At 40.9% G+C, this 288,358-nt stretch overlaps 5 protein-coding genes and 2 pseudogenes across 13 annotated transcripts; 5 read left to right on the forward strand and 2 right to left on the reverse strand.

The window, feature by feature from the left end:
• Positions 1-1,762: 1,762 nt before the first annotated feature.
• On the forward strand, positions 1,763-53,846 carry UBP1 (upstream binding protein 1). Of its 4 annotated transcripts, XM_041733767.1 has the most exons (17): positions 1,763-1,849; positions 2,220-2,403; positions 16,524-16,675; positions 25,345-25,421; positions 31,192-31,297; positions 31,969-32,075; positions 33,587-33,739; positions 33,841-33,951; positions 34,385-34,492; positions 39,343-39,446; positions 41,341-41,395; positions 41,724-41,817; positions 44,597-44,687; positions 45,450-45,565; positions 47,437-47,579; positions 48,288-48,339; positions 50,792-53,846. In XM_041733767.1, exons 2-17 carry the CDS (start codon positions 2,291-2,293, stop codon positions 50,827-50,829), a joined length of 1,620 nt encoding a protein of 539 aa, XP_041589701.1. In that variant the 5' UTR covers positions 1,763-1,849; positions 2,220-2,290; the 3' UTR covers positions 50,830-53,846. The 4 variants fall into 4 exon arrangements, with proteins under 4 accessions (XP_041589701.1, XP_041589700.1, XP_041589702.1 ...); XM_041733766.1 differs by lacking the exon at positions 1,763-1,849 and having other exon boundaries at positions 1,857-2,403; XM_041733768.1 differs by lacking the exons at positions 1,763-1,849; positions 34,385-34,492 and having other exon boundaries at positions 1,859-2,403.
• Positions 53,847-53,863: 17 nt separating this feature from the next.
• On the reverse strand, positions 53,864-162,190 carry FBXL2 (F-box and leucine rich repeat protein 2). 6 transcript variants are annotated; one of them, XM_041733770.1, is made up of 17 exons: positions 162,080-162,190; positions 140,340-140,401; positions 140,107-140,200; positions 129,250-129,323; positions 94,791-94,845; positions 94,219-94,293; positions 89,672-89,766; positions 82,217-82,285; positions 82,021-82,116; positions 81,674-81,800; positions 81,467-81,541; positions 79,611-79,741; positions 78,045-78,105; positions 77,237-77,281; positions 76,632-76,688; positions 55,481-55,693; positions 53,864-54,821 (listed from the first exon to the last, which is right to left on the reverse strand). In XM_041733770.1, the coding sequence occupies exons 1-17, from the start codon at positions 162,080-162,082 to the stop codon at positions 54,714-54,716; spliced, it is 1,440 nt and encodes a 479-aa protein (XP_041589704.1). In that variant the 5' UTR covers positions 162,083-162,190; the 3' UTR covers positions 53,864-54,713. The 6 variants fall into 6 exon arrangements, with proteins under 6 accessions (XP_041589704.1, XP_041589705.1, XP_041589707.1 ...); XM_041733771.1 differs by lacking the exon at positions 162,080-162,190 and adding an exon at positions 161,530-161,595; XM_041733773.1 differs by lacking the exons at positions 129,250-129,323; positions 140,107-140,200.
• On the forward strand, positions 123,262-124,401 carry LOC121478643 (annotated as a pseudogene).
• A 10,087-nt stretch (positions 162,191-172,277) lies between the features above and the next one.
• On the forward strand, positions 172,278-173,020 carry LOC121479038 (aminoacyl tRNA synthase complex-interacting multifunctional protein 2-like). The gene has a single exon (XM_041734548.1). It carries the CDS (start codon positions 172,278-172,280, stop codon positions 172,989-172,991), a length of 714 nt encoding a protein of 237 aa, XP_041590482.1. The 3' UTR covers positions 172,992-173,020.
• Positions 173,021-177,814: 4,794 nt separating this feature from the next.
• LOC121479039 lies at positions 177,815-181,993 on the forward strand (annotated as a pseudogene).
• Positions 181,994-193,750: 11,757 nt separating this feature from the next.
• On the forward strand, positions 193,751-250,667 carry SUSD5 (sushi domain containing 5). The gene is made up of 5 exons (XM_041734622.1): positions 193,751-193,967; positions 201,460-201,637; positions 207,164-207,282; positions 227,619-227,807; positions 246,559-250,667. Exons 1-5 carry the CDS (start codon positions 193,877-193,879, stop codon positions 247,860-247,862), a joined length of 1,881 nt encoding a protein of 626 aa, XP_041590556.1. The 5' UTR covers positions 193,751-193,876; the 3' UTR covers positions 247,863-250,667.
• Positions 250,668-256,567: 5,900 nt separating this feature from the next.
• Positions 256,568-282,940, reverse strand: LOC121479106 (cartilage associated protein). The gene is made up of 7 exons (XM_041734626.1): positions 282,096-282,940; positions 279,558-279,707; positions 276,555-276,726; positions 271,542-271,670; positions 266,990-267,135; positions 265,576-265,659; positions 256,568-257,396 (listed from the first exon to the last, which is right to left on the reverse strand). Exons 1-7 carry the CDS (start codon positions 282,609-282,611, stop codon positions 257,343-257,345), a joined length of 1,251 nt encoding a protein of 416 aa, XP_041590560.1. The 5' UTR covers positions 282,612-282,940; the 3' UTR covers positions 256,568-257,342.
• Between the last annotated feature and the right edge of the window lie 5,418 nt (positions 282,941-288,358).

A 288,358-nucleotide genomic window follows, 5' to 3' on the forward strand; every position in this document is an offset into this window, starting at 1 on the left:
AGCGACTGCTGTGTGCCTTCTGTTCCCCTTTGAAGAAAAATGTCTACAGAGTAAGTTTCCTGTGCCTCTCCCATGATGGCGTGTGAAGTATGAGGTAGTGGTTGGGGTAGATCACTTGTCTCTTTAACTCACAGATCTTCATACAGAGGAGCCACTTAATGCACACCCAGGGACCTGCATCCAAAGAGCCTCATCTGTTCCAGGACCTCACAAAATCCTGAACCTCAATGTTGTAACGGGATGAGAACTTTGCAGGGGCCTGGGGAGGAGGTGAGTGCTTACTGCATGTGGAAAAGGGTATACCACCTTTGTGGCCAGAGGATGGATTTCGGTTGTTTTTATTTAGCTCTCTTCCCATCAGTATGATTCTATGGCGGCTACACTAATACAGAATAAAGAGTGTGTCAGTTCCCGCTCCCAGGCCTTCAGTGTTAAGAGAAAAAATATTCAGTTGTTAAAATGGTGAAGGCAGACTTCACTCAGGACCGTCACAACAGGTATTAAGGACCATACCGACAGAGTTTTGCAGTGGAGATTAGGCTCAACTCCAGGCAGAGGAGGGCTAAGTGAGGGTTTGGGGCCAGGAGCAGGTTGGTGTGAGCGGATATAAAGTTACTATGAAGACATTACCAGGAGGGAAGGCAGGGAGGTTCTGGCAGGAACGACCTAACAGGACTCTCTAAAGGCCCCACCTGGGAGGCGGCAGGGGCCAGGGGGCCTGAGATAAGGACCGAGAGGGTCTTGCTAGGGCTGCTTTACAATCAGGGCACAGACCGGCCGAGGGGGGGTGGTCAAGCAAAGAATCTTTGTCCTTAAGCCACTGATTTCCACTTCCTGTCGTGAGACGCTTGCTTCAGAGGCAGCGGCCACGCCGAGCGGACGTCAGGAGCACGCAGAGGCCGGTGCGCGGCAGCGGCCCCAACCCCCCGAGGCCCAGCCCGTGCCACGTGAGCGGGGAAGCCCGTAGGATGACGTTAGCCCAGCCCTGCCACTCCACCCACAGGGGGGCCCTGAGCGAGGGTCACCCGGCTAAGCCCAGCGAACCTCCAGAACCACGAGCGACAACCATAACCCGAGAGCGAGCTACTCCTGCGACCGAGGCACGAAGTCAACTCGGGCTTGCCATCCTGTTCACTGCAATCTGCAACTGGGAGACTTCCGGAGCCCTCTTAGGAGCGCTGATTGGCTGACATGCACGTCAATCAGGGTTTTCTACCCAATAGGCTTTTCAGTCCCCAGGCACCTATCCCGCCCCAACCCCCGACTCTCTCCGAAGTAGTCTGGGCAAAACGCAGAGACTACCCGGAAAGACCACAGAGGAGCAAGGCACCTCCAGGAGAGGTTTCGGGGGCTTCCTCCGGCGCGGGCCAATGAACTCTTTCTTCCAGCAGCCAATTCCGTTATCGAGACCGCCCAAGAGGAAGGACGTTTTGATTGGCTGTTCGGTACAGACGCACAGAGACTCACGGGAGCCTCGACCAAGCCCTTGCCATTGTTGTCCAGTTGGCCTGTCAATCAGTCCGCCTCTCTGGGTGGGCGGAACTGGACGGCCCGCGGACCCCGCCTCTTCCGGGGCTGGCGTGCGGAGCTGGCGTGTGGGGGCGGGGGCTGCGGGAGCCGCGGGGGCGGGGCGCGCTCCTCGGCGGGGACGCTCGGGGGTGCAGCGCCAGGCGTGCTCCCGAAGCGGAGCCGGGCGGACCCGGGCGAGGCGGGGCGGGGCGAGGGCAGACCGCGCGGGGCGGGGCGGGGCCGGGGCGGGGCCGGAGGAGGCGGAAGCGGGAGAGAGCTCGGGCCGCAGCCATATAGGAGCCAGCGTCCCGGCCGGCGGAGCGGCGGCGGCGGCGGCGGGGTTGGCCCGGGCGGCGGGGCGGGCGGGCCGAGGGCCGGGGTCGAGACCGGGGGTCGGGTGACGGGCGGGCCGAGCTCCCGCCCCATCGCAGGGCCGGGGAGGATGCGGCCGGGGGCTCCGGGGCGGGGTGGGCGGCCGCGGCTGCAGCGCTAGCGGCGCAGGGGGTGGGCGGCGGCGGCATGAGGCGCGGGGCCGGCGCCCGCGGGAGGGAGGCGCTGCCGGCGGCCCGGCCGCTCCCGCTGCAGCTGCTCGCCGGGCTCGCCGTGCCCTGCGTGCGGGGCCCCGGCCGCTCTGGTCCCGGCCGCCGCCCGGGCCGCCCGTGGTGACCGTCCGCCGCGCCGCCCGACGCTTCACCCGCGCCCTCCCCCAGGGCGCGCCCGCGGAGCTTCGGCCCCATCGCCTGCTCGCGGAGGCCGCGCCGGGCGGCGGCGAGGCCGGAAGATGGCCTGGGTCCTCAAGATGGACGAGGTGATCGAGTCCGGGCTGGTGCACGACTTCGACGCCAGCCTCTCGGGCATCGGGCAGGAGCTGGGCGCCGGCGCCTACAGCATGAGGTACTGGGGCCCCGTGGGAAGGGCCTGCACGACTTCCCGGCCGCGGGGTGCGGGCCGCGTGGCCTCTGCCCAGCCGGGTGGCGGGCGTGCGCGGGCGGCCCCGGGAACTGCGCCTCGGGGCTTATTTCTGCGGAGGAGCAGGCCGGCAGCTGGGGGAAGGGGCTTCCTTTCCTTGCGGGCGGGCGGCTGGCTGCCCGGAGCTGGCGTACGCGGCACGGAGCAGTGGAACTGGTGCTGGGCAAGCACTCTCCAAGGTTTCGGTTATCAGTTCCTATTCTCTTCTACATTGTAGTCTTTCCTGGTGGCAAATTTTAATCACTTGCTGTTACAATAGTAATTCTTTCATAAGTGAAAGTAGACGCCGGGGAATAAAAGCACCTTAGTGATTGATGCTTTTTGATTGTTTCAAAGTAAAGGTTTTCATTTTGGGGACCATCCTCCTGGGCCATTTTTTTTTTCCTTTTTGAAAAGGGCTTTAAGATGCAGCGATTGCACAACAAACACTAGTTTGTTTAGTCCCTGCTGCCTGGACCAGCAGCCATTCATTTTGTTTAATTTTGAAGGTTGAAACAGATCGGAGCTTAGTCTCTGGCCTTTATCCTAGAGAATGCTGTGTTGTGTTCTGTGTTTAACTTCTATCAGTTCGGTGGTTCTTTGTTTTTATTTTTAGCAGCGTTATTGAAATATAGCTAATGCACTGTAAGTTCATTTTTATTAAAGTGTACAGTTCCATGGTTTGGCAGTTTTCTGTTGAGATTTTCTGACTGTTCTTTAAATGATGCCTGGTATCTTTGAAGTGCTTTCCGGTCTCCCAGTAGCTTACATACATTTCACTGCAGCTCTGAGGGAGGCTGGAGCATACCTGTCCTGAAGAGAACTTCACGGTCAGGGCAGGCCTGGGCAGTGGGGGCTGCACCCTGCAGACTCAGCTTTTATAGCTTGCAGGGAAAGCCATGGGCAATCAAGAACTCTCAGAAAGGACGAGGTGTTTCTTAGAGTGTGGAAGTGTGTGGAGGTCACCAGACTCTGGCCCTGATAAGGTATGCGCTCCTCTCCCTGAACTTGGCACTTGATCTCCGCGGTTGTGCAGCTTGAGGGCTTCGGTCGAGCTGTCTTATTTTCTAGAACAACCGTCTCAGTTGAAGAAATTGATCTATTGAACGTCATAGGGTCACCCCACATAGCACTAGAAACCGTGATTTCCCTAGTGTAAAACAGGCCTGAAGAGCCGTGCTGCTCCTTGAGACCAGGTAAGGCGCATGAAGGGAATTGAGTATTTTCAACTCAAAGGTTGCTTCGCACTTCTCAGTTATGGTAAAATGAAAGTTTGCTGCCAAGAACTTCGCTTATTACGGTTATTTTGAGCTTTTACTTTTTTCCTAGAGTTTTATTTAAGTGACTCAGCCAGCTAATGAACTTTTGTCTTTGGTTTATTCTATGAAAAGGAAAGAAAATCATGATTTTAACCTTTCTCTGACCTTGTTCTTAAAATAATGCCTGACATCTTAATGATTATGGGTCTTTTACAACACTTGCCATGGGGAAACTTTCCATTGAATGTTTCGGGTTATTGCTTACATGGTGTGTCATTTAATCTAAAATTTCAGGTATTTTTGAAGGCAATTAGTAGTTTATAAGGAGTTTTTGTTTGTTTTTTAAATATTGAATTGGATCCTCAAAACTGAGGAGCTGATGAGAGTACTTGCCTCTTGCAAATTCAGGGCCCTTATGTGAAATTCAAACTTGGGCAGTACCAAATTGGACTTGACATGGACTAAGTCTGAAGAATGCTTTAGGCTGTTGCCGGCCTCCTTGGATTGAACTGCCCCGGCCTGGGCCTGGAGCCCTGAGAAGGCTGGATCCTAGGAGTGCCTAATACCTATTTTCTGCATGGGCAGAAAATGGGAATCAAATGGGAAGTAAGGCTATTGATGCTTATCTTTCTCTTTGATTTGTTCTCTCTTAAGTTCAAGAAGTAAACTGAGGTGCTAAATTTGAAATTATTGGAAAAGTGACTTCTTAAAAGGTGCCTACAAAGTAAACTTTTTTTTTTTTTTTTTGAGTCCAAAGTGAAATATGCTTACTATATTTGCTCCCTGGATGGCTTAAACCATCTATTTTTAAGGACTTTTAAAGAAATCATTTCCTCAGATTTGGGGGAAGATGGCTTGTAAGAAAGATGGTTTTTCTTTCAGTAGTCTGACTTAATTTTAAAAACTGCATCAGGGCACCTGGCTGCCTCTGTCTCTAGAGCATGCAGCTCTTGATCTCAGGGTCGTGAGTTCAAGCCCCGTGTTAGGCACAGAACCTACCTTAGAAAAAAATCTATTTGCATTAAACAATGCTGGCTGATGGTATTGGGGTATGTGGTGGCAAATTTCTGATATTATCTTTGCTTCTTCCCGTCCTCTTTGTGCTCTTGGCTCTTTCATTTTCTCTGTCTCTGTCTCTATCTTTCTCTTTCTCCCCCCCCCCCACCCCTTTTCGTCCCTCCCCTCTTCTGTGTGTATTGCTGTATCACGTTTGTATGTGAGATATGAGCTGCTGCAGATTCTGTTTGAAATGAGGCAGGTCGGGCAGCGCAGGTGGCGCCGCGGTTTAGCGCCGCCTTCGGCCTGGGCTGTGATCCTGGAGACTCGCCCGCGATCAAGTCCCACGTCCCACGTCGGGTTTCCTGCATGGAGCCTGCTTCTCCCTCTGCCTGTGTCTGTCTGTCTCTCTCTCTCTCACACACGAATAAACAAATAAAATCTTAAAAAAAAAAAAAGAAATGAGGTAGGTTATAAACAATCTTCTCAAGATTCTAGAAATGGATGAAGAGACCTTAGGAACTTCTAAACCGATCTTTTTCTTTTAAGTGAGTAAACTGAAGCCCATAGATGTTACAGTGCGAGTCCCGGTGACCTGTTAGTGGCACTACCATTCCAAATGAAGGCTAAGCTTCCCCTCACTGAAGGAAGGCTGAAACCCATTGTAACTTGAAATCTGGGTCATTGATGTTTTTTGAAGTGACAACCAAATGACCTTTAGAAAGTAGCTCATTAAAACTCTTTAAGAGGGTCTTTTGGGCCCTTGTTAATTTTTTTTTCCATCTTACTATTCACATGAAATGTATAATCTGTAGCAATTTAATTTTAAGGACTTAGGAAATAATGTGACCGCTTTAGATTACACATAAAATTTTTAATTGTTACCTTACAGAGGGCATTGGTCTTGTTGTCAAGTAGACTGGGGAGACCTTGGGTCGTGAGGCTCTTGACCCAGCTTGTCCAAAAGATGTCACTGGAGGCTCTTGATCTCATCAGGAGAAAGACTTCAAGGACAGACACAACACAGCAGTACAAGTAGGAAAGTTTGTTAAAACAGAAGTATGCTCTCAAGATTGGGAATGCTGGCGGGCTCCAGGGAGAGTGGCACCCACTAGATCTGGGTTTCTATCCACACCCAGCATGGAGCCCAACACTGGGCTTGAACTCACAAGCCTAAGCTTAAGACCTGAGCTGAGATCAAGAGTTGGATGCTTAACCAACTGAGCCACCCAAGTGCCCCTGGGTTTCTGTCTTAACAGCTGTTAACAAGAGGTTGGAATATTCACTACTTGAGGCAGGGATTTCTTGGAAGCCAAGCCTTCTCTCCCATATTTGGTCAGGGGTTTCTTGTCCTGGCACTGGTAGGGAGGAGATTTAGAATGCTAATGTAGTATAATGAAGGAATAATGTGAACCTTGGCCTACTTTGTCAGCCATCTTGGGCCTGTCTGGTTTGATCCGGTTTCTTGTGGTTTTTGTTTTGGAGTGCTGCCAGGACAAACCTCTGACTTCCTCTTGGTTGGCTGAGACTTCCTCTGTGCTGGCCTCCAGGCATCCTATTAGAACCTAACTAACTGTCACAGTTCTTTTCTGGGAAATGATAGGCTCACTTTGTTCATTTTTGAGGAAATTTCTGCCCTATACCCAGATCTGAATAATCATAGTTTGCTAGTTTTTCTTTCAAGTTAAAATGATATTCTGTGAGAGAAACTGCTCAGTCGGCCTGCAGATCAAATAAATGGTGGCATAAAAGCTTTCCTTGAGACAACCATTGCACTTTGGTGTGCCTCAGAAATACATTACACATACCCAAGAGCCAACATATACTAAAATTAATAATTTTTATGCAGTGACTACCAGTGCCTTGATTTTGCTACCATTTGGTGCCACTCTCTTGGTTCATGCTAAGGCACCAGCAGTTTTAATCACCTTTGGTTGCATGCAAATGTCATCATAATGAAAAGCAAATAATGTTAGTATTCTGAAAATAGGTTTGACCTCTCAAGCCTCCTGAAAGAGTCTTTTTCCTCAGGATTCCACAGATCATACTTTTGAGAATCTCTGGTTTAATGTATGCCTACAGTTTAAATACTTAAAATGTTTCCCTCTAAATTAAAGCAAACCCATTATTAGAGCTCAGAGAAGTTAAGTAGCCTGCCAGAGTGTCACTCAACAAATGGTGGAGTTAGTAGGATTTGAAACTCCAGAGCTGGGGTATGGCTTCTACTTCTTTCCATTGTGCTCTTTGGCTGCCTACCGATTAATAATTGAGAGGTCTTCTCAAGATAATAGAGCAAGATCTTTCTGGATAGGAGGAAAATCAGCCAAGAAGGCTATATATATTTTTTTTCTTTATCTTGTATCATGTCTTTTTTTTTTTTTTTTTCCTCCAGGACTTTGCTGAACTTCATAGTTCTAATAATTTGTAGGATCTTAGACTTTCTAGTTACACAACTTCTTTATTTTTTTTTTAATTTAATTTTATTTATTTATCATAGGCACACAGTGAGAGAGAGAGAGAAGCAGAGACATAGGCAGAGGGAGAAGCAGGCTCCATGCACCGGGAGCCTGACGTGGGATTCGATCCCGAGTCTCCAGGATCGCACCCTGGGCCAAAGGCAGGCGCCAAACCGCTGCACCACCCAGGGATCCCTACACAACTTCTTTAAATAATGGTAGATTTGTTTCTTCCTGATGACCTTTACATTTCATTTTCTTGCCTTAGTATGTCAGCTAGGGCTTCACAGCAGTGTTATTTAGAACCACTAAACACTTGAGTTTTTAGTCTTACTGACTTTAGAGAATGTTCCCAGAGTTTCATAAATAGGTTACCTTTACGAAACTCTGGTCCTCAATTTTCTTTTCTTGCAAACCTATTACTCACTTTTTTTAAACATCAAGGCTGTATCAGTTTCAAGTGAGTTGAATACTTTCTCTTTCTATGGGCTGAAAGCTTTATTTATGTATTTATGTATGTATGTATGTATGTAGGCTCTGTGCCCAACATGGGGCTTGAACTCCTAACTCTGCATTCAAGAGTTGTGTGCTCTACAGTCAGGTTCCCCTAAGTGTTTTTTAATGAGATGAGACTTACCTATTTGTCCAAATTTTGTAAAGCTCACTTGGAATCTAGCCTGGATTTGGTGACTTTTTTTTTTTTTGCACAAGTAGATATTTGCCCCTGTAATTGATTTAATGGACATAGGAATATTCTGAATTTATGAATGTTAGTTGGTTGTGGTAATTTTAATTTTCATAGAAAATTGTCTGCTCTAAGTTTTTAGATATTTTTTAAAAAAGATCTCTACAGTATTTGTGATTATTCCCTTCTTTTGTATGACTTGTGTCTTTTCTTTCTTTTGTGACCTCTTTGAGAGGTCATTTTCAATGCTTTACAAGAAGCCAAATGTTGGCTTTTTCTTTTCTGTTGCGTTTTCTATTTTACTTTTGTGGTTATTTTCTTCGTTTTCTTTGCTTGCTCTTGTTATTTTCCAACTTCATTGGTTGATGTTTTTTCCTCCTTAGTTTTTGGTGTTTTCTAATAGATGCATTTAAGGCTATATATTTGTCTAAGTCTTGTAGAATTTGAAGGCAACACCTTTTTTCTTTGTTCAGTTCTGTTGTTTTCTTTTTTCTTTTCTTTGTTGTAGTTCCTCCTATGTCCTGGATGCTAGCCTTTGGTTATATACAGAAGTCAGAAATACCTCACCTCCATGACTTGCCTTTCCGTTCTCTCAGGTGGCTTTTGAATGTTCTTGATTTTGATGTGGTCAAACAGAATAATCTTTTCACTTATACCCTTTCCTTCCTGTGAGGATATAAGATATTCTTACAATCTTTTCTGAAGATTAGTTACTTTAATCTCATATCTAAGTTAACAATCTATATGGAATAATTTTTTTCTTTTGTTTTTGGTATGGTATGAAGTAGGAGGCCAGTTGCACTTTTCCCTGCTTGACAAGACTTTTTACTCGAACCTCTTCACAATGCCATTCTGTTCTAAATCAATTGTCCAGAAATGTGGTGTTGTGTTTCCAGATTCTGTATTCTGTCCTTGTGTTCCTGGGGAATGCTCAACTAGATCATGCTTTGTCATTATATTCTTGGATTTGGTTTGTTAATACTTAATTTGGGATTTTTACCTCTATGTTTGTGGTTTAAACAAACTTTTAATTTTCTTTTTTAGTTCTGTTCATAGCTAGTTTTGACTTCAAAATTACAGTAGGCTCATAAAATGAATTAGAAAGTATTTCTTCTCTTTCTTTTCTGTTGAAGACTTTCTGCAAAACTGCCTTTGATAGAACTTGCCTGTAAAACCATTCTAGGGCAGGAATTTTCTTTGGGGGAAAATTTTTAACTACAATATCAGTCTTTGTAAGATTATTTTAAAATGATTTTTGTGTCTTGAAGTTTTTTTTTTTTTTAAGTTTTAACTTTTTAAAAGTTATCTCTACACCTAGTTCAGGGCTCGAATATACAATCCCAAGATCAAGAGTCACATGCTCCACCAACTGAGCTAGCCAGGGTGCCCTTGTGTCTTGAAGAAAGTTTTGATAAGTTATCTTCAGAGGAAATTGTTCATCTATCCATATTTTCAAACGTATTGGTATGAAGTTGCTAGAGATATTCTCATCTTTTTAGGTTTTTTTTTTTTTTTAAGGTTTTACTTATTTGAGAGAGTGGAGAGAAAGAACGGAAATGTGGGGGTAGGGGCAGAGGGAGAGGGAGAATCAGACTCCCCACTGAGCAGGGAGCCTCATTTGGGGCTCTATCCCAGGACCCAGGGATCATGATCTGAGCAGAAGGCAGATGCTTAACCAACTGAGCCACCCCGGTGCCCTGCACCTCCTCAGTTCTTCGCCATCTCCCCTTTCTTACCAATTCCTAACCCGCTTTCACCTTGCCCTCTGGAATCCTCAGTCTGCCGTTACATAGATTGAATTGTGTCCCCCAAAAAGAATATATTGGAAGTCCTAACCTTCAGCACCTCAGAATGTGACCTTATTTGGAAATAAGGTCTTTATAGAGATTATGAGTTAAAATGATATAATGAGAATAGGCACTGATGTCTTTATAAAAAGAGGACATTCGGGCACAGGGGGAAGACTTAAGTCAAGACACATGGAGGGGTGTGGGGAGGTGGGAAGCTGGCCATGTGATTGGAGGGCTGTGTCTGCAAGCCTTGGAAGGCAGCTCACTTCACCAAAAGCTGGGAGAGAGGCCCGGGGCAGAACATGCACACAGCCCTTGAAGGGAACCAGCTCTGCCAGCACTGGTATTTCAGACTTCTGGCCTTCAGAGCTGAGAGGCAGTGCATTTTCTGTTGTTTGAAGCCACCCCGGTTGTGACAGGCTGAAGAAACTGACACAGGCAACTTTGTCTCATAATGATGTCTTCACCTTGTTCTTTTGGAAAGCTGGCAGTCCTCTCAGTATATACCTTTCCCCTGAAGCCCTTGCAAGCAGTGGTAGTTTATTTCCACAGGCCACTGCCCTGAACGGTAGGGAAGGATCCTTCTTACTTCTCACTGACACTTTCAAGCTATGCTCCCTTTCTCCTTCCTTGTAAGACCCCTCCCCCACAACTTTGAATTTCATATTACCAAATAGCCAATCAGTCGCCCGGTTATTGCAGTCATCTTAGTGATTTCTGGATCAGACCTCATTATTTTATTTTATTTTATTTTATTTATTTTTTTTTTTTTCAGACCTCATTATTTTAAAAATTTTAGGTCCTGGTCCATTGTCACCATCTGACACTACTACTTGATTCTTGGTGATTTCAGAAGATATTTAAACGGGCCTTCAGTAGCCTGACATTTCTGTTCCTTGTATCTTTTTTACAGTAGTGTTATCTTCAGCTATTCAGTCCTGTGGTCATATGTTAGACCTTGACATTTCCAATCATAGAGCCACATATATAATCTCAAATTCAGGGGATCCCTGGGTGGCGCAGCGGTTTGGCGCCGGCCTTTGGCCCAGGGCGCGATCCTGGAGACCCGGGATCGAATCCCACGTCGGGCTCCCAGTGCATGGAGCCTGCTTCTCCCTCTGCCTGTGTCTCTGCCTCTCTCTCTCCCTCTCTCTCTCTCTGTGACTATCATAAATAAATAAATTAATTAATTAAAAAAAAAAATCTCAAATTCAGAGTTAACTACCACCTTCTACCCTTTGAGCTCACTTCCACAGTCCCTTCTTTCTCCTGTCATTTGGCCCCTGTTTTGCTTTATTTCTTTTTTAAAGATAGATAGATTTATTTATTTATTTATTTATTATTTTAGAGAGAATGAGCTGGGGGAGGGGCAGAGGAGAATGAGCTGGGGGAGGGGCAGAGGGAAAGAAGCAGACTCCCCACTGATTGCATAGCCTGATTCAGGGCTCCATCTCCCCACCCTGAGATCTTGACCTGAGCTAAAATCAAGAGTCAGACACTTAACTGAGCCACCCAGGTGCTCCATCACCCTCTTGAACACCTCTTTTTTTTTTTAATCTTCAGCCAGTTTTAATTTCCATGGTCAATCGCTGTATTGTTTCCTTGCATATATCCTGGTCTCTCTTGCCCCCTCTTGCTTTATTCACTCTCTCATCTTTTTTATTTTAGCAAAACTGTAACCCTGATTAAACGTGACCCTTCACCTACCTTAACCCACCTAAGCAGCTGAATGTGGTCTAGAAAAGCATTGAATGCCTCTTGCCTGAAATTCACAGCCTCAACATTCAAGTATATCCTTCAGTGGCTGTGCCCTGTTGTTCCCATAGTGGCCTCATCTACTGCTCCCCACCCCCAGCACTGGAGGACCCCAGGACTCCTCTTTGGAATTCTGGCCAGTTTTTCCCCAAGCCTGCTTTTCATTCATTGAGTCCCTTTCTTGGTACTTCCTTCCACAGACTGTACTGGCTGAGATGTTTTTCTTGATGAATTTAGGGGTGGATATCTTATATTTATCCTGTTTTGGTTATTTGGCTTCTTGAACCAATGGATTGGTATGCTTTATCACTTCTGGAACTTGCTCAGCCTTTATCTCAATAAAAATATTGCCTCCACAATATCTTTCCCTCTTCTGGGGTTTCAATTCCATGTAAAATGTTCTCACTTTGTCCTTTCTCTTTTGCATTTTCCATTATTTCCCTCTCTGCTGCCTTTTGAATAACTTCTTTTTTACGTATATTCCAGTCTCCTTATTTACTCTACTCTGCATTTCTATCTGAGCTACTATTAAAGCTAAGTTCTTAATTTTAACAATTTTATTTTCCAGTTCTCAAAGTTCTGTTTGTTCCTTCTCAGCTTTGTTGGCCCTTAAAATTTCCTCTTCCTTACAGATCTTTTTGGGCTAGTCTTTTATTTCTTTATAAAGTTAATAAGCATAATTAGTATGCTTTTTTATAGTATGAGTCCTAATCTAGCATCTGAATTTTTTGAGGGTATCAGTCTGTATCCAATTAGGAAAATAGAAACTGTTTAGATCTTTCAAGCGGAGAAAGATGTGATGAAGTATTTGAATGCAAAAGTGCTAGAAGGATTTGAGGGGTGCGGAGGCTTGTTACCTGGTTGCCCCTGGGCTAGCTGCTGGAGGCATGGCTGCTGCTGCCCAGAAATTTCCTGTAGCTGCAATCTGCAGTTTCCTGCTTCTGTCTTTTCCGACTCCCTTTTAATTTCCCACCAGCGCTTCCCTTGTACAATTTAGCTAGCCTCCAGCTGGCAAGAAGTCTTGTTATGTAGTTTCAGACATTGAACCCTCTGCAACAGAGGCAGAAAAGAACTGAATACCAACAGACAGATCTGGAACTGGGAGTATGCCATCTGTTGTTTTTGCTGTTGGTTCTTGCTCCCAGAGTCTTGTTTGTCTTTGTGTGCCTGGTTATTTTTGGGTACTGGCATTTCAAAATTACTTGTAATAATTTGAAGCCTTGAGAAGCTTTTCATTTGCTTGTCAGATCCCTGGGAGCTCTACCTGTCGGGCATATGGTATTACAAAAACAACTGAATACTAGAACTTTCTTCAGGTTCAGCCCAGCAGAAATGATGATCTTAAATTACCTAGACACCTGGTTTTTCATTTTAGCAATAATTGATTATTAGTGCTGCAGTTGGTTTATTGGTTCAGCAGGCATTTGAGACCCTTTGTGATAAATGCTGGGGTAAGTCAGTGAAGTGAAATAAATTTGGGGCATTGGTTATATACTTCTGGGTGATACAAACTTAAGTCCTGTGTGCTGTGGGGAGGTTATGAGCTTTGTGGGTAGATAGAGCAGCACCAGGGAATTGGGAACATGGATGAGAGGACTGCATTTGTCATGCTGTCTCTGTGAAGGTGATGTTTAAATGAAGTGAACAAGATGGACGTCAGAAGAATAGAGTTAAACCCAGTGCCAGGGCAGATGCCTTGAAAAATGCAGGATGGGAGGCTGATGTGGGGGACAAGGGCAGTGAGGGCAAGTAGTGGGAAGAAGAACAGAGTGAGTGGGGCCTGGAAGGGATCCTAGGAGAAGGTGATCGGAGGGAGAGTTCAGAGGAATGAACTGATCTGGCTTCTGTTTGAGGAGGGTCACTGACTGCTGTGTTGATTGGAATATATTTTCTCGTGAAGTACAAAAGTAATTGGAATTTCAATAGCAATGATCTTTTTTTTAAGATCTTATTTTTAAGTAATCTCTACACCTGACTTGGGGCTCAGACTTAACAACCCAGAGATCAAGAGTTGCATGCTCTACTGACAGAGCCAGTCAGGCACCTCTTTTTCTTGTCCTTTAAATGCTTACATATATATGACATAAGAATATATATGTTTTCATCTACTGTGAAACCATTTTTGACTGTTGTTTTTCATGAAGAGAGCTGTTCTAAGTCTTAAAGTACCATTTTATTTTATATTATTTTTAAGACTTTATTTATGTGGAGGGGAGGGAGAGAGCACAAGCAGAGGAAGAGGGAGACGTCGACTCCTCACTCAGTGGGGAGCCTGATGAGGGGCTTGATCCCAGGGCCGTGAGATCATGACCTGAGCCCAAAGGCAGTTGCTTAACTAACTGAGCCACTAGGCACTGCTTAAACTACCATTTTAAAGTCACCTAAGAAAAAATAAAAAATAAAGTCACCTAAGAAGTTTCTATATCTGTCACAGGGTTTTATACATATGCCACCTAGGTGACCTCTAGGTTGTAGTGCTGAGAAGAGCTCTAGAGGAGGGTTGGGCACCGTCGCTGACTGTGTGTTTATACTTGTTTTAGTAGCGTTTGAGTTTCCAAGTATAAAGAGAACTAGTGGGTCATTAATCTGAATAATCAGTCCGGTGCTTTAATAGAGTATATTCAGGGAGGAGGGAATGCAATGCATGCTTTCTGTCTCATCTCATTCATTTCAACATTTTGTTTTAAATTGATTAATTCAAATGGGCTAGCCAAATATCTTAGTTAATGGCTTTGTAGAAATAAAAAAGGAAAATAAGTAATTCAGACAAACCCTTGGTCTTCGTGTTGATGTAGTATTCATTTAGATTTATTTATTATTATTTTAAAAGGTTTTATTTATTTATTAGAGCAAGAAAGAGCATAAGTAGGGGGTGGGGAGAGGGAGAAGGAGGCTCCCTCCCCACTGGGCTCCCTCCCCACTGGGCAGAGAGCCTGATATGGGGCTCAATCCCACACCCCAGGATCATGACCTGAGCCGAAGGCAGATGCTTAACTGAGCCACCCAAGTGCCACTGGATATATATATTTATTTTTAAAGATTTTATTTATTCATGAGAGACACAGAATGAGAGAGACAGACAGACAGAGGCAGAGGGAGAAGCAGATTCCCTGCAGGGAGCCTGATGTGGGACTCGATCCCAGGACCCCAGGATCTCGACACCAGCCAAAGGCAGATGCTAAACTGCTGAGCCACCCAGGCATCCCTGGATATATTTTTTTAAAGATTTATTTATTTATTTATTCATTTTAGAATGATCAAGTGAGCAAGCATGGGGAGGGGGGGGTGGCAGAGAGAGAAAATGTGGAGCAGACTCCCTGCTGACATAAGGTTCAGTCTCTGCTGAGATGACCTGAGACAAAATCAAGAGTCAGTTGCTTAATCACCTGAGCCACCTAGGCACCCCTCATTTGGATACTTTGTTATTTTACTTTTTATTGAGGAATGAACATAGAAACATTATCAAGACACAGATGTAAGGCCAGTGATTTATCTCAAAAACAAATACCGAGGGCAGCCCAGGTGGCTCAGTGGTTTAGCGCCACCTTCAGCCCAGGGCCTGATCCTGGGGACCTGGGATCGAGTCCCACATCAGGGGGATTGCATGGAACCTGCATGGAACCTGCTTCTCCCTCTGCCTGTGTCTCTGCCTCTCTCTCTGTCTTTCATGAATAAATAAATAAAATCTTAAAAATAAAAAAACAAATACCAATAAACTCATACATGGGAAAGTAAAAAGGTATAGCTGCTTTTGGAAAGCTGTTTGGCAATTCCTCAAAAAGTTAAATAGAGTAACCATATAACTTAGCAGTTCTCCTAGGTTTATATCCAAGGAAATTAAACACATGTCTACACAAAAAATAAGCAAGTGTTCATAGCAGCATTATTTATGATAGCTAAAAAATGGAGATAACCCAGATGTCCCACAGTGGATAATCAGAATGCAATGTGTCCATACATAAGGGAATATCATTCACCTCCAAAAAGAAATAATGAAGTGCTAATAATGTTACAACAGGAGTGGACCTTGAAAACTTATTAGGTAAAAGAAGCCAGTCTCAAAAGGCCAGGTGATTCTATTTGCGTTACATGTTCAGAATAGGCAAATGCATAGAGACAAAGTAGATCACTGCCAGGACTAGGGGTAGGGTCAGGGGATACGGCTGAGGAGTGATTGCTAATGGGTATGAGAGTTCTGTTTGAGGTGATGAGAATCTTCTTGGATTAGATAGTTGTGGTAACTGCACAACTTTGTTCATATATCCAAACCCATTGAATTATACACTTTAAAAGGGTGAATTTTTCTGGAATGTAAATTATATTCTCAGTTGTTTTTGTTACAAAACAAAATAAACACATCCATGTATGTTTGGGTTAACAGAGAGTATAGACAATGCCCCAGAAGATCTCCCCCCACCATCCGCCCTCCCAGTCGGTGCCCTAAGTTATTCTCGGGGTTAAAAAAAATAGCAGCTGTTTCTATTGCTACTCTGTTTGCTGCTCAGAAGAAGCCATTGTTTTAGACTAAGCAAGAAGCTTTATGCTCTCTGCGTTTGCCAGGCTTTGCAGGGCACTTTTTGTAAAGTACCATTTTAATCAAATGCTTCTTTTTGACTTTATGGTACCAATGTGACCACCTTTCAAAACAGGTAGCTATGCACTCTTGACTTGCTCTTTTTTTAAGGTATATATATATTAGATCTTTTGCTTAATCAGTAGCATGGACTTTATTAAGTATTAAATACTTCTTTATCTGCCTCATCATAGCTGCTCCGCCCTTTTTCCCCATAGTCACACTAGAGGTATGGGTTATTAATACTATCTTTAGGGGAGCTAGAAAACATTAATAGTTCTTTTATTCTCCATGATGTTTTTGAGCTTAAATTTTATTTATTTTTATTTATTTATTTATTTATGTATTTATTTATTTATTGCTTATAATCTTAACATCCAACATGGGGCTCGAACTCACAACCTCGAGTTCAAGAGTTGCACACTCCACTGACTTGAGACAGCCAGGCACCCCGAGCTTAAGTTTTAAAAGAAACTACCCTTATGTGTTTTTATATGCTTTTAAATATTTTAAACTCAAAGTAAGGTCAGTGTTGATTCTTTTGCCTTTCAGCGATGTCTTGGCATTGCCCATTTTTAAGCAGGAAGATTCCAGCCTTCCATTGGATGGTGAGACTAAACACCCACCCTTTCAGTATGTGATGTGTGCTGCAACCTCGCCAGCAGTAAAATTGCATGATGAGACACTCACTTACTTGAACCAAGGTGAGTATGGCTGTGTCATTTTTTTTTTTAAGATTTTATTTATTTATTCATGAGAGATAAAGAGAAGCAGAGACATAGGCAGAGGAAGGAACTGGCGCCCCCCCACCCCCCACAAGGGAACCAAATGTGGGACTGGATCCCGGGGCTCCGAGATCACACCCTGAGCTGAAGGCAGATGCTCAACCACTGAGCCGCCCAGGTGTCCCACCTGTGTCATGTTTTGATGTAAGAATTGAGACGTAACTGAAGCATTTTGGCAGCTTAGTTTACGGGTTATAATTTGAAATTAGGTTATTTTTCTTAAATTTGGCCACTTTAGTTAACAAAACTTAATAAGCATTTACTGTCGATCAACAAAGTAATAGTTTGTGGAAACTGATTTGCATGAAGAGGGTCCATGGAACAAGATTTTTTTTCCTAAAGATTTTATTTATTTGAGAGAGAGAGAAAGAGAGTGTGTGCAGGCATACACAAGATGAGGAAGGGGAGGAGCAGGCTCCCCACCAAACAGGGAGCCTGATGAAGCAGGGGCTTGAGCTAAAGGCAGCCACTTGATAGAATGAGACACCCAGGTGCTTCAGTGAAACAAGATTTCTTACAGGGTTTCTCAGACAAAATCCAAAGGAGAAGCAAGTAAGAAAGGATGTCAGTTATTTTTAGGAAGATTGGTTTTAATATGGAACTTGAGAATGAATCAGAAATCCAGTTAGCAAGGAACCTGGGTCTCAGGCTGAAGCAGGTTTGTGCTGAAAATAGACAAGCTGCATCAAGACGGTTGTGGCTAAAATAAACCGTGTTAGGTTTTGTCTACACTTTATGTCTATATATGTGTAGATTTTTTCTGTACTTTATGAGAATAGGATGTTTTGGCGATATGAAAATGAGAGCTGGCAGTGTGGAAAATAGAGATGGAGAATTTACTGTTGGAAATGAGAAGAGATTTTTTTTTTGAGGTGCTCTTAGCAGTTTGGGCATAGGCCAATGTGACTGACCAAACCAGAAATACTTTGTTACATAGCTATAAATTTGTTGGACACACATAGTGAAAGCATATTGCACCCTTATATTTTAAAATAATCTGAATTTTTATTCTTATAGTACATTCTCTCAATGTAGAAAGATTGGGAGATATGCCAAGAGCTAAAGCTGGAAATTGACTACGGTTGCATTCCCACATGATAACTAATTTATGTTTTAGGTGTATTTTCCTATGTGTATATCTACTTTATTTCAACAAAATTGGAATTAACATCTGTTCACTTAAGAGCGTATTGTGATTATTCTTCTGTTAAATAGATCTTTAATTCCTTGAACTTTTGGAAAGAGCTATGGATTTTAGACTTGTGATTAGTTTTCTGAAATGTGGAAGGATAACTTATTATAGCTTTTCATTTAATATATAAATTTCAGATCTGGGCAGCCCAGGTGGCTCAGTAGTTTAGTGCCTGCCTTCGGCCCAGGGCATGATCCTAGAGTCCTGGGATTGAGTTCCGCGTTGGGCTCCCTGCATGGAGCCTGCTTCTCCCTTTGCCTCTCTCTCTCTCTTTCTCTCTCTCTGTGTCTCTCATGAATAAATAAATAAAATCTTAAAAAAAAAATTCAAATCTGTGAGGTTTTACTTCAGGTTATTCTACCATAGCACCTATACAATACCCTAACCTTGTCAACATTGTTTGGGTAGGCGTTCTGTGTCCTATTTGAAAGAACCTGAAGTTTGTAGGCCAAGACTTGTTTTAGATTTTAAAATATCTGAAGAAACAGTGTAGGGGCATGGATATTCACTGTAGCATAATTTCTAATGACAAGGAAATAACTTGCATTTCTCTTACTTAGGGCAGTTCTGTTATATGCATACCATGGGATAAATGAATGCACACACACACACACACACACACACACACACGCTGTTTAAAGGAACGTGTTGGAGATATCTGTCCTTTGGCCTGGGGAAACACCCATAACTTATCACTGTTCCTAAACTGGAAAAAGATATCTAATATTGGTAAAAGTTGCAGTCTACTATCTGTAGTAATGATGTATTAGACTGACATTTGCTTAGTGCTTATGTATGAAGCATTATACTAAGTACTATACATGTGTTATATAGTTTCCACAGTAACTCTAGAAGTTCAGGGGTACCTGGTGGGCTCAGTTGGTAAAACATGTGACTCTTTTTTTTTTTTTTTTCTTTTTCCGAGAGAGAGAGAGAGAGAGAGAGAGAGAGAGAGAGAGAGAATGCATGCAAGGTTGGGGGAGAAGGAGAGGAGGAGAGAATCCTAAGCAGGCTCCACATCTAGCACAAAGCCCTACAGGGGACTGATCTCATGACCCTGAGATCATGACCTGAGCCAAAATCAAGAGTTGAATGCTTAACAACTGACTACACAGGTGCCCCTGAGATAAAACATGTGACTCTTGATCTTGGGGTCATGAGTTCAGGCTTATTTAAAAAAAAAATCCATCTTACAGATTTATAAAATAGCTGACAGCAGTTGATTAACTTGCTCAGTTCATACTGAGCTTGGTCAAGCTTAGATTTGACAAAAAATTATTGATGCATATAGTAGTGTGCACAAGTCTTAAGTGTGTAGCGCAGTGGATTTTTACGTATATCATTCCCTCGAAACTACTATGTCCAGTATTTCTAGCACACCAGCAAGCTCCCTTGTATTCCCCTCCCAGATAATACTCGAAATTGACTGTAATTAGTATAAGTGCCGGTGATTTTGTTGCACTTGACTCTGGTCATTGCAGTATTAATGATGAATCTTTTCATCATTAAAAGATTAATCTTTTCATCATTTCTTTGTCTTTTAAGAAAAAAGTGGAAAAGTAAACTGCAAATGGAGAAATATTTTTTAATTTTTTTTTTTAATTTATTTATGATAGGCACACAGTGAGAGAGAGAGAGAGGCAGAGACACAGGCAGAGGGAGAAGCAGGCTCCATGCAGGGAGCCCGATGCAGGACTCGATCCTGGGTCTCCAGGACCATGCCCTGGGCCGAAGGCAGGCGCCAAATAGCTGAGTCACCCAGGGATCCCCAAACCTTTATTATAATACAGGAGTATCAAATATATGTATTACAATGTCTATAGTTCTTTCACAGACTTGGCTCCTAGCATTTTTCACTTTGACAAAGGTTCTGGACCCATGGTTTTTCATGAATCCACTAAAATTCTTTTCAGTAAGGCGTGGTTCCATAGCTCTCTCTAGAGCCAGGCAAGGTTTGGCCTGGGTGAGATGTGGGTTGAGTGTCTTTCATCCCACCTCTTTTAAGCTGCAGAAGCAAACAGATCCAGGCTCATTCAGCATGGTGTCTTCAGGTGATGGGACTCCCTTTTCAAAGGGAACATTCTCAGGAGTGCATATGTAGTTTTGATTAGAAACTAGAAACTTTTCCTGTAGTACATAATATAAAGAGAATCGGGTTAAGTATGGAAAATAATGAGATTTGATTAATTTTATCCAGGAATTCCAGCAAAACCCCTCGAATATTTTTTCAGCTGGAGTGACATATCATGTCATGTCAAGTTCTTGTGAAGTATACCTCTGTGACACCATTTTAGTATTGATGGTTGGACTAAGTATTGACAAAATTTACTGCCTATGTTTTTAGGAATCCAATTGTCATTCACTTTTAAGGCTTATGAATCCATTTTCTTGCATTTATTCTAGCACATGAATGAACTGTAGTTCATTTTAGTTCTAGATGAACTCTTCATCTCCACCAAAGAAAATGACTTAACATGGCAGTATTGCCTTGTGTATTTAAAAAGGACACACCCTATAAAAAGGGATTAGACAGGGCTTTGGAGGTGTCATTGTCAGCATGAATTCTTACTCTTTTTTTAACTCACATGTGAGTTTATCTGCATTCATTTTAGTACATGAAGGAAAGTTGGAAATGATTAATGAAAGCACAGTTACCCCATTTTATGATTATGTGATAACTTTGGAGGGATTAATTATCCATGCAGTTAACTTACTTAGATTATTGACCATACCACACTTTTTATAGATAAAGATTTAAACCCAGAGTGTTCTGATTTCACATCTAGTTTTCTTAACTACCAAATCTCTTTACTGGAGTAGTTCCAGTGTTTTCTAAGTTTTTAGTTAATTGTCACCATTTAAAACTTGACAGTTTAAATGGAGGATTATATACATGGTTCAAACTTTGAAAGGAATGAATAAATAAAGTCTTCTTTCCTTGTCTCCCAGTTATCAATTTCTGCTTGCCTCAGGCAGCCACTGAATTAGAACCATTTATAAACACCTAAGACAATTCTAATCATGTGTTATGACAGTCTTTGTGTAACAAAACTATTATACAGTTAATATTTTATTAAATTTATTCTAGTAAACTTGTTCACGTGATAGGTGAATTGTGTGCTTAAGTGTGGTTGTGGTGAATGTGATGGTCTTGTCACTCAAGGATGAAGTTTAAAAGAGAAGTTAAACTTAGTGTGTCTGTAGTAAGGCCCGGTAGATGCTGTCATACATGGTTGCTGATTAAATAGCACTGCCTAGGCTATAAATTCCCCTGTTGCGCATTGGATGTCCTTAAGCACATTCTTCACATATCTTTTGGTTTCTTTAAGTGTTTCACCTGGGTACAATGAGTAGTGATCTAAATGTATCCTGTGTCTTTTCTACATGTGATGGGGTGTGAGGTGGAAAGGGCCATGGTGAGTAGTGGCTATCTGTGGTCTCTGGAATGGGGCTGCTTTTGTGTGGATCCCATTCCGTCACTTGCTGGCCTAGGCAAATTTCTTAATTGAATACTCCCCACATAAGTTAGTTGAGAATTAAGTTGAATTAATGTGTATAATGCACTTACAAGCCAGGCAGCACGTAGAAAGTACAACATGAGCCTTGCTGCTGTTACTGTCATTTATAACTAAGTAGCTTGAATGGTTTCTGTGCTGGAAGACCAACTATTTAGACCTTGGTCGCTGTGTTAGTTTCTTGTTGCAGTTGGATAAGCAGTTTTTACAAATGGCTAGAACCCAACTTGGACTCCATACCTGTGTAACAACTCAGGAAGTTTGCAGGTTTGTTGTAAAGTATGTTGTTATAATCTTTTATTTTTTATATCATTTTTTGCACACACGCAGTATAGGAAGGGGCAGAGGGAGAGGCAGAAGCAGACTCTGCACTGAGCAGGGAGCAACATGGGGGGCCTCAATCCCAGGATCCTGAGATGGTGACCTGAGCCAAAGGCAGATGCTTAACCGACTGAGCCACCCAGACGCCCCACGGAGCCTTTTTTAAAAACAAACAAAACTTACCTTGATTTGAGAAAAATAAAAATCTAATATAGGAGCTTTAATGCTTTATAGGTGCTTTAATACAGGAGCAACAAATCCTAAGATGTGTTTGTGGAAACAGATTGAACTTAATATTGAGCACAGAAGTATCCTTGTTAGGTTGACTAGAAAACATAATACAAAGGAAGATAGGAACATTGAGATTTCGTCCTTTGATTTTTTTTCGATCCTGAGAATTTAGAGATTTTGAGGATCATAAGATAATGCTGGTGGGACGAGTGGTCGTCGTCGTCCTCTTCCCCTCCCCCACCCCCAGGGGCAGGTTGCTGTACATCTCTTCCACTTCCCATCCCCCTGGCCTTCTTTGAGTTACTGTCTATCCCAGAGAAGTCTCTTGACCCTCTTCTCTTTTTTCTGCACTCTTTACATGATTGTGTCTTTAAATAGCCATATCTAACAGCTGTACCTGAAAAGTCCTCTGTTAATCTCTCCAATCGACGTTTTTTTCCTCTTCACTCCAGATTTGTACATCAACTTGATTATCAATTTGGATGGTAGATATCTAAGACTTAATGTATTCAGTTGTGCTCTTGATTTTCTCTCCAGGTCTACTCCTGGTGGTCTTCATTATGTTCAGGACCTTCTGTGGCCAAAATTTGGAATAACCTTCAATTCTTCCCCCCCCCCCCCTCAAATTGCACATCTGATACACCAGCAGATGCTTAGGCTCTTCCTTCAAAATAATCTCCAGTGACAATTTCTTACAGTCTCCACTCCTCCTGTTGTATTTGAGTGACTGTTTCAGACTGAGGGAGTTATGCTAACCTGATAAGTGAAAATTGATTTCAGTATGATTTTAATTTGCATTTCTCTGATGGAGATTAGATGTCCTTTAATATGTTTAAGAGTTGTTGGCATTTCCTTCTTTTGTGAACCACACATTCGTGTCATTTGTTCATTTTATTTCTTGTAGGGATGTTGGACATTAGTTTGTGATTTTGTAGAAGTTCTTTATGGATTAGGGAGATTAGCCTTTTGTGTCTAATATGAGTTGCAGATATTCCCCCTCTTGCATTTTTCCTGTTTGTGTTGACTAGCAGGAATCCACGAGTCAAAGAATATAGTATTTAATTTTAAAAAATACTTATTCATATGCTTTAAAATTTATTTTATTTTCTGAGTTTAGATCCATTGTTTATGTTGCAAATTTAACTTTTTAAAAATATCTTTTGGCATAGTATTATTTAGTGATAATCTCTCTCATTTTGTTGAATGACTTAAGGACTCTTCCTTAGTAACATACTCTATATAATGATTTTCCTTCACCAGCTTTGGAGTGGTTTGGTTGTATTTTGTGGCCATATGACCTAGTACCGTTTGTATATTTACCGTTTGTAAACCCCACTGGAGTATGGATGGATCATAAAGATCCTCAACTTCATTTGGTGCTAGAAGCACTCCTTTAATTACTTTTGATTTTCTCCATATCAAGTTATACTGTCATTTTTATTACTTATGGCAGGTAATCCAGAAATCATTTTTGTGGTTTGGAGTACCTTCTTAACTTTTGGCAGCAGCATGTTTTCCTAATTACATAGCTGGTGTGTGAATATCTGTTTGTGTTTTCTTATGGACACTAAATGAACACTGAGATAATGTGAGTTGGGCTCATTGGTCACAAGGAGGAAGGCTCTAGGATTAAAATTTGGTCTTCGCTCACACAAAATATGGTACACAGTGTTCATAATATCACTACTCATGGTAGCCAAGAAGGAGAAACAATCCAGATGTCCATCAGCTGATGAATGGATGAACAAGTAGTAGTATGTTTGTGCAGTGAAATAATATTTGCAACAAAAAGGAATGAAGTATAGACATAGCTTGTGGATGCTGCAGGTTCTGTTTCAGACCACCACAGTAACTACTGCAGAAAAGTGAGTGAGTTTTTTGGTGTCCCAGTGCATATAAAAGTTACTGTGACACCATCCTGTAGTCTATTGTATCATTAATGTCTAAGAAAACATGTATATACTTTAGTTAAAAAAATACTTTATTGCTAAAAACTGGGTTATAATGACTGTTCACAGTTCACCATAACAAAATAATGATGAAAAAGTTAGAAATCTTATGAGAATTACAAAATGTGACATAGAGACACAAAGTGAGCAGATGCTTTTGGAAGAAAGGCCCCGTTTAGACTCATTTGATGTGGGATTGTCACATATAAGCCTTCACTTATAAAACTCACAATATCTGCAAAGTGTGATAAAGCAGAACGCAACAAAAGGAGATCTGCCTCTGGTAATACCTGCTACAACATGGGAGAACCTTAAAAATATGTTTTAGTTAAAGAAGCCAGTTAATCACATGTTGTGTGGTTACATTTGTATCAAATGTGTGAAGTAGGCAAGTTGCTAGACAAAGAAAGTAGATTGATGAATGGTTGACAGGGGCTGGAATGGATGAGGATGGGGAGTGATTGCTAAGGTAGACTTTTCCTTTTGGGGCCATGAAATCATCTAAAATTGGTAGTGGTGATGGTTACACAATTCTGAATATACTAAAAACTAGTTAATCGTATACTTTAAAAGGGTGAGTTTTATTGTATCTAAGTTTTATCTCAATAACACTGATCAAGATTTGTTCTTGGGTTATGCATGTATGCAGAATAAAAATTTAGTCTGGGGGCGCTTGGGTGGCTCAGCGGTTGAGCATCTGGCTCAGCGGTTGATGCCTTTGGCTCAGGGTATGATTCCTGAGTCCCAGGATGGAGTCCCGCATCAGGCTCCCTGCATGGAGCCTGCTTCTCCTCCTTCTTCCTGTGTCTCTGCCTCTCTCTGTGTGTGTCTCTCATGAATAAATAGATAAAATCTTAAAAAAAAAAAAATCTCTCTCTCTAAAAAAAAAAAAAAAAGTATGGGAGTATAGCAAATGAAAGTAATGCCAGAGAAACTCCTCAGTCTTCTGTGATTGTGCAAGAAGGAAAGGATGGTGGTATTTGCAGGGAAGAGAAAGATCAATCTGAATTTACTTCTCTAGTTGAGAGACAGTTGAATTTTTTCTTTCAAAGATTTTATTACTTGAGAGAGAGCATGCATGTGTGCATACATGCAAGTGGTGGGGAAGAGCAGAGGGGGAGAGTGAGAGAATCCTAAGCAGACCCTGAACTGAGCATGGAGTCCAACACAAGGCTCCATCCCATGACCCTGAGGTGGTCATGACCTGAGCCAAAATCAACAGTTAACCTACTGACTAACCTAATCACTTAACATACTGAGCCAGCCACCCACATGCCCTGGGAGACTATTGAATTTTTTATGTTAAACAGAGTGATGTTCTTTATATGGATTGTTAATGATACACAATTTCTTTACCATCAAATAATTTCTTTAAAATAGGTCAGTCTTATGAAATTCGGATGCTGGATAATCGGAAAATGGGAGATATGCCTGAGATCACTGGAAAATTGGTAAAGGTAAGGATGATCTGTCATAATTCCTAACAGATACTGCAATGCTTAAAAAACAGTTTTGCTGTAAAAGTTTTGGGGTTTTTTTGCACAAGAGTTATTTACAAATTATTTAATTTCACTTTAAAAAGTAATAGCTGTATTGAAACTCGTAACTTTTATTTTTTTTAAAGATTTTATTTATTTATTCATGAGAGACAGAGAGAAAGAGAGGCAGAGACACAGGCAGAGGGAGAAGTAGGCTCCTTGCAAGGAGCCTGTTGTGGGACTCAATCCCGGGAACGGGATCACACCCTGAGTCAAAGGCAGACGCTCAACTGCTGAGCCACCCAGGCATCTCTGAAACTCTTAACTTTTTGAGCTATATTTTGTTTACTTATCTGTAAAATAGAAATGGTAGCAGTTATTGGGTGAAGTAAATGTGAAAGCCCTTTGGAAGCTAAGGTACTGTAGTTGTGGCTATGGGGGGAAAAACCTACCACCACAACAAAGGCTTAAGGTTTTCTTTAAAAAGATAATGTGGGGGGTAATGTAAGTGTTAATATGAAACTCTTCAAAACCCTTTTATTTTACCTCTTATAATTTCTCTAAGTAAAATTCAAACTCTGTTCACTCTATTGATGTATTTGAAGGTAGTCATTCCAAGTATAGAAGGTGTGGCCCACCGCTTTTAGACTATATCGTCAGAACCATTTCTGCCCCCTCCAGTGTCATGCAGGGTGGGTCCTCTAGCCTCTACTTGTCACTCACCACGGTGTATTATAAATTCCATAGTATTACAAGGCAAGACTTCTAGAATAAGCTTAAGTGGAGGAAGGCAGAACTTTAGTTTGTCTAAGTGTTAGCAAGAGAAAAGCAGACATGAGTTCTCTTGATGCTTCCCTCTTCCTACAGAGAGGCATGTAGGGGCCTGGGTACTGCTGGGCCCTCAGTATGGAGAGGCATTCCATTGGAAAGACTCCCCTCTGTGGATCTGCCTTTTTAGAGGGTGAGTACAGGAAAGGCAGCCTTCACAGGGGAGTGGATACTAATATAAGGCTAACAAATTTGGTGTGTCTGGGAAAGCCAGTTGCCCAGCACCCAGAGGCCTGAGAGTCTTTGGGATGTTTTAGTGTTCCTCCCACTCCTGGGGGCAGGAAGCCTCCCCATCCTGTGAGAGGTTGAGGGAAAGATAGGGGCTTGCTCTCCACCGATCAGTGTCTTGCCAACTTGGAGTGAGCTCCCAGACTTCTTCTGACTCCTGGGACTCGCATCTTACCCAGAACAGAGGGGGAGAGATTATTTACCCATTCTCACATTTGCCATTTGTTCTTTGAGTCTGTTGTGTCTGTGCTCAATTGATGGATTTGGTCATTTCCCTGGAGGGTAAGTCAGATGATTTTATTTTTTTTCATTCTCTCCATTGGCATTCTGACCTGTAGTGAATACTGACCAAGCTTACCGTTTTAAAAAGCCATCATCGTTCAGAGTGAGCAGACCCTACTTGGATTGGCTGTTCTCTGCTGGGCAGATAGCTACAGTCTAGTCAAGGGCCAGACTTAACAGCTCTCATTTTCCAGTGTGTAGGAAGCTTATTGTCAGGCCATTGGGCACCCTGACACCCCTTTAGACAGATCTGCCAATTGTGTCATACTTAATGTCTAACCAGTAGAGGTTCCTGGGTGGCTCAGTGGTTGGGCTTCTGCCTTCCCCTCAGATCACGATCCCAGGGTCCAGGGATTGAGTCCTGCACTGGGCTCCCTGCTTAGCCAGGAGCCTCCTTCTCCCTCTCCCTCTGCCTGCTGTACCCCCTGCTTGTGTGTGTGCACACGTGCGCTCGCTCTCTATCAAATAAAATCCTTATATAAAGTAAAAAATAAAATCCAACCAGTATACATATTTTGAAGATGTGGGTGAACCCTTCTGTTTCTGTGAAACTTGTATTCGGTGACTATTAGATGTGGTTTTGTTCTTTTTTAAATCAGTATAGAAGTATAGAAAAATTGTTTAAATTGTAGATTTCTCTGTAAATTGGAGTAAGACATTATGTGCCCCATATTGAGACCCTTAAAACTGGATCCAAAAATGTTAGAACACCACTGAAAAACTACTTCTATGCTAAAATTCAAACATAACCCAGAAGTAGAATGGTATGATGTATCCATATGTGTCTATCATGTGGTCATTTATGATAAACTCTACATGTGTATCATTGATGCACATGAAAGTTCTCCCACCAACTTCCACAAGAATCGTCAGTTTGCCATGCTTGTTTTATCTCTTCCCGCTTGGGCTTTTTTTTTCTTTTTTTCTCTCCCTCCCTTCCTTCCTTCTCTCCTTGCTAGACTATAGAATTTACTAACTCATAATTTTATTTTCTCTTTTAAACAGTAATTTTAACTAAGCTTATCATTTCATCATAGCTGTTCAGCATTCTGAGCAAAATAAAACAAACTTTGGCATGTGGATCAAATTCCAAATTTAGTTTTCAGTCAAAGCACTAGAGAAAGTCCCTTTTGAAGCTGTGAAGATAAGCTGGCTTTTCCCTGTAAAATAGGTGGTAAATTTAGAAATAACTCCTCTACTAGAGGAGACTTAATGTTTAAAATACTTTTGGTAAGCTAGCTAAAAATATCTGTCAGAGTAACTTGGAATGGTAGGATTAATTAAGTTGTTGCATGACTGCTTTTTAAGTTCAGCTTCCTTGGACTTAGTTCCAAATTAAAATACATTAAAAACACTTAATATACAAAATTAATGCAAGTTAAGAAATTACAGCAAAAATGAGTCTGCATCATGAGATAGTGAACTGTTGACAGTAGAGAAACCATCCACCTATAAGCACAGAGTGGATATTTTGTTGACATTAAACCAGGATTCGTCTTTGGAAGCATCAGTTTCCTTAAACAGCTACGGATTGGAAAGGTTAATTTTTAAAAGGTCTTAAATCGGTTTTATCTTCCACTTGATAAAGCCCCTTTTCTGGTACTTGGTGGCTGTGCCAGAACACATCCAATTAAGTCTTGAGAGCTGGTCCAGGATTCAGAGCTACAGTCTGCTACAGCCAAAGACTGCAGGGTGAATTTCTTAAAAATTACATCCTTTTTTACCAAGAAGATCCCCAAAATATTCCATAGCAGTCTGTTATCTAATTCCTGGCCCCATGATCTTTGACTCTGCTACTGTGGGGGAGTCTGGGGAGCAAATGCTGGAGTGTCAGCGATGCTTTGGAACTCGCTGAGCATGCTTACTGTACTCAGTGAGGTGCTTATTCTGTTCGTCATATTGGTAGGGCCCTTTAGCTGTTGCTGGTTGTCTAGGTGTCTGAGTTAATGACTTTTTTTTTTTTCTCTTCCAATTGCATTTAAGAAGATTTCTTATATATATTGCCACTTCTTAAGTATGGTTCTCCTTTCATATTCCTTACTTAGTCTGATCTAGAACGGGGTTTAGTAAAGCTCTCAAATGATACCCACATTTTCATACTGTTTCCATCTGAACTTGTGGATTCAGTCTGGGTCTTACTAAATATGGAAGAATCAAAATCATGACATTTCAGTGCTGCACTTTATTCTGAGTTCAGTGTGTTGGTAAGTGTGACCCAGGGGCCACTGCCAGCCTGTGTACCTTCCCCGTGAGGTTTTTGCTGCCAGTGGGTGGCAGCATGACATGGGTGTTGGTGGACTGCCTGGGCAGGCCCTGTTCACGTGGGTGCAGGTGGAGGAAGGCAGATGGACATGAATCAGAGCAGCAACTGTGCCTCTGTAGATTTCTACTTTGGTCCTGATGACTGACTTGGCCTCTTTTTAAACTACAGTTGACCCTTGAACAACACAGGTTTGAATGATATGGTTCCATTTACAGGCAGATTTTTTCAATAAATAAGGTATAGTACTGTAAATGTATTTTATGATTTTCTTAGTAACCATTTCCTTTTCTCTAGCTTAATTGTAAGAATATGGTATATAATATATAACATACTAAATATATGTTCTTCAATTGTTGATGTTATCACTAAAGTATCTAGTCAACAGTAAGCTGTTAAGTAGTTAAGTTTTGGGGGGATCAAAAGTTATATATGGATTTTTGTGTGGGAATTCACTCCTAATCTCCATCCTGTCAAGGGTCAACTGTATTTCAAATTAAGATATAGCTACTTTTAAATAGTTTGCTTCAAAATACTTATCTACTATGTTTTGAACAGTACTTGGTGGATAGGGAAGGCAGGCACACTAAAATAGTATTTGTATGTATTGCTAACAAATTATTTCCTATTTATACCAGAGCATCTGTTAGAAATACGATTATCTTATTGCATCATGAGAAAGTTATCTATAAATGTGTCACAATCATGAATTAGTGCAAACGTGGTATCTGAAGGCATTTGGATGACCTGTTTTCCTGTTCCTGGAATGGAACAATAGTTGGCACCCCAAACCTGTGGGAGGCGAAGGAGGGATGGGTGGAGAACAGAGAGCTGGCCTAGAGATTGTGGAGTAAAGTCTTCCCTGGGAACAAACCATCCTGTTTGGATAAAGTTTACCTGTGAGTTGTTTTTTTTTTTTTTTTTTCCTTTCCCTTGCTTACCTCAGATAACCTCTTGCAAGTGAAATTGTAGAGATGACTTTTGCATATATGTTGTTCTTCCCTTTTTTTTTTTCAGATTCCCCTACCTGTTCCTTGACAATCCTTTTGTTTTTTCATTTCATTAAAATATAGTTAACATGCCATGTTATTGGTTTCAGCTACAATATAATGATTCAGCATTTCTATATATTAGTACTCATCCTTGACTGTCTTTAAAGAAGTTCAGTTATCAACTATTATTTTTATTTTATTTTATTTTTTATTTTTTTATTTATTTTATTTCATTTTTTAAATCTTATTTTTTAAATCTTATTTATTTTATTTTATTTTTTATTTTATTTTAATTTAATTTAATTTATTTATTTTTATAAAGATTTATTCAGGAGAGACACACAGAGAGAGGTAGAGACACAGGCAGAGGGAGAAGCAGGCTCCACGCAAGGGAGCCCGACATAGGACTTGATCCCACGTCTCCAGGATCCCACCCCGGGCTGCAGGCGGCACCAAACTGCTACGCCACCAGGGCTGCCCTCAACTATTATTTTAAATGAACAGTTTTACCATTGTACCTTGGTTTCTCTGTTTCTGTTTATACTGCCCTTTCATTTTAGTAATTCCTGTGTGCATCTGATGTTTTCTTCATAGAAATGGAGTTCTTGCTCACTGATTTTATGGGCATGTACTTTAACTTTGAATTGCACTATCAGATTTTAAATAAAAATTTTCCCTAAGTAACCATTTTATTTGCACCTTTTATTTCCGAGTTACAAATCTTGCACCAAATAATTATAATCCAGATGTTATTCCAAGAAAGCAGTTCACTTAGAAAGTGTTTAAAGGGGGATCCCTGGATGGCTCAGCGGTTTAGCACCTGCCTTTGGCCCAGGGAACGATCTTGGAGTCCCGGGATCGAGTCCCATGTCAGGCTCCGGGCATGGATCCTGCTTCTCTCTCTGCCTGTGTCTCTGCCTCTCCCTCTCTCTCTCTCTCTCTCTCTCTCTCTCTCTTTCTGTGTGTGTGTCTATCATGAATAAATAAATAAATCTTTAAAAAAGTAATAGAAAGTTGTTTAAAGCAGGGTTTTTGTTTGTTTGTTTTTTGTTTTTTTGGTATGCTCCTCTATTAGAGGTTAATACATAACAAGTGAAAATGCTTCCGCATGTTAGCTGGAACAGTTTAAAAGTACTCATTTTCCCTACTTGTTCCATAGAGCATCATAAGAGTTGTATTCCATGACAGACGGCTACAATATACGGAGCATCAGCAGCTTGAAGGCTGGAAGTGGAATCGTCCAGGAGACAGACTTCTTGATTTAGGTACGAGTGGCTGTCAAAAGAGAGATGAAGGCAGTTGTTTAGGTGTGCCTGGTGGGTATGGAAGGCGCCATGTATATATACCTGCACCATGTATAATTGTGTGGAGAGAGTTTTGGTGTTAGCAGATCCTGTGTGCCTTGAGTTGTTCTATGGTTTAGAAATGAAGTGGGCTTTTAGTGCTAAAAGAACCTAAGCAAAGAATTTGGGGTTTAAAATCATTTATTTAATTCTCAATTGGCTCCATCCATTATATGTTGAATAAAATGAGGTAGAAACCATGGTGAAAGGGATGCCTGGGTGGCTCGTGGTTGAGCATCTGCCTTTGGCGCAGGGCGTGATCCCAGGGTCCTGGGATCAAGTCTTGCATCGGGCTCCCCTCAAGGAGCCTGCTGCTCCCTCTGCCTGTGTCTCTGCTTCTCTCTCTGTGTGCCTCTCATGAATAAATAAATAAAATCTTAAAGAAAAGAAACCACCAGCCATCCTGGGAGAAAGTCTGATAGGCATTAGGTGGGTTTCAGTGTTAGCACCTGTTGAGCCGTTGACAGGGAAAGCATTGAAGGGAAAGGTTCTGTGTGGAGCAATAGCTTCATTTGAACATAATTATAGTAAGTTGTAAGCTTTTTAGTTACTCGTAGTGAATGAGTTTCTATGTAACTTTTTTTAAAATACAGATATCCCAATGTCTGTGGGAATAATTGACACAAGGACTAATCCAAGCCAGTTAAATGCGGTTGAATTTCTGTGGGACCCTGCAAAGCGCACGTCTGCTTTCATTCAGGTTTGGAGTTTTTATGTTATTAGAAGCATGCTAGCTGAGGCATTTAGAAGGCCATAGATGAGATTGAATTCTTGACACATGAATGTATCTTCTTTAAGTGCTTGTTTGTAAGCTCTTTTGTAATGTTTTCTATTTTACATACTTTTAAACTTAAATATGTATATGCTGTTAAATTGGACTTAATCTACTGACTCATTTATAGACTAACATATATAAAGACAGTCTGGTATGTAAAGCATTATTCAAATGTTACTTTTACCATTGATAGTGACAGTAATCAAAACTTTTATTGTTCATTAGATACGTTTCTCTTGAACTTAAAAGCTGCTGTTTAAAATAGAATGGGAGTGGGGTACCTGGCTGGCTCAGTCTGTAGGATGTACGAATCTGATCTCTGGGTCGTAAGTTCAAACTCCACATTGGATGTAGAGTTTACTTAACAAAATAGAATAAAAGGGTGGGATTGAGAAAAGTGTACAGTTTCAAGATTTTCTCTCTAGTATAATTTAAAGACATTCTAATATTGAAAATTTCAAACCCCACAAAAGTAAGTAAGAGAATAATAATGATGAATCCTCAGGGTACCCATCATCTGGCTTCAGCAGTTAGTAGTAGTTTCCCTTGTTTTAGTTATTGATGGAATACTTTAAAGCAACTCCCAGGCATTTAATTTCACCTATAAATACTCAGTTTATATCTCTAAGAGATGAATTTTTAAAAAAACAATGTATGTAAAATGCAATCAGTAGTAGTTTTTATAGCTTGTATACAAGAAGGTAATCTTTATGTAGAAAGGGAAATTGCTTAATTGTTAATCAGCATAAGTCTGATTTGTGTGAACTGTAAAGAATATTTGTTTTTTAAGTATCTGTAGTATTTTGTGATTCTTGTGGTTTAGCAAATACTACCAATAATCACTAGGGGCATGGTACACGTTAGTTGACATCATGCTGGGATTGGGAGAGGGGCAGAAGTGGTGGGAAATGAGCGTTATCCTCAGTGAACTTTGAAGGTTGACAGAAGAGTTTGGATTGATCCAAGCAGGGTGAATGGTGGCCCTGCTCCAGGCGGTCTCACAGCTGGTGTGTGTAGACACAGCAGTAAGCTGCTGGGCTGGCTAGAGTCCAGGTGGTGACAGAAGAGGGCAGACAACAGAAGCTCTCAGCAGTGAGGTGTTGGATGCTGTGGACTGAGCCAGGGAGTCCGGATCTGAGAGCATCATTCAGTCTGGAGTGGAGGGTAGGAGATGTACCTATGATCCAAACAAGTCCTGCATTAGATGAGGAGAGGCACTGGACTGGGGGAGAGCTCATTGCTAGAATGGTCAGAAAGGCCCAGTTGGATTTGTGAAAGCCGTACGGAAAAAATTCATGACAGCCATCTGGCTAATATGCAGGAGTTTGAAAGGATCTTGAATTTATGGCAGTGGAGGACATCTGAGAAGGAGCAAAATAGAAGGAGACTCAGCGGACGGTCCGTTGGGTCCCCTTTCAGCTTGAGTTGTTTTTCAGGTACACTGCATCAGCACAGAATTTACCCCAAGGAAGCACGGTGGTGAGAAGGGAGTGCCTTTCAGGATTCAGGTTGATACCTTTAAGCAGAATGAGAATGGAGAATACACGGATCATCTACACTCAGCTAGCTGCCAAATCAAAGTGTTTAAGGTGAGCCATAGAAACAAGGCTTTTAGTTACTGAAGCCCAGTTTTGCTTGGAAGTTGTCCATCTTCAGCCCAGTGGATGAAATCATCTGCTTTGTTTTCAAGCCTAAAGGTGCGGATAGGAAACAAAAAACCGACCGAGAGAAGATGGAGAAGAGAACGGCTCACGAGAAGGAAAAGTATCAGCCATCCTATGACACCACCATCCTCACAGAGGTAGCGCACAATAGCGTTTGGTATCCGAGGAGGAGAGCGGTTTGCATATCAGCACTCTCTAAGGAGGAGTTGCGCTGTAGCGGGGTCGGGAAGGTGGGGTGGTAGAATGTTCTTGATGAAATTTGTGGGGAAAGGATTTTACTTAAATTTGGGGGTTTTAATAGATTAAGTTTCCTGGGTGGGGTTGAATGAAGATGCTGAAATCCCAATCAGGTCTCAGAAACAGACCTTCAAAACCTTGAAGTTGGTGAGAGATGAAGTCGGGACCTAGAATGTCTGACTTTTTTCACTGCTGGGGTTTTGCATTTTCTTTAACTTTGAATCCTGCTAGTCATACGTTTGTTTAATTGGACTGCAGAGACATAAAACAGGGTATTAGATCTTTCTTTGTATAATGAAAAGACATTGATCCCAATCTTTGGTGTTTGTCCAGATGAGGCTTGAGCCTATAATTGAAGATGCAGTTGAACATGAGCAGAAAAAGTCCAGCAAGCGGACTTTGCCAGCAGACTACGGTGATTCTCTGGCAAAGCGAGGCAGTGTAAGGGACTTCTGCTTCTCTTTTCATTGTGCAAGAAACCTTGTGCAGTGTTAGATATAGGATCAACTTCCACAGAAAAGTAAAGCCAAATTTGTTTTTGATGTCCTTGTCTTGATTTAATTTGCTTTTGTTTAGACTTCCTGCTTTCTGTTTGTTCCTCACTGAGGAAAATTTCCTAAATCTAACACTTTAAAACAAAGTTGACCATATTGGGTGGTTTTGGAGGGAGAAACGACACCCAGAAATGTGTTCCCTCCCCGTCTCCTTCCCCTTCTCCCTCCCTTCCTCTCTTTCCTTGGCACACACACTTCCTTCAAGAGCACTGAAATTAATTAAAAATACTTTCTTTAGTAAAATAGTTATCATTTTTGTGTAATTAAAGAAAAGTTTTGCTTTCTCATGTGTATAACTGATAAGAAAATTTCATGGATATTTAGAGAAATGATGGCAGCGAGCTTGACATTAACATGCAATACTTTGTGTCACAATTCCCTGCATGTAGTATAAGAGTGTGTGTCTGTGCTTTTAAAAGCCTGTTTGGCAGCACTGGTAGAAACCTTCGCATCAGTGTTTCCTCTTGGTTCCTGCAGTATGATCTAACGCTTCAGGCCAGTCTAGCGCACCTCACTACCCTCAGACCTGGTCCACCGAGCATGCAGTCAGTGGTTTTGGCTTCATCAGCTTCAGTGCAGCAGATTCTTATTTTATGACCCAGTTCTTCATTGAACAGTCTAGGAAGGTTTATTCTGTCCTTTAATCTTAGATCACCATGTCCCTACAATAAATGTAAACACAGAGCATTCTATAATTTTTTAAAGTAACCGTCATCATATATATCAATGGCCACTCTCTCCATCAAGGCAGTGCTTATGCTATCAAGGTGCCAGACAGGGATTTTCACTCTTACACATCTGTGTGATTCTCTGGAGGTTCTGCAAGTCACCGGCACTATCACAGGAACCTCATTTCCAAATTAAAGCACTGCATGAAAATAGGCAAGAACCATGCACATGTAGTCATCTGGATGGATGGGGAGCACACAGGATGCATTTTCTTTAACTGAGCTCTCTGGTTGTGTGGAACAACTGTCTGCTCCTTCCCGGGAATGCCCCCTCCAGTTTTATGTTTTTAATCTTCTCGTTTCCCAGCTGAAGACTCACAAATGGCTCTTGGTAAACTTTTCTGGGAGATCCTGGTAACTCAAATCAGTTTTCCTCTCTTGTTAGAAACTATTTAATTAAAAGGAATGGGTTCTGATAATTCATAAATTAAATAAATCTGTTATAATCCAGAGCTTATCTGGAGATGGTAGAATTGTTGGTAAATCATTAATGATTCTTAACTCAAGCCTAAAGTATGCAAAACGTCAGCAGTTCCCTGGCCTGGGATTTCACATCTTCCTGGAGCGTGTTGCTTACTGCCCTGGGCTGTGTTTGGTTTGGTAAGATACTTCTAGGGGGTGGTTAAAGCTCCTTTTTGAAACCTGTCTGAAAACAAAGTACAGATTAATACCTTTAAAAAGTCCACAGCATTTCCTCTATTTCTGTAAGTGTCTACAAAGAAAGGCCAGCGTTGCTCACAGCTCTTGGATAGTGACAGTGGCTTTCTTTAGGATGGGAGGTGAGGTTCACCTGTTAAAAGGTGCTATGAAATGGTCCCAACTGCATGGAGGCCCTGCTCTTGGTTCCGAAGAGCTGCTACCTGACAAACCCGTTAAGGATCTGCTAGCCTCTGTCTCCGAGCTGTATTTTACTGGCTCACAAGGGGGCCGCTATTGTCTACAGTCTAGGGTGGGTTGGCATTTTCCAATCTTAAGGGGGAGGGATTTTGTTCACATGCAGCAGAACGGTGCCCACATAAGTCCAAGCCAGCTGTTGCTGGAGCCATCACAAATTACAGACTCAGCACAGTGTAGCATTGCTCACATTGAAGACAGGGAGGCTGGGAGGCATGACAGGGTAGTAGAAACATTGTGAAAGTCTTCTTCAATCTGTCCTTGCCCTCCTGGGTGGAGACTGGAAGAGGCACCTGTGAGACGTGGGTAGGGGGGCCATTTCAGAACCTGCCACCCATTATTCCCTAGGAGCTGAGGCCTCCCAGGAGGACCAGTTTGGTGTTCATTGAGTAGTCCTATTTATTGGACAAGTTTTAGATGTCAGCTGTTAGCAGCTGTGCTTTTCTACTGTTAAAGGAATCTCGATGTATGCAAGTGAAATAGGTGTGTATATGGAGGTTCTGTACATTTGGTGGCTCTGCCATATTACTGTGCCGTGTTAACTTGAAGCCTTTTGATGGCTTCGTTTCCTCAGATAGCTGGTAGTGTTAACAGAGCAGATGTGGAGGGGGCCTGATATTATAAGGTTTAGCTCACTCAGATGTGCAAGTTAGGCTGCATTGTAGTATTTTGTTTCGGTGGGGGATGATGTAGTAAGAAAATCATCTTCCAGCCAGTGGAGATGATGGTGAACATGTGACACCCAGAAAGCTATTAGATCTACCGGTTGGGTTCCTCAGACCGCACAAGCTAAGGAGGTACTGTTTTGTAAGATGAAGAGAGAAACAAGGCCCTAGTTTAAAAGGAGGAAGTACTACTGAAAGATCCTTTCTAGTGAAATTGGTATGTGTGCAGTGAGTTCACCAGTGCTATCCAGCTAGAGTAGATTGCTCTTTAAGAAAGTTGGTAGTTGAAACAACTCTAGTCACTTTTCCCATTTTTAAGGGGGCACATAATGGGTGGTTGTAAAGAATGGGAAGAGCTTGGGATTTCTATTTTATTTTCCTTCTGTCCATACTTCTGTTGGATGTCAGACATGTTGTAAGCACCTGTAACCATCAAGGAGACTAGTTTCTGCCCTCACAGTGCTTCACAGTTTCTTAGCTCATTCACACTGGGGTCTAGACCCTTCTATACTCAAAATAATTATGAAAAAGTATATACTCCCTTACATATTTTGAGGTTGACATGAAACTTTTCATCATGAATGTAAACAGTTGCAAAGAAGACCATTTTCTTTCCCACTGCCTATAAATAATTTCATCCCAATATGACATACTTTTATGCCAAAAAACCCTTTTTTAAAAAAGATTTATTTATTTATTTATTTGAGAGAGAGAGACAATGCATGGGCAAGCAAGTGGGGGAAGGGGTCGGGGGGGCGGTGGGTAGAAGGAGAGAGGTGGGGGGAAAGAAGCAGATTGCCTGCTGAGTGCAGAGCCCAGCATGGGGTTCAATCTCCTGACCCTGAAATCATGACCTGAGGTGAAATCAAAAGTCAGATGCAAAACTTAACTGAGCCACCCAGGTGCCCCTGCTTGAAAATCTTTAAATGATCACCCTAGTTACTTCTTTATGACAAACTTACAGAAATTTAAAATTTCCTCTGACCATAAGGCTCATTAGTCAGTTGAGATTTTTTTTTTAAAGTAAACTCTATAATCAACATGGGGCTTAAACTCATGATCCCAAGATCAAGCGTCACGTGCTCTGCTGACTGAGCCAGCCAGGCAGGTGTCCCAAGAAATTGAAAACTACTTATTGTGGTACCAGTTTATCAAAACAGCAAATCATATACATTTTGATAAATAGTTGTTAAAAGTAGAAATGTTATTGGAAATATATCAAGAATGAGGGTAGTAGTATGCACTCAAATTCTAGATGTTTTTGTAGGTAAGAGAAACTTGTTTAGATGTGCTTATTTTTTGTTGAGCTGTGTCATTCAAGTCTTGGAATTCCTTTTGAGTTATCTGCACAAGATCCCAGTGATCTATTTTTGTACGAACTGGTAGATCATTTCAGTCTGTCAGCAGACAGCAGGTCTCCTGAAGTTTTTGAAGGCAGGAAGTTTGAAGACACTCAGAAATGTTTGGGGGTCATATATATTTTTGTTTATCCTAGTATCTTTGAACGGTCTTTTGCTTGGTTTGGGGAGTCTTCTCTCCCCTGTCCCTGGTGAGGTATGACAACTTTTTTGTATAAAACGGGAGAAGAGTGATTTCTGAAGGGTGCCTTGGAACTGTGGCCATCCTCACAGACTCACTCTAGATGGAACGTGAGGGAGGTGGACTCGCACTGTGTGTGGCTCAGGTTGAAAGGCTTGTACTTGGTTGCCCTGGCCGGCTCAGCCCGCTCAGCATGCTTTTGACTCTAGCTTCTTCACGTTTCCTGATGATAATAGTCAATGCATCTTTGTATCTTTGTTCTACATTTGGTCGGAATGGTACCTGAAGTTAAAAACACCCTAGCTCACCATGCCCCTTTGAGAAACTGTAAATAATAAACCTGTGCAGATGGGTGGAAAGACATGAACAGCACGAAACATATTGATGTATGTTGATGCCAGGCCTGCCTCACTTTGCTTAGGGATTATTAATCTTAGAGGAATCGAGGAATCAGTTGGGTACTGGTGAGGCTGCTCCTTGGGCGAGAGGGCAAAGGCGAGCTAATGGGACAGAGCCACCATCCTGGTCACCGTTGGTCTCATGTCACCTGTGAACCCATTCCTGCCTCTGCTGTTCTAAACCTTGATAGGTGCCTGCTGCAGAACTCCTAAAGAGGAGAGTGAAAGTTCTTGAAAGCCAGTGGTGCAGATGTGTACATTAAAAATGCCTGCATACATTTTTGCTGTTCTTACCACTTCAGGTCTCCCTGAGGCTAATCAGTGTGTAGATGCAGGTGGCAGGTAAAGGCGCACAGAAGTAAATTTGCTATGTTTCTGTGAGGTTGCTTGACTGTCAGGTGTCTTGTGTTTGATAACCTCACATTTGGCCAGACTAGAGAGTGACTTAGAAAAATATTTCTTCTATACACTTTTAAAACCATCTCATTAATTTGTTTTTGTTTCTGCCCTCAGTGTTCTCCATGGCCCGATACCCCCACAGCCTACGTGAATAGCAGCCCTTCCACGGCGCCCGCCTTCACGTCCCCACAGCAGGGCACTTGCAGCGTCCCTGACAGGTACCGCTTCGTGCCGCCGCTCCCCCGGGCCTGGCCATGCCAGGCTCCTGTGCTGTTCTTGTGCTCAGCTTCCAGCATCTCCTTTGCTGAGGTTTCCAGTCCTCAGTGTGAAAGGAGAAGACTTTTCTTTGCCCGCCAGCCATTTTGCTCTTAGCCCTTTGTGCCTCACACATTCACAGCTGTGGAAATTGTAGAAAAGGAGGTGTTTTTAAGATACATCCTTTGTGAGAGAAAACATGAGTGGAGTCTGTGGGTGGAAAAGGGCAGTGAGTTGTTACAGTGCACTGTGATGTGGATGTGTTCAGGTTGCGTTCAAAGTATGCACCATATCAAACGAGAGCCGTTTTCTGCCCCACAACCCCCACAACACATGATTGATTGATTTAGGTAAGTCTTTAAATTTAAAGGAAAGGCTTTCAGTTTCTAAAAGTGCTGTGGCTTGAGAAATGGTGATGGTGGACTTGTTCTCTTTTGTTCTGCGGCTCTGATTGGCATCTGTGTAGCCCAGGGGCTCCGGGTGGGGGCCGGGGTCCTGTGGGGGCCGCGTGGTGCTGGGAGGGGGGGCCTTCCTGGGGCTTTTCTGAAAGGCCCAAGCAGGTCACCTCAGAAGTTCCCTGCAGTCAGGAAGTTTCCAGCTGGGAAGGAAGGCTTCTCTTTCTTACACTTAGCATCCTGTCTTGGTCAGCCCTGGCTGCTGTGACTGGGGCTGTAGAGCAACAGAAACTTGCTTCTTGCTGTTGTGGAACTGGACATGTGAGGTCAGGGTAGGTTCTGGTGAGGGCCCCCTGGGTTGAAGATGCCGCCTGGGTCCTCACACGGTGGAGCGGACACCCCATCTCCGAGCGGCTCCGCCTCGTCACGCTGTCAGGTCAGGGGGGACAAGGTTGGTCGGCATGCATTTGGAGGGCACACAGGAATTCAGTCTGTAACAGAGTCTGATAAGAAAAACAAAAACCTGCTTTTCCCTGTGGAGATGAAGAGACTGGTAGGCAGTTTATCTGGTAGATGTTGGTACTTTACGAGGAGCAGGTGCTTGGACTCTGGTTCGGGAGACCAGGCCCTGGCACGTGCCCTCTGGGGGCGCCACTAGTCTCACAGCACAGGCTGGGATGTCTCGGGCGACGCTTATGACCCCAGAAGCGGGCTGTGGGCCCGCACTGTCTGGGAGCTGTGCTCCATGAGTGACACACACCCTCCTGTCCCAGAGGGTCAGGAAGGACAATCACCGGTCAGATCATAACTTAAGTCATTGAAGTACAGGTGCTAAGAAAGGAGTCTGAGCCCAGGACCAGGAAGGTGCCATGCTCCCCCATGGAGTTACCTTAAAAACTCAAGGGGGGGTGGCACCCTTTGTTCCTTTTGTTGCCCTGGATTTCCCCCTCTTTTATCATGGGTACATGTATTATTTAAAGGCATCTCACTTTCCATTTTTACTTAGGACCCTTTGTTAGAGCTCCTTATTTTCTTTCTTTCTTTCTTTTTTTTTTAAGAGCTCCTTATTTTCTTAAAGTGTGTGTGTATGTGGCATTTTACTGTTAACTGTTTATCTTGATTCTTGTATTTTTCCTTACTAAAATGAATGAGTATCCATCATTTTCCTGGCACCCCTGGAGATAATTGGAATTCTTTTTTAATTGCAATTAAAACTTGCAATTCTTACTACACCTGCTGGAGAAGGAGTCACAAATCAAACAGTCATTTTCTTTGCCCTCACTCCCTTGACCAGGGGTGCCAGCATTCTTAAATCACAAATTTATACTCTCTGTCCTCCGATACTATGTTAAATTTACCCAGTTTGATAGCTTTTAAATCTTGATTTAAATATGTGTATATATGTATACATATATATGTATATATGAAATAATTCTCTTTTCCTTCCCTCCATTCTCCCCAGCAATTCTTCTTCCCCAAATCATCAGGGAGATGGAGTTTCACAGGCCTGCAGTGAAGTAAGTATGTTCTCCCTGAAGCTGCCTGAAGCTCTAAGGGGCCTGCATTTGTAAGGCTCTTCCAGAGATCCAAGGCATTGTTGGGTCCCTGAGTAGTCAGACCTGTCTTCCTCTTGGGTGTTTTTTTTTACTTTAAACTTGGAGGAAAAAAAAAAAAAAAAAAATTAAAAAAAATAAAATAAAATAAACTTGGAGGATTTCGGTGTTTTGTGTGAATATTGTTCTTCATAACATGCCAGCCACTTGGGGTTTGGTTTTTTGGGTTTTTTTTGTTTTTGTACGTTTGAATAGTTTCTTGTGTTTCTGTTCAATTTTTCTTTGTTAATAGCAACTTCAGCCTTCAGCCACGATCCAGGAAACACAACAATGGCTGCTCAAAAACAGATTCTCTTCATACACAAGACTGTTTTCCAATTTTTCAGGTATGTTTGTGTTCGTGTTTGTGTACATGTGTGTTTTGTACTTGTTTCTGAACTTCTATTAACCTTAATTTTTAAAAAAATTGAAGTAATTATGGATTCATAAGAGGTTGTCAAAACACTTAGCAGGAAGTCCTATGTACCTGTTCTCCAGTTTCACCTGGTGGTAACATACCATGTGTCCCTCTTACACGAGGAAACTGACGTCAGTACGATCTACTGATTCACCAATTTAATGTACCTTCATTTTTGTACAGGTATATATAGTTCTATGCAATTTTTCTCATTTTATTCATTTTATTTTAACGTAATTTTTTGCTTTACAGTATGTTGCAAAGATAGTACAGAGATGTTTTGTGTACCCTTCACTCAGTTTCTCATATAATTGTAGTATCGTATCAAAACTGGGAAATAGACATTGGTGCAAAGTGTGTATATAGTTCTGTGTCATTTTATCACATGTATGGATTCGTATCACCACCACCAAAGTTAAGATACAGAATTATGCCATCACCACCTTTATACTACCCTGCTCCTTCCCCACCATACCTACTCCCTGGCAATCATTAATCTGTGTTCTGTCTCTTGGATTTTGTCATTTTGAGAATGTCAGATATATGGAATTACATAGTATGTGACCTTTTGAGGTTGGCTTTTTTCCCCCTCAACATAATGCCCTTGAGTCCATCCGAGTGATAATGTTTATCAATAGTTCTGTTTTATTGCTGGTGGAGTATGTGGTATGAATCTACTCAGGTATGGTGTTTGTATACTTAAGTTTTTTCTTGCAGAGTTAGCTAAGGGAGTATGTGGAATTTTTAAAAAAGATTTTATTTACTTATATAAGAGAAAGAGTTGGGGAAGGAGCAGAGAGAAAGAATATCCAAGCAGACTCCTGCCAAGTGTGGAGCCTGACTCAGGGCTTGATCTCACAACCCATGAGATCAAGTTGAAACCAGACATCAGATGCTTAATTGACTGAGCCACCCTGGTGCCCCTGTTGATGGAATTTTAAAAGGGACCAAGTCAGCTGCTTGCAGTGGTGCTGTAAGAAACCTGTTGAGAGGGACAGAGATAGAAATACCATGTGGGACAGAAGCAGCATTTCCCAAGTATATTTGGCTGTAGGACCCTTTGCCTAACACAGCCTGGCTAAACACCCCCTGAGAATTGCCAGGCCACAGTAAACTGGTAGTGAGCTTGCCTGGCCCGCAGTGCTGTCGGGCCAGGGAAATGCAGTGTGAGCCTTTGAAGAGGACAGAACTATGTGCACACATCTGACCTAGGGGTAAGTTTGATTTCACAAAGGACACAGTTTCCTATTCTGTCAGCCATTTATTGTGACGTTGTGCAGTGAGTAGTCATTCCCTGTGTAGCTCTTTGTCTCTTCAAAATTAAAGTACTGGATAAAAGTGTTGCTAGCTTGTAGCCACATTTTTATATGATTGTATTTTTATCTGGAAAATTGAAAATCTAAAAATTTCAGTGTGTAGGCAAGATGCATGTTCAACCCTCACAGGAAAGACACGGGAAGAGCAGAGCTATGAAGAGCTCTGGCGGTGTGAGCTGAGGGAGGTCCTGTTAGATGAGTCTGTGTTTCTGTCTGGAAAATGTGGAGCTGGCCTCTTGCATTTCTCGCTTGCAGGAGCTCCCAGCAGTAGAATGGGGAGGGGGGCAGGGAGGCTGCCGCCCTGAACCTCTAGGCACTCACCTTCACAAAAGGTTGTGTGCAGGTCAAGGAGATGCACACACACATCTCTGGCCACAGCTCTGGGCCCTGGGGGAGATAGCCAGTCTTTGCTTCCCCAGCTCTGAAAACCGACACCTTGAGTGTCTGCTTGATGGTGGTGGGCTTTCCTGGTCTTTTCTTTTACAAGTAGGAAGTCAGTAGGTTCTCCCCTGCAAGCCTTCAATCAAAAATAGAAAGGTAACCCCATTATCTTGTTACATACCTAGTGGGTATTTATTACATGGAAGTCCTGTCATAATCCCAGAGGGTACTTGAACTGTACCAGTAAACCACATCATGAGTGTTAATGAAGGGAAAGAGGAGATTATGGACACAATGAAGCATAAAAAGTAGGAAAGTGGGATGAACTTCATGTATCCAACCCCAGCCTTTGGTCAGTCTTGCTCTCTACCGTTCCCTCTCCTGCTTTTCTGTTGTATTTTAAAGCACATCCTAGTTACCAAGCGCTTACACTTAGCAGCGATTTGTGGGGGCAATCTTAAGGTGATATGCAGTTCTGTGTCATGCCTTCCCTTTCATATTAAAACTGGCTGCTGTGACAGAGTTATGTTGCAGAACGTTTACATGTTGAAGTGTAAAGAGGCCTGGTCCCAGCTCTGCTACCAACTTGGGCGAGTCCCCAAAACTCTAGACTTCCATATCCTCTTTTTGTAAACTAAAACATTATTATTGTGATCTCAAGGTTAAATGTCTGGGGTCAGATTTATGTTTATCCACACAACCTCCAGCCAGCCAAGACAAGGTGAAGTCATGTACTGGGAACAGGCAGTCCAGTAGGCCCCGCTCGCCATTCTGATTGACCTTCCTCTGGGCTTCTGAGCTCCTCCTCAGTACATAACATGGGAGTGCCAGCATGGGGGTGGGGGGAGGCTCTGTGGGTGCTCTTGTGTTTTTGCGTGTATGAGCGTACATATGGGAGACCGTGATGGTTTTGAGGGACGGTTCACTGTGTGAAGACAGATGCTGTACAGCAGCCAGTTTTGCTTGTTCTTTTTCCATCTCTTTGAGAAGAATCTTTCTACTGTTCTCCAGGTGCCGACTTATTAAAACTGACAAAGGAAGATTTAGTACAAATTTGTGGTGCAGCCGATGGAATTCGGCTCTATAATTCACTGAAGTCAAGGTAAAATACTGTGTTTTAAAAGGAACCATTTGCTCGAGAAATTAGGTTGTACCTTTGTGTGGGGAATTGGGGCAGAATGTGTAACCGTGCTAGGTTGGCGTGCGCCTGTGCACTTGGGGCATGGCGGCATTGTGCTCACAAGAAGACTGTTTTGTGTGCACCTTCAGGGCAGGCCCAGATATGATGCAGGCACTGATGAGGGCAGAGGTAGACTGTAAGACTAGGAATGCACATGGGCAGTACTGATTTCTTGAAGACGACTGGGTTTGTTGCCAAGAAAACAAACTCCTCATTTAGGTGAGCGATACAAATCTCTGGTTTTTCAAGGTCATGTGACTACTACTAAACAGTTGTTAAAAATGTAAACTTCTAATTGTGAATGAAAATGATGGAATTGTAAACTTTTCTGGCTTTTAAGATCCATTTATTATCATTGCTATTTCTAGACTTGTGGTGTGAGAATTCCATTAAAACTGAATCTTACTAACTTTAAATTGCTGACTTAATCTTGAAACTTAAATTTACCAGCATCTGACAGACCCTCTCAATGGTTTAGAGTCTGGATCATCAGATTAGACCACCTGTGATAGTTGGTGTGAGGTGTGTGTTTTTATATTTTTATTAGTCAATTATTTTGTGTAATGAAATAATACTGTAAAGTTCTTTTAAGGAAATAGAACTTAGAGTCCTGTAGTTGTCATCTGTACCTACTGTGGGGCTGCATTCTCCCCTCGGCTCACATGTGGTGTCTTCTGATTGCAGGTCGGTCAGGCCCCGCTTAACCATCTATGTCTGCCAGGAGCAGCCGAGCAGCTCACCACTGCAAGGGCAGCAGCCTGCAGGCAGTGGAGGTGACAGTGGCAGCGGGACACCCTATGGTGGGTACCGACTCAGAGGCAGCAGCAGGGAGGCCGGGAGCCGGGCTCGGAAGGGCTGTCACCGCATGGGGACTGCTGAGTGGCTTGGGTGGGAGTATGGCCAGTGTTGAGGGTGGCCTGAGGGGCCATGGGGCTGGGCCGAGGCATTGGGGGAGAGGGATCTACTGCCTTTCTCGCTTCCCCCACCACACTGAATCTCCTTTGTCCGTGGCCCTTCGTGCCAGATATAGCTAACAAGGTGGAAGTAGTCTGAATGCTTTTTGGGAGTTTTGCTGGCTTTAATTCCCCACTTATATCTCAAAATTACTGAAATGATGAATATAAGATTGCCGTGTGCCAGGAAAGCAAGAGGGTTTTTGTTTTGTTTTGTTTTCCATTTTACAGACTGGGGGCACAAACTTAAAATATCACATGTGCAGAGATTGGTGCGTTTAACAGCACTGAGTGTGCAGCCTTGACTTGACAGGCAGCTGGCCAGCCCTGGGAGCAGTGTGCGGAGGGCGCCACATCCCAGGGGCACCACACGCACACTCCATGCCTATCCGTCTGCAGGTTGGGAGGGCTGCTCGGCCTATGGACTCTCCTTATTCTGTAATAGAGTGTTGGGTTAGGGCAGAGACAGGCCCTGGCCCTTCTGTCCTCTAAATATGGCCCTAAAAAAGAAAAGCAATCATGCTTTTCAAGGATGTGTTTCCTCATCTGGGAAGTTGAGTGTGTGGTAATAATATCTCCTTCTTCCCATATTCTGAAACAAAATAAGGGCAACACACTCAGAACTTTCCAGAGAGATGTGTTAAGGAATTAACAGAAACAGCCATTTACTCTAATTTTGGGGAAAGCTCTGTTCAGAATCACTTTGTGTTTGATAAATCCCAGGGAAAGCATCACTCTTGTGAGCTTTTCCATGTGGTGTCATTTTGACTTTAAAAGCTGTGAATCTTAAGACCAAGGATACAGAGGCTTAGTATGAAATGATAAAATCCTAAAGGAGCTCTCCGTGTGTCATCAAAATGTCATATATCATTTATATCTATGCAATCAGGGTCAGGCCTGATGGGCCTCAGAAGGTGTTTGAGGAGGAGTGTAGGAAATGTTGACCAATAGCCCTAGATCAAGGGTTTCCACAAACTTCTGTAAAAAGGCCAAGTAGGAAATGCCTTGACTTTATGGCCCTGTAGGGGCTCTTTCCCACCAGCTCTGCCTTTGTGCTGCCAGAAGCACCAAGACTATGTAGTGATGGGTGTGGCCATGTTCTGATAAGATTCTGCTCGAAAGGAATGAGTGAGGGATCCCTGGGTGGCTCAGGGGTTTAGCTCCTGCCTCTGGCCCAGGGCGTGATCCTGGAGACCCGGGATCGAGTCTCACATCGGGCTCCCTGCATGGAGCCTGCTTCTCCCTCTGCCTGTGTCCCTGTCTCTCGCTCCCTCTCTCTCTGTCTCTCATGAATAAATGAATAAAATCTTTAAAAAAAAAAAAAAAAAGGAACGAGTGAGGCTAGGGTTTGGCTCACACAAGCTGTAGTTTGGGGACTCCACACTAGAGCAGCTCTGTGTCTCACCGTAATTGTAGTTCCACATTCTGAGCTTCTCAGGATGTGTACTCAGCAGAGGTTTCCATTACTCTAAGCACTCAAGAGACCACTCTTGTTTGGGGAAGCCAGGTTCTAGCACTGATGATCTGCTCGCTGGCTGGCTTGAGTCTGTCACTGAGCAGGACCTATAAAGAGCTGTGCTCACTGTGGATGCAACAGATGACACCTGCTGTTAAGTTAAATGTTCCAGAAACACCGGCCCCTAGGTGCACCGTGCTGCAACTTGTGGAACACAGATCAAAGACTATTGCTAAAATTCTATTCTCATGTTTTATTTCAGTTTATCATGCAATCTACTTGGAAGAAATGGTTGCTTCAGAAGTTGCTCGAAAACTTGCAATGGTGTTTAATATTCCTTTCCACCAGATTAACCAGGTCTACAGACAGGGGCCCACTGGTATTCACATTCTCGTTAGCGATCAGGTAACGTAAACTGGCGTGCCATCTCTTGTCTCTACCACACTGGCATTTATTTTCTGTTGTTAAAGGACTGTGAGAAAATTCTGTGATCTCTTGTGCAAGTGCTCTTGAGAATCAGTTTTAAAGAGCTGGGATCAAACTTGTAATAATCTGTAACCAAGAGTTTTGGATATCCTAGTGATACAAGGACTCCCAGCTCTGTGGCTCAGCCCCTCTGCTCTCCACCCTCCCTTAGAACTCACCCAGAAGCTTTGGGCTTAGCAGGGCTTTGGCCCATTTTATGTAGGGAGGTGTTGGGGTGTATTTTCCTTTTGTGCACTCTTCGATGACTGATTTAGGAAAGTGTTAAGGTTATTGTTCCCCCAGTGCTCAGCGACAAGCAAGTAACAGTAGAGGAGCGCTCACGTCAAGGCTTTGTGTTGAGCCTGGGGGGGGCCTGGTAGGCTGGGGGCTGGGTGGGAAGGGTGTGCTGTTGCACTGCCTCAGACCAGGCACGGGCAAGCCTGGTCAGCACATGGCCCTGCCAGCACAGCAGGTGGAAATGCGTACTACCTCACACTGCTTTTACCAGACTGTTTTGACCATGGAGTTCTGTACTTGTGCAACAGTATGTAGATGATGACATTTTCCTGTGGTTGCTAATTCAACTGTTTTCTGATCAGCTCAGAAAAAAGTTGGATCTTAATTGTGTTATTTGCTTTATCCTTCTAGATGGTTCAGAACTTTCAAGATGAGAGTTGTTTTTTATTCTTCACAGTAAAAGGTATTTTGCATGACTGCATGTGTCTTGAAATGCTGGAATCATGAAAGTGTGTGCCTGATCAACAGTCATCCTGTGTGTTTACTTTTGAAAATGCTGGCTTTATTGTTTTAAGAAGAGTTTGAAAAATGGATTGAGAATATTTCTAGTGGTTGTAATAGAAACTAAGTAGCAAATAAGGAAGTGGAATCAGTCTTAGATTATTGAGGGGGAAACTCAATTCAGCCACCATTTCACTGGGCACCACCTTGTGTCAGACAGCTTTTGGTGCTAGAAAGGTCTGGAACAGAACTCCATGAAACTCCTAGTGGGGAAAGCAGAGCAGAATTGACCACCAGATGCATATAATTAAAAATCTTTTAAGTGCCATGGAAGAATGGGAAAGTGGAGGTGCTTGTGTATAAGGGGGAGTTGGGTAGAGGGATGTGGTGTGGATGGTAAGGCCTCAGAGGAGGTGTCAATAATGCTGAGACCCGGAGAATGAGGGGAGCCACCCACCTAGGGAACACTCCAAGGGTGCGAAGGAAAGAGCTGGGCTGCTGTGCAGAGCCAAGCGAAGTCTGTGTCACTGCCACGTGGTGGTATGAAGGGCACATGGAACAAGATGGAGTCACAGTGAGAGGTATGGTCTGGTGTGCAGGACCTGGGCACAATGGTAGTTTAGATTTTATTTGAAATGCCCTGGGTTGGGACGCCTGGGTGGCTCAGTGGTTGAGTGTCTGCCTTTGGCTCAGGTCATGATCCCAGGGTCCTGGGATGGAGTCCTGCATCGGGCTCCCTGCAGGGAGCCTGCTTCTCCCTCGGCCTATGTCTCTGCCTTTCTCTCTCTCTCATGAATAAATACAATCTTTAAAAAAAAAAAAAAAAAAGAGAGAAATACATTGGGAAGTCAGTGAAGTTGTTTAAACCAAGGAGTGATGTGATTAGGTTTTTCTTTCAGTCTTACAACTCTGTGAGAATGGGGGAAAGCTGGAGGCAGGAGAGGTCACCTGGGTACGACACATTTATGGGCAGGGCCCTGCTGGGCTCCACAGTTAGGAGGTGGTGGTGACTCTTGTAAGAGCAGCTGGGCAGATGGTATTTGCAGAAGAGAGGCAGGAATGGTTGTGGGGGAGCAGTCAACAGTTCCATTTTAGGTGTGCTTGGAAAGGCCAAGTTGGCAGGGAATTGTCCCCATCTACAGCTGGTGGGAAAGGCCTGGACTTAAGATGCAGTAGCTCCAAGCTGTGGAAATCATTTAGAGAAAGAATATGGAAGGAGGTTCCAGCTAGAGGGTTAATGGAGGGATTTTTTTTTAAAGGGCTTATTTATTTAGCCACTTATTTATTAGAATGAGAAAGTGAGTGAGAGCACAAGCAAGGGAGAAGGGTAGAGGAAGAGAGGGAAGCAGACTCCTCGATGAGCTGGGACCCTGATGTGGGACTTGATCTCAGTACACTGGGATCATGACCTGAGCTGAAGGCAGACGCTTCACTAAGCCACCAATGGAAGGATTTTTAAATGCAAAATTATTATATGAGAAGAGACTTTAAAAGTCTGGTGGGCTAACATCTGAATCCGGTCCTAGTACGAAAGCTGTACCTTGAAGAACAAGTCCTGTGTCCCCTTTTCCTAGATGTCATTCTTGAAGGGAGCAGTGTAAAATAGCACCCATGTTATGGCTTTGCTTGCGCCCGGTGCCTCGAGGTTGCCATCTCATTATCTGCAGGGTTGCTTTTCTTGAGCTGTTCACTTCATCTTTCACTGCCACAGCATCTTGGGCTTAGTGCTCCTCTCAGTGTTTTGTTGTCAAAGCAGTACAGCTTTTACTCTGCAAAACTCAAATGATGTAAACAAGGAAATTCATCCTGTAATTGTATGGTTGTGTTGCTGATGTCAGACATCACAGGACATCCCCTACGATCTCAGTACACTGTTTTTCAGGCTCCTGTCCTTGTGAAAAAATTTCTTTTGTTTCTTGATGAATGCCTGTACTGTTCCTAGCCATTCTGATTAACACTGGGCCATCAGACAAAAGTAGTGATATTTTCAAAATATTTCAGATCTGCCTCTGAGGAGCTACAAAATTATTTCCAGAAAAGATGGACGGAAGCACTCAGTTTGTGTTGTGTGGAGGTGGCTGTCCCGTGGGCTGCACGGCGTCCTCACTGCTCTGCCCCCTGCTCCCCGCCCCCTGCTCAAATCATTTTGGCCACTTGTCTTGAGTCCCGTACCCCCCAGAGGTGACAGGGAGCATGGGTGCAGGGTGCTGATGGGCATATGGGCCCAACATCAGAAAGTAAAATATCTCAACAGGGACTGTGTTGTACATGCTCTTTTTCTCTAGAATTATTTAAAGGGAACTTGAGTTGGGAAGGGAAACTGTAGCTTTCTGGCAGTTTTCAGTTTAATAGCCTTGATTGTCTTAAGCCTGACTGAAAGAATCGTGTGTAACATCTCTTTCCTTTTCCTGCAGCTGAGAACGGCGATGGTATCCACATAGTTTTGAAGTGATGTCTTACTTAGTCTGAACTATATTCAGTACCAAATAAAGTCACGCTTAAAAGTGTGTGAAGACTGAATCCAAGAAGTCTTGGGATTGGATTTTACCGTATGAAATGTTTCATATTGAAAACACAAGATGACCTTTCTAATGAGCTGTATGAGAGGCGAATCTCCTCACTGTCACTGCCACAGCCAAGCATCCTCGTGAGAGTGAGCACGTTGGGACAGCATGCGTGCAGCTCTGGGGGCCACATGCAGGCAGCGCTGCCTGCTTCCCTGGCAGAGGCCAGTAGATACAGTTCCTAGAAGCAGCCTTTGCTGTCTTTTTACACTGTATGCGGTTTGGAAATGAATGTAAAAACGTACTGTGGGCATTTACCTTCTGTGCCAGTTTGGCTCTTATTGCCTGAACCTTATGCTGATCCAGGGTGGGGGTGGGAACAGTGGTGTCGTGGACTCAGCACAGAATCTGTCTGCAGATGTGATGTGCCCATACCATGATCAGTGGTCAGGTAAGAGGCCTGGCACCTTCTCAGAACAAATCATGTCTAAGCGTGTGTGTGACGGGCTCGTGCCAGAGCGGGGAAGATCCAAGCCAGGAAGGCGGGCTTGAAACAAACTGCATTATCAAGAGTACCTTGGTGAGAGGATCAGTGTAAATCCTAATAGGTACAAAGACTTTTGTGTTTTTGCTTTGTCAAGATTTATTGAAAAACCTTTTGCTTCTGCTTCCATTTTTAGCATTTTGTTTCTGGTTTTCATTTTTGAAGCCCCATTGCTTTTGAAACTCATGTGGTGTTCCTCCCTTTCTCTGTCCTCCCCACCATGCACTGTCCTGTTCTGAAATGTTTTTAAAGCCCTTCCCCAGACAGTGGAAACCGGTGACCTTGGTAGGGGGGAAAGTATGGTAGTTTCTGACTTGCTGTGAAGGGGTCTTTGAGTTACCAACAAGTAGAAATTATTCATGGCAAACGAGATGTCATAAATGAAACACTAAATTGTACTGTAAAATTTCACCACACTTCTGAAATATTGAGCTTTAGTACAATCATGGGTAAACATTTTGGTGATTAAGAGGCTTTTTAATACACAACATAGTAGCTTCTTTTCCATAAAAAGGTGCCTCTTCCACAAAACCAAATGCTTGTCTGCCAGTGCACTTCTCAAAGGGAGTCCATGGCTTTTGCTGTTTTCCTCTGTCGCTTCTCCCGGCCCCAAGCCTTCCCCACACGCCCCAGCAAGCATCTCTGAGGCCTGTGGTATAGGAGACCGGTTTTTTTAAACTTCAGTTCCACTCTGACTGTAGCATCTCTGACCACTGACCAGCTGTCTTGGTTCTGAATGTGTTCCTTGATTCTTATCTTTGTTCAGGCAGGAATAGGAATGAGTAATTTGGGCTTTGAAATCTCTCCCAGAAGACAAACTACTTTGATGGGAAAAAGCTTTGACATTTTTGTGTTTTATTTGTAGAGGGGGTTATTGGATACAGAGGAGCCTGGTCTCATACATTTTTATCTTCAGTCTGAAAAGATCTGTAATTCTGTAGACCCTGAAGCGGGGTAACTTTTCTTTCTGCCATCTCCCTTTGCTTTCATATGAACACCTCTTCTGTACCAATCATTTGGAAAAGAAGTGAGCATATCTCTTATTTTAGAGTTTTGCTTGTCTGTTTAGCATTCCTTTTTGAGTCTCAACATATATGGAACAATAAATGTCATTTAATGCTGTGTGCTATTTTGAATTCCTCATCAGGTTTTAGAAGTGGGGTCAAGAACACTTAAAAGCTCATCGAACTTGAAATTATACCAAGCAGCATTGAACATTAGTCTGTCCCAGCAAAGCAGGTTAAATTATGGCACCAGCAAATTTGCTATTTTTTTTAATAGTAGGATGTATACATTTCAGTATAATAAATGTTTTCTGATTGTTTTGCAAACTCGTGTCTCATTTAAAATCCCAGTTCCTGACGGTGTCACCTCAAGCCCTAGAATCGAGGGGGTTCCATGCGTGTGTGCTGAGCACACCCAAGTCTACATGTTTTAAGAGGTGAGGCCTATGTGTTGCATTCTTTTCGGTTTGTTTTCTCAAAGCTGATGATGGAGCTGAGGACAGATTATTCCATGAACTATTCCTTGCCTACAGAGGAAGCCACCTTGCTTTTCTCATTTGAGAAACCTCATCTGTGCTGTTCCCTTCTTCTAATGAAGTCAAAGGTCATTGAGGAGTGAGTCCAGCAACTCTGATATGGTTGTGTCCTGGCTCAAAAGAGATGGTATAGAAAGCCCTGGTCATAGAAATTTTTAAGAGAGACTATAATTTACTGAAGCAAGTGTGTGTTTTATGCTTTTTATTTAAATAGCTTCCTACATCAGTCACGCCCCCACGCAGAGTGGTGTCAATGTATATCAAAATTGTTGCTGTGGTATAAAAGCACACATGCTAGACTGGGCAATACTGGAGGACATCGTCCGGCCCTGACTCCATCAGGGCCTGGATGCTCATTCTGATAGTCTTGTTAAATTAACTTAAGGGGTCGTGTGTGCACCTGCCTTCTCTTCCATTGTAACCTGATTGCTCCTAAACGGCCCGTGTAAAGGAAGCCCTGCCAGTTGTGGGAAAATAACCGTCTCGGCTTGTTCCACTCCAGCTCCCCGTGAGCTCTGTGCTGGTTGTTAGGAAGGGTCAGCTGCCGTGAACACTGAAGTTCACAATGTGAGAGTGGTGATGGGTTCCTAATCTTAATAAATACTACACATGTGAACAGCACAGAATGGAAACCAGAGCTTATCCGATTTTAGATAATACTAAAAGGTCTGAATTTGGAAAATGGTTTTGCTCAGATTTGTCTGCCATTAAAATTATAGCAATAAAACCCTCTGACTTAAGCATTGCAATGGTTTATTCATTTTTATGAGTCTAAAAGGTGCCAACGCTTTACTGATCTGAGTTTTAAGTGTGTACCATTTTTGAATAGTTCTGGTGTAACTTGATTTCTAAGATTTTAAAATAAACTTGGAAAAAAATCACACCCATTCTACATGCATCCATTCATTATTTTTAATTGATTATATATATTATAGATAACTTAAGCCTTAATTCTATTTCCTTAAGGTCCCCCAAATTTTGTGAGAGATGACATGATTAGCTTTTCTCCTACAACAAAAATGCACCCTGCTGTAGCGCATGCCACAGCTTATTTCCAGTCAGGCAACACAGCCTCTGAGTTGTGTTTGTTTAGTTTCTGGTCCCCAAAAGTGTAGATGACAAGCTGACAGAAACAGAAAGGTGAAGACCCTGCTCCACCCAGTTCCGAGTCATCATTTCTTTGGTGTCTCATGGAAATCTACTAACTTGCCTCCCACCTAAGTCTACATATAAAACTCTCAGGCATCACGAATTTGCAGTACAGGTCACTTTGAGAAAGTTTTGCTGTTTCATCAAGTGGAAAAAGTCCTGCTAATCAAAATAAAATCAATGTGAATTAAAGTAGGCCACTGGCTTAAGTATCAGGTAGAAAAAACAGCTTATTTTTTCTGCTCGATTTGTGCTAACACTGATGGTCTATTGAGGAATGCTGACAAAGCCAACAGCAGAACTTCTGTACCTAAGAAGGCACCCACCTCTTAGATTCAGGTCTCTTGCATGTTCCAGGCGGCACTGAGACCACTCTTGCCATGTGCTGACAGACACAAGGCTTTGATTTGATTGCATCGTGGTAGACTAAAGGTGAAAACTATCACCAGTTACTGCAGTTCCTACTGAAGTCTTTTACCTGTAAATGTCTTTCCCAGTGGAGAACCAAGAGATTTGGGTGAAGGTGGAGCAGGTGGGGAAGACGGGTCTTCTCTGGAGGAAGAAACACCTCATTGTGCCTTGGGCTCAGGCAGCTGTCGTCAGAGGATGACACAGCACCTACAAAGTCGCTGGCCACTTCCTCCCACTGCGGTCGGAGGAGTGACAGGAGCAAAATAGGCGTGGACTTTGACGTGAGGGAGCTGAGCCTGGAAGCAGAGGACAGATGAGGAGTGCGGAGTAGTCATCAAGAGGCTACGCTGAGGATTAGAGGGACAATCCCAGACAGGCCTACAGTTCTCCATGTAGAATCCACTCTACTTGATGCTCAGGCAGAGTTCACATAGCATTTCTAGTGTAGGCCAGAGCTGCCCCTGTTGACATACGTATCCCCTAAAGCAACACCTGAAGAGAGGTGAACAGAGTATCTGCCCAGGGGCAGTCACTAGTCCTGCGCCCTGAGCGGAATCCTCACAGCCACAGCCCCTGGGCCAGCTCTGGGACATGAACGCAAAGCTGCCTCAACTTAAAGCATACTCAAGGAGACTAGGGGAACTGCCTGGGGGGAGAAAACCCTTTATTTAAGGCCTCTCTGGAAGTTAACCAGGACCGTGGTCTCCTTCCCACTGGTGATGACTATGTCCCTTTCCTTACAAGAGTTCTGATCCCCAGACTGTGGCACCTCTGCCCCACACCCATTCTGGAAGTTGAATCTGCCAGGAGGGAGACCTAATAAGGAAATCTGGAATAAGACACTTGCATAGCGTCAGTTTGTATCACTATAGGCTTAAGAGAAAATGTGGAAGCTGGATTCTTGATGTATTCATGGCTTAAAAACTGCAGGAAGTGTAGCCCCGTGCCCGCTTACCCGCATGCGCTTGATGCCTGCGCGGGTAACCTGCTGGCAGTCGTACAGCTCCAGGCGCTCCAGGCCGCGGCAGTTCTCCAGGTGCTCCAGGGCCACGTCGGTGATGAGGAGACAGTTGTCCAGTTCCAGTACCCGCAGCCTCTCGTGACCGCAGGTGCTGTTGCTCAGGTGCAGGATCCCGTCATCAGTGATGAGCTCACAGTGAGACAGACTCTGGAACAGGGAGACATGCGTGGATATCTGTGAGACCTGCTCTCTCCCAGGCTCCAGGCCTGTGAGAAGCGCACATGCTGGGCGGAGCAGAGTCCTACAGTAACTGCTGACCACAGGAGGATTAAACACCAAACCTTGGGGTGCTCTGGCCATGGGTTTGCTGCAGCTCTTGGTGACTGACTTCTCTCATTTTTACAATTACGTAAAAATGGAAATCAAACTGCAGGTCACAATACAATTGAAGAGAACAACATGAGAGGATCCTGAACCTTCCATAAACACCCTGATTCTACAGCTACATAAAGGACAGCCTACTCAAAAAAAACCCCAAAAACCCCAAAAACCTAAAAACTGGCTGGCTCCACATTGAATGAGAGAAGGCCCATGTCATGGTGGGTAGGAGACGTTGGGACACAATCCTGCCATAAGTCCCACTCCCAATGCGGAGACCCACAGCTGGGAGGGAGGGAACTCAAAACCTGGAGTTTTTCCCTGAGTAATAAAGGCCTTGAACCCCACATTGGGCATCCTGGCCCTTAAGATCTGTACTTGAGAGACCCTTAAAACATCTAGCTTTAAAAACCAATGGATGTAAACCATGACACCCACAAGACTAGGGATCCCAGAAACAGCTCTTAAAGGGCTCACACACTTGGACTCACCCATCTCAGGGCCCGCATGGAAGTGGCCCATTGAGGGGTGCCTGGACTTTGTGTGGGAGAGGTCCATTTACTTGTCTCAGAGCACTAGCCTGAGGGTCAGGTATCTGATTTGACACATTTAGGGGCATGCTGGGGTACTCTAGGTATGGGGGCTAGGGGGCATTCATCTTTACACTCCTATCTTGCTCCAACTGGAGGATGCTTTTTAAAAAATATATAGGCTTTTTTCTTTTTCTACTTTTCTTTCTTGGTAGGCACCATCTCTACACTCTCCCTCCACTATCACTCCATAGCCAGTAGGCACCAACTTTTCACTCTCCCTCTGCAGTGCTTCAGAACACCGTTATCTCTCAGGAAGGAACTTTTACAAGTGCCCAGTGCCCTGTTTTTACATCTGGTACCGTGATTTTTGCAGCTGCTGCTAGAGGACACCTCTATATCTCCTGGCTCTGGGGGCCAGGAGATGGGACTTATGCTGGTGGGCCTCACAGGACCATAACCAACAGAGAGAGAGTGGTTAAATGTCCAGTATTCCCAGGGCACAGCAAGAGATAACAGGCCCAGCAATTGACTCTGTAAAAGAGGCCTAATAGCTTATCATCATAGCTGCAGCCTGAGGGGCAGGCTTCTAATTAAACACAGCAAAGGGCTGACTATCCTCACTGGAGACCTCGGAGGGCACCAGGATCTCTTGGAGGGGAGCTTTTATATGCTTCTGGTGCCCCAGTCTTTGGGGCCTGCCTTTCAGGGATGCTCTTGGATCAACCTGGCTCTGAGGGGATCCTGGACTCACCTTGTCCCATAAATACCCTATTTTATAGCTCTAATAGATGAAAAAAAGTGGAGATAGCATAAGGGATTTATGGGACAACATCAAGTGGACTAAGATTCATATAAAAGTTAAAGAGAATCTTGAAGTCAGCAAGACAAAAACAACTTCTGTACAAGGGAACCCCCATTAGACTATCAGATTTTTCCACAGAAACTTCAGGACAGAAGGGAGTGACATGATACTGAAGGAAAAACTACTTACAACCAAGAATACTCTAACTAGCAATATTATCATTCAGAACTGGAAATAGGGTTTTCCAGACAAGTTAAAGCTAAAGATGTTAATCATTTTGCTAAACCAGCTTTACAAGAAATATTAAAGGGACTCTGGGGGATCCCTGGGTGGCGCAGCAGTTTGGCGCCTGCCTTTGGCCCAGGGCGCGATCCTGGAGACCTGGGATTGAATCCCACGTCAGGCTCCCGGTGCATGGGGCCTGCTTCTCCCTCTGCCTGTGTCTCTGCCTCTCTCTCTCTCTGTGTGACTATCATAAAAAAAAAAAAAAAAAAAAAAAAAGGGGACTCTGTCACGATGAAAAGACAGGGCACTAATTAATAAAACTTGTGCAAACATAAATCTTACTGGTTAAGGTAAATATATCGTAAAAGTGTAATGGATTAATCATATTCAGTATGAAGACTGGAAGCCAAAAGGAGTAAAAAAAAATAATAATAATAACAACAAAACCCCAAACTACAAACAAGGGATACACAAGATAAAAAGATGTAACATCAAAACCGGAGGAGGGAGGGAAGAGTAAAAATACAGAGCTTTAGAATGTATTCAAACTTAAGCTATTATCATAAAATAGACTGTGACAAATATATGTAAGCCTCATGGTAACCACAAAGTAAAAATCTATAGTAGATATATGAAAGATAAAAATAAAAGAATCTAAGTGTACCACTAAAAGTCATTAAACTACAAAGGAAGAGAATAAAGGAACAGAAAGGAACTACAAAACAGAAAACAACGAACATAATGTCAGTAAGTACATAACTATCCATAATTACTTTAAATGTAAAATGGACTAAATTCTCCAATCAAAAGACATAGAGCTGGGGCTCTTGGGTGCTTCAGTCAATTAAGCATCTGCCTTTGGCTCAGGTCATGACCCCAGGGTCCTGGGATAGAACCCTACCTTGGGCTCCCTGTTCGGTGGGGAGCCTGTTTCTCCTCCCTGCTTGTGCTCTCTCTCACTATCTCTTGCTCTTCCTCTCTCAAATAAATAAAATCTTAAAAAAAAAAAAAGTGCTCAGTGAATTAAAAAAAAGGACTCATTATATGTTACCTATAAGAGACTCACTTTAGGTGTAAGGACCATACAGATTGAAAGTGAAGGGATGGAAAAAGCCCATGCAAAGAAAAACCTAAAGAAAGTTGGAGGTAGCCACAGTCACATCAGACAAAATATATTTTAAAACAGACTATAATAACAAAGGACGTTACATAATGATAAAGGGGTCAATCCAACAAGCGTATAAACATTGGTAAATATTTATAACCCAACATAGGAGCACCTAAATATATAAAGCATATATTAACAGACCTAAAGTAAGTAATTAGCAATACAATAATGGTAGAGGGCTTTAATACCCACTTACACTTACTTAATGATATAGATAGAACATCCAGACAAAGTCAGTAAGGAAACATAAGCTGTACATAGCATATTGGAACAGATGGACTTCACAGATATATACAGAACATTCTATACAAAAGCAAAATACACATTGTTCTCAAGTGCACATGGAATGTTCTCCAAAACAAATCATATCTTAGAATACATAAGAAATCTTAATACATTTAAGAAGTGTAAAATCATATCAAACATTTTTTTCTGACCACAATACTATGAAAGTAGAAATAATTACAAGAAGAAAAGTGGAAAATTCACAAATACACGGATATTTAACATGTTACTGAGCTACCACTGAATGAGTCAAAGAAGAAATCAAAAGAGAAATATAAAAAAAATCTTGAGACAAAAGAAAATGGAAATGTAATATACCATATACCAAAATTTATGGGATGCAGCAAAAGCAGTTCTAAGGCAATAGTTCATAACAACAAGGGCCTACTTCAAGGAATGAGAAAAGTCAAACCACCTAACTTCACACCTTAAGGAACTAAAGAAAGATGACAAAGCCCAAAATTAGTAGAAGGAAGGAAATAAAGATCAGAGAGGACATGAATGAAAGAGACTAAAAAGACAATAGAAAAGATCAATGGACTTAAGATCTGGTTCTCCGAAAAGATAAGCAAAATTGACAAACCTTTAGTGAGAAGAAAAAAGAGAGGGCTCAAGTACATAAAATCAGAAATGAAAAAAGAGATGTTAACAACTGATACCACAGAAATACAATGGATCGTTAAGAGACTACTAAGAATGAAGGCCAATAAATTGGACAAGCTAGAAGAAACAGATAAGTTCCTAGAAACAAAGACCAACCAAAACTGAATCATGAAGAAACAGATAATCTGAGCATACTGATTACTGGTAAGGAGATTGAATCTGTAATCAAAAACTTCCCAACGAAGAGAATTCGAGGACCAGATGGCTTCATTTATGAATTCTACCAAATACTTAAAGAAGAATTAATGCCAACTGTCCTCAAACTCTTTAAAAAAACAGGAAGGAATATTTCCAAACTCATCTTACACGGCAAGCATTATCCTGATACTAAGACTAGACCAAGACACTACAAGAAAATTACAGACCAACATCTCTGATAAACACAGGTGCAAAAACTCTCAACAAAATATTACCAAACTGAATTCAACAGTACATCAAAAGAATCCTACACCACAGTCAAGTGGAATTTTTATTTCAGGGATGCAAAGATGGTTCAACATTTCAAATCAATCAATCAATCAATTATACAGCATATAAGCAAAGTGAAGGATAGAAATCACATGATCATCTAAATAGATGCACTAATAGAATCTGACAAAATTCAACAACCATTTATGATTTAAAAAAAAACCAACACATCAACAAAGTGGGTAAAGAAGGGACATACCTCAACATAATAAAGACTGTATAAGACAAGCTCAAGTTCACAGCTAACATCATACTCAATGGTGAAAAGCTGAAAATTGTCCTTTAAGAAAACCCTAAATACTCCACCAAAAAACCATTAGAACTAATAAAAAAGATTCAGTGAAGTCTCAGGATACAAAATTAACACACAGAAACCAGTTTCATTTTTTTAAAAGATTTTATTTATTTATTCATAGAGTCAGAGAGAGAGAGAGGCAGAGACACAGGCAGAAGGAGAAGCAGGCATCATACAGAGAGCCCGATGTGGGATTCGATCCAGGGTCCCCAGGATCACGCCCTGGGCGGCAGGCGGCGCTAAACCACTGCACCACCGGGGCTGCCCAGAAACCAGTTTCATTGTTATACACGAATAATGGGCTATCAGAAAGACAAAATAAGAGGCACCTGGGTGGCTCAGTCAGCTAAGCATCCAACTGTTGATTTCAGCTCAGGTCATGGTTTCAGGAACGAGCCCTATGTTGGGCTCCCTGCTCAGTGGGGAGTTTTCTTGAGATTCCCCCTCACTCCCTCCCTCTGCCCCTATCCCTACTCATATTTGCGCTCTCTCTAAAAAAATAAAGAGAGAGGGAGAGAAATTAAGAAAACAATCTCCTTTACAATTGCATCAAAAAGAAAAGCCTAGAAACAAATTTAACCAAGGAGGTATAAAAGACCTGTACTGTGAAAACTGTAAGATATTGGTGAAAGACATTTAATGACACAAATGGAAAGATACTTTGTGTTCATAGATCAGAAAAATTCAAATTATAAAGAATGTCCATACTACTCAAAGCAATCTACAGATTCAAGCAATCTTTATCAAAATTCCAGTTGAAATATTTTTTAAAAAATATAGAACAATCCTAAAATTTGTATGGAACTATAAAAAAAGACCTTTATTAGCCAGAGCAATATTGAGAAAGAACAAAAGCTGAAATTCATTACACTCCCTGGTTTCAACCCATATTACAAATAATGGTATAGTAATAAAAATAGTACAGTATTGGCATTAAAAATAGACACACAGATCAATGGAACAGAAGAACCCAAAAATAAGCCACACATAATTCATCAATTAATGTATGACAAAGGAGCCAAGAATATGCAGTGAATATGCAGCCAAGAAGACACTCCAGTAGTGCTGGGAAAATGAGAGCCACATGCAAAAGAATGAAAGTGGACTCCTATCTTATAGGATTTACAAAATTAACTTGAATTAAAGACTTAATGGAAGAACTAAGACCATAAAACTCCTAGAAGAAAACATAGGCAATAAGCTCATTGCCATTGGTTTTGGTAATAATTTTTTTGGAATGAATACCAAAAGCAAAGGCAACAAAGATAAAAATAAATGGGACTACATCAAACTAAAAGCTATTGCGTAGCAAAGGAAACCACTCACCAAATGAAAAGGCAAGAATGGGAGAAAATATTTGCAAAACATATATCTGATAAGGGGCTAATATCTAAAATATATAAATAACATGTACAACTTAGTAGCAAAAAAAAAAAAAAGTCTGATTAAAAAGTGGCCAAAGGGCCCAAGTAGACATTTTTCCAAATAAGACATCCAGATGGCCAACAGACACATGGAAAGATGCTCAACATCATTAATCATCAGGGAAATGCAAATCAAAACCACAATGAGATAGATACCACCTCACACCTGCAGAATGGCTATTATCAAAAAGGAAAGAAATGACTGATGTCAAAGACATGGAGAAAAAGGAACCCCTGTGCACCACTGATGGGAATGTAAATTGGTGCAGCCACCATGGAAAACAATATGGAGGTTCCTCAAAAAATTAAAAACAGAACTACCATAATCCAGCACTTCCATTTCTGGGTATTTATCTGGAAAAAATGAAAACATTAATTTGAAAACGTATCTGAACTCCCATGTTCATTGCTGCATTATTCATAATAGCCAAGACAGGGAAACAACCTACGTGTCCACCAGTGGATAAATGGGTAGTGAAAACATGGATACACACACACACACACACACACACACACACACACAAATACACACACCCATACCCAGAGTGGAATATTATCCTGCCATAAAAAATAATGAAATCTTGCCATTTGTGACAATATCAATGGACCTTGAGAGTATTATGCTAAGTGAAGTAAATCAGACACAGAAAGATACCATATGTTGTCACTTATATGTGGAATTAAAAAAAACAAGCAACCAAGTTCATACAGAGAATACATCCTGAAACCAATATTACACTGTATGTTAACTAACTAGAATTTATTTATTTTTATTTTACTTTTTTTAGATTTTATTCATTCATCTGACAGCACAAGCAGGGGAGTGGCAGGCAGAGAGAGAGAGAAGAAGGACGCCCCCTGCTGAGCAGGGAGCCATCCAGGTGCCCCAACTAACTGAATTTAAATAAAAACTTGAAACATAAAAAAAGGGGCACCTGGGTGGCTCAACCGGTCGAGCATCTGCCTTTGGCTCAGGTCATGATCCCAAGATCCTGGGATGGAGTGAGTCCCACATGGGGCTTCCTGCTCAGTGGGAAGCCTGCTTCTCCTTCTCTGCTTCTGCTCTCTCCGCTATCTCAGTCTCTCTCCCTCTTTCAAATAAATAAAATATTTTTTAAAAAACATTAAAAAAAAGTGGTAGTTGTCAGAGGTGGGGTGGGAGTGAGTAGATGTAAAGGGTGAAGGGAGTTAAAATGGAAAAATTTCCAATCGTTAAATAATAAGTCATAGGGATATAATGAGAGAAAATCTTAAAAGTTCTCATCCTAAGGGAAAAAAATTGTGAACAGTATGACAGTGGTTAACTAAACTCATTCATGTTGATCATTTTGGCATATATACAAATATCAAATCATTTTGTACACCTGATACATGTATTTTTCTCAAGTATACCTCCATTGAAAAAAGAAAGAGAGCGCACCTGGGTTGGCTCAGTGTGTTAAGCATCTGCCTTCAGCTTGGGTGTTGATCCCAGGGTCCCGGGATCGAGCCCAGTTTTGGGCTCCCTGCTCAGCAGGGAGTCTACCTCTCCCTCTCCTTCTGCCTCTCCTCCCAGCTTGTGCTCTGTCTCAAATAAATAAAATCTTTTAAAAAAATGAATTAAAAAAACCCAACTGGTGGTACCCAGGACTCTCTGAGTAGCAGTAATTCTGGAAAATTCAAACTTCAGTGCTCACAAGGCTTGGGAATGAAGGAGTCAATGTGTGGAAGTGCCCATCAAGACAGAGTTAAATGGGTCTTAACAGACACCTGGGCAGATCAAGCACTCACACTGATGACTTTCCTGTAGAATCCTGGGTGGTCTGCCTAATAAGCAGGGTTCTCCATGCCCCAGAGGCAGGTGCTCTAAGAATTCAGTTCAGTAATGAGCAAAAGAATAATAGGTTGTGCTTACTGCCCTCAGTTAGGGACAGGTGGGCAGCAGGGTGCTGGAAGAAAAGTCAACTGTTGGATATTAGATTACGGTGTGGACTAAAACACTAATATTGTAGATTATTCGCTATTCTGGTGATCAAGGAATGGAATCAAAGCCCACTCCTGTCTTAGCATGGCAACCAGTAAGCTGCTGTGTCATTTTTATTAAATTATTATTAATTTGTTCATTTATCATTAAAGACATTTTTAACATTAAAAAAAATATTGCAGGGGAAATTTCAGTTTACTCCATTCAGTGCAGTTTGATAGCCCACTTCTCCACTTGAGGGGAGGCAAGTGCAATGACTTCTGATGCCCATGTCATTTAGAAATTGTGCAAAGAGCCTTGACTTAGAGGCATAGTGAACACTTTTGATGGTTATAATTAAATAGACCTTGAACAATGTGATCTGACATTACAGACTTCTCTTGGGTATAAACAGTAAAGATTGCAGAATGTAACAAATTCAGATTAATATTATATAGCCAAATGGCATTTTTAAAAAGATTTATTTATTTTAGAGAGAGAAAGTGCACACAAGTTGGGGGAGGGGCAGTGGAAGAAGAAGAGAATCCCAAGCAGACTCCACTATCAGCGCAGGGCCCGATACAGCACTCAATCCCAGGACCCTGAGATCACCATCTGAGCCAAAACCAAGAGCTGGACATTCAAATGAGCCACCCAGGTGCCCCACAAATGGTATCTCCGTATTTTAAGTTCTTCATATCAGTCTTTTCAGACCTGATGTTTTCTCCAAATGCATATAAAATATAATATTCACCCCACGATAAAAGCTCAGAGGCAAAAAGTTGTACATCAAAGTCCCATTATTCATTTGTTACTTCAAACATATGAGCTCTCACTCTGTGCCAGGCCCTATGTTGCAATGGTAAGTAAAAACATACTTCTCTGCACTGGTGGAGACGAGGGTCTAGAAATAGCATCACTATTAAACAGAAGCTAAGGTAAGTGCTCTGAGAACACATGGCAGTAGGAGGTGACCTGAGGAAATGAACACTAAATTGATATCTGAAGGACTAGGAGCCAAGAAGGAAGAAGAGTGTGAAGAGTGTGTTGTGTGCGACACTGCAGGCAGCAGAAGAATGGCAAGTACTGCGCATGGGAAGAAAGAAGTATCTAGATGAATGGAATTGTAGAGCTGGGAGCCAGATCACAGCTGTGCAGGCCATGTAAAGAAGTTTTACTTTGATTCTAAGGATTTTTGGAAAAGTTTTAAGGAGAATGTGATAATTTATTTTTCAAAGAGACCATCATGTATTTTTACATACCCACCAGAATGGCTAAAATGAAAAAGATGGAAAATCTGTCATTGGTGAGGATGTGGAGCAACTGGAACTCTCCTGCATTGCAGAAGGATTTGGATATTTCTGACTGGAATGCATATATGTGTTCACCGTAAGACAGAACAATACTGGTTCTAATACCCTCAAACTGGAAACTACTTAAATGATCAATACTAGCAAGGATAATTAAATCATAGTGTGCCCATTCTATACAATGATGAGAATGAACATTGTTCACTTATATGCAAGAATATGGATATATTTCACAAATATAATAGTGAAGAATCCAGACACAGAAGAGTAAATATGATAATTCCATTCATATGGAATGGAATTCCATCATACAGTTTATATAGTACAGTTTACATCATACAATTAGATAATAAAGTACAAAACAAGGGCAAAACTAATCTAGGGTTAGGGGTGGAAGCCACTCCCCTTGGTGGTGGGGAGGGGGAAGTATTAGTGACCAGAAGGGGGCAACAGAAGGGCTGTCTGGAGTCCAGTAATGTTGATTTTTCATCATTCAACTTATGCAAATGCATTGATATATACACCTATACTGAGTGCTCTTTCTTGCATGTATGCTTTTAGTAAAAAATTAAAATTGAAAAGATTAACCATCCTGGAGTGCCTGGCTAGCTCAGTGAGAAGAGCATGTGACCCTTGGTCATGAATTTGAGCCCCACATTGGGTGTAGAAGTTACTTAAAAATAATTAATTTTTTAAAAAAGAAAAAAAGGTAAGTCATCCCGACTGCCAGATTATTCAGGATGTAAATGTGGATATACAGTCGAGCAAATAGAAGACTACTGTAATCTTTAAGGCAAGGAAATGCCTGCCAGTTTGGACGTGATGAGTTCTGGTGGAGGAGACAAATAAGTATCCACTTACTTGTGGTGTGAGGTATTTTTGCAAAGTGAAAAAAAAAAAAGGCAAGAAAGACTGATACTGGATACAAGAAATAGGCAGCTGAGTACAAATTAGAGGGAAGGGAACATAGAATGAGAGAAATTCTGTCGGACCTTAATGCTTGAACGCTTCCTCTTTGAGCTCTTTTTTTTTTTTTTTGAGCAACATGGGAAATACTTCCTTTCTCCTGAATCCAAACATGCCATATGATCTATGTGAAACAGTATTTATATGATCGATTACTCCTGTTCACTTGCTTTTAGCTTTAGAACTGATTTATGGATAAAGCCAGAAAGCTTTTCAGGAGGCTGTTTAAATCAAGAAATAGAATTAGGGGCACCTGGGTGGCACAGTTGGTTGGGTGTCCAGCTGTTGGTTTCAGCTAAGGTCATGATCTCAGGGTTGTGAGATCCAGTCCATGTCAGGCTCTGTGCTCAGTATGGAATCTGCCTGGGAATCTCGCTCCCTCTCCCTCTGCAGTTCCCTCCCTCTCTCTTTCTCACTCTCTCAAATAAATAGATCTTTTTAAAAAATAGAATTTGAAAAGAAATTAACTAAAAAATTTTAAAAAGAAATAGAATTTGATTATTTATAATAAAGTACAACCAGAAACAAAGTGTGTATGTATACATATTATTTACATATACACATATATGGATAGGCACACATATACACCATGCAGATTAGAAGAAGTTCAAGATGATATAAGATATATAAGATATAACAACTTTGTTGTTTTAATACAGGGGAACTGAGGAATCAAAAAGTTAATGGTTGCATCTGGGACCAAAGGGATAGAATGCTCTCATATTAATTGAAAAGCTTCTATACTGGCATATGCATATATTTATATAATTTACATTTTATTTTTAAAGATTTTATGTATTATTTATATGACAGAGAGAGAGAGCACAAGCAGGCAGAGCAGCAGGCAGAGGGAGAGGATGAGGTAGAAGCAGGCTCCCCACCAAGCAGAAAGCCTGTGGCCCCATCCCAGGACCCCAGGATCATGACTTGAGCAGAAGGCAGACACTTAACTGATTGAGACACCCAGGCGTGCCAAGTATTTATATAATTTAAAAACTAGTTTAATTTAAGGATAATCAGAGGGGCTCTTGACATGTTCCCCAGGATCAATGGAAAATCTGCCAACACAGTTTACTCAGCAGAGGGGCCTTTTAGTTTATGCTAATAAAGGGCCAATGGTCAAAGCCATCTGGGTTAGGCCACTCACTATACATTATTTCCTTTATGCTTCAGAGCATCCCTGCAGAGCAGGTATGCTCTCCACTTTACAGATGAGGAAACTGAGGTTCAAAGAAGTTGGGATGTGCCCATTATAATAAGCTCAGGGTAGCCTTAATAAGCCTCTCCCCCTGTCCTGTCTTATCTTGTCCACCCACAGTATCCTGCAGATTTAAGACTGTTTATGGTAGGTGTGTTAAGAGGAAGGAATATTCTAGAAAAACAAGTTTACCACTGATAGGCATTATCTATCCACAGGCTAATTGGGAGTGTCATATTCTGCAAGTGAATAGCTTATCCTATCATTCCTGAGAAAGCAGTAGCAGCCAGGGGTGGTAGGGGTGAATATGCACAGCAGGAAGTGTAACTACTATTACTACTACTACTACTACTTATCTATTTATTTTTTATATTTTATTTATTCATTCATGATAGACACAGAGAGAGAGAGGCAGAGACAGGCAGCGGGAGAAGCAGGCTCCATGCAGGGAGCCTGATGCAGAACTTGATCCCAGGACCCCAGGATCATGCTCTGGGCCCAAGGCAGGCACTAAGCCCCTGAGCCACCCAGGGATCCCTGTGTAACTACTTTTATTTTATTTTTTTTTGTAACTACTTTTAAATGCAAAACAGCAGGTGTCTTTTGCTAGAAGGAGGGGGAGAGTAGGGGAGAAAATCTCTCAATCTCACACAGAATTTCTCCAGAAGAAAGAGACATTAGCCACAGACACTATCCCTGAGGGCGCAGGTTGGGAAACAGGGTAACTGGGGGATTTTAGATGAGTGGGATTTTTCTCTTGTATTTTTGGCACTTAAAAAGCTTTGGGCAGCCCAGGTGGCTCAGCAGTTTAGCTCCACCTTCAGCCCAGGGTGTGATCCTGGAGACCCAGGATTGAGTCCCACGTCGGGCTCCCGGCATGGAGCCTGCTTCATTCTCTCTAAGTAAATCTTTTTTTTTAAAAAAAAAGCTTTAATTTTTTTCTTCTGAATTTTATCAAATGCTTTTTTTTTTTTTGCATTAATTGCTGTGATCACTAATTTTTCTTCTACCCAGCCCGTTAACATGGTGGATTATACTGATCCATTTTCAAATATTAAACTAGACTTGTGTCCCTGGAAAAAACCCTGCATGGTCAGGGTAATTATTTTTTATATTGCTGAATTCTATTTGCTAATATTTTAAGGGCATTTACTTCTATGTTTATGAGGGATACTAGTCTATAGTTTTGTCTCTTGGTACTACTATTGCCTGTCTTTTTTTTTTTTAAGATTTATTTATTTTAGAGAGAGAGAAAGCAAACACGGAGTGGGGGTGCAGAGGGAGAGAAAGAGACAATCTTAGGCAGACTCTGCTGAGTGCGGAGCCCAACAGGGGGGTTGATCTCATGACCCTGAGATCAGGACCTGAAGGGAAATCAAGTGTCGGATACTTAACCGCCTGCGCCACCCAGGTGCCCCTGTTGCCTGGCTTTTATATCAGGTATTACTGGCCTCGAAATGGGTTGTAAACTATTCTGTCATTTATTTTCTGGAAGAAACTGTTCAGAATTGACTTCAGTGTTTGGTAGGATTCTTCAGTGAGATCATCTGGACTGGGATATTTCTTTTTTGACAGTTTAAAAACTATGAATTCAATTACTTTAGTACCTACAAGGCTATTGAAATGACCTCTTAAAATGAATGCGCTGTCTTGCTTTGCCTTTTCAATGTACTAGGGGAAGTGGTCAAACTGATTTCTGTGGAGGTGTTTCTAATACTCCCTCATCATCCTGTAAGGTCTTCAGGGCCTGTAGTGATGGCCCGGGTCTCAGTCTGTTTGTGCTGCTGTAACAAAATGCTACAGACAAGCGTATACACTCCAGAAATTTCTCCCTCGCAGTTTGGAGACAGGAAATCTCTGATGACAGTGCAGTGCAGGCAGATCTGATGTGGTGGCTGGAGACAAGCCCCTTCCCAGTTCACAGCCAGTGTCTTCTGGCTGTATACTCCTCAAGTGGTGGACGCAGTGAGGGATCCATCTGGAGGCTCTTTTAGAAGAGCATTTTAGCTCATCCGTGAATGAGCTCTTAGCCTAATCACCTCCCCAAGATCCTAAGACCATCCCTGTTGGGGGGTAAGATTCAACATATGAATTTTGGGGGGACACATACAGACCATAGCACTTCTGTTTCATTCTCATTAATTGTGTGGTAATATCATCTCTTCATCAGTCTTGCTAGGGGTCTGTTTCAAAGAACCAGCTTTTTGTTTTGCTGATTTTTTTCTATTGTTTTTTACTTTTTATTTTCATTGATTTCTACTATTATTTTTAGTATATTCTTACTTTTCCTTATTTTGCTTTTTTCTGGTTTCATCTAGGTCAGAGTTTAAGATTATTGAGACTTTCCTTATTTGTTTTAAAGTTTATTTGTTTTATTTAAGTACTGTCTACACCCAACATGAGTGCTCATATAAGCTTGAACTCAGGTGCTTTACTGACTGAGCCAAAAAGACACCCCAAGACATTCCTTATTTTAATGTAATCATTTAGTGCCACAAATTTCCCTTTTAGCACTGCTTTACTACATCCAACATATTTTAATTTTTTAAAAAGATTTTATTTATTTAATTAATTTTATTTATTTATTTGATATATAGAGAGAGCATAAGCAGGGAGAGCAGGTGGCAGAGGGAGAAGCAGGCTCCCTGCTGAGCAGAGAGCCCAATGTGGGACTCAGTCCCAGGGCCCTGGGATCATGACCTGAGCTGAAGGTAGATGCTTAACCTCCTGAGCCACCCAAGTGCCCTATTTTGATATGTTCTAGCTTTTTTTCATTTAGTTTAACTGTTAAAAAATTTCCCTTGGGGTGCTGTTTTCTAGTGTGGCTGCACCAGTTTGCATTCTCATAGTGGTTTTAAGTTTTATATACTTGCTGATTTTCTGTCTGGTTGTTCCATCAATTGTTGAGAGTAGAATACTAATGTGTCCAACTATAATTGTGGATTTTCCGGTTCTAACAGTTTTTGCTTCACATAATTTGCAACTCTGTTATTTGGTATATATATGTTAAAGATGGCATTGTCTTCTTTTTAAAAATATTTTATTTATTTATTTGAGAGAGGGAGGAGAGCATGAACTGGGGGAGGGGCAGAGAGAGAAGCAGACTCCCTGCAGACCCTGAGATCATGGCCTGAGCTGAAGGCAGACGCTTAACCAACTGAACCACCCAGACACTCCTCTATTTTCTATTTTAAAATTTATATCTGCTTTATTTTTTGTTATTTATTCCTTTCTGTTAACTTTGGGCTTGGTTTTTTTCCTTTATAGCTCTAGAAGTGTAAAGTTAGATTGTTTTAGATCTAGTCGTATAGTTGGGTCATGGTTTTTTATCCATTTAGCACCTCAATGTCTTTTGATTGGGGAATTTAATCCATTTACATTTAGAGTGATTATTGACAGGGAAGGACTTATTGCTATTTTTTAAGCTAAGGAAGTTCGCTTACAGCAGATATAAGAGGATGACATGATAGTACTCAGACTTGTTTGTTCTCACCCCTTTTCTTCCACTTCTACTAGGCTGCTAGGGAGTGTCCTATGATTCAGAAGTATGTTTGTGTGAGTGCGTGTGTATGTGTGTATATTCCACATCTTGGGCATTGCTCCCTACCAAAACCCAGGGACTTAATGGAATTTGAACTGAAATGTTAATAAGAAATTAAAAAATTCAAGCCACTTGTCTGTTAAAATTAGGATAGGCCATGACCTGAGAAATCTGGATATTCTCCTCTTCCCCAGGGCCCAGAATCTTCCCCTGAGATCTGTTCCAACAATAAGAACTCTTTTCCTCCCCCTTTTCTCTCTGAGTTTGGTGATGTGAAACTGAAGGAGCTGGTCAGGCTGCCTTGACAAGGTTGCTTGATACCATAGGTAAGGAGAACTTGGGGAGTTTAGGATTCCTGATTGCAGAAACTCCTCACCTGCTCCTTCAGCCAAAAAAAGCAGCTTCTCATGTAAGATCCTAGCATGGCCAGGGAACTGCTGGCATTCTCTGGAAAAGGGCTGCACTCCTTGGGACCTGAGCACCACAGTTGTAGGGATCATTACTCACATAACAGTTTCTGTGCCTGACTCTCTCAGATTTGGGCTGGCTTGTTCACATCTTACTTTATTCCAAAAGAGGATTGGAAGTGGCTTCTCCTGGCTAAGCCTTGTGCAAGATGCTGTTGGTAGAAGAAAGAGGAAAGATCCTGACTCTGTCTTCCGGGAATTGATAGTCTAAATCACAATCCTAGACTACCCCTAAAATTACTACTTAGGAAAGCTTCCTTGGCTAATAGTGCAACTACTAAAAAAAAATCAAGGCTAGAGATAAGACTAAAAAACCAACAGACAATTTAAAATGCAATTAAAACAAATATTTAGCTAACCCAAAAAGAAGATGGGAAAGGAGGAGCAGAGAATAGAAAGCAAAAGGGAGAAAATACCCAACTGCATCATATTACACTAAATATAAATGTCTAAACATTTTGATTAAAAGAGAATTTATCAGACTGGATAAAAGCAAGACAGCCTTTATATACAAAAACATAGATTAATTGAAAGAAAATGATATGTCCTGCAAAAATAAGCATAAAAAGAATGATCTTAATATCAGATAAAGTAGACTTCAGGACAAAGTTTTGAATCAATGATAAGAAGAACATTTAATAATGATAAAAATGTCAAGTCTTCCAGAAGATACAGTAATTATAAATTTGTATGCACTCAAATCAGAGGATAAGATGTTAGTGAGGATAAGAAAAGTCTGAGCCATAGGAGGCTACTCTGAACTGGATATGAGGTTTAAGTCCCAAAACCTTGTTCAGGATTTGTGGGTTTCCATGTGTGCATGGAGTTGTTCTACTTATAAAGTTTTAGGAATGGTCTAATGAGTTTGGTGAATCTCAACATTCTAACTTGAGACAATTAGAAGAAATGAATAAACCAGGGTCTCCAGTTTGGGAGCAAAATATGGGCCAGGTTACTTTTAGGTATGCCACAGAACACTGGCCTTCAGACTGTGAGCCCCTATCTCAGCTTCTCACTGTCAGCCTGGTAAGCCTCACAGAGACAGTTGATTGGAACAGGTCTACCCTCTTTAGTGGGGGCCATGACGCTCTGGTCCTGCTTCCCATTCAGCCTCATATCCTTTCCTTCCTCACTCTGAAATCCAGACATGGCTTCTGTCAATCTAAGAATATGTGCTGTTTTCTCCATAAAAAAGGCTTGTAAGCCCTTCTCTACTGTACTCTTGCTACCGCTTCAAGACTGGCTCAGCAGCTGAGAGTTAAACAGAATGACAGCTAAATGAAGAAGGTGAATCTTGGGGATCCCTGGGTGGCTCAGTGGTTTGGTGCCTGCCTTTGGCCCAGGGCGCGATCCTGGAGTCCCAGGATTGAGTCCCATGTCGGGCTCCCTGCATGGAGCCTGCTTTTCCTCTGCCTGTGTCTCCTGCCTCTCTCTTTCTCTCTCTATGTCTATCATGAGTAAATAAATAAATTTTAAAAATCTAGTTCATTAAAAAAAAAAAAGAAGGTGAATCTTGAGGATCAAGGAAATGAGTTAATAATTGACCACACAGGGGATCCCTGGGTGGCTCAGCAGTTTAGTGCCTGCCTTTGGCCCAGGGCGCGATCCTGGAGTCCCGGGATCAAGTCCCATGTTGGGCTCCCGGCATGGAGCCTGCTTCTCCCTCCTCCTGTGTCTCTGCCTCTCTCTCTCTCTCTCTCTCTGTCTAAAATAAATAAATAAATAAATAAATAAATAAATAAATAAATAAATAAACAAGTAAATAAATAAATAAATCTTAAAAAAAAAAATTGACCACACAATTTAGGCTGAGTGGGGAGGAGAAAGGGACATCAAATGGGAATTGACAATGATAAGATGGTATGCTTAAAGGGACCCATTTAGATTCAATTTTGGTTGCAGCTGGGTGACACAAAGAGTGACCGGGAAAGACAAGAGATGCTGGTCAGACCGTGGGGTGTGACACTGAGACATAAACAACACACATTCTATTTCACATTGTTATTTTCCAAAGTGTTCAATATCTCATTTTAAAATGGATGAAATAGTCATCTAAATGTTACCAAGTCTTGTTACTCCTATTTTCCCTCTTGTGTCCCAGTTGAGTAGTGGTTTGATAACAAGATTGTTTCATATCATCAAGAGCAGCTTTCCACCAGTTGAGTAACTTGTATACTTGCATTCCGAAAGGACAGTGACTCACTAGACACCTGATGGCCTTGGCCTCCTATGCAACATCACTGAGCTTTGATAAATCAGGATGAAAGATAAAACTCTATAGCAATGAAGACAGTAATGGGGATTTCCTTTTTGGCTATATTCCTTATTCTTTAATATAATAAATTCCTAAAATTCTTCTTGGATAGCTTCTAGGACAAATGAGTTGCATAAGATTTTTAAAAGCTCCCCAAAACTGTCTCTGATGTTAAAAAGGAAATCAGAAAACAAAGCAAGTTTCAAAATCAACAGAACTTGCTGATGACACATCCTACAAGTTAAAAACTGGTGTATGAGAAAGGATCCTTAACCTCCTCTGATCAAATTTCATGATGCTATAGATCCTTCCAGGTCCTACTCTGTGTTCTTTTGAATCTGGAATTCCCCTTGTTTGAAAATATCTAATGACTTTTTTTTTTTTAATCTAATGACTTTTCAAATAAACATGATTAGTTTTCCTTTTCAAATAGCCATCTGCATTTTGTTTAAGTGTGTGTACAAGGCCTCACTTCCCTTGGGGATCATCGAGTGACTCCTAGACAGGGCAGTGTGTGCACACAATTGCCTCTTGTCTGAAGGACAACCTCGGAAACTGCAGTGTTGGGAACTGAGGTGCAGTGATCACCTGGCTTTGGCCTGGTGGTCACTTCCCTCATTCCTATATGCTTGCAGATCTCTAGTAAAACATAAAAGCCATACTTCACAATTCTGAATCTACAGAGTCCTTCCCCCAACTATAGTTGCCTCTTCTGATCTCTGTAGGCTGGGGTAGGAGTCCCTGCTGGGGACCCCAGAGTAGCCTGTTTGTGGCTCTGTCACAGGCAATACTCTCTGAGTCTCTCATAATAAGGTGAGCTGCCTTGTGATGGGGAATGGGCTACTCCTGGGCTGCTGCCTGACTCAGCATGAGGCCTATAGAGGAGAGATGTGCAGGCATCACCTGACACACTCATGGCCTACCATCCTACATCCTCCAAGAGCTGCCATCATATGCAAGCTACTGCACATCTGCTCTGTCAGAACTGCTGCAGTAGACATGTACTTACAACAAAACCTGCACTCTAACCTGCCCTGAGCTTGACCTGAGGGTTGAGAGGCATTGCTATTACTGTCCATCATCAGAGTGCCTAGTGCTCCTGGAGTACAGTACCCCTGAAACAAGGATCCAGACCACTTCTCTGAAATTTCAGAATGAGGATAAACTTGGTCTCTCCTGTTGAACTGTCTTTTTATTCCCCAGTGCCGAGAATAGTGGCTGGTTTGTGAGAGTCTGGAGGTGATAGTAATGAGATGGGTGTGGAATAGATGTAATCTGGGTCATTTCCTTTTTGTCTTGGCTCTTAGACATCTTCAAAGCTAAGTTTAGATTCCAACTGTCATTGTTTCCCTGTTTTTTCTGCTAATAATTCTTCCTGGTTTTTATTTTGGCTCTTATCTTGGCATTTTGGCTTTATTATACTTATCTTTCATTCTAAGTCCTGTTTCTAGAAGTAGCTTGTATAAGTACAAGGGACATGATGGAGAAGATTTTCAGTCACCAGTATCCCTGCTGGGGAAAACACCCTGTATTGTTAGACGTTCCCTGACAAGTTACCAGTGGAGCCTGCACTACTGAGGAGATAGCAGCAGGGCAGGAGGCAGAGAGCTAGTGGGAGGCCCTGCTCAGTGCAACTCCTCCTGGGGCCCCTCCATCCGGATTCAAGATTTCTTGTAAATGCTGATGAAGAGCTGGGAGTCTAAGTCTAGGTTATCTCAGGGTAGGGCAGAGAGAACCTTTGAGCAGCAGAAAGGAGGGGTTAAAGGAAATAATAAAGTACCAGGGCTCCTAAATTTCCCATCTCTGAAAGGTTGGGGGTCAAGGGGCAAAGGGTGGTGAGGATAAAGGGAGAGTATCTTCAGTACAGGTTCTGTTAATTATAAAACTGTATCTGAACTAATTTGGGAGTAAAGACAGCACTACAAAATAGTAGAGGGAAACAATTTAGTTAGAGAGTTTGAAGATTTATTTTATTTTTTAAAACAAGTCTTTTCTTTTTTTTTTTTAAGATTTATTTATTTATTTATTTATTTATTTATTTATTTATTTATTGAGAGAAGAGCGAGCACGCACATATGCAAGTTGTGGGGAGGGGCAGAGGGATAGAAACCCCAAACAGACTCCCTGCTGAGTGTGGAGACCACCTCAGGGCTTGATCCCACAACCCATGAGACCATGACCTCAGCGAAAACAAACTGTCCAATGCTCAACCAAGGAAACACCCAGGTGCACCTAGTCAGAGTTTGGATACAGGTAGGTTCCTGACTAATCTCTGAAATCTGACTTCAAACTCTTAACAAAAAAAAGTTCCAGAGCTGTCCAGGGCCCAGTTGTACTTGTGCCTAAGACAGAAAGTATCCAGAGGAAATGTACAAATTAGGAAAATTGGTGGGGTCAGTACCTCAAACCCAAATGGAGCTTTAATGGTGTTATAAAATTCTGGCTCCCACAGAGAGAGAAAGATTCAAGACAACAGAGAAAGCCAGCTTAAGAAAAAGTCTGTTGTGTGTCTCAGGGCAGCAGAAAGACCAGAGCCCATGGAGGCCAAAAAATCTGGGGCCTCCAAACAGTTGTGTGACTTTGGGCAAGTTTAATTGCTCTGAGCCTCAGGGTCTTCACTGATAAAATGGAGATGTCCAGAGTCGTACATCACAGGGCTGTGGATGGAATAAAATGAGACAATGTATCTAGTGGGCATAGTAGCACAGTTCATGTGGTCTTGCCCAAAGGATGGGGATTCCATCCTTCCTCCAGGCTCACACTGAGCAGGGAGCCTAATGTAGGTCTCGATCTCAGGACCCTGGGTCATGAACTGAGGAGATGCTTAACCCACTGAGCCACCCAGGCACCCCAGGATCTTTTAATATATTTTAATTCTTCTTCCCCCATAGATAGATATAAGCAGGTATGGAATGAAATTTGACACAAGGATGGCCTCAATCTTTTGTCTCGATTTTATCATTGTAACATGCTAAGTTTCACTCTCCCTGAGATAATGAACATGAATGGAGTAGTAAGGACATGGGTTTCTACGACAGGTTCACATCCTAAAATGAAAGCAGTAACATTTAGATAATCTACCTCCCAAATTAGCCCAACTAGCAGACCTCTGAAACCAAGAATGATGATACCTTTACAGAAAGGAAAACCAAACAGATTCTTGCTGTGGTGGGAGAGTTCTTTCATCTCTAAAAGGTGAATAATGTCACCAAAAACTCAGACTCACCAAGGCTTGCAGTTTAGGACAGTGAACGGAGAGCTGGATGAGTGTGCTGTCGGTTATCTGGAGAGAAACATGCTGTGTCAGTGTGGCTTCCACACCAGAACTTAATACCTAATTTTGGTTTCTCCTGAACATGAGAATCAAAAGGTGTAAAACAGAATTAAAAACTCATCTCAAGTACACTCAGGCTGGGACCTCCTCTCTTCACCAACAATTTCAATTTCTATAGACACAAAGCTGTGCTTTAGTCTCTCCTCTGGTGGCCCAAGGACAGAGAACAAAGAGGGAGTCCCCCAGGATTCTCCTCTGTAGTCACCTCATCACTGTACTTACAAACCTATTTCTCCCTTCAATTCTGTGAAATACATATTTTTTTAATGTTTGGCAAAAAATGGAGCCACCCTGACTTCTAAACTGTAGCTCTGGTGGCTAAGAATAGCCCAAAGTTCATGCATCCCACTGCCATGGCCCTCATGGGTTCCCAATTCCTAACCCACACACTGGGGTGAGGAGGGTTCAGACAACAGCCAGCTGGGGTCTCTGGCTGTGCCTGTTTGTCTCTCAGGACTGAGGGGCAGCCCTGCAGGGCTTGTCAGGTGGGTACTTACCAGGATGCATTCTTCAAGATCCATCTTCTCCAGGTCATGGCAATTCTGGAAAAGTCCGTAAGACATCCCCCACCATGTGGTCAGTGGTCAGGGCAACACTGGTGGCTTGCCCTATCTGAGTACTGGCCCCGAATCCTTGTTCTCTTCCATTAAGGAGTGTGACCCAGTGAGCCAGCACTTCTGAGAAGGTTCCTTTTGAATCATATTCACTTTGAAAATGGGAATGTGGCCACCCTGGGCTTCATTTCCTTTTCTCACCTGGAAAGGTAGAGGCACCTTCCCAGTGGCTTATGGGTATCATCCTCTAAATTTAGCCATAGAATAGGCTTGGGAAGGCATGGGGTAGAGTGCTCAAGCACAGTGTGGACAGGTGAGGGTTAGGGTAGGAGGAAGATTATATCACCATCCCCATGGGTTCCCAGCAACAGGCCAGAGAGACCCCCATGATGGTTAGTGTCTAAAGGGTGATGTGGAAGGAGCAGAGGCACAGCACAATTCAGTTAGGGGAAGCTACTGACAGGCTGCATCAGGGTTTGTATGAGGAAGGGCATGTCCTGCCAGGGAAGAAGTTCCTCTCATTGTGGTCCCACCTGACCAAGTGAGAGTGCTCTAGACCTGCTCCAGAACCCCCTAGAGGACCACTTTCCCTTTTTGGGGAAAATGGGAAAATGTACCCTGAGCAATCTACTTCATATCTGTCCTTTCTGAAGGTACACACATTTTTGCACATTCCAAACCACAGCAAGTTATTTTGAAATGGGGGATGTAAATTATAGTTTGGTTCTGTTTTTTGAAACCTCTGCCTTACCCGAGCTAAAAGTGTAAAGCCTGCATCAGTCAAATGGGAACATCGGGCAGCCTCCAAAATCCTGGGATATAGGGTGCATGGGAGGAAAAGGTAGTGACTGATTAACAATAGAAACACATATTTTAAGATGCACACAATTGAGTTTATTCTGCTCTCTGACACATGTTTGCTTCTGGAACAGCCCTGAGGACTGTAAATGCAAATGCTGTCCTACTGGATAGATGAGGGGAAGCAGGCTTAGGGAGAAATGTGGCCTGCCTTAAGTCCCAAGGTTCCAGCTCAAATTCAGGTAGTGAACCCAGGAATCTTACCATAATATCAGGACATTGCTGCTGCTATTACTTTTAAATATTACTCCAATATTTGTTTTTTAAACACAATTAAAATGAACTTTTACTCAACAAAGTTATCTTGATATATAAACTGCATTTAGTGAAATTCCCAGTTACCCTAATAGAAACTTTAAAAATTTGCAGCAAGAGAATGAGAATGAGTTAATTCTCAATGCCCATGCTTAATGGGGATGGAGTAATAAATAACATTTTAAAGTTAAGTATGCCCTTGTAGCAGTAATTTTAACCACATTTCTGACCAGTTTTGATCACCCATATTCCTTCTACAATTCAGAAATATCAAAATTGTCTAGAATTGTCCCTAATGCAATAGTAAGAAAAATGGGCAAAAGACACCAACAGACAATCCTTAAAAGATATAAAACTGGTGTAAGCATGAGAAACGGATCAGTTTCACTGATGAGTAAACAACAAAATAAGTATCTTTTTTTTTTCAATATGTATCTTTTTTTTAGCCTTTTGTACAGGGGTTAAGTCTCAAGTTCAAACACTACTTTTACTTCCTACTCATTATATGGCCCAAGATACATTATGTGATTTTCTTTGAGTCCCAATCTCTCCTCTGCAAAACAAGTGAGAATAATAGTGCATATCTCCTATAGATGTGGTAAGGATTAACTGAGATAATGCTTATAAAAGTGCCCAACACAGAGCCTGGAATATAAATGAGTTCAACTGATGTTAATTATGATTATTACCTTGTTGCCATTATTAAAGTTTTAATATTCATAATATTACTGGAGAAAATCAATTTTTATTTGTTACAACAGAACTTCTTTCTCCTGGGGAAGGTGATAAATAAGGTTACTGTGATTCCCTCCCCCCTTCTGTCCATTTAGCATCTGGTGTAGGGGAGAATCTGGTGACATTTGGACGTAAGGTTGTCATTCTGACACTATCAGATCACTCTGATGTCAAAGTTATAACAAGATGAGGCAAATCAAGTGGGCACATGTGTAAAGTCCACCAAGAAATTACAGTTCAGGTTCCTTGATGGTGGACAGTTTGGTACCCTCCTGTATACCCCTAAATAACCTGGATTACATATTGTTCCACCACAACCCATCTAGCAAAAGCCAGCAATAACACAATCCCACTGCCACCTCCATCACTACCTATCCACCTGCTGGCAAACCTCTCCCTTCCTGCAGGAAGACTTCCTGGTCAGTCCTGCCAAGCTCTGAGCTACAAAGCAAAAGCATGGTGCACTCACTGAAGTCTCGGGCAGTTCAAAGCCAGGGCTGTGAGAGAGGCGTCTGTGAGGTTACTGCAGCCAGAAAGGCAGAGGGCCTGAAGCCGACGGCAGCCCCTGCATATCTGCACCACACCTTCATCTGTAATGCGCTAGGGAAAGCCAAAATAGGAAAGAACATCAGAAGGCACCAACAATACTGAAATGAGAGCAGCAGAAAAATGGAATCTACTGCTGATCTGTTAAGTTGCCAAATACTAGCATTTTATCCTAACAGTTTAAATAAAACAAAATGAAGTACAGAGTTGACATGTATTTGTTACCTCTGTACAGCTTTAAAATATTCTAGCATTACCAATAGAGAATGACATTTTTAAAAAAGATTTCTTTATTTTAGAGAGAGTGTGTGTGTGTGTGTGCGCGCAAGCAGGAGGACAGGCAAAGGGAAGGGTGAAAGAGAATCTTCAAGCAGACTCTCTACTGAATGTGGAGCTGAACGTGGGATTCAATCTCAAGAGCCCAAGATCATGACCTAAACTGAAATCAAGAGTCAGATGCTCAATCAACTGAGCAACCCAGGTGCCTCCCAGGAATGAAATTTAAAAATTCCATTCCCCTCTCCAGCATTCATTTGATTTTTTTTTTCAGGAAGAATTAATAAACTTATGTTAAAGACCAGATTAAATAAAGAGCTCATAAGATTTGCCTAGTTAAAAAAAAAAAGGTTAAGAAACAAAACAAAACAAAACAAACAAAAAAAAGATTTGCCTAGTTAAGTGATATAATAATTTTTGGTTGAATTTCTACAGATTAATGTTTTAAATATCTACCATATAAACCACATATGTATATATTTATAAATATCTCCTCAAATGTTTTAGAAAATAGCATATGAAATAAATCACTAAATTATTGATAAATAACTTGCATATTTATTTTTTTAAGATTTATTTATCCATTTTAAAGACAGAGAGTGTGAGGAAGGAGGGTTAGAGGGGGAGAATCTTAAAGCAGACCTGCAGAAGGCCCAATCTTACAACTTGTGAGATCACGACCCATGACATCACAACCTGAGCCAAAACAAAGAGTTGGATGCTTAACTGACTGAGCTACCCAGACATCCCTGGCTTGCACACTTATATTCTACTTTAAGCCATCTGCCGGTTCCCTCCTTCATGTAATGCAAGATCCTAATATTGCACAGTGCCCATAAAGTCATTATTTGTCCAGAAGACAGTTTCTGTTCTATCTCCCACCATCAAGGATTCTAAAGACTTAAATGATTCATTTACTGAATACCAACTGCAAGGAATTTCTTTTATATTTCTCAAAATTTATGCTCCCTTTGAGAAACCCAGGAGAATGTAGTAAGCGCTCTTCAAGAATCAACACTGACAATGGCCATAAGGATGGAACAAGTGTTTTTCACATGCTAATGCCAAAATGAAAATTGCATCTTGCTCTTGCTTTATTTTTAAAAGCATTTTCACATCTATCATTTCATTTTATCCACTGAGATATGAGAGGTGTCATTATCCCCAGTTTATAAGTTAAAAAAAAAAAAAGACATTAAGAACTTACCATGAATTTGTTCAGGTTACTGACTAGTTCACAGCATTCCTGATATCTTAAAATAAATCGCAATGTCAATCTATATTATTTTTAGGGGAAAATGTTAGTGGCTTTGTATTGGCCATTTTGTTTAGACTGTTATTCTTTCATCTTGTGGCAAACTAACAGATCATATGAGGACATAGAATAAGAAAAAAAAAGGGTGTGGCGACCATCCCACCTGCCTGGGTACTTCAAAGTGGGCCTACAGCAGACTCAGGGAGCTTGGGACAGGAGGATGCTCCCAGGTAAAGCACGTTACTTACTGAGCAGGACTGTAAGTTGAGGCTCACAAGTTCATGGCAGTAATTCTGAATGTGTTTCAGAGCTTCATCTTCTAACTGAGTGGACAGAGAGGGATGGAACCAGGTGAGGGAATAGTGAAGAACCAAAAAAAAATGCAACAGCAAGTTCTCTAATGAAGTGCCCACACCTCCTGTTAGATAAACACACCTCAATAGACCCCTCGGTACCTGTGTGCAGCCCCTTAGGAGTAGAGCTTTTAGGCCTCGACAACCTCGCACCAGTGCCTCAATGCCATCCTTTGTGATTTGGTCACACCAAGAGAGATTCAGGTACTCCAGGTTTCGGCAGCCCTCACTGAAAGAATAAGAAACAAGACCATACATGTGCAATCTATCCTACAGGTAGTGTATTACCAAGTTTGAGTTTGGTAAATCAAAAAAAAAATTAAGGGGAGAGAAAACCTCTGTGACCTGAGTCACCTATTTCTTATTCCAATGGGATCATTAGAAAGGTTTTTAGACACACCAGGATACTCATAGGCTTAAGTGTTTCATCTGACAACAGGTACTCTTACCTGATCCCCTTTAAGGAGCTGTTTGTAATGGACACACAGGAGGTCAGATCTAGATGTTTCAGCTTGGAACAGAATCTGCTAAGGCTATAACACGTGCTGGAAAAAAGCAGACACACTAAAGGTATTTTCAACCATGTTTCTCTCCCCTCACTCCTCCTGTGGCCAATTAGTTACCAAACTAATTCTCATTCCTTACCTGTCAGTGATTTTGGTGCACCCATTGAGGTTTAAATGTTCAATGTTTCGGCAGTTCTGTGCAAAGGTCCTAAAAAGAAAAAACATTTAAAAACTCGCAGTCAGCCGCTAGAGGGCATGTGTTACCATTCACATTTAGAACAGAGCTCAAACTTTTAAATTTTATTTTACTGTGGAAAGAAGACTTAACATGAGATTCACTCCCAACAAATTTAAAGTGTACAATATGTTATTGTTGACTAAGGTACTGGTGCTCCTCAAATTTTAATGTGACATGAAACAGCTGGGGTTTTTGTCACAGTGCAGATTCTAATGGTATACCTTGACAAACTGATGGTCTCATTTCTAAGAAATTCCCAAGTGATGCCAGTGCTGCTACTTTGGGAACTATACTTTGAGAAGCAAAGCCCAAGACCCACTACATATCAGTCATAATTCTCCTTCAACCCACACCTTGGTGAACATCTGAGAATGGAGGCATGGCTCTTTGTTCTTTCTTCTCTATAGAAAAATCAGTTGGAAGCAAAGGGATTGAATCTTTTTTATACTGTGCCATGCTGTCATTTGGTTATTCAAGGGTCTTCCTGAAGAAATTATCTTTGGCCATTGACAGGATCAGTAGTTGATTGGTATGAATAATCATCCACTTACTGGTGAGGATACTGAGTTATGAAGGGCAACTTCCTCAATGATTTGTGGGTTGGTAGAAAGGCCAAAAGTGGAAAATTAAATATCTCTTATTCACTACTTATTCCTTAACATGTTCAATAAGGACTGGCAAGTCATCCACATTTTCCTGAAATACTGTTTCAATGTATTTATAGTGTTGAGACCTGATTCTTCCATGCAGTACCCAAATGTCTCCAAAACCTGGCTTCAAACCAGATGTCACTCTTATCTGCTCCTTGAGCAGTTGGTGCTATGGAACTAACCTGGAGCCTTGTGGAATCCCTGAGTTGAAGATATGGAGCCAAAATCTGACCAAGGTGATTTAGAGTTATCAGAGAAGAGTACTGGGGCACAGAGAAATTCAGAGGGTTCCCCTCAAGAATTCAGTAGAGTACTAATCAGAGCATGCATCCTGGGTAACTATCCAAAGCCAGGGAGAGAATCATCAAAAAGCACAGAAGGAACAACAGCCAGAGCTCACCCAGAGCCAAAAGTGTCAATTCCCATAAGCCAATAGTGAAAAATGTCTTAATTTGTGGGGCACTGGGTAGAGCACTGAAAAGTATACAGGTGTACAATTAGTCCTCAACTAAACATGCCTTTGGTCCAACTTAACAACTTAAAAAAAGAAAAAAGATCTTAAAGGAAGTATGTCCAAATAACGATGTCCAGAGTAAAATTCAAGAATATTTATAGGAATACAAAAATATTCTGCACTTAAAATAAAATTCACAATGTCTGGCACTGAGCAAAAAAACTGGTATGCATTCAAAGAAGGAAAATACATCCTTTTTTTTCTTTCTTCTCCTTTTTCTCCTTCTTGATTGCCTAAGAAAAATCAAAGTTGACCCAAAACTGATACATATATTAGAAATAGTAGACAAAGATATTATATGTTATTATAACTATGTTCTATAGAATATAGTTCTATGGAGCTACATAAAGATTAAACATTATGTTTACTAAATGTGTTATGTAGAGACATCAAGGCTATTTTTAGAGATCCAAATTAAACTTTCAGAAAATGGCTAAAATAAATATTTTCTGGATGGGAGTCATAGAAGATTAGACATTATGGTAGAAAAGATTGGAGAATTTGAAGACATGGCAATAGAAACTATCCAAAATGAAACATGGAAAGAAAATGAAGGGGGGGGATCCCTGGGTGGCGCAGCGGTTTGGCGCCTGCCTTTGGCCCAGGGCGCGATCCTGGGGACCCGGGATCGAATCCCACGTCAGGCTCCCAGTGCATGGAGCCTGCTTCTCCCTCTGCCTGTGTCTCTGCGCCTCTCTCTCTCTCTCTCTGTGACTATCATAAATAAATAAAAAAAAAAATTTAAAAAAAAAAAAAAAAAGAAAATGAAGGGGGAAAAAAAAGAACAGAGCATGAGCTGTGGGATAGCTTCAAGTAATCAAATATACAAGTGGGAGTTCTCAAGGAACAGGAGATTGGGCAGGGGTGGGGTAGGATATCTGAAGAAGTAATGGCCAAAATTTTTCCAAAGTTTATGAAAGCTATAAACCTATAAATCCAATAAACTTGTGTTTATCCAAGGGATAGAAGGCAGGTTTAACATTCAAAAATCAACCAGTGTAATTCAGCATGCTAACTAAATTAAAAAAACAACAACAACAACATACAATCATCCAAAAGAAAAGATGCAGGAAAAGCATTGACAAGGACGCCTGGGTGGCTCAGCAGTTGAGCTTCCACCTTTGGCTCAGGGCATGATCCCGGGTCCAGGAATCAAGTCCTGCATCAGGCTCCCTGAAGGAACCTGTTTCTCCTTCTTCCTATGTCTCTGCCTTTCTGTCTCTCATGAATAAATAAATAAGATCTTTAAAAAAAAAAAAAAAGCCTTTAACAATATCTAACACTCATTCTCAATTTAAAAAAAACAAACAAACAACCCTCCACAAACTAGAAATACAAGAAAATTTTCCCAATTTGATGCCTATCAACAACAACAAAAATCTATAGCTAACATCATATTTGGATGCTCTCCCCTTAAGCCTAAGAACTGGCTAGGATGTCTATTCACCATTTCTATTTAACCATTTCTATTCAACACTGTAGTAGAGATTCTAGTCAGTGCAATAAATTAAGAATAAGAAAAGGCACTAATTGAAAAGAAAGAAGAAGAGCTATTTTTACTTATAGGTGACATGATTCCGCTGAAAATCCAAAGTAATTTAAAAAACCTACTAAAACCAAGTCTACCAAGGTTGGAGGATAAAAGATCAATGTACAAAAATCAATAATATTTCTGTTTACTAACAATGAACAATCAAAAATTGAAATAAAAAATATCACTTATAATAACATTTCATAACATTTAGGGATAAATATGACAAAAGAGGTGCACAATTATACTACTGATAACTGTAAAATATACTGAGAGAAATTTTAACACATCGAAATATATAGAGAGATACTATGTTCATGAGTTGGGAGACTTGATATTGTTGTCAATTCTCCCTAAATTGATCTATGGATTCAATATCATCCTAAATCAAGATCCTAGCAAGATTTTTGTAGAAATTGACAAGCTGATTCTATAATTTATCTGAAAATGCCTGGGGTGCCTGGGTGGCTCAACTGGTTAAAGCTTCTGCCTTCAGCTCAGGTCACAATCCCAGGATTCTGAGATGGAGCCAGGCATGAGGGCTCCCTGCTCAGCGGGAAAACTGCTTCTCCCTCTCCCTCTGCTGCTCCCCCCTGCTGTGCTCTCTTGCTCTGTTAAATAAATAAATAAAATCTTTTAAAAATTTTTAAAAAAAGAAATGCAATGGATCTAGAATAGCCATAACAACTTTGGAAAGAAGAATGAAGTTGGAGGACTTATACTAGTTGATTTCAAAACTTATAAAGCTGCACTTAATCAAGACAATGTGGTTAAGTATAAAGACAGACAAATAGAGCAATGAAAAATATAGAGAGTACAAAAACAGTTCTACAATTATTTGGACAACTGATTTTCATCAAAGACGCAAAAGCAATTCAGTGGAGAAAGAGTGCTTATTTCAACATACAGTGCTAGAACAATCATACATCATATGCAAAAAAATGAATTTCAATCTATACCTCATACCATATATAAAAATCAACTCAAAATGGATGATCATAAATCTAAACTACAAAACTTCTAGAAACACAGGAGACAATCATTATGACTCTATGTTAGTCAAAGATCTCACACATCACCAAAAGCATGATCTCACACATCACCAAAAGCACTTCATTAAAATGAAAAACTTCTCTTCAAAAGACAGTTAAGAGAATAAAAGGATGAGCCACAGACTGCAAGAAAACATTTACAAAACATAAGTCTGATCAAGGACCTGTATGCAGAATCTCACTCTCAAAATTCTATGGTAAGATAAAAACCAATCCAATAAAAAAACAGGCAACTCCCCCACAATTGAACAGACATTTCAGCAAAGAAAATATGTGGATAGCAAAAGTACATAAAAAGATACTCAACAGCATTAATCATTAGAAACACAAATTAAAACCCCAATGAGATACTACTACACGTATCTATTAGAAAAGCTAAAATAAAAAAGACTGACCTACCAAGTGTTGACAAGGATGTGGAAGAACTAGAAGTACCATAAACTTCTGGTGGGAATATATAGTGATATAATCCTTTTGGGTAAAAGCTTGAAAAATTTAAAAAATTAAACACACACCTAGCCATTCCACTCCTAGGTATTTGCCCAAGAGAAATGAAAATGTATGACATACAAAATCTTGTACACAAATGTTCATAGCACTTTTATATTTAGTGGCTGCAAACTGGCAAGAATCCAAAGGAGAAATGAATAATTTTGTAGTATAACCATAAAATGGATTCAGCAATAAAAAAGAATGAACTAGGGGACGCCTCAGTAGCTCAGTGGTTGAGCGTCCGTCTGCCTTTGGTTCAGGTCATGGTCCCGGAGTCCTGAGATCGAATCCCACATCGGGCTCTGGCATGGAACCTGCTTCTCGCTCTGCCTCTCTCTCTCTCTCTCTCTCTCTCTCTCTGTCTGTCTCTCATGCATAAATAAAATCTTAAGAAAAAAAAAAGAATGAACTATTGATACACACAACAACATGGATGGATCTCAAAACAATTATACAAGTGAAAGAGGCCAGGCAAAAAGGAGTACAGTGTGTGTTTGTGTGTGTGTGTGTGTATAATTATATATAGATTTTTAAAAAATTAAATTAACCAATAATGACAGAACGAGATCAATGGTTGCCTAGCAATGCGGCAGGGACAGGGTAGGAAGAAGGGGTTATAAAGGCACATGAGGAAGCTTTTACAGGTCTAAGTTCATTATCTTATCAGATTGTACACTTTAAATGCATAGTTTATTGTATCTCAATTAGATCTCAATAAAGCTGTTAACAATCCATAGGACTTCATATATAATGATACAGCAAGAGTTACAGAGAATACACATGTAAGATCCATTAGTACTGGGATTTTTTTTTTTTAAGATTTTATTTCTTGGGGATCCCTGGGTGGCGCAGCGGTTTAGCACCTGCCTTTGGCCCAGGGCGCGATCCTGGAGACCCAGGATCGAATCCCACATCGGGCTCCCGGTGCATGGAGCCTGCTTCTCCCTCTGCCTATGTCTCTGCCTCTCTCTCTCTCTCTCTGTGTGACTATCATAAATAAATAAATAATTTTTTAAAAAGATTTTATTTCTTTATTCATGAGAGACACACAAAGAGAGGCAGAGACATAGGCCGAGGGAGAAGTAGGCTCCCTGCAGAGAACCTGATGAGGAACTCGATCTCAGGGCCCTGGGATCACGACCTGAGCCAAAGGCAGCCGCTCAACCACTGCACCACCCAGGTGCCCCTAGTACTGGGATTTTAATCTATTTTGATTACTACTGTATCTCCATTCCCTAGATCAGTACCTGGTGTAGTAGGGCTCAATAAATATTTGCAAATGAATAGCCTCCCTCTAACCAAAACAACAATATACAAGTGGGGCAGAGTAGAGGCTGGCTTTAGGTGATTACAATAAACAACTGGAAGGATAACAAAATTCCTTCTGAGTCATATACTAGAATTATGCTTATCACTATTTCTCACAGTAATCTGATCTCACATATTAAAAACGTATAAGATAATGAGGCACCTGGGTGGCTCAGTCGTTTAGTGTATGTCTTCTGATTGTATGTTCTGTAGTGTATGTCTCAGGTCATGATCTCAGGGTTCTGAGACTGAGCCCCACATCAGACTCCAAACTGCTGAGGGTGGAGCCTGCTGAAGATTCTCTCTTTCTCTCCCTCCTCTCCGCTCCTCCCCTGCTTTCTCACATGCATGCATTCTCTCTCTAAAAAAAGTGTGTAAGATATTAACATAGATTTCTACAATAAAAATTACAGTAAACCACTAACATTCTTAGCCTCAGGATAGTTTTGCTAGTACATATGGCTTTATTCTAATTGCCAAGATAAGAATATATTTCTTTGATATTCCTCATTGACAATCCATATCTTCACATTTATTTTAGTTTTTTAGTTTTTAATGGAACCACTATTTTTTTAATGGAACCACTATTAAACTTATGTTCTCTTTTATAAGTTATCTTAGGATCATTTAAGCTTTTTTATTAAAATAGAATCAATCTATTCCATCAGTCTACAAAGCTTTTGAAGTAGCATAAAATTTAGTCTGATGATCTGAATTTCTTGATTAAAAAAAAAAAAAACTTTGTTCCATAACATTTATAAGGAGTGTTTTGATCCTTAAAATATGTTATGAATCAATTTTCTTGGCAATGGTATAGCAGATGTTTCACTTACAAATTCCACTATCTGTAATCACTATGTATTGCACATTTCTACTGGCAGTTGCAATTGATATACACAGTGGTGATGCTTAGGTCTGCAGGAGACAAAGTCTGTCCCAGGGTTCTAGGGGGGCACTGTGTGTTCTAATTTAGACAACCTCAAGAAATAGTAGAGGCCACAAGGATGAGAATATAAAGGTTTTAATTATGTCTTGTCTCTAGAAAAGCACATATCCTTAGCAGTGTATTGATAACATTTCCAATAAATAATGGCTATCCAGTAAGAGGTGGGCAAGCATTTGTTTGGATAGGATACAAGTGGATAATTTCATACCAGTATGAGTAAGCAAAATTCCAGGTGTGCTAAGGAAGTTTTTGGAAGAATTATTTTGTTAAGTCATATAATATATAAAAAGACACTCTTTTTTTAAAAAAAAAAACTTTTAAAAATTATTATTTATTTATGATAGTCACACAGAGAGACAGAGAGAGAGAGGCAGAGACACAGGCAGAGGGAGAAGCAGGCTCCATGCACCGGGAGCCCGACGTGGGATTCGATCCCGGGTCTCCAGGATTGTGCCCTGGGCCAAAGGCAGGCGCCAAACTGCTGTGCCACCCAGGGATCCCCAAGACAGTCACTCTTATGAGAATGAAACTAGGAAGATCAGAAAGTGGAGAAGGAAACAGAGGAGTAAACCATTATTATGCACCAGGCACTTCATATGTGTTGTTTCATGCAGGAACTATAGCTGCCTTCACTTTGTAGAAGAGAGCTGACACTTGGGAGAGGTGAAATAATTTGTCCTAAAGTTGTATCCCTAACCAAGGCCTACTGACTCCCAAGTCATGGTTCTGTCACTTCTCTATGTAAATTACAATAGAGAGAATTTAACAGAAGAAAAGCACATAATATCTTGGTTTATTTTTGCTGATGACAAGTCAGCTACAAAGCTGCTATGACAAAGTGAGTCACTGTGGATTCAACTTACTTCAAGGAGGAATCTCCAACACCAATGCAGCCTCGCAAGCTGAGCTTCCTCAGGAATCCACCACATCGCTTTGAGATATTTTCCACCACTCGACCCTTAAGTAAAAAAAGTTAGGAAAAAATCTTATTTTCCATGCTGCTTATCTAACAGCATACTAACCTGAAATTTAGAAATTGAATATATTTTTCCAGGTTAAAAGAAGCTATTTTGGAACATTCTTCCAATATCCCACTCTGTTCCTACTATATAAAAGAGCTGCAAGCACCGAAAAATGTTTTCAATTTAGGCATTAGGTATTAAAAAAACTCTAGTGCACTATAATTTGGAAGTTTCAATCCTGGAGCTAGGCCTTTCTACCCAGAACTCAGAGCTACTTCACCAATTACAAGGTTTTCTGAGGTCAGCTGTGGGAACGCTGGCTGTTGAGCAGCAATCTAAAACGATATTACTCAAAAAAAGAAAGAAAGAAAAGAAATTCCCTTTTAGCTTAACATTACCACTCTAAAAGTTTGAAAATGTATCATAAACGCTCCTCCTCAACCTCCTTAGCAATCCCCTACTTAAACACATTTGCTTTGAAATAGGAACGTAGGCTGGATACTGGCAAATACATTAAAGGAAAAAAATGAACATTAATTAAGTACTTTCACTTTTTCAGGCACGATTTTTAACACCTTCTGAACATCAAAGACTTTAGCTCTTCTTTTTGTGTGTGTGGTTGTACATTGGATACTTGTATCACATTAGGTCGAATTGTGATCTTGTTATTGTCTTTATTTGGAGATTAAATATGTATGGGTGCTAAATTGACATGAACTTTTGATCATTAATCTTATGTGTCAATTTGACTGGGCCACAGGGTTCACAAACTTTTGAATCTGTGAGAGTATTTCTGGATAAGATTAGCATTTGAATCAGTAGAGAGGCCTTCCTCGTGTGGGTGGGACTCATCCAATCAATTAAAGACTTAATAGAGTAAAAAAGGTTGAGTAAGAGGGAACTCCCCCTTACTTGACTGCTTGAGCTGAGACACTGGTCTTTTCTGGTCTCTGGACTGGGACCGAAACATCAGCTCTTCTTAGGTCTGGAACCTATTAACTTTCAGATTGGAATTTACCCCACTGGCTGGTTCACAGGTCAGATTGGAGCTACACATCAGCTCTCCTGGGTCTCCAGCTTCCTGAATGCATATCTTGGGACTTCTTGGCCTCCACAATCACATGACCCAATTCCTTATAATTAATCTACGTATTTGTATATATACATGCCCTATTGTTTCTCTGGAGAATCCTGACTAATACAGACTGGATCCATACCTTCATTTTGCAAATAAAGAAATTAAATGATTAAATTGCCAAGGTTACACTTAGTAAGTAGTAGAGTTAAGGTTTTAACAGGTTTATTTGATTCAAAAGGCTGCACAACTACTATCTCCACAAGGGAGGAAATATGAAAAAGGGCCATGCTGGTCTTTAAAAAAACACTATTATCCCCACTTTATAAAACAGCAATCTTGGCACTGAACTGTAAGCACTAAAAATACAGTAGGACACATCAAACCACAGGATCACAGGAACAGGGCTCACACATATCATTACCTGGCCAACATCTTTTTTTTTTTTTTTTTAATTTACTTATGATAGTCAGAGAGAGAGAGAGAGAGGCAGAGACACAGGCAGAGGGAGAAGCAGGCTCCATGCACCGGGAGCCCGATGTGGGATTCGATCCCGGGTCTCCAGGATCGCGCCCTGGGCCAAAGGTAGGCGCCAAACCGCTGCGCCACCCAGGGATCCCCCTGGCCAACATCTTAAGATGAAAATCTAAACTCTGATATTGCTAGCAGCTTTATTTGTGCTTTCTTGAGTATTACTAAGTTAAGACATTTTTGTCATTAGGGAGAAAAAAAGACTATGACTTGGAAGTCCAAGATAAATATTTAAGTACAGAATAAAACAACACAAAGGTCTCCACAGCAATGTCTACAAATGGAGGACACAACATATTTTTCTCCATTTCAAGTCAGTCACATTTATATAAGCTTTCTATTCTTTCTTTGGAGTAAAAGTTTTTGTACTGAGATTTTAAAAAAAATTACATTCAGTATTTTCTGCTCCACTGTTTCCAGCTAAGAGGAAAAATGGGCAAACCGTCTCCAAATGCAAAGTTTAAGTCAATTATCCATTTAGATAATATGTTGTAGATGGGGATTTGGAAATAAAGGGCTTTAGAAAAAAAATAAGGCCTAAATGGAGGGACTTTTGGAGTTATAACTTTTAGATTAACATGTTACTTGGTTATTTCTAATTTTTGGCTGGGTGGGATCTTTAGTAACCATGAAGACACAAAAAACGTCCAACTTTTAAAGGCCTGGTAAATGCTTCAATATCACAGAAATAACACCCTGGGAAGAATCATTCTCAAGGAAAATCATTCTCATGATGCACACTTGTCATCTGGATGCTTTATTCTACCTTTTCTCTGAAACAGTCACATAACCCATTTTATTCAGGGTACCAACTGTCTCTTCTTATTAGATGAATGACCTTGGGTAAGCTATTAAAATTTTTTATGCCTCAGTTTCTTCAATATGGTGTTTTTGAGAAGATTAATTGATTATATGTAACTTGCTTAAACAGTGCGAGGCACATAGTAAATACTGTTAGTATATTAGTCCTGAACCTTGGTATATTCTTTCTTCTCTCAACATATCCATAAATCATCATTTTCATCCTGAAGAAATAATCTGAGATGCTCAAATTATTCCATAGGTGAATATCCAATGGGTCCTATTTAGAGAATATAGGGGTTCCAACACTTGGTTCATAATCCAATCTGGATTCAAGTAGTCAGCCCAAAAGGGCAACTAACTAGTCTTACACTAGACTAGACTAACATGGTGCCAGCTATTTTAAGTTCTCACATGTAATTCTTTACACAACTGGTGACCTGTACACTAGTGTCTCCTTTAGTGGAAGTGCTCTTAAGTATTTCTACACTGTCCGCTGTCAGCTGAGATTCTGTACAAGGTTGTGCTGTTTACTTGAACTAGTATTCTTTAAAATCTGAATTGGAAAGTTTCCAATATGCCTTCCAAAAAGTTGTACAGTTTGGAAAAATCATGAAAGAAAACTGAGGGGACAGTAAGAACCACAAAAAATAAAAGATAATTTGCAAAAATTTTAAAAAACAATGACTCTCCTTTGGTGAGCAGAAATGACTACAATTTTTGGAATTTAATGTGCTTGTCAAAATCACTAAGTAAACACAATGAGCAAAGCTCTATGAAGAGGAGTCACACATCAGCATGTTTTGGTAGGACCTTGTTGCAATCACTGCTAGTAAGCCTGGATAGAACATCAAAAGACTCCTAATCCAGGGACTACAGTCCAAAACAGGAACTGAGAGTATCTTCCCAGGCTGGGGGTGACTCTTCCAAACTCAGAGCACCACAGTACAGGAGGAGTCCCAGAGTGAAAACTCGTGCTCAACCCCACTGCTGCAGCTGCTCTGCTCCACTGCCGTGAGACGGATCAGAGACTCTCCAGCTAGTAACCCATAGAAGGACGGAAGGGCCTCCACAATGGACCCTTAGTTCTCCTAGGTAACACCAGGTGAAGTAACTTGCAGGGAACTGTTCGGGCTCATCTCAGTGTTAAGCATGATGATTTCTTGATCCATTAAAAAAAGACACAAAACATACATTTTGGCAAAAACACATGATGAAAATGCTATGTGAGAAACTGAATTAAAATACAGCTCCATGACTGTAACTGAGTTGGCTAAATTAGAAATGAGTAAGGTTTTCCTAATATTGGGTTGATAAACTTCAGAACCTCCACACCCCTAAAACAGTATCTAGATAATTATTAAGTACAATGAAGATTACTTCCTTCTTTCTTTTTGGTTATAAATTGGTATTTAATCTACAAGTTGTCTTAAAATAAACTTTTCTCACTTGGTCAGGCCTACCACTCTTACATGGAGATATTCACATATTCCCAGATAAATACATGAGAATCCTGGAATTATAAAAGGCTTTAAGGATTATTTTGCTTCTTTATTTTATAGACAATAAAACTGAAGCACTGAGAGATTATATGGCTTAGGTGGTTGAACTGGAGTGATATCTCAAATCTTCAGCTTTACTCTTGGACCACGCTTCTGCCATTTCTCTATTCTTGATGCTGAATTAGAATTCTCAGTGGATCTTTCAGATCAATAAATATTTGTCAGGAGTCTCCTAAGATTTAAGCACTGAACATACCTAATGATGCAGGTATGGGGCAATAAAAAGCTGAGCAGTAATACTAAGGTTATAAACATGAAGAAGGAAGAAAAGTAGTCTGTCACTGATATGGAGCCAAAGCAAAATACAAGCAGATTTTTGGTCTTGATGTACACAGATACTTTCCAGGTTTTTTTCTTCTCTATTACACCTTGACACCTTCATATTAAATCTAAATGCAGCAAAAGAAAAAGGCAAGAAAGAGTGACCATTTTACTGATCTTTTTAAAAAAGTCTTTTGTCTAAAATAAAGCTAACTTACCTCTACATCTGTTTGAAAGTTAAAAAGGTCTATTCTTTGCCAGTTGCTTCCATCCAGGGCTAAGATGTTCCAGGCCTGGAGTGGGGAGGTACAGGAGGAGAGGTGGGGGTGAAACGGATACACTAAGTTAGACTGTTAATGGAAATCGTGATTCAACCTTTGTATTTCCCAAATTTTAGTCTTGATATACATTAAGTGGACTATCAAATATAGAATTATAGTAACTCCATGTTAGGTTAAATATAAAAGATGTTATTTAAAGTTCACTGCTTGTGGCACTTCAGTGGCTCAGTCGGTTAAGCATCCAACTCTTGATTTTGGCTCAGATTATGATCTTGGGGTCATGGGATTGAGCCCTGCGCTGGCTCTGCACTAGACATGGAGTCTACTTAAAATTCTCTCTCTCTCCTTGTGTCCTGCTGCCCCTCCCCCATTTATGCATAAGCATGTGTGCACACTCTCTTAAAAAAATTAAATTAAAAAAATAAAGGTAACTGCCTGTTTGAACTAAAACTCATTCTCATTATAATAAAACTCAATATTGATTGACAAAAATCTGGTTAATACTCTACCTTGGAAATCTGTGCACATCGGCACAAAGTTACTATATCCAAGAAGGAAAATATTCTAGGAAGAAAGGGGAAAAACAAAAAAATGAGATGATATTAACATTTTAGGATATTTGCAAACTTGAAAGATAAAATCTAATATGCCATCTGCATATATCACAAGTTTTTTCAAGATTCTTCAGTTTGCAATACACAAGCTCATTATAATTTTTACATCACTACTGTGAAATATTAAATATTCACATGTTCCAAAGCTGTTTTAGACACACTACAAAAATCCCCTTAAAACAAAATCCATTAAACTTTTAAGTCCCTTGTTCTAAGACCTGGACATGAGATAGCAGATCGTAACTTGTCCTATTCAAAAACCAACTGTCTAATCTCCTACACACTAAGCCTCAGGAAAGCTAAATCCTTCTAATTCTCATGTCCCTAACACACAGTACAAACCCCCTCTTCTGGTAGTAGATGTACCAAACAGGCTCAGATGCCTGAGCCTCATTTAACACAGCCAAGAAGGACTCAATGATAAAACCCATTTGGTTTTGATGTATTTGTTCACAGGGCAGAAAGATGGAGCCCATTCATTGGTAAGTTCTATAGTGACCAGTTATAATTGAATTGAAGCCAAGAACCACAGAAGATGGGAAAGATGGGGAAAAAGAAAAGCAGAGAAGTAAACAAAAACCTAGTTGACATCAGCAGTGCTCCTAGAGGAAGCAGTAGCTGTCAGCATGGGTCTGAGTGAGGTCCCAACACCGGCAGTGGAGATGAGTTGCTGATGATAGCACAGTGGCAAATAGCTGCCATATGTCTCAGTGCTGTGTAGCAATAGCTGCAAATAAAGAACAGCTTTTCTGTGAGAAAAAAGGTGAGTGAGGATAAGGTGAGGAACAATATAGGATCTGAATCCATATAGTCCTGGGAGATAAATGAGAGTTTGTGTCTGTGTGTAGAAGGGGGAAAAGGTAAGATAGCAAACAGCTACCTATAAAGTTCTTCAAAGTACTTCAAAGGTAACAATCAGTGGTGAGTTAAAAAATCCATGGGCTTAGGGAAGGATAACAGATCCATAAAACACCAGAGCATTGTAACCTACAATAATGTATACACAAGTAGCACCACAAGACTAGTGATGCTACAGATACTACTCTACAATATAGGCTCCAATAATTTTCTTGTGAAAAGCAAATGATGGAAGCATAAGGGCTGCATTGATCTTAAAAGACTCAGTGGAACTTTGTATATAGGAAAATGCTGGTGGCTGAAAATATGCACTAAAGTATATGCTAAACATATTTCAGGGTGTCTGCAAACACCTACGTTGCCTCTATGGAAATACTTCTTGCCCACCCATAGGCCTTTCTTCCTTAACATCCATGTTCTATACCATATGACCATTTCACAATGAGCCACAACTCATCACTAGCTCTCCAGAAGACCAAGGACCAGATAGAGAAATGCATATGGTAGAGTATTTCATGCCAGGGTTGGGTTCTAAAACCTACAAACCTAGGTGGAAAAGGAGTTAGGTAAGTTTTCCTTGAGAATCTCTTAAGACTGTACTACCTTGGAGACCACATTCTATCACCTCTTAGTAAGAACAATTGCACTGATATTGATAAAAATAGCTAACTTTGATTATGTATTTACTATGTGCTAGCCACAGTTTGTTAGTCATTTAATTATCTCAACACTGTTATAAGATGCTAATATTATCTCTGTTTTTTGGAGAATGACATGGAGCACAGAAAGATTAAGTAACCTGCCCAGTCCACACAGATAGGAAGAGCTGGGATTTGAACCCATGTAGGCTGGCTTGAGAGCCCAAGCCTATGACTACTATCATATACAGCCTCAGAAAGTTTAACACAGATGTTCTTCCCTCAGGATTGGACTAAATGCTATTTCTTCAACTGAAGAGCAGATGAAGTAATTGTGCTTAGTGAGCATGCCGTATGGAAATCACCTATCTTTGAATGCAAGGATCACACTAACTGAAGCAAAATGCTCACACATCCAGATACACATGAGAACCAACAGCTGGAACACAAGTTTACATTTTTCATCTCATGGTTACTACCAAATTTTATGGTTACTGAATGAAAAAGTAGATTGCCTTTGGTGTTTACATTATTTTCCCTCTTCCTATCACCCCATGAATATATGTAGTTGTATTTGCACAAGTTAAATAGGCATGATAGAACTCCAAAGTGCCAAACTGCATCCTAAGCCAAATTCCTGAATCATGTTTCAGTGGATAAAATAAATGCCTTAAATGACAGAGTGTGGGATACTGACAATAGAAACAGAGATAACTAGAAGAGTTAGAGTCCTGGGAAATTGAGTTCTGGCCTTTCCAAAGCATCTTTATTTTTTTTTTTTTCTTTCTTTTCTTGGAAATTGCTTCCTACCTCAAATGTGATAACTTCACCCTTCATTAGGAAAGCACTGCAGTGTACAAATTGGTTATAAAGAAATATATACAGGGGTATACCGGAGTGGATGTGCTTCTAGACTTTGTATTCTAGTCTACTGGTCTGTTTTCTACCTTTATGCCATGAGGCTGTTTTAATTATGAAGCTTTCTTAAGTCTTGATGTCTGGTAATGTAAGTCCTTCAATTTTGTTCTTCTTCAAGATTACCTTGGCTATTCTTGGTTCTTAGAATTTCCACTTACATTTTAGAATCAGCATGTCAATTTTCACAAGAACTTTATGAAATTTTTACTGAGATTACACTGCATTTATAGAAACTTCGGGGAGAATTGAAATCTTCACAATATAGTCTTCCAATCCAGAAACATGATATATTCCATTATTTACTTAGGATGTCTTTAATTTCTCATAGTAATTTTTGCAGTTTTCCATATAGCTACTCTTCTCATCTTTAGATTCCACCACCCACAGTTATTTAAAGTGTTACTATTAAAAAGGAATTTTTAAATGTCATTTTCTGTTTTTTTTTTTTTTAAGTAATCTTTATGCCCAAAGTGGGGCTTGAGCTCATGACCCCAAGATTAAGAGTCACATGCTCTACCAACTGAATCAGCCAGGTACCCCTTCAATATCTTTTTCTAATTGTTAATATACATAGTTAATTTCCACATATTTAGCTTATATCCAGTAGCCTTTCCAAATTCATTACTAAATCCTAAAGATTTTCTTTTCTTTTTTTTTTAATACTTTATTTGAGAGAGAGAGAGAGAGCAAGGAAGAGAGCACAAGCATAAACAAGGGGGAGGAACAGAGGGAGAGTGAGAATCAGGCTCTCCACTGAGCAGGGAGCCCAACATGAGGCTTGATCTCAGGACCCTAGGATCATGACTTGAGCCAAAGGCAGACAATTAACCAACTGAGCCACCCAGATGCCCCAATTCTAATGATTTTCTACATACAGAAACAATTCATTTGATTTTTCTTCCTTTACAATACTTTTAATTTCTTTTTCTTGCCTTATTGAAGTGGCTATGATCTTCTCTAGTGTACTAATGGTAATGAAAGACAGCTTTTTCTCATTGTTATTTCAGAGAGAAAGCTGTCACTTTTTAATCACCAATCATGATATTCACTATAGGGATTTTCCCCCTACCTTTTCAACCTTTAAGTTTTTTTGTTATACCCTGTAAAAGGTCTGTTTTGTCATGCTTGACTTAAACATCTAACATTCACTTCTCTCCCAAGCATTTATTAAAAGTAAGAGCACATGGAATTCCCATATATTACCCCTGTACTTGACACACATAGTTTCCCCTCTTATTAACATTTTGCATTAGTGTCACACATTTGTTAAAATTGATACTGATACATTATTAACTAAAGTCTGCAGTTTAGGTTAAAGTTCACTCTTTGTACTGTACAATTAATTCTATGGGTTTTGACAGATGGATGATGACATGTGTCCAACATTACATTATACAGGATAGTTCATCAGCCTAAAAATTACCTGACTCACCTGTTCATCCCTTCCCTCCTTCAGATGAAGCCCAGTTAACCACTGGTCTTTTTAATGTTTCCACAGTTTTGCCTTTTTCAGGATGTCATAATTGGAATCATATAGTATGTGCCTGTTCAGATTAGTACCTTCACTTAGCAATATGCATTTAAGGTTCTTCTATGTCTTTTAGTGGCAAGATAGCTTACTATTTTTTATTCCTGTATAATATTGAACAATATTGAAACTGATGTACCAGTTTATCCATTCATCTACTTTAGGCCATCTTACTTGTTTTCAGTTTTGGATGATTATGAATAATTCTTCTGTAATCATTTGTATGCAAGTTTTTGTGTGGGTACATTTCTACTCAGTTAGAAAAATACCTAGGGGTGGAATTGATAGATCATGTAACCTTGTGTTTAGCTTTGTAAGAAGCCGCCAAACTGTCTTCCAAAGTGCCTATACCATTTTGAATCTCCAGCAATGAACGAGAGTTCCTGTTGCTCTGAATCTTGTCAATGTTTGGTATTCCTAGATTTTTAAATTTTAGCCATTCTAAATAGGTGTACAGTGATATCTCATTGCTTAGTTTTCAAATCCTTAAGGACATAAATACTTCTTCTTTGGTGAAGTATCTAAATATTTTACCCATTTTTAAATTGGTTTGTTTTCTTGCGTATTTTGAACATCAGTCATATGACTTTGGCAAATATTTTCTCCAAGTCTGTGTTTTGTCTTTTCATTCCCTTAACAGTCTTTTTTACAGAAGTTTTTGATTTTAATAAAGTCCAACTTATCAATTTTCTCTTTGATGGGTCATGCTTTATTGTATCTAAAACTTCATTACCAAGCCCAAGGCTACCTACATTTTCTCATTTTCTCCTATGCTTCTTCCAGAAGTTTTATTTTATTTTTTTTCCAGAAGTTTTATAGTTTTGTATTTGCCATACAAGTCTATGATCCATTTTGAGTTGATTTTTGTGAAAGATGTAAGGTCTGTGTTTACTGCCTTTGCATTAGATGTCCAATTATTCCAACACCATTTGTTGAAAAAGATACTCTCTCCATTAAATTTCTTTTTTTTTCTGGGGTGCCTCGGTGGCTCAGTTAAGCATCTGACTCTTGATTCGGCCCAGGTCATAGTCTCAGTGTCATGGAATCAAGCCCCATGTCAGGTTCCATGCTTGGGGGGAGTCTGCTTGAGATTCTCTCTCCCTCTGCCCCTCTGTATGCTTGCTGCTCATACATGCTTGCTCACTCTCTAAAATAAATAAATAAAAATTTAAATTGCTTTTGCTCCTTTGTCAAAGATCAGTTCACTTTGTGCGGTTCTATTTCTGGGATCTTTTTGGTGTTCAACTATTTTCTATTTGTCTTTTCTTTCACCAACAACACATTGACATGATTATTGTGGCATTAAGTAGTGTCACTCCTCCAGTTTTGATCTTTAGTACTGAACTGGCTTTTCTGAGTCTTCTGACTTTAGAATGAGCTTTTGATATCCACAAAATAACTTGGTGGTATTTTGATTGGGATTGTGTTGATTCTACAGATCAACTTGGGAAAAATGAGTATTTTAATGACACGGAGTCCTTTTTTTTTTTTTTTGTATATTTTTTATTGGAGTTCAATTTGCCAACATATAGCATAACACCCAGTGCTCATCCCATCAAGTGCCCCTCAGGGCCCATCACCCAGTCACCCCATCCCTCCACCCACCTCCCTTTCACCACCCCTTGTATGTTTCCCAGAGTTAGGTGTCTCTCATGTTCTGTCACCCTCACTGATATTTCCCACTCATTTTCCCTCCTTTCCCTTTTATTCCCTTTCACTATTTTTTATATTCCCCAAATGAATGAGACCACATAATGTCTGCCCTTCTCTGACTGACTTCACTCAGCATAATACCCAACAATGAGTCCTTCTATCCAGTAATGTATAGCATGTCTCCATTTATTTAGATTTTGATTTTTTCATTGGAGTTTAGGAGTTTCCACCATATAGATCCTGTACAAATTATGCTAAATTTATACCTAAGTATTTCACTTTTTATGCTAATGTAAATGGTAATTGCTTTTCACTTCAATATCTAGTTGTTCACTAATGGCACTTAGGAAAGCAAGGACCTTTTTTACATATTAACCTTATAGTCTACTAACTTGCTGTAATTACTTGTTAAATACAGAAATATTTTGTCACTTTTTTTGGATTTTCTCCGGAAACAATCACATTTCATCTACAAACATAACCAGTTTTATTTCTTCCTTCCCAATGTATACCATTGCTTTCCTTTTCTTATTTAATTGGATTAGCTAGGACTTCTGGTACTATGAGGAATAGGAGTGGTAAGAGTAGTCATTCTTATTTCTGATCTTGGGAAAAAAAGAATCGAGTTTCTCGCCACTAAGTATAGTGTTAGCTGAAGAGTTTTTATAGATATTTATTTTCTTTCTATTTTTTTAAAGTAAGCTCTAGGCCCAACATGGGGCTTGAACTCATGAATTCAAGATCAAGAGTCTCATGCTTGAGCCAGCCAGGTGGACTATTTTTTTGTAGATATTCTCGATCAAGTTGAGAAGTTCTCCTCTATTCTTGGTTTGATGAAGGTTTCTGTTATGGTGGACATTAGAATTTGTCAAATGCTTTTTCTGCATGATGACCCTATAATTTCTTCTTCTTTAAACAACTGATGTGATGATGGATTACATTAATTTTGGAATGAAGCATCCTTGCATACCTGAAATAAATCCCACTTGGTTGTATTATTCTTTTCATATATTGTTAAATTTGGTTTGCTAATATATTGTTGAAGATTTTGCATCTATGTTTACAAGATATATTGTTCTGTAGTTTTTCCTTTCTATATTGTCTTTATCAGGTTTTGGTATGAAGATAAAGCTGTCTTCACAGAATGAGTTACGAAGTCTTCTGCTTTTATCTTTTGGATGACATAAAGAATTGGTATCATTTCAGGGTACTTGGGTGGCTCAGTTAGGTAAGCATATGACTTCAACTCAGGTCATGATCTCAGGGTCCTGGGATCAAGTCCTGCATCAGGCTGTCTATTCAGCAGGGAGTATGCTTGTCCCTCTCCTTCTGCTCCTCCACCTACTTGTGCTCTCTTTCTCTCTCAAATAAAATCTTTTTTAAAAAAATAATTAGTATCATTTATTTCCTAAATGTTTGTAGAATTCACCAATGTAACCATCTGGGTCTGGTGCTTTCTATTTGGGAAGGTTATTAATAATTGATGTAATGAATTTAATAGGTATATATCCATTCAGTTTATCTATTTCTCCTTGTGTGAGAGTTAGTAGTTTTGTCTTTTGAAGAAATGGTCCATTTCATTTAAGTGACCAAATTTATGGACATATAGTTCATAATATCCCTTTATTATCCTTTTAATATTCATGAAATCAGTAATGATGATCCCTCCTCCATTTCTGATAGTACTAATTTGTATCTTCTCTCTTTCATTCTTGGTTAATCTGGCCAGAGGTTTATCAATTTTGTTGATTTCTGCTCCATTTTTTGTTAGGTCCTTTCTTTTGCTTACTTTAGGCTTCAATTGATCCTCTTTCTCTAGTTTCCAAAAGTGGAAACTCAGATTATTGTGCTTAATTACACTGATTTTCAAACATACAAATAAATCCTGTATTTCTAAAATAAACCCACTGGTTATAATTATTCAGATTTTCATATACTGCTGGATTTGGCTTACTAGTTTTGTTAAGGATTTTTACATCTATAGTCATGACAAATATTGGCCTGTAATTTTCCTTTCTTCTAACATCCTCATTCAGTTTGGTATTAGGGTTACGTTGACCTCATAAAACTGTCTCTATACTTTGAAAGAGTCTGTAAGACTGGTATTGTATCTTTCTATAAATGTTTGGAAAAACTCCAAGAAAAGCTTTCTGGGCTTGTTCTCTGCAGGAAAATTTTATTTATAAATTCTATTTACAGATAAATCCAGTGCTTCTTGGCCTTTTGGCTAATGTCAAGAGTAGTAACAGATAACTCCAGATTTTTAATTTCTTATGGTTTTTAAAAGCTGTGTTTTTCAAGGAATTTTCCCATTTAATCTGATTTCAAACGGTTGTTAAATGCATTCCATAATTATCTCCATACTACTTCTAAAAATTAGAAATGTCCCTTTTTTGTGATAATTTCCTTTTCTGTTTTTGTTTCCTTTATCAGTCAAGCTAGAGAGTTATCAATTTAAGTAATAAAAATTATCTTTGTTTATTTCTCTAGTTCATTAATCTATGCTCTTCATCAATTCCTTCATTATAGTTTCTTTGAATTTGCTGTGTTTTTTCAGTTACTTGAGCTGGAACTTTTGATCACATTCATCCCTTCTTTTCTAATGCATGCATTTAAAGCATTTTCCCCTACACATCATCCCACAAATTTTTATATGTCATACTTTCATTATTTAGCTTGAAATACTTTATGATTTCCATTGTCATAACATCTTGATCCACAGATTTAGAAATTTGTAGCTTGAGACACCTAGGTGGCTCAGTGGTTGAGTGTCTGCCTTCCGCTCAGGGCGTGATGGAGTCCCACAGGGGATTTCCTGTGAGGAGCCTGCTTCTCTCTCTCTGCCTATGTCTCTCATGAATAAATGAATAAAATATTTTTTTAAAGAAATTTGTAGCTTAATATTTTGTTGTTATTGATTTCTAGTTTAGTTCTACTGTGGTAAGACAACATATTCTTAGCTAATTTCAGTTCTCTGAAATTCGTTGAATTTACTTTATGGCTCAACATATCTATTTTTTTTAAAAGATTTTATTTATTTATTTATTCATGAGAGACACACACACACAGAGAAAGAGAGGCAGAGACACAGGCAGAGGGAGAGGCAGGCTCCATGCAGGGAGCCCAATGTGGGACTTGATCGCAGCACTCCAGGATCACATGCCCTGAGCTAAAGGCAGATGCTCAACTGCTGAGCCACCCAGGTGTCCCAACATATAATCTATTTTGATAAATGTTTCATGTGCATTTCAGAAGAATGTGTGTTCTAAAGTTACTGAATGTAGTGTTCTATTATATGTCTAGTTGGTTAAGTGTGGTTCAAATCTCCTATATTCTAATTTTTTTGTCTGATTAGTCTATCAGTTACTTACTGTAAGTCTATCAGGGGTACGTTAAAGCTCTACATATAATTATGGATTTGTCTATTTTTCCCTTTAGTTTTGCTTTATATATTTTCAACTTATTTTATTAGGCTCATCAAAACTTAAGATTCCTATTGTCCAACTGACCCTTTATTGTGAAGAAATGTCTTTGTGTCTAACATACATCTTGCCTTAATGTCTGCTTTGTCAACGCTAACATAGTCGCAACAGCTTTTAATGTTCCCAACTTTTACCTTCAATCAAATTGTGTCTCTTGTTATTTTTAAAACTCCAGTTTAACATGGTTTGTCTTTAAACAGGAGTGTTAAGGTCATTTAACACTTAATCATGGATATAGCTTAAATCTACCATCCTGCCATTTGCTGTCCATTTTCCCCAACTGCTCCTTATTCCTTTACTCTCCTTTTAAGAATTCTTTAAAATAGCTAAAATGATATTTATGTCTTTGGTGGTTGCTATGAATACAGCACATCCCTATTTCAGTGTAGCTTCAATTAATATTATCCCTCCACAGGCACAATCACAGTATACTATCATTTAATCTTTTTTCTTCTGTGTTTATGTTGTCATATATTTTTGACATATATTATAAACCAAACAATATAGTGTTATGCTTTTTGCTTAAAACAATTATCTTTTAAATAATTTTTAACAGGTAAAAGGTATTCTATATTTACCTACATACTTACCATTTATGTGTTCTTCATTCTTTCCTGTACATGATTTTCAGCAACCTACGGCCTTAAGAACTTGCATTAGCATTTCTATAGTAATGGGGATGTCAGTTTTTGTTTACCAGAAAATGCTTTTATTTTTTTTTTTTTAAAGATAATTTTGTAGGGTGTGTGGTGCAGTTGGTTAAGCATCCGACTCTTGGCTTCAGGTCAGGTTGTGATCTCAGGGCTGTGAGATCAAGCCCCATGTTATGCCCCATGGTGAGCACAGAGTCTGCATAGGACTCTCTCTCTCTGCTCCCACCCCCCACACTCTCTCTCTCTAAAATAAATATTTTTAAAAAAAAGATAAAGAGGGGCTGCACCCTGGTACCTTTGGTAGCCGCAGCTCGGGAGCGGAATTCCAGCAGCACAGACCCGGGATCCCAAGGTGCTGGGGGACACAGCCTAGGATCCTGCGTTCCCCCCAGACAGGTGGAGGCGGGGAGGGCACAGGACAACGAGGACTCTCTAGCCAGGTGCCCCCAAGCTATGCAGGTCAGCGCCCACCCACCCACAGGCCAGTGCGAATTGGGAGACTGTGGTAGTTACTGCGGGAGCTGACTCCAGAGCTGGAGAGCTGGCCACGGCCAGTGTTGTTGTCCCTCCTGGTGTCACCCTGTGCCTGGGATGGAGTAGGGCCATCAGGGAACAGGGGCCTCATAGGATAAACAGCTCCCATTGAGCCGTGCACCTGGCAGGGGGCAGGGCAGGTCCCCCAGGTGCACACACCTGAGAATCAGCACAGCAGGCCCCTCCCCCAGAAGACCAGCTGGAAGGAAAGGGGAAGAGCAAGTTCTTGACCAACCAGTGCTGGAAAACTCCAGGGGAAGTCGAGGGATTTACGGTATATAGAACCAGAGGATACCCCTCCTTGTTTTCTTTTTTTCTTCTGTTTTCCAGTACAACTCATTTTTAGCCACTCTGCACTGAGAAAAATGACTAGAAAGAACTCACCACAAAGGAAAGAGTCAGAAACACTACTCTCTGCCACAAAGTTATGGAATTTGGATTACAATTCAGTGTCAGAAAACCAATTCAGAAGCACAATTATAAAGGTACTGGTGGCTCTGGAAAAAAGCATAAAGGATTCAAGAGACTTCATGACTGCAGAATTTAGATCTAAAAAAAAAAAAAAAAAGAATTTAGATCTAATCTGGCCGAAATTAAAAATCAATTAAATGAGATGCAATCCAAACTGGAGGTCCTAATGACGAGGGTTAATGAAGTAGAAGAAAGACTGAGTGACATAGAAGACAGGTTGATTGCAAGGAAGGAAGCTGAAGAAAAAAGAGGAAAACAATTAAAAGACCATGAGGAAAGGTTAAGGGAAATAAGTGACAGCCTCAGAAGGAAAAAAATCTACATTTAATTGGTGTTCCAGAGGGCACTGAAAGGGACAGAGGACCAGAAAGCATATTTGAATAAATCATAGCTGAGAACCTCCCTAACTTGGGGAGGGAAACAAGCATTCAGATCCAGGAGATAGAGAGATTCCCGCCCCCCCTAAAATCAATAAAAACTGTTTAACACCTAGACATTTAATAATGAAACCTGCAAATTCCAAGGATAAAGAGAAAATCCTTAAAGGAGTAAGAGACAAGAGATCTTTAACTTATATGGGGAGAAATATTAGATTAACAGAAGAGACCTGGCAGGCCAGAAAGGGCTGGCAGGATATATTCAGGGTCCTAATGAGAAGAACATGCAGCCAAGAATATTCTATCCAGCAAGGCTCTCATTCAGAATAGAAGGAGAGATAAAGAGCTTCCAAGATAGGCAGAAACTGAAAGAACATGTGACTACCAAACCAGCTCTGGAAGAAATGTTAAGGGGGGACTCTGTAAAAGAAAGAGGAAGCCCAAAGAAATAAGACACAAAAACAGGGACTGAATAGGTATTATGATGACACTAAATTCATATCTTTCAATAGTAACTCTGAATGTGAATGGGCTTAATGGTCCCATCAAAAGATGCAGGGTTTCAGACTGGATAAAAAAGCAAGACCCATCTATTTGCTGTCTACAAGAGACTCATTTTAGACCTAAGGACACCTACAGCCTGAAAATGAAAGGTCGGAGAACCATTTAGCATTCAAATGGTCCTCAAAAGAAAGCAGGGGTAGCCATCCTCATATCAGATAAATTAAAGTTTATCCCAAAGACTGCAGTAAGAGATGAAGAGGGACACTCTATCATACTTAAAGGATCTATCCAATGAGAGGACGTAACAATCATGAATATTTATGCTCCTAATGTGGGAGCTGCCAAGTATATCAATCAATTAATAACCAAAGTAAAGACATACTTGGATAATACTGGGAGACGTCAACCCGGCACTTTCTGCAAATGACCAATCTTCTAAGCACAACATCTCCAAGAAACAAGAGCTTTAAATGATACACTGGACCAGATGGATTTCACCAGAAAATGCTTTTTTTTTTTTTAAAGATAATTTTGTAGGGTGTGTGGGTGGTGCAATTGGTTAAGAATCCGACTCTTGGCTTCAGGTCATAGTTACAGAACTTGACTTCCAGACGCAACCAAATACACATTCTTCTCAAGTGCACATAGAACTTTCTCCAGAATAGACCACATACTGGGTCACAAATCAGGTCTTAATGGATACCAAAAGATTGAGATCGTCCCCTGAATATTTTCAGACCATAATGCTTTGAAACTTGAACTCCATCACAAGAGGAAATTTGGAAGAAATTCAAACACGTGGAGGTTAAAGAGCATCCTGCTAAAAGATGAAAGGGTCAACCAGGAAATTAGAGAAGAATTAAAAAGATTCATGGAAACCAATGAGAATGAAGATACAACCATTCAAAATCTTTGGGATACAGCAAAAGCAGTTCTGAGAGGGAAATACATCACAATACAAGCATCCCTCAAAAAACTGGAAAAAAACCTCAAATACACAAGCTAACCTTGCACCTAAAGGAACTGGAGAAAGAACAGCAAATGAAACCTACACCCAGCAGAAGAAGAGAGTAAGTAAAGATTTGAGCAGAACTCAATGAAATAGAGACCAAGGGAACTGTAGAACAGATCAACAAAACCAGGAGTTGGTTCTTTGAAAGAATTAGTAAGATAGACAAACCATTAGCCAGCCTTATTAAAAACAAAAGGGAAAAGACTCTAATTAATAAAATCATGAGTGAAAAAGGAGAGATCACCACCAATACCAAGGAAATACAAACGATTTTAAAAACATATTATGAGCAGCTATGTGCCATTAAATTACGCAATCTAGAAGAAATGGACGCATTTCTGGAAAACCACAAACTACCAAAACTGGAACAGGAAGAAATAGAAAGCCTGAACAAGCCAATAACCCGGGAGGAAATTGAAGCAGTCAACAAAAACCTCCCAAGACACAAAAGTCCAGGACCAGATGGATTCCCAGGGGAATTCTATCAAATGTTTAAAGAAAAAACAATACCTATTCTACTAAAGCTGTTCTGAAAGACAGAAAAGGATGGAATACTTCCAAACTCATTCTATGAGGCCAGCATCACCTTAATTCCAAAACCAGACAAACACCCCACCAAAAAGGAGAATTTTTGACCAATAGCCCTGAAGAACACAGATGCAAAAATTCTAAACGAGATATTAGCCAATAGGATCGAACAGTACATTAAGAAGATTATTCACCATGACCAAGTGGGATTTATTCCCAGGATGCAAGGCTGGTTCGACACTCATTAAGCAATCAATGTGATAGATCATATCAACAAGAGAAAAAACAAGAACCATATGATCCTCTCACTAGATGCAGAGAAAGCATCTGACAAAATACAGCATCCATTCCTGATCAAAACTCTCCAGAGTGTAGGGATAGAGGGAACATTCCTCACCGTCTTAAAAGACATTTATGAAAAGCCCACAGCAAATATCATTCTCAATGGGGAAACATTGGGAGCCCTTCCCCTAAGATCAGGAACACGACAGGGATGTCCACTTTCACCACTGCTATTCAACATAGTACTAGAAGTCCTGGCCTCAAAAATCAGGCAACAAAAAAGAAATGAAAGACATTCAAATTGGCAAAGAAGTCAAACTCTCCTTCTTTGCAGATGACATGATACTGTACATAGAAAACCCAAAAGTCTCCACCCCAAGATTGCTAGAACTCATACAGCAATTAGGCAGTGTTGCAGGATACAAAATCAATGCCTAGAAATCAGTGACATTTCTATACACTAACAATGAGACTGAAGAAAGAGAAATTAAGGAGTTAATCCCATTTACAATTGCACCCAAAAGCATAAGATCCCTAGGAATAAACCTAACCAAAGAGGTAAAGGATCTATATCCTAAAAACTATAGAACACTTCTGAAAGAAATTGAGGAAGACACAAAGAGCTGGAAAAACATTCCATGCTCATGGATTGGCAGAATTAATATTGTGAAAATGTCAATGCTACCCAGGGCAATTTACACATTTAATGCAATCCCTATCAAAATACCATGGACTTCCTTCACAGAATTGGAACAAATCATCTTAATATTTGTGTGGAATCAGAAAAGACCCCGAATAGCCAGGGGAATACTGAAAAAGAAAACCAGAGTCAGGGTTATCACAATACCAGATTTCAGGTTGTACTACAAATCTGTGGTCGTCAAGACAGTGTGGTACTGGCACAAAAACAGATAGATCAATGGAACAGAAGAGAAAATCCAGAAATGGGGCCCTCAATTCTATGGTCAACTAATATTTGACAAAGCAGGAAAGACTATCCACTGGAAAAAGGACAGTTTCTTCAATAAATGGTGCTGGGAAAAGTGGACAGCCCCGTGCAGAAGAATGAAACTAGACCATTCTCTTACACCATACACAAAGATAAACTCAAAATGGTTGAAAGATCTAAATGTAGACAAGAATCCATCAAAATCCTAGAAGAGAACACAGGCAACACCCTTTTTGAACTTGGCCACAGCAACTTCTTGCAAGATACATATATGAAGGCAAGGGAAACAAAAGCAAAAATGAATTATTGGGACTTAATCAAGATAAAAAGCTTATGCACAGCAAAAGAAACAGTCAACAAAACTTAAAAGACAGCCTATAGAATGGGAGAAGATATTTGCAAATGATGTATCAGACAAAGGGCTAGTATCCAAAATCTATAAAGAACTTATTAAACTCAACACCAAAGAAACAAACAATCCAATCATGAAATGGGCAAAAGACATGAACAGAAATCTCACAGAGGAAGACATAGACATGGCCAACATGCACATGAGAAAATGTTCCACATTACTGGCCATCAGGGAAACACAAATCAAAACCACAATGAGATACCACCTCACACCAGTGAGAATGGGGAAAATTAACAAGGCAGGGAACAACCAATGTTGGAGAGGATGTGGAGAAAGGGGAACCCTCTTGCACTGTTGGTGGGAATGTGAACTGGTGCAGCCACTCTGGAAAACTGTGTGGAGGTTCCTCAAAGAGTTAAAAATAGAACTGCCCTACGACCCAGCAATTGCACTGCTGGGGATGTACCCCAAAGATACAGATGCAGTGAAACGCCAGGACACCTGCACCCCAATGTTTATAGCAGCAATGTCCTTAATAGCGAATCTGTGGAAGGAGCATCGGTGTCCAACGAAAGATGAATGGATAAATATGTGGTCTATGTATACAATGGAATATTACTCAGCCATTAGAAATGACAAATACCAACCATTTGCTCCAACATGGATGGAATTGGAGGGTATTATGTTGAGTGAAGTAAAGGACAAACATCAGAAAAGGACAAACATTATATGGTCTCATTCATTTGGGGAATATAAAAAACACTGAATGGGAATAAAGGGGAAAGGAGAGAAAATGAGTGGGAAATATCAGAGAGGGTGACAGAACATGAGAAACTCCTAACTATGGGAAACCAACAAGGGGTGGTGGAAAGGGAGGTGGGCGGGGTGTTAGGGTGACTGGGTGACGGACATGGAGGGGGGCACTTGACAGGATGAGCACTGGGTGTTATGCTATATGTTGGCAAATTGAACTTCAATAAAAAATACAAAAATAAAAGATAAAGATAATTTTACTGGATATATAATTTTGAGGCTTTTTTTCTTTCTGTACTTTAAAGATGCCATTCCATGGTCTTTGTTTTTAATTATTTCTTACAAGAAGTCAATGAAATTCATATTATTGCCATATATATATATCAATATGAATTTCATTGACTTCTAATATAATATGAATTATATATATATAACTATATATAATGTATATATCTTCATATTTCTTTTTCTTCAGATAAATATATTTATATTTCTCTTTATCTTCAGATATATATATATATATATGTGTATATATATATATCTTCAGAGATCTCTTTATCTTCAGTTTTCAGTAATTTGACCATAGAGTACTTAGGTGCTATTTTCCATTGTATTTATTCATTTGGCATTCACTAAACTTCCTGAATCTGGAGACCGTCCTCAGATTTGGAAAATTTGAGGCTGTTTCTTTAAGCTTTTTTATGTCCCATTCTTTCTCTGGACCTCCAATTACATGTGTGTTATTACATTTGATATTATTTTGCTCTTTTCTTTCTTTATGTCACTTTGGATAACTTCTATTAACCTACCTTGAAAGTTCATTGATCCTATCTTTTGCAGTGCCTAATTTGCTGAAAAGCATAACCAATTTTTTAAAAAAGTTTTAGTACTGTATTTTTCTTTTTTTTTAAATTTTTTTTAATTTTTATTTATTTATGATAGTCACAGAGAGATAGAGAAAGAGGCAGAGACACAGGCAGAGGGAGAAGCAGGCTCCATGCACCGGGAGCCCGACGTGGGACTCGATCCCGGATTTCCAGGATCGCGCCCTGGGCCAAAGGCAGGCGCCAAACCGCTGCGCCACCCAGGGATCCCTAGTACTGTATTTTTCAATTCTAGAAATTCGATTTCTTTTTTCAGAATTTCTCCATCTCCTGAGATAACCCACCTTTTCACTCATTATAGCCATCTTTTTTCTGTATATTCTTTAACATGTTTATGATTTTAAAAATTTTTAAAAACTCATTAATGTATGGTTGACATACAATATAATCCAGTATTTAGGTGTACAGCATAATGATTCAACAATTCTATATGTTATGCTCAGTGCATTATTACAGTATTATTGACTATATTCCTTACACTGTACTTTTCATCTCCATTACTTATAACTGAGAGTTTGTACTTCTTAATTCCCTTCATCTGTTACACCCACCCCTCCAACTCCCTTCCCTCTGGCAACTACCAGCTTGTTTTCTGCACTTATGATTCTTTTTTTATTTTTTATTTATTTGAGAGAGAAAGAGCTCTAGAGAATGGAGTGGGGAGCGGCAGAGGCAGAGAGAGAATCCCAAGCAGACTCTGTGCAGAGTGTGGAACCTAACACAGAGCTTGATCTCAGGACCCAGACATCACGATCTGAGCCAAAACCAAAAGCCAGGCACTTAACTGACTGTGCCACCCAGGCACCCTTCTGTACTTATGATTCTGTTTCTATTTTTGTTTGCTCATTTGTTTAACAGATCCCCATATTAGTGAAATGATATGATATTTGTCTTTGACTTACTTCACTTAGCATGATACCCTCTAGGTCCATCCACAGCATCATACATGGCTAGATCTCATTGTTTTTTATGGCTGAGTAACTTTCCAGTGTGTGTGTACACCTACAAACATCTTTATTCATTCATTTATCAATGAGTACCTAGGTTGCTTCCATAACTTGCTCATTGTAAATAATGATGCAATGAACACAGAGGTACATATATATTTTAAAATTAGCATTTTCTTAAGGTAAATACACAGTAGTGGAATTACTAAATTACATATTTCCATTTTTAATATTTTGAGGAAACTCCATATTGTTTTCCACAGTGATTGTACTAATTTATACCACAGCAACAGTATATGATTCTCTTTTCTCCACATCATTGCCAATACTTGTTACTTCTTGTCTTTTTGATAATAGCCATTTTGACAGTTGTAAGGTGGTATTCCATTGTGCTTTTGACTTGTATTTCCCTGATGACTAAAGACATTGAGCATTTTTTCATGTATCTGTTGGTCATTTGTATGTCTTCTTTAAAGAAATATCTATTCAGGTCTTCACCCATTTTTAAATCAGATTATTTGGGTTTTGAGTATTGAGTTGTAGGAGTTCTTTATATATTAGCCCCTTATCAATATCATTTCCATATATATTAACCTATTTGGTAGGTTGTTTTTTCATTCTGTTGGTTTCCTTTGCTGTGCAAAAGCTTTTTATTTTGGTATCGTCCCAAGAGTTTATTTTGCTTTTGTTTCCCTTTCCTGTTAAGATACATCAATGATCTTTAATGTTTTGTAATAGCTGCTTTATTTTGTAAAAGATTTTATTTATTTATGAAAGAGAGAGAGAGGAGAGAGGGAGGGGGAGAGAGAGAGAGAATGAGAAAGAGAGAGATCTACAAGCAGGAGGGAGAGGCAGAGGAAGAAGCAAGCTCCTTATTGAGGAGGGGGCTGATACAGGACTCATCCAAAGACCCTGGGATCATGACCTGAGCCAAAGGCAGATGCTTAACTAATTGAACCACCCAGATAAACCTGTAATAGTTGTTTTAAAGTCCTAATATACTAATTTGCATAACTGGGTCATCTAAAAGTCTGCTTACATTGACTATTTTCTCTTGTTCATGGGTCACATTTTTTTGCTTACTTGTATGTCTCATAATTTTAGGCTGTATTCCAGACATTGTGGCTAAAATAGTAAAGACTGTCCTATCATTTTGGCTTATTTCCCAGAAAGTGCAAGCCATTTCCTCGATCTGATCATTCAAAATCCTTCTTGAGTTGAGTTCAAGTTGGGTCACAGCTAAAATTAAATTTCGCTTGTGTTTGGCTCAATCTCCAGTCTCCTGAGCCATACATAATATTAAAAAAAATCTTATCAGTGTATGATATAGAAGGGGTTAAACTGCAATTTCAGTTAGCTCTGGTTTGCCTTTGGATTTCAGTCTGGCAAATATTCTGAATCCCATCATTGCAAGAATGATGGTCTGGACAATATCTCCCTGCTTACAAGTCTCTTCTCTATCCCTTCCTTCTTGACAAAACTTGGAAGGTCCAGGGAGGAGTGGAGAGGAACTAAAAGGGAAGAACTGCTAGACCAAATTATTTGTCCTTGCATTTGAGTCTCCAAAGCATGGCCTTGTGTATAAAGCAGGCCTATCTGTACCACGACGAGGCACCAGTGGATATAGAAGCTGCTGTGGTTCTGCTCACTACAAAGGGTTTGCCTCTCTGAGAAATTCAGTTCGTTCAGACCTCCCTTTGTCCACTGTTCTTTGCTTGCCCTATAGAAAGTATGACTTTTAAATTTTGTGTGTAATTTTTCTTGTGATTACCATCAGAGCAAAAGTCTTTTGTGTCCTTCCTAAACAAATGCAGAAGCCTCTATAAGTTAATCAACATGTCTCCCTCAAAATTTTAAATCACTTTAATTCTGATCACCATCTTCCCATCATCCAACTGAAACCATCGACAACTGTTCTTGCTGTCATTGCTTCCATAAAATCTTCCATGTTAGTTATTATCAATATTTTCTTTTTCTAGAGTCAATACTAAATAATATTTACCCACGTGGTTGCATTTTGTTTACCAGTTTGTTTCTCACACATCCTTTCTGAAATCAAACTGACAGGTGTGTTCTAAAAGTTGGAAGTTTTTAACTGTGACCTTAAAAATTGAGGTAAGGTTCACAAAACAAAACCACTTTAAAGCATACAATTCAGTGACATTCAGTTCATGCACAATTTGCACACCACTACCTTCATCTAATTTCAAAATATTTTCATTACCTCAGAAGAAAACACCATGTCTTTAAGCAGCCATTCTCTATTCCCCACTTCCTCTTAGCCTCTGGCAACTACCAACCCACTTTCTATCTCTGTGGATTTATCTATTTTGGATACTTCATATAAATGAAAACATATAATATGTGGTCTTTTAGGTGTGGCTTCATTTCTTAGCAAAATGTTTTTGAAGCTTATCTAAGTTGTAGAATATATCAATACTTCTTTCTTTTTTATGGCTGAATAATACCCTATTGTATGTGTATACAACAATTTATTCATTCATCATCAGTGGAACATTGTGTTGTTTCCACATTTTGGCTTTTGTAAATAATGACACTATGAATATTCATGTATAAGTATTTGAGTTTCCAATTCTTTTGGGTATATATCTAGGAGTGGAATGTCTGGGTCATGTGGTAATTCTAAGTTTTTGAAAAACTGCTACAAACTGTTTTCTACAGTGGCTACACTGTTTTATGAAGGCTTTACTTCAATTTGAGGATTTATATCTTTCTTCCATTCTCAAACATTTTCAGCACTATTGCTACAAATAACACCCCTTCCATATTTTCTCTATATTCTTTGTCTATAACTTCCTTTACACATATGTTGAATCATCTAATCCCACCTTTTGGGTTCCTTAATCTTTTCTATATTTCTCTTTCTATGTTAAACTATGTTGAATTTCCCATCTCTATTTTCCAGTTTCCTAGTTTCTTTTTCAGCTTGATCTAATGACTGTTTAATCCATTTACTCTACCTTACAGTCATTCATTTCCTTAGGTAACTTATGATATTTGACCACGACCTCATTTTCATCTGATTATTGATGTGTGGAAAACTCATGCATCTTGGTTTGTGAAATGTCCCTAATGAAATTGTTTAACATTTGATTCTGTCAAGTTCTCAAAGGTTTCATCTTTCCAGCATCAATTTAATATTAATTTCTAAGTTTGAATTTTGAATCCCCCACACAGGAAATTAGATTTCCCAAGAAAGACCTTTTCCCCCAGAACCCTAAGCAGAAGCAAGGTCTTTTGCATCTTACATGGTGCAGGGAACCTTTCCACAGTCTCTAAATTCCTCTCTAGGTACATTTGAGGCCTCATCTCCGTTCCCTGGTGGCATTAAAATCCTGGGCATTAGTTATTATAGACAATCTGATAGCTGATTTGCTAACCACTGCCAGTTATTAGTATACTAAGATTATTTCTATCTTGAACTATGTATTTGATTTTTAAATTTTATTATAACCACTGTTTCTCCTTGTGTTCTTAACTAGCTCAATTACGAGGTTACAGGATGTTCCTTTGCTTTGATAACAAATAACAGCATGGTATACAGAATGCTCTAGGAGTAGAATGTCAGCTACTCTTCATTTTCATTACTATAGCAAAGAAAATTAGGTACATTAGCTAGTTGACTTTTTATTAGACACATGCCCTATAGTGATGAATAATCTGTTAAACTGGAAGTTTGTGCTCTGCTGAAAAGAATAAAAATTATATGCCTTATCTTTTATAGTCAGATATATGAAGATGTGTGAAGATTTTTTTGTCTATTTCATAGATTATAAGACTAACATATTCTGGAGACAATTTTTGTTGACTGGGAAACAATAAGGTATAGAAGGAAGAATATGAAATTTGAAGTTAAAAGCCTTGAAATCTCAGATCCACACAGACCCTTTAAATTCCAAATCTCATGTTTTGTTTTTTAAGATCTTTTTATTTATTCATTTGAGAGAGAGACACACACACAGAGAGAACACAAGCAGAGGGAGAGGCAGAGGAAGAGCGGGAAGCAGACTCGCTGCTGAGCTGGGAGCCCAATGTGGGGCTCAATTCTAGGACCTGGAAATCATGACTCAAGCCAAAGGCAGATGCCCAACCATCTGGACCACCTAGGTGCCCCCAAATCTCATGTTTTTAAACAACTGTGGAATCTTGATTAACTCACTCAACCTCTGTGCCTAAGATTTTTTATTAAAACTGTTCCTTCTACTTAAAAAAGATTATTTTGAGTATCACGTGATTATGAAATTGCTACACATATACTCAGTTCTTTTTTTCCCCCCAACAATAATCATTAATAAGTCTTAGACTGAATGGCTGATGTACATTGAGAATTTTTAAAAATTGGATGAAAAAAAATATCAACAGAAGCAGAACCTTAACAGGCCTTTAGCAAAGTGTGGGGAACTTTAAATTATCACATGAATGTCAGTTATTCTGTTAAGAATTGCTGTGGATGGAGAGTGGTAATAAGACCCAGAATCTGACATTTGGCATTTCTATATTTATACACCTCCTTCATACCCTTAGAACAACTAGGATAACAAAAAGTGATGCCAAGCCCTCTGTATATTCTTCAAAGAACTACCTACTTAGAATAATGCCTCCAAAGTTGAAAATATGGGTTTCATTTTTTATGTAAATGAATAGTCTCTGAAGTGTGGATATAGAAGAAACATTTTTTTCTAAAGACCACTAATCCTGTTCTCATATACTAAGGCAGATGAGTGAACAGAAAACAATTATGTTCAAATATTAAACATTTGAGATTTCAGAGCATTGGTTTAGTGATATTATCTTAGAGAGAGAAAGAGAAAAAAAAATAAAAGCTCTAAAAGAGTTAACCACTTCAGAAATGTTTCCAAAAGCATAGATGCTATTTACACTTTTTACCTCAAAGTATGAGAGCTGAAGCATATTAACAGCAGATTTATCATTTTCTTTACTCACCTTTTTTATTGTCCTTGCTAAAGTTATTAGGCTTTTTAATTTAAAATATAACAAAGAAAAGACGACAGAAAGAAAATTACTCCATAATAGCAAAACTAGTTTCACATAAATGTAGTCTCTTTTTGACCTTCCATATTTTCAAGGGAAGTTAAAACTAAGTTGTTAATATTTGCAATCATTACATTTTCTGCTAAAGAAAAGAACTTTTATGGTTAAATTTCAATTATTCAATTACTATATGATGAATAAAGATTTCATCATAAATATTGAGCACTAAATAGTAACTAAAATAAAACATACCCTCTCTCTCTGTGTCTTTCATGGATAAATAAATAAAATCTTAAAACAAAAACCCACAAAAAAAGAAGTTAGTCAGCTTTTAACTAAAGTTATTTTTTAAAAGATTTTATTTAATTTTAATTTTTAAAAATTTTATTAAATTCTTAATTTTAATTCCAGTATATTTAACATACAGTGTTATGTTAGTTTCAGGTGTACAATATAGTGACTCAACAATTCTATACATTACTTAGTGCTCACCATGGTAAGTACACTATTTAATCCCCATTATCTATCTCACCAATCCTCCCACCTTAAAAAACATTTTAACAGGAAGAGTGTAATCAAAGATCAGTGACTTCATGAAAATGCAAGACACTTAACCAATGATAAATCTACTTCTGCCATAATGCTAGTTACCTTAAAGAATCCATAAATGAGTTTCTAAAAGAAATATCTGACTTTTAAAATATAAGTCAACTGAATGATAAAACAGGTAAAACTTTCGAAGGTTAGAGCATTGCATCATAGAGCTGGAGAAGGGAGATTTGCAAAGTCAACACTGGAAAGAAAATCCTGGTAGAATATATTATTAAGATTGAATCAAATTACAATAAAAGATGAAGAAAGTAACTGAATTTTAATAAAAGTAATTTGAGAAATTAACAGTAAACTTAGCAAAGTGGTGACTCAAAAAGGTTGGAACACAACAAATGGGAATAGTTCTGAATAAGAAGTGAGAAACAAAATATTTATAAAGATCAGAGATACCTAACCCTAAGAGACAGCCAAGGGGAGATGCAGTTAACAAAGTGGTTAGGCACATGAATAAAAACTAATCAGGAGACAAGTCAAGAAAAGAATAAAATGTAGCTTTCCTTCATATCTGTCAAACTTATTACAAATCTTTTTATTAGGAATATTTTGATACATACAAAAGAATATATGACACTTTGTAGTCCCTAATAATTAAAGTATATGATTCACCACTGAAACTTAAAAACTAGAACATTACCAGAATCACAGCATCTACTTTATATTCTTCCTTATTTCTTTTCTCTCCCTCTCAACCAATAAGTATGTTCATAATTTCTGCTTTTTGTTCCCTTCAGAGTTTTACTGCAATGTATACATTCCTAAAATGCAGCTTTTGATTTTGAATCTTAAAAAAAATAGTACATGTTGTAGTCTTTTGAAACTAGCTTTTTTCCCACTAGCATCATAACACTAAGATTTATCTGTGCCATTGTGAGATTTTCATATATTTCATCATGTTTATACTTCACATTATACATTTTAGCACATTTTATCATTTACATTAATAATATTCCATATTCCAGTGAATATTTGGTTGTTTCTAGTATTTATGCTATTACAAATAGTGGTGCTATGAACATTTTAAGATTTTTATTTATTTGAGAGAGAGAGAAGGAGAGAGCATGAGTAGGGGGAGAGGAAGAAGGGGAAGGAGAAGGATGATCAGACTTCATGCTGAGAGTGGAGCCCGATGTGGGGCTCAATCTCATGACTCTGAGATCATGACCTAAGCCAAAATCAAGAGTTGGATGCTCAACCACCTGAGCCACCCAGGCACCCCTGAACGCTTTTATACATGTCACCTGATTTATGTTTGCAAGAGCTTCCTTAGGGTATACTCAAAAGTTGTAGTGCTGGGTCAATGCCAATGTTCAATTTTATAGGAAAGTGACAATTGTTTCCCAGGTACACACCTATATTTCATTTCTTAGCTTCCCTTGCAGGAACAAGTAGCCACATAACTAAGAGCTAGCCATGGGAAGGGGGCTAGCTGGAGGGAAACCATGGTTGAAAATAGCAGCAGTTCCTTCAAACAAGTTTTTAATAACTGTAGAGAGCAGGGCTTCCTTGATGACTCAACATACCATTCCCAATATTATTAGATGAACAGTATGTAAACTTCTGTTGTGTTTTAGACATTGGGTGATTATTGGATTCATATGCCACATTAGCTTATTCTACACTAATAAAGAAAGAGACACATTCATTTGAGGAATATAAAAAATAGTGAAAGGGAATAAAGGGGAAAGGAGAGAAAATGAGTGGGAAATATCAGAGAGGGTGACAGAACATCAGAGACTCCTAACTCTGGGAAACGAACAAGGGGTAGTGGAAGGGGAGGTGGGTGGGGGGATGGGGTGAATGGCTGACAGACACGGAGGGGGGCACTTGACGGGATGAGCACTGGGTGTTATGCTATATGTTGGCAAATCAAACTCCAATAAAAAATATAAAAATAAATAAAAATTTAAATAAAAGACACCTTGAAGTGGGGTGCTTCCAGAACAAAAGTCTAAAATATGTGAGATCTGCTTAATGGCTGACAGCACAGGAACAGAGCTGGTAACTGTGATATTATTGCCTGTGATAATGTGGAGGGCAGACACAGTATGTAGATATAACCTAGAGAAGAGGCTAGAAAGTGCCAAAAGGTTAGGGACTAATGGCTTATCATTGCTGTATTTAGCAAGGCATTACAAGAAAGTAAGCTACTCAGGATAAAACTGGTTAGCTTGCAAGCAGAAAAAAGGAGAGAGAGAGAGCACAGAAACGGAAGGCCTTGGACTGTTGAAAAAGCCAATTATGTCTAAATATTACTTTCCAAAATTTGAAAGTACCTTGAGCTACAAGAGATTACTTGAAATTCTCTGTTAAATATATTAACTAAGCCCTGTAGCAAAGACTAGATTAAAGTTGCTTCCTTTCTTTCCAAGCCTATTATTGTTTTATTGTTGCAGATACCACTGAGAAAGAGAAGCACAGAGGCAAAAAGTAAAATACAGGAGTCCTGAGGCTGTAGTCTAGGAAATATCTGTGGGTGGGTTAAGGCACAGCGAACTAACTAGAATCAAATCAGAAGACTAGGGACTTCTTAAATTCTGTCAAGTCCATCCAAGATCTTGGCCTAAAATATCCCAATTATAAACTCATCCTCAGGTCTCCAAAGCTGCACAGGTAAGAAATGACTGTGAGACAGGAAGAGACCCCAAGATATCCCACTTCGGGAGAGTTATGGAAGACGAAAAACCTTCCAGAGGTTGGAGTTAAGGTCACCAAAACCAGTGGCAAAAGAATTCTTCACAGAAAACAGAGTAGGAACTTCCCCTACTGCCAGCACAAGGGGGACTTCTTAATGCTGGCCTAGCAGAATCCCATCGTTGCTATAGAACAGTAACTACTGTGTCTTGCAATCCTCCCCTTCTCAAATTTTGTTTATTGCAGTCACCCTGTCCCTGATCCTGAACAAGGAGAGGGGCAGTAGTTGGAAAAAGGTAACAAAATCATGAAGCAACACATGTAGATATGATGGAGAGGACTGTATATTAGCCAGAGATCCTACACTTGGAGCTGGATGCAGTGAATGGATGGGATTGGTTCATCTCTTGGGGATGAGGTGTGTTCTCTGTGGAAATAAAGATCACTAATATGGTAATCTGGTAACCAGAAAGGCAGACTATGGCATAAGTAGCTAGCTGCTCACAAAGTGTCATGTTTTTCTCTTTTCCTAGGCATACATGCCTAATTATGTGCCCAGGAAGAATAGGGCTATGTGGATTTTAGAGAACAGCTAGCTGAGTCTGCTTCTTTTACAGCAGTCAGGTGGGGCTATGTGGCTGGATTATTATCAAGTTAAATGTGAGGCCATGATATGTGTCACTTGCACACAGGAATTTCCCAGCATGCTCCTCCATGCAATTATCTAAATTTTACTATAGATTACCATGTGTCATTAATATTATGCGTCATCAGTACTTTTCCCCTAAAATTGTGTAACATAAAAATTTTTCAAAAGGATTTAAAAATATACGGCAGATAAATGTTAACCAAAACAAAGCACAGTCATGCTATTATTATTAGACAAGACAAATGTCAAGATAAAAATATAAATGTGAATGGAGATAACAGCTATATAACAATAAAATATTTACTTCACCATGAGAATGTAACAATTTAAAAATGCATCTCTGTGTAATAATACTGCCTCAAAAGATGTAAAGCAACAAACTGACAGAATTACATGGAGAATTATACAAATAACCATTACAATTGTACATTTTGACATATTTCTCTTTGTTACTGACAGGTCAAGGAGGCAAAAATCAACAAAGGTTAGACCACTTAAACAATCTTAAGCTAATCCACCTATATGACATTCTAACATCTGACAAAGCACATATTCTTTTAATGCACACATAAAACAAATGTTGAAAAATACAGACCATGTTCTCTAACCATAAAGAAATCTAGTATGATGTAAATAAAAAAGGGTAAAGTTAAAATTATTATATATTTGGAAATTAAGAAACTTCTAAATAATATATGGGGGATTCTGGGAAGATGGTAGGGATATAGCTTTTGAATTGTTACAAATCGGGATCCCTGGGTGGCGCAGCGGTTTGGCGCCTGCCCTTGGCCCAGGGCGCGATCCTGGAGACCCGGGATCGAATCCCACATCAGGCTCCCGGGGCATGGAGCCTGCTTCTCCCTCCGCCTGTGTCTCTGCCTCTCTCTCTCTCTCTGTGACTATCATAAATAAATAAAAAATTAAAAAAAAAAATTGAATTGTTACAAATCCTCAAAAACAACAACTACATAGCAAAAGCAATACAAAAAAAACATTTAAAACAAAACTACATGAACAAAACAACACTGTTAAGAAAATGAAAAGATCAACCACAGACTGGGAGAGAATATTTGCAAAACATATATCTGATAAAGGATTAGTATCCCCAATATATATGAAAATTTTCAAAACTTAAGAAACAAACAATCTAACTTATTTATTTATTTTAGAGAAAGAGAGAGCAGTCTGTGCCAGCCAGGAGAAGAGAGAAGAAAAGGGAGAGGGAGAGGGAAAGAGAGAATCCCAAGCTGACTCTGTGCTGAGTGTGGAGCCAGATGTGGAACTCAATCTCACAATCCTGAGATCATGACCCTGAGACCATGACCTGAGCCAAAACCAAGAGTCAGATGCTCAACTTATTGAGCCACCTAAGTGCCCCACAACCTAATTTAAAATGCACAAAATATTTGAACAGACAATTCACTAAAGAAAATATATAGATGCCAAATAAGGCACAAAGAGATATTCAGCAATTCATAAGTGAAATGCAATTAATTGTAATAACTTTACAAATGTAAAAATTATCATAACAACTTTGGACAGATGGTAACTAGACTTATAGTGGGGATCATTTCCTAAAGTATAAAAATACCGAATTACCATGATGTATACCTGAAATTACTAGGATATTGTGTCTTTATACCTCAATTTTTTACCAAAAAGGAAAAAGAAAGAATTTTAACAGGAAAAAAAAAAGACAGCACCCCTCAAAGTATGTTCAGTTTCAGAGACCCATGACAATCATCTCAGACTCCTTTAAGGATTCCACAGGTCAAAAGTATTCTCAATATGAAGATGTTATTTACCTTTTCTGTATTAATACTTCCATTGATGGTGCAAAAGAAATGGTAGGTAAAATTGGTGGTTCCTTAGCACAAATAAAGGCAGTGGGATGAACTGTACTTAGAGTCATTTTGGCTTTCAATGCCAGGCCCTCAGTGTTTAATAATAATAATAATAATGGGGGGTACCTGGGTGATAGTGGTTGAGCATCTGCCTTTGGCTCAGGGCGTGATCCCGGGGTCCTGGGATTGAGTCCCACATCAGGCTCCCTGTAGGGAGCCTGCTTCTCCCTCTGCCTCGTCTCTGCCTCTATCTGTCTCTCATGAATAAATAAATAAAATCTTTAAAAGTAATAATAATAAAACCCCAAAAGTTTCACTTAAGAATGTCCTGGACAAAGCAGAAACAAATGATTTTTTTTATTGAATCTTGACTTTTGAGCACACATCTTTTGAATTTCTGTGTGACAAAATGGTAAGTACACATAAAAGGTTTCAAACAGTTTTTGATCCCAATCACTGAGTCATTGAGGACTCAGCAGCCTCCTCTACTGAGCCCCCTCACTGCACAACACCTCACCCAACCACTGCCCTGCTGCCACCTTCTCCCACAAAGAAAAAGGAATCATACTGTATGTCCACTATCAAGAACCTCCACTCTTTCCACCCCCACTTTGCTGATGCAAGTGAAAGCGGTTATCTGCTTCTTGCTGGCACTGAGGATTATATCCATTTAAGAATTCAACAGAGAAGTGGGAGGAAGACCCTTACTACTGTCCAAAGTATCAAGGATGATTACAATAAAAAGCTAGAGAAGGCATTTAAGAAGAAATTTGCCTGCAATGGTACTGTAATTGAGCATTCAGGATATGGAGAATTTAGCTAAAGGGTCACCAGCACAAGAACATAGGCCAGTTCCTCAAAGAGACAGGATTGGCTAAGGACGACCAGTTGAAGCTTCATAGGTTTAAAAAAGTGCCTTTGGCTCTCTGAAGCTTAAGTGAGGATTTCCAGGCAATGAGTAGAATTTCCTTACTTTCCCTTGTCACAAGTTTAAAAACCTCACAGCTTATATAATGAAACCATTTGGGCTCTGCTGTAACTCTTCCATGCAATAAACTGAAAAGAGCCAAAAGAAAAAGTTTCAAATGGTGTCTTAGGGAAAAATCAATTGTTTGAGCTGTAAACTAGTCACTTTTTTTCAACTAGTCATTTTTTCTTTTTCGCTAAACTGCTGAGCTACCGGGGCTGCCCCTAAGTCATTTTTTCTTAATGAAATATTTTAACATGAAAAAAACAACTGACATATATTATGGTAATTCAGACTAAAGTACATAAAGACATTTTCTAAAAAATGAAGTGAGCCTGCCACTTCAAGGAAAATTGTGCCAATGATAAAATTCAAGCTTTTGATTAAAAATTAGAATTTTTAAAAACTTGTACTGCCTACTCTGAATTGTCAGTGTCCCAAATATTTTTTCTCTTTTAAGATTTTTATTTACTTATTTGAGAGAGAGAGAGAGAGAGAGAGAGAGAGAGTGAGCACAAGCAGGGGGAGGGGCAGAGGGATATGGAGAAGAAGGCTCCCACTGAGCAGGGAGCCAGATGAGGGATTCCATCCCAGTACCCTGGGATCACGACCTGAGCTAATGACAAACATTTAATCGAGTGAGCCACTCAGGCACCCCCAGATCTTTTATTTTAAATAAAGATTTTATTTACTTATTTATGGAGAGAGAGAGAAAAAAAGAACATGCACATGAGCAAGCAGGGGCAGGGCAGAGGGTGAAGGTGCCAGAGAATCTCAAGCAGACTCCAAGCTGAGTGCAGAGCTGATGTGAGGCTCTCATGACCCTGAGAATAGGACCGAAGCTGAAATCAAGAGTGCAAGGATCAACTGAGCCACACAGGTGACCCTGTCAGTGTCCCAAATCTTGATATTTTCCAAATGATAAACTAATGTTTCAAAATGCATGCTGAATAAGGAAAAGATCTATTCAAATTATAAAGACAAATGGAGTTTACCTTTGTACAGTATAAAAGTTGATTGCCATAGTTTTTAAATTCCATTTGCAACTACTCTTTAAGAAACTGTCACCTATTAAGTTTAGATGTCAAATCAAAATATCCACCATTAGATGAATAGGCTATTAAAGTATTCTTCTGGGCAGCCCGGGTGGCTCAGCAGTTTAGTGCCGCCTTCAGCCAGGGTGTGATCCTGGAGACCTAGGATCGAGTCCCACGTTGGGCTCCCTGCATGGAGCCTGCTTCTCCCTCTGTCTGTGTTCCTGGCTCTTTATCTCTCTGTGTCTCTCATGAATAAATAAATAAAATCTTTAAAAATAAATAAAATATTCTTCCCTTTTCTAACTACATATACAAAGCTTTATGGTAGAAGCAAATGAAATAACATTTAAGATAATCAGGAAAAGAAAATGTAAAGAATGACGTTTATATCCAGCAAAACTGGTTTTCAAGTATAAAGGGCACAAACTGGTATCCACATACAAGACCTTAGAGAATACTGTTCCCATGAACTCTTCCTAAAGAATGAATCTTCTGGAGAACAAGCACCAGACAACAAAATGACTACATAGACATCAAATAGAGACTAGTGTGAGCATTATTCATAAGCTCAAATGAGAGTTTAAAAGGAGGGGGTACAATATATGATGGCTATACACCTGACAATGTAGATTTAGTACAGTCATTTGAAAGCAGGAGTGAGGAGAAAGAGAGAACATATGCAAAAAATTCACGTTTTCAGTAATTACCCTGATAAAAACTATATTAGTATTGTTATTCTGAGGCTATAGTGTCTGTGTTGTGAATAAAGCAAATGAGCGAATATAGGAATACTCTAATTCTATAATCTCCTATGTCAGAACCAGGATTATTAGTATGAAAGAAAGGAGATACAGATGTTCAGACTGATGAAGTGATAACTTAAAATCCTGAATTTGCATCAGATATATCAGTATGAAATCATGAGTTTCTCATCTCTCTATATATGTTCACTATTTTGAAAAGGCCTAGATATACCTCTAGTAACCAGACTGTGGTCCTGAAATATCCTTTCCCATAAAAAGAAACCAATGCTTCTTCAAAAAATGGCTGATTCCAGGTCTAGGGCAGGGAATATATGAGATAAATCTAATACATCTGTATATGTGTCAAGAAGGCAACTATCAAAACTACTAGGGTCATGTAAAAGGACTGAGGAGTCAAAGATAAGATCATCTGAATTTCAATAAAAGTAATAATAGCAATGAGTTGAAAACCATTAAACAAGTTTAAATTAATACATTTATAATACTTGTAAAAAAAATCTAAGTCCCCTTCAGAAGATCGTAAGAAACCAACTAATTTTTAAGTAATTTCAGACTTATTTGAAAGTTGCAAACTTATAGAAGTTTGAAAGTTTCAAACTTACAGGAAAGTTTCTCATTCTTTTTCTACATATACATATATATATATATACATACACACACACACACAAACACACACATATACATACACATATATGTATATGGAGAAAATATATATAATGTTATAAAATATGTTACATTAATTAAACAGGGAGGCTATTAGACTGACTCTGATGCTGTGGCAGCCTACTTAAGCAACTAAAAATCTAAGCTTTTAAATGCCCCAAAATTACAAAATCAGAACACTAAGGACAACCAATCACAAAGGGCAAATGAGGTTTTAAGATATATCCAATTAGATCACTTCTTGTCTTTGCTTTTCCACCTTCTCTCTGAAAGCCTTTCCCCTGGCTCTGACTGGTAGAGCACTCTCAGCTACTCCTGGTTCAGCACTCCCCCACCCCAATCCAACGGAATCTTGCTCAGATAAACTCTTACAATTTTTAATATACCTCAGCCTATCTTTTAACAAATATCATATATACATACATATATGTAATTGTCTCTGAAATATTTGAGAGTAAGCTTCAAACATGATGTTCATTTGCCTCTAAATACTCAAGTATCTCCTAATAACAAGGACATTCTTGTTCAAAGACACAGCACAGTTATCAAAATAAGGACAGTAACAGAGTACTATCATTTAGTCTATAGATTTTATTCAAAGTGTGCCAACTATGCCATTAACGGCCTTAAAACAAAAGAAAAACATTTTTCTTCTGGCCACAGGGCCACATATTACAGTTAGCTGTCTTCTTTCCTTAGTCTCTTTGAATCTAGAACACTCAACCTTTCTTTCTTTTTTTTTTTATTTTGATATTTTTGAAGCATATAAGCCAGTTACTTTATTGGATTTCCCTCTGTGTGTCCAATATTTCCTCACAATTAGATTCAAGTTATTAATTTCTGTCAGGAATGTCACAGAAATAATATTGTGGTCCTCTTGTTCATCACATCAGGAGGCACATGGTGTCCATTTGTCCTGTTATTGGTGATGTTAATTGTGATTATTTGATTAAAATTATGTCTACCTGATTGCCTCATTATAAAATTACTATTTTTCCCTTAATTAATAGATTTTTGGGATGCCTGGGTGGCTCAGTGGTTGAGCATCTGCCTTCGGCCCAGGGCATGATCCTGGGGTCGCAGGATTGCGTCCTGCATTGGGCTCCCTGCATGAAGCCTGCTTCTCCCTCTACCTGTGTCTCTGCCTCTCTTTCTCTCTGTGTTTCTCATGAATAAATAAATTAAAAAATCTTTTAAAAGAAATAAAGATTTCTGTGGAAGATTATTTGAAACTATGCAAATATTTTGTTTTCCAAATGTCACACCTTCCCATACCTCACTTCCAAAAGCTGGCAAATAAACAGAAAGAATGAGGCATTTATCCTACTTTTTAATGTAAACTGTAATACTTTATAATCAAGTAGAAATGAAGATAAATAGGTCTTTATAGAAGTATGCTAACAAATAAATGAAAAAAGAATCAGAATATCAATTTGCAGCTCCAATATGTCAAATGATCTAAGCAATAAGCATCTATAGATGCTAACATCCCCCATTAAAAAAGAAAACCAGGGGATCCCTGGGTGGCGCAGCGGTTTGGCGCCTGCCTTTGGCCCAGGGCGCGATCCTGGAGACCCGGGATCGAATCCCACATCGGGCTCCCGGTGCATGGAGCCCGCTTCTCCCTCTGCCTGTGCCTCTGCCTCTCTCTCTCTGTGACTATCATAAATAAATAAAAAAAAAAAATTTTAAAAAAAATTTTAAAAAAGAAAACCAGACATATTGTGACCTCTGATGAAAGAATATCACATAAAAATCTTACCAAAGGGAGAACCTGAGTCTGATCAAGCCTCTGGAGCCAGCTATCAATTTCCAATAAATATAGTTGATAAAGGAAACATGCTGAAATTGTACCATGAGGATGCAGTTAGCAAAATCTGACTGTGGGAACTTCTGAAAGTCAAATAACCCAAATTCTTTTAACAGCATATGTATGGAACAGAAAGAGATGAACAGGGGACCTGTTAATTATCAGACTTAAAAAGATTTTTAATTTTTAGTAGGCAAGACAACAAACTATATAATGTCTAAGGATGTACATTTGGATGATAAATCTAAAAATGAAATACAATAATAACTATAAAAATCAAAATAGTGGTTACTTCTGGAGAAGGGAGAAACGGTTGTGATTTGGATGGGATATGACATGGAGGCTCCTGAAAAAATTGGGAATAGAACTACCATATGATCTAGGAATTCCAACTCTGGGCATATAACGAAAGAAAATGAAAACAGGATACTGAAGAGATACATGTACTCCCATGTTTATTGCAGCATTATTCACAACAGCCAAGATATGGAAACAACCTGAATGACCATCAACTGATGGATGGATAAAGAAGATGGTGTGTGTGTGTGTGTGTATGTATGTGTATGTGTATTAGTTACCCATGAAAAAGAAGGAAATCCTGCCATTTGCAACAACATAGATGGATGCTGAGGACATTATGCTGAGATAAGTCAGACAGAAAAAGACAAATATCATATGATATCACTTATTGAACTCATAAAAACAAAGAGTAAAATAATTACCAGGGGTAAGAGGTAGGGGAATGAAAGAGGTTGTTTCAGGGTACAAATTTGTAACTAGTAGATAAATGAGTCCTGGAGATCTATAATGATAATAAGCAACAATATTGTAGTATAAAATCAAACCTGCTAAGAGACCAGATCTTAATTATTCCCACCACGAAAAAGAACTGATAATTACATTATGTGATAGAGGTGCTAGCTAAAACTATAATGACAATCACACTGCAATATATAAACTACCAAATCAAACGTGTTGTATATTTTAAACTAACACAATGTAATATGTCAAATATATTTCAATAAGAAAATTTGTTACAACCTTTGGAAAGCAATGGTTTTGTCATAAGCTGTAAAATGTTCTCTTTCTTTGATCAGTAATTCCACTTCAGGAAGCTGTCATGAAACAGTTTAACAAAAGAAGAAAAAATGTAAAGTGGTTATTTGAACTTTATCTACAGTTATAAAAAAAGCAATAAAAAGGTTAAGTAAATCATTCCTTATGCACTCTATGGAATATTAAGCAGCCACTGAAGTGGTAATTATGAAGATTATGTGCTAATAGGGGAGGGTAATCATAAAATGTTAGGTAGAGGAAAGCTCAGAGGAAAATGATTATATTCCATGCACTTCCAACTAAGTGCAAATAAATATACACATGAGCCAAGAGTAGAAGGAAACTAAATTGTGCAAGATTCCCCAAATACAGTATAATTTTTTCAAGTGCTGTTTCCTCTGCTTGGAATATTCTCACACACATATACACTCATATACCCACCCACACAAGACACATACATACACACAGGCACATGTTCACATATACATTCATATATACACACAAGCATACCCACCCAATACATATATGTGTACAGATAAGTACACGTTTACAAATACATACACATATGCTAATGTGCATGGCTATGAATTGAACCAGATACTCCCAAAATTCAAATATTAAAGTCTTAAACCCAAGTGCCTCAGAGTGACTGCATATGGAGACAAGATATTTAAAGATATAATTAAAGTAAAATGAAGTCATTAGAGCGGGCTCTAATCCAGTATGACTTATCTCCTCATAATAAGAGATTAAAACACAGACAGCTATAGAAGGAAGATCATGTGAGGACACAGGGAAAAGATGGCCATCTACGAAGCCAAGGAAAGATGTCTTTGAAGAAACCAACCATGCTGACACCCCGTTCTTGCACTTCTAGCCTCCAGAACTGTGAGAAAATAAATTTATTTTAAAGCCAAAATAATAATAGTAACAACTATAATAAGAAGAACCAAATAATAAGAAGAAGAACCAAAAGGTGTTCTTTAAAAGCACTGACAAAATAGGTAAATTTTCAGTAAAATTGACTTTAAAAAATGGGGTGAGCACTTAAACATAAATTAATGATATTTCAAATGAAAATAAGTACATGACAGCACATACTTCAGAGTTAAAAAATAAAAATAAAACTATCAAAACTGGCTAAAATAAAAAAACACAAACAACAAATGTTGGTGAGGATGCAGAGAAAAATGAACCCTCAATGCACTATAGCTGGGAATGCAGACTGGTGCAGACACTGTGGAAAACGTTATGGTGGTTCCTCAAAAAATTAAAAATAGAATTGCCATATGATCCAGTAATTCCACTACTGGGTATCGACTTAAAGAAAATTAAAACACTAACTTGAGGGATGTCTGGGTGGCTCAGTGGTTGAGTGTTTGCCTTCAGCTCAGGGCGTGGTCCTGGAGTTCCAGGATGGAGTCCCACATCAGGCTCCCTGCATGGAGCCTGCTTCTCCCTCTGCCTATATCTCTGCTTCTCAGTCTCTGTGTCTCTCATGAATAAATAAATAAAATCTAAAAAAAAAAAACACTAACTTGAAAACATATATACACTCCTATGTTTACTGCAGCATTATTTACAATAGCCAAAGTATGTAAGTAACCTAAGTATCCATTGATAGATGAATGGATAAAGAATGTGTATGTACACACACACACACACACACACACACACACACACACTGGAATATTATTCAGCCATAAAAAGGAATGCTAGTTATAACAATATGGATGGACAGAGAGGGTAAATACTAAGTGAAATAAGTCAGAGAAAGACAAATATATGATTTCACTCACATGTGTAATTTAAGAAATAAAAGGACAAACAAAGAAAAAAGAGACAAACAAAAAACCAGACTCAAATACAGAGAAAAAACTGGTGGTTGCCAGAGAGGAGGGATGTGGGGTCATGGGTAAAAGAAAGGAAATGAAGAGTACACTTATCTTGATAAGCAGAGAAACATATAGGATTGTCGAATTATATTGTATACCTGAAACTAATATAGTACTAATGTATGTTAATATTTGAATAATAAATAAATAAAATAAGACACAGTGGGGTAGAATATCCTTTAAGGAAAAAAAAAACTACCAAGACAACAAATTTTAAAACCCAGACAAAATGGACAAATTCCTAGAGAAATGAAATTACCAAAGTGACTCAAGAAAAAATAGAAAGCTTGAAGAATCCTACTCATATCAAATTAGTTAAAAACCTACCCACAGAGAAAATTGCAGGCTCAGACAATTTTAGAATTTTAGTTCTATCAAACTTTAAAAGAACAATTAAACCAAAACACACGGGCTATTTCAGAGAGCAGGAAAAGACTGAATACTCCACAACTCAATTCTACATACTTAAATTAATTCCAAAATCAGATAAAAACAATGAGAAATAAATTTAAAGGCCCTAGTTACTCAAAAATACAGATGTCTTCTGTGTGTACTGGCACACAGAAAATTAATGAATGGAAGAGAATAAAGACTATATATCTATTAAAGAGCAGAATATATGATGGGGTAATGATATTCTTCTGAGTAAAGGAAGGACCATTTAACAAATGATTCTGAAAAAAATTGATAATCCACAAGGAAAAGAAAATAAAAATGATTCTATCTCATAAATAAAGACCCACACCAGAGTGATTAGAAACTGAAATATCAAAAACAAAATTTTTAAACTTTTAGAAGAAAATACACACGAATATATCTGTCCTCAAGGTAAGTCATACATGTTATTGCAAATGGCAAGATTTCCCTTTTTTTATGGCTGAATAATACTGCCCTATGTATATACACCACATTTTCTTTATCCATTCATTTATAACAGCTCAGGTTGCTTCCATATCTTGGCTATTATAAGTAAAACTGTAGTAAACATGGGGTGCATATATCTTTTCAAGTCATTTTCATTTTCTTCAGATCAATACCCAGAAGTGAAATTGCTGGATCATATGATAGTTCTATTTTTAATTTTTTGAGGAACCTCCACACTGTTTTCCACAGTGGCTTCACCACTTTACATTCCCACCAACAGTGTACAGGGGTTCTTTTTTCTCCACATCCTCACCAACACCAACACTCACATATCATTTCTTGTCTTTTTGATACAAACCATTCTGACAGATGTGAGGTGATATTTCATTGTGTTTTGTATCTGCATTTCCATGATGGTTAGAGATGTGAGCACCTTCTCATGTACATGTTGGCTGTATGTATGTCTTGGGAAAAAACTCTAGCCAGGAAAGAAAAGACTGACATATTTGACTTTATAAAAGGTGCTTGGTTCATCAAACTATGCCTTAAAGAATGAGAAAAAAAACTTATAAATTGGAACAAAGCACCTGTCAGAAAACATTAAGCTCAGTACAAAGGTTGTACTGAGAATATAAGGAGCTCAATAGAATTCAAATTATATTACAAAGATATGGTAATCAGAACAGTATGGCATCAGCATAAAAAAAGACACATGATCAATGGAACAGACTAGATAGCCCAAATATACCCATGCATACATGGTCGATTAATTTACAACAAAGGAGCCAAGAATATACAATGTAGAAACAACCGTCTCTTCAATAAGTAGTGCTGGGAAAACTGGAAAGCCACGTTTAAAGAATGAAATTGGACGACTATTTATACCACAAACAAAAACAATGAAAATGGATTAAAGATGTGAATGTAAGATTTGAAACCGTAAAAACTCCTAGAAAAAAAATACAGTCAAGAGGCTTCCTGACAATGGTCTTAACAATGATTTTTTGGATTTGACATCAACAGCAAAAATAAGCAAAAAAGGCAACTATACCACAAACAAAAACAATGAAAATGGATTAAAGATGTGAATGTAAGATTTGAAACCATAAAAACTCCTAGAAAAAAAAATACAGTCAAGAGGCTTCCTGACAATGGTCTTAACAATGATTTTTTGGATTTGACATCAACAGCAAAAATAAGCAAAAAAGGCAACAAGAGCAAAAAAACCGAGTAGGACTACATCAAACTAAAAAGCTTCTGCATAGCAAAGGAAACAACACAATGAAAGGCAATCTACTGAATGGTAGAAGATATTTGTAAATTATATATGTGAAAAAGTTAATATCAAAAATATAAAAAGAACTTATTCAACTCAATAGCAGAAACAACACAATGAAAGGCAATCTACTGAATGGTAGAAGATATTTGTAAATTATATATGTGAAAAAGTTAATATCAAAAATATAAAAAGAACTTATTCAACTCAAAACACAAAATCGATCCAAACAATCCAATTAAAAAAATGGGCAGATGATCTAAATAGACATTCTTCCCAAGACATACATACGGCCAACATGTACATGAGAAGGTGCTCACATCTCTAACCATCATGGAAATGCAGATACAAAACACAATGAAATATCACCTCACATCTGTCAGAATGGTTTGTATCAAAAAGACAAGAAATGATATGTGAGTGTTGGTGTTGGTGAGGATGTGGAGAAAAAAGAACCCCTGTACACTGTTGGTGGGAATGTAAAGTGGTGAAGCCACTGTGGAAAACAGTGTGGAGGTTCCTCAAAAAATTAAAAATAGAACTATCACATGATCCAGCAATTTCACTTCTGGGTATTGATCTGAAGAAAATGAAAATGACTTGAAAAGATATATGCACCCCATGTTTATTACAGTTTTACTTATAATTATAAGCCAAGATATGGAAGCAACCTGAGTTGTTATAAATGAATAGATCAAGAAATGTGGTGTATATACACAGGGCAGTATTATTCAGCCATAAAAAAAGGGAAATCTTGCCATTTGCAATAACATGTATGACTCAGAGGGCATCATGGTAAATGAAGTCACACAGAGAAAGACATACTGTATGATCTCACTTATATGTGGAATCCAAAACAAAAACTGAGCTCATAGATATAGAGAATAGATTTGTGGTTGCCAGAGGTGGGAGGCAAACAGGTGGGCAAAATGAGTGAGTGAGGTCAAAAGCTACAAACTCCTGTTATAAATAAGTCATGAGGATGTAACATACAGCATGGCGACTATAGTTAATAATACTGCATTGCATATTTGAAAATTGCTAAGCAAGTAGATCTTAAAAATTCTTATCACAAGAAAAAATTTTGTAACTATGTATGGTGATGGATGTTAACTAGACCTATTGTGATGTTCATTTCACAATATATACAAATATCAATTCATTTTACCATATACCTAAAACTAATGTAATGCTATATGTCAAATGCATATATACATTATTTTAAAGTTAGATTTACTGTGTTATGGTACATAAAATCCAGGTCAAACACCAGAAGTTACAAAATGCTTACAGAATCTATAGGCATACTCAGGAGGGAGAAAACATAGCCTTGAACTTGGGGAAAGCCTTAGGTTGAACTAAGTGAAAGTGGGGTAAAGCAAAAAAGACATTTTCAAGAAGTAGAATGAACCCAGGAGAGAGCAAATTAGAGAACGACACTTTCAGAGACTGGAACTAATTCAGAACTGCCAGAATTAACAAGGAAGTTGGAAAAGAATGAGAAATGGGACAGAATAAGAGTTAATAAGTATACATTTCTGGGAGAATAATTTAGGTCATAACAATTTAAATGCACTTTACACTAAAGATAATAGGAAAGGCTTGAGGCGGGAAAGAGGCAGAATCAGTAAGATAAAGATAAGATAAAGAAATAAAACAGAAAATTTTAATAATCTCAGTGAATAAAATATGAGTTTTAATCATTAAAACCCCAAATTGCCCTCTTGTAAAGATTATTAAATTGGGACACTATTTGGCAAATTGGATGAAGAAAAAAATACAGAAGATATAGTATTAAAAACAAGAAGAAAATAAAACCAACAGCAAATCCAAAGGCATCATTAGACTTTTAATGTATAAGCATTACTCCACCCCAGGCAAAGGAAAATTTACTTCTGCCATGATTTGGACTTAGATGCCAACCCTAAAATAGTACATAATAGTATACAGAGGTAATGAAAAGGCCTTTAAGCTTCTGCATCTGATTTCTACACACAATAATTCAGCGGTGTACTGCCTCATGCAAGACAAGAAAAAATGATAAAGATGAACAAACAAAAAAATTCTTTAACAAGAAAGAAAAATCCGCACAGATGCTTTAACTTGATTTTGCAGTATGCATCCCCCAAAAGAACATCTTACCTATTAGGCTGCCTTGGAATACACATAAGGCATCACAGACAGCAGGAGGTAGATGCACCAGTCCTTGAAAAAATCCATGGAATACTGAAACCAACCAGCAGGTAAGAACACCCACTCAGTGCTACACCAAACAGGAATGAGCCCTTCACTGCATGGCTCCCCAAGGTCCCACAATTACACATAAGCACTGGGCTGTAACTTAATGATTGCAACAAAAACCACAATTATTGGGGATCCCCGAGTGGCTTAGCAGTTACGCACCTGCCTTCCACCCAGGGCATGATCCTGGAGTCCTGGGATCAAGTCCTGGAATCAAGTCCTGGGATCGAGTTCCACTTTGGCCTCCCTGCATGGAGCCTGCTTCTCCCTCTGCCTGTGTCTCTGTCTCTGTCTCTCTCTCTCTCTGTCTCTCATGAATAAATAAATAAAATCTTAAAAAAAGGAAAAGATTCTCTCTCTCCCTCTCCCTGTGCCCCTCTCTCTGTTCTATACACACACACACACACACACACACACACACACACACAATTATTTTCACTCATGGAATTGGTTTATGATTTTAAGAGAAGGAAAATTTGAAAATTTTTGCACTAATCATTTCATAATTTTCCCTAGCAAACTAGTGAAACTGCCAAATATATGTAACTGTATAGTTGATTTCATTTGCCCGAATTATTAGGCTCAGCTTTCCTGCTGAGGGCAATCAAACCTTCCCTTCACCAAGCCAACAAATACTATTAATACTTAATTCCATCATGTATCCACATAAATTTCACATGGAGAGAGAATGACCCAAATAATGATGATTTAAGGTTTTATAAATGTGTCTAATAAGAGGTTTCTTTCATTATTATTTATTACCAACAAGAGCTTTGTACTCTCTGAATGTTTTAAAATACTTACTACATGCAGCACTCCCTATCTCCTATGAGGTAGTTTACATGTGTCTTCATTACATCATCAACATCTGAAGACAACCATGATAGAAATAAAACCTAAGGTCAAAAAGTTAATATCAAAATTTACAGTCTTGGGTCACCTGGGTGGCTCAGTGGTTGGCCGTCTGCCTTCCGCCCAGAGTGTGATCCTGGAGTCCAGGATCAAGTCCCACATCGGGCTCCCTGCATGGAGCCTACTTCTCCCTCTGCCTGTGTCTCTGCCTCCTTCTCTCTGTGTCTCTCATGAATAAATAAATAGAATCTTTAAAATAAATAAAATTTACAGTCTGAGTTTTAGGCCAATACTCAGTTCACCTAAGATTTATTTTCTTTAAAAAGGAATGGGTCTTTGTAAGGAACTACATTTTTTATAATATGATATAATCATCAGTTGTCATCACAGCTCCATTATTAGCCTGCCTAAGCCCTAAAAGTTGTCAGTTAAATAACATTTGGTAGTGCACAATTTCCAGTGAGACTGAATTAGACCAGAGCGATGAAATCAAGCACTGGGTTACATTAACTTATCAACCAGGTTCTTTACTGAGATTGTTAGTACTACTAGTATATGCTGAGATCCCTATCAGGACAGCTTGCTTTTATCAGTTGTTTGCATTAAAACTGACTACATTGTCAAGTAGCATTTAATAAGTAATTCAGGTGTCCCAAACTGATCTTCATTAATAACAACAGAAGCTAACATTTATTTAGCATTCATTAAGTGCCATGCACTCTAACAGCCAGCATAACCCCATTCAGTAAGAACTATCACTATCCCCATTTTATAGAGGTAAATCACTTTAGGGTCACACAAGTGGTAAACGGGGGAGCTGAAATCTCAAACAACTCGGCCCCAAAACTAATACAATAACAATGAGGATATATAAGGACAACCCAACTCCCTAACAGATATATAGTTTTCAACAAAGTAAAGATTCCGATTGTTATAAGCATTACATAACTGACTCCCTAGGGAGAGTAAAATTACAAGCTATTGAATTGTGTGAACATAAAGGGTAAAGAGAACTGGAGTACCCTTAATTTATGAAAGAAAGATGTGTAGAAAAAGCAAAATTGTGAAAACTTATTAAGCAAAAAACTAAAAGTGGGATGGTAGATGGAAACTGTAAACAGGGGATCTCTGGGTGGCTCAGCGGTTTAGCGCCTGCCTTTGGCCCAGGGCGTGATCTTGGAGTCCCGGGATCGAGTCCCACATCGGGCTCCTGGCATGGAGCCTGCTTCTCCCTCCTCCTGTGTCTCTGCCTCTCTTTCTCTCTCTGTCTATCATAAATAAATAAATATATAAAATAAAAATCTAAAAAAAAAAAAAAGAAAAAGAAAGAAACTGTAAACAATATTGGGTAGTCCTAAAACTAGAAATAAGATGATCAGATGAAAAACCAGAGATTTTTCTGAGTGGATTCAAAATGATATGAAGAGATGAAAAGAAACATGCAATTCCAGGTTGTGCTCATTAATAGTTCAAAAGGGGAAGCTGAGGCTTTGCTTGATGTAATCAGTAACGGGACCTAGCAGAGAATTTAAGAGGGTCCCTGGTAACAGATGTAGTAAAAAAAAAAAAAAAAAAAGGCAAAGATAAGATGACCTGGCTGCAAGTAAATAAGATTATCATTAAGTCAAATAATTCAACTCTACTGATGAAATAAGACCGAAGGTAAATAGGAGGAATACAACAAGAACAGAAAGTTTGCACTGTCACAGAGAAGTCTATAGTATGAAGTAAAAACGTAAACGTAGGACAGACACAAAGCAAAATAATCAAGACTTAAGCTCCATGAAGGATGATAAAGATGGCTACTTTGGCTCAAACCCTTCTTCAAAATTTTGCTCAGAAAGCAAAAGCAAAGGGCAGAGCTACTATTATTGAAAACATAAAGTATGAGAGTAAAATGGCAGAGATGATTTAAAGGCAAACAAACATTAAAATACCATGGGCAGCTGGAGTTAATTTTGAGGCTCACAAGTCAAAGAAGACCTGTAGCAGCAGTACTTTAAAATTTAAATTCCGCTCACAAACTCCAAAATAAGAGAAGTGGGAATGCAAACCTATGAATAGACATATTTTGAACATTTGGTCTCAAATGGCAATTCTTTTTGAAAATTGATCTATGTATGAGCCTTGTGGTATGAGTCAAAACCTGTAACTGCAGGATTCACACAGCTGGGTCTATCATGAATCCTTAAAAGAACTAAAATTTCTAAAATAGCAGTTCAGAAATCACACTAGCACAAAAAGTGATATAACACCTCCCCCCTTTTTTGTCAGCACACAGAAACTGTTCCAAGGCTGAGAACAGTGTCAAAGCTAATCCTACAAAAGGGGACAATATTAAGTTAGTAGCTCTGAGTCGCAGACAGCAGTATTATTTATGGGAAGAGTGGAGTTTAATCACACCCAGTGCTGAATGACTAATAATGGTAGATCCTCCAGAGTAAGAATGACATGTTCATGTTACAGCTTGATATCTATTGTAGAGACATCAAATGTTCCGACCAAGAATGAACCACTGCACAACTCCAGAGAACACCGCACACTTTGTCATCTGTTGTGGATGGCATCCCCTCCAATTGTGCAGTAACAGACTGCCCATCCTAACCCAGCCATATGGGTTCTAACTGCTCTCTATGCTTGATCAAGACCTCCTAGGTTTATATGAAAAACATAGTATTCCTTTCCTGTTACCACTTTCTTAACTTTAAAAGGATCTAAAGGCCAAAGAATATTCTCTCTTATCCAAATAAGTATTTGTTTTACTGAAATATTGTTGCTGTATTTTTCATACGATCCTATCATGACATAATTTTCTTTTTAATTAACTGAGTAAAATGAGTTTATGGCAACAATATCAAACAATACCTGATGACTAATGGGACACCTCTGAAGCCCCTCAAATGTGATCACTACCACAAAGAAGCTAAGGGAATGGAGTCATCTGGTCAATTACTTACTGTATGTCAGCCATTTCCCAAAACTTTTTCCATAGAATGTGGAATTAATATGGAATATTAATTAATATGGAATATTAAAAGGGTTCCATGGTCAGTAAGTTTGAATTGTCACAACTATCCATCTGGGAGTATCACCATGCAAACTAGCCTATCGAAGTCCTGAGAAGTCATGCAGTATAGAAATTGGTTTCATTATCCCAGTGCTTCCCATCATTATTTGATCACAAAACTTGTATTTTGTTTGGTTTTGCAGAATATCAGTGATATGAGAAGAGTTTGGGAAATGCCACGCAAAGATTGCCATGTATACATGTATTAATTACTTGTAAATAATTAAAATCTAACATCCAAAACTAAAATTGGATTTCTCTGATGATTGCAGAGTACTAGAAGAAACTGTAGTGTCTCAGGATCAACAAACATTGGTTGATAGGTTTATTTGGTAAAATGACAAGCAAGATACTATTTACTGTATATTCAGTGATGCCAGAAACACAGGACAAAAATCATGTTTTATAGTACTCACTGCCACTGAGCAGATAATTCTCACAAAATGGATAAAAATATATCAATATTTAGACTGAGCATTTCAACTTCTCAGTAAGCACATATAACTGTACTTATTTTAAAAGTGATTTATCAGAAAACATCTAAATGTCTGGGACTTCAGGAGCTCAATATCCTGTTATTGACTACATTGAGAATATCTACTGATACCAAAACAATGGCACCTACTGTAGATTATTACAATACTTACCACATTACAAAAAGAATCCAGACCAATGCTATGTACATACTTAGTACATTCTGGATTAGACCAAGTAAAATTTAACAACAAGCTGAACAGCATTCTATAAAACAAAAACAAAAAGTCAGTTAGGCTAATTCTGTCTGTTTTTCTATGCTATGGACTCATAGTGAGAAAGAAGATTGTCTTGGAACATGATGACTGAATCAAATCTGAATTCAATAGAGTTTATCTACTTTTACCTTAAGAGAAGTTCTTTGGGTAACTTTTTGTTAATAAGGCCTTCATCATTATTTGAGAAAACCTAAAAGAAAAAAAACAAGGACATTGTTAAAGTGTTCCTCAACTTAAAAAAAAAAAGTTACATGATCATAACACCCCCAATTACTGTCCTACATATATGATACTAATTTCATTAAGCCACCACAATATTGAAGTGGTGGATTTAATGGATAAAAAGAGTTCATACCCCATCACCCTTTCATAAAAATGCAACACATCAATTTTTACGCTACAGTGTATTAGAAGTTCTAGTTAAGGCCATTAGGCCAGAAAAATAAATGGCATCCTCATTGGAAAGGAAGAAGTAAACTGCTTCTATTCACAGATAACTTGATCCTGTATATAGAAAATTCTCAAGAAATCCATAAAAAAACATTAGAAGTATCAAAGAATTCAGCGACATAATATACAAATATGCAATAAATTTATCTGAAAATAAATTGTATTTCTGTACATTAGCAATGAACAACCTGAAAATAAAATTAAAACAATCTCATTCATGGGGCACTTGAGTGGCTCAGCCACTTGAAAAACCGACTCTTGATTTCAGTTCAGGTCATGATCTTGGGGTCCTGGGATCGAGCTCTGTGTCAGCAGGAAGTCTGCTTGGAGATTCTCTCTTTCCCTCTCCCCCTGTCTCTCCCCTATTTTCATTCTCTGTCTCCCTAAGATAAATAAATAAATCTTTTTAAAAAATCTTATTTACAACATAACAAAAAGAATAAAATATTTAGGAATAAATTTAAAGAAATGTAAGACATATATTGAGAACTCACACAAAAAAATTTTTGAAAGAAACTAAAGAAAACAAATTGAAACGTATTTCATGTCCACAAATTTGAAGATTTAAGAGTATTAAGTTAGCAACATTTCTCACACTAATCCACAGATTTAGTGGAAATCTCCATCAAAATCCCAGGTGTCTTTTATTTTTTAATTTAAGAGTTGATCCTAAAACTCATATGGAAATGCAAGGGTCTCCAAAGAACCAAAATAATCTTGACAAGAAAAACAAAGTTAGAGGACTCATACTTCCTGACTTCAAAACAGTAAGTTACAGTAATTGAAACATTATGATACTGGCATAGGATAGAAATATAGATCAATGGAATAGAATAATCCAGAAATAAACCCTTATATTTATAAGCAATCAATTTTGGGCAAGCACTAAGATAATTCAATGGGGGGAAAATAGTATTTCAAAAAACGGTGTCAGGACAATTGGATGTCTACATGCAAAACAATAAAGCTGTATCCTTACCTCTCATTACTTGAAAAAATTAACTCAATATGGATCAAAGATCTAAAAAAAATATGAGTTAAAACTATACCCTTTAAAAGAAAACATAACCATAAACCTTGGTGATCTTGGATTGTGTAATGGTTTTGGAGCTGACACCAAAAGTACAAGTAACCAAAGAAAAAATGAATTGGTTTCATTAAAATTAAAAGCCTTTGTGCTTCATAGGACATCATCAAGAAAGTGAAAAGAAAATCCATAAAATAGGAAAAAATATTTGCAAATTGCATATCTGATAAGAGAATTATATCCAGAATATATAAAGAACTCTCACAATTCAACAAACAGAAAAATAAACCAGTTAAAAAATGAGCATGAGATCTGAGTAGACATTTCTGCAAAGATGATACGCAAACAGCCAATAAGCACATAAAAATAAGTTCAACATAATTAGTCATTAGGAAAGGGCAAATCAAAATCACAATGAGATATTCCACAGCCACACGGATGGCTAAAATAAAAAGATAATAATGGCGACACTGTGGAGAAATTGGAATCCTCATACACTGGAGATTAAAATGGTGCAACCACTTTGGTAACAGTCTAGTAGTTAAACATAGAACTACCATATAAATTAGCAATTCCAACCATAGGTAGTACCTAAGAGAATTTAAAAAAAGTGTCCAAACAAAAACTTGCACATGAATGTTCACACTATCACTCCTAATGGCCAAAAAAGTGGACACAATCCAAATGTTCACCAGCTGATGAATGGATAATCAAAATGTGGTATATTCATACTTTGGAAAATTCAGCAATATAAAGGAATGGAAATGGATATAACAGAAATGGCCTTGAAAGTATTACACTATATAAAAGACACATATTGTATGATTCCATTTACATTAAACATCCAGAAAAGGCAAATCCATCAAGAGAGAACATAGATTAGTGGTCACCTAAGACTAGATGATAGCAGATGGGTATGGAGTTTCTTTTTAGAGTTATAAAAATGTTCTTGAATTAGATGTGATGAAGACACAACTTGGAGAATATACTAAAACACACTGGATTGTACATTTTAAATGGATGAAATCACAGGATATGTGTAATACCTCTATCTATTTCTAGATTTTATTTTTAAGTAATCGCTACACTTGATATGAGTCTGGAACTCATAACCTTAAGATCAAGAGTTACTCCACCAACTGAGCCAGTCAGGTGTCCCTGTAATACCTCAATTTTAAAAACAGGTTTAAAAACCCAGATATATCCTAACCCATCAAAGCAAACTGCAGAAATGGAAAGAATGCTGTAAAAAGTATGCTACATTCATTTTAAAAGTACTTTCAATGATTACGTTTAGTAGTGTGATTGCTGACAAAACTGGCTTCATCTTTGGCCCTCCATCTTGTTCTCCCCTCTGGTGTAGAGATGGTGCTACCCTAGAAAACTAGTAGCCTGCTCGGGCACACAGGTGGTAACACTTAAGGGACCTAGTACAGATCCTCTAGTACCAGATGGTATCACTTTAGATAACTACCTTGTGACCATACCCCTTGTACTATAAAAGTGTGGGTCAAGGTCCAAGCTGGATGGAGAATGTGGTGTAGTACCCTGGATCCTCCATCTACCTGCTAGCCCAATACCCTGTCAGTAAATGACTGAATAAAACTCTGTATTAATGGTATGGAGTAGATTGCTTCATTTTTCAGTGTTAAAGTGCCTTCTCAATCTGGAGGATGTATTACTGACCCTCCTCTACCTTTTAACAGTGAGATACTAACATTTATTAAGTGTCTGTTGTATTCCAAACTCCACTTAGCACTGTGTTCATTAGATAATTTACCTTTTTTCTAGTTCCTTGAAATGTAAGGTTAGGTTATTGATTTGAGGGATTTTTTCCTCAAGATTTTATTTGAGAGAAAGAACAAGAGAGCATTAGTTGTAGGAACAGGCAGGAGAGGAAGAAGCAGACTCCCTGCTGATCAGGAAGCCTGACATGGGGCCCTGAGATCTTGATCCAAGCCAAAGGCAGACGCTTAAACGACTGAGCCACACAGGTGCCCCAGATCTTTCTTCTTTTTACTGTAGGCATTTACAATAAACTTCCCTCTGATCGCTGCTTTCACTGCATCCCACGAGTTTTGATATGTTGTGTTTTCAATGCCATTTGCCTCAAATTATTTTCCTTTTTTTTTTAAGATTTTATTTATTTATTCATAAGAGACAGAGAGAGGCAGAGACACAGGCAGAGGGAGAAGCAGGTTCCATGCAGGAGTTCGATGTGGGACTTGATCCCGTACTCCGGGATCACATCCTGAGCCACCCGGGCATCCCGCCTCTAATTATTTTCTGATATCCTTTTTAATTCTTCTTTCACCCACTGGTTATTTAAGAGTGTGCCATTTAATTTCCAAGTATTTGTAAAGTCTCCAGTTTTCTTTCTGTTTGTTTTTTCAATCTCTGGCTTCATTCTATTGTGATAAGAGAAGATACTCTATGTGAGGTCAATCTTTTGAAATTTATTAAACTATTTTTTGTGGCCTAACATAAGGTCTACCCTAGAAAACAGGACAGGTTCCAGAGGAACAGCAATAGGTTCCATGGGCATTTGAGAAGAATACGAATTCTGCTATTGTTCAGTGGAGTGTTCTATACATCTCCAGTAGGTCTATTTGGTTTATACTGTTGTTCAAGTCTTCTGTTTCCTTATTGAACTGCTAACTGCCATGTTACTGAAAGTATGGTATTGAGGGTGGTGGTGAATGACACCATGACAATCTTCACATGCCTCAATAGCTGTCAGAAGGATAGGCTTATTTTCCGTTAAAAAGATCAGTAAATCAAAATTACAAGATTGCAACTCAACATAAGGAAGAACTGGATAGCAATCAGAATAGCCTATACTAGAATGTTTTACTCTTTAAAGTGATGATGCTCCATCCACAGTGCTCCTATAGAGATGACAGAACCAGAAATGTTGAAGAAAAAAATCCCTTCTTTCAGTGGGAGGTTTGAATAGAAAGCCCCTAAGAACCAAATTTAATTTACTGCATCTATCATCCAGGTTCTGCTATGTACTTCTCTGTCACGTTGGATACGTCATTTAATTTTCCTATGCCATGATTTCCTCTTTTGTAAAATGGGAATAATGGATAACGCTACCACAAGGCTTGCTGTGAATTAAATGAATTCGAGTATGTAAAATGCCTATAGCAGTCTTGGCAAATAGTGAGTGCTCAACAAATAATAGTTATGATGATGATTGTGAAATCTCTATTATTGAACTGTTTCCTTTTTAATTCTGTCAGTTTGCTGTACATATTTTGGGGCTCTGTTGTTTGGTGCATGTATGTTTATAATTATTATAACTTCTTCAGAAATTGGCCATTTATCAAAATATAATGACCATCTTTGTTTACTGTTTTAACTCAGAAGTATATTTTGTATGATATTGGTAGTATTTGCATAAAAAATCTTTTCCTGTCTTTTTACTTTTAGCCTATTTATCTTTAGTCTATCAGAGGTCTCTTATAGACAGCACATAATTGGATCATGGGTTTTGAGGGTTTTAATCCATTCTGCCAGTCTGTATTAACTTGGTAAGCTTAATAGTTTTACATTTAAAGTGATTACTAATAAGGACTTACTTTTGCCATTTTGCTATTCTTGTAAACTGAAGTATATCATTAGATGAATTTCAATTAGGTCAAGTTAGTTGGTAGTGATGTACACATCTTTTATATCCTTACTGATTATTTTTTTACCCAAAAATTCAATTAGTAAGACGTGTTGCTATTTAAAACTACTGATTGTACATTTGTTTCTTTCTCCCTTTCGTCTAGTTTTGTTTCATATATTTCGAAGCTTTGTAGTTAGGTACATAAACATTTAAGATTGTTATTTATTTTCAATGAATTAACCCTTACAGCATTATGAAATGTCTTACTTTCTAGAAATTATCCTTTTTCCAAAATCTACTTTGACTGATATTAACATGGCAACACCAGCAGCAAAGGCAGATGTTAGAGTGAAATTTTGCTACAAATTATTGTATTAAGCAAAAAGGTTCAAATAAAATTACAAAGAACCCAGAAAAAGAAGAAACTTAGCTGAATTTTAGTAGACAAAGGGAACAAAGAAAAATCAGAAATAAAATAGAGACCAGAAAAATAATAACACTGAAAGTAATGACCAGTTTTCCAAAAAAATGGAAACTGCCAATGCTTTAATCACATAACCAAAAGAGAGACACCCAAAACAGGATAAATACAGGAAAAAAAAAAAAAGGAAAAAAAAAAAAAAAAAAGGTCTCTCTATATATAGACTGATGTAAGTACTGCTACTCTGCCTTTCTTTTGACATTCATGTATATCATAAATATTTCTCTCCACCCTCTCACTTTCAATCTGCAGGTATCTTTAGGTTTATAATGAGTCTCTCGTAGGTAGCATATAGATAAGTCTTGGGGGTTTTTTTGTATCTATTCAGACACCCTATGTATTTTGATTGAAGCGTTTAGTCCATTTATATTCAAAGTAATTATTGATAGATATATATTTATTGCCATTTTATTACTTGTTTTGTTGTTGTTTCTAGAGATTTTCTCTGATCCTTTCCTGTCTTTGTTACTTCCGGTCTCTCCTTTTCAAAGAGTCCCCTTTAACATTTCTTGCAGGGCTGATTGGTCATGAACTCCTTTAGTTTTTGTTTAGGAAACTCTTTATCTCTCCTTTTATTCTGAAAGATCGCCATGCTGGACAGAGTATTCTTGGCTGTAGGTTCTTCCCATTCAGCACTTTGAATATATCATGCCACTCACTCCCTTCTGGCCTGCCAAGTTTCTGTTGAGAAATCTCCAGCTAGCCTTATGGGTTTTCCCTTGTGGATTAAAGACATTTCTCTTAATGCTTTTAAGATTTTCTTTTATCACTGTATATTGAAAATTTAATTACAATAGGTCTTGGTCAAAACTAAGGCACTAATGCTTGCTTTTGTTGACTTTGATGGGTGTTCTCCTTACTTCTGGATCTGGATGTCTGTTTCCTTCCTCAGATTAGGGAAGTTTTCTGCTATTTCTTAACATAAATTCTCTGCTCTTTTCTCTTTCTTCTTCTGGGACTTTTTTTTTTTTTTAAGTAATCTCTACACCCAACATGGGTCTCAAACTCACAACCCCAAGATCAAGAGTCACATGCTTGGGGCTCCTGGGTGGTTCAGTCAGTTAAGCGACTGCCTTTGGCTCAGGTCATGATCCCAGGGTCCTGGGTTTGAGCCCTGCATCAGGCTCCCTGCTCCATGGGAGCCTACTTCTTTCTTCCTCTGTCTGCTGCTCCTTCTGCTTGTGTGCTCACTCTCTGTCAGAAAGTAAATAAAATCTTTAAAATACAAAAAAAAAAAAAGAGTCACATGCTTCACTGAATGGGCCAGTTCTGGGACTCCTATGTATGACTGTTAACACATTTGATGGAGTCACTAAGTTCTCTATTCTTGTTTTGCATAATTCTCTCTTTTGTTCAGCTTCATTGCTTTCCATTATTGTGTTCTCTAGGTCACTAGTTCATTCCTCTTGCTTCTTCCAGGCTGCTGTTCATTGCATCAAGCCTGTTCCCAATCTTATTTATTGCATTCTTTATCTCAAATTCTTTGTTAACTCTTTTATCTCTATAGTTTCCATAAGGTCTAACTAATGTCTTCTATTCCTTTCTTAAGCCCAGTGAGTATCCTTATGATTGTTGCTTTAAATTCTCCATCAGGCATGTTATTTATATCACTTTTGCTGATTTCTCTGGCAGATGCCTTATCTTTTTCCTTCCTTTAGGATAAATTCCTCCCATCTTGGCATTTCGTATAAATCTCTGCCTTCTTCGGTTGGAAAAGTCCATTTTATCTTCTCCTGAAAGTAATGGCCTTACAAAGAAGAGGTCATATACTGTTCAGGGCCTGGCACTTCAGCAAGTATCTGCTGTTGTGTTTTGGCTGCCCTGTCCTTCAGGCCAGTTGTCTACAGAGGCTCTCCTTGCCTGCTCTAGGCAGTGTTTGGTCCCTGGCCTGAATGTGGTAAGCTTTAACTAGGTGTGCTCTGGTCTGCTTGTTAAATGAGACCTGATGCTACTTCTACTTCAACTGAAGCCATGCAGAACTCTCTGGTGGAGATGTGGTATGGGTAGGGGTTTGTACTGGTCTTCTGGGGGAGGGATCTGCCATGCTGGGACTGAGGCAAGCTTGAATGAGAAGGGTAGTCCTGCCGGGGTTCTAGGGTTGAGGGTGGGGATGGGGCTTGTTGTAAGCAAGTTAGTCAGCCAGTGTTGGCACTGCTGGTGACCCTGTTTATGAGGTGCGGGGAGGGAAATGATGCCAGCCAGTTCCCCTGTTCCTGGAGAGGAATCTCTGTGAATGTTGCCTCCCAGGAACATTCTCTAAGATAAGTGAATAATCTCCCCGCTGTGTATCCCAGGTGTTCTTCAGATCACTATTTTCACACTGTCTGTCTCCAGGTTGTTTGCCTGCCTTCTCTCCTGGAGCAAGGCAGTGCCCACACTGCTTATTCCAGGCGAGCCCACTGACCTTTAAAACTCCAGGCTTTAAGCCCTGTTGGTTGCAAGAACTCACTAAATTCAGCTGCTCTCATTTTCCAGGCCAGTGCCCTTGGGGAAATGTTCTCTTTGTGCATTCCCCTGTATGTTCCTCTCTTTCTTATCCTTCTCTAAGACCACAGCTCCCTGCCCTCCACAGTACCTGTGATCCACTTCTCCCTTAAACCATGTATCTGTACTTCCTACTTTCTTTGACGTAGCCTCTTCTCTTCTTTTAGTTGTGGAGTTTGTTCTGTCAGTCTTCAGGCCAATTTCTGGGGTATTTAGGACAATTTGATAGTTACCTAGCTGGGTTCATGGGACAAGACAAGCCTAGGGTCTTTGACCCTTTTCAGTAATATTTAAGAGTCATAGCATTCAATTAAAAAAAGTCTTTTTTTTAAAGAATTTATTTATGCATTCATGAGAGACACAGAGAGAGAGAGAGAGAGAGAGAGAGAGAGAGGGGTCAGAGAGAAGCAGGCTCCCTGCTGTGAGTCCAATGCGGGACTTGATCCCAGGACCCCAGGATCACTACCTGAGCCACAGGCACACACAACCATGGAGCCACCCAGGCATCCCTAAAAATAACTTTTTTTAATTATTTTTTATTTTTTTTTATTTATTCAGAGAGAGAGAGAGAGAGAGAGGCAGAGACACAGGCGGAGGGAGAAGCAGGCACCATGCAGAGAGCCCAATGTGGGACTCGATCCCGGGTCTCCAGGATCATGCCCTGCAGTTTAGGCTGCAGGCGGCGCTAAACGGCTGAGCCACCCGGGCTGCCCCCTAAAAATAACTATTAAAGAAAAAGTATTCTTGTCTTTTAAACAAATATTAGTTTCAGGTGTAAAATGTAGTGATTTGGCAATTACTTACAAAAGCTTACCACAATCAGTGTAGTTAACTTTAATGTAATTATATATACTGTAGTTACAAATACACACACATATTCATACATATACATATATCACATCCTTATTGTTTATTTTAGTTCCAGTATAGTTTCTGTATTAGTTTCAGCTGTACAATTTAGTGGTTCAATAATTCCATACATTACTTAGTGCTCATCATGTAAAGTGTACTCTTGAATTCCCATCACCTATTTCACTCATCCCCCATCTATCTTCCCTTTGGTAACCATCGTTTTGTTTTCTATAGTTAAGAGTCTGTTTCTTAGGGTGCCTGGGTGGCTCAGTCAGTTAAGCATCTGACTTCCCGCTCATCATGAACTCAGGGTTTTAGGACTGAGCCCTATGTCAGGTTCTCTGCTCTGTGGGGAGTCTGTTTGTCCCTCTCCCTGTGCCCCTCCCCCTGATTATGCTTTCTCACTCTCAAATAAATAAAATCTTTTTTTTAAAGAGTCTGTTTCTTGCTTGTCTCTCTTTTTTCCTTTGTTCATTTGTTTCTTAAATTCCACTTGAGTAAAATCATCATGTGGTATTTATCTTTAAAACATCTGTGGTAAAAAAATAAATAAATAAATAAATAAAATAAATAAATAAAACATCTGTGGTATTTATCTTAAAATAAGGCAAAATAAGCCTTATTTTGCTTAGCATAATACTCTCTAATTCCATCCATGTTGTTGCAAATGGCAAGATTTCACTCTTCTTATGGCTGAATAATATTCCACTATGTAAGATATATATCACATCTTTTTTATCCATTCATCTATTGATGGACACTTGGTGTGCCTTTGTATTTAAAGTATTTTTTATAGACAGCACATAGTTGGGCCATGCTATTTTATACAGTTTGACAATTGCTAACTTTTAACTGGAGTGTATGCTCTACTTATATTTTTTTCCTACTTATATTTAAATGTAATTCTTGATATGATTCATTTTGTCTACCATCTTGATATTATCTACCATTTGTCCTGTCTATTCTTTCTTTGTTCCTGCTTTCATAACTTATTTTTGATAAAGCAATATTATTCAATTTCCTTTAATGACCTTATAGCTGTGGCTGTTTGTATTCTTTTTTAACATTTGCTGTAGTGATTACAGAGTGCATCTTTAACTTATCACAAACTTAATTTCTTTTTGTTTTGCATTTCTAGTCATATATTCTACTTCTTATACTAAGTATCCGATAATACATTGCTATTTTTTTGCTTTACACAGCCATAATCTTTTGATCTTATATTTTAATCCTCTAATTTTCCTAGTATAATTCATTTCTTCCTTCAGATCTGAGTTACTTTTATTATCACTTCCCTTCAGCACCAAAATACTTCTTTTAATGTTTCTTATTGTATAGGTCTGCTATAGACAAACTGTCTTTACTTTATTTTTCTTTTCTACCTCCTTTATAAAAATCTTTGATTTCCAGCAATTTGACTATGACTTGCCTAAGTTTAGACTTCTTTATATTCATCTGGCTTGGGTTTGGTGTTCAGTCTATTGTTAAGCCCATCGAATGAATACTTAATTTCTGATATATTTTTCATTTCTAGCATTCTAAACTGGTTCTTTTTATAGTTTTCCATCTTCCTGCTAGTATCTTTTGTTCACCATGTTCAACATCTAGACCATCACTGACTCTGTTTTTTTTATCACATGTAAAAATTTGTTTCTTTGCATACTTCAAAATTATTATTTCATGTCAGACACTGTGTGTAAAGAACATTCATTTACAAAGTTCAATGAAACTAAGAGTTATTTCTTTGAAAAAATAAATAATGCATAAATGTTCACCAGGGATTTTGGCTTGTAATTTTCTTTTTTTTTTAAGATTTTATTTATTTATTCATGAGACACACAGAGAGAAGCAGAGACATAGGCAGAGGGAGAAGCAGACTCCCTGTAGTGAGCCTGATGCAGAACTCGATCCCAGGACCTTGGGATCATGACCTGAGCCAAAGGCAGATGCTCAACCACTGAGCCACCCAGGCATGCCAGCTTGTAATTTTCTTGTGGGGGATCCCTGGGTGGCGCAGCGGTTTAGCGCCTGCCTTTGGCCCAGGGCGCGATCCTGGAGACCCGGGATCGAATCCCACGTCGGGCTCCCGGTGCATGGAGCCTGCTTCTCCCTCTGCCTATGTCTCTGCCTCTCTCTTTCTCTCTCTGTGTGTGTGTGTGTGACTATCATAAATAAATAAAAATTTTAAAAAAAATTTCTTGTGGTATCCTTGTCTGGTTTTGGTAGCAGGGTAACTCTGGCTTTGTAAAATGAGTTTAGAAATGTTCTCCTGTTTTTTAGCAGAACGTAAGAAGGATTGATATTAATTATTTAATATCAGATAGAATTCACCAATGAAGCCATCTGGTCCTGGACTTATGTTTGTTGGGAAATATTTTAGTCACACTCATCAGGGAAAAAAAGGATGCAAATAAAATCAGAAATGAAAGATGTTGCAACTGATACCACAGAAATACAAAGAAATATGAGACTACTATTAAAAACTAAGGAGCCTCGGTGTCCATCGAAAGATGAATGGATAAAGAAGATGTGGTTTATGTATACAATGGAATATTAGCCATTAGAAATGACAAATACCCACCATTTGCTTCAACGTGGATGGAACTGGAGGGTATTACGCTGAGTGAAATAAGTCAATCGGAGAAGGACACACATTACATGGTCTCATTCATTTGGGGAATATAAAAAATAGTGAAAGGGAATAAAGGGGAAAGGAGAAAAAATGAGTGGGAAATATCATGGAGGGAGACAGAACATGAGAGACTTCTAACTCTGGGAAACGAACTAGGGGTGGTGGAAGGGGAGGAGGGTGGCGGAGGGTGAATGGGTGACGGGCACTGAGGGGGGAACTTGATGGGATGAGCACTGGGTGTTATTCTGTATGTTGGCAAATTGAACACCAATAAAAAATAAATTTATTATTAAAAAAAAAACTACATGCCAGGGCAGCCCAGGTGGCTCAGTGGTTTAGTGCCACTTTCAGCCCAGGGTGTGATCCTGGAGACCCGGGATCAAGTCCCACATCAGGCTCCCTGCATGGAGCCTGCTTCTCCCTCTGCCTGTGTCTGTTCCTCTCTCTCTCTCTCTCTCTCTCTCTCTCTCTCTCTGTGTATCTCTCATGAATAAATAAATAAAAACTAAAAAAAAAAAAAAACAAAACAACTACATGCCAGGGTTGCCTGGTGGCTCAGTGGTTGAGTGTCTGCCTTTTGTTCAGGGTGTGATCCTGGGGTCCAGGGATTGAGTCCCTCATCAGGCTCCTTGTGAAGAATCTGCTTCTCCCTCTGCCAATGTCTCTGCCTCTGCCTCTCTCATGAATAAATAAATAAAATCTTTAAAAAAAATTTTTTAAATAAAATCATGTCAAGCATTCTTTCCAGTCACAGTGGTATTAAACTAGAAAAGAAAAAAAAAATGGAAAAAATGCAAATACTTGGAGGCTAAGCAACATACTACCAAACAATCAATAGGTCAAAAATGAATCAAAGAGGAAATAAAAAAGTATATATAAAGACAAATAAAAGATATCAGTGGTTCAAAACCTTAGAGATGCAACAAAAGCAGTTATTAAGAAGAAAGCTCTTATAGTGATATAGGCCTGCCTGAAGAAACAAGAAAAATCTCCAAAAAATCTAACCTTATACCTAAAAGAACTAGAAAAAGAACATAGCCCAAAGTTAGTAGAAAAAAGGAAATAATAAAGATCGGAACAGAAATAAATGAAAGAGATTTAAAAATAGAAAAAAAATCAAGGAAACTCAGAGCTGATTCTTTGAAAAGATAAGTTCGATAAACCTTTAATCAGACATATCAATGAGAAAGAGGAACCAGTAAACTACATCAAAAATGAAAGAAGAAAAGTTACAACCCACACCTCACAACTACGAAGAATGAGAGAAACTATAAAAAGTGAGAAAATGTGAGAAACTATAAAAAGTTACATGTCAACAAACTTGAAAACTTATAAAAAATGAATAAATTTCTAGAAATATACAAACTTTCGAGACTAAATAAGGAAGACATAAAAAATACGAACAGTATAATTACCAGTAATGAAATTGAATCAATAATCAAAAAACCTCCAACAAACCAAAGCCCAGGACCAGATGGCTTCCCAGGTGAATTCTACCAAATACTTTTTTTTTCCTACCAAATACTTAAAGAATAGTTATTACTTATTTTTTTCAAGCTATTTCAAAAAGCATCAGAGGAAGGAATGCTTCTTAATTCATTCTACAAAGCCAATTCATTCTACAAAGCCATTCTACACTGATACCAAAAACACAACAAAAAAGTATGATGAACTTTGATATAATGTTCTGATGAACACAGATATAATAGTCTTCAACAAAATATCTGCAAACTGAATTTAAAAATACACCACAAGGATCATATACCATAATCAAGTGGAGTTTATTCCAGAGATTCAAGGATGGTTCAATATCTGCAAATCAATGTGAAACACCATACTAACAAAATAAAGCATAAAGTCATATGATCATCTCAATAGATGCAGGAAAAGCATGTGACAAAATTCAACATCAATTCATGATCAAAACTCTCAACAAAGTAAGTTTAGAGGGAACACAAACATAACAAAGATCATATATGACACACCCAGAGCTAATATCTTACTCAATAGTGAAAAGCTGAAAGCTTTTCCTTTAAGATCAGAAACAAGACAACAAAGTCAACCTTCACCACTTTTATTCAACATAGTACTGGAGACAAAAAATAAAAGACATCCGAATTGGAAAAAAAGAAGTAAAACTGTCCCTATTTGCAGATGACATTGTACTATACATAGAAAACCCTAAAGATTCCACCAAAACACCATTAGAATAAATGAATTCAATAAAGTTTCAATTTGGTAAAGGATACAAAATCAATCCAGAAGTCAGTTGTGTTTCTATATTACTAATAACAACTAGCAAAAGGAGAAGAAAAAAATCCCATTTACAACTACATCAAAGATAATAAAATACCTAGGAATATATTTACCAAGGAGGTTAAAGACCTATATTCTGAAAACTGTTAAGACAGAAGTGAAAGGGTCCAAAGAGCCAAAATAATCTTGAGAAAGAAGAACAAAACTGCAGATATTACAATCCCAGCTTTCAAACTATGCTACAGATAAAGTAATCAAAACACTATGGTACTGGCACAAAAACAAACACATAGATCAATAGGACAGACTAGGGAACTTAGAAATAAACTCACGCATATCTGATCAATTAATCCATGACAAAGGAGCAGAGAATATACAATGAGGATAGGACTGTCTCTTCAATAGGTGATGTTGGTAAAACTGCACAGCCATGTTCAAAAGAATGAAACTGGACCATTATTTTACACCAGTCACAAAAATTAACTGAAAATGGATTAAAGACTTGAATGTAAGACCTGAAACCATAACACTCCTACAAAACACGCAGTAAGCTCCCTGACGATAGCTTGGAGACAATTTGTTGGGTTTGACACCAAAAACAAAAGCAACAAATGCAAAAATAAACAGTGGAACTATATCAAACTACAAAAAAAAAAAAAAAAGCTGCTGCACACCAAAGGAAATCATCACTAAAATGAACCTACTATAGGGTAGAAAATATTTGCAAATCATCTATCTGATTATAGGTTAATATCTTTAAAAATACAATAAACTCATACAACTCAATAACAAAAAATCTAACTTAAAAAAATGGGCAGAAGATCTAAATAAACATTTTTCCATAGATGGCCAACATGTACATGAAAAGGTAATCAACATTAGTAATCATCAGGAAAATACAAGTCAAAATCATGATGAGATCACCTCACACCTGTCAGAATGGCTATTATCAAAAAAACAAAGAGTAACAATTGTTGGCAAGGATGTGGAGAAAAGGGAACCTTGTACGCTGTTGGTGAGAATGCAAACTGGTGCAGTCACTATAGGAAACAATATGGAGGTTCTTCAAAATAGAACTACCCTATGATGCAGATTCTCCATTTATCTGAAGAAAACAAAAACATAACTTGAAAAGATAGCTGCACTCCTATGTTCACTGCAGCATTATTTATAATAGCCAAGATATGGAAAAACCTAATGGATGAATGGATAAAGAAATTATGGTATATTTATGATGGAAGCCATAAAAGGGAGTCTTGCCATTTGTAACAACATGAATCTAGAGGGTATAAATCCTGCTATTTACACTAAGTGAAATAAGTCACATAGAGAAAAACAAATATCCTATGATCTCATGTATATGTGAAATTTAAAAAAAAACCCAAACACCTGAGCTCACAGATACAGAGAACAGCTTATGGTTACTGGGGGTGTGGGTGTAGGGGTGGGCAAAGTAGGTGAAAGGGGTCAAAAGGTACAAACTTTCAGTTAGAAAATAAGTCGTGGGATGTAACACAGTGACTATAGTAATACTGTACTGCATATATTTGAAAGTTGTTAAGAGAATAGATCTTAAAAGTTCTCATCACAAAAAGAAAATGTATAACTTGTATGGCAACAGATATTAACTATGCCTATTGTCATTTCTCATATATACATATACATATATAGTCAGTGTTTCTGAATCATTATATTATACACCTGGAACTAACAATGCTATATATCAATACTTGAATTAAAAAAAAACAACAGTAATTTACCTTCACAAAGGGCAGTTCCTTCTTTAATTAGTTTGCTTAGGGTACAGATGGGGAGGTAAAGGGGACTGAACCCTTTTAATCTATGGTTGAGATGAGTTTGAGGTTTGTTTTAGCATTTATTAGATTCAGTTCAAGATTGGGTTAAAATCATTTTAGAGTAAGATCAGAACCTTCAGGAGAAGTCAGGATCTGAATAGTGGGGAAACTTAACAGATCTCTTAGCTGCTTGCTTTCTGAACTCAAGAGATTTTTCTTTATTTTGCATTCTTGCTGCCAGCTAGGGAACTATTTTTGCTCTCCAGTATACTAGAACCCTCCACTGCTTGTGCCTTAAGATCTCTCTCCTCTGCTGCTCTGACTCCACCTTCTGAAAGGCTGTTGCCTTGTCCTCAGTGAAAACCTGGAGCCATGGAGGGACATTCACCAGCTCTCCTGCCACGCCCTCAGCCTTGGTAGCCCTACTTTATACTTGGTAAAAACCCCTAGAGCCTCAGAGAGATTTTGGTTAACTATCCAGCCCTGCCTCTAGCGTTTAGCAGACTCCACCCACCTCAGGATCATTCTTAGCTCTCTTTCCCTGACCCCAGTCTCCAGCATACTCTATCCTTAAACTCAGTGAAGGCCCATGGGAAAGAAGTGGCAGGTGGGTGCAGCCTTATTCTGTGGCTGGGACTCTTCAAAATTCCAAATTGTCATGCCAGCCCACATGTAGTCAATAAAAGTTTGGCTGGTTTCTCTTTCCTGGTCTATAGCAGATTCTTCTTCCTCCTGCTGTCCCATCACGGATTGAAGTATCTATCTGTCTCCTTTTTTCTGGGAATGCTCATTATGTTCTGGAATTTATTTCATTTAGACTGCTTTGTGCCCTTGGCTCTCTAGTTTTAGAGAACTAACATTTTGTAGTTTCTCTGCTTTTCTCTTTGATAACAGTGGAAACAACTAACTTTTGCAACTTTCAACATTCTCACAGAAAGTAGGAGTCTTTCTTATCCTTTTTGATGATAGAAAACAGACTTAAAGCAGATAAATAACTTGTACAAGGTTTAGAATTTAAAAAAAAAACATAAAAAGTGTAATTTATACTTATATTTCCTGACTCCAATTCTAGGGTTCTTTGTACTGCACAACAGGTAGTAAAAACGCTATTTGTACAAGTCATTTATCCTCTTGGTATTTCTAGTTTGTAAACTGAAGAAATTGTGCTAGAGAAACTCAGAAATCTCCTTTAAATCTAATACTTCAAGATACAATGAAGTTTGTGTTTCTAAAATATACACTATCACAGTTCCTGAAAGCCTAATTGTGTCTTTAGATTTTTACATGTCTAATGAGCATTACAAATTTATCAAATTCAAAACTAACTCCTGCTTTATCTGTATGCTAAACTTACTGCTCCTCTGGTCTTTTTTTTTTTTTTTTTTTGAGAGAGAGAGAGAGAGAGAGAGATTGCATAAGCAGCAGGGAGAGGGAGAAGCAGACTCCCTACTGAGCCGGGAGCCCAATCCTAACTAAGATCCTTGGGATCATGACCTGAGCCAAAGGCAGACACTTTACCCAACTGAGCCATTCAGGTGCTCCCTCCCCTGGTCTTCATCACAGTAGATGACAACTCCTTCCTATCAAATCAGGCTCAAATCATGGAAACCATCCTTGATTTCCTTTTCTATTCCACAACGAATCCATCAACTAATCCTATGGATTACTGCAATAATGTCTTACCTGGAATCCTCTTGTCCTCTCTCCCCTCACTCTTAGCCTAAATGCATTTTCCACAGAAAAGATAGAATGGTCTATTTAAAAGTCTTATTATGTCATTCTTCTTCTTAAACCCTGCTAATCACTTCTGCCTCCCACAAAGGGAAAGACAAAGTCCTTTAAATGGCTTATAAATCCTTTGTGATTTGGCCCACTTTGATCTTACCTCCTACTATGCACCCATCTTACTACACTCCAACTACACTGGTTTCCTTGCTGTTCCTCCAACACACTAGGCATGATCTTGCTTCTGGACCTTTGCATTTGGGTCCTCTCCTGAAATAGCCTCTTCTCAAATGTCATATCAGAGAGACTTTCCCTGCCACTCTATATAAAAAGCAACTGCTTCCTCCTCTCATCCACCTCCCATCCTGCCCTAGAACTTCTTTTCTCTCTCACTCAGCTTTACTTTTCTCCAAAGCACTTTCACAACCACATCTGTATGTTTATTATGTCTTCCTGTCACCACAATGTAAGCTCCATGACGACAGAGCCTTGCCTGTGTCATTGTTGGATACCCACTGCCCACAAGAGTGACTAGCACATAGTAGCACACAATAAATATTTGCTGGATAGAAAAATCATAGGACAGAAAATTTAATGGAGGGAAGCCTGGGTAAGTCAGTGGTTAAGCCTGCCTTTGGCGCAGGGTATGATCCTGGGATCCAGGATCAAGTCCAGCATCAGGCTCCCACAGAGAGCCTGCTTCTCCCTCTGACTGTATCTCTGCCTCTGTCTCTGTGTCTGTGTCTTTCATGAATAAATAAATCTTAAAAAAAAGAAGGAAAGAAAGAAAAGAAGAAAGAAAAGAAAGAAAAAGAAAGAAAGAAAGAAAGAAAGAAAGAAAGAAAGAAAGAAAGAAAGAAAGAAAGAGGAAGGAAGGAAGGAAGGAAGGAAGGAAATTTAATGGAAAGACAATTAGACAATTATAGGGGCAGCACTGAGAACTCAAAACGCCAGATTTGAACCTCGATTCTGACTCCACAAAAACTTTCCCAACAACTGCCCTGTTATGCTTTTAGATCCCTTTCATAGCCACCCCAGTGCTGGAGGTGGTAGGAGCAGACCCCACCCAGGGTAGAGGTGACACATAAAGTGAGGCAGGGAAGGCAAAGGTGAAAGTGTAGCACAGCTGGCCATATCTGAGCTTTGGCTGTCTACACGGTTAAGGGGATGGGGGAGGAAGCCAAGTAAATCCTGCAGGATGTCATTAAACAACATCATAACAGAGAGTCTGTTATAAAATAAAAAAGCTTACTGGCTCAGCTGATAAAACACTGAGACTCTTAATCTTGGCAAAGTACATTCATGCCAAGCACTGGGAACAATCTTTAGTTTGGAAAGAAGCCATAATATAATGATGGCTAAGATGCCAGACTTTAGAGACAGACTGCCTGAGTTCAAATCCAGGCTCTGCCACTCACTATGTGGCCTTGGACAGATTACCTCATCAATCTAGGCCTGCTAAATGGGTATAAAAATGTCACTCTCAGAGGTATGTGAAAGTATTAAATGAGATAAATGTAAAATAATCAGCCTAAAACTGGACACTGTAGAAGGGCTCTATGAAAAAGTTATTGTTACAGTTACTACAAATTATGCTCCATCCCCACCCCAGTGCAAACCAGAGGGAGACCGATATTGGTAATAGAAGGAAAATGCATTCTTCTCATTATCTATTAACACAGATCTCATTATATAAGCATATTAGCTCTCTTACTACACCATGGGATGGCAAAGAGACCAAAACTGTCTGTAAATCTTGGGTATATTTTATTTTAAAGTTTTCCCCCACCTTGTGCTTCCCAACACCTCTCAGAAGTCCTGACCAGTGATAAACGCAGAAAGAGAAGTGTCAAAATAAGACAAAGTCCAAGTGAATGAATTCAAGTGGGAAAACAGTAATGACACACTATTTTCTTTTCAAGGGGGAAAAAAACTGCCTCACAAGCTAAAGTATTAGGCAATAGCAAAAACATGACACCAGGTATCCTAATGTATATTTTTAACCATATGAATCCAATTGCTGTCTTTTTGAAACAATTTTAGAATATGCAACTAAAATATATGTAAAAATTACTACTAGGAAAAATCTTAGAAAATATAATTTTATTTTTTAAAATATATTCATCCTCCAAGTCTAAATGGCTTTATGTAAAGCACTAGTCTTTGTGATTGACAAAAAGCATGTGTCAATTCCTAAATGCAAAGTGAAACGACAGGAGAAACTTTCAATGCTATCACAGCCATGAATGTGAGCCCCAATCCAATAATCTGTCTTCATTAATTCCTCTTCATTACATCTTTGTGAAAAATGGTAGGAGAGAAAGCTAGGCATGCGTTCTGTACTGTAGCATCTAGCTAGGCATACTCTGTTCTGTAGCATCTAGCTCAGTGCCAGGAATAAAAAGTAAAATACAAGTATTCATAAGTGCTCAAAAATACTAAAATCCAAGAGAACAAATTTCCTAATATATACCTGGCATATATATTGGAGAACACATACTGATACACTATACATTAGAGTATAATCCAGCGTAAGCAGGTTTTGAGACAATCTGCCTGGTTTTGAAATCTTGCTTAATTTATCAACTGGGGTGACCTGGGCAAGTTATTCTACCCTTCTGTGCCTCAATTTTCTCATCTCTAAAATGGGGAAATGGCATCTTCCTCATAGGGTTGTTGTGATGGTTAAATAAGACACAAAAGGTGCTTGGAATGTACATAATACATCTCAGAATGTACATAATAAATGCCGGCTGTCATTTTAGAAGCAATAGAAACAAGTGGCTTAATTGAAGAAATTTTCATTGAGACATAGTTAAGCAGAGTTCCAAATTCATGTGCAAAGTCATTCATATCAACTGCTAAAGCTGTATGTTTAGATTCAAGCATTTAATGAATGGTAATGTTGCAATCTCAAATACAGTTCCAGGGATTTACACAGGCAGCTTCCTCATTGCCCCTCCCATATCAACCACTCCCCACCTTTGGAGCCCAGCCATCAGCTCATCATAAAATCAAACCCTTCCATGAGCGAAATCCTTAATGCTTAAAAATAGACAAAATGCAAAAAAGTTTCTAAGTTTAGCAAAGCACCTACCAGTACACAAGCATAGCAGAATGCTTTTAAAATAAATAAAACTCTAAAATGCCCAAAGTGAATCAAGATGGGCCATGGGTCAGGATGGTCAGGATGGAAGGGGAGAAGAAAAGGAAAATGGGCAACAGGAGGATTTCAGAGAGCTGTGAAAATTTAATTCCCAAGTATTCTTCCTTTGTCCTTGCTGTAATTGTCAGAGCTTTTTTCACACATAACATATAAAAGGCACTGCCATATTCACGACACTCAGACTTTTGTAAAATTCATTTTCTGAAACTCTTGCTGGTTCCACTCATTTGTCACTGAAAAGGAATTCGGAATTAAAAAGAAACATACACGAAATAAAGACCACACTTCTGTTATTTGTGGGTAATGTTTTTTTCCCCCTACTGTCAAAAGGCCACGCATCTGGCAGCTGTTTTCTCAGAGCCAATGATAGACACAGACCAGCCAGCCACCCTGTCTCCTACATGCCTCTCCCGGTTGTTGAGGCGGTCAGGGCTCCCAGGGCTAGGTTTTTTTCTGCGGGCCAAGCGGCACGAGGGGAGCCGCCTGCCTGCTGGCTTACTAGCACCTCCACTAGCCCTATAGACACCCTCAACTACTGATGGTTCAAACTGCCCCTTAAACCCAGGATGTCCTTCCTGGCCACGCCAAGCCCCGGTCACACACAGGTGTGTGCCGAGGACGGAGCCGCGCGCCGCCCGCCCTCCGCGCCCTGCAGGCCTCGGGCCAGCACACCTCCGGCTAAGCACCGCCCGCACCCGTCTAGGCAGGCCCACGCCGCCTCCGCCTAGGCTTCCCCGCAGGTTCTCCTGACGAGCTCAATGGGGCGGGTGGGACGCCTCGTCGCTCCCGAGTTCACCGAGTAGAAGTCGCGATGGAAGGCGTTTACCACGTACCAATTACTCGCTATGCCTCGAGGGGTCGCGCACAGGTAAACACCTCCAGCTTAGAGCCCCCGTTTTCTAAAGAGGGAAAAGGCACAACTGCATATTTAAATGTCCCCTGTCAGCACGACGAATTCTAAAGAAATACATATTATGTATCATGTTATTTACACATAATTGCGTAGCAACAAGACAGTACACGGGCTGCGATAGTGTCGATATGAATATGTAAAAAAAATAGGAAACACCACACCCTCCCCGGGCGGCTTCCCTGGCTGGCGTCACGCCGCCCGGCGGCCCCAGCGGGTCCCGGCCGAGGCCCAGGGCCGAACCGGCGGGCGACCCGCGTGGCGGGCGCTCGGGGTCCCGCGGGGCTCCCCCCGCCCCGCCCCGCCCCGCCCGGCAGCCCCGCAGCCCCGCAGCCCCGCAGGCCGCGGCCCGGCCTCCCCGCGACCCCGGTGCCGCCCGCCGCCACCCAGCAGCGGCCTGCGGGGCTGGGCCGGGCGGGGCGGGGCCGGGCGCGGCGGGGCGGGGCGGCTCGACCCGCGGGCCCCAGACTCACCATGGCCGTAGAGCCGCCCGCGAGCCCACAGCCCCGAGTCACAAGGCGCCGGCTACGCCCGTTGTCCTGGTGACGCCAGCGGGGCGCCCCGCCCCGTTCCCAAGGTGGGCTCCGAGCCGGCCATTGGCGGCGGCGAGCACGTGACGCCGGGGCGGGGCCGCTGCCGGTTGCTGGGCGGGGCCTCCTCCGGCGCACGCGGTCTGCGGACTTCGTCGCCTCGCCCCGGTCTCCTCGACGTCCCTCACCTGCGGGTGACCCAGCCGCGGGCTGCTCAGCCGAAAAACGGGCCTTGGTGGGTTTACTTTATTTAGGAAACAGATTACAAGGTAATACGTGGCCATTAGAGAGGTTTCAAACCAACCGCAGCGAGAGTTAAGAAGAATAAAGCCGCACGAAATGCCCGCAGGTAACCGCGGCTGGTGATTGGTCGGCTCTCAGCGAGGCGGATGTCGTAGTACCTTGTCTTAACGGAAGCAAACCATGCGCGCTTTGATGACCTCACAATTAAAGACTGTCTTTGCCTGCCAGTCCATGGAAGAGCATCGTGTGTGTGTGTGTGTGTGTGTGTTCCAATTGGTTAAATCAGTTGGCAAGGTGTTGGTTGAAGGGAACTTAAATGTCCTCAAATCCAGCCCATTGAACCTGTAGAGACTTGATCCACAGCCGACCTGACATCTCCCTTGGAATGTCTGACAGGTATCTCAGACGTAACGTAGCCCAAATAAGACTTTTGATTTTTTTTAAGATTTTATTTATTTATTTATTTATTTATTTATTTATTTATTTATTTATTTATGAGAGACACAGAGAGAAACAGTGACATAGGCAGAGGGAGAAGCAGGCTTCCTTGCGGGGAACCCGATGCACGACTCGATCTCGAGCCCCCGGGATCACAACCTAGGCCGAAGGCAGACATTCAACGACCGAGCAACCCAGGCTCCCTAAAATCAAATCCCATTTTTATTTAAACGTTATACTCACTCTCCAGTTTTCCTCATCGCAGCAAAAGTTCCCACTTTCTCTTTGCTGGTTCAGGACAAAAACCTAGGAATCATCCTTGAGTCTCTCCTATCCCCATATCCTACATTATTCGTTAAATAAATCCCGAATCTATCCTTTTGTCACCGTCTCCACCTCACAGTCACCATTATCTCTTGCCTAAGTTAGTCTCCATGCCACCTGTCTTCTCTCCTATAGTCTACACAACAGCAGTATTTCAGTGGCTTCTTGTGGCACTTAGGAAGAAGACCCAGACTCCCCCGGACAGAGGTCTCGTCTGCCGCACTAACTTCATCTCCCACGTCTCTTCCCTCATCCACTACACACTAACCATGCTGTATTTCCTGAGGTTCCTCATACCTGTTGAACACTTTCCTACTTAAGAGCCTCCACAACAACTGCTTCCTTTTTTTAGAATGCCTTTCTTCCAGAGCTTCATACTGCCCATTTCTTCACTTGAAATAGGCCACTTATCTCCTCAAATGTTGCCTTCACTGATCATTCAATTTGAAATATCTCACCCCAGTTACTCTTTCTCACCACAGTCTTTATGACTTCTCTTATAACTGTCCTGTTTTCAAATGCCTAATACCCCTTGAAATTATCTTTTACAATTTTTTGATATATTAATTACTGCCTGCCTCTTCACCCTAGAATGCAAGTTATCTATCTTGTTCCCTCTCTGCATTCCTACTGTTTAGAACAGTTCCTGGTTATAGTGGGATGTTCAATACTGATGATTGATTGAATAAAAGAACATATGTTCTCAGCCTGGATGGTCAATCTGAAGACACAAATATAAGAATATGACCTGTTGGGCGACTGGTGGCTCAATCAGTTAGGTGTCTGCCTTCAGCTCAGGTCATGATCCCAGGGTCCTGGGGTTAAGCCCCACATTGGGCTCCCTGCTCTGTGAGGAGCCTGCTTCTCCCTCTCCCTCTGCCTGCCACTCCACCTGTTTGTGCTCTCTCTCTCTGTGTCAAATACATAAATAAAATCTTAAAAAAAAAAAAAAAGAAAATGTCTTGTCAAACAGGAGTGTGATAGAAGAAAAGCTACTGACAAGTTTTATCTATTTTAATATGAAATAGACATGTAAATAGTAAAATATAAATGTACAGTTTTTAAAAAGTGAATACCTATGTAAATACTACCTAGTTCAAGAAATAGAACATTGCCAAAAACCCTGAAGAATTCATGTGTCCTTTCCCAATATTAACCCCACCTTTTCCAAGTGACAACTACGTTGATAATTATTAAAACCACTTTTGCTCTTTTTAATATAATTTTTATAATTCATTAATTTTCATTTTTATAAAGTATTCCATTGAATGTATACACAAGAATATATCCATTCCACTGCTGATGGGCATTTGGGTTGTTTGCATCATTATAAAACAATGCAGTTGTGAGCATTCTTCTTGTGCATGTGAGTACTCATTTCTCTAGATGAGGGTTTCATGGAAATTTTGATATTTAGGGACAGAGAATTTTGTTGTAGGTGGTGGGGGAACAGGGCAAGGGGGAAGTATTCTATATTTTGTAGGGTGCTTAGCAGCATCCATCACTTTACCCACCAGCTGCTAGTGTCATGGCTTCAGTTGTGAAAACCAAAAATGTCTCTGGGCATTTCTATATGTTACTGGAGAAGCAAAATTGCCCCAGTCGAATCACTGATCTGTGGTAAATAACAAGCAATAGAATTCCTGGTTTGTATCTTTAGATTTACCACATAGTGCCAAACTGTTTTCCAAAATGCTTGCAAGAGAAGTGACATGGAATTAATAAAATAGAGAGCTCCAAGAATGGGACCAGTTGCAAAACTGGTCTTCCCAGCAAGAATTCTGCTAGCATAAACAGACACAATCAACTTTTTTAGAACTCTGGAACCTAGTCAAATACCTGTGTCAACCAGTGAGTGCTTAATGAGGAAAGATGCAACTGAGTTTTGGTAGGAGACATTGTGTGGTTTTTGCTTACCTGCCTACCATCCTTTATTCCCCAAATCAACAGCAGCCTTGTGGACAATGGCCCATCCCTGGCACAATGTATTGGCACCAGGGAAAGCAATATGGGCCTTATTCTCAAAAATTGTAGTCATGCATTTGACTTGTCTAGTGGCTCCTTGAGGGACCATAGCAGAGACTGAACTTTATTTTGCCTGCCTCAGGTTAGAGTGGCTTTCTGAGTGGCACCTGATGGAAGCATTAAAGATATATGCTATCCATTGCTGCCTAGGGCAAGGAATTAAGGATGAGGCAAATAGCAGACAGGCCCAAAAGCAGGGTATGAGGAGGCTGAGGAGGAAGATTCTTAAAGGAACAAGAGCAGTGAAGGACTACTATGTACACTGAGGATCTGGAATGCAATGTGCATTCCCTGGGGGCAGACACATACTCAGAAAAGGCCTGAAAGGACCTTTCATCTCTGGCTGATCTTTGGGTGCCACTTAAGTAGGAAGTGAAGGTTAAGGTAGAGTTGTAGTCAGCTTGGCTTAGGATTGAAGGAGTACGCTAGCCCAGAGCCAGTATGTAAAGACCAAGGGTTTGTTTGTTTCTTTTTTCATTTTGTCTCCAGGCATTTAAGGAAATATATTCTGTTCCCTAGCTGACTGCTGAGATAACAGAACAGAAGCTTCAGTGAGCATACAAAAAAAGTAGTTTGGAAATGGACAATTGCAACCTTCAACAATCAACACCAGAAAGCCCTATGGAGAGGGAGAGAATCTATAGAGATGGTGAGTATGTTTGTTGTTTAGAACTAGAGGAGGAATGTGCACAGTACAAAGATGATACCCAGGGCAGCCCTGGTGGCTCAGTGGTTTAGCGCTGCCTTCAGTCCAGGGCATTATCCTGGAGACCCAGGATCGAGTCCCACGTCAGTCTCCCTTTGTGGAGCCTGCTCTCCTCCCTCTGCCTGTGTCTTTGCCTCTGTGTGTGTATGTGTCTCATGAATAAATAAATAAAATCTTAAAAAAAAGATGATACCCAAAGGGTATGAGGTTTCATTTTGAAGTGATGAAAATGTTCTAAAAAAGTGGTGATAGTTGCACACATCTGTGATTATACTAAAAACCATTTACTTGTATAGTTTAAATTAGTGAAATGCATGGTATGTGAATGTATCTCAAAAAAAGATTTTTTAAGCTCTTTTGTAGGCTGGTACACATTCTTAACTTTAATATATTCTTGGTTAATTTATCTTTGTGTCAATATGAAATATCTCTCTTTATCTCTCTTGGTCCTGAACTTTTCCCTTTGAATCCCCTTTACTTTTTGCTTGTACTTTATTGATGTATTGTATTGTGTAAACATAAAATATATTTAAGATGTACAACTTTAAGATTTGGTACATGTATACACTGTGAAGGAATCATCACAGTCAAGTAAATTAACATATGCATCACCTCACGTAGCTACCATTTTCTTTTCTGTGTGTGTGTATGTGTATGTTGAGAACACGTAAGATCTTCCCTCTTAGCAAATTTTAAGTATATATTACTGTTAACTATAATCACATTGTTGTACATTAGATCTCCAGAACTTATTCATCTTGAAAAACTGAAACCTTGTACCCCTTGACCAACATCTCTCCATTTCCCTCTACCCCCAGCCCCTGCTAACCATCATTCTACTTTCTGCCTTTATATGTTTGACTATTTATGTATTCCACATACAAGTGAGATCATACAGTATTTGTTTTTCTGCATCTGGTTTCTTTTTATTAGCACAGTGCCCTCCAGGTTAATCCACATTTTCATAAACGGCAATATTTCCTTCTTTTTATTTATTTTTTATTTGTTAAGATCTACTTGTTTATTTATATAGAGACAGAGACAGAGAGCAGAATGGGGGAAGGGGCAGAGGGAGACAATCCCAAGCAGACTACACACTGAGCCCAACACAGGACTCAATTTCATGACTCTGAGATGAAATCAAGAGTTGGATGTCTCAGCTGACTAAGCCACCCAGGTACTCAAAGATTACCTTCTTTTTAAAGACCAAATAATGCTCCATTGTGTGATGTATATAGATTTTCCTAGCCTAAAAGTATGAATGTATTTATATGTAAATGGGTTCTTGTGACTAGCTTCTTCAATTTGATACATTTTCAAGATTCATCCAAGTTGTACCATGTATCAGTACTTCATTCCTTTTTATGGCCAAGTAACATTCCACTGAATGGATATACCACTTTGTGCTTATCCATTTCTCCATCAACAGACACTGTAATAGCATTGTATGATGAGAGACAGTAGCCACACTTGTGGCAAGAATAGCACAGATGTGTCTAATCTCTATGTTGCACACCTGAAACTAATGTAACATTGTGTGTCAACTATACATCCATTAAAAAAAAAAGGCTTGGGGCACCTGGGTGGCTCAGTCCACTAAGCATGGGACTTTTGATCTCAGCTCAGGTCTTCATCTCAGGGTTGTGAGTTCAAGCCTTGCATAGGGCTCCACACTGGGCATGGAGCCTACTTTAAAAAAAAAAAAAAACAAGACTGAACTCTAATGTAAACTACAGACTTTAGCTAATAATGTATTGGGTCACCAGGCATAACAAATGTACCACAGTAACACAGGATGTTAATAATGGAAACTGAGGGGATAGCATGGAGTCCGGTGGGGGCAGACAGGATATATGCAAACTCTGTACTGTCTGTTCAACTTTTTCTTTCTTTCTTTCTTTCTTTCTTTCTTTCTTTCTTTCTTTCTTTCTTTCTTTCTTTCTTGAGGGAGAGGGGTGATGGGAGTAGAAGGAAAGGGAGAGAGGATCCCAAGCAGGCTCCATGCCCAGCTTAGAGCCAGATATGGGGATCAAACCCACAACCCTGAGATCATGGCCTGAGCTGAAATCAAGTCAGATGCTTAGCTGACTGAGCCGCCCAGGCAACCCTTAATTTTTCTGTAAATCTAAATCAGCTCTAAAAAATGCCTATTAATTTGAAAAAAAAACTATAAAAGCAGAAATTTATCACAGTGAGATAAATAGAGTTGAATAGAACCAGAATGTGGTTTTTGAGAAGATTAGTAAAACAGATAACTCCTGATAATACTGATCAAGTCAAAAAGGGAGAAGGTACATGTAAAAACATTAAGGACATTGTATGGGAAAAACAATACATAATACTAAGAATAATTTTGCACCAATAAATTTGAAAACTCAGATGAAAATAGTCATTTTTCTATAAAGTTGTAAATTTCAAAAATAAATTGTATGTCAAAAACAAAAAGTAAAGGAACTGTAGAAAACATAAAAAGACAACTAATCACATGAGAAATGGAAAGCTCTGGGAAACTTCCCAAATGTATCAAACAATGTTGCAAACAAGTTTTGTAAAAACTTTAGGGAACAGAAAAATGCTCTTACATGAAAGATTCCAGAGTGCAGAAAACATGGAAAACTAATTTTGTGACTTTGGAATAATCTTGTCACAAAAATTAGACATGTATAGACAGCAAAACAATAACAACTAAACAGAAGGCAATCTCACACACATTGATGTGAAAATCCTCAATATTAATATTAGCACATCAATTCCAGCAAAGTAATAAATCACTAATGATAATCAAGCTTTCATCACAGAATGCAAAAATGATTTGGCTGGCTTTCTGCACCTGCTCACTAGCCATTTGCAAAAGCCTTATGCTCACCGCCCTCAGGGGTGCACATAGAGAGATAGCCATGGGGTGATGGTGTGGAGGGGGGAGGTACATGGAGATGGGGGTAGGGGAAAGGGAGGATACCCACAGGCCAGTTGGGGGGATCCACAAGCAAGTCATCCCCAGCAATTTGTGGGGAGGCTTCCTAGTGGAGTCCACAAAGCAGCCAGGAGGATCTGTGTCTCTTTGATGCTGTGGAGTGCCCTGGCTGTTGTTCTGCTAGCCCTTCCTTGTTCCCCACCCCACCCCACCCCACCAAGTTGTGGAGCACACCTCTGTATTCCAGAAGGAGCAAGAAAGGAATGGATCTCTTTAGCAGCCTCCCATAAGCTGAGAAAGCCAAGTGCTCACTCACATGTTCTCACTCTGTGCCATGGGAGAAATCACCGGCTGAGCAGGTTTCTCTTGGCACTGAGCTGTGCCACCTTGGGGTAGGTGTGAGTGATACAGGTAAAGTGAAGCTGTTCCTCTTACCTCTTCAATGCATTAACTTTTTTTTTCTCCAGCAGTGCTGGACTCCTGGACATCCATAGAGGCACTCTCATCTGTGGCTGATAGCCGAATTTATGTTCTTTGGGGGAAGATAATAGAAACTCCTATTCCAACACAGTTCAGATGTCACTCTCCATCATCTCTTTCTGGGATTCCTATTACACACATAGTGGGACTTCTCAGTCTAGTCTCCATAGGAGTCTATAAATGATTTGTCTTTCTCCCATTCTATTTTCTACCTTTTATCTTATTGTGCTGTGTGCCAAGAGATATTCTCAGTTTGATGTTTAGTTCTCTAATTACTCTCTGGCCACGTCCAATCTTTTATTCAACCCATCTATTTGGATTTTTACAAATTCCAACAGATATGTGTTTGCATTTTCATATTTTGAAAATATGTGTTGTATATTCAAAATCTTTTTTAGTTTTTTTCTCACAGCTGACTTCATATTGCATAATGATTTAAGAAATCATTAATAAATTAATAAAACATCAGAAATGTTTTATTTTGAAATGATTTTTAGACTTATTGAAGGGTTGCAAAGATAGGACAGAGTTGTTATCTTTCCCTTTAATAATGCTGCCATCTTACATAACCATGGTGCAATTAGCAAAACTAAGAAATTATTACCTCTACCATACTATTAACTGAATTGCAACTTTATTCAGATTTCACCAGTTTTCCATTAATGTCTTTTTTCTGTTCCAGCATCAAATCCAGGAACTGACATTGAATTTAGTTGTTCTGCATTGTCAGTGTCAGTTCCTCAGTCCTCTCTAGTCTTTCAGATTTTATTTCAGAGGGAAAGACTTGCGTGAGTGCAAGTACCTATGGGGAGTGGGGTGGGATGAGAGGGAGGCAGAGATAGCAGGGGAAGCAGACTCCCTGCCAAGCACAGAGCCTTAGGTGGGGCTGGACCTCCTGACGTGGAGATCATGACCTGAGCCAAAACCAAGAGTTGGTCACCCAAACGACTAAGCCACTCAGGTGCCCCTTATAACCTTAATACCTTTTGAAGGGTACTGATCAGGTGTTTTTCAGAACATTCCTTGATTTGTGTTTGTCTGATACTTTCTTATGATTAGATTAAGGCCACAGATTTGGGGGAAGAATATAACAGAGGCTATTATTCCTCCTCAGTGCATGGCACAAGAGAGTACACATGTCTGGAAGTCTTATTTGGGGTGATATTAACATTGATCATTTGGTTAAGGTGGTATTGGTAAGAAAGAGTTGTCCCTTCTCAGTTTATTTATTCAATTTAATTATTTGCTATTATTAGCCATTTGATGCCTTTAAGTAGACATTACCAAATTTTATGCAAATTTTTAAATTGTCCCTACTTTCAGAAAGAGACTTATCTAATTTATTTCACCATTACCAGAAGTTCTTTATCTATAACATACCTACCTATCTATATTTATGCCTCTGATATCTATTTTTGTTTCTATCTCTGAGACATGAACAGGAAATATTTAAGGGAATTTTCACTTCTAATAACCTTAACCAAACAATCAGTGTTAACATCACCCCAAATAAATAGGCATAGGTATTATTATTGTCTAGAATGTATTTCAGTTTTTTACATGAATGATATCGTAATGTGCAATCAGATTTGTTTTCTCAACAATTATGTCTTGGGCTCCTATATTAGAACATACAGTTCTTCCTCATTCTTTTTTGAATAATACCACCAAACTCAGAATGATGGATAGGTAGGGTTAGGGTAAGGGTTTGCTTTTTTATATGGTTAGTAGCCCAAGGGTACTTTGGATTTTATATAACATTTTGATTTTCTTATTATGTGAATGAATTTGTTTTGAGTTGCATAATCAAACATTTGAAACATGAGTGTTATGTTGGTTAAAAAGGCATTTTGGAGTAAGAACAGAAAACCTTTAGGTAAGAGAGTGTCACTTTGCCAGACAACTTCTTTGGCATTTGGGATTATTTTTAGCATAGTGTGTTAATTTTTTAAAAGTAATCTCTACACCCATTGTGGGGGTTGAATTTACAATCATGATACCAAATCTTTTTTTAAAGATTTTATTTATTCATGAGAGACACAGAGAGAGAGGCAAATACATAGGTAGAAGGAGAAGCAGGCTCCCTGCAGGAGCCCGATGTGGGACTCAATGCCAGGACCCCGGGATCATGATCTGATCCCAATGCACACACTCAACCGCTGAGCCACCCAGGCGCCCCACCATACCTTCTCTCTACCAATTTTCCACTATTTTCAATTTATGAGGAGCCTCAAAAAACAGAAGTGGCCTTATTAAGGAAGGAATGTCAAGGGGTCAAGGGAAATTTGGTAGTTGCTAGTAGAGCGTGGCCAGCATCCTGCCTCAGTTTCCCTCCCAATACCCCCCACCCCCCACCTCCATCTAGTGTCTTTGAATGTGGTGTGAGGGGAGCTCTGGGGCTAAGCTGTGGCCCTCGAGGTGCTTCCGCAGCATGACAGTCTGAGCCAGCCTGGACGCCCTGGTTTCCTCTGTGGCTGGTCAGCATGGTGCCCCAACTGGTGACTCAGGCAGGAGGGACTTGGCCCTGCCCCCCCAAGGTGGTGGCTGCTGTGGATTGTCCCGCCCCCTGCAGCCTGAGGTGGGCACTGCAGTGACGAGGTGCTCAGTCCAGGGAGAGGTCTACCAGGTTCTGGGCACACTGCTGCAGGTAGTCGAAGTCAGGCACGGGAAAGGGCATACGGGACCACTTCTTGGCCTGGACTCTCCCTCGGGGTGTCTCTAGAAGCATGCTGTGGACTTTGAGCTCCGGCAGCTTCACTGACTTGTAGATCATTTGCAGGTCCCAGGCCTCCCCACAGTTCCTGCAGTGAATAAAAGTGCAACACTCAGTGCATGTCCCAGCCCCATGCTTGGAAGCTTGGGAGTGGGAGTGGGGCAGAGAATGGGGAAGGAAAGAGCAGATAGGAGGTGATACTGAATGACTTCACATTCACCTGTGATGCCCTTTGCCCAAGCCAGAAGAAAGCAAAGGGGAAAGGGCTGCAGGGTACATGATTTATTTTCACTTGAACATGAAAGGGAAGTCTCACACTCCCCCTTCCCCTTCTCAGGGGGAGTGTATCTTAATCAGCACCCCCTTCTCCATCCACCCTGCTGGGAGGAGCGACTCAGCTAACCCAGTCCTCTTACCGTCCTCCCTTGAAGAGGGTTTGGCAAAGGGGACAAAGGACGGAGCCACACCAGGCAGAGGTCTGAAGCCCTGGAATGGAGGGAATGAGGCGCACACACACTCTGCAGTCAAGAGCGTACCAGAAAACCTCCTCAAGTGCTTTGGCGAGCAGACTAAAAACCAGCCCCGTCAAGAATATCAGCTGGGTTTTACTCTGATTTGGAAAAATGTGCTGAAGACTCAGATGAAGTTCAGTGTCCAAACAATGTGTCCCATCGAAGGAGAAGGGAACATTGCACGTTTTTTGTTCTCTCTGTTTGGCCAGAAGCAGAATGCTATAAATTTGACCCTCATAGATATCTGGGTAGATATAGCTATCTTTCAGCTGAAAGAGGGAAGCAGTAAAGAAAAAGCTGCTGTGTTCCGCTTCATGAACTCTGCTCTTGGGAAGAGCCCCTGGCTTGTTGGGAATGAACTCACTGTGGCAGATGTGTTATGGTCTGTGCTCCAGCAGACGGGAGGCTGCAACGTGACAGTGCCAGCCAATGTGCAGAAGTGGATGAGGGCATGTGAGAACCTGGCCCCTTTCAACACTGCCCTCAAGCTCCTTAAGTGAAGTTTAATAACTGTAAAAGGTTGACTTCGAGAATGGTGCTGTTTCACGTGTATTGTGGGTAAAGGAACTTGTACTAAAATCGGTCTATCTGGGCCAGTTGCCTAGAATCAATAAAGGCATCGAATAAATAAATAAATAAATAAATAAATAAATAAATAAATAAATAAATAAAATAAAATAAAAGTGAAGTAACAGTTCAACCCAGTCCCTATCTGAGTTACCGACTTCCCAAGGACTTTGTAGACCTGTCTACTGGGGACGATGCTCACAAACTCATAGATTTTCTTAAACTGAAAAGAAATCAGCAAGAGGATGACTGATTAGAGCGCAGAGTTAAGTCTGAGGTAAAGAGGAAACCACCTTGGTGTCAGGAGGCTGTTCTGAGCTCACAACTTCCTGTACCCCACTCGGGTTGGGGTGGGAGGCAGCGTGAAATCAATAGCTTTTTATATCCATGTATATTAAGCTGGAAAAAAATGGAAGGACTTTGCTACTTGTAAAAATAAATAATAAGTAGATCTTAAATATAGGAAAAAAAAATTGGTGCATGCTCCACCAATTGAGCCAGCCAAGGCACCCCTAACACAGTGTTTATAGTAACTTTTACTCTGAAAAAAAAAAAAAAAAACTTTTACTCTGTAGCATTTCAAAAGATCCTATTCCTCCATTTTTTCTCAGTAATTTGGTCAATATCACCAGCCAGTCAAGCCATATAATCTGTTCACTGAGAACAGAATCTTCCTCTGAATATGGAGTCATTCTTTCCATCCATTTTTCTCTTTGGCTTCTGTAGGCACACATTGTGCATTTTTGTGGGACCTGGAAGCTGAAGTTGAGTGTTGTTTTTTTTTTAATTTTTCAGATGAATGAAGTTCCTTAAAAACCAAGTCCAAATAGCTACAGAACAATTCTTTTATTTTTTCATTTACTCATACACAGACTATTTGCAGGGCCCTATTAAAAGTCAGTGGACAAGAAAATATGCTATCAATATATAATATAATGAAAAAACAGTGGGCTTTTAATTATTCTTCCAAGACTATTCCTACCCTTTTTAATAAATTAAAGCAAGGTTGGCCACCTTTTTATGATGGCATAGTAGAAAGTAAACAGGACGTGACTAGCAATCCACAATGCAGATTATGCAAGTCTTCTCAGGGCAGGGATGTTTTTCTGCAGGGTTTAATCAGACATTAATTCAATGTCTGGTGGGGCTATATGCCTATATAGCATCTCCTATGGGCTCTGGCTACCCTCTCTTGATCCCAGTCCAGCTTCATCCCTAGACTTTGGCTAACAACTTTCTCCAACTCACAGGTCCCTTGAGACTGCTTCTTGACTTCTTGTTTCCCCATCACTTATTTATTGAATGAGTGAATGAATGAGTGAATGGATGAACGAAGTTAAGCATATTGCTCACAGTCACAGTATTTCCAAGTGGCAGAACCCTTTTGTTTCTCTGCTATCCACTGTAGTAAACAAAAGAGAAACAAAATTAATCTGCCTCCTTTTGCTGACTACCTGTCTGGGTCCAAGTCAATTCTAGCTAAGTGCCTGGAAAATTGTCTTGTGTATTTTCCTGTAGTGATGCCTGGCAGGCTTGGTCAGTAGAGCATGTGACTCTTGATTTCAAAGTTGTGAGTTCAAGCCCCGCATTGGGCATGGAGCCTACTTTTAAAAAAAAAGTCTATACTGTTATTTATGGATGACTTAACCTAATTATTGCTGATTAACTCAGCAATGAGTGGTTTTATGTTCCAATACATATTAGAAAGAAAATATTTGCACAAAGCTTGATACATATCTTTAGACAGTAAACTGAAGCTCCAGAATGAATAAAAAATATTTAAAGTAGATGAGTTGGTATTTTGAACAAAGGTAATATGTGGATTGTGATGAACGCACATGTTTATTTTTACCTCCCACTATTCCTTTGAACATTATTTAATGAAGATATTCATCCCTGTCCCTCAACTCCCAGTGGGTCCATGGCTTATTTTCCACTTTAAAGTAAAGTCCCACCACCACTTACATTTACAAATACAGGTTTGTTTTTTTAAGAAATTGGCACTAGACACTTAAAAAAATGCACAGCTTTGCTTGGCATTAAGTTTCCACCTATTTGGGTTCCCATGTCCCTGTGGATGTATCTGTTTTGGGATCTCTTACAGCTCTTTTCTCAGTCTTTGGATGTTTACAGAAACCTCTGTCTTCCTTTTGAAGTATCTTTGCCTTACCAGATAGCCTTGCATGACAGGACCAAAACAACCCTATGCAGACTCTTTCCATTAGGGCCCACATTTGGTCCCAAGCTTGACAACTTTTGGAAGCGTGGAGGTAGAGCCCCCAGCTTGGCCAACAGGAAGCATTCTTTTTTTTAAAATTTATTTATTTATTCATGAGACACACACACACACACACACACAGAGGCAGAGACACAGGCAGAGGGAGAAGCAGGCTCCATGCAGGGAACCCAACATGGGACTCGATCCCGGGTCTCCAGGATCACACCCCAGGCTGCAGGCGGTGCTAAACCACTGCGCCACCGGGGCTGCCCAACAGGAAGCATTCTAAACACAAAGAACAACTATGTATAAGGAAAGAGGCATTGGACCCAAATAAAATAATGGAATTCTGCTTAGCAGGCACCTCTCCATTTTGGGGGCTTATAGAGCAACAAATGGTGAGCAACAGAATAATTAACCTAACAATAGGTTTGATGACAGTCTATGAGGGGTATCTAGTTTTCTGATGGCCAGGCATCTTGGGCCCTTCTATCAACGCTATTTCTTGAAGGTAGTGTCAAAATATGTATGTCTTTGCTAAACTTCGGTAAAAAGCCAAAATCAACATATGGTCTAAGACTAGAGATATTTAACATGTCACACCATTAGGCCAGATTTTCCCTGTCTTGTCACCATGTTTCATGTATATGATGACCATTCTTCTGGAATTAAAGATTTGGGTGCATAGCTTGACAACGACATTTATATTAATGGGTACAACAGGACTCTATTATCTAAAGGAGATCTAGGAATGAACAGTTCCCAGATTAGCAGTCATCTTGTTTAATGGCTGAGAGTTGCACTGGAAATTGAGTAGGGTGTACTCTGTTTTCCCAGAGCAAAAGGATGTAGTTCAGTAGTTCCTCTGTTATCTTAAAGGAAGTAAGGATCTTGACATTAGACATGGTAAAAGACTGGAGTGTACTTATCCTTCCTGTTGCCGCAAGTTGTCCTTGCTCAATTCACCTACCTTTTATTGGGCACCTATTCTGTGCCATGTACTGAGCTGGAAGCTGCAGATGTAAAGGAAGACACAGCCTTTGCCCTTAAGTGGTTTACAGAGCAAGGCAATATGCTAAGGTACCATGCATGTAGAAATTATTATGGGTAGTCATTTTATGTGTAGAAAGATTTGTGATTTATCAAGTAATTCCAATTTCAAAAACCCTAAATGTGAGGTAGCATTAATACCTCCATTTTATAGGTAAAGAAACTGAGACCAGAGATGCAAAGTTATGTCTCCATGATGGATATTAAGTTGCAAAAGTCAAATTTAAACTCAGTTCTGCTGACTCCTTTCCAAAGTCGTCCCTCTTAGTAGCATCTGTATTTCAACAAGGATCAAAGTGTTCCATGAAAGCTTCAGGACTCAAACCAGGGACTTTTGGAGATATTTGGGAGATTGGAGCACAGCCCCCCCACCCCCCGCCACCAGGGGCCCATGACAAGCCAGCACAGCAGTAACTTGTGACATGTCCCCAGAAGTAAGCCTTATTCTAAGGGGTAGTACTGCAGCCCCACTCCTCGGCTGGCCCGAATGGCCTTCCTGTCAAGTCCAAAGCCTGCCTTCCTCTAGGGCCAAGGCTTCTGAATTGCTTTCTGCGGGTTCATTCCTACCTTTCATTAGATTAGGTGCAAGCACTCTGAGTAAACAAAATAAAAATTCTCTAGCACCAGCAGCCCACTGCTAACAGCTACTCTGGATGATTTTCTTTTAGTTAATAATTCAATTGCAAAAAAAAAAAAAAGAGGGGCTTGGCAGGGACTTGGCTTCAGCTACAAATCAACTTCAGACCCCAGAGGAACTTGAAAGAACTACTAGTGCCCACAATGGCTCTTCAGTGCAGCCTGTGTTTATTCAGGACCAGCCCACAACCTCCATAGCCCTAAAGGCAGCCTGCATGTAAATGCTACATTGTGCAGTGATTTTTTGATTATGTGGCTTCAGGCTGGTGGTAGATGATTTGTGAGACTGCTTCAGATCCATCACACTTGAAATTTTACATTTGCTGGTATCTATTGCTTTTGAAGCTCATTCATTCATCCTTCCATTCATCAAAGGTTAATTAAATGCCTACTGTGCTAGGCACTGTATTAGCTACCAGAGATAGGGAGACATAAAAGGCCATGGTCATTGCCCTAAAGAGAAGATGCTAAGAAGAGACCCATGTAATCCCCTGGCAAGTTCCTTATTATACTGAGAGCATTCCCATAACACTTGCCGTGCACTCTTCTTGGGATCCTTTGATGAGTTAACAACAGATTGCTCTTTATGATTAACATCATACACATAACATCATTAAACATAGATTGAGAAACTACTATGAACCCGGTACTTCTCAAGGCAGCAGAGATAACAACACAGAAAAGGCATAGACTGTCCTCAGACTAGTGGGAGAGATAGATCTGCCAAATAATTGTTGCATTAAAGAGCCATAATTACTTAGAGACAACTGTTCAGGCTACAGTGGAAGCACAAAGGAGAGAGTCATCAGTGGAAAGACTGGACTAAGTTACAAAGAGGACTTCACAAAGGCGATGTTGCTGGTAATGAATCAAGAAAGATGAGCAGGTGTTCATCCAGGTGGACCATGGGAAACGGAGTGTCCCCAATACCATGGAAAGTACCTCACTCATTCTTTTACCAGACGTTTATTGAGTACCTCTTATGTGGCAGGCATGGAATTGGGGCTGTACTAGACACTGGTGATAAAGAGGATGGTAAGACCCCCTGGAAACTTATTCTCCAGAGAAAGGGATAGACCCATCAATACATAATTACAGCACAGTGACTTAAGCTATTACAGTTACAAGGTGTTCATGAGGTTACTTATGGTTTCCTTCTCACATCTGGACATAGACTGTCAACATTAGAGTCTGACTTTCTAGAACATAATCCTAATTTAATAAGAAGAAATGCTTACAGGGTTTATAAAAGGTAAGAGTAGAGATTTGAGAATCAAATATACAGTTTTGACAAGCTAGCTGTATGACCTTGGGTAATTTGCATAACCTACATAGAAAAAAGTGAATATGTTCTCATTTGCAACCTGACTATAGAGTTCTTATAAGGATTAGAGATAGCACATGCATTACAATGCTTGGTTATCATAGGTGACCAATAAAAGCAATTACTTCTTAGTGCACATATAACATTGAGAAATGAATTTCCAGTACCTAAGTGATACACTAAGTTTATTTAGGACAATCATTACTCATTACTTCACTGTTAAGAAAACTATGATCAATATTTGGCCTTCTGACTCTATCTGCCCAAGAGAAACCTGGACATAACAAGATATAAATGAGGCCGGTAGGCTAATTAAATTTAAAAATCTTTAGTGGTTATTCCAAGAGATCCTGTTGAATGATGTAGGCCATTAGAGTCCTTGGTCAGATTTTTAAACAGAAAAACAACTTCCCCTACAACCATTAGATAACAAGTTGGACAGTATAGACAGTATAAACTAGTCTATGGATTATCTACGGATTTGAGCATAGCCAAGCATTTTTTTAAATGCATGAATCTGAAATGAACCAAAGCAAAATATTTTGAATAGAAACAATGAGACTCTCAGGGAGGGCCTAAGCTCACTCCATTTCTTAAATACAAATTTAATGACACAGAATGTTTAGGAGTAGTGTGTATGTATGTAATGGTAGGAAACTAGGGGAGGAGGGGATCTGAAAAGGGGATGGGTTTGGGGGTAGGAGAGAGTTGAGGAGACCAGGGAGGGGGGGAAAGAAGAACAAAACAAGGTGACCACAGAAGATGGCAGAGTGACCAATAGGACCACCTCACCGTTTCCCAACCCCCCTCTCCCCCTCCCCACCTATCATCAAGGCATCTCCAGATTACTTGGTGGTGCTTTTTGGGATCACTGCTGGGGCCACCGGGGCCAAGCTGGGCTCGGATGAGAAAGAGCTGATCCTGCTCTTATGAAAAGTCGTGGATCTGGCCAAAAAGTAGGTGGGACAATTGCACAAAGTACTAGTCAGACCGGATCAGTTGGAGCTGATGGAGGACTATAAAGATGAGACCAAGATCAATGCAGAAAGTCTGTCCTCCTCCCCGCAGCTGGACCAAGCCCTCCGACAGTTTAACCAGTCAGTAAGCAACAAACTGAATATTGGGGTTGGAACCTCCTTCTGTCTCTGTACTGACGGACAGCTTCATGTCCGGCAAATCCTGCATCCTGAGGCTTCCAAGAAGAATGTATTATTGCCTGAATGCTTCTATTCCTTTTTTGACCTTCAAAAAGAATTCAAGAAGTGTTGCCCTGGCTCGCCTGACATTGATAAACTGGATGTTGCAGCAATGACAGAGTGTTTAAACTTTGAGAAGAATAGTTTGGTCTCCCGGTATGGAGCCTTTCAGGTTGAAGATTTGGGGAATATAATTTTAGCAATGATTTCAGAGCCTTATAATCACATGTTTTCAGATCCAGAGAGAGTAAATTACAAATTTTAAAGTGGCACTTGCAGCAAGATGGAATTTATTGATAACAACACCATTGTCTGGGCGCGAGGTCTACTGTAGCAGTCTTCAGATCAAGATATTGCAAGATTCTTCAAAGGACTCAGTATTGCCAAGGGAGGTGCAGCACTTTGTCTGAATGCCCAGGGTCAAAGGAACGGAGAAGCTCTGGTGAGGTTTGTAAGTGAGGAACACAGGGACCTAGCATTACAGAGGCACAAATATCACATGGGGACCCGGTACATTGAAGTTTACAAAGCAACAGGTGAAGATTTTCTTTAAATTGCTGGTGGTGGGATCCCTGGGTGGCGCAGCGGTTTGGCGCCTGCCTTTGGCCCAGGGCGCGATCCTGGAGACCGGGGATCGAATCCCACATCGGGCTCCCGGTGCATGGAGCCTGCTTCTCCCTCTGCCTGTGTCTCTGCCCCTCTCTCTCTCTCTCTCTCTCTGTGACTATCATAAATAAATAAATTAATAAAAATAAATAAATAAATTGCTGGTGGTAGGAATATTAGCCATTAGAAACAACAAATACCCACCATTTGCTTTGACGTGGATGGAACTGGAGGGTATTATGTTGAGTGAAATAAGTCAATCGGAGAAGGACAAACATTATATGGTCTCATTCATTTGGGAAATATAAAAAATAGTGAAAGGGAATAAAGGGGAAAGGAGAAAAAATGAGTGGGAAATATCAGGGAGGGAGACAGAACATGAGAGATTCCTAACTCTGGGAAACAAACTAGGGGTGATGGAAGGGGAGGTGGGCGGGGGGTGGGGATGACTGGGTAATGGGCACTGAGGGGGGCACTTGATGGGATGAGCACTGGGTGTTATTCTATATGTTGGCAAATTGAACACCAATATAAAATAAATTTATATATATAAATAAATAAATATTAAACATGGATAACATGGAAAAAAAATTGCTGGTGGTAGTGGATCCCTGGGTGGCTCAGCGGTTTGGTGCCTGCCTTTGGCCCAGGGCATGCTCCTGGAGTCCTGGGATCGAGTCCCACATCAGGCTTCCTGCATGGAGCCTGCTTCTTCCTCTGCCTGTGTCTCTGCCTCTCTCTCTCTCTGTGTCTCTCATGAATAAATAAATAAAATCTTTTTTAAAAAAATTGCTGGTGGTACATCTAATGAGGTAGCCCAATTTCTCTCCAAGGAAAATCAAGTCATTGTTTGCATGCGGGGCTCCTGTTTACGGCCACAGCAGATGACGTGGTGGCCTTCTTTGGACAGCATTGCCCCATCACTGGGGGGAAGGAAGACATCCTCTTTGTTACCTATCCAGATGGTAGGCCAACAGGGGGTGCCTTTGTCCTCTTTGCCTGTGAGGAATATGCACAGAATGCATTGAGGAAGCACAAGACTTGTTGGGTAAAAGATACATTGAACTCTTCAGGAGCACAGCAGCTAAAATCCAGCAAGTGCTGAACCGATTCTCTTTGGCCCCTCTTATTCCACTTCCAACCCCCGCCCCCCGTTATTCCAATATTACCTAAGCAATTCGTGCCCCCTATGAATTTTAAGAGACTGTATATGCCTTTGTGGCCTTCCCTATGTGGCCACCATTGAGGACATCCTGGACTTCCTGGGGAGTTTTCTACAGGTATTTGAACGCATGGGGTGCACATGGTATTGAATCACCAGGGCCGCCCATCAGGAGATGCCTTTATCCAGATGAAGTTTGCAGACAGAGCATTTATGGCTGCACAGAAGTGTCATTAAAAAAACCATGAAGGACAGATATGTTGAAGTCTTTCAGTGTTCAGCTGAGATGAACTTTGTATTAAAGGGGGGCACTTTAAATCGAAATGGCTATCCCCACGGCCATGTAAGTTACCATGCCTGTTTCCTCCCTCCTCATTTCCAGCTCCTGCAGCAGTCATTCCTATGGAAGCTGCCATTTATCAGCCCTCCGTGCTTTTGAATCTTTGGGCGCTACAGCCCTCCACCGCGTACTACCCAGCGGGCACCCAGCTATTCATGAACTACACTGCGTGCTATCCCAGCTCCCCAGGTTTGCCCACTAGTCTTGGCTACTTCCCTACAGCTAATCTTAGCGGTGTCCCTCCACAGCCTGGCACAGTGGTCAGAATGCAGGGCCTGGCCTACAATACTGGAGTTAAGGAAATTCTTAACTTCTTCAAGGTTACCAGTATGCAGCCAATGATGGACTTGTACACACAAATGACCAGGCCAGGACTCTACCCAAAGAATGAGTTTGTATTTAAGGGCCCCAGCAGTTAGACCATCCTCAGAAAAGAAGTGTTTGAAAGATGTGTGGTGATCCCGAAATTGTCAGATATGACAACTTCTAGCAATGTCAGGGGAAGTTTGTCTACACTCAGACTGCAGTATTTTCAGCAAACATGATTGGACAGTGGGCTTTTGCCCTATCTTTGGGTAGAGTAAAAAATTTGAGCCAGTAAAGCCAAATCCTTGTAGCAAGCAGCACGCCTGGCTCCTTGCTGGTTGCAGACAGGCATTTAAAATGTGAATTTGAAATCGGGTGGACGCCATTACTTCCAGCTAACATGGCATCATGCATCTTTCCTAAGTTTTAAGTCTTGGACAAAAAATATTAGTGTCTACCATCTCCATCAGGAACTCTGTCGTGGAATCTTCCTTTGTGTGTTTCCATTGTTCGTTCTCCATCTCCCGGTCTTCTGCACAAGTGTGCCCTCTTACTAAGTCTTGAATTCAAGAGGGCAGCCCCGGTGGCCCAGTAGTTTAGTGCCACCTTTGGCCCGGGTGTGATCCTGGAGACCTGGGATGGAGTCCCACATCCGGCTCCCTGCATGGAGCCTGCTTGTCCCTCTGCCTGTGTCTCTGCCTCTCTCTCTCTGTGTCTGTCATGAATAAATAAATAAAATCTTTAAAATAAAATAAGTCATTCAAGAATAAGGTCTTGGTATCTTTAAGTCAAAAACTTAAGAAATAAAATGAATATTTTCCCACTGCCTTGGCCCTCATGATGTTTTGCAGTTAAGCCAATGAAACTTGACTTTTAACACACTTTGGGATAAATCAGAAGATCTTGCGCACCCACCACCAAACATTCATAGCTTAAAAGTTGCATCTTTTTCCTCATCATGTACCAGTTTGTAAATAAGAATGAACTAGTGCCAAAATGTGAAAACAAAAATGAGGCAGCTATGTGTAGTTAGCCATTTCTAGTTTATTTTTTTTTAAATATTTTTATTTAGTTATTCATGAGAGACACACAGAGAGGCAGAGACACAGGCAGAGGGAGAAGCAGGCTCCATGCAGGGGGCCCAACGTGGGATTCAATCTCCGGACTCCAGGATCACGCCCTGGGCCAAAGGCAAGCGCCAAACCGATGAGCCACCCAGGGATCCCTCATTTCTAGTTTAAACTGTAAGGAACATTGTGGCTTCGTAAGTATTATTTTATATTGTACTTTTCCCATTACTGATGATTTGGACTTTAATAAGAGAAATCCCATTTTTAATATTGTAAAATGAGACTATTTGAACAGTGTATTCTAGAAAGCAATATACTAACTGAAGTGAATGCTTGTATATATTTAGAGCCTTAAACCTTTCTCTCTAATGCCTTAACTGTCAAATAATTAAAACTTTTAAAAGCATAGGATTATAGTCAGCATGCTGGACTGAGAGGTAAACACTGAAGCGGTTAGAGCAGCTATTGATGCTGTCAGTGTTTAGCACTATATGTTTAGCTACAAAAGTGCAATATTAGACACTGGCTAGCTAGTCCTGCTGCTTCGCATAACTCCAAAGAGGAAAATATGATTTGATTAAATGTACATGCGTTTCTTAAGTTCCTCCTGCTGTCCTTAGTGTTTGGATGCAATGCCCTGCAGATTTATGTGGCTGCTATTTTTATTTTCTTTGCATTACTTTGATTAACATCTTGAATGTTCCCTCTTCACCTGACCAGCAATAGCCCTTTAACTGCAGTAGGAAAAAAAACACCAGAAAACCATTTTGCGTGAAGATTGGTGACAACTGGCACTTAAGATCAGAAAAAGAGTTGTTTATACCAGATGCTTTAAGATGCTGTCTGCCCAAAGCTCTGAAAGACTTTAAGATAGGAAGTAATACTTTACCACAATACCACTGAGTTTTCGTAGAATTGTTACATTTGATAATAAAAACCTGCCTGCTAAAAAAAAAAAAAAAAAAAAAAAAAAAAAACCTGCCTGTTTAATCTCAAAAAAAAAAAAAAAAGTTCTGAGCAAGAGGTGGCCACAGGATGAGTGCTGGGAGGGCAGGTAGCTAAGACATTAATGGTTTTTGTTTTTTTTTTTTAACTTTTTATCTTTAGAAATTCGATTTTTTTAAACTGGGGCAAACACCCCCACACTAACTCCCTCCCTTCACCCTCCTGGGGGCAGGAGTCCCCAGGCCTTCCTTCCTGTCTTTGGTCCTGAGGAAGGCACTTGGCCACTACGGGCCACAAGGCTTTTGCCCCCATGAGACCCCTGCCCCAGAGTGGGAGCTCTCCCTCACTTCCCCAGGGAACACTGGCAGAGACTTTGAGCTCTGGGAAATAGGGGGTCACATGCTTTCTCTATCCTTTGGGAATTTTTTTCATATGAATAAAAGTGGATTTCAGGGAAAAAAAAAGAATAGGGAAGTCTAATACTCCATTTTAAGTTGTTTGCATTTACACAAAAGTACACTTTCACTTTTCTAAATCTTTTGATCAAAGACTATTTGGTAGGTAAAGCCTTAAGTGAATAGTTTTGGTAAATGTAAAGAAAAAGGTATACCAACATGAAGTCCACATTTGAGTGGATACTAAAAGGACAGTCACAGTAGAACCAGAAGTGGGGGCAGGAATTCAAAACCCAGGTCTCAGAAATTTTCGAAACCTTTGGGTGGACTTTGGACTTTTCACAGAAACTTGTCTTTGTTAAATGAACATGTGCTAAGTTTATTACTTGCAGAATAGGTATTTGGTGTGCCTCAAGGGGGCATGCAGAAAGATCAAGGGAGTGCAGAGGAAGAGCATTCTGGGGGTTATTTTTCTCCCATATTTACTATCTCTGTCTTTTCACTATAGTTATTGGGAGATTTCTCAGTTTAATCTTCAAACCCATCTATTGAGTTTTCCATTTCTGATCTTAAACTTTAATTCCTAAGAAATCTTTTTTTTTCTCTAAATATTCCTTTTGAAGGGGAGTGGTTGCTAAAAAGAAAATCTAGCCAAGTAAATGCATAAAGATCTAATTGGCTTTATTAAATGATTCATAAATGATTCATGAAGGCAGCATCTTACCTCATTGAGGAACTCTCAGGAGTTGTACAAAATGGAAGGTTATTATAGGAAGAAGGATGGGGCAAGAAGTTAATAGCAAAAGAAAAGAAAGGATTGTTTCAGGCTAGGTCACCTTTCCTTAGGGGAAAGACAGGGTCTTCTAAGGTGGATTACCTCATCTTCTTTTGAGGGGATGGAGAGAGTGCCCGTGATAGATTCCTCATAGATGCTGATCAGAAAATTCCTGATTGACCAATTGAGACTACATTTTGGAAGAAGTTGAAACTGTAATTAGGTATTAAGTGCAGATTTGGTGACTTAAGTGATGCCATTTGGGGCCTGTGGCCTTCTTTTCAACAGGGTACAATGCCCGTTCAACATTTTTTAATGCTGTATAATCTCCATGAGAGCAGTAAGGTTATTGTGTTGAAGTTTTCTTTTCCCTGCATTGTCTCTGTCTTTTCCGAGTTTTTTGTTCTTATTTCTCATTTCTTTAGGCCTCTATCATCTTACAGGTTTTCGTCAGATACCTAGTGATCCTGCATTGTCCACCTTCCAACAGATGAGGTTATCAAGGGATGTGTGCTATGACACCTACACACAAGGACCCATCTAAGTCATGACACAACTGTTTTTTTTTTTTAAGATTTATTTATTTATTTATGATAGACATAGAGAGAGAGAAAGAGGCAGAGACACAGGAGGAGGGAGAAGCAGGCTCCATGCCAGGAGCCCAACGTGGGACTCGATCCCGGGACTCCAGGATCGCGCCCTGGGCCAAAGGCAGGCGCTAAACCGCTGAGCCACCCAGGGATCCCCAACAACTCCGTTTTCTATTTAGATGGTCCCATAACTTACATGATATCTCCAGGCACACATGCCCCAGGAATCCCTAGATTATAAGTTTGTTTAACATAGGCAATCCTAGACAACCGGGTATATCCTTCTAAAAGCATTCCAAGGATAAGACTCTCCCACTAGCAACACCATCAATTTGTTTGCTAGGAGGTCTGTCATTAAATGTTTATAAAGCTATTTAAGTGGCTCACCTTCTTTCTTTCCTTGTGTCTCCTAGATAATGAAGAGGAAGAATTATAGACCTATTGCTTAGCCAATTACTTTGCTGCATTTACAGTGTGCTAGGACATCTCATTTAATCATAGTGAGAACCATAAGGCATTGGTATGATTATCCCCATTTAACAAACAAGGATATGAAACCCAGCACTTAAATTATCTCTCCTAGGTCATGACATCTGGTAAAATCAGGAGGCCCTCACATGGCTAACCTCAATTTCTTCTTCCCATTGTGATTCCTAGGATAAAGTCCCCTAGCCAAACAACCCTCCTTCTCACGGGGACCAGTCATAGTTTCTGCTTTTCACTGAGTAGCAGGCTCCAGTTCTCCACCAGCCTGAGGAAATTATTCAAACAGGACAATCACATCCTCCCAGAGGAACCAGAGGTCACCTGACATTCTTGTTATTTAAAGCCTATGTCACTTAGCCCCTATTTGCTCACTCTGTTCCCAAGTGCCAACCCCTATGTGGCCCTAAATGGCATGCAGTGTCCTTCTTCCCTACCCTGTGAGTATAAGTGACTACTAAACTGCTGTCAGTCTAATCTGTCTAGTGTTGGGTGTCATGTGTTTGACCATCCTCATAACCCCAGAGAGAAAAAACAAGAAAATTAGATAATGAATCCAGGAGACCCAGAATGTTAAATGTAGGAAATCCAAAAGAAGAAATCCGACAGAGGGAGGAAACATCAAATAGATAATAAGATAATACAAGTTAGGGATGGAGATAAGACTGATGTTGTTTTTTTTTTTTTTTTTTTTTTTTTTTTTTTTTTTTTTAAGACTGATGTTGTTTAAGGCTATAAACTTGCAACAAGTAGTGAATAAGCCACAGTGATCTAATGCACTTTATAAATAATATAGACAACAATATTGTGCCATAATTATGGAATGTGATTGAATACAAAGGCAATAATATTACAATGTATAAATGTATCAAAATGACATTTGTACCCCTTAAATTTATACAAATTACGTATATACAAATATATATGTCAAATATATTCAATAGTGAATAAATAAATAATCCAAGCAAGTTTTTCAGGCCTATAGGATATCATAGCTTGTGTGAAATTATGGATCATACAGGCATCATAATGTATTCAAGAATTCTAGCGATCCCTGGGTGGCGCAGCGGTTTAGCGCCTGCCTTTGGCCCGGGGCGTGATCCTGGAGACCCAGGATCGAATCCCACATCGGGATCCCGGTGCATGGAGCCTGCTTCTCCCTCTGCCTATGTCTCTGCCTCTCTCTCTCTCTCTCTCTCTCTGTGTGTGACTATCATAAATAAATAAAAATTTAAAAAAAAGAATTCTAGAAACATCCAGAGGTTTCTTAATTTAGTGTAGATATTTTTATCACCAGAATTTATATATAATCACTAGAAAAAAAAATTATAGCCTTTAAATAATGTCAAATGTTTCTCCTTTGACAGAATGAGCCTCCAAAAAGTTTATATTGATTTCATGTATACAGTTGATAAAAAAAAAAATTGGACCACTATTGGAGTAGACTGATTTTCTACTTAAAGTACCTGATAACACTGTGTGAAGCTGGCATCATTTAACCATTGATGGAATCAATGTACGTGAACAAGAAAACTTGAAATAAAATGAAATTAATTTAAAAGTCATTTGAATTGAAAAATCATGTTTCATGGAATGATATGTAAATGGATATTATACATGTTAAATGCTGCCCTCAAACTTTTAGAATGATTGCTGATGCCTCTTTAGTAGATTCACATATTCTGATTTTCATGTTGTCAGAGATATTCCTCGGGTCCATGATGAGTGGTAAATACTGACAAATATTTTGGGCAACTTAACATGTTCGTTACTAACTGCCTTGATAAATGGAAATACAGTACTTGATTTTTCACTAAATATGCATTTCCTTTCTTAATTCATTGCTACCAAAAGGATATACTGCAAAATAGTTACTAAAAATAACTAATAACTAATAACTAGATTTACACTGTACAATAAATGATCATTCTAAGTAGTAAGAGCATTCAAAGTATACACTAACTGCTCCAGGTTCAAATTATCCAGTCCCTATTTTGTGCACATATTTCACATAAATCTAACCTATCATGTCTTACTTTTCCTACTGACCTTCTGACTGGTGGCCTCATGCATCTCAGGTCACTGAAAATCACCTAATTAAGTGGCTGACAGGAGGTCTGAATACTTTTCCTACCATAATCACAGGCTCTAAGGAGTGAGTTGTCCCAAGCCACTTGGGACTGAGCATACTTGATTATATAATTGATTGGTTTACATACTGTCCTTAAAAGTGAGAAATTGGTTACATGGCATTAGGAGAAGATCAGGGAAAATGAGATAGTTCACTAGATAGCTTTCATGTTTAATCATTTTTCAAGTGAGAACTACACATGCATCTCACACACTATTAGATGAGAACATTCACAAACCAGAAATACAGGATTGAGGACTACCATTCTGACTTAATGTTAATTCTACTATTAATAATATTTCTTCAGAACAAAAAAAATATTTCTTCAGAAAATGAAAAATCTGGGTCAAATATGAAATTGGATGGGATACTGGGACAACAGATGTAAACAACAGGTATGAACTGGTATGTCTGGTCATTCAGTGTTTCCCATTTGCCAGAGCAAAAGCCAGAAGAGTTTGGAAAATATTAGTGGCTCATCTTCAAGATAAACAAGTGTTGATACCTGTTCTTCCTGGAATGTTGTCATTACTAGAATAAATCAACACAGGCTTTCATACCTGTTTGGTAGTTATTGGCCGAGTAAATGGTTCATTTGGAGAGACTAGAAGTAGAACAGTGGTTACCAGGGGCTGAGAGGCTGAAGAAATGGGATTTATTGTTTAATGGGTACAAAGCTTCTGTTAGGGATGCTGAAAAATTTCTGGAGATGAATGGCGGTGATGGTTGTACAACAACATGAATGTACCAAATGTCACAGATTATACTTACGATAATGGTTAAAGTGATAGGTTTTGTGTTAAGTATATTTTACCACAATGAAAAAAAAAGTAGTAAAAGGAAATTCTCCCAATGGATAGAACTTTGGTTTTCATGGCCTTGTTCATGAATCTGCACAGATCTATGGATAATGCCTAAAATAATTGGTCAGAGACTTGAAAAGTTCAAGACTGGAAGACTGATAACAATGTTATCAGCATGGACCTCTTGGAATTAGAAGCCTGTGATATATGCAGCCCATGCCCCCCAGAGGCATTCAGTGGAGAGGATGCCCTTAATAATCAGGTGGACACTTGGAGAATGGGACCCACACTCTAGTTGTCAGGTACCTCTTCTCCAGCCATATCTGTACTTCTAAAATGGAAGCAGATATGTAGGGATGATGGCAGCAGAGATGGAGGCCATGCAATAGTGGAATAATACAAACATCTTCTTAGATTTGATCTGATTACCACCACTGCTGAGTGTCCAATGTGCCAACAGCAGAAGCCACCAAGAGTCCCTATACAGCATCATTTCCTAGTAGACCCCTCCTGTTGGGTATGTGGGGAAAGGTTATTTGTATTGGATCCTTTTTTCACAGTCACAGTTATTTGTTCTCATTGTAATAGATCCTTATTCTAGATATTCTAGATTACCTTCCTTGCCTTCTTTGCTTCTACTAGCATGACTATCATGGACTCATAGAATGCTTCATCGATTGCAATAGAATCATGCATTACGTCATCTGGAACCAAGAAACTGATTTTGCAGCAAAGGCAGTAGGGCAGTAGAGTGCATTAGTTTTACTTCATGCCTTATTACCCGGAAGCAGGTGGCTTGATAGGTGAGGTCACACCTGGTGACAACACCTTGAGAGCTTAGGGCATTTACCCAGCATACAGATGTGTCTTAAACCAGCAGCCAATACATGGTGTCATTTCTCTTATAGACAGAATCCACTGCCTAAAAACCAAGGAGCAGAAGTGGGAATGACCTCCTTCCCATTTTACCTAATAACCCACCTCCCAAAGTTTTGGATACCATCCCCACAATCTTTAGATTGGTGAACTGAAAGGTTTGGGTGGGCAAAGGGCAAAGGAGACCTACTTTCACCAGTAAATACACAGCCATATGCTAGTAACTTGGAAGCAAAGATTGCTCTCCAGCAAACAGAGAAGGTCACCGTACTGGCTGGTGATTGATCCTGATTACCAAGGAAAAACGGGTAGCTGCTACATAATAAGGTATGGATGACAATGTCCAGATCCCAGGGAACTCCCGTGTCCAGTGACAATAGCAAGAAACCATGGCAAACTAATAAAGATAGATTCTTAGTATGAGTTAAAGTTTCCCACCAGTAAAAAAAAAAAAAAAAAAAAAAAAAAAAAAAAAAAAGCCATGTAGGTCAAGATGCTCATAGAATGGAAGGGGGAACATTGCCATGATTATCGAATAAGGCCTCATGACCAGTTATGGAAATGAGCCTCTAGCATGCATGTGTTATTGTTACTTACTTCTTCCCTTTGCCTTTTGTGTGAAATAGCACTCATGTGAAAATAACCACTGATGGTGGTTAGTATTACAGTTAAGCTCCAAGTGAGAATATGATTGAATCAACATACAGAACCTGATAGGACATTATGTTTCCCCCGTTTTGTTTTGAATTCTCTTCATCATGTGAAAGAAAGAATAGATGGACTATGTGGTTGTTTTTCAATGGTCTTTCCTGCTCCATTTCCTGCCCTTCTCTGACCAACTCTGTACCTTGAGAGGATGATCTCTAAGGACTCTGGCACCTGTGCTCCTTTGCCCTGCAGCTATCAAGTGGCTCAGCCAATAGGAGGCATAAGGAGGAATCTGAGGAGTAAAAGGAAAAGATGTTAGGGTATTTCTTCCCCATTCCCTTCCTACCGGATAAGCAGCAGCGATTTTTGTTCCTTTATGTATAACTAACATTCCTGTCAGGAAACTTCTTTCCTGTCCGTGGCTCTTGCTGAGTTTTGGTAACACCTCACCTTCCCTCCTACCTTCAGACCTCAAGTTGTGATGGCTTCCTACTCTTGACAGTCCCAAGACCTTTACTGTTTCTTATTGGTTCTCTCAACCCTGCCCACATCTCTATATGTGGTCTTTTTATTGACCTTTCTTCTATTAAGCCAATTTATTCTTTAGGGAAAATTCTGAAGTATTTGCTATTAAGGCATAAATAACATTCAAAGGAATGCACAGATTTGAAGCATAAGTTCAGTGGGGTCTAACGAATGTATACTCACATGTGATCACCATTCTCATCAAAACATAGAACATTCCCATTACGTCAGAAGTTCCTTTGTGTTTCTGCCCTGTCAAAGGTAAGCATAGTATTTACTGTCACCACAGATTAGTTTTGCCCCTGTTGAGCTTCATATGAATGGAATCATAAAGTATAAACTCTTTTGTATAAGGCGTCTTTCACTCAGCAACCACATTATTGAGTGTATCAGTTCATTCCTTTGATTGCTAAATAGCATTCCATTGTGTGACTATGACACAGTTTGTGTTTCTATTCATCTGTGGATGATGTTTGGGTTGCTTCCAATTTTAACTATTGTGACAAAGCTGCTATGAAATTTGCATACAAATCTTGTTTTGGAGGTGAGTTTTATTTCTTTTGGATATACATCTAGAAGTGGAATCCTCTATCATAGGAGAGATGTAGGTTTAACTTTATATGAAAGTGCCAAGCAGTTTTCTAAATCGGCTGTACCAAACCTTTAGAGCGTGCCGTCTCTAATTAGGACAGGCTAAGACAGATATGAAAAAAGACAAACTTTAAAATGTCATTAGGGGGAACCCTGGGTGGCGCAGCGGTTTAGCACCTGCCTTTGGCCCAGGGCGCGATCCTAGAGACCCGGGATCGAATCCCACGTCGGGGTCCCGGTGCATGAAGCCTGCTTCTCCCTCTGCCTATGTCTCTGCCTCTGTGTGTGTGTGTGTGTGTGTGTGTGTGAGACTATCATAAATAAATAAAAATTAAAAAAATAAAATAAAGTGTCATTAGGATTAGACAGTAATAGTCAATTGATTATATTTTAAATACAGTGGCACAGACTGTGAGGGAGTGAGTCAGTAGATCCTGCAGGTGCCTCCTGCCCCTCCCCTTCCTTCTCAGCAATAATCAGGCTTTAAAAGGTCCCCTCCAACCCAGACATGTGAAGTCTCACTCCCTAGGCTGCCAGCTAGCTGTTAGAAGAGAAGTAGATAAGTAAATTAATTTACACTTACATGTGAATGGTTGTCATGCCTCATTGCACTTTTAATGCCCCAGAGTATTTGTATTTTAAAAGTAAAGCGGTTTGTTTGTTTTAAGGTATGGGTAGGATGGGGCAGAGGGAGACTGTGTGTGTGTGTGTGTGTGTGTGTGTGTGTGTGTGTGTGAGAGAGAGAGAGAGAGAGAGAGGGAATCTTAAGCAGATTATGCTCAACACAGAGCCCAAGGCAGGGCTCAATCTCACAACCCTGAGATCATGACCCAAACTGAAATCAGAAGTCTGATACTTAACGGAATGACCACCCAGATGCCCCCTAAAAGCAAAGTTTTAATTCACAAAGGGATTAATCGTTTTGGAATAATAATTCCAAGGCTATAGCCTTGTCGTTGACATTTGGAACAAGGAAAGGAGAGATCTTTTCAGTACACTTCAAAAACTTTATAAGCTGAAAAATGAGACCTATAGTATATCAGATGTGGGTTCAAACTCCAGCTTTTACCTTAAAAAAGAAAGTAGGTAGTCTTTTCCGGTCTGTGTCCTACTTCGTTGTCTTGGGGACAAGTGTTTGTTCCTTTTATTTTAGCATCAATCACTTGTTCTTCTTCCTTAAGTATGTGTCTTAAGTTTGAGCCTGTTTGTGGCAGCCCCCCACAGGGTCAGGCACTCACTCACCACGGATCTGCTGACCAGTACGTGAAGGTGGAAGGGGCTTATAAACCGTACGATGTTGCCAGCACCCCGGTTATGAGACTGATCTTTATGCCTCCAGCAGTGAAGAATGCAAACCCACCTTCCCCTACTGAACTATGCTACTGCTATGAACCGGGCAGGGGTGAGCTGAGCTGAAAAAAAGGAACCGATTCAGAGCAGGGGCTCCTGCGCAGAATCCAGCGGGACACTTTAGAAGGTGGATTCCCAGCCCAGACCAACAGAATCCGAATTTCGGGCCGTCTCCAGGTCCAGGGAGCCCTGCCTGGGGAGGCCTGAAAACCGGGACAACCCCACGTGGGCGCTGTGGGTGTGGAGACACACGGGCGTACCTGGGGGGTCGTGCGGCCGCGTCCTGGAGATGCCCCTTCGCGGGGGCTTCCGGCCGCACCTCTCGGAGCTGCCACGAGTGAGGTCGCGAGTCAGGGTCCTCCTCTTCTCACAGCCGTTCCTCCCCCGTGGGAGGGCGCCAACTGCAGTCGGGAGGCGGAGGACCGGAGGAGGCAGCGGCGGGAACCGTCCTCCGAGGGCCCGGCCTCCGGGCTGCGTCACCCTCCGCCGGGGCTCCCGCGGCGGCTCTGCTCTCCCCGCCGCCCCGCGCGCTCGCCCTCCGCCCCGCCGGCGCCCCGGGAGCTCGCGGCGGCGCGGCCGAGGCGGGACCGAGGCCTCCAGGTGCCCGGCGCGGGGGCGGAGCCGGGTCCAGCGCCTCCCCGGCGCCGCGAACCAGACCCCCGCGAGCTCGGGCCCCGCGCGCGGCTCCAGGCGCCCGGCCTCGGGAGCGGCGCGCTCCTCGGTCCGGCGGGGCAGAGCGCAGGGCGCACGGCCGAGGGCGCACGGCTCAGGGCCGCGCTCCAGCCCGCCGCGGGGACCATGGCTGCCGGGGGCCGCGGACCCCGCGCCCAGCTGTGGGCGGCGGCGCTGCTCCTGCTCGCTCTGCCGCGCGGCCCGGTGCGGGCGGACGGTGAGTGTGCGCGGGGCCGGGGTGGCGCGCGGCGGGGGGGGGACAGCGGCGCCCGCGGGGCTCCCGGTGCCCAGCCCGGTCCCTCGCCCGGCCCATCGCGTCTCCGCTAGCCCCGGGCCCCCACCCCGGCCCCCCACCCCGGCCCCCGAGCCCGGCCCCCGAGCCCCGGAGAAAGCCTGCGCGGTGGTCCGGCAGCCCGCCGGCTCCCCGACGGTCCTGAAAGGTCTTCACGGGCGAGTCACGTCTGGGGGCCCAGAACCTCCTCTGCAGAGACACCACTCCCCACGTGTATTACGCGTGCTCCTGGCGGCAAGGCAGAGACGACTCCCTCGGTGGTTTGGCCTGGTCCAAAAATATCTGAAAGCTGAGTGGAAATCAACTAGGCAAACGGGAGAGCAGTGTCTTGGGAGGAAAGAGCATGTGCAAAGGCCCTGGGAGTGGCAGGGAAAATGGGATAAACGATAGAGTGGCTGGAACCACTCTGTGAGACTGTAAGGCAAAAGGCTGGAGAAGGAGATAAGAAACAGATCACTCCAGGTGATGAGAATTGACCCGCTTTTTTCGTCTTTTGTTTCTTGAACCCAAATTCAGCTTTCAGTACTTCCCTTAAGTTGGCAGAATCAGAGCCTTGTATCCGCTAAGTTTCAAAAAGCTAATTCAGCTGTATTCAACAAAACCCCGTTGACTTAGTGGAGAAGGATCTGAAAGAAAAGAAACCAGCAGTTCTCACATCCATGAGCAGTTTCTAGAAAATCCAAGCTTAGGACAAACTAAATTGATGAAGGAGAAAAACGCTCACCTGATTTGGGATGCTTTGTATATTTTTAAGTGGTCATTGATTTTTAGTAAGTAATGTCAGATGAAATCAGAAGACTCCACAAAAAGAAGCATGTTGGTTAGGGAAAGGGGGAAAGTAAGACAAAAACTTCCAGATACTATCTTAGAGTCTTTGGTGCTTTTTATCCTTTTTTATCCTTGAAAAACTCTTTGCTCCTAATTAAGGATAAATATCTTCAGAGTGTTAGAGAAGAAAACATTCTTAACTTTGAGGGCTCCTTGTGATAACTGTTCATATCTTAATTGAGATATGATTCATAAAATTTGCCATTTAAAAATTTACGATTCAGTGGTTTTAGTATTTTAGTATATTCATTATGTTGTTCAGCCATCACCACAATCTAACTCCTGAAAATTTCTATCTCCGAAATGAAATCCCATACCTATTAGCAGTTAATCCGCTGTTCATATTTTACTGTAGAATTTTTTTTGCCTGACATTGAATCATGAAAATTGAGCTGATTTAAAGAATACAAGTAGAATAAATTGGAGCTAGTATTAACTTTTGAACAATGAATAGTATTGTACCAACCTAATTCCTTTTAAAGATATATCTCTGCAATCCATGAGGCTTTCGAGTTTCACCCTACTGTAACCGCTTAAATGGAATGCCAAATGGATATGGATCAATATTTTGCACCTATCTGGCTTGATGCGGGTCATAGAAAAATGGAGGCAGAAATATCACTGGAGAAGGAAAGAGTAACAGTGGCACCAGAGCTTGTTTTCTTGTTGCCCCTTGCCAGAAATGCCTCCATTTCTCCTTTCTCCTTTCTTTCCTTCTCTCCCGTTCCCCAATTATGGGTACACTTGCTTTCAAGAAACTCCATTTGCTAAGTTCCAAGTTTTATAATAGAGCCATTGAAGAATTAGAACCTATAGTATGAAAGGATTCTTTTCTTTTCCAAATATATGTTTAACTACCATCACTTTCCACATTTAGTTACTTACATTCTACAGTGATGGAAGGAAGAAGAAGAAATGTTCCGCTAAACTGTGATGTGTTATAGATGTTTGAAGAGAGACTTGGAGTTATTAAAAACTCTATGGACCTATTAAAAAATAAGTCAATGAGACAAATTCAAATGAAAAACATTTAGCTTATGTTTGATTAATAAGATATGCATCTCGTATGTAAAAGAGATCTGCTACTGTATTTTTTCTACTGTATCTTTAAAATACTTTTGAAACTGAAAAATGTTCACATTAACTGAATGCAGATTAACTGTGTTACAGGAGAGGATTCGTTAATTCAACAGATAATTTATTGAGCATCTATTGTAAGCTAGGTGCAGGCCTTGCTATTGGGGATAGAATGGTGGGAGAAATAAGTTCTTGCCAACAGGGAGCTTAAAATCCAATGGGTTAGAGAGTCAGTAGGCAAATCGTTACATGAATGAAACGTGAAGTTGCAATTTTGATAGATGATGAGATTAAAGGGCAGAGGTACTATGAGAGCATATGCTAGGAAATTTTGATTTGGTTAGGAGGATCTGAGGAGGAAAAGCGAGTGTCTGTGTAGAGAACAGCATATACAAAAAAACTGCGAGCAAGGAAAATGAGCCATATGATAAGAGACAGAGTGGCTGGAGCCAAGAGTCTGAAGTGGAAGTGGTTTGAAATTATGCTAGAGAAATTGGGGTGGGTGCAATGAGGTGGGTCCTCATAGACAAAAGTTTTGTTTTAATCCAGAAAAGAGAAGGAAACCATTGGATGATTTCTGGTTATAGAGTGACTGATAATATTTGCATTTTGAAAAGATCACCCTGATTGTGATGTAGGGAGAATGGATGGGACCTGGGCAAGACTAGATGTAGAGAGACCATATAGGATGCCCTTTTAGTTGTGTGGATGAGAGATGGCAGAGGTATAGAAGTGGATGGGGTGAATGCAAAGTGTCTGGACTGAAGAGAAAAATGTGAGCAATCTATATAAGTATAGTCTTTGAAACCTTATGCATGTATAGAATCCTAGGGAAAGGTTTCACGGTGAGAAGAGATGACCTAGAACTGAGCCTGGAGTGAAGGAAACAGATTTAGGATTATGGGTTACTGACTGTGTCCATGAGACATATTGGCCTATAATTTTCATTTCTTATAATATTCTTGTCAGATATTGACATCAGGATTGTGATGATTTCTTCTTTCTTTTTTAAGATTTGTTTATTTATTTTAGAGAGAGAGAGGGCAGGGGGAGGGATAGGAGGAGGGCGTCTCAACTGTTTCTCTGAAAAGGTTGCTGCAAGGTGAGCTGTTTTGCTTTGTTTCATTTAGTGTTTGGTAATGAGGTCATATGTGTTTGAAGTTTTTCTCTTGAGGAGATTTTAAATGATGAATATAATTTCTTCAGTAGATAAAGAGATATTCAGATTTTCATATTTATTTTGGGTAAGTTTTGCTAAGTTTGCTTTTTATGAAGTTTGTCCATTTCATCTAAGTTGTCATAGGTACTGGCAGATGTAACATAAAATCTGTTATCTTTTCAGTGTCCATGGGGTCTGTAGTGATGTCCCTTTTCATTCTTGATATTGGTAATTTGTATTTTCTCTCTTTTTGTCTTGATCAATTTTGCTAGGTATTTATCAACTTTATCATTCTTTAGAAAGAAGCAACTTTGGGGATCCCTGGGTGGCGCAGCGGTTTGGCGCCTGCCTTTGGCCCAGGGCGCGATCCTGGAGACCCGGGATCGAGTCCCACGTCGGGCTCCCGGTGCATGGAGCCTGCTTCTCCCTCTGCCTATGTCTCTGCCTCTCTCTCTCTCTCTGTGACTATCATAAATAAATTTAAAAAAAAAAAAAAAAAAAAGAAAGAAGCAACTTTGGCTTTATTTTCTCTATTGTATATCTGTTCTCCATTTCATTGATTTTTATTCTATCTTTGTTATTTCCTTCCTTCTACTTCTTTAGAAGCCTTAATTTTATGTTCTTCTTTCTGTGTTTTTTAAGATAGAAAATTAGATCATTGATTATCAACCGTTCTTCTTTTGTAATATGAGCATTTGAGGCTATAAATGTCCCTTAAATACTAATTTAGTTTCTCTACCAGTTTTTGTCATTCACATAAAAATGTTTTATTTCAATTGTGGTTTCTTCTTTGAACCTATGCTTTATTTAGAAGTATATTTTGTAATTTCCATGCACAAGGGGCTTTTCCTAATTATTACTTTGCTGTTGAGAGCAGCATTATACAGTGGTTAGGATCAGTGCCTGGTTTTATATGCCAGCTGTGTGATCTTAGACAAATCACTAATACTAAATCTTAACTATAACATAGGGATAACTTTTATAACATAGGGATAACTACATCATAGAGTTGTTATAAGAACTGATTTAATGAATATTATTTGTAAAGCAATTTAAATAATACCTGGCCTATGGGTAAACACTGTATAAGTATTTGATAAATAAATTAAGTGATTTTAAGTTGCATTGTGGCTTAAAAATATGCTTTGTATGATTTGAGTCTTCAAATGTTTTTTTGATTTGTCTTGTATTTGATGAATTTTGCGAATGTCCTGTGTGTGTTTAAAATGAATATGTAAGGGATCCCTGGGTGGCTCAGCGGTTTAGCACCTGCCTTTGGCCCAGGGCGCGATCCTGGAGTCTTGGGATCGAGACCCGCATCAGGCTCCCGGAATGGAGCCTGCTTCTCCCTCCTCCTGTGTCTCTGCCTCTCTCTCTCTATGTCTATCATAAATAAATAAATCTTTTTAAAAAATGAATATGTATTCTATAGTTTGCAAATACTGTGCATTGGTCCTTATGTCAAGTGTGTTAATTTTGTTGCTTAAATCCTCTATATTCTTTCCAATTTTTTCCTGTTTTATCAATTACTGAGAAGGATAGTGCTTGAAATTATTATCAGCACTGTGGATTTTTTCCAATTCTCCCCATAGTTTTGTTAATATTACCTTCTCACAGTCTAGAGTTGTTTAAGTGTTTAATATTTTTAAATATTACTCATGAAATAACTATCATCATAACAGAACCTGTCCTTCTCTACTGATGCCTTTTTTAATAACAGCTTTATTGAAATATGATTCATACGCCGTACAATTCGCCCATTTAAAGTGTGTGATTCATTGGTCTTTAGTATACTCACAGAGTTATGAATCACTATGTACAATTTTAGAACATCTTTTTGCCCCAAAATAAACCCTATGCCCGTTAGCATTTACTCCTTGTTTCTCCTCAACCCCCCAAGCCCTCGACAACTACATTCTGTCTCTATGAATTTTCCTGTTTTGGACATTTCATGTAAATGGAATCATACAGTATGTGGGCTTTTGAAACTGGCTTCTTTCACTTAGCATAATGTTTTTATCCATTTGCAGCATGTATCCGCACTTCATTTCATTTCACTGCCAAATAACATTCCACTGTATGAATATTTGTATCATACTTTGTTGACCCATTCATCAGTTGATGGTCATTGGGTGGATTCTACTTTTTGACCATTATAAACACAATTTTACAATTATGAACTTAAGTTATTTATTACAAACAAATGCTGCTATGAATATTCATACAGAAGTTTTTATATAAACATATATTTTCAGTTCTCTTGGGTATTCACCTAAGAGTGTGATTGCTGGGTCATATAATAACTCTATGAGAAACTGCTATTAACTGAAAAACTGCTAAATGGTTTTCCAAGGCAGCTACATTCTTTTACATTTCTACCAGCTGTGTTTAAGGGTTCCATTTTCTCCACATCCTTCCCATCACTTATGTCAAAATATGTCTTTTTGATGGTAGCCATCCTAGTGGATATGAAGTAATATCCCATTGTGGTTTTGTTTTACATTTTTCTGTTGGCTAATAATGTTGAACATCTTTTCATGTGCTCATTGGCCATTTCTTTAAAGATGTCTATTCAGATCCCTTTTCTAAAAAAAATTATTTGAGACAGAAAGAGCACAAGCAGGGAGGAGATGGAGAGGGAGAGGGAGAAGCCAACTCCCTGCTGAGCAGGGAACCTGACACAGGCTCGATCCCAGGACCTCGGGATCATGACCTGAGCCAAAGGCAGAGGCTTAACTGACTGAGCCACCCCATCATCGCCTTTGAAAAAATATTTGCGTGGGATCTCCTGAAGCATAAGATGAAGTTTTTTTTTTTCTCCAGACAAGATTTATGTTTGTTCCTACCAGGTGTCTTAGATAAATGTCAATCTCAAGCCACTTTAAGCTAAATTCATGGCTTACAGTATTTTTGAGGCCAATTTTTGTTAGGACTGCCATTCCCAATGAGGATTAACACTTGGGTTCCTAGCACCAAGATAACTCTTCCAACAATCCCTTGTGAATGAGGGGAGAGAATATTGTTTATCCTTGTTCTTGCTTATCCTGAGAGTTTAACCCTTCAGGGTCCAAGCTTTGTGTGTTTATGTGTGCATGCAATGGCGGTGGAGGGGGCAGGAGAGGTCTATCACACACCTCTTAAGCCTTGGGCTTTGACTTATCCCTCTTGCTCAGGAGCTTGGCCGTCAATACCTTAGTTAAATTTCATAATATTTTTTTTCCAGATAGGCCAATGCTATTAATACAAAAGTGTCTGGGGGCATATGCTTCTCCAGGCAAGGCCATCAAGTACTATTGTTCAGGTTGTGTACTGCACATTCGCACCAAGTCTAAGGGAGGACCATTTACCTACAGAGCTGTTCGCTGTGAAACATTTTTGTGTTTTTCTTGTAACTTTGGTTGCGAGGCTGAGGAATTGTTATATTTCTTATAGTTATTTTTCAGTTAATAAACAGTTGAAGTATTTTGCAGTTGATAGCAGTTGAAGTGATTCTAATTAAATTATTATATTATGATAATTTTGCTACTGGACAGAAATGAAGTATCTCATTCTGACTGGGCTTTTTTCTCCCCTGCCTTTACCTTAAACTTGGTCAGGTTATCTAAGGCATTTCTTCATCTCTACAGGAGGCTGCTAGGGACCACGGTGCTCCCCTCCTCCACTGTGATTTTCTTACCTAAAGCTCTCTTTTGCTTTCAGCCTCAGCTTCTACTGCTGCCTGAATTCATGTTCCCATTCCACTCATCTGTCACACATTTTTTGAGGCCTGCTACATGCCCATATATTGATGTAGTGCAGGAAGCCACGGTGCACCTGACATGGCCTCACTACCTCGCCCCATCCAGGAGAAATGGCAGCAGGCACAAATGAACTCATTGTGGGAAGGGCCTGATAATGTCCTGAGACAATAGGACAGAGAGAAGGGAATGGAGGAGAGCTGTGTGTGGGGTCACTCTAGGGCTGGGGCAGGCAGAAGAAGGGAGAGCTGAGACGTAAGTCAGTGCCCCAGACACCAAATGACCCAGCTCAGGGGAGCCTAGGACACTGAGCCTTACCACATGATGTTTGTAAAATAGCTTTGAGAAAGGAAGATTTGAAGGGCTTATCCAGATAAACATGCCAGGGCAGATGGTAAATTTTTTTTAAAAAGAAGACAGGAGCAAAACACAGATTAAAACACCAAAGTTATTGTCATCATCTAGTCCCAGGGATGAGTGCAGTGGGGTATGTGCTGAGCTCAGATCTTCAGGCAAGCGGGAAACTCCAGTTCTGACAGGTGTCTGCCACCAGACAGTGAGGTTTAATTCCCATGGCCCCTGGAGTAAGCCTGTGTTCATGCTTGTCCCCACACAGGGAAGCTGTTTGTGCTGGAGTCTCAGAATGGCTCTCATGGCCTAGAACTGGAGGTGGCTCGGCTTTCCTGCAGGAGCAGGGGAGCTCACCTGGTGTCTGCGGAAGAGCTGCGGAGGGTGGTCCAGGATTGTGCCTTTGCAGTGTGCACCACGGGCTGGTTGGCGGATGGCACCCTGGGGTAAGTCAGGTGTGCTGGGGAAAGTTCTCCTTCCCATTTGCCCCTGCTACCCTACCAGGGCTCCTAAGGGAGCTCAGTAATTGTATTATTGAGGTGCCAGCATAAGCAGAGGGCAATAGGCAGTGGCTTCCAGCACATTTGTGTTTTGAGTTCTCAAATAAAAACATTTTTGTGGAGTTCTGTCACAGTTTTTCTCCCCTTTGTTATTTTGAATTTCCTTTTTAAGTTACAAAAATAATACATGCTTGTAAAAAATTTTCAAATAATGCAGATACATATAAAGCTGAAAGTGAGTTTCTCTCTTTTTCCCCACCTCAGCTAGTACATATACTTTATCTCTTTTTTTTCTCTGTGGATATTCAGCTACATCCATATGAATAGGAGAATGGTATGGCCACAGATTCTTTCACATTACTCCCATTGAAAGGTGGGGTCTGTATCCTCTCTCTGTGAATTAGGGATAGCTTCCTATTGCCTTGGCCAGTAGAACGCAGCAGGCCTGATACCATGTATCTTCTGGGGTTAGATTGGAAAAATCCGTGCCCAGATTTCTGGGACACTTACTTTTGAGATATCATGTAAGACATCTGTCTATCCTGAGCGGGCCATGGCATGAGGAAGCTCAGGCCATGGGGAGTTGCCCTGCAAGGGTATTCCCACCAGTAGCCCCCACCGGCATCCCAGGGCATAGCCAGCATTAGCTGCTAGAAATGTGAGTGAAGGTGCCTGTACATGATTCTTGCCCCCAGATGTTGAGTTCTCACCAGCCTATGAGTCTTCCCAGCTCAGGCCCTAGACATCAGAGAGTAGAGACCAGCCATACACACTGCGCCCTGAGTTCCTGACCTAAGGAATTCTTGTAGAGAAGTGATTCTTGGCCAGCTGGGAGAAAACTACCCATTAGTTCTGCTGTTTCTTTAGTCATACTCAGAAAAGGCAGGAGCCATTCCACTGTCTCCTTCATGCCACAGGAATGTGAAAGAGCAAAATGGGCTCCAACCACTTTGGCTGATAATAACCTTGAAGATGGACTGGCCAATGGCCATAGAAAACACACACAACCAGGCTGACTTCCATCTCCAGTGTTGCCACATGTGAAGCAGCAGCTGAATAAAGAGGACAACCAGGCTACATCTGAAGATTTTCAGTGACTCTGGAACCATGACCCTCTCTGCCTGACATTTTACGACCAGGTTCCTGAACGGACAAAATAGTCCTATGCACACAGTGTAGTCAAACGTGGATACTTCTCATAACTCTGTTATTATAATTGCATCAGATAACCAGCGTATTCAGGAATTCGGAAGAGTCAGCTTGGGACCAGGTTTCTGTCTCTCAGGTCTTCAGAAAGGCCCACCCTCTCTGGGTTTGCTGTAAAGTGTTAGGACATATTAGTGTTAGGACTTATTAGTAGATGTCTACATTGCTGAGATGATATTCATTGTAGCAAACATCCTTATTTGATATATTTACCACACAACATATTAAAAATAAAACTATTTTAATATTTCTGGAACCAAGAAGTATCTGATCATCACTATATACATTTCATTGTGGGTCTTTCTTACACAGCCATCCCCCCTCCACAGTGAAAACCAATTATTATATGAATGGTACATCTTGCAATTGATGGCATAGCAAACATATAGTAGACCTGATCTATATGTCTATGAATTTATGTTGAGTGTACACAAAAATCCAGAGAAGGATGGAGGCCTAGAGTGGTAAACACAGAATTGGGAGCCACTTGCCTCCTAGAAGCTTTTGCGATTCCCTAAAGGATGACTGAAAAAACAGTAGCAATATAGATAGCCTAATAGGACTAGGACAGAGATTTGAATTCAGGTTTTGTGTAGGCAAAACCTACACACGGCCTGCAGAGTCCTTTGCTTTGGGCTGGGACGTTACAGGGCTATAGCCCAGGAGTGAGAGTAAACTAGAAGTATATAGGCCCTCATAGGAGCTGTAGCATAGCTTAAAATCCTCAGGACCCATGAATGTGGATTGAGATGATACTGGAGCTCCTGTGTTCCAGATAGCTTCAGAACTGATTATTAAAATACTCTCTAGAAGAGGATAATGTTATCCTAGGCAATTTATTTCCACAAAAAACTTTTAGAAAAGAGAGGATTTGTCACACAATATAAAATAACCAATACACAGGGAAATAAGAAAACCAGAATAAAGATAGTGGATAGAAACTCTAAATATCAGCATTGGTAGACTTTAACTTTTTCAAATGTTCAAAGATACAGAAAACAATAAGGAGAATTTTGGCCAAAGATTGAAACTATGAAAAAAAACTGTACGGAATCTCTAGAAGTGAAACATACAATAACTAAAATTAAGAGGATAATGGATGGATCTAATCTTTTAAAAATCTTTTTAAAAACACATTTTAAGTATGTTAATACATAGTATTTTAAGTATTTTTAAGTTGTACTGTTGAAGAGGGTAAAAGTAATATTAAATATTAATAAGTCATAACCACTAAAAGAATAGTAAGAGAATATATAACTTCCAGACCAATATGAAAAAGAGAATGCCAAAAAGAAAAAAAAAATCAAACAATCAAAAGAGGGGAAAGACAAGAGAGAAAGAAAGGATGTACAGAACTAATAGAAAGACGGCGGATTTTTTTTTTTTTTATGATAGTCACAGAGAGAGAGAGAGGAGAGACACAGGCAGAGGGAGAAGCAGGCTCCGCACACCGGGAACCCGACGTGGGATTCAATCCCGGGTCTCCAGGATCGCGCCCTGGGCCAAAGGCAGGCGCCAAACCGCTGCGCCACCCAGGGATCCCAAGACGGCAGATTTTAATTCAAAGAGCTATGGTTAAATTAGATTAAAATAAATAAGATGCTCCCTTTAGAAAACAATAATTTTAAAAAATCCTACTACTTACAGTTTGCCAAAGATAGCCCTAAATAAGTTTTGGGACAAACATAAGTTATGGTTTGTTAAGTAGCACGGATGTATAACTGAATGACATTAAAACTATAACATACTCAAACTCATAAGATGCTGCTAAAGCTGAACCTAGGCATTTCTATACACCAACCATGAGACTGAAGAAAGAGAAATTAAGGAGTCAATCCCATTTACAATTGCACCCAAAAGCATAAGATACCTAGGAATAAACCTAACCAAAGAGGTGAAGGATCTATAGCCTGAAAACTACAGAACACTTCTGAAAGAAATTGAGGAAGACACAAAGAGATGGAAAATTATTCCATGCTCATGGATTAGCAGAATTAATATTGTGAAAATGTCAATGTTGCCCAGAGCAATTTACACATTTAATGCAATCCCTATCAAAATACCATGGACTTTCTTCAGAGAGTTAGAACAAATTATTTTAAGATTTGTATGGAATCAGAAAAGACCCCGAATAGCCAGAGGAATTTTAAAAAAGAAAACCATAGCGGGGGGCATCACAATGCCAGATTTCAGGTTGTACTACAAACCTGTGGTCATCAAGACAGTGTGGTCCTGGCACAAAAACAGACACATAGATCAAGGGAACAGAATAGAGAACCCAGAAGTGGACCCTGAACTTTATGGTCAACTAATATTCGATAAAGGAGGAAAGACTATCCAATGGAAGAAAGACAGTCTCTTCAATAAATGGTGCTGGGAAAACTGGACATCCACATGCAGAAGAATGAAACTAGACCATTCTCCTGCACCATACACAAAGATAAACTCAAAATGGACGAAAGATCTAAATGTGAGACAAGAATCCATCAAAATCCTAGAGGAGATCACAGGCAACACCCTTTTTGAACTCGGCCACAGTAACTTCTTGCAAGATACATCCACGAAGGCAAAAGAAACAAAAGCAAAAATGAACTATTGGGACTTTATCAAGATAAGAAGCTTCTGCACAGCAAAGGATACAGTCAACAAAACTAAAAGACAACCTACAGAATGGGAGAAGATATTTGCAAATGACGTATCAGATAAAGGGCTAGTTTCCAAGATCTATAAAGAACTTATTAAACTCAACACCAAAGAAACAAACAATCCAATCATGAAATGGGCAAAAGACATGAAGAGAAACCTCACAGAGGAAGACATGGACATGGCCAACATGCACATGAGAAAATGCTCTGCATCACTTGCCATCAGGGAAATACAAATCAAAACCACAATGAGATACCACCTCACACCAGTGAGAATGGGGAAAATTAACAAGGCAGGAAACCACAAATGTTGGAGAGGGATGTGGAGAAAAGGGAACCCTCTTACACTGTTGGTGGGAATGTGAACTGGTGCAGCCACTCTGGAAAACTGTGTGGAGGTTCCTCAAAGAGTTAAAAATAGACCTGCCCTACGACCCAGCAATTGCACTGTTGGGGATTTACCCCAAAGATACAGATGCAATGAAACGCTGGGACACCTGCACCCCGATGTTTCTAGCAGCAATGTCCACAATAGCCAAACTGTGGAAGGAGCCTTGGTGTCCATCAAAAGATGAATGGATAAAGAAGATGTGGTCTGTGTATACAATGGAATATTCCTCAGCCATTAGAAACGACAAATACCCACCATTTGCTTCGACATGGATAGAACTGGAGGGTATTATGCTGAGTGATATAAGTCAATCGGAGAAGGACAATTATTATATGGTCTCAGTCACTGGGGAATATAAATAATAGTGAAAGGGAATATAAGGGAAGGGAGAGGAAATGTGTGGGAAATATCAGAAAGGGAGACAGAACATAAAGACTCCTAACTCTGGGAAACGAACTAGGGGTGGTGGAAGGGGAGGAGGGCGGGGGGTGGGGGTGAATGGGTGACGGGCACTGAGGGGGGCACTTGACGGGATGAGCACTGGGTGTTATTCTGTATGTTGGTAAATTGAACACCAATAAAAAATAAATTTATTTAAAAAAATAATAAAATAAAGCTGAACCTAGAGGGAAATGTAAGATAGACATTTAGGTGCTGGTGATAGAAAAGAGAAAAGGCTAAAGGTTTCTGAACTAAGTAATGATCCATTTTAAGAAATATAAAAAAGGAACATGGGTTGCCTGGGTGGCTCAGCAGTTGAGCATCTGCCATTCTGCTCAGGTCATGATCCCAGGGTCCTAGGATCGAGTCCTGCATCAGGTTCCCCGCAAGGAGCCTGCTTCTCCCTCTGCCTATGTCTCTGCCACTGTCTCTGTGTCTCATGAATAAATAAATAAGTAAAATATTTTTACAAATATTGAAAAGAACAGAAAAAAATAGACCCCTGCAAGAAGAAAGGAACTGATAAGAAGAGCAGCATTTTGTGAAATAAACACACACTGGAAAAGGTCAACAATGCACTGCTTCTAACTCTTGAACTGATATGTGTGGCCTCAACTGAAGCATCATCTGTGTCTTCCTGATTATAGGGCTCTGTTTGGGGAGAGTACTTCCCTATGGATGCTTTCAGCCAAAGATCCTAACTCAGGAAAATCTCTGCTGACTCAGAACTGACAGCAGAAAAGAACTGTTCTTTGGTCCTCCTAGCAGTGTCTTCTTTGTCTGTTTCAGGACAACCGTGTGTAGCAAGGAGAGTGATGAACAGCAAATCACGAGAGCCGTTGATGTGAGAATTGAAGGCAACCCAGTTCCCGGTGGCACATACAATGCACTTTGTATTAAGGATGAAGGTTAGTGCCAGAGCCTTTGCAAAGGTTCGGAGGTTGCGCATGGTGTCCCTGTCTTAGGTTGCATTCTCCAGAGACAGACCTTGGAATGAGGAGATCTTCCAAAGAAAAGCCAATAGGGCAGTGGGGTAGTGGGCAGAGAAAGGAAGCAGACTGAGTGGTGGTGCAGTACTAAGCAAAATCCACAGTGACGGTGAGGCGGTGCAGTTCTAAGCGAAGTCCACAGTGACAGTGAGGACAAATCTTGGCTCAGTCCTACAGGAGATCTTTGGAGACAGTGTAGGTCACCAGTTTTTCGTCCAGAGGTGAGAGAGCAGGGGTATTTACACCACTGCACTGTTAGTCATTGATCAGGGGCCAATGTCAGGGAGATGTATATTCCCAGGCACTTCTGGTTTATGTGTGCTGGCAAAGGATTCTAGTAGCCTGAGTGCCACCCTCCAACAAAGATGCACAGACGCCTACCAGGAACCCCTGTGCATGGAAATGGCAAAGGTATCTAGGCAATATGGGGCAAACCCTTGACAGCATCTCCTACAGTTGCTGATACAGCCTGTCCTGCAGTCTTTCTTCATGGTGGGTGGCACATTAACAAGGGGAAAAAAAATCATTTTTCCCCAAAAGGAAACTTACAGGATTTAAGAAACTTCTAGGAAGGGGAATTCAGCTTCCCTGTGGTAAATCAGCCCAGTGGCAAGAAGAAAGCCATAAAGGAGTCTCCAGGTCAGCATTTCATATGCATTGAAATCAGTATACCGTCCTCATCAGAAACACATGCTGTTGAAAGGGAATGTCCATACAAATGGAAAGAAAGCCAGCTGCTTACTCTTCAGGCCTAGAAATCAGCCTAAGTACTCCTTGGCTGTATACTGGTCTCTTCTGGGAAGTTTTAAGAAATACTGATTCCTGGGTGCCAGTCCTAAAGATTCAGATATAAATGTTCTGGGCATTAGGTTTTTTTTGTTTGTTTGTTTGTTTGTTTGTTTGTTTTTTGCATTAGGGTTTTTTAAAGCTCATTAGTGATCTTAACACATAGCCCAGTTTGAAAACTACTTTTTAATGTAGAGTTTCCCAAACCTCTCTGATGATGAGAAATACCAAATGAACTTGTAAGAAATACCCTCAGGCTGCATCCTAGAGGCATCCAATCCTAATCTCTGGGGAAGAGGTCAGAAGAGTTGGGAAATGAGGGGGTCTGGTGAACCCCAAGGCCTTGGCTGGTGCTTGTTAGATGCTTATCAGTGACAGGTTTCTCTGCTCCTGTGGCGGTTTCCTCCAGAAAGGCTTCATTTTCTCATTGCTATGGAAGAGTGTGTTGAGAAAGTCTCCTGGTATCTACCCCGTCAAGCTACTGAATGATGTGGCCTTGCTCTGTAAGGCTTCGGGAGAATAATATCCATGTTTTGTTTTCCAAAACCACGTAAGTTAATTAAAATGATCCTTTGAGTCCCAGACATAGGCAAAATTCAGACCTGAGAGAGAAAGGACAGAGCCAGAGGGAAAAGAACATGATCTTATTTCTTCAGTGATTTCAATGAATATGTGGGGTTTCTGAGTCTTCATTTTCCCTGATAAACAAGAGGTATCAGTTAGCTTTCGCCATGTAACATATGTAACATAGTGGCTTAAAACAACTGTTTATTTAGTTCACTTTTTTTGGATCAGCAGTTTGTGTTTTTCTGCTGGTCTTGGCTGGACTCATTACAGAGTCTATAGGCCGCTGCTGTCTAGGTGGCCTTGCTTCTGGGAGTTGGTGGCTATTGGCCAGGGTGCTGAGGGTCACCGAGCTATATGTTCATCATCATCCAACAAGATAGCCTGGGCTTTCCACCTCACAGGCCTTGAGACAGGTTATGTCCACACAAGTGTGTGCCCCTTTTGCCCTCAATTATAGTGCATGAAGCCAGAGGTTGGAAACATTTATTCATATTCTATAGGGCACCAAGCTCAAAGCCATGATAGCAACTCCAGAATTGAGTTTTTGCAAAACTTATATAATGTGCCTTCTGATATACTGCACTCAGAGGAACTCAACTTCAATTCAGTGGTACTTCTGCCAAAAATGCATAACTTGAATCTACTCAGGGGGAAATATGAGCCAAACTCAATTTGAGAAACATTCTACAAAATGGCTTTAAAAAATATCTAGGATGAGAAAGGCAAAGTGACTCTTCTAGATTAAAATAGACCAAAAGACTTGATAATAAAATACAAAATGTGATTCATGATTGGGGATTGTATCCCCAACCAGAAAAAAATAACAATAGTTGATAAAATCTGAATGTGGATTATGAATTAGATAATAGTGTAATAACTGTACTACAGGCCTGTAAGAAATTATCTTTGTTCTTGGAAATGTGTACCAAGGTGTTCGGGATGAGGAGACATTGTATCTACAACTCACTATCGAATGGTTCAGAAAAGAATTACAGGTATAGATATAGGTGTATACATATTTGTCTCTGTATAAATAGATATCTATATTATCCATCTATCGCGCGCGAGAGAGAGATGAATGATAAAGCAAATGGGCAAAATGAAAACACATTGGTGAATCTGGATAAATGGTTTTATGGGAAATCCTTATTCTCAGAACCTTTCTGAAATTTTGAAGTTATATAAAAATGAAAAATTTCCAACAAAGAACGGTCTATGTACTGCTCCAAAAACAGCAATAAGAACAATAGGAAAAACAAAAACAGTCTGAATCGTGGGAACCAACATGGGAAGCCAGTTCATGACAGCTGCTCACCTATATGAGGAGCAATGCCATGTGTGGCTCATTAGAGTCAAAGTGCTCCAGAGCCCTGCCTCCAAGAGCAGCTTGTGTGAGCCTCCAGTGGCCTCCCCTCACCTCCACCTCAATGGGGATGAGTTCATATGGGGAAGACTGGAATCTTGGTCCTACAGGCCTGATTTATGAGGAGGCTTCAGATGAGCCATGAAGAGGACTCAGGTATGCATACCGAGAGGAGATTTGGGTTGGAGGGCTGTTCTCTCTCGAACATTCTGGAAAAGCAGGATGGATTCCCCAAAGTCACACAGAGAGAGTGAGTCCCTGTTCAGTGCTGCCTTTCATCCTTTGGAAAGAGCTTGTAAACCACTCCCATACAGCCCTCCGCCCACCTCAGAGGAGCGTTGCTTTTCCTCAGTGGAGCCTTTGTTGACAGCACCGTCAACAAGGGACATCTGTGTGCTGAAGGAGGGTGTAGGTGAAGTGTGGCTCAGCGTGCGTGCCTGTGCAGGATCATCTCCTCAGGTCGCCTGAACTCTGTACTGCTGCTTCTCTTTGGCAAGATGGGAAGAATGTAGCGCGTTAACTCCAAAAATCGCAGGCTTGTGCCTCGTAAAGAACCCAGAAGGAAAACAGCCTGTGGAATATCCAGGCAGCTTCCTTCCTGTGTTTCTCTTTTGAAATAAAGCTCATCACGAATGTAGACTTTTCTCATTTTCCTTCCAGTATTTTTGTTTCACTGACAGTGAATTTCCAGCCCTGTGGTGATCTCACTTAAACTAATAAGTGAAGTTATTTTTAACCAACTAGATGCTGATGAAATAAGTTGCCTCCACTTGTGTTCTCTGGCTTTGCTTCTCTTGGTGGCTTGTCTATGGGGTCAGCTGCATGGGGTCTGGAGTCTCCTCTTGCCTTCTCCCTGTGGCACCCCCAAGGCTCCATGTCAAGTATGCTTCTGTTCCTCCTTGGGCCTGGCTGCGCTTCCCACCAGCCCACCTCACTGAGTGCCACTTTCCCTGCATACTTTACTGTTGCCTGTATTTCCCTAAAAACAGAAAAGGAATTATTCCCTTCTTTTGTGTCATCAACTAGAGAGCCGGATGCTCACCTTTTTGAGAGCAAAAAGACTTGTGGGTGCTTGAGAGGGAGAGAGAGGAAGGACCCATGGCCACCCTCAAGGAGTTGATGATGATATATAAGAATAAGTGAGAAATGAATGTGTTCCCATGACACAAAGGAAGGAGGGTAATTAGGGAGATTCCTGAGGTGGGTGCCGTTGAGGTAGAATTGAAAGGAGCCTATTTTGTTTTTTGTTTTGTTTTGTTTTGTTTTGTTTTTTACATTTTCTTAGTTCTTTCTTGTAATGTTTATTTTTTTAATTAATTTTTATTGGTGTTCAATTTACCAACATACAGAAAAACACCCAGTGCTCATCCCGTCAAGTGTCCGCCTCAGTGCCCGTCACCCATTCCCCTCCAACACCCGCCCTCCTCCCCCTCCACCACCCCTAGTTCGTTTCCCCGAGTTAGGAGTCTTTATGTTCTGTCTCCCTTCCTGATATTTCCCAACATTTCTTTTCCCTTCCTTTATATTCCCTTTCACTATTATTTATATTCCCCAAATGAATGAGAACATACACTGTTTGTCCTTCTCCGATTGACTTACTTCACTCAGCATAATACCCTCCAGTTCCATCCACGTTGAAGCAAATGGTGGGTATTTGTCGTTTCTAATTGCTGAGTAATATTCCATTGTATACATAAACCACATCTTCTTTATCCATTCATCTTTCGATGGACACCGAGGCTCCTTCCACAGTTTGGCTATTGTGGCCATTGCTGCTAGAAACATCGGGGTGCAGGTGTCCCGACATTTCATTGCATCTGAATCTTTGGGGTAAATCCCCAACAGTGCAATTGCTGGGTCGTAGGGCAGGTCTATTTTTAACTCTTTGAGGAACCTCCACACAGTTTTCCAGAGTGGCTGCACCAGGTCACATTCCCACCAACAGTGTAAGAGGGTTCCCCTTTCTTCGCATCCTCTCCAACATTTGTGGTTTCCTGCCTTGTTAATTTTCCCCATTCTCACTGGTGTGAGGTGGTATCTCATTGTGGTTTTGATTTGTATTTCCCTGATGGCAAGTGATGCAGAGCATTTTCTCATGTGCATGTTGGCCATGTCCATGTCTTCCTCTGTGAGATTTCTCTTCATGTCTTTTGCCCATTTCATGATTGAATTGTTTGTTTCTTTGGTGTTGAGTTTAATAAGTTCTTTATAGATTTTGGAAAGTAGCCCTTTATCTGATATGTCGTTTGCAAATATCTTCTCCCATTCTGTAGGTTGTCTTTTAGTTTTGTTGACTGTATCCTTTGCTGTGCAAAAGCTTCTTATCTTGATGAAGTCCCAATAGTTCATTTTTGCTTTTGTTTCTTTTGCCTTTGTGGATGTATCTTGCAAGAAGTTACTGTGGCCAAGTTCAAAAAGGGTGTTGCCTGTGTTCTCTTCTATGATTTTGATGGACTCTTGTCTCACATTTAGATCTCTCATCCATTTTGAGTTTATCTTTGTGTATGGTGCAAGAGAGTGGTCTAGTTTCATTCTTCTGCATGTGGATGTCCAATTTTCCCAACACCATTTATTGAAGAGACTGTCTTTCTTCCAATGGATAGTCTTTCCTCCTTTATCGAATATTAGTTGACCATAAAGTTCAGGGTCCACTTCTGGGTTCTCTATTCTGTTCCATTGATCTATGTGTCTGTTTTTGTGCCAGGACCACACTGTCTTGATGACCACAGGTTTGTAGTACAACCTGAAATCTGGCATTGTGATGCCCCCAGCTATGGTTTTCTTTTTTAAAATTCCCCTGGCTATTCGGGGTCTTTTCTGATTCCACACAAATCTTAAAATAATTTGTTCTAACTCTCTGAAGAAAGTCCATGGTATTTTGATAGGGATTGCATTAAACGTGTAAATTGCTCTGGGTAACATTGACATTTTTACAATATTAATTCTGCCAATCCATGAGCATGGAATATTTTTCCATCTCTTTGTGTCTTCCTCGAAAGGAGCCTATTTTGAAGGGATAACAGTTAGGGAAGGGAAGAGAAGACATTGCAGACAGAGAGAACAGGTGGGGCAACAGCTTGAAGCATAGGTCCCAGTGGTTCCAGGGAGACTAGCTCTGGGAGAGCCATTGTACTAGTGCTTCAGGGAGTGAATTGGGTTCAGTACATCCCTGGGGGCCCAAGTAGCAGCGGGGCAGGACTGAGGTCCCCACAGCAGGTAAGCAGTGATGCCCCCTCCTCTGCTACTCACATCCCCAGACCTAGACAGCATCAGATCTTGCTTTCCCAAGACTGAGGTCTTCCATTCCAAAAACTTAGGCTAGAACAGTCCTGATGCCCAGCCAGTTTCCAGGGATGGTAGGTGTCTGGGCAGCCAGAGAAATTGTGTCAGTGGGTTCTTAACCCCTGGGGTAGATAACTGTGATCTTTGTGACCTGGGGCTATAGGCACCAGCAATCTGACAGACTTCTCTGCTTCCTTGCTACTCAGAAGAGCTGCAGCTGCACTCAGAACCCATTGGTGCATGTAGGGAGACTGTGGCTGTGTGCATTGTGAGGAGGAGCCCAAAGTCTTGCCTCACAGACACACACGTGAGCTCCCAGAGCTGAGCACTCCAGTGGCAACTTTGCTCTCGGGGTTCTTGGAGGCACTTAACTGTGCACTGTTCCACAGCAGCCTCTAGACCAGTCAGAGTCACTTAGTGACCATCTGTCATTAGCTCTCCCAGAGTGTCCTGGAGAAAGTTCTGGAGAAAGAGAACCTAGAGCAAGGTGTACTCCAAGGGGAGCAAAGGCTACATGAACACTTACAGGATATCATCAGAAGGGTTTATAATGTCTCTCAATCCTCCAGCAGCTTGTACAGGCCTACACAGTGACAAACCACCTATGGCTTTAGGTCTTTCTTACTCCAAAGCCCAGGTTTTCTGCTCTGTCACCCAGTATACACAGGAACTAGCAACCTCTTTGGCCTTCCACAGGGGCAGATGCTGCCCAGGCAGCCAGCATGGCATTGAGGAGCAGCAGTGGGTGGGCAGCCCTCCTCCTGGAACCACATCTCTGTCTAATGTTTGCTTGGGGTCTCTGATTTCCAGTTGCACTTCTGTTTATGCTTGAAAAGGATGAATAATGTAGATTCCCTGCCCTTCATGTCTCATCTTTCATTAGTGAAGAAGAGCAGAGAGAAACTTCGGGGCAGGGCGAGGATCCTGTGTGCCCAAGGGAACATGCAGGGCTACCGGGTTGGCTCAGGGGAGGTGGGCCTGGGCTGCCCCTCAGTGCAGCCAGGATCCCATTGACTGTGATGGAGAGTTTTGACTCAAGTACATTCCCTCCTTGGGAACCAGGATTTCTGATTCACATGCAACGTGGTTGCAGAGCTGCTTTCTTCTTTCTCTTGGGCACCTCCCTTTGTGCATCAAGGCCTGCCCTGCCTTGGTTTACTCAATAGTAAGATCATTTAAAGGCCTGCCTTCCCAGATGTGGGGACTCAAATCCACACACCTAGCTCTCCAAGTGTGACTTTTGGGCAACTCATCAACTTACACACATTTGGACTTTTCCTCTTAACACTTCCCTTCAATAAGGCACACATGAGCATTCCCCTCTGTTGGTAGAGGCTAAGAGTTTCAGGTGTACTTTACAGATAAAAATGTTTCCATTTTTAAATTTTTAAAAATACTTTAAAAATTATTTTTAAGTAATATCTATACCTAATGTGGGGCTTAAACTTACAGCCCCAAGATAGAGAGTTGTACACTCCACAGACCGAGCCAGCCTGGCGCTCGTAGAAAAGTGTTTAATGGAAGGAGCAGCACTCATGCATGACTTCACACTTAGGAGGGCCTGGTTTGACACAGCTGTGCCAAGGAGGGGGTGGGTAGCTGGGGGGGCCACACAGGCCTTGGAGCAGAGTCAGAACTGCCTGAACTACCTCTTATACCCAAATTGTGAATGTAATCGCCTTGCGGCAGTGGAAAGTGCTGATCTAGGGGAAGAGATGTTTTCACTATCTACTTTCAACACTACTGTACTGAGTGATCTATCACAAGAGAGAGAGGGGAGGAAGGAAGGGGAAAAGTAGGTGGGAAAGGGAGAAGGGAAGGAAGAAATAGCAGATAGAATGGAGTGAGACCTCTGACATGGAAAATCTTCCAATACATATTACACAGGTCTCAGGATATGTATAGTGTGACCTAATTTATGTTGTTAAAAAATATATATGTATACTTTGTGCAGGAAAGCACTTAGTGTGTTTGAGAAACAGTGTACCTAGATTGTTCAAGTGACAGAGGTCAGGGCTGGAGAGGTGGGGAAAGAGCTGGCTATGCAAGGGTAAGAACATTGGGCTGAGTTTTAAGGGGAAATGGGAAACCTTTGCAAGGTTTTCAGCTGGGAGCAAAAATTTCTGAAGATCGTTTTGGCTGCTAGTATGTAGTCCAACAGGAGATCGGGAACCTTCAAACTGTGCAAAGTGCTCTGAGCCCTCTGTTTATGACAAGAAAGTTAATCGAGCACAAAGCTAAACCATTTTGTATTCAAGGGAGACAGCACATTGAACATGGTGGTGCACAGTGGTTAGACCTATGGGCCCTGTACCCAGATCCTTGGGTTCAAATCTTGGCTCAATCATTTAACTGCCTTGGGAATAATATAAGAACTCATGACATAGAGATGTCAAGAGGACAGAATAGGCCAAGCAAGTACATCACTTATCCCAGGGCCTGGCACAGAGTAAAACCTAGCAAGTACAAGCCGTGACTGTCTTGTAGCTAGCTGCACACAAACTCTAACAGTACAGTGTGATAGTGCATGGTTTCTTCACCTTGATGTCACACTATTTCCAATAAAGGAACCCATAATTTCTTTTGGAAACACTGAGCAAAATTTAATATGTATATGCCATATAGCCAAGCAATTCCATGCTGAGCTATTGACCCAAGAGAAACATGACCACACAGAAAATGAGTTTACAAATATGCCTAGCAGCTTTATCATAAAAGCCAAAAACCGGAAGCAACCCAAATGTCCATCAGCTGGGGAATGGATAAAAAAATTATGGTGCATCCATATCATCGGTTATTAGTTGGTGATGAAAAGAATGAAATATTAGGACAGGTAAAACATGGATGACTAACATTAAGCTAACCTAAAAAGCCAAACATAAAATGTTATATACTATATTATTCCATTTGAATGAAATTCTAGAAAAGGCAAAACTACCAGTGAAAGAATATAGAACAGTGGTTGCTTGGTTTGGGGTTTCAGAGGGTGTCCAAGGCCAGGATTAAGGAGGAAATGTTTGGGAGAGCTATCCTATACCTTAATTGTGGTGGTGCTTACACAGTTGTATACATTTACCAAAAATTATTAAGCTGTACACTTAGAATTGCCAAGTTTTTTTTTTTTAAGATTTTATTTATTCATGAGAGACACACAGAGGCAGAGACACAGGCAGAGGAAGAAGCAGGCTTCCCGCTGGGGGCCTGATGTGAGACTTGATCCCAGGATCCTGGGCTCACACCCTAAGCCAAAGGCAGACACTCAACCACTGAGCCACCCAGGTGCCCATTGGCAAGTTTTATTTATGTAAATAATACTTAATATAACAAAAAAGAGAACAAGAAAAAATACTGAATAGCTTTAGAATTCCAAAATTCTTTTTTCCAGAGCATCCTGCATATAGTATCTCACTTAATTCTCAAAGCAGTACTGTAGGGAGGGTATTATTCTATTTATTCAGGTGATGCAACTGAAGAACAGAGAGATTTGGCCATTGTCTTTGGTCACACAGCTCCTAGGAGGTGCATACAGGAGCTCTTACCCAAGCATACTCCTATCCCTGTTCTTCCAAGATCCTCTGTGCAGCAGGTCCCAAGAGCCATTCTAGCCTGATACATCCATCTCCACCATTTAGCCTGAGGTTGCAACTCTAATCTGGACTTGGCATATGCCTCAAATTTTTTACCTCAGGAAGAGAATATTAAGAGCTAACACCCATTTAACACCCACTGTGTTACCTGAGTTCACTCATTTAACATAACAACCCCGCAGGAAGTACTATTGTTATTCTTATTTTATTTTATTTTTTATAAATTTATTTTTTATTGGTGTTCAATTTGCCAGCATATAGAATAACACCCAGTGCTCATCCTGTCAAGTGCCCCCCTCAGTGCCCATCACCCAGTCACCCCCACCCCCCGCCCACCTCCCCTTCCACCTCCCCTAGTTCGTTTCCCAGAGTTAGGAGTCTTTCATGTTCTGTCTCCCTTTCTGATATTTCCCACTTATTTTTTCTCCTTTCCCCTTTATTCCCTTTCACTATTTTTTATATTCCCCAAATGAATGAGACCATATAATGTTTGTCCTTCTCCGATTGACTTATTTCACTCAGCATAATACCCTCTTTTACAGATGTGGAAACTGAGGCCTGGCAAGGTTAAGTAACTTGCCAAAATCACTCAACTAGCAGGTAGGGGAGCAAGGAGTCAAACCCAGACACGAAAAGATTTTGTTTTCTGAAGCATTTTGCTTTTTACCTTCAAAGAGCTCATCTTCCCTGGGGACTGCTGTTCCAGCTGGGAAGTGTGGCACTCATATTAGGTGGCCCTGCCTGCCAGTTTGCCTGGGGAAAGTTTGTGTTTATGCTTGTTGTCCCACTGTAATTATTAACAGGGCTCCCTCTCATTTTTGTAAGTGCCTTAATATGGATAATAAATTGTATGGTCACCCTAGCTATTATCAGTACAGGCTTGAATTAGAAGAAAATTCTCCCTGGGAACTCCTTTTACCAAAAAGGGGAGTGTGTGTGAACGGTAGAATGGCTCTGTGTGGATCTGGGCTTTACCCCACTCACCACAGAGGCTCATTGTTGTTGGAGCCCAGATAATCTGACAGATTCAGCAATGCTGCCCATGCCCATGGTTATTAAACTGGTTATTTGCTACTCTCAACTAGCCAAAGCCTGACCCCAAGAGTCCCTCAGCAATTGCTCCGTGTTCCAATTCTACTGGCTTTTTTCACCTTTTTCCGCCTAGCCTCTCTCACTGACCACTGCTGCCATACGAACAGTGGGAAACACGGGCCTCTATCTGTCTGATCTTGTATGAACCACTTTGTTTTGCCCTTCTTCATGGCCGCAGACAGCATTCAGCTCCCGTTTAGCCATCGGGTGCTCACTGACATCTGGTTAGAGGGAACTGGGCATTCAAGTACCATTATTACTTGAGGAACGGTTCCAAAGACCATCAGTCTCTGTTTGCTTGGGAAGTGGAACTCTTCTTCTTCTTCTTCTTTTTTTTTTTTACAGGTACTTGTTTTATTTTTTAAAAAAGATGTTATTTATTTGAGAGAGAGCAATGTTGTGCCCAAGATTACGTATCCGAGTAACCACCAAGGAGCGACACCGATGCAAGCACGCGAGGGTTTATTTACAAGCTCGAGCTTGGGTCCAAGTATACCCGACACAGCAGAGCAGGGACTTGGACCTCGAGGTTAAGAGGCGCAGCAGTTTTGTAGGGGCCCGTGGCCAGTGAGATTGTAACACACACAGAAAGTTGCATAGTCATGTCGGTCCACATGCAGGTGGCCAACTGAATTACAATTTACCCTATAGTGACTGTTTGAACTAGCCTATCACTCTGGTCAGAATTGGCACAGATTTGGCAGGCAAAAGGTGGGGATTTACATTCTTTGGCGGTTAGGGGTTCCGCATTCCTATATGAGCGGGTTTCCAGTAAGGGTGTGCTCAGTGGCTTGACTAGGGTGGGGGAGTGCCTTGAGCAATAAGCAGGTCATGTGGGGGTGATACATGAGATGGCGGGTGCAGCACAAAATGGAGTTAGTCCTGCTCTGCTTGTTCAGGGGTAGGGGATTTTTGTTAAATTCCTTGGGTCCCACAGCAATAAAGAGCATGAGTGGGGGGAGAGGCAGATGGAACAGGAGAGGCAGACTCCCTGCTGAGCAGGGAGCCTGATGTGGGGCTTGATCTCAGGATCCTAGGATCATAATCTGAGCTGAAGGGAGATGCTTGACTGAGCCACCCAGTCACCCCTGGAACTCATTTTTATTTATGTCCCCAGTAAGTTCCAGGCATGTAGTGGAACTAGGCAAGACATAAGGTCATTTAATTCTGTTAAAAACCATAGGACATGGGTGTCCATGTGCATTTTTAATATATTCTCTAATTATAAACATGAATAGGTGGTCACTGTCATAGAAAGTCTAAAGAAAATTCACATCATTTATAATCAGTCTACCCTGAGATAAGTACTTAAGCATCAGTCCTGGTTACCCTGCATTTTTATTTAGTTCACCAAATTGGGATTTTCTGGACAATATATAGGTCTGTGTTTGTTTGTTTTTCACTCATTAATATACATCTTCCCATGACACTGCATATGCCCCAAAGGATGACTTTTTAATGGCTGTTATGACAATGCATTATATGAACACACCATAAATTAGACATTTTCCTTTCATTAGACATTTTGGTAGTTCTATGGTTTTCATTTCAGTATTATTTATTATACCATGATTGAACATCCTCATACATCAGTTTCTCTGCCCATCTTTAATTATTTCAGGCTCTTTTTATAGTTATAATTTATTGAGAACTGTGTGTCAGAAATTGCACTAAGACCTTGTCTGCTAAGACCTAGTGCCGCACAGACATGGTCACCTGCCTACACGACAATAGTCTCCTCCCCCTTCCTTCAACAGAACCATCCCCCCCCCCCCCCCAGGAGCCTGTTGCTAGAATTTACCAGCACACCATTGGTCAGCTGGGGGAATAAGCAAGCAGGAAAGAATGACCAAGAAACACAAAAAATGTCAACATGTCAAAAGAGAGGGAATTACTTTAAGCAGTCAGAGCAAATGAAACAGTTTGAAACTGTTTAGAAAATAATTCATATTCTCATTGAGCAGCTCCTCCATATCCCGTTAGGTACCATCCCATCTTTTTCCTCTCCTTCATGGCCCTAAAATTCCTCTACGTTCATCGTCTTCATGATCTCACTTCCCATCACTCTGCCCACTGCTTCCTGGCTTCTGTCCTATCATGGAAGTGACACCGTTCACCAAGGGTACTGGTAGCTTCCCTGTGGATGACTGCAGAGGCTGCGTCTCAGCCTGCATTTTGCTTGCTCTTTCTGCAGCCTTAAGTACCTGACCATGCCTTGCTCCTTGAAGCATGTTTTCCCTTGACTTCCTTTGGGTTTTCTTTGTATCTGTCTGGCTGAGTGGTAACCCTGGTAAACTCTTCATTCTCTGCTCACCTCCTGGGTTCTCACCTGGGCCTCATCTCTCCTTACTTAACATTTCAGTAGCTTCAATTCTCATCTAAATGCTCATTAATCCCAGATCATTCTCTTAAGCCTAGACCTCTCCACTAAGCCCCAGATTCCATACATGCAACTGCTTATGGGTGCTTCTCTTAGAACCTCAAACTCCACTGGTCCTGCCCTGTGCTCACCCCCCTTATCCTGCTTACCACCCCCCCACACACACACTCACCCCATCCTCTCCTTTACTCCCAGAACTTTTCAATGGTAAATTCTGCAAAAACTTTCCTTCTCAGCGTCTCCCAGACCCATCTGGGTCTTGCCATCTGTACCTCACTTCAATTCCCACCCTACTCTCCTGGGTATCTCAAATGGCCTCCTGACTGGCTCTTCAGTTTCCAGGATATTTCCTCAATCCGTTCTCTACCCTGCAGCAGTGCTCCTTGTAAGGTGCCAAGGGGATTGTGTTATTTCCTGTTTTTAATTGTACCCCCTTCTCCACTGGACAAATTCCAGACTTCCTGGTTCACAAAGGCCTTCCATAAACTCATCCCTGCCTGCCTACCTTGTACTTTATACTTCAGTTTTACTAACTTCTTGCCATTCCTCAACTCAGGAGGAATGATATCAAACATATTTGATATCAAAACACATTTTAAAGCTATAATAAACAAAATCACTTGGCACTGTAGAGAAACACAAATAGATAAACTTGTCGATATGGAAGGCCGGAAGCACCAAAACAGACCCAGTGTGCCTAAGTATAAGTCTGTAGTGAGGTGGTGAGACTTCCAGTCAGTGGGAGAAGGTTGGGTAGATTGATAGTACTGTGATTGGTTAGGAATATGGGAAGCTAAGCAATTCACTCTTGTACTGATATGTGGAAATCTCTTGTAGATTGATAAGGTAAAGACCGTAATAGAGAAATACTTTTAAGAAATACAATGGTCAATAAATATTCAACTCTTTTTACCAATTCAAACATATGCATGTTAGTATAAGAAGTCACTTTTTGGTTCATAAAATTGTCAAAGTTTACAAAGATGGTAGTCCCCGGTGTACTGAGAAGAAATGGGCAAGTTTATATACCACTGAAGGGTATAGACTGTTAAAACACTCATATTCAACTTGGCACAACCTATCAGAAGCTTCAAAAATACATATGCCCTTTCACCCATCAATTCTATTTTGAGTATTTTATTCTAAGGAAATTATCATGGGTAAGGACAGAAGTATGTTACTAAGATGTTCATTGCTTAGTAAGGGAAATTGGAAACAATGTTAATATCTAATAGGAGAGTCCATATGGCAAGTCCATACAAATGGGATAATATATAGTCATTTACAAGCAAATTCAAGTAATACAAATATTTGGGGTGCCTGGATGGTGGCTCAGTCGGTTAAATGTCTAACTCTTGATTTCAGCTCAGGTCATGATCTTAGGGCTGTGAAATGGAGCTCTGTGTCGGCTCTGTGCTGGGCATGGAGCCTGCTTAAGATTCTCGCTCTTCCTTTCTAAAAACAACAACAATAAATAGTACAAATATTTGTTGATGGGGAAAAATATCATAATATTATGTTAATTAAAAGCTACAAAAGAAAACAGTTATATCATCACATGGCAAAATACCATGTGTGCGCAAAACTGAAAACAAAACCCATATTAACAATGGTTATCATTGGTGAAATTCAAGGAGAATTTTTATTTTTCCTGTGGTATTCTTTTCCCTGTGAGTTTTTCAAGTTTTCTGGCTTATGTAAGAAATACCTATATGGATAATTTTAAAACTTTAACCATGAAAATTTCCAAACAACCACAAAAGTAGCAAGAATAGTATCACAAATCCTTATCTGGCTGCCACACAGCTTCAAGGTCAATATTTTGCCAATTTGACTTTATCTATTTTCTCCAGTGTTTTTCCCCACTGAGATTTTTTTCTATTGAGATATTTTATTTTTTTTTAATTTTTTTTAATTTTTATTTATTTATGATAGTCACAGAGAGAGAGAGAGAGAGGCAGAGACACAGGCAGAGGAAGAAGCAGGCTCCATGCACCGGGAGCCCGACGTGGGATTCGATCCCGGGTCTCCAGGATCGCGCCCTGGGCCAAAGGCAGGCGCCAAACCGCTGCACCACCCAGGGATCCCTCTATTGAGATATTTTAAAGCAAATGATATCACAAATCTCATTTTATTCTAGAACATTTAAAAAATTATTTTCTACCAGGGGAAACTCAGGAACTAATATCACATAGATTCCATGTGACAGTAATTGATTTAAATGTATCAATTGATATAGAATTTAACTGCATATAAACTTGCCCACACACTTGCAGTACTCCCCGCTTAGAAAGTCTGCAAGTTAGAAACCACTCCCCTCAGGCACTGGTCCTTGTCAAATTCAGTTCCCCTTGGGAGAGGTTGTGAATAATTTTTACTCATTTATACTTCATGCTGAATAAGTTGCAGTTTTTCTGAAGGGGAGATATTTTTTAAATTAACTTATTTTGTGGGTATGATTTATACCAACAAAATGCACAGATCTTATGATTGATAAGTTTTGACAAATGTGTACACCTGTGTAATCAACACCAAGTCAAGATACAGAACATTTCCTTCACCCCATAAAGTTCCCTGAGCCTATTTCCAAAGATTCACTGCCCCTCCTCATTCCAGCAGAACCAAAGCAATCTCTGTTCTGATTCCCATCACCGTATATCAGTTTTGCCTGTTTTTGAGGGTAGGTTTTTATCTAGAGGACTAGTTATCCAAGAATGGTCCCTGGACAAGTAGTGTTAACATCACCTGGGAACTTGTTATAAATGCAAATTCTTGGGCCCTAACTATGACCAACTACTGAGTTAGAAACTAAAAAACACAGCAGTCTCTGTGAGAAGGGGTGTGTATGTTTTACAAGCCTTTGGGTAATTCTGATCATGTTCAAGTTTGAGGAACACTGATATGGAAAGCCTGGGAACTAACAATAAAGTTGGACAGAAGAGAGAGGGCAGTGCCAATTGTATATGGGGTGAGTAGGGTGGTAGGGAGCTGGGCAGGTGGACACTAAAGACAGTTTCTTCACATAGCTTAGAAAACACCAAAAGGAAGGAAGCAAGGTCAAGCATTTGTGTCAGGATTTCTGCATCTTGGTTTTGCAAAGTAATTGTGAGAGGCTATAAGTTTAAGGTTTTTCAAAAGAAAAGCATCAACTTTTATATGAGTTCTAAATCCTGTGGAAACTGGTTATCAGAAGCTGTGGTTGGCAAATGAGTTGTTTATCAATACTATTTTATGGACAAGATCTTTTATAAAATCTCTTTTCTTTGAAGGGAAAATAATAGAAATTGCTCTTTATGTTCAAATGGCTGAAACCCAGCTTTAGGTTCTGAGAAATTCCCAAACCACAGTTCCTAGCTGCAGAATAATTGAGAAGTAGCAGTAAAGGCTGCCCAAATGTAAGTTTCTAAACTTACATCCTATTCTAAAGAGAATAGGATCTAGGTATATAGCCAGCTTTTTTTCAGAGCTCCCTTGTGAGGTTTAAGATGGGAAGGTTAATGAAAGGAATTAATTCAAGTTGGGCCTGGACATAAGTGGTGCTTTTGGCATGCACTTGGTTGTGTTAACACATACAACTGTTGTCCTAGAGTTTCTGAAATCACACCACCTAAGAAGCAGTGTGTTTCCTGTCTTGAACATTTGTGGGAAATTCAGAACTATATGGTCTGCGTACGCAGACTCTCAGGAGTATGATTGTGGTTTTCCCAAGCTAGATTCTAGCCTGTACCATTCTAGAAATTAACTCCGAGGGAGAAGATCCCATGAATCTGGTAGGATGTGAATTTGGCCTGAAGTTCCCCTTTATGCTCTCCAAGAACAGTTACTCTGCTCCTGGATTTTCATTGCAAGGAGTTGGTATTGTGTCCTACAGATAGAGCTGTGTGAGACTGATAGTATTTACTGGTCCTTTGATAGTGAATGTTTGATGAAGAGCCTCCAGTTTCCTAGAATTAAGTCCTGGTAAGAGGACATAAATTGGGGTGTCCAGCACGAGTCCTAGCCAGCCAAGGAAGATGGAGAGAGAGATGGAGGCCATCGCCCCTAGGTGCTAGCTGAAACTCGGCCAGCCTTGCTTGACTGAGGAATTGGTCCATTCTTCTCAGGATGCCCTGCTCAGACTGAGTGATGATGAGTCTCTGCTCAGCGGGGGGACCCCTGGATTTGTGGCAACTTTCAGATGGCTGCCTGGCCCTACTTGCCCCATAAATGAAACAAACACTTGATCTCCTGGGCAACACAGCCAAGACAGTTTGGGTTAAAATGCAGCACTCTGTGCCAGCATCCTTAAAAGGCAACCACACCATTTTCATTCCAAATCTCTTGTTCTCTTAAAGAACATGCATAGCAATGACTCTCGTTGAGAAAGTGCTACCAAAATTACAAGCTGACAGGCCACTCAGGGTGGCTTAAAACACAAGTTCTGTCTTCTGTCTTCATCTTTTCTTACCTTAAGTAATATGCTTCTTAGGTGATTTGACTGCATACGGACTAAAAGCTTTCCTTTCCAACATAAAACTAGAAGAGGAAATTCAAAATAAAAACTATCTCCTTTATTTAAAAAATACAATAAAAAGCATCACCACATCACTTTAATGCAGCAATTCCACTTCTAGGAGTTTATCTTAATAAAGTATGTACCAAAATGTACATATGAGCCGTTCATTTTGTAGCATTGTTTATCATAGTGAAACCTTAGAATCAACAAAATGTCTACGTAATGGCTAAATAATGTGCTATGGAATAGCCTTTCAAAAAATGGTACTATGTAGAAAAAGCTCTAGAACATTGGGGGGAAACAGACTTCTAGTTTTTAGACCAGTGTGTAAGGAAAGAAATTAAATCAATAATTAATAACCTTGCCAAACACCAAACCCAGATGAGTTCACTAGAGATTCTACCAAACATTTAAGGAAGAAATTATACCAGTTGTTAAGACAATCTCTTCCAGAAGTTAGAAGCAGAGGGAATACTTTTAACACATTCTGTGAGGCCAGCATTACCCTCATACCAAAATGAGACAAGTCACTACAAATAAAACTACAGACCAATATCTAATAAATATAAATGTAAAAATCCTCAACAAAACATTAGCAATTTGAAAATAGTAATACATGAAAAAGAATTATACATCAGAACTGAGTGGGATTTAGCCCAGATATTCAAAAATTAATGAATATAACCCATGGCATCAACAGGCTAAAGAAGGAAAAGCATGTGATCATATTGATAGATGCAGAAAAACATTTGAAAAAAAACCAATGTTCGTTCGTGATCAAACTTAGCAAACTAGGAACAGAAGACCACACAGTTCTTTAACTGTGTAAAGAACATCTACCAGAAACCTGCAGCTAGCGTTGAACTTAATGGTGGGACATTTGAAGCTTTCCCACTAAGATATGTATACTTTAAATGGTATACATTTAGGTCACTACCTGAGAGGATGCAGTAGGGAGGCGCTTCAGGCCACAGCTGGAGTGTCCACTGCCCACCTTGAGGCGCAAGTCTGACCTTTGGCTCAGGCCCCAGCTCTGTGACCATTAACCTCTTCCCCCAGCTAATACCAGTGAGAGTGTTACTCCACATGCCTGGGCTCTGTGTTAGGGTCAGCCCCACAGAGCTCTGAATCCAAGGGTCTCACATGAGCTACACCCCAGGGTTCCTAATCAATGCAGAAGCAGGAAAGCTTGGATTCCCTCCCCCCTCACCTTAGCTCCCTTGCTGACTGAAGTCTTGGGTTTTTCATAAGCAATTTGCAAGTTTACTATTTATTTATTTATTTATTTAGTCTTAATACAAACCAGTCTACATTCATTCCTAAAAGGCTTATTTCCAGCAAATAAATAAAAATATGTACCAGTAAAAAAACATTCTCATAGGAGAACTAGAACTTAACAGGACATCTGGGTGGCTCAGTGGTTGAGCATCTGCCTTCAGCTCCGTCATGTTCCCGGGTCCTGGGATTGAGGACCCATCGGGATCCCCACAGGGAGCCTGCTTCTCCCTTTGCCTGTGTCTCTGCCTCCTCTGTGTGTCTTTCATGAATAAATAAATAAATAAAAGAACAGGGGTGCTAAAAGGAAACCTGGGCCCCAAAAGTGACTCTTGGGGCCAGCGTGAGGGCAAAGCATTGACAGAGGTTCCAGGGATTAGGCACAGGCTCTTCTCCATCTTCACATCTAAGCATGGCACTCACCCACAGAGGGAGCCCAAATGTAAACTGCAGACTTGGGGTGATAATGAGGTGTCAATGTAGGTTTGAAGATTGTGACAGAGGTGCCAATGTGGTGTGAAATGTTGCTAATTGGACAGACTGTGCATGTATGGGGACAGGGGATGTATAGGAACTCTGTACTTTCTACTCAATTGTGCTATGAACTGCTCTAAAAACTAGGTTTTTTAAAAAGCAGGTATCAGTAATACCTGTGTATGTGGTTTTTAACATAAATAAGATCATGTCATATTCATACCTGTCTATGCCTACCTAACTGTGCATGTATGTTAGTGTCTGTCTATACCTGTATCTGTATTTACTTGTATAGACCAAACTGGTAACAGTGTCACTGTCAGAATTGTGGCCGGGGAAAGGGAGAGGCACCTTTTGCTGCACTTTACAATCTGTAGCATTTTAGCTTTTTAAAAAATATTTTAAAAGATTTTATTTATTTATTAAGGAAAGAAACAGAGAGAGAGGCAGAGACACAGGCAGAGGGAGAATCAGGCTTCCTGCAAGGAGCCCGATGTGGGGCTCGATCCCAGGACCCAGGATCATGACCTGAGCTGAAGGCAGATGTTCAACCACTGAACCACCAAGGTGTCCCACATTTAGCTTTTTGACAGAGTACCTGTTCACTTAGGTAAGTAAGACAAAAAGGAGCTTGCTGCTAGGCATATGTTTCTGGGTCTTCCTTTCAAGGAGACATTAGAGGGTAATGTTGCCTGGCAATTTCAAAATATAAAGTTGTAGCACTTTGTAGCACATGTATTCATTCAACAAGTATCTTTCCGAGTGCCCCCTTTGTGCCGGGCATTTGTCCAGGCTCTGGGGATGCCAGGGTGAAGAGGAAATAGCCCCTGTGATCCCAGCTCAGGGTATAGGCAGGACCCAGGGAGGGGAGAATTGCTTTTAACCTTATTTTCTCCCAGGCTGCAAAAGTTCCTCCATAGTTTGGGAAAGCTCACTGTGACTCCTTTTCCTCAGATAAGCCGTGTGGAGACCCACCTTCGTTCCCACACACCATCCTGCAGGGCCGCACAGGCCTGGAGATGGGAGACGAGCTGCTGTATGTGTGCGCCCCGGGCCATGTCACGGGCCACCACGAAACCGCCTTCACCCTGCTGTGCAACAGCTGTGGGGAGTGGTACGGCCTGGTGCAGGCCTGCGGGAAAGGTAAGCTGCCCGCCGGCTCCGGCCCGGCGCCCACACACTGTGAGCAGAGCCACTCTGTTAGTGCTGGATGGGTTGGGGTGGGCTCTTCTCCACAGAGATCCCTTTGAAAGAGGCTTTTAGACCTTTCCCCTGAGTTCTGGACCTGGCAACATCTCCACTTGACTTGAGGTTAACTTTCTAAATAAGTTAGAAATCTGATCAAGATGTGGTACCATGAAAAAAAAAAAAAAGAAAAAAAAGATGTGGTACCACGAAATAATGCCTGTGGTAAAAAATGACCCCAGATCGGTAGACAGGGCCAGGAGGACTGGTCATGAACATGGGATGCAATCTGGGCTTCCCTGTATGGTGAATCTTGTCACAGGGCATAACCCTTGCAGGGACCTCACTGGCTTTGCTATGGTATGTGACAGGAGCTTTTGGCTCTGGGGGTGGGGGGTGGGGGTGGGACCAGGCTTGGAAACCAGGGTGTGCCCACAACAACACGAGTAAGTCCTGCTCCCTGGCCCCTGAGGCAAGGAGAATACTCTAAGACTGCTGTGTGGCCTGGCTCTGCTGACCAGAGCTGCCTGTCGCTGCCCTGATGCCTTGCTCTCGTTCCTGGCCTACAGCTCCTGCCAGTCACGTGAACCTAGATATTTAGTTGAGACTAAAAAGACTCCAGGTGAGCACTGAGCATCAGAAACCTGATCTTCTTCCCCTAGATGTCCTCACTCCATTATTGTCATACCTGGAGGTCACAGGCTTCTTCATCCTACCTCAGCCCAGTCTCTTGGGGATTTTCCCAGTAGCAGAAATCACTGTCCTCAGCCACAGCCTGACCTGGCCTCCCCATTTCTGACGTGGGCTTATGGCTTCATGCCAGACCCTGAATTGTTCCCTGACCTCATAGGGCTGCTCTTACCCCAAGACTCCTTCAGAGACCACTTCCTGACCACCACCCCCGTGATATCTGGGGACCAAGCAGAGGCTGGCTCCATGGAGGGGAATGACTCCAGCACCACAGTGTGAGTGAATTTATTGGACAGTCAGTCCCTGGAACGTCCTGCAGATCCCACAGGGGAACCATGACAAGAGTAGGGTGCTGTCTTGTCTGAGAAACTTATCCATGTTGTCACCTAAGCTGCGGTTTGTTGTCTTCACTGCTATTTACTAAATGTGAATAGAGCACCATTTATTTCTCCAACATGCTGGTGGACATTTGGCTTGTTTTCATTTGGTGGTCATCACAAGCTACACTGCCATGATTGTTCTCATCCAAGTCGTTGAGTTCACATGTGAACATCTTTCTGCTGGTTCCTGGGAGTGGATTCACTGCCCGTGGGGTAGGTGTGTCTTCAGCATGAGTAGATTCTGCTAGAGAGTTTTCTAAAGTGTTCCAACCACTTTACTCTCTTGTCTGAGAGTTCTGTTGTTCAGCATCCTCACCAGCCTTCAGAATTGGGAGACTCTTACCTTTTTGCCAATCTGGTGACTATCCTTTGTTGACTTAGTTGTAATACTCATTTGTCTGGTTGAGCACTTGCCACATGTTAAACAGGCACTTGCATTTCCTCTGTAAAATGTCTATCCAAGTCTTCTGCCCATTTTTCTAAATGATTCAAATTATTTACATAATGTAGGATTTCTTTTTACATAAACTTTCATAATATGTTGCAAATATTTTCTCTCATTCTGTGGCTTATCTTTCTCCTCTTGGAGGATCTTTTAATGAATAGGGTTTTTTCTTTTTAATTGTTTATTTCACTACTTCTCAAACTCTCTGTGGACCATTAAAAGTTGTTTTCTAGGACTAGCAGATTGATACTTTAGCAAAATACAGTAAAAATAAATTAATATAAAGCTAAAATAGCGGTATCTGTGTGGCTTAGTCGGTTAAACACCTGACTCTTGGTTTTAGCTCAGATCATGACCTTCAGGTCTTGAGATGGAGCCCTGACTTGGGTTCCACTCTCAATGAGGAGTCTGCTTAAGACTCTCTCCCTCAGGGCGCCTGGGTGGCTTAGTTAGTCAAGCATCTGCCTTCTACTCAGGTCATGATCCCAGGGTCCTGAGATCAAGCCCCGCATCCCCTGGGATGGAGCCCCAAATCAGGCTCCCTACTCAGTGGGAGTCTGCTTCTCCCTCTGCCCCTCCCTGGGCTCATGCTCTCTCTCTCTCTCTCTCTCTGTCTCTCTCACATATGGTCTCTTTCTCTCTCTCAAATAAATAAATAAATAAATAAAATCTTATTTAAAAAGCTAAAATAAAGATATTTCAAATACAAATACTAGTTTTGTTAAATTAAATAAACATAAAATTCCCTGCCAAATTATTATGAAAACTTCTAAAAACATCCTCTAAGTGTATCTATGTGCCTTGTTGCAGACTAACAACAAAAGTTACAAGTGGACAAGTGCTAGAAACATTTATTGAGCAATCTTCCAGCACTTTTCCTCATCATTATAACATCACTGTTGTTTTGTGGCAGGCAGGAGCTCCTTGCCAATACTGATCATTCACCTGCAGGGGGGAATCAGGCATAAGACCCGAGCTTGCTGTTTGTTAAGTGTGTCACCTCAAAACAGACCCATGCCCACCCTGAGATTGATAACAAGCTGGCTTTATTTCTGGTGAACTTCAAGCCTGGCCATCTCAGGAGCCACGCCCACCAGCCAAATGGGCTGTTTACAGGCCCAGTCTAACGAGAACTAAATGCAGGTTTTGTGTGTCTGCAATGGTGTTTATTTTCTCAGGGAAAGGCAGAGCTGTTAGAGCTTTCAGCTCTTGGACAGGAATTCTGCTTTCTGGACTTGGCTGAGTATACAAACGGTTACCGTATTCGATGCCCTGTAGATTAAACGTTTAAACTAGCTGTGTCATTATAAGGAGTGTGTATGTGTTACAAGACTGTCTTCACCTGGGATTTTATTCCCTTTTGCACATTTTATTAAAGTATCTTATTTATTTATTCATAGCAGACACACAGAGAGAGGCAGAGAGACACAGGCAGAGGGAGAGCCTGAAGGGAGCCTGATGTGGGACTAGATCCTGGGACCCCAGGGTCACACCCTGAGCCGAAAGCAGATGCTCAACCACTCAGCCACCCAAGTGTCCCTGTACATTTATTTTTATAGTGAACATCCACTTTTGTGATGAGGGAACTGCTTCCATTGGAGAAGAGTCATCTTGGGAGAGTGGGCCACAGAAGTGTTTGGAGCTGGCCCCAGGCGGGTTTGGATAACAGCTCTTCCTTGGAGCTGATTGGCCACTCCACATGCCTTTCTATGGCAGGACCCAGGTGCTATGTGTACAAACTGGAGCAAAACTGCCCCAACACCAATGGCAATTCTGTAAACGAGGTGCCTCAAAGGAGACAGAAGCAGTAGATGATGCAGTGGAAGGAATGGCTGGGAAGCAAGGTGAAATTTTAAAGGAAGCGTGCATTTCCAGTTGGTGGAAATGCTCAATCATATAAAAGGCTGCAGACATCTGCCTTGGCTTCACAGCATGTGAAGGTTCTGGTGGCCTTGTGTTTTCAGTGTGAACCTGGGGAGTGGAGTGCTGTGAGTAGATTAATGTGTTGAAATGAGGAAGAGGATGGGGAGCAGACAATTCATTCTCAAATTTCTGGGGCTCATGAAGAAGACTAGGCAGAGACACAGGGCACAGCTGGAAGAGGATCAGGGGACCACAGAGATTGTGTGGCTTTGTTTTGTTTGCTTGCTTGCTCTTGTTATCTGAAGGTGGAAGAGACTTCAGTCTATGTAAAGCAACAATGGGAAGGCTTCAGAAAAGAAGGGAAAATGAACTATTTTCTTGACTTCCCTGAGTCTTACTTGGCTCATATGAAACCATGGATACTAGTTTCACGAATTCCACTGTGGGCTTCCTGCAGGTGCCTCATGTAGGATGGGACCTGTGACATGAATGGGCTCAAGGAGTGTTATTCTTTCCTTTTTACCTTCATTCTGGTCTAGGAGAGCATTCAGGCCCCCTCGTTGATGGGATCTAAGGGGCTCTGTGCATGACTCTGTCTCCCTCCCTGCTTCCTTGTAGGTTGTTGACTCTAGTGCCTATTACAACAAGTAGCCAAAGGCATTCTCTGACTTATAACTCTGTTCCTTGAGTGAGAAGTTGGTCTTTGCCAGCAGATGTCTCAGGTTCTGGAGACCAGAAGCTGGAGTCACAGCTGCCTCACTCCTCCAGGGATTGCTTGACTCTCTGTACTGGGGCCTGGCTACTCACCCTCCTTCCCTCAGGCCCTCAGGATGTGGGACTTCCCTACCCTTACTGCACAATATTTTTTCATTTCCTTGTGAGCTACTGGCGCCCACTCCAAACCCCCTGGTAGAACCTGCCCCTACATGTTGCCTCAGGAGCTCCTCTGCTGAGGTCATGACAGGGTCCCTGTCCCTAATTTCCCCTCTTAACCTCTGCAGGCCCAGAGAGCCTCAAGGCATGGGTTCCTTGGACGTTAAGACTTAAAAGAACTCCGGGATCTGATGAGTTTGGTATCTGAGATTCTGGAGGCTTAGAGGGGTCAAGACTACTATGAGGACTATTCTATTCAAAGTTGGCATTGTATAGATATTTGAAGATTGGCTGAACATAACCGGTCAGATTCTCTAGGAGCAGAGCCTATTCAGATGGTATTCAGATGTGGTTTATTGAGGGAAGAAGCAGATAGGGAAGCAGGATAGGTGAGGGGAGGATAGGCTGTGACCTCAGTGGCATTCTCCCTTTGCCTGATCCCATGAATTGTGCCACAGGGTGGGTCCCACTTGGAAGCAAAGAGGCCAGCCCTGAGTTCCTCCATATGCATCTGTCATTGGTTGGTGGGGCTAAGTGGCAGGGTGTGCATGTGGCACCCAAGTGAGGCTCCCATTCTACCAAAGGCACCTCTCCAGAGAAGGGGATAGCTGTAAACCATTGGCTGCCAATGCTTACAGCAGCTGGGGGAGGGGTGCAATGGCTTGGGAAAGGGGACACGGAGAGGACATAAACAGCACCCACTACTCCAGTGGAGAACACAGTTCTTTAGTAGACCAATTCTGGAGAGCAGCAGTTGTTTTTTAATCCATTAGTAAGTTAGGGACTGGCCTGGATGAGCTTGCTGAAATTTAAAATTTGTTATGATGAGCAAGAATGAACCCTTGGAGTGCCTGGGTGGCTCAGTCAGTTAGGCATCTCCCTTTGTCTTCAGGTCATGATCTCGGGGTCCTGGGATTGAGCCCTGAGTCTGGCTCTTTGCTCAGCGGGGAGTGTGCTTCTCCCTCTGCCCCTCCCTTCTGCTCATGCATGGGTTCTCACCCTCTCTCTCTCTCTCTAATGAATGAATGAGTGAATGAACCCTAGGGGCATGTACACCTGGGTGGGTGGAGTTGGGTGATGCAGGAAGGTGCCTGGCTCACATGCTGCCTAGCTTGTGTGTTCACTAAAGATCCAGCCTCAAGTGGTGGTAGCAAGCTCTCTCCCCTAAGTACAGTGACTTTGTCCTTGACCATCAACTTAAATTGGTGAGGACTTATTTGACTTCCATATTTTCCCTCTGCATGTGGTATCTCTCTAGCTTTGGTTCCTAGAGACCAGGTCTGGATCCAGCCATTCAGCCCTCCATTCTATTGCCCAAAACCACACATTTTGGTTTCTCTTCCCACTAGGCAGCAGAAAATATCTGTCATACCTCTCTAATGTTCTCAGTATCTAGCTATAATTGGTTGTTGCCCTAATTACAGAAAAATCTGGAAGCCTTGCTCCCTAAGTATGTATGCAGCAGACTAACATGCTAGGTTTGCTTTCCTTTGAGCTTGTTAGTATGCCGAGTCCCGTGTCCATCTTCAAGACTATGTTTTCTCTCTGGTCACCTGTATTCTACAAACAGTCTCGACCTCCCAGCCCTCCAAGAGGCCACCCCTGGCCCTGTGCCCCCAGTGATGGTACCCATGGAGCCTCACTTGTGGCTTTCCCAAGGAGCCCCTGGCTCCCTGGGCACACTCACTGCCCTGGCCACACGCTGCCTTCACCACCTGTGTGTGCTCCTGATGTCAGCACTCAGCAGTCAGTGGCCTCTGCCGCAGTGCCAGGCACAGCTAGCTGTTCATCCCATCTTTGTGGTTGGCTTGGGAGAGAACAGCTGCTGCAGAGGAACATAGGGCAGATGACCCAGGAAATGAAAGACTCATAGACTTCTGTGATTTGGCCCTTGTCTCTCCTTTAAAACTTGCCCTGACAAAGGGTATCCGCCAAGTGTTGAGATAGGCTCCGAAAGACTTTAAGACTTTCCACCCCACGCTCCATGGGTTCTATTTATACTTTCTGGTCTATAATGTCAGGAAAGTGAGTGATACCCAGTTTGACCTCACCCTACCAGCCCCCACCCTCCTACCTCTGAGTCTGACAACAAATAGCTTCTCTTCTTCCCTTCCCTGGCCTGACACAGCTGTAGAAACAAGTTAGGCACTGAGCTGTCAGAAAGGCACTGACAGGCACTGAGCTGTCAGAAAACCAAACACTTGCTCCATGCCATCTCTGTCCTGAGAGCAATTTTTTTTGTTGCTTTTGTCTACTTTCTTCAACAACTTGATTGAGGTCTACTTTGCGTACAGGGAAGTTCCCCCTGCAACTACAAAAATCTCTGAGTTGTCACAGGTTTAAACAACCATGAAACCACCACCACAACCAAACTAGAGAACATTTCCATGAGAGGTGTTTGACACATATTGTCTCCTTTAATCTGCACCAAGCTGAGGGCAGAAATGCCTACCTTTAAATTGTAGATAGGAAACAGAGGTAGAGAGAAGTGCAGTAACTCACCTGCGTCACAGAGCCAAGAGGCAGCGGGGCCAGAATATAAAAGCAGGCACTTTTGCTGTCTCGTTCCAACATCTGTTTCTTCTGTGTGCTTCCTCCAGGGGCCTGTGAAGCCCAAGGAGAGCAAAGCAACTGGGCAGTGCAAGACCCCCATGAACTAGTTATTCTCTCAGTGTTCCTTTGCTCTTTAATCTCACTTCTAAAGCCCTCTCTTTGTTTTTCTTAAGTTAACATCAATTTCTGTTTGTCTTCGTGTTTTGGATTGAACTTCCTTCACAGAATAAAGCATGAGAACTGCAAGTGATTTAGAATTTCCTTGTCAGTATTGCCATATTTGTTCAGAGGTTCATTGAATCAGTGGTTATTTCTGGCTCCTCTGGTTGTCTTTTTCAGAATTACTATTTTTAAAGACTATGTAGCCAAGACTAGAGGGAAAAGGTATGTGTGGACTTCTGGAAATGCAACAATGTGGAAGGAGATGGAAAGTGGCAAGCCTCCTCCTTTTACTCGAGTCCTCTCCATCTGTGCTCTTCTGTTTTCCTGAAGTAACAGTGAAAAATAAACACCCGGGGATGACCTGATTTTTTTCCCATGAAGTTTACATTTTCTGGACTTGTTGGTTTCATCAGAAGGCCCCATGTTGTGTTAGCACAGATCTCAGGGAGAGCGTGGGAGAGGGGAGAAGGCAAGAAGGAGGGCTGGATGATTAAGGAGGCTGTGGACACAGGAAAGCAGAGGGGAGGTGAGAGAACCAGCACCTTAGCAGGCACAGAGCTGGGCATTTTGAGCTTGTGGGCAGAACTTAATGTGGGGTTGAAATTCAATGAATAACAAACTTTACTCTTAACTCACGAGAAGAAAAACAGGCGTGGGATAATTTTCCAGGGGTAGACTATTGGTAAACAGTTGGTGTTCTTGTCCCTATTTCACAGGTTTGAGAAAACTGTGACATGGTGAAAACCTGTTTCTGAGTTGGGATATTGGCCTGAGAACCTGGGGAGACAGGAAGCACTTGGTCTGAGGCCTCAAGCTGCCCAGGGATGCTCTAGGCTCAGGGGGCTCTGAAGGCAGAACCTAAACACACACACACACACACACACACACACACACACACACACACACACCTCATGCTGTCACATTGATCATAAGGGTCCAGTCAAGGGAGGTCCACCCACAGCCACAGTGGACTGACCTTTCCCAAATCCCTAGCTCTAACATTCTACATGAGACTTGTGATTCCTGAGAGACAAGGAGAGGAGTGGGGTGAGGGGAGAGGACATGGCTTGGGTACTGCCCATATTCTATGTGCTTGTTGACCTCATGATATATTTAATTAAGCTCATGGAGTAGGTTATATAGGAAAAGAAATGCAGCAGACATTGATTATGCCCAGTGCTGGAACTAGGAGCTCCTTCCCTATTCTCTGCTACTGTCACTAATCAAATAATGCCCTGCTTGATGGACTTCCAGACCGAGTCAAGCTTTCTCAGAATGGGCTCCTACCATTCACTAATTCACCTTGTCACTGACTCATTTGTACACTCAGCAAATGTTTAGAGAGTGTCTGCTAGGTGCCAGGCAGCATGATGTGTGCAGGGTATGCAAAGGCAGAATTCCTTGTTCTCAGGGTTCATGGGCTGGGAGGGGCTGGGCATGCTGTGCTGTAAGAGTAGGGTGGTTGTACCCAGTGCATGGATGCATGCTGCTGCCATCATTCCCGTGCATAACACATGATTCCCAAACAAGATCATTTAAGGTTTAAGTCTCAAGCACCATCAAGGTCTACATTGGAGTTACCCTGTCCATGTTAGGATGAGAAGTGTCTCCCAAATATCCCTAGCCAATCCCCATTCATAAATACCTTTCATTTTACCAATGAGAGCCCATTTCTAATATGTACCATCATAGTTACTAGGCCGCTAACTTTGCCAACAGCCGTTTCAGATATTCAGGGCACTAATTAGCCTACCTGTGATTTTGAGCAAGACACAGATAATAGAGGTACTTACCGTAGGCACATCTAGAGGGTGAGTTTCCCAGTGAGAATGCTAACTGCACACTCCTGGACTATGAATTCTTAGTTGGAATGTCAGCAGCAACTGTTTACAGCTTAATGTAAGTGACACATGCATAACATCAAACAATGTTTTCTCAAATATTTCAAAGTACCAGCATCTTAAGAAGAATGAATGCCTACTGTATTTATGTTGAGTGACAACCTAACAACGTGTAATATTGTTGATTTATATGGAAAACACTCCTAGTGTTACCTTCCAGTCATTGCTTTCCTAAGAATATCCAGACTTCATGATCATAAGCTATGTTTTCCCTATTTAAACTTTATTCAGTGGAAGCATGAAGGATGTACTCTTATGTACGGCATCCTTTGTCCAACATTATGTCTGTGAGACACACCCATGTTGTTCCATGAAGCTGTAGTTCATTCTTCTTCCTTGCTGTGGAATATTCCATGCTACTGTTGATGAACATTTTTGTTGTCTCAGGTTTAGGGCTATTATTAATTACATTCATTTAATAAATAAATAAACGGATCATGAATTCCTGGGATAAACCTAACCTGATGTGATATATTATCCTTTTAATATAATGCTTAATTATTCAGCCTATCAATACAAATATATTACTAGTTTCTATTTGTCAATATTTTATTTATGATTTTTGCATCTATGTTTAGTGAGAATGGTCTGCAAAACTACTTTCTTGTCGTGTCCTTGCCAGGGTTTGGTACCATGGTTACAGCAGATGTATAAAATAAGTTGGGAAGTATTTCCTCTTTTTCTGCTCTCTGGGAAGAGTTTGTGTAAGATTGGAATTATACTCCTGAATATTTGATAGAATTCATTGACAAAGCCACATGTGCCTAGTTTTCTGTGTGTAGTGAGATTCAATTTCATGAATAGTTAATGGCATATAAAACGTTTCTATTCTTGTGGCATTTCTGATGAGCTTCTTCTAGGATTTTATCTATTTCATCAGAATTTTTTATTTGGGCCACCTGGCTGGCTCCGTCAGAGGAGCATGTGACTCTTGATCTCAGGGTCATGAATTTGACCTCCATGTTGGGTATAGATATTACTAAAAGAAAGTAAATAAACTTAAAAAAATAAACTTAAAAAAAGAATTGGGGAGGGCATAAATTTATTATAATCTCTCCAAATATCTGAAAGATCTTTGGGGATGCTTCTCTTTATTCCTGATGTTTTCATTTGTGTCCTCTCTAAATGTTTCTGAAGTAGTCTTGCTAGGGTCTTATCAATGTTTTGAGCTATCAATCAGTAGTTCTTTTCCAAGAACGAGATTTTGGCTACATTGTTCCTTTATTGCATGTTTGGTTTTTATTTTATTAATATCTGTTCTTTTTTAAATCTCCATTTATTTATTTATATATTTATTTACTTACTTACTTACTTACTTACTTACTTACTTATTTGAGTAGGCTCCATGCCTGGTGTGGAGCCCAGCACAGGATTTGAACTCACAATCCTGAGATTAAGACCTGAAATACGATCAAGAATTGGGGCTTAACTGACTGAGCCATCTAGGTGGCCCTCCTTCCTTTACTTTCTTTGTGTTTATCTTATTCTTCCTTACCCAGCTTTCTGAAATCAATGTGATATTTAGTCTTTTCTTTTTTAACATAGATATAAAGCTATAACTTCCCCTGTTAGCACAGTGTTTGCTACTTCCTACAAGTTTAGGTATGTCACTTTTCATTATCATTCAGTTAGAATATTTTCTAGTTTCCATTGTAATTTCTCCTTTGACCCATGAGTTATTTAGAAATATTTTGCTTAATATCTATGCAATACAGGCATTTCCTAGTAATTTTTTGTCTAATTTCACTATGGCTGGAGAACTTAATCCTTTAAAGTTTGTTGACATTGTATTTATGTTCAACTTTGTAAAAGTATTCTATGTGTATTTGAAAAGAATGGATGTAATCTATATATTTCAAGTAGACCACATTTATTAGTTAAGCATGTTTTCCAGATATATATTCTTAGCTGTTTGTCTGCTTGCTCTTATTGTTAGTGATAGAGGTATTTATGATCTATGATTTATGATACTATGATCATGGATTTATGTGGGGGTTTTTTTAGTTCACATATTTTTAGGTTCATGTATTCTGAAGCTCTGTTAAGTACATATTTAAAAGTTAATATCTTCCTGGTAATTGAAACATTTATCTTTATGAAATGACCTTCCTTATCTCTAGTATTGCTTTTTTGGCTTAAAGTCTTCTTTGCTGGTTTGTCTTTCCATAGTATATATTTTTTCATTACTTTTACTTTCACCTCCCTATACGGTTCTATTTAAAGTATATCTCTTGGGGCACCTAGGTGGCTCAGTTTGGTGTCTGCCTTTGGCTCAGATCATGATCTTGGAGTCCTGGGATTGAGCCCCACTTTGGGCTCAGTGGTGAGTCTGCTTCTCCCTCTCCTTCTGCCCCTCCCCTTCCCTTCTTCCCCCTGCTCATGCTCACAAACACTCTCTCTCTCAAATAAAATCTTTTTTATTTTTTATTATTTTTTAAAATTTTATTCATCCATTCATGAGAGAGATAGAGAGGCAGAGACATAGGCAGAGGGAAAAACAGGCTCCTTGGTGGGGAGCGTGATGCGACGCTCGATCCCAGAACCCTAGGATCATGACTTGAGCTGAAGGCAAACACTCAACAACTGAGCAACCAAGTGCCCCTGTTCTGTAAATTCTTTCTTCTAAGTTAGGTTCTTTGCCTTTTACATGCATCTTCCTTTCATCCAGAAAAGGGAATGGTCGCTAGAAGGGGATGACTCAGCTGAAGGCATATGTAGTTTTACTTTTGTTTTTCTGTTTGCTTTAAAATATCTGGGCTCTGCTTTGTCTTCAGAAAGGTTAAATGCCCTATGTTGAGATTTACTTCACCTGCACAAGGTGAAGAAGTCCCAGTGTTTTGGATTCCATCAAGAACCATCAGCTCTGCTGGTTACTGGTCTGTTTCTCTCCATCTGCTTGGCTTCTGCCTGGGATTTGCTGACTCTTCAGTACAGTTTTTGGAGGGTGAGGACGGCTACCCTTCTCTAATCTGCCCTTCTCTACTCTGCTCCAGAATCTTCTGTTTCTCCTCTGATAACTAGATTTTGAAACTTGTTGCAAAATATTATGTCCTTTTCCATGCATGGTGGTTATTTGTAAAAACTTTTCCTGATGTTTAATACAGTTTCTGCATTTAAAAAAATTCATATTCATCAAGCCCAGTTGTATGTGTGTGTATGGCGTGCGTGCACACACCCACGCACATACTTTAAAAAATGTGGTGTTTCCTCATTTTGAAAGGTATAGGGAAGAGAAAATATGTGATGCTGTTTCAGCTGGGTCACTTGAATATTTTAAAGCATGACATATAATCCACCCTAAAAAAAAGTAATCTTTGTTTATGCCCCTGGTGATATACTTAAGTGGTCTGGAGTGTTAGCAATGAGGTAAAAGAAATACACTGAGCACACTTGGGTGGCTCAGTGGTTGTGTGCCTTCAGCTCAGGTCGTGATCCTGGGGTCCTGAAATCGAGTTCTGCATTGGGCTTCTCCCTCTGCCTATGTCTCGGCCTCTCTCTCTGTGTCTCTCATGAATAAATAAATAAAATCTTTCAAAAAAAAAAAGAAAGAAAGAAATACTCTGAGGTACTGGAAGATTTTGAGAATCCCTCACTCATACTTTTTAGCTGCTGCCTGTTTGGGTTGAGTTCTACTTACCCATGTGCCACATCAGTCTTGGCCTCTGCTAGGGCTGTAAGGAGATGGCCGTGAGAACCATGAGAGAACACTCACACCCTACTACCTGCCTGCACGCTGGCCTCTGCCAGGAAGAGTTTTCTGGCAAAACTCTGCAAATATTGGTTCCTTTAGCCCTTATACCCAATGGTCAGTGAGCAACAGCTGATGACCTGAAAGAAAATAAATGCAGTGCCAGAATTTAACCAGAAATGATAAGAACTTCCATGGAATGAAACAGAACCATTTGTGGGCTCTCAACAGTTTGGTGTCTTAGGGCTGCAATGAAGCAACAAAGAAATACTCCCTAGTAAAATAATGTGTGGTAAGAGGCCCTCCGTTGCAGATCGTGCATGAGGTAATAGGCTGTGATTTCAAGTGGGGAAAAGCTTCTTGAGGAGAAATGGTCTTGGAGAGACCTGCTTCCTGCCTTTCCCCATCATGAAAGGGGGCTGTGTTCTAGCTGAGAACACAGGCGTATTCATCCCCAACAGCAGAACCTCTGGGAGACAACTGGCATATGTATATTGTTTTACAAACATATTAATTTTTTCCGCAACGCCATAAAATACATTCTATTAAAAAAATAAAAAACAAGTTGGGTACAGCAGATTTGAGGCAAAAATTGACCTGTCAGCTGTGTGCTATGCTGAATTTCTTTGCATTAGGACTAACTTTTGGTGGAGAGGGCTCACTTCCCTGCCTCATGAAGATGAATCTGCTAGCAGTGGGGAGGGAGTTTTCCTAGGGCATTCTCTTACTGCAGTCAGGGCAGGGGTACCAAGGGGAGGCTGGGAGGAGAATAGGTGTTCTCACAGGCTGGGCTGTGGACTGGCTGGCTCATCTGTGAGTGCAAGATGTATGTGTGTGTGTGTGTGTGTGTGTGTCGCACTCCCGTGTATATGTCTGTATTCAAGTATTGCTTCAATGGTGGCATCTCTCAGAGGTGTTATAAGAGTCTATGAATATATGTAATTAATTCCTCAGAAATCGGAAATGAGCCCAAAGTACCCTTGTGTTTTGGGCACTGTGCCCCTGAACTAGATCTTAGCTCTGAGCAGTTGTGAGGCAGGGATCCCGAGATTCCTGAGGTCTGAGTAGATGTTCCTCCCTGTTTCTCCCAGGGCCAGTTAATCTTTCACTCACTCAAGAATACCTACAAGAATACTCATTACGGGCTGGCTGCTGTTCTGCTCCAGGGGTCCCTGTCCTTGAGCCAGCTCATGGCTAGTGTATTCGTTTTTTCTGTATAATAAACTACCCCCCGGAACGGAATGGCTTAAACAACCTTCATTTATTTGGGTGCAGCTTTCGTGCAAGCAGTTTGGGTTGGGCTTAGCCAGCTCGTCCTTCTGGCCTTGGCTGGGCTCACTCCGATGAATGTGGTCAGCTCCCAGGCTGACGGGAGCTGGCTGGTTTAGCATGGGTTCAGTTGGGACAGTTTGCCTCTCCTCCACATGGCCTCTCATCCCTCAGTAGGCTATCCCAGGCTTGTTCTGCTGGCAGCTAGCAGGGTGCAGAGAAAGAGAGAGAGAGCGAGAGTGCACATGCAAGGTTTTCACTGTACTCCGGGCCAAAGCAAGTATAGGCCAGTCCCAATCTGAGAGCTGGAAAAAGAGGCACCCTTCTCGAAGGGAAGAGCTACACAATCACATTGCAGAAGGCCTTTATGCAGGAAAGATGGAGGATTGTGGGTTTTGTGATCACCTTTCCACGGCAGTCAGTACATACACGTTCAAGCCAACAGTAGAACTGCAGGGAGGTCAGAGATTTAAGTCACGGCTTTCTTAAATGTCCAGCTGGATCCCATATGACTTGTTTGGGTAAATTTTAGAGAAACATTTTGTCCGAGCGGCTTTTGTTTCATTTTGTTGTGTTTTTAAGAAAAGATGGTACTTAAATGCAAAACCCAGTCTTTATCCGGCAGGATGGGTGAGAATGTGTGCATACAAAAGCTTTGCCATGAAACCTGGAAAGTCTCCAGACTTTGGAATTCTGCCCCCTATGCTCCATGAGGGCAGGAACTGCGTGTCCCGTTCCCCAGTGACTCAGAGCCCTTGCAGTGTCAGATAAATAGTCAGTGCACTCAGTGAAGCCCGTTGAGTGGTGGAGTAGGTGACTGCACTACTTGGAATGGCAGTGCAACAGAGAATGAGGCATTACGACACAAAAGTGAGTGGGCCAGCCTGCCCAAACCCTAGGGGCCTGTGTCGGAATTCTGTAATGCTCCTAAGAATGGTCCAGCCACCGATCTGGTTTCTGTCTAGGGATTGTGAACGGGACATCACAGGGGGTGGACGGGTCTCCTGAAATAATCACTAGGCTATCTTTTTCCTTCTTTCTTTTTTTTTTTTTAAGATTTAATTTTTTTTAAGGTTTTATTTGTTTATTCATGAGAGAGACACACTGAGAGAGGCAGAGACATAGGCAGAGGAAGAAGCAGACTCCCTGTAGGAACCCCGATGTGGGACTCAATCCCAGACTCCAGGATCACGCCCTGAGCCGAAGGCAAACGCTCAACCACTGAGCCACCCAGGCATCCCTAAGTTTTAATTTTTAGGTAACCTCTACACCCAACATGAGGCTCAAACTCACAACCGTGAGATCAAGAGTCACATGCTCTATTGACTGAGCCAGCCAGGTGCCCCTTGGCTATCATTTTCGAAGTGTAAAATATGACATGCATTTTACATTTATCAGAGATGTCTGTTTGTTATCTGCCGTTTTTGCATTTTTGACTGAAGACACAAGTAAAGTGAATGGGCTTAAATATTAGGAACCGGTCAGAAAGAACTTTTAAATGTATTTGTAACTCTCAAGTCATTAAGGAAGCAAAATCTGGAGTCTTATAAGAAATAAGCCAAATGCCCACTAATCCAGTTTCAGAGCCTTAGTTCTGGAGCTCCTTGCATTTATGCTTTCCAAGTTGCAAAGAGAAATGGGAAAAGACTGCTAAGATCTATTTCTTCCCACAGAACACTTCTCACACCAACAGCCAATTCTCCATCTCTGGACACCAGCTGGGTGTCCTGTCATTTAATTCAATGCTAACAGTTACTACTCAGAGTTAGTGCAGACCCCATAGATTAAGCACTCAGCCCCACAGACTGCCCCCACTTCAGACCCCAGTTCTACATCCTGAGCCTCCTATAATTCTGATCAACCAGCTCTAAATTGGGGACTCTCACAACCATCCTCTCAGACTCAGTAATTTGCTAGAAAGACTCACAGAACTCAGGAGAGTACTTAACTTACATTTACCAATTTATTTTTTTTTAATTTTTTTTTTTTTTTATTTATGATAGAGAGAGAGAGAGAGGCAGAGACACAGGCAGAGGGAGAAGCAGGCTCCATGCGCTGGGAGCCTGATGTGGGATTTGATCCCGGGTCTCCAGGATCGCGCTCTGGGCCAAAGGCAGGCACCAAACCGCTGCGCCACCCAGGGATCCCACATTTACCAATTTATTATAGAGGATATTATGAAGAGTACAGATGAACAATTGGTTATAGAGATATAAAGGGCAAGGTCTAGAAGGATCCCAAGTACAAGAGCAACTGTCCCATGAAATTGGGGTGAGCTCCCCTCCCAGCACATGGATGCATTCATCAACCTAGAAGCTCTTTGAGCCCTGTAGTTTAGGGGGTTTATGGAGATTTTGTTACTGAGGCACGATTGATTCAACCATGGCCTTTGGTGATTGACTCTCCCTCCAACCTCCTTCTCCCTCCTCCGAGGTCAGAGTCTGGGGCTGATCAATTGATTAGTTCCTCTGGCAGCCAACCATCTGGATGCTGTCTAGGGGGTCACATGATTAGCATAAATTCAGGTAAGGCTGAAAGGAGTTTGTTACGAATAACAAAAGATATTCTTATCACTCCTAGTGCTTAGGAAATTCCAATGGTTTTAGGAGCTCTGTACCAGGAACCAGAGGCAAAGACTAAACATATATTTCTTATTATATATCAAAATCCTAGGGAGCCTTTCTATTTTAATAATTAAGTATGACTTCATCCATTGAGAATGGGGAAATCCCAGTGGGGCTGCTCTTTTCTCAGAACACAGCTCCTTGAGCCTTCCTGACCTACTGTCTTTAAATTTTGGTGTCCTAACTGTGGGGCTCTTTGTTTATTCTCACTCAACAGGATTTAGGACATTTCACAGCATAGTCTCAAGCTATCTTACAAAGAGCAAATCTGTTTCAAAAGGTATTTTTTTCTTTTTTCTTTTTTCTTTTTTTTTTTGACAAGGACAGAGAGGGAGCTAGCACAAGCGGGGAGGGGGGTGGGTAGCAGAGGGAGAGGGAGAACCAGGCTCCCTGCTGATCAGGGAACCCAAGGTAGGGCTTGATCCTAGGACCTTGGGATCATGACCTGAGCCAAAGGCAGAGGCTTAACCGACTGAGCCACCCAGGAACCCCTAAAAGATGCATTTTTAATTAAACGTGACATACATATACATCATAAGGGAATAGATCAATTAATTATCATTTAAGAAACAAAGAAATTGGCCACCACACAGGTCAAGTAGAATGTTGGCAGGATCTCCAAAGCTCTGCTTGTCCCCAGACTTAGTCATTACCCCTTCTCTCTATTCACCAACCTGACCTTTAACATCATAGATTAGCTTTGCCTAGTTTTGCGCTTTATGTAAATAGAATCACACAAAGTGTGTTCTTTTTTTTTTCTTTTTTCCAAAGTGTGTTCTTTTTTTTTTTTTTTTTTTTTTTTTAGATTTTTTTTTTAATTTTTATTTATTTATGATAGTCACAGAGAGATAGAGAGAGAGGCAGAGACACAGGCAGAGGGAGAAGCAGGCTCCATGCACCGGGAGCCCGACGTGGGATTCGATCCCGGGTCTCCAGGATCGCGCCCTGGGCCAAAGGCAGGCGCCAAACCGCTGCGCCACCCAGGGATCCCCCAAAGTGTGTTCTTTTATGTCTGGCTTCTTTTGCTCAACATTATGGCTGTGAGATGTGTTGCTATCCTTGTCAGAAGCAATGAGTGGTTCATTTTCATTAAGGTACAGGTATTCCTTATACAAATATGCTGTGATTTATGTCAGTTCTGCAGTTAATGAACATTTGAATCATTTCCAGGTTTTGATTATTATGAACATTCTGTGCATGTCCTTTGGTGCCCAAATACTAGACATCATCAGTTAACATTAGGTCTTGTCATCAGTTAACTGATAATATCAGTTAACTCTAATTAATGGCTTAATTTTAGCCATTGTGGTATGATGGCATGACATGTTTTTATGGCTGTAGTTAGCATTTCTCTATTACTAAGGATGTTGAGTACCTATACTCATGTTTAATGACCGCTTAGATGTCTTTTTTGTGATGTGCCAATTTCAAGTATCTTGCCAACTTTTCGATGGCTTGTCTGCTTATTTAGTATTGATTTGTAGGAGTTCTTTATAAATTCTGGATATAGAGCCTTTGGAAATTGTGTCACAAACATCTTCAAGTCTGTGGCTTGCATTTTAACTCTCTTTATGGTAGCTTTTGATAAACAGAAGTTCCTAAAGTTAATGTAATCCAATTATGTATCCTTGTGTCATTACCACAGTCTTAAAAGTAACTCGGTTTTAGAGTAAATCTTGAAATTTTTTAGATTTCAAGAAATCTTCTTGGTTCTTTGCATTTGCATAAATTTTAGCATCAGTTTGTCAATGCCTTAGATTTTTATTAAGGTTGTTTTAAATCTGTGGTCAGTTTGTACAGAGTTGACAGCTTAACAGTTGTGAGCCTTCCATTACATGACCATGTGTGTCCCTTCATTTAGTGAGGTCTTTAATTTTGCTTGGCAATATTTTGTATCATTCCATGTTCAAATCTTGCATATCTTTTGTTAGCTTTATTCCTAGGTGTTTGACTTTTTTTAATGCTATGGCAAATGGTGTCTTTTAAAATTTTTATATCTGTGTATTGCTGGTATATAGAAATACAGTTGATATTTTACATCGATGATAGACCCAGTGTCCTTGAGAAACCCATATATTAATTGTAACAGTTTTTATGTAGATTCTTTGGGTTTGTCTGTGATACACAGTCATATCTTCTATAAATGACAGCTTTATGTCATCTTTTCCAGTCCTGATGCTCTTTATTTCCTTTTCTTATATTCTACTCTGCTGGCTCTGTGACCTCGGACCTAATGAGGTTTTTTCCTTCTCTCTTTCCAGATGTGGCTGAGGCACATATTGACTATGAAGATAATTTCCCTGATGACCGATCTGTGTCATTCAGAGAGCTCACGGAGGACTCCCAGACAAAGGCAGAGGAGGACAAAGGTCCAGGAGAGGTATCTGAGGACACTCCAAAACAGGACCATCTGGTCTCCATTTCTGTGGGGAGAAAAAACATAGCCCAGGATACAGCCTTTGTGCCAACTACAGGCTTGTCCATCACAGGAAGCAGTGTCACCACAGACGTGCCAGGATCCCAACTAAACCAGAAATACTTGTTCTGGTTTCCTCCTGAGAACTTCCACAAGCCTGAGCAGGAGAAGGAGATGAATGATGGCACCAAAAAGCAGTTTCCAGCTAGAGATAACCACAGTAGCCTAACACCAGCTCCAAGTGGACCTGAAGCCAAGGTGATCTATAGCAGCACTGATGGTCACACGGGGCCATTGGTGGGCAGGACTGCCAGCAGGAGAGGGGACCCAATGGTGAGCAGCAGTGATGAGTCCTGGTTAGATGGCTACCCTGTGACTGATGGGGCTTGGAGGAAGATAGAGGCAGAAGAGGAGGAAGAGGAAGAAGATGGGGATAAGGGAGATGGGTCAGTAGGGGTGGAAGAAATGGTTCTAGTTACTTCTAATCAGCCCATTCCTGTAGAAGTTAAGAAGCCCAGGAATACCACCTTCACACCAAGTGAGGACATGACCCGTAGTTCAGTTCTTCCATCTCAAACACTAGATATAGAAGCTTTGGCTCTCAGACCAAAAAATGTATCTGAGACTGAGAGTCCCAGCAAGGGAGATGATGACTTGACCAAGTACCAGTCAACCGTGGCTTGGAGGTTTGCCACAGAGAAGTCTCCTGTGGCCACCCTACCCTATGAACTCACCAGCGCTACCCTGGAGACAGTAACAACTGCTGTCCAGCAGATGCTGAATCACATTGCCTCAACTGTCATGGCAGCCACGCAAACTCCAGTGGAAACTGTTGCTCCTGAGGCCCAGGATAGTTTCCCATACCTGCTGTCTGAGGACTTCTTGGGACAGGAAAGCCCTGGCCCAGGTGCAAATGAGGAGCTTCTTCCAACTGTGGAACCATGTATAGGGGATGGGTGTCCCAGCCTCAGCAGAGGCCCTGTCATTGCTACCATTGTCACCGTCCTGTGTCTGCTGCTGCTCCTGGCAGGTGTGGGGGCAGTGTGGGGCCACCGTAAGTGCCAGCACAAGAGCTCTGTGTACAAGCTGAACATTGGCCAGCGGCAGGCTCGGCACTACCACCAGCAGATTGAGATGGAGAAGGTCTAGCCACCTTCAGAGCAGGCTCTCCCAACCCACTTAGGAGGAAATAAACTGTGCCATGTCTCATTGATAAACACTGATAATTCACTAGAGCATGAAACAGGTGGAGTAGGGCTTGTCTTTATTTTTCTCAGGTCTTTGTTCTATAGGCCAAGAAGTGTCTCTGGAGGCACCCAGTAGGATAAGAAGGCTTTGGTGGCATCATCACACACATCAATATCTCCTTAACCAACTGCTCTGGACTGTATTGTGCTAATCCCAGACCTGTGCTCAGGCCCTCGTTCCAGTGTGAGTTCAAGACTCACCTCTCACTTCATCTTCTTTTCCTTGTTTTAAGAAAAAAAAAAAAATGAATGACTGCACAACCTGAAATTTTTAGAAAAAGTGTGATAAACTGAGCATTTGAGAGCAGTGTTATTTAGGATGTAGATATTTAATTGTTGGGGGTGGGACACAGCAAAATAAGGGGTTATTTCCTTTTAATGTTGTGATGTTGTAAGGGCAAATGAACCAAGAACCAGGGCATAATCTAGAAGTTTTGGGGTTTCTTTTTATTTCCTTTTTATTTTTTTAAAGATTTTATTTATTTATTTATTTTTTTGAGAGAGGGAGAGGGAAAAGCAGGCTCCCCACTGAGCAGAGAGCCTGACATGGGACTCAATCCCAGGACCCTGAGATCATGACCTGAGCCAAAGGCAGATGTTCAATTGACTGAGCCACCCAGTGACCCTTGAGGTTTCTTTTTAATAGTTAAAATTGGAGGGGAAAAACAAGAAATTGGAAAGAATTTAGGACTGATGTCTTGTTGGGGGCAGGAGGGAGGTGAGGAGTAAGCAGCACATATCCACCTTTGTTCCCTCCATTTTGTAGGACAGACTATTGTTTTTCTAAAACATGCGGTTAGTTTTGGGGGTGCCTAAGTGTCTCAGTCAGTTGAGCATCTGACTCTTGATTTCGGCTCAAGTCATGGTCTCAGGGTCCTGGGATCGAGCCCCATATCACATCAGGTTCCATGTTCAGCAGCGGGTCTGCTTGAGGATTTTTATCTCTCTTCCTCTCAAATGAATAAATAAGCACATGCTCGCTCACTCTCTCTCTCAAATGAATAAATAAATCTTTTAAAAAATAAAACTAAAACATGGTTAGTTTTGTACCAGTAAGCAGCATTTTCTTTTAGAAGCAGTGGGCTACTTGTCCTTGACCAGTCTGTGCCTAACAATGTCATAGAATTTTTTGTTAAACTAACAAAACTCAGTACTTGGTTTCCTCTTTCATGATTAATCATTTTTTTGAACCCAAGTAAGAGGGAATGACATGGGAGGAAAATAAAGTTGTAGGAGGGCCAAGGACTGGGATATCAAGCATGGGCACCTAGTCAATGAGAAAGTGGAGGAATTAAAAAGGAATATGAAATGCTATGTGCTGACCTCTTCTGTACTCTTGTGGCAACTGGGAGCTCCATGGAAACAGCATGAATTCAGGATGGACTCCTCCTGACTACTGAACAGGATCATAGCATCTGGATCCTCTTATGATGGCTCAGCATGCACTGTTTACAACCGTGGTTCTCAGAGCATGGTCCTCAGACCAGCAATCAACTCACCATGAAGCAGAAGTCCTGGGGGCAGGGCTGAGCCATCCGTGTTTTAAGGAGTCCTCCAGGTGATTCCAAAGCACACTTTATAATATAAATGTAATATAAACTGTGAGCTTTGAACCAGCGGAGGCCCTAGAGGCACAGAGGATGATGAGTAACACCTGTGGCTTGCCTTGCACTAAGTCAGGCATCGCTACACGCACCTGTGGCAGCACTGGAAGCTGCCGAAGTGCCATCTCCACTGACCTCATATGCATTGGCACAGAAATGAAACACATGATTATTTTTATAATATGAGTCATCTTCTTGGAAGTAGTCTTCAGTGGTAAAAAGTGATGAAGCCCATACATTGATTTTAAGACACTAAGTGTCTAAAGTGGTTTTATGTGGCATGAGAGAGATCCTGATCTTCACAACTGAAAAATTGGTAATGGTGTTTTACCTAAGGAAAAAGGAATTCGCACAACACATTTTCCACCCTGCCACCTCTCCTCTTCTCGGTACAAGCTTTGGAAAAATCATAGGCTTAGTAGCTATAAAGGCAGTGCAGCAAAATCAAAGACCCTACTCCCATTATGGGGTAAAATGAAGGCCTGAAGCTACCAGATGGAATATCTGTGGGTCAGATGAAATCTAGAGTAAGACTGAAACACTTTCTGCATGTAGCCAAAGCAAAACACTACAGAATAAGTGCCAGAGACTATATATTTATAAATTAGATTCTTTTCTAATCTATTACAAGATAACTTTTCTATTTTTAACTATATAAAATAACCTCCATCTCAACATTGGGATTGTGTTACTCGACTATTATTATGTAATAATCCAAGAACACTGACTTAATACCAATACAAAAATAGGTAATGATAATACAAATGTATTAATAAATTTATTACAGATGCATTAATACATGTATTATTTCATAGACATGAACTACATGAAAACAAACCCAACACATCAGTTTTTAAGTTTTTATTGGTTTGCTTCCATCTAAATTAATGTATAACATTAATCTAAAATCAGCAAGCCACCAAAGCCAGATCTAAAAATGCATATGGAAGGGGAATGATTAAAACATTGTAAACCTAAATTATATGTTATTATGCATGTCTTGAGACTGGTAAACGTTTAATGTTAATGAAAATTGAGGGTCGTGTGGTCCATTAACACAAAGCTTCTGAGATCTTTAAAATAAATAATTATTTCCCCAAACAGTTGCTGAATGTATCTTGTATCTGGGTTACATCATGATGGTTTAAAAAAAAAAGTTTCTCTAGTAATCTCAAAAATTGTGTGTTCATATTTGCTCCAAGACCACCCTCTCAGAGTCTCAGCCCTGTTCGCTCTTGCAGCAGGATTTCAGGGATGTCTGCAGAGCTCCTGCCCCTCCTCCTGCCTCCCTCCCTCTTCCTCCCCTCAACCAAAGACCATACCCTTCACTCTGACAAAAGGCCCAGGTTCAATTGCCAGTGTGGCTCCTGGGCCAGGGGCACAGGCAGGACTTGGCAGCTTGCTAGGAATGCAGAATCCCAGGCCCCTCCCAGACCTGCTGACTCAGACTCTGCTTTTAATAGAGTGCTGGGTACTGGGTGTGCCAGGGACGTGCAAGAAGTAGAGTCCAGGGCTGATTATCCTCCTCCTGATCAGACACTCAGAGGGATGATTCAAGAGAGACGTAGAGACTAGTCATAAAAGTGTGGGCACGGTTAACAGAAACAGTGAGGGGTGCAGGGCTGTTAGGGGACCAGAAAGAGAGCTTCATGACAAAAACCTCTGGCCTCAAGCAGAACACAGCCACCATCCAAGTGTAGCCTGAAGGAAGCAGGGTCCTCCCTGCAATCTCTTGCCAGCACATCCCAGTGGCAACCCCAAAACCAAAGGTTAGGGAGCCCAGGCAGTGTCGACCATAAGGGCCAAGCCCCTGGGGCCCAGGACAGGCTGTAAAAGAAATCTGGAGAGACAAATGGAGCAATCAAGCTCAGAGAACATCAGCACCGATCCCATCTGCCTGATGTCCCCTTATACTTCTGTGACCACCAGGAGGCCGTCCATGCCTCCCCCGTTACCCAATGTCATGGACACAGTTGTGCCCCACCCGGATCCCCTTCACTCTGCACGTGAACCCATCCTCTAGCTACCCTGCATGGTGGCTGCTAAAATGCTCAAAAATGCCTTCTCATCCAGAGGATTGCCTTCAGCCCCATGGGAGTTCCTCACCCAGGAGTAAGAGCCACCTGTACCCCCCAGGGCAGCCTGGAGCTATGACTGGCACGGGCATACCTGAGGCCTGCCTCCCTGCCTCCGGGTGGGACAGTTCTGGGTAGAATCTGAGCTCCTGAGTTCCCATGGGATCAGGCTAAGGCTGGTCTCCCTCACACCCCAATTCAGAGCATTTCATGCCCACACCAGGCTTCGAAAGCTCTGATCCCCTGCATCTCCACGCCTCCTCATGCCATGCTTCTCCGCTGCATCCTGGGGATTCTTGGGCCAGTTCCAACACCATGCCCGTGTCCCCTACCTGTCCTCACACGGCTGCTGTTTGAACTCTCCACGCCTCCCTGCCCTCACTGCTCCCTCACTCCTTGCACCTGCTTCCTCTGCTCTTTGTCTCCTTTCTGGCCCTTCAGTGACATGCACAGAGCACGGAAGCTGTTAGCGGTCATCCTTGATGGTGTTTTGGTCCTTGTTTGATCACTTCTCAGATGTTGGCAGCAAGGGACCAGCTCTTTAGATCAAAAGTAAGCCCTGGATCCCAAATGTTTTTCCAAGTGGAACCCAGATCTCCTCTAAAAGAACCTTCCTGGGAAGAGGAATGAGCCCCTATCTCCTGAAAAGGTGCTCAGCCCGTGAGGCTAGCAAGGATCCCCCTCTGCTGAGGAAGATCCCAGAGTCCTCGGAATAAGGGTTCTGCTTTGCTGGATAGCTGTTAGAAATCTCAGGGACCTGAGAAAACAGAGCTCCTTACAACGGCATCCTCAAATGACTGGGTGTGGCTCAGGCTCAGCCAGTAGACAAAACAGTAGAAAATAAGCAAAATAAAACGTTTAATGTGATTTTCTTTAAAAAAAAAAAAATCTTTGTTTTCAATAACTTTCCAAGTTCTTATTTCCTGTAAGAGTGAGATTACATACTGCCCTGGCCGAGGGAGGGGAGGGCAGAGAGACATTGGCAACAGTGTTTATAGTCTGGCCTCCTCAAAACCAAGTGATCCTGTACCTCTTGGCCAAATTGCTTACTTCCTTCTTATTCTTTTCTTATAAAGTGGGCCACCAGCATCCTACTGCATTGGCTCCAAGAGAATAGTGAGCCAACACATTCATTCAGCAAGCCACCAAAGCCAGATATTTGGGGAGAGGCCCCTGGGGGGCAGGATTGGTGCTGGGGGTCAACTGCTCCCACACCTGGCCTGGAGGTGGAGGGAGAAGCACCCAAGTGTGGAACAAACCACACTGCTCCTGACAGGAGTGGGTCAGGCAAGGCGAAGCTGGCTGTCGCGATGTCCTCCATCTCGGGGAGACACTGCAGGGACAGGGTGGGGAACAGCCCTGCCCCTGGCTGCCGGCACAGGAAGTCCTATGCACAAAACCTTTGGCTGAGGCTTATTTGAGGTTCCTTTCTCGCCGCCCCCCCCAAACCTTGTATATAGCTTAAACTCTCCACACTAGGTCATTCAAGCCTGCAGTCACCAGAAAAAAGAAGTCGCTGTTCGAAGGATGGCAGATGATCAAGAGCGCAGACAGCTGTGATGAAGGATTAGTTGTGGGTTTTTCTCAGGGCCTCGCTACAAACTGGGTAGCAGTTCCATGTGCAAACACTATTAAATGAGAATGTTTTTTCTGGCACCAACCCACCTTTCCCCCCACAGTTTCAGTATTGAATTAAAAAAAAAAAAAAAAAAAAAAAAACAACCCTGAAGTAGCTTAGGTTTACAGCTCACATTTAAAACTTAAAAACATTATTTCCATAAATGTTGGCAGAACCCAGCCACTGTTTATTCCACCAGGAGTCATAATAAACCCTTCCCCATTGACAATCTAACAGATCATTTTCTGTTTGCCACTGAGTTTGGTTCAATAAAATGTTTGTTCTCCTAAATTTCCCTGAGTAAGAACTCCTAAAAGCCTCATTTCCTACAGCAGCCTTCGTGGCCAGCATGCCCAGCAGCTCTCCTGGGTCCCAGGGGTGGGCATAACAGGTTAGGGCCATCATTAGAGTGGCTCGAAGCTCAGAGGTCAAGGTACATCGTTGAATATGGTATGAGAGACATTTCAATTAGTCCCTTTTAAACCTGTGTCTATACAGGCCTCCCTCAGTGCTCCACTGCTAGTGTAGACACTGAACATTCCTGGGGTCACGGTGGGCAGCCCTTCCCAGAGGATGCCACCTCCCTGGGCTACCCACATGGCAAGGTGACTGGACAGATGGCCCCATCCCCGTGGGGGGTCACCTCCCTGCTGCTCTCCATGGAGATGAGTCGAAGGACACCTAAGGCTAGGTCTGGAAACTTCTACAAAGCTTAAAAATGTGTTTGTTTTTTGTTTTTTGTTTTTCAAAAGACAGGCCCAACTAATGCTGAACCCATGAAGTCTCAATCCAGGAATTTTCTAGGCTCTTCCAAGAAACACACTCAGGGAGGTGCTGGGTTGAGGTTGTTGAATGTGGTCTGCGTACTGGGTTTCATAGTAGGTTTGGAGGAATTGGCCCACCTTTTTTTTTTTTTTTTTTTTTTTAAAGATTGGTTTGGTTTCCTTTGGAATAAAAAGATTAGTAACCCAGTCCCATAGCTTCCAATCCAAGCAAAGTGCTGACAATGTTGACCATACTGCTCCTAGGGCTTCTTCCTCAGGGGCATTGCCAGGATCAGGGCGGAGGTGCTTTTCAACAACCCTGCCACCCCTGTAAAGAGGCATCAAGTTCAGTGAGTAAATAAGGACCCCTTCTACCACCACCACCACTCAACCATGTGTGGAGCAACATCATCCACAAAGAGCTCAGCCCAGGCTCAAGGAAGAGGACCAAATGGAAGGTCTGCAGGGCACAAAGAAGTGGAGGGGATCAGACCACCCAACCCAGCCTGGTCCCATGTTGGTGTCCTTGGCTGTTCTCACACAACTGGGAGGGACAGCTGTAGCCAGGAGCTCCCTGCTGAGTTAAATGGCTGCCAGGTGTACCATCTCCATGGACTTGGGCATCTGGGCCAGGGTGGCCACTCACTGGGTTCCTCTCTACTGTAGAGACCTGCCCTATGACCCTCCTCCCTGCTGGTGGAGCGGAGAGCAGGGCAAGGGAAGGAGAAGGATCCCGTGACCGTGGGTGGAAGCCAGTAGGATCTGAGTCATGCCCTGACTGGGAGCTGCTGTGGACACAAGTGTGGCCACCACAATGCCAATCACACTGACTCGTTGGCCATATGGCCCCTGGGAGGGTAGACTCTGTAGGTAGGGCAAGACAGTAGTAGCTTATTGTCAGTGCCTCAGAAGAACATGACAGGAGGATTCTTGTGCAGGTAAAAGAGGAGGTGCTCTAAAGAGAAAGGGATGGGGAGCAGAATGGTGCAGAAGGAGGAACAGAAGGGTGTTCCCAGGAATAGAAGGGCATTCCCAGAGCTTAGACTGGTGAGATGGGGTGGTGGGAGGAGGGGGAAGAAGCCTGGGAAACCAAAAATATATGAGTTTGCCACCCCCAATTACCATCATATTAATGACCCCCAAATTCTATCTCCCTTCATTCCTTTCCATGCCTGTAAGAGAAGTCCGTCTCCCAAAAGCTGTCCTAGTCCCCTCAGCCTCCTTCCCCAGACGAAGTGGCTTATTGGAGGAGGAAACAAGGTTGAAAAAAGAGAACTCACATTCCAAAACACCACTTTCCTGGGTTTTCTCCGACCTCAATGGTGGCTCCTTCTAGTCTCTTTGGTAGGTTTCTCATTTCCCAGAGAGCCCCAGAGCTCTGACCTTGACCCTCTTCTCTTGCTTCTTAAAACACACATTCCATCTAGGTGACCCCATCCAGACACATGGCTTTACACACAATGTACATGCTGATGATCCAGCAGGGGGTGGGGAGAGACATGATGTAGAATTCCCTCCCAGACCCCCTTCACAGAACTAGGACCCACATCCCCATCTCAGTCCCTCACTGTGTCTATCCCCTGCCAATGGTCCACAGTCCTTCTGTCCTTTTGCCGGAGAATTGCCAATTATCAAGCTACTTGCCTTCCAAGGTCCACCCCTGCCCCCCAAGGGACAGACAATCACTAGCTGACTAATGGTGGCCTTCACAGATTTCTTCTGAATGTGCCCTCGCAATAAACCACACTTGGATCCCTGTTTCAGGCTCTGTTGAAGACTTGATCTGAGAATGCTCTCAAATTTTATTTGCAGCCTGAACCTCCCATCCCAGCCTCAGAGAGCCTGCTTGACACCAAATTCCTACGACCCGCAACCAACTTCCCTACACTCAGTAAATGGCAACTCCATCCTTCCAGCTACTCTGGCCAAAAACCTTGAGGTCACCATTAACCCCTTTCTCTTATGCTCCACACCCAATTGTCACCAAATCCTACTAGCTCTGCTTTCAAAACAAGCCTACCATTTGACCACTTCTCACCATCTCCATTGTGATGGCTCAGGTTCAAGCCAACACTTCCTTTGCCTGCTGTCCCTGCTTCCGCCCTTGCTCACAATATGGCAACTGGAAGAATCCAGTCAATCAAGGCACTCCTCTGCCCAAACCTTCCAAAGGCTCCCATTTCACTCAGAGGAGGAGCCAAAGCCCTTACATGGCCTAAGCCATCTGCCCTCTCTCCCACCCCATGTACGTACACTGCACTAACCTTATCTCCTTCCATTCTTCCCCTTGCCCACTCCTCTCCATGGCCTCTTTGCTATTCCCTCACCACACTGAGCATGTTCTCACTGCATAGCATTGCTTATGCGGTTCCCTCTGCCTGGAATGCTTTTCCCTGAGACTTGCATCCCTAAAGTCTCTACTTTGATATCACCTTCTCAGTGAAGTCTTCCCTGACCATCCTATTTAAAACTGTAGGCTCCTCTCCAGACTTCCATACTCATTTCCCTGCTTTATTTTTCTCCATAGAAATTATTACTATTGATAGTTTGTATATATTTATTCTTATTTATTTGTTGTCTGTCTCTCCTTATAGGATGTAGGCTCCAGAGGAAGGGTTGTTTTTTTTTTCTGTCATTCTGTGCGGTATTTCCAGTGAGTAGTAGGTACTCAATAAATATTTATTGAAAAAATGAATGAAACTAGACTCCCTCTGCTTTCTTCCATTCCCAACTCTGAGACTTGTAACTGACAATTGTCCCCAAGGGGGACCGACCAACCATTTTAAGACTTTGGAGATGTATAAGTGCTGGGCAAAAATCCATATTTCTGTAGTCTGCACTATCTACCCAACTTGCCTTTCAGTGGGTGCTAGAAATGGTGCAGGTCAGACCACATATAGGCTGTACTAAGGTGTGGAGAAGTTTGGCCTTTGTTTTCCACAGTTTTTCTTGGATCAGGGCATGGGGATAATGGGGTCTAAAATCTGGAAGAGCTAATTTTAGGAGTATTTTTCTTATTAAAAAAATGATAGTGATTTTCTGGGGGAAAAAATGGAAGTCTGTCCTTCCAGCCAAAATGGTGAGAAAGGCAGGTGTGAATGAGGAGAAGGCAGGTGTGAACATGGGAAGACCATGGGGAGGCAGGTGTAGTCATGGAGGAGGCAGGCTCACCCCTTATTGGATGTAGTGAGAGATGAGGCTTCTCTTTCACTTCACAGAGTAAATAGAATGCTTTGAGGTATCAACCACGTGGGGTACTGGGGAAAGGAAGACGAACAATCTGGGTCTCCTGAACATCAAGGGACACATCTTTGCTGTGGACTAGCCAGTCTCCTCCAGCTCCAAGAGATCATCCACATATTCCAGAACCTCTCCCTGTAAGAGACAACAGGACACTTCTGTTAAGTGGGCTATCTGACTTTGAGAGTGCTAGTAAGCAGAGACTATCTCTAAGGCGCCACTGCCAACTGCCTGCATGGGCTGCCCCCCACTGTGCTTGGGCCCAGAGGACCTGACTCACCCCTGGGAGGGACCTGGTTTCCACTCCATGTGAATATGGAGTCAAGTGCTCAGGAACCCCCACAGATGGCCTGAGGGAAGGGGGCAATCCAGCCACCCTCTGAAAGACCTTTTTAGTGCCCCCTTTTCTGGCATCGCCCACCCCTTAGCAGTTATTCCACAAGAACACTCTATCTGTTCCCTTTATGCCTTGATCAGTAGACCATGAGCTTTTCAAGGACCAAGACCTAAGTTGCTTTTCTTCCAGAGGACCTAGCACGCAGAAGGTGGGAAACCTGCGAAAGGAAGAAGGATTGATAGTATATGTGCATAGTGCTAGTGTGGCTCAAGCAGGTACTCCCTTTACAAGACATTTTCTTGGGTAGAGTGGGACCCACTTGCCCACTGTCAGGACCCGGAGCCCACCTGCTCCCTCCTTCTGCAATCAGACTTAAGCCTCAACCTGAAATAATTCAACACACTTTCTGATTTCCTTCTCTGTATTGACTTTTCTCTCACAACACACCTGGGCCCAGCTGATGACACCCATTCTCTTTACTGCCAAAAATCAGTGAATCACCAAGGAGGCCAAGTCACACTCCCATGAGGGTCAGCCCCACTGATAGTAATCAGCCCCCTGCTAAAGCTTGGCTTCCTTCACAGAGGTCGCCATCACAGTCCAAGAGTCTATTTGCTCTTTTTGATATTTTAACACGCTTCCTTGTTATAAAATCTCAGCATCCGAGAATAGTTGGGAAATCTCCCAAGTACATGAGATGTAAAGAGGGGGTGGCTTATTATTTTCATCAAATAATTCTATCATGTCATCCCTGAGATTATGTAAGTGGAAGATTACTGATTGAAAAAACAATGTTCTTCACTTGCTTTCGGGACTCCAAAAGGAAAATATAGTAAAGGGATTATACGTATGGTCATGACAGCTGTTCCCAGAGTTACTGTTTCCTACTGTGTGGCTGCTGTGACATGGATGATGGTACTGTTTGCTCTTAGCACACTAATAGGTACTCAAGGTGATACAGAGGAAAGAAACGTAATCCCCTCTGTGGCCTGTTATAGTGGAGGCACTGACAGCCTAGCTCAGATCTACCTTCTCAGATCTATCCCCAGATGCTGGGGGTGTTAGTTGCTGATGGCTGATAGCTGCCCCTTCTCTGGACAATTGACCTTAACCAAAAGGAGCAGCCCCACCAGGAAGTTTACACACCAACTTCTCTAGGCTGCCAACAACCAAGGAGAGAATGATAGGCTGCCTACAAAATGCACACAGAGCTCTGTGGTACAATTCATGCTCCAGAGGTCCCATGGGATCAGGCTAAGCTTGACTCCAGCTGAGACCATATATATTCATGGCTCCTTCCCTTGAACCTCACGTCTGTCCTACCTGAGAGCACTCCCTCAATAAATCAATCCTGCAAATTAAATCTATATTTTTAGACCTTCCCTAAGAAAACCATCAGAACCTAAAACTTGAAGCATCTATTTCAGCCTGTTTCATAAGTTTCTGAAATCATAATAAGCATCTGCAAGATTTTTAATCAGTGTGCAAACTTTCAGGAGCTCTAAGAACACATTGCAACCCCAGAAAGATAATGAAGGAGAATGCCCCTAACTTCAGTAGCTAAATCATATTGTTTTGTTTCAATGTAGTATTTTGTACTTTGGAAATTTTAAAGATTAAACTAAGAACTTTATTATATTGATTATACTTTATTTCAAATAATTACTTGCCATAATTTGATATTATATAGGAAAGAAAATAGCTTGTTCTTTAGAGATGGATTAATTCTTTCACAATTTTAGAGCTTTGACTAATAAGTTAATTACTTCCAGGACTTCCAACAGGCTCCTTTTTTTATCTTGACAGTGTCAAGTCCAAGAATACAAAAGCCAAGAATAAGCCTGGTGTTTAATGGGTAATTACTAACTAGCTAACTTTGAGCAAGTCACTCTACCTTTCTGAATTTATTTCCTCATCTGTGACATGACAAAGTCTTACCAAATAAGTAAAAGTTCTCTTGTAATAATATCTATGACTTTTTCTAAACATATTGTTTTTGTACATCAAAAGCCTTCAAAATGTTGATAGTCTGGTCAGCCCGGGTCCCTCAGCGGTTTAGTGCCGTCTTCGGCCCGGTGAGTGATCCTGGAGACCCGGGATTGAGTCCCATATCGGGCTCCCTGCGTGGAGCCTGTTTCTCCCTCCTCCTGTGTCTCTGCCTCCCTCTCTCCCTCTCTCTCTCTTTCTCTCTCTCTCTGTATCTCATGAATAAATAAATAAAATCTTTTAAAAAAATGTTGATAGTCTTAGACCCAGGAATTCCACCCATGGGAATTTATTCTAAGGAAATGACCAGAAAAAAGGTAACCAATTTAGTGACAGTGATGTTATTTGTGAAAGCAAAAAATTGGAAACAACCTAAAAAACCTATAAAAACAAAAAACTTTACTTTAAAAAATCCCTACCATGGAATCATTAAAAAATAATTTTTATAATAAACATTAACAAACAAGGTTAACAAAAACTACACAATCTTCTCAATAGATGCAGAAGAAAGCAAATGACAAAATTCAACACCACTTCATGATAAAAATATTTGACAAACTAAGAATAGAAGGGGAACTTTCTCAACTTGACAAAGGTCATCTACAAAAAAACCCCACAGCTAGCAGCACTCTTAATGCTAACACAAAACTGAACAAGATTGGGAACAAAACAAGGATGTCTATCTATTTCTATTTGACATTTTACTGGAGGTTTTAGTCAGGGCAATTAGCAAAAAAAAAAAAAAAAAAAAAAAAATGTCATCCAGATTGGAAGAGAAGTAAAATCACCTCTATTCATAAATAACATGATCTTGCATATAGAAACTCCTAAGCAATAGACACACACACTCACACACACAGACACATATACCCAAACAACTGTTAGAATAAACAAGTTCAACAAATTTGCAGAATTACAATATTAATACACAGAATCAATTGTATTTCTATATTCTAGCAATGAACAATTGAATAATAAAAATGAAAAAATTCCATTTGCAACAGCATCAAGAATAATGAAATTTAAGAAAATATTATTGAAGGAAATTACAGAAAACCTAAAGAAATAGAAAGATATCCCATGTTAATGGATCAGAAGACTTAATACTGTTAAGATGTCAATACTATCTAAAGGATCTTCAGATTTAGCACAATTCCTATAAAAAATCCCAGCAGCCTTTTGTAGAAATTGGCAAACTGATCCTATTGTTTATATGGAAATGCAAGGGATCCAGAATAGCCAAAATAATCTAGAAAAAGAATGAAGTTAGAACACTCGCACTTTCAATTTCAAGATGTAGTACAAAGCTACAGTATTCAAGACAGTGTGGTACTGGCATCAGGATAGAAATCTGGATCAATGGGTTAGAATTCAGTGTCTAGATATAAACCCTCGCATTTATGGTCAATTGATTTCCTACAGAGTGCCAAGACAATTCAATGGAAAAGAAAATCTTTTCAACAAATGGTGCTGGGAAATTGGATATCAATATATAAAAGAATGAAACTGAACCCCTACCTCCCATCATATGTCAAATTAAGTCAAAATAGATTGTAGATCTAAAGTCTTAAAATTGGGGCACCTGGGTGGCTCAGCTGGTTAAGCATCTACCTTTGGCTCAGGTCATGATGCCAGGATCCTGGGATGGAGCCCTACATCACGCTCTTTGCTCAGTAGGGAGTCTGCTTCTCTCTCCTTCTACCTTTCCCTTGCTTGTGCACTCTCTCTCTCAAACAAAAAAAAATCTTTTTTAAAAAAGTCTTAAAATTATAGAAATCTTAAAAAGTAGGAGTAAATTTTCATGATCTTGGAGTAAGTGATAGTTTCTTAGATATTGATACCAAAAACACAAACAAAAAAGAAAAAAAAGATACATTGGACCTCATCAAAATTTAAAACTCCTATGCTTCAAGACACCATTAAGAAAATGAAAAGACAACCCACAGATTGCAAGAAAATATTTGTAATTCATATATCTGCCAGAGGACTTATAACCAGAATACATTAGGAACTCTTACACTTCAACAATAAAGACAAGAAACCCAATTTAAAAAACTGGATAAAGAATTTGAATAGACTAGACATCTCTCCAAAGATGATATACAAATGGCTATTAAACATATGAAAAAATACTCGACATCATTGGTCATTAGGGAAATGAAAATCAAAACTGCAATGAAATACTACTTCACATCTACTAGAATGGCTAAAATAAAAAAGACAAACACCAATGAGTGCAGACAAAGATATGGCAAGTTGGAAATTTCATACATCACTGGTGGGAATGCAAAATGGTGCAGCCAGTTTGGAAAACAGTCTGGAATTCCCCAACAAGTTAACTGCAGAGCTACTGTATGACCATTTCCACATATATACTCTCTTGGTATTTAAGAGAATTAAAAACTTTTGTCCAAACAAAAACATGTACACAAATGTTCATATAGCATCATTATTCAAAGTAGTCAAAAAAGTGGAAACAAACCAGTACAAATGTCCATCAACAAAGGAGCCGGTAAACAAAATGTGATATATATGTACAGTGGAATATTATTCAGCAATAAAAGGGAATTTTACATGTAACATAACATATATTACAACATAGTTGAACCTGGAAACATTATGCTCAGTGAAAGAAGCTAGTCATAGAAAACCACTTAGCATAAGATTCCACTTATATGAAATGCCCAGAACAGACAAATCCAGAGACAGAAAGTAGATTAGTAGTTGCCAGGGGGTGGGGACAGAGGTGAGGGAGAGGTTGGCAGAGAAGAAGGAATGGGGAATGACTACTAACAGGTTTGCATTTTCTTTTGGGGGTGATAAAAATGCCCTAAAATTAGAAGTGATGGATGCACAACTTGTGAGTATACTAAAATCCACTATATTGTGTACTTTAAAAAGGAGAATTTATGGTGTGTGAATAATATTTCAATAAATCTGTTCTAGAAAAACATAACAAGGGTACTTTCTCATATTACAATATTAAGTGGAATAGCCATGGTATCTATTATAGATGGGTTTATTATGAATACATTTTGGAAGATGTACAGGAAACATTGGAAGTATATATACCAAAATAGCAATAGTGGCTTGCTCTGGATTATTAGGAACTCAACTCTTCCTTTTTCTAAATACATTTTTCTCTACTTTCCAAATGAGAGCAGCCAAACTTGTATGTAGCCAGCACTCCTTCCTTTGCAGCATCCTTGTGACTTTATCTCAGGCTTTCCTTCTTAACACAACCTAAGACTCACGAGCACAATGACCCCCTCTTAGTCTATAAAGCACTTCCACATGCAACATGGTATTTCATTTCCCCAACCCAGTGAGGTCAACATTATTAGTTCCATTTTATAGGCAGAAAACCAAAGCCCTGGGAAATTTAGCACATGCTAGTGATGAGTCCACCCCATGCAGATTTGAGCATGGAAAACAAATTCCAAGATAATATCTTTTTTTTTTTCCAAGATAATATCTTATTTAGAAGTCCTTCACCAAAAAGCAGGGCAGTGAAAGAGAAAACCTGGAGTCTCAGGGCCTCTAAGTCTGGTCTAGCAGCTCATAGAACTTTCCTGTCCCCCAGGCCCTTCATCTATGAAGTAAGGGGTCAGGTCAGAACAAGCTCTAAAAGCTGGCAAGTCCCTAGTTGCCTCAGGAAGCAGGTTCTGGTTTGTTTCAAACACATCTCTCTAAATACTACCCGTAATAAGGACTATCCTGTGACTAGGCTGCCCCACCCCAAAATGACTGCTCCATCAGCAGTGGAGTCTTTGTCAGAAAAGGAATCAGCTGAGGGGAGCCCGGCTGGCTTAGTAAGAGGAGCATGTGACTGGACTCAGGGTCATGAGATCAAGCCCCACACTGGCTGTAGAGATTTCTTAAATAAATAAAAACTTTAAAAAAAAAAAAAAGAGAGAGACAGCTGAATAGGTATCAGGAATTCAAGCAATCTCAGAGAATGATAAAATGACTGACAGCAAGGACCGAATTTACAAAAAGAAAAAGAAAAAAAGAGATTGATAATAATATCCCAGAAAACCTGGGATGAATGAGGCTTTCCAAGTGTTTTCAGGGCACTGAGTCATTGAAAATCCACTATGACTTTATAAAGTTAAAAAATGATCACTGGATGACTTCTATGATGGGTTCCTCTATATTCACTGTCAGGAAACGTGGTGCTAATGACCTGGGTTTCCTAGAAAGCTGCGTCCCGTTTACTGCAATCCCTATCAAAATACCATGGACTTTCTTCAGAGAGTTAGAACAAATTATTTTAAGATTTGTGTGGAATCAGAAAAGACCCCGAATAGCCAGGGGAATTTTAAAAAAGAAAACCATGGGGGGGGCATCACAATGCCAGTTTCAGGTTGTACTACAAACCTGTGGTCATCAAGACAGTGTGGTACTGGCACAAAAACAGACACATAGATCAATGGAACAGAATAGAGAACCCAGAAGTGGACCCTGAACTTTATGGTCAACTAATATTCGATAAAGGAGGAAAGACTATCCATTGGAAGAAAGACAGTCTCTTCAATAAATGGTGCTGGGAAAACTGGACATCCACATGCAGAAGAATGAAACTAGACCACTCTCCTGCACCATACACAAAGATAAACTCAAAATGGACGAAAGATCTAAATGTGAGACAAGATTCCATCAAAATCCTAGAGGAGAACACAGGCAACACCCTTTTTGAACTCAGCCACAGTAACTTCTTGCAAGATACATCCACGAAGGCAAAAGAAACAAAAGCAAAAATGAACTATTGGGACTTCATCAAGATAAGAAGCTTTTGCACAGCAAAGGATACAGTCAACAAAACTAAAAGACAACCTACAGAATGGGAGAAGATATTTGCAAACGACATATCAGATAAAGGACTAGTTTCCAAGATCTATAAAGAACTTATTAAACTCAACAGCAAAGAAACAAACAATCCAATCATGAAATGGGCAAAAGACATGAAGAGAAATCTCACAGAGGAAGACATAGACATGGCCAACATGTACATGAGAAAATGCTCTGCATCACTTGCCATCAGGGAAATACAAACCAAAACCACAATGAGATACCACCTCACACCAGTGAGAATGGGGAAAATTAACAAGGCAGGAAACCACAAATGTTGGAGAGGATGCGGAGAAAAGGGAACCCTCTTACACTGTTGGTGGGCATGTGAACTGGTGCAGCCACTCTGGAAAACTGTGTGGAGGTTCCTCAAAGAGTTAAAAATAGACCTGCCCTACGACCCAGCAATTGCACTGTTGGGGATTTACCCCAAAGATACAGATGCAGTGAAACGCCGGGACACCTGCACCCCGATGTTTCTAGCAGCAATGGCCACAATAGCCAAACTGTGGAAGGAGCCTCGGTGTCCATCGAAAGATGAATGGATAAAGAAGATGTGGTCTATGTATACAATGGAATATTCCTCAGCCATTAGAAACGACAAATACCCACCATTTGCTTCAATGTGGATGGAACTGGAGGGTATTATGCTGAGTGAAGTAAGTCAATTGGAGAAGGACAAACATTATATGGTCTCATTCATTTGGGGAATATAAATAATAGTGAAAGGGAATAGAAGGGAAGGGAGAAGAAATGGGTAGGAAATATCAGAAAGGGAGACAGAACATAAAGACTCCTAACTCTGGGAAAGGAACTAGGGGTGGTGGAAGGGGAGGAGGGCGGGGGGTGGGGGTGAATGGGTGATGGGCACTGAGGGGGGCACTTGACAGGATGAGCACTGGGTGTTATTCTATATGTTGGCAAATTGAACACCAATAAAAAATAAATTTATTATTAAAAAAAAAAAAAAGAAAGCTGTGTCCCCCTGCCAGTGCTCTGATTTTTCTTAAAATGCCTACAGAAACTGTATTTCTCAAGGTCCCCTTCTGTTTCAGGGATGACTTGGCCTTCAGGTGATTTCTGCAAAGATGTGAGTAATATTTTCTCTTAGCCAGACGTGTGCTAAACATGAAAACTTACCTCATCATCATCCATTATATTTTCCTTAGCAAAGTCATACAACTCTTTCTGGAGTGTAGTCACGTTAAAGAACTGAACTGCTTCCTGTTCAGACAAAAACAGAACAGTTCCTATGACCAACCCTTTGATGTCAGAACTGGGAGGAGGGGGGAACAGGGTATGGATTTCTTTAGGGGGTGATGCAAATGTTTAAAATTGGATGGTGGTCATGATTGTACAACTCTGTCAACCTACTGGAAAACAATAAATTGTACATTTTAAGGGCATGAATTTTACTCTCTGTGAATCATATCTCAATTAAAAAAGAGTGGCCAGCCCCAAGTGAGTGAAAGAGACACAAAGAGAGAGAGAGAGAGAGAGAGAGATTGTGTGTGTGTGTTGGCAGGGGAATGAGGTATGAAGGAAAACCTATATATGGCAAACTAGGGCAGCATATAAAAAATCCCAATGAAAATACAAGCTAAGGGAAGCCTGGGTGGCTCAGTGATTGAGCATCTGCCTTTGGCTCAGGTCATGATCCCAGGGTCCTAGGATCGAGTCCTGCATCAGGCTCCCTGCAGGGAGACTGCTTCTCCCTCTGCCCATGTCTCTGCCTCTCTCATGAATAAATAAATAAAATCTTAAAAAAAAAAAAAAAAGAAAATACAAGTTAAGGGCAAAGACTAACTAGAAAAGGTCTTTTAAAAGTAATACATAGGGATGCCTGGGTGGCTCAGGGGTTTAGCCCCTGCCTTTGGCCCAGGGCGTGATCCTGGAGTCCCGGGATCGAGTACCATGTTTGGCTCTCTGCATGGAGCCTGCTTCTCCCTCTGCCTGTGTCTCTGCCTCTCTGTATCTCTCATGAATAGAAAATAAAATCTAAAAAAAAAAAAAAAGTAATACATAATCCCTGAATTCAGTGACAACACATGAAAAGCTGAGCTTGTCCATCAAGTGAATTAAATGATGGCCCATCCATAAATGAATCTACCTTGGAGGTGTTAAAAAACAAGCAGGTGTATGAGTGTGACATGAAAAACGTTCATGATGAATTGTTGAGAAGACAAGCAAGGTGCACGACAGAAGGTAAAGTATGACCCTGTTTCTGTACATGCTGATATATAGATAAATAAATACATGCTGTATATATGAGCAAATACATAGCTATAAGGCAAGGGGTAAAGAAAAGGTTTGGGATTTCGAATGAATTTCACTTTGTTTGTAAAACATTTTTGTAATGTTTGAAATTTGCAGTTTTTACTGATTTGGGAATCAGAACAGAGCAGTAAAATATTAAAAGACAAAAACAAAACAAAAAACAACAACAAAAACCCAGGAAAAAAAAGGATTTCCTTTCATGCATTCCAAGTAGTCCCCTGAAAGTGAGAATGAAGAGGAGGCCCGCAAACATGATGCCCAGCGCCCAGGCACCTACTGGTCTGGGCTGGAAATGCTCGTCCGAGAGGCTCCACTTGTCCCTGTGGTACTGGTAATACACCAGGTTCTGCTGCATGACCTTGTCGTTGTGGTCAAAGAGCAGGTAGCTGACCGCACAGGGGGCTGCGTTCTTCAGGTCGTTCACTGAGGCCGGGGAGAAAAGAGAACAGGAATCAGCAAACCGTGCCCTGAAATTCCCATCGCCAACACAGCTTCCTAAAGGAAATATCCATGGGCAAGCCTCTTCTCCACACCCCTGGTTGGGAAAGCTTGTGACGCACCAGAAGCCTGCCTGGGTGAGCCGGTCACAGGCTGGGTCTCCACGGCAGCCTGGGAGCAGTTTTGAAACACAGAAGTTCCTCATTAGGCAGATGCCTTTGCAGAAATGTCTGCTATATTCTACTTGAGACTCCGCTGACCTGAGCTGGGAAGGCTGGGTCTCAAGGCCTGGACTGTCCTGGGGCTGAGGGAGGTAGGGAGGTAAGGAGGTAGGGAGGATGTCCTGGGTCCCCCCTGGATGACACCACAATCCCCAGATCCAGCAGCCTGCCTAAAGCTAACTAAACCTAGAAAACCCAAAAGATGGTGGGCCTTCTGGGCTGGAAGAAATCTGAAGTCACTTGGTGTTGCCATCTCCTGGAAACTGGGGTTCCCACTTGTAGCATCCTTCCTTAGAGTTGCCCCATCTATGGTGGCACTTCCAGCATAGGGGATCTGCAGGGGTTGGGATTTGTTTTGGGGGTGGAGTGGGCAAGGGGAAAGAAGTGATAAACCACAAGCCCCTGTATATATGCTGGCACAGGACACTCCAATTTACAAACCACTACCTTTGCTAAAGGTCTGGTTGGCCAGGGTGACCAAAACGCGGGCATGAATACATTGTGCCACCCAGTGGGTGTCTGCTGTAACCACAACCTTAAAAGGAGCACTGAAGGACACATGTTATTCACAAGGTCTACAAGGCAGGGGGAGGTACTTATTTCAAGGCCAATGAGGCTGGGGTTTGAGTATAAATAACATCTGCCCTCGCCCTCAAAAACTTCAGTGTGGTAGATAATCTAGACAGAGTTCACAACAGGCCCAACTTGCAGGAAGCTAATTTCAAGAAGTAAATATTACTCATACTGTTTATCTAAAACTCAGAAAGCAAAGATTTTCTGCGAAGCAGCCAGCAGAGCTAGAGGTTTTGTTCTACTGGTGTTAAGTCATTGCCACAGTCTCCATATGCAGAGGCGATTTTCAGAGTATGTGAGGATTCCAAGGACCAGTAAGCTGCCAGAGCCTGGAAGTATCTGAAACACCTCTAAACTCCCAGTGTTCTGGCTTTGAGCACACAGAAGCAGCTCAGAGGGCTAGAACACCTGACAGATTCTTCCCCAAGTTTCAGAGTCCAACACGGGGCCTAGCTCAGGAAGGTGCCAACACAGGTTTTCGTGAAAATGAGATAAAAACATCCGCTTACTCAAAACAACAACAACACTAGCTTATGTTTTCATCCACAGAAAACTTAATTTTTCTTAAATATTTTACTTATTTGAAAGAGGGAGGTGGAGAGAGCAGGAAACAGCACAAGCAAGAGGTGTGGAAGGGCAGAGGAAAAGGGAGAAGTAGGCTCCCCACCGAGTAGGGAGCCCCTAAGGGAGCCCGATCCCAAGACCCTGGGATCATGACCTGAACCAAAAGCAGATGCTTAACCAACTAAGTCACCCAGGTGCCCCAACAGAAAACTTCTAAACTGTGAATCCAAGATTGGCAAAGTGTTGATAAAAGTTGAAGTTCGGTTTGGGCATACTACAATTTATTATACCATCTCTCTAATGTATACTTTTAAATTTCCAGAATTAAGTTTGTTAAATGTACATAATTTCCATAATTCTCATTAAAACAGGGTTCTTCCAAGTGTGGCTGAATGTAAGCAAATAGTTAATACTGGAATTTGGGGGAAGGGAGGGATGCAAATGGGTGGTTTGCTTTGGATGTTTCTCTGTATATCTCTGAAATGTTTGCTGTAACAAGCTTGTACTAGGAGTCTTTTTGAAAGAAAGCACTAATCAATCACTAATACTAAAAAAGAGGGCTCTACGACCTAGCAATTGCACTGCTGGGGATTTACCCCAAAGATACAGATGCAATGAAACGCCGGGACACCTGCACCCCGATGTTTCTAGCAGCAATGTCCACAATAGCCAAACTGTGGAAGGAGCCTCGGTGTCCATCCAAAGATGAATGGATAAAGGAGATGTGGTTTATGTATACAATGGAATATTACTCAGCCATTAGAAACGACAAATACCCACCATTTGCTTCAACGTGGATGGAACTGGAGGGTATTATGCTGAGTGAAATGAGTCAATCGGAGAAGGACAAACATATGGTCTCATTCATTTGAGGAATATAAAAAATAGTGAAAGGGAATAAAGGGGAAAGGAGAGAAAATGAGTGGGAAATATAAGAGAGGAAGACAGAACATGAGAGACTCTTATCTCTGGGAAACGAACAAGGGGTGGTAGAAAGGGAGGTGGGCAGGGGGGTGTGACTGGGTGATGGGCACTGAGGGGGGCACTTGATGGGATGAGCACTGGGTGTTATGCTATATGTTTGCAAATTGAACTCCAATAAAAATACATACATATATACATACATACATAAAAAATAAAAAGGAGGGCTCTTCAAAAGCAAAAACACTGCTAGTGAGACCTGTCCCCTTGACACTAGAATGCAGCCAAATCAATATTTGCTGAGGACCCTCTATGAGCTTAGTGTGTCTCATGTGAAAGGGTGTTCCTAGATTGTATAGAATAAGACTTGGGGCACCTGGGTGGCTCAGTTGCTGGGGATCTGACTCTTGATTTCAGCTCAGGTTATGATCTTGGATGATAGGATTGAGCCCCATGTCAGGCTCCATGCTTATTAACAAGTGGCACTTGGCAATGTCACTTACAGGAAGAGGAGCCTCAGCATGGAGCCTGCTTGGGAGTATCTCTTTTCCTCTGCCCCTCTACCCAGCTCCCAGCTCACTTCCTCTCTGTCTCAAAAAAGAAGAAGAAGAAGGAGGAGGAGGAGGAGGAGGAGGAGGAGGAGGAGAGGAGGAGGAGAGGAGAGGAGAGGAGGGGGAGGAGGAGGAGGAGGAGGGGAGGAGGGGGAGGAGGAGGAGGAGGAGGAGGAGAAGGCTTCTTGTCTTCTATGCTCAATAATCTTTTACCTAAGAGTTGGTGCCAGGATTACAGTGGCAAACAAAAATTCACCCCTGCCCTCTGTGCAAGAGGAAGGACACCTGTTGAAGACACACCTCTCCCTCCTGTTGATCTCATTGCAGGATATCTCATTGCATCCTTAGGTGAGGTTCAGACTGTTGCAATAATAGATTCACTGCTGAAAGAGGCAAGTTCCTTCACTCATTAAGCTCTGGTGTAAGTGACTGCTACAGAGCCTTCTCAGAAACAATCCTGATTAGCAAAATTTAGAATTATATATATAGGGGCACCTGGGGGGCTCAGTGGTTGAGTGTCTGCCTTTGGCTCAGGTCAAGATCTCGGGGTCCTTGGATCAAGTCCCACATCAGACTCCCCATGGTGAGCCTGCTTCTCCCTCTGCCTATGTCTCTGCCTCTCTCAGTCTCTCATGACTGAATAAATAAATAAATTTTTTAAATAAATAAAAATATTATATATACATAGAGAAGAAAAAATATTTTTTCTTTTTTGTCCCTTTTTTAACCTTCAGCAGGCAAATCTTTCAGTGTATCCTCAAGAGGGGAGGTGAGAGGAAAAGGCAGGTGGCTATTGTAAGAGGAGAGGACTCCACACAGAACAAAACAGCCACAGTGGGGAAGGAGGGCTGTGGGTGCCAAGGTCAACCAGTCACTCCCAACAACACATCCCTGAATCCCCAGGACCACCCACTCCTGAGTGGGAAGGATCCTCCTGCACTCACCACTGCACTGAGGCACCTGCCACTCAGATGAGTGGCACTTGGCAATGTCACTTATAGGAAGAGAAGGAAAAGGCAAAGAGATATACTATGAAGTCTGAACTCTGAATGACTTTCTCTCTCTTAACATTTGTTTCCCTTTGACTCCTTGGAATGTTCTGATCCATTAACTCGAATTTCAGGTCCAAGGAGGACCAAATGGAATAAAACTCAGTCTGGATGGTAAGGCTAATGATAGGGAGGAGATAATGCCATGTACTGGGGTATGAATACCCTAAGCATTCCCCACATATCAACTCACTTCATCCTCATGACAATCTCATGAGGTTAGTACAATTATGTCTAATTTACAGATGAGGAAACTGAGGCACGGAGCAGTTAGTAAGTGATGAAGATGAAATTTAAACCCAGGCAGTCCAGCTCCAGGGTTCATGCCCTGAATCACCAGGCCTTGCTGCCTTTTTGTGCAAAGCACAGCACCAGGGCTATCAACACAACCTTGACAGATTCTCTCAACAACCAGAGGTAAGAGTTATTATCCCTATTTTTTACAGATGGGAAGCTGAGCCTTAGGAGGATTAAGGATCTTGCCCAAGATGTTGTAGAAGATAATTACTTACATTTATAATAAGCAAACTGCAAATAATGATACATGGTGGCCACGAATTTCTCCACTGGATAGCCTCCTATAACCGGGGTGAGGTTCTTTTCACACTGTATTTTGCATTCCAGGACTTCTACATAATGATCTGAAACAATACACACAAATTTTCAGAGCAGTAAATTGATTAGTTTCTTATACTACTACTGCCCCCCTCAATGATCCAGGTAAGAGGCAAAGATGATAAAGGTAAAATATTGCAACTCTTGTGATAAAAGGACTAAAATCCTTAATATACAAAGTTACTGAAATTCAGTAAGAGAAAGACAGACACCCATTATAAAGATGGCCAAAGAAAAGAAACAGTAAAAATGGCTAATAAACATTGTGAAAAGATGTTAAACCTCATTTGTGATTAAGAAACACAATCCCACTTAAAATATGTTAAACTGCTAAGTTGGCAAAAAAAAAAAAAAGACAAAAAACACCTGTTTTGTTGAAGTAGCTTGACACACATGTTGCATTAGTTTCAGGTGTACAACATAGTGATTCAACGAGTATATATGTTATGCCATGCTCACCACAAGTGTAGCTACCACCTGCCACTTAAATCAGCAAAATTTTTAAAATTTGATAACAGTCAGTGTTAAGAAGAAAATGGTGAAACTTATACTCTCATATTCTGTTGGAAGAAGCAAAACAGGAACACTTTTTTTAGATAGCAATTTGGCAAAATGCATCAAACGTTAAAATGCACATATCCTCTGGCACTTCTAGGAAATTTTCTCTAGACACAGGCACACATAAGCACTGTTTGCAACACCAAACAGAGTTGGAAATAGCCTAAATGCCCATCAACAGGATAGTGATTAATCAATTATGGTACATACAAACAACAGAATCTGTACAACCTTGAAAAGAGAATAGGTAGGCCTAAATATCAAAATAGAGAAAGATGTCAAAGGCTTCAGTTCCCAGCCTCCCTTGCAGTGGGGCTGATGCCATATAACTAGTTGTGCCAATGAAACGTGGACTGCAACAACAGATGAATGCTACTTCTACCACTTTGGGGATTGGTCCCTAAAATCCTCCCATATGATCCTTGGCCCCCTGCCTTTTCTCCCTTCATGCAGCTCACAGCAAAAGGCTCCAAGACGATGGTATACATTTTGTCAGCAAAACTGTAGAGGACAGGCACTCTCACACATTTTTGCTAGGAATACAAAATGGTAATTTAAAATACTAAATAGGGCATCCCAGGTGGCTCAGCGGTTTAGTGCCACCTTCGGCCCAGGGTGTGATCCTGGAGACCCAGGATCGAGTCCCATGTCAGGCTCCCAGCATGGAGCCTGCTTCTCCCTCTGCTTGTGTCACTGCCTCTCTCTCTGTCTCTCAAGAATAAATAAATAAAATCTTAAATAAAATAAAATACTAAATAATTTACAGAGACATTTACTCTTTGAACTATCAATCCCACTTATGTTATATATCAATCCCACTTTGAAAACATACCTCCCCACTTAGTTAAAAAAAAAAAAAAAGCCTAAAGTTTCTGATTGCAGTATTACATGTAATAGCAAAAGACTGGCACCAACCAAATGTCCAAGAGTTGAATAAACTGCACTGCATCATTTTCCCCACCCCTCAGTGGAATACTCAGTAGCAATAAAAAAGAATGACTATCTCTATGTGCTAGTTAGGATATATGGCTAAGTGGAAAAAGCAAGAGACAGAACAGTGTATAAAGTATGGTACCTATTCACTAGGAAAGAAACAAACATAAAAATACAGAAAAAATAGACATATCTTATGTCTACTTATTATATATATATATAATATATATATATTTTATATATATATATATACACACACACACACACACAACCTTTATGGGGGAAAAAAATCAGGCAAGAATCTTCAATATATGCTAAATCAATATGTGTGTGGTAGTATGGGAAGGAGTGGAGATAGAGTTTGATGAACAGCAAATTGTCCTAGTCTTCAAGTATCTCTTCACAAATTATTTATTAATATCAAAAGGAAAAACAGTATTGCAGAGAAGCTAGAAACAGGAAATTACCTTAACCAAATGCCTAAAAATTAACATCACTGGTAAGGGGCAAACAGACACCATGCACATCTGGATACCCTGAGAAGCATACTTCTGTAGTATTCCAGCCAAAGATGCACAACCTGAATGTAATAAAAACCCAAATTGAGGAATATTCTAGAAAGTGACAGGCCTATATTCTAAAAAAATATCAATGGCATAAAAAAAAATCAATGGCAGGGATCCCTGGGTGGCGCAGCGGTTTGGTGCCTGCCTTTGGCCCAGGGCGCGATCCTGGAGACCCGGGATCAAATCCCACGTCGGGCTCCTGGTGCATGGAGCCTGCTTCTCCCTCTGCCTATGTCTCTGCCTCTCTCTTTCTCTCTGTGTGACTATCATAAATAAAAATTTTTTTTAAAAATCAGTGGCATAAAAACAAAGGCCAAGGAACTGTTCGAGATTAAAGAACACTAAAGAAAAATGACAAATAAATAGGAAACGTGGTATTGGACTGGACTGTACTAAGAAAGAAAAAGTTGCTAGAGGACATTATTGGAATAATTGGCAAAACTAGAATATAAACTATAGACTGGATAAAAGTATTACATCAATATTAAGTTGCTGAATTTAATAACTATTATAGTTACAGTTATTATACAAAATATTGTTATTCTTAGGAAATATACTGAACTATTATGGGGTAAAGGGTCATGATGTATGCAACATACTCTCAAGTGGTTTTGAAATAAAAATAATAATCATACACACAGTTACAGAGAGAATGATAATGTAAATGTGGCATAATTGGTGTGAAAAATTGGTGAATCTGGGTAATGAGTTTATAAGAGTTTTATACTACTCTTGCTGCCTCCCTATACATTTGGAATTATTTAAAAATTAAAAATTAAGGGGCACTTGGGTGACTCAGTGGTTGAGCATCATCTTTGGCTCAGGTCATGATCCCTGGGATCATGGGATTGAATCCCACAATGGGCTCCCTGCATGGAGCCTGCTTCTTCCTCTGCCTGTGTCTCTGCCTCTCTCTGTGTGTCTTTCATGAATAAATAAATAAAATCTTTTTAAAAAAATTAAAAATTAAAATAAAAAATTATTTTAAAATAAAAATTTTAAATTAAATAGATTCCTAAATTATCTATCTACATATAAAAATACAGCTATAGATACATATCTTAGGCATATCAAAGATAAAGTGATCTTTGCTTATTTTATGTCAAAAAAAAAAAACTTTTAGAGGTATAAGCCAGAAGCTAATAAAAATGGTTATCTTTGGGGTGAGTGGAATGGGTAAAAGAGATGTGGATAGAAGTAAGACTTCCTTCTAACTGCCTGCAACTCCTTCCTCCCCTTCAGCCTAGAAAAGATAATAATTCAGCTACTAGTAGCCCCAGGGTACCATTTTGCCCCCTGGGGGTTCACCTTCACCCACATTTCTATAAATGGAATCCATCCTGAGGTATCTTCATGTATGTGTACCATCTATCTTCAAGTCAGGACCTTGACTTATTTTTTACAGAATATCCTTTTGTGTCTTTCACTATGTGCATATATGTTACCTATTTGAAAAGAAAAGAAAATAAAGGATGAGATTAAGTCCAACGTAATCCATGAGGAGAGACTATTTCACTGGAGGTGAGAGGGAAGAGCCTACGGTCAAGACTGCCCGGTTTCAAATCCCGGCCCTTCCCCCTGAGGACTATCAGCATAGTACTTAAGCTCTCTAAGCTTCAACTTTCCCAGCTGTAAAATGGGGAGAAAGCTAGTACCTTTCTCACAGGATGGTAAAATTGAGATAATACCCATAAAAAGCATAGGACAGGGCCTGGCATCTAGTTAGAGCATAATAAATGTTACCTTTTTTAATAACTGCCTTTTATCTATAGTCAAAACACTTCAGCTCCAGGTAAGCACCCTTTATGTACCCCTCCTTTAGTCTGAGTGTAAGGAGTACTTCCTGACATAGGCAAGAAGGGATGCTAGAAGGAAGGACCTCTCAGCAGCAGAACACTGGCTAACAGGGGCCATGTGAGGTCCAGCATGAGCACCAGCAGCTGCCGACATTACAGAGAAAGAGATGACCAGACATCCTGTGCCTTTTGACACCAGAACTGAGCACCAACTAGGAAGTAGTCCTGTGCCCCAACCTCCACAAAGAAAGAAAATCAAACCTGAGCCTGATCAAGCCTCTACATTCAGCTACCAAGTTATAAGAAACACAGAGAACAGAGGATGAAGGGATACAATCAGCAAAATCCAGACTATAGGAATCTCTACAGTGCAAATGATCCAGTTTTTTCAATAGCCAGGGGAAAAAACAGATCTAATTCTATGGATGAAAAGAGATTTAAGGGACAATCCATTTGTGAGGCTTGGGGACGTCATGCTAAGTGAAAAAGTCAGTCACAAGAGGACAAATACTATAGGATTCTACTTATCCAAGGTACCTGGAATAATCCAATTCACAGAGACGGAAAGTTGAGTGGTGGTTGTCAGGGGCTGCGGGAAGAATGGGGAGCTGGTGTTCAGTGGGTACAGAATGTCTGTTGGGGAAGATGCAGTGATGAGTGGTGGAGATGAACGGTGGTGATGGCTGTACACCAATGTACAAGTACTACACACCACTGGACTGCACCCTTCAGGGTGGCGAAACCAGTAACTATTTATAGAACATGAGTCATGTTCTCTTGAACATGGGTTGCTCTTCAACCCATTTTTATTTTTCCAAAAGCCTATAACCGAGCAGGGCTGATCTGGTAGATCCCCCTTCCAGGCCTGTGCTTGAACATGGTACTCAGGTATTTTGCCAGAAGGCCCTACTGAGTCAAGGGTACGTATTACCTACCCAGCCAGCCACTCACACTGAAGCTCAAAAGTTCCTGGGAGGTCACCCAAGCCACTGGGAAGGCATGCAGGTGCCCCAGGGCAGCTGTCCCATGTATGCGTAGAACACAACATGCCACCAACCTGCAATGGAAAGGTAGAAGTCCTTGAAGTCCTTGATCTCCCTGGAGCCCTCGCAGGCTGCGAGACACTCGTAAAAGGCTTTGAAGAAATCGGGAAGGGCCAGCTCCATGTCAGTGACAGACGTCCTCCAGTTCTCACCATTGTAGGCTCGCACTGCTCGGATAAACAGGCTCTGGAAAGCACGGAGAAGCGGGTGAAGCTCGCACATGAGCAGGCAGGCTGTCCAACCAAAAAGAGCCAGACCATCATGCAGTTCCACTCTCATTAATTCCAAGAAAACCATACTGACCCTTCATTAAATATGAAACCAAGCGGGAACTGACACATTTAGCTTTTTCTAACCTATGTACAATGGTACGCTTCTTATTTCATTCAAAAAGTAGGAGATGCTTGATAATAAAATTAAACTCAAATCAAGAAAAAAAACAAAAACCATAGTGCCAGAAACCAGGGAAGTAGCTGCCAGAGGTCAGTGCTTGGGACACAGTTTTGACTGGAAAGGGGCCTAAGGGAACATTTTAGGTGAGATATAAATATTCTATATTGTTATTATGGTGGAAGTTACACAATTGCATGCCTTGACCAAAGTCATTAAATTATACACTTAAAACTGGTAGATAAATTTTAAATAAGTTACGCCTCAATAAAGCTGATTTTTAAAATTGAAGCAGAGAAAAGATAGACGCTTGAGAGCAGGTGGCAGATACTCTTCCCCCAACGGTTAAGTATAAAATAGGCATGCTGTGCATCAGTACTAGTTACCTGGGGAGGGTGGCCATGTGCCAGATGGTAGAAACTTCAGAGAATTTCTGCTAATTGTTGACAGGACCAGAGAGAGAAATAACTAAGGCTGAGGAAGCTGCTTGGTGTCACAAGAAATAAGCAGAGATCTTGGGTACATGCGCGACCCTGAAAACATGGAAGGTCCAGGGCAGGACTGGAAATATGGCACATTCCATTTAGAGTTGTTTTTTCAGTTGCTCCAAAATGGGGGTGTCTAAGGACCACCCCTCAGACCTGAACTTTTCACCAGGCTTCAGGGGTCAGGTAAAGAGGGTGATCTCCCTAAAATTTCCGAGCAGGTGGTAGCCCCTGGAAATAAGGAAAGCAGTGAACTGAACTATTGGCCTAGAGGCTGGGCAAACGAGCAGCCACTGCAGGCAGCTAGAAGAAAACCACACATGGAGAAGGAACCCGTGGGCACGTGGAAGGGCAGCCCCACCACAGCCAGCAGGACTCCAAGGAGGGAGAGAATGGGCTAGCCACATGCAGTTAGGCACAGCACACTGACCTTGGGCTCTCAGCTCTGCTTCCCAAGCCCAGTGAAAACCTCAGTGAAAAAGGTAAAAAGGCAGAAATCCTTTTCACAGGAGAACAGAAAAGGAAAGCAACAGACAAGACATTGCAACAACTTTTGGAAGGACAGAAAGCCAAATTATCACAGAAGAGGATCTGGCGGGGAAGTGACACACCCCTCACGCACACTACACTACATCACACACCTGTTAGCTTTTGTGGGCACTAGTGACCACAGAGACTGGTGCTAGGCATGGAATAGAGAACAGGGCTGAAAGTCTGAACTGGGCTGTTGGAGCACCGTGTTTCCTTGCACACCGACCTGTCCACCCAAGGGATCCCACTTCCCAAAACTGCTCCTCACCAGAAACTGGTGATTGATTCCAGAGCCTCTATCTATGGAGGGCTGGAGGGTCAGGGATCAGACACAGCAGAGTGGGTGTTGAGGCACAGGGCCAAGAACCAAAAAGCAGGTGAAGTCTCTGGCTCAGCTGTGAGGCCCCCTCCCCTCTTCCCAGACTGGCTCTCAGACACTCAGGACTAGCACAACACTTCCCGAGTCCTGAAAAAGGCTGGAGAATTCTTCCCTGGAAAACTGAAGGGCCACCAGAATAGAGACTCTGCACACTATATTTGAGGGTCACCACCAATGAAACAGTGAACTTCCAGTCCGGTCACACTATAGGTAGCCCTACAGTCAGGCTTTGGTTGGAATCTACCAGCTCTCCATGGACACTTTCAACACATCTGTTTTCAACCCTGCCCTGCCCTTCCTTGGTACACATGCCCCATGGCACCCAAGCTAGATAGGTCTGGACAATAGTAAGTGCTGAAAGGAGTTCGACTCTTCCTCATTCATTGCCATCAGACTCCTTTTGGCAGATGCACAGATTTCAGTAGCCTCTAATTTGTCAAAGTAGTCCTCCAAGCCCTTCAATTCCTTTTCTACCTCAATACATATAGGGGACAGAGGATATCCAAGACATGAGTTTATTCCTCTCTTATTTTTTTTTAAGATTTTATTTGCTTATTCATGAGAGACACAGAGAGAGAGAGAGAGAGAGAGAGAGAGAGAGAGAGGCAGAGACACAGCCAGAGGGAGAAGCAGGTTCCATGCAGGGAGCCCAACGTGGGACTCAATCCCAGGACTCCAGGATCACTCCTTGGGCTGAAGACGGCGCTAAACCGCTGAGCCACCAGGGCTGCCCTTATTCCTCGATCTTAAAACTAAATGATCAAAGGACCTTATTTCTTTTTTTTTTTTTTAAGGTTCATTTATTTATTTTAGAGAGAGAAAGCAGGAGCTAAGGGGAGGAGCAGAGGGAGAGGGAGGCAGAGAATCCCAAGCAGACTCCCCGCTGAGCAAGGAGACTGATGTGGGTGGGGCTTGATCTCACAACTCTGAGACCTTGACCTGAGCTGAAATCAAGAGTTGGATGACTGAGCCACCCAGGTACCCCCAAATGACCTTATTTCTAAAATACAGCATTTAAAAGAAAGGTGGCTTTAAGAACATCATGGGAAGTAAAATCTCATTCTCAAATGGGCCAACTTTGTGCTAAGAAGTCAATCATTTCCATTGTCATAATATTCATCAAGGATATCAAAAATCGTTAGAGGTCCTAAGATGACAAGAGCTGTTCATCAAGACCCGCTTTCTCAGCCACTCACACTGCAACTACCTGCTATGTAAAAACCCAGATGTACCTCGTATGACTTGGTTTCCAAGTCCTTAATGTAGTCCTCAGCATCAGGCAAGCTCTTGTAATACGCCATATTTCTCTTCATCATTTCGTCATCAGGATGCTTCAGTAGAAAGGTATGAGCGGCAGCAATGGCTTTAGGAAGATTATTCGCCTGAGTACAACAAAGAAAGAGATCTACTCAATGGAGGATGAGCTGCGATTTTTGCTAAACAAGAATGCTCAGTCCTTCAAATAACCCTGTATTTCAACACAGTGCTTCCAGCTGAGGGCTCAGTGACTTCCATGGCCCATCAAGACTTGCACTCTGTTGCTCTCCAGCTTCCGATGGGGTTCACAAGTAAGAAGCCCCAGTGGGAGCCTGAAGGGAAGCAAGGGGGTAAAGTTGGGTTACATAGTCTTCTGCCTCCCTTCCTTTAGCCACCGTGGGCTGCCAGTCAGCTTGACTGACAGTCACAGCTCCTCTCGAGGTAGCCCTCTCCAGAGTCTCCCTCCTTCCTGTTTCCTGGAACTGTCTTCTTCCATGCTCTTTCTGGCCCAGGGGTAGGGAGACACACCCACCCTAACTAGTCTTTGTAAATAACCACCTTTCAGGTGCCCGAGTGGCTCAGTGGTTGAGCATCTGAGCTTGGCTCAGGGTGTGATCCCAGGTCCAGGGATCAAGTTCTGCATCTGGCTCCTCACAAGGAGTCTGCTTCTCCCTCTGCCTAGGTCTCTGCCTCTCTCTGTGTGTCTATTGTGAATAAATAAATAAAATGTTTTTTAAAAAAGAAGAGAAAATGTAAACATCTAAATATCAGAAGAGAAAATGTAAACATTGAAATATCGGGAAAAAAAAAAAACATACAGTAACACCACCTAAGATCACCTAAGATCACTTCTTCAGTGACTTTCAGTTGGACTAACTAAGAGAAGATTCTGGCTTGCTAATAAAAATCCTTAACCTTTCCTGTCCTTTAAGAGATCTCAAAATACCAAGACAGATGGTATTTTACTGACTTAAGTGATTGTTATGAGACCTATAAAAGGTTTTGAAGAATAGCTGTGACCATCCTAAACTTTGAAGACACCATAATGAAGGAGAAAACCTTCACCTTCTAGTCGCATTAAAGGAAAATACTCTTGCCCTCCCCCCCCCCATATCACTTGTTTCAAATTCATCTGTAGATAAAAGAAATCAGCTTCTACTATTCTCCAGTTTTAAAAATAAAACATTTCCCCCTTAATTATATGACTCAAAAGCTACACAAAAAATTAAATGAGTCATTTTTTTTGCCTAAAATATAGTGCTTTTATGAGCCAGCCATAATTTTTCAATGTCCTAAAGCTTTATTAATTTTATCCCCTGGTTCTATTTTAAGATTTTTTTTTTTTATTGCCAGGACAAACATTCAGAAAGCCAACACTTTATATAAAAGTGTAAGCACAGGAATAACTCAGCTTTTCACCTACTTAGAGGTTTGTGCTTTTTTATTGCTCTTATGAATGCAACATGAGGTGGCTGTTTCAGAAATATGAAACACAGATCCTGCAGTCCCAAAACTCAAAGAAACGCTTAAAAACAAAACAACTTCTACCTCCAGAGTCAGGAATATACTATGAATTTTTTTTATGAATCTATTTTTGTTGTCATTAAACTAAATGCAGTATATTCCTTTAAATCGTTATAAAATAGAAAATGGACTTTGAGAGGGCTTTCTTGGCATGACGTGGTGAAGACCCGCCAAGTTGAAGTCACTTCATCCACTAACAGGGAATTCAGCCCGTTCTTAAAACTTGCGGGTCCCAGGAGAAAGGACTCCAAGGATGAAGAACTGCAATTTGTGCTATTTCTAGCCAGCAGTCACAGAATTCAGGCAGCCACGAGGAAGGAGGGAGACAATCGTGTCAAATCCTAGAGGAGAGAGCGGAGGGCGCCAACCCGCGGAGTCCCGGCCCGGCCCGGCCCTTCCAGGCAGGGGGTGTGCTCCAGGAGCCCCGCCCTGGCCCGGCCTCGGTCTCCTTAGTCGGAGCTGGCCGGCAACTCGGGCCTCCTCGCGTCTTACTACTGAAAGTCGCCACTTCCTCGAGAAAAAGGAGTTTTAGGGAGTCTGTCTTCAAGCAACAGGTAAAACGTAGCAGGCCTTGTTGGGTGCCTGGGAGTTCCGCGAACGTCCTCTCTGTCCCAGAATAAAGTACTTTGATCCCTATTTAAGATGAAGGAGGGGGGACAGGATTTGGAGGCGTCTTTGACAAGGCCAGTTGGGGGCAGGCGGGATGGGGACAGGCGGTGCGAGGCCGCCCGGGACGGAGGGCGGGGGCGCAGGCCCGGAGGGCGGGCCCGGGCGGGGGGCGGGGCCGGGGCGGGGGCGGGGGGCGGGGCCGGGGGCGGGGCCTGGGCGGGCCCGGGGGCGGGGCCCGGGTCTCCGGCGGGGGCGCGGGGGTGCGGGGGTGCGGGGGCGCGGGGGCGCGGGGGCGCGGGGGCGCGGGGGCGCGGGGGCGCGGGGGCGCGGGGGCGCGGGGGCGCGGGGGCCCGGGGGCGGGGCGGGGCGCGCCGACTTGCCTTGAAGTAGGCGAACTGCAGGAACTTGTAGGGCTCGCGGCGCTGGAAGTCGGCCAGCACTTCGCGGCTGGGCTGCGACTGGCGGAAGGCGGGCAGGCCCTGCTTGCAGCGCTTGAGGCAGTGCGCGCGGCGCAGCAGGCCCCTGAAGAGGCGCAGCTCGGGGTAGCGGGCGAGGCCGGCGGGCTCGGGCTCGGGCTCGGGCTCGGGCTCGGGCTGGGGCTGGGGCTCGGCCCGGGCCGGGGGCACCGCGCTGCAGTTGCGGTGGCAGAAGGCCTCGCTGTCGCGGAGCAGGCGGTGCAGCCGCAGGCTGATCTCCAGGTAGCCCACGCTCTCCGCCCAGCGCTCGCCGCCGTACTGGTCCAGCGCGTGGCGGTAGGCCGACTCGAGCGGCATCAGCTCGTCCCGCGGGAAGCTGCGGAAGCTGTAGCGCTCGTACTGGGCGCGCCCGCCGCGCGGCACACAGCCCGCGCACAGCAGCACCAGCAGCGCGGCGGCCGCCCCGCGCGCCCTCTCCATCGCGCCCGGCCGCAGAGAGGAAGGGAGGAAGGGAGGAAGGGGCCCGGCCGCGGGGAAGCGGAGCACGGCGCGACGCGGCGAGCCCCAGGCCCGGGAGGCGGGGACAGCGGCCTCGGCCCGCCCCGTGCTGCCGCCCTTGCGCGCCCAGCGGCCGTCGGGGCGAAGCTGCGGGCGCGAGGAGGTCGCCCCGGGTGGGCGCCGCCCCTGCGCTCTGCCCCGCCTCACCGGGCTCCCGGGCTCCCGGGCTCCCGCGCTCCACGGCGCGCTGGCGAGGAGCTGGCGGCCTGCAAGCCACGAGCGGCCCGAGCGGATCACAGCGCCCCTTTGACTTTCTCATCCCCTGGAGGACCGGTGAAGACGCAGACTTCTAGGCCGCGCTCTCCGAGCGGTTCGCCCCGCGAGTCTGGGGTGAGGGTCTGAGGACTTGCGCTGCTAACTAGCATTCTGGGGGAGGCTGATGCTGAGGACCCAAGGCCTACAACTGTGGCACTGCCAAGGACCTGACATTTTAGGGAGAGAGAAGGAAAAAAGTAAAAATGTGCACGTCAGGGCACTCTGTAAACTATTTAGCTGATCAAGAGGAAGATGCACACACCTTGAGTCCGGGATTCCACTCTTCAAAATAAGACCGAGAAACTCGTCTGTGCACACCAAAAGATATGGATGCAATGTTAAAGGCAGAACTATTATTTTTCTAGTTCTTTAAACTTTTTTATTTTTAAAATAAAATAATTTGCAGAAAAGTTGCAAAGATAGTACAAACAAATCCTATGTACCCATGACCCACATTCACAAACTGCTAGTATTATGCCGTATTTCCTTTCTTTATGTTTACCTATATATATTTTTTTCTGAATCACTTGAGAGCAGGTTGCATACATTAAACCCACCTGATTCTTAATCTTTCAGTTTGTAGGTCATAAAAACAAGACAATGATCAAATCTAGGAAATTTCCCAATACTACAAGAATTTAATCCATATTCCCTATTCCAGTTTTGCCAACTGTCCTAATAATGTCTTTTATGCACGTTTTCAAGATCATGTAATTAAATGTATCTCTCTTCTCAGTTTAGTGGTCTCTAATCTTTTAGCTTTTCTTTTCTTCAACTTTTCTCATTTTGTCATTGACATTTTTCAATAATACAGGCCAAAATAACAATGCGAGCCTCTGCACAACTATTAGAATGGCCAAAATACAAAATGCTGACAAGGATGTGGAGCCGCAGTAACTCTCATTCAGTGCTGGTAAGAATGCAAAATGGTCCAGCCACTGTGGAAGACAGTTTGGCAGTTTCTTACCAGACTAAACATACTATTACCACACCATCCAGCAGTTAATGGCATTTGTTAGAATTTACTGAAATGAGTGGAAAATTTATGTCCACACAAAGACCTACACACAAATGTTGACAGCAGCTTTATTCATAACCACCAAGACTTGGAAGCAAACAAGATGTCCTTCAATAGGTGAATGGAGGGCAGCCCGGGTGGCTCAGCGGTTTAGTGCTGCCTGCAGCCTGGGGTGTGATCCTGGGGACCCGGGATCAAGTCCCACATCGGGCTCCCTGCATGGAGCCTGCTTCTCCCTCTGCCAGTGTCTCTGCCTCTATGTCTCTCATGCATAAATAAATAAAATCTTTAAAAAAAAAATAGGTGAATGGATTAAGAAACTGTAATTTATCAAGGCAATGGAACATTATTTAGCATTTACAAGAAATGAGCTATTGTGCCACAAACAGACATGGAGGAAATATAAATGCATTTTACTAAGTGAAAGAAGCCAATATGAAGAGGCTACATACTGTATGATTCCAACTGTATGACCTTCTGGAAAAAAAAGAAAAACTATGAAGGCAGTAAAGGGATCATTATCAACTTTTTCCTCAGGGAACTCAAAGTCTGGAGAAGCCAGAAAAGTAAGCCTTCAATGACCCTCCCCTTAGAACTGGAATGATGACAGGGATGGAGTCCCATGTGGGCCCCAAAGAAGGCTGGGTAACCATCTTAAACTGTTCCAACTGTTATCACAGAATGCCACAGAATGGGTGGCTTATAAACACAGAAATTTATTTCTCATAGTTCTAGGGGCTGAGAAATCCAAGACTAAGGTTCTAGCAGATTCAGTTCTGGTGAGAGACTATTTTCTGGTTCATGAATAGCCGTCTTCTCACTGTGTCCTCGCATGGTACGAGCTCTCTGAAGTCTCTTCTATAAGGACACTAATTTCATTCATGAGAGCCCTATTCTCATGATCTAATTATGTAAAAAAAAAAAAAACCCAAAGACCATCAAATACCATCAAATACTATCACGTGGATTAGCTTCCAACATATGACTTTAGGGGTGGCACAGGCATTCAGTCTATAGCACTGATCTAGACTGGAGCAAGCAGCCCAGGGCTCAGGAGACAGGTGATTAGTGAATCTGTGGTATCAGGATCCCTGCGTGGTGCAGCGGTTTGGCGCCTGCCTTTGGCCCAGGGCGTGATCCTGGAGACCCGGGATTGAATCCCACGTTGGGCTCCCGATGCATGGAGCCTGCTTCTCCCTCTGCCTATGTCTCTGCCTCTCTCTCTCTCTCTCTCTCTCTCTCTCTCTCTGTGTGTGTGTGTGTGTGTGACTATCATAAATAAATAAAAATTAAAAAAAAAATCTGTGATATCACTCAGATGGCTCTGATACAGCAATTATACATATTGTGATCATATTACCACTGATACTCTGACCTAGGAGTCTCAAAATGAAAAATATCACGGGGATATTTACTTTATGTTCAAAATGAAGTGGGCCAGATGGATGGAGATTGTCACCTACTAGAGGGACCAACCCTGGCTAAAGGATGGCCTTATGCTGACTACTGTTACCTCGAAGGGGCTGAGGGCCTGGTCTTGCGAGATCTGATCTTTGAAGAGAAACTGGAAATCCAGATTACATAAACTCTCCTGATTAAATCCAGACAACTCTAGCAATTATATAAAATATAAGACACTTTTGGACCAACACAGGCCTTAGAACACATAGCCATTCTGACCATAGCTGGTTGCAACCTTCAACTGAACTAGCAAACGACTGATCTTTTGGAGAGGTGAGCCACGGCTACAGACAAAGAAAGTGAGCTAACTCTACAGGCCCTGATGAAGGAGAAACAACAGGCCCAAATATGAGAGAGAAAGGAACAACCTCATAAAGTGCAGCGGAGACATCCTGAGAAACAGATGCTCTGGACAGTAAGGCAACAGAAAGAAGATAGAATAGAGTGTTTGAAACAAAGTCATCAATGTTTTCCCCTAAGTCAGGTCTCACTTGGGACATTTTATGTTTCAAGACATCTCAGGCTCCTGGAAGGTATTTTGAGGACATGAAGACAAGGACATCCTCACATTTATGACTGCCACATGGTGTGATCCAGGTCCTGATACACAGTTGCTGACTTTTGTTAGAACTGTGGACAAACTGTTGGCCAATTATTTCACAATTTTACCTTTTTATTGTTTCATGACCATACCCATCAGTTGGTTGCACAACCTAACCCCGGAATACAAGTCTCAAGACTTTGCATGTCATGTCCTTGTGAGAAAGATAAGGATTTGCTACTCAGCAGAACTAACTATCCATGTCTGTAGGCTGGAGACTTCGTTTTTTAATATATATATTTTAATTGTTATTATTTTTAGATTTTATTTGTTCATGAGAGATAGAGAGAGAGAGAGAGGCAGAGACATAGGCAGAGGGAGAAGCAGGCTCCCTGTGGGGAACCCGATGTCAGACTCAATCCCAGGACCCTGGGATCACACCTTGAGCCAAAGGCAGAGGTTCAACCACTGAGCCACTCAGATGCCCCTGTTTTTTTTCTTTTTTTAATTTTTTAAATAACTTTGTATTTTGACATAAGAATTCTTGGATGCCCTATACCTAATTCATCAGTAGTTAACATTTTGCCTTATTTGCTCCATAATTGGCTGTCTCATCATAGACACGTAATATGTGTGTACACTATGTTTAGTATATAATTATATATATAAATAGATACATATTATTATTACCACTTGAGACTAAGTTATACCTCTTTGCCCCTAAATGTTTCAGTGTATTTTCTAAGAACATAGCCACAGTATCATTATAAAGATTAGAGTTTTTAATATTGATACAATATTATTTTTTAAAGATTTCATTTATTTGAGAGAGAGAAATAAAGGGAGCACAAGTGGGGTGGGGGGCAAAAGGAGAGAGAGAAGCAGGGAATCTGATGCAGGGCTCCATCCCAGGATCCTGGGATCATGACCTAAGCTGAAGGCAGACATTTAACCCACTGAGCCACCCAGGTGCCCTGATACAACACTATTTTTTAACCCATAGTCTATATTTAACTTTCTTTAATTGTCCCCAAAATGTCTTTTTTATCTATTTTCCCCCCTTGGTCTGAGATCATGCATTGTTTTTAAGTGTCATGTCTTTTTAGTGGAGGCTTTGTTTTTTCCTTGTCTTTAACATATATCATTTCATATATCATTTCCTTGTCTTTAACATATATCATTTCATATAAACACTATCCCAAATTACAATTATTTTTTTTTAAGATTTTATTTATTTATCTGACACAGAGAGAGAACCAGAGAGCACAAGTGGGTGGAACAGCAGAGGGAGCAGAATGGCTATGTGTTCTAAGGCCTGTGTTGGTCCAAAAGTGTCTTATATTTTATATAATTGCTAGAGTTGTCTGCATTTAATCAGGAGAGTTTATGTAATCCCGATGAGCAGGGAGCCTAATGTGGTGCTCCATCCCAGGACCCCAGGATCATAACCTGAGCCCAAGGCAGACGCTTAATGACTGAGCCATTCAGGTGACCCTATATTACAATTGTTTTAATAGAATTTTCTAATACTAAAAAAAGTAAAGTTAATTTTTTACACTGAAATACAGGTCAGAACTGACATTGGGACTTGAAATTTGCTGAATAGTGAACCTTTGCTAGGACCATAAAGGGAACTAACCAAACTGGTCAAAGTGGTTGAGATTGATGCCTTTGTGGGAAAATCTCTGTTAGCATAGAAAAACAGGGTTTTTATCTGTGTTATTGGGCCACACATCTCTCTCTCCTTCATTGTTCTTAGGCTATAGATGAGGCCTCTGTGCTTCTCAAAAGACCTTTGGTGAAGGATCAGTTTTGTCTCCGGTTATCAGTGCTTTTCTCCATGTTTCAAGGACTGATCCTACTGTAGAAATATAATAAAAATAAATAACTAGGAAAGGATATAAAAATAGACATACAAAATTCACATCTTTTTTCTTTAATAGATTTTATTTTTATTTATTTATTTGAGGGAAAGAGAGCACAAGCAGGGAGAGGGGTAAAGGGAGAGGGAGAAGCAGGTTCCCCACTAAGCAGGGAGTCTGATGCCAGACTCCATCCCAGAGCCCTGAGATCATGACCTGAGCCAAAGGCAGACACTCAACCACTGAGCCACCCAGGTGCCCCTGTGCTAAGGACTTTTTTGTGTGTGTCCTAAGGCCTTAAAATTTTTTTTGGAACTTCATTTTGCAATAACTCAGATTTAGAAAAAAAGTTGAAAAAACAGTACAAAGGATTCCTTGTTTTATTCCCCAAATGTCGGTATTTTACCATATCTGCTTTATTGTTCTGCATGTAGGTATATATGCATTTTTTTCTGAACTGTTTGAGAGCTGCAAAGGTGATGACCTCTTGGTTCCAAAAAACAAAGATACTCATATAACCACAGTGTATCAA

This window comes from Vulpes lagopus, chromosome 19 (assembly GCF_018345385.1).
Source record: "Vulpes lagopus strain Blue_001 chromosome 19, ASM1834538v1, whole genome shotgun sequence".
In the NCBI taxonomy this organism is placed as follows: domain Eukaryota; kingdom Metazoa; phylum Chordata; class Mammalia; order Carnivora; family Canidae; genus Vulpes; species Vulpes lagopus.

Excerpts from the sequence above, each read along its gene's own strand:
- UBP1 (XM_041733767.1), top strand. The coding sequence starts at position 2,291 with ATGGCCTGGGTCCTCAAGATGGACGAGGTGATCGAGTCCGGGCTGGTG. Across the intron at positions 33,952-34,384 it reads ACACCACCATCCTCACAGAG|ATGAGGCTTGAGCCTATAAT; the intron begins GTAGCGCACAAT and ends GTGTTTGTCCAG. Across the intron at positions 41,396-41,723 it reads TTTCACAGGCCTGCAGTGAA|CAACTTCAGCCTTCAGCCAC; the intron begins GTAAGTATGTTC and ends CTTTGTTAATAG.
- FBXL2 (XM_041733770.1), bottom strand. Across the intron at positions 129,324-140,106 it reads TGGATTCTTTTTGTAATGTG|CTTCCTGAAGTGGAATTACT; the intron begins GTAAGTATTGTA and ends GTTTCATGACAG. Across the intron at positions 54,822-55,480 it reads CAGGCATCAAGCGCATGCGG|GCTCAGCTCCCTCACGTCAA; the intron begins GTAAGCGGGCAC and ends CTCTGCTTCCAG.
- LOC121479038 (XM_041734548.1), top strand. The coding sequence starts at position 172,278 with ATGAAAGGGAAGTCTCACACTCCCCCTTCCCCTTCTCAGGGGGAGTGT.
- SUSD5 (XM_041734622.1), top strand. The coding sequence starts at position 193,877 with ATGGCTGCCGGGGGCCGCGGACCCCGCGCCCAGCTGTGGGCGGCGGCG. Across the intron at positions 201,638-207,163 it reads TTGGCGGATGGCACCCTGGG|GACAACCGTGTGTAGCAAGG; the intron begins GTAAGTCAGGTG and ends TGTCTGTTTCAG. Across the intron at positions 227,808-246,558 it reads GGTGCAGGCCTGCGGGAAAG|ATGTGGCTGAGGCACATATT; the intron begins GTAAGCTGCCCG and ends CTCTCTTTCCAG.
- LOC121479106 (XM_041734626.1), bottom strand. The coding sequence starts at position 282,611 with ATGGAGAGGGCGCGCGGGGCGGCCGCCGCGCTGCTGGTGCTGCTGTGC. Across the intron at positions 279,708-282,095 it reads TGCAGTTCGCCTACTTCAAG|GCGAATAATCTTCCTAAAGC; the intron begins GCAAGTCGGCGC and ends TGTTGTACTCAG. Across the intron at positions 276,727-279,557 it reads TGGAAACCAAGTCATACGAG|AGCCTGTTTATCCGAGCAGT; the intron begins GTACATCTGGGT and ends CGTGCTTTCCAG.